Below are 272,565 nucleotides of genomic sequence, written 5' to 3' on the forward strand. Positions count from 1 at the left end.
GAGGTCACATACAGATCATCAGACTCCATAACTGGGAAGGGGGATAATCCACACACAGCAGGGTCAGTATACAGTGCACTGACATGAAGTGCAGTCTCTCATCATCATACATATACCATCCCCCGACTGCTCCTCTCACCAGTGTCTCTAATACATGTGACTGCCCAGCTCCATCATAGTAATGGCAGACACTGTATGCATCCCTACTCTGTTCTATCATACATAAACCCAGAATTCATGAAGACTCTGTATAATACAGCAGTAATGTGGTATATCAGAAATGTCTGCAGGGAGGTCACACAAAAGCTGCCTCTGCAATAAATGAGGGAACATGGCAGCTACATGTATTTCTGAGGTAATCTTGATCCCAGATATGATGTAGGAGCTGATACTACACTAGTACACACTACACCATGTCTGAGGTGAATGCAGAGTAGTATATCAAACATGTCTGCAGGGAGGTCACACAGAAGTTGTCTCACAGACTGTGAGAAAAATGTAGCATGCACATGAGGGACATGGCAGCTACATGAATTGCTGAGGTAATATTGATCCCATACATAATGTAGGAGCTGATACTACACTAATACATGATGTCTGAGGTGAATGTGCTCCTATCATCTGTCATGTGAGGTGATAACCCCAGTATTATACTCCCTGAAACTGCAGACATGCTTCCTCCTGTTCATCCTGTGTAAGAAAGAGGGAGAGAGACAGATTTCCTGTTCTATATAAGCCCCACCATCCTCACAGTAACCCATCAGGCACATACATACTGTGCTTCTTACTCTGAAAGCAACATCACTCTTGCTTATAATCTATACCACTATACCAAAAAAGCTGCAGGAGTAAAGGTCCACCCATCCCCAAGTCATGTCCTCCTCCGCCTATGGCTCCAGTGGTTTCTAGAGGTGCCCCAGCTCGGTCTGTTCCCCAGATTACTTCTGGTGGTAAAGACGGCGGGGACACGTACCTTGCCTTAGCCCCTGAATCAGCCCTCAGTCTGTACCCTTCCCCCACCCAGAGAAGAGGGGAGTAGTAATGTACCATAATACACCAGCCAGACTAACAAGGTAATACAAACAGGGGTAACGAAAAATACCAAACATACAAATATACTCAAACATACAACAAAGGAATGCACCAGGGAGTGGAGAATGGGGTTAAACCAAAGTAGAAGAAAGGGAATAATCACACACTCAAAATCTAGCAGCAGTCACAGATAAATCCACCAAACGCCTTCTCCAATAATAACCAACCACAACTTCCAGCCATGCAGCATAAGCTAGTTCTCACAATGAGTGCTAGCCAGGACCCAGTTTATATAGGAGATTGGAACAGCTAACAGTGCACAGCTGAGACTTAATGCAGAAAAGCTTTCAGGAGCTCTCAACAGAGCAGATAAAACCCTGCACTGCTAAAAGAAACCTGTGCCATGTAATATGAAGGTGAAGTGCTTCTAATCAGTGGAGAAGTAAGAGAAATCAGACAATATGGTCTCCTGGCTCCTCTCTGTCACGGTGACACCCCATTCCTGTTCTAAGGGTTAACTTAGACATCTGTGATCATCGGACCGCTCTCGGACCACAATCCATGGACTGGCCGCACATCTTCTGACCCGAACATGTCAGCTTCATATATTTTCACAAAGGCTGTGATGTTCAATTTGGGAGATGCACCGTCAGTCCGTGCATTGCAATCTAAAATATGACCGATGATCACGGATGTCTGATAATCACAAAGCTCAGAGTAGGACAAATGTGCTGATCCTTTCACTCCCATCATCTGTACTCCAAATGACTACATGTTGGTAAGGGGTTACCAACTTGATGAGAGAATTGCTGTTATGCCTCTTTCTTAAATTAGGAATTTAAATTCAATATGTGATTCTTCGCCCAATATCATTGATTGGCTACAGTGCTCATATGTCCTTATGACCAGAAAAGGATAATCAATCAGAGATCAGCTCTGTACATTCTGTACTGACAAAACAATTGGATGTTGGTATTAATTATAATAAACCAATTGATCTATACTGGATGGGCTCCAGATTGACTTGGAATGTGAACTTTGATAAGTTTAGACCAAGAGGAGAGAACATTATGATCGGATTTGATTATTTCTTGCCTGTTTCCTTCTACACTCCCAGCAGAACAACTTTTTTTTTCCGATTTGTAGAGAGATTATCATGTTACTCACTGTATCATTTGCTACTAATCAGTAAAATGCCTCACCTGTTATCTTCTGATTACATATTTCTTACAGTCCAATGTGCTCCATTTGTGTAATATTGTATTGGGACACTATGAATTGCAGCATTTTAGAAACACATTTATATAAGCCCGATGTGTAAAATTATTGTTAGCAGGCTAGTTATACACTGTGACTGACTGCCATGGGGAACTAAGAGAGAGGAACCAAGCGGGACAAAAATACTACTCTATCACAGCTAACATATCTGGCAGAGATCGATCACAGCTACTTTCTGTCCCAGAAAAGGAAGATACAAAGATAGAGATGAGTAAATCTGTAGAAATTCGAATTGGATCAAATTCAGAAAGGAAATTTATTCGATGAGCATCAAATGTGCCTTATTGTTCTCTGAGAACCCTCGAGAGCAAAAAAAAAACGTATAGTTTAGAGAAAAAAAACCCCAAACATCTTTTTCTGGCCCTCACCTGTACCTCCACCCATTCCATCAGTCCTCCTTTAGGCTTCTTCATTCCTGTTGTGGGGCTTTCTTGTCCTTCTTATGTTTTTTGTGTTTCTTGTGCTTCTTTTCTATTTTTGTACTTCTTGTCCTTCTTATGTTTTTTGTGTTCTGGAGCTTTCAATTCTCTTCTGTCTTCAATATAGTCTTTGGTTCCTCTTGTGCTAGCAAGGTCTCACAATGTCATAACATCTTGGGGCGATCACGAGTTTATGTGAGGCTTAGTCATGTGGAGGAACAGATGGGGCTCAGGGGATACTGAATATTATATTTTTTTACCTTTCCCTAACCTTTAGAATAAATCAAATTGGCGGCCAGCCGAAAGGACTGGCATAAATATTTGTATGATAAATAGTTGTATTAAATTCAAATTTTTGCTAAGGCTCAAAGCAAAGTTGATTAACCTCAAAACTATTTGCTCATCACCATAAGAAAATGATTTACTAGCAAGGTCAGATATGGAATTGTTCTTCTTAATAATAGTAAGAAGATACAATGTAAGTGCAAACATCTAAATACTTTAAATAAATTGCTATAAACAAGCTAAAAAGTCATTTCCTGGCCTTCATATTGGTGGCATAACTTTATTCATTAGGTTATGCATTAAGTTTGCTTACTGTCCAAGGACTTCTACGGACATAGGACATAACCCACATATTCCGCCTGTAAAGTGGTCGCATGTGTGAGACATTTTTTAGCCAAGTATAAAATTTTACAACATTTTCTGACAGAAAGAAGATCAAAAAAATTAAAAGATACTGATAGAGAAACCTCTGTCTATAAGAGGAAAATTTTGTCCAAGTAGTGAGATATTAGGGGTTGTCCCAAAATAGCAAGTTATCAATTATAAACAGGATAGGGGACTTATTGCTGATTGCTGGCCAATCCCTAACTAATAACAAAAAGGGGCTCTGACATGCCCCATTTGAATGGAGTGATGGCCACACATGCTCAAAACACTTCCGTTCATTGTCCATGCCAGTTCAGAGGTAGCTGAACTCTATGCTTGGCTAAATCCAGCAGTCACATAGACAGAGATAGAGACTCCAGCACAGGCAGTTGTGGTGGGAGTCCGGCTGTACACTACAGTTGTGTAATGATGTAGACTCATCTAAAAGCAAATGAAATGTGTATTGTATGATCCTTGCAGAACAACTTGAAAAAAAACTCAACATAGACTAACCTATTGGCCTTCAGAAAAGAGTGGTTGCGAAAAAAAAATCTCTCCAAAAAGAATGTGGCAGTAAATTAGGTTTGAAAACTTTCTTCTGAAAAACCACAAAAATTCTATTTTACGCAAAAACCAGTTTACTGCCATAAATACCTCAGACCACCTTTCAAGCATGGTGATGGTGGAATGATGATGTGAGTATGCTTTGCACTTACAGCATTGGGGACATATGCAGTTATTGAGTCAATGATAAACTCCAAAAAGTTATAATCCAGATTTCAGCTTACTGAGAGGTTGAGGTGGGAATTTACGAGAAGTGATTTTTGCCACAAGGTTTATGAGTGTTGGTAAACTTTTTTTTAGAAATAGATAATTAAATATTGAAATATGTTGTATTTCTGCTTTAGTTAATAGAAGCTCTCTTTTCATAAAGGTTGGTAAGGATCCCACCATGAATGTTAGGACCCATCTACTATATAATTGTCTAATTCTGTCTGTTGGTCTGTCTGTCTGTAACGGAAATCCCGCGTCGCTGATTGGTCGTGGCCGGCTGCGACCAATCAGCGACAGGTGCAGTGCGCAGGCGCAGTCCGGAATTCGAAGGATGCACGCCACCGCTACCGTTGGGAGATCAGCGGTGCTAGCCGCTGATCTCCCGACAGTTGCCGTGGCTCATCTCCGGGGAGGGGGAGCGGGGGTGTCACAGATCATACTTACCCCCGGCGCGGTTTCTGCAGCCCCCGCTTCTCCACGGTCTCCCTTCCTGTCTTCAGCGGTCACGTGGTACCACTCATTAAACTCATGAATATGTGCATATTCATGAGTGTAATGAGCGTTAATGAGTATTCATGAGTGTAATGAGCTGCTCACTCACCGCTGTTTGCTGCGTCCTATGTCTGTGACGTTTAGCCAGCAGATGGCGCGGTGACGTGGTTAGTGCACGCTGTGCCCTCTGCTGCCTGAACGTCACTGACAGACAACATGGCAGACAGCGGTGAGCAGCGATGGACCGGGGGACAGGTGAATATCTCATGTGCCGGGTACTGAGGAGGAGAGGTGAGCATGGCATTTTTTTGCAGCAGCAGCATATTGGGGCATAATATATGGAGCATCTTATGGGGGCATATTCTATGGAGCAGCACATGGGGGCATAATATATGGAGCATTTTATGGGGGCAGCATATGGGGGCATATTCTGTGGAGCAGCATATGGGGGCATAGTCTATGGGGCAGCATATGGGGGTATATTCTATGGAGCAGCATATGGGGGCAGCATATGGGGGCATATTCTATGGAGCAGCATATGGGGGCATATTCTATGGAGCAGCATATGGGGGCAGCATATGGGGGCATAGTCTATGGAGCAGTATATGGGGGGCATATTCTATGGAGCAGCATATGGGGCAGCATATGGAGCAGCATATGGGGCATATTCTATGGAGCAGCATACGGGGGCATATTCTATGGAACAGCATATGGGGGAAGCATATGGGGCATATTCTATGTGACAGCCTATGGGGGCATAATCTATGGAGCAGCATATGGAGGCATATTCTATGGGGCAGCATATGGGGGCATATTCTATGGGGCAGCATACGGGGGCATATTCTGTGGGGCAGCATATGGGGGCATATTCTATGGAGCAGCATACGAGGGCATATTCTATGGGGCAACATATGGGGGCATATTCTGTGGAGCAGCATATGGAGGCACATTCTATGGAGCAGCATATGGGGACATATTCTATGGAGCAGCATATGGGGGCAGCATATGGGGCATAGTCTATGGGGCAGCATATGGGGGTATATTCTATGGAGCAGCATATGGGGGCAGCATATGGGGGCATATTCTATGGGGCAGCATATGGGGGCATATTCTATGGGGCAGCATACGGGGGCATATTCTATGGGGCAGCATATGGGGGCATATTCTATGGAGCAGCATATGGAGGCATATTCTATGGAGCAGCATATGGGTACATATTCTATGGAACAGCATATGGGGGCAGCATATGGGGCATAGTCTATTGAGCAGTATATGGGGGGCATATTCTATGGAGCAGCATATGGGGCAGCATATGGGGCATATTCTAAGGAGCAGCATACGGGGGCATATTCTATGGAGCAGCATATGGGGGCAGCATATGGGGCATATTCTATGGGACAGCCTATGGGGGCATAATCTATGGAGCAGCATATGGAGGCATATTCTATGGGGCAGCATATGGGGGCATATTCTATGGGGCAGCATACGGGGGCATATTCTATGGGGCAGCATATGGGGGCATATTCTATGGAGCAGCATATGGGGGTATATACCATGGAGCAGAATTTGGGTGCATATTCTATGGAGCAGAATATGGGGCATAGTCTATGGAGAAGCATATGGGGGCATATTCTATGGAGCAGCATATGGGGGCAGCATATGGGGGCATATTCTATGGGGCAACATATGGGGGCATAGTCTATGGAGCAGCACATGGGGCATATTCTATGGGCAGCATATGGGGGCATATTCTATGGGGCAGCATATGAGGGCATAATCTATGGAGCATCATATGGGGCATAATCTATGGAGCATCTTATTGGGGCATAATCTATGGAGCACCTTATTTAGGCATAATCTATAGAGAATCTTATGGGGGCATAATCTATGGAGCATTTATTGGGGCATAATCTATGGAGCATCTTATGTGGGCATAATCTATGGAGCATCTTATGGGGGAATAATCTATGGAGCATTTTATGAGGCATAATCTATGGAGCATCTTATGGGGCCATAACCTTTATGGAGCATTATATGGGGCATATTATTCTATGGAGCATGATATGGGGGCATTATGAACATTTGTGCAGCAATATATGGGGTGTATTTTGTATGGAGCATCTTATGGGGCCCATCATGAACTGTATGAAGCATTATATGGGGCTCCTGATTCAATATGGATATTCAAAAACATTTAACCTACTGATGCCTCAATTAATTTTACTTTTATTGGTATCTATTTTTATTTTTGAAATTTACCAGTAGCTGCTGCATTTTCCACCCTAGACTTATACGCGAGTCAATAAGTTTTCCCTGTTTTTTGTGGCAAAATTAGGGGGGTCAGCTTATACACGGATCCACTTATACACCAGTATATACGGTATATTAAAAACATGTAACTTTATTAAACAAAATACAGACATTTAAAATTGGCCACATATTCAATGTTTCCTGATAACATACCCGAAAAGGGGGAAAAAAACAGCAGACAATAACAATGGAGGTTCTAATTCATACGCATATCCAAAAGAACCTCCATTGATATTGTCTGCTGCTTTTTTCCCCTTTTTGGGGTTTGTTATCAGGAAACAATGAATATGTAGCCAATTTTAAATGTCTTTATTTTGTTTAATAAAGTTACATGCTTTTAATATAATTGTGGTTTGCTTCATTTTGGAGAAGAAGGAGTAATATTCATGCGAATTGGCCATATTCTAGAATACCCGATGCGTTAGAATCGGGCCACCATCTAGTATACTATAGCAGCTCTAAAAAGTTAAAGAAGGATGCACTTCAGGATTGCCAATCATCAATAAATTCCTGGACAATCTATAAAAATAACCGACATTGGTGCCAATTCATGAAAGTGTTTGTACAAGTTTTCTGCCCTAAAACACTTAGATAAGTCTCCCGATTTTGAGACTTTTGACAATTTTCGGGCAGCTCTGCCAAAATGTTCGAAGCATGGCCAAGATTGATCGAGGCAGTGCCCAACTGATGAATTCATCAAAAGTTATTCCACTTTAGTGGTGTAACTTATGGCATAAATGAAAAAAGAAAAAAATGGTCAACTCACTACACAGAGAAATGATTCTGTTCCGGGAATGGATGGACCCACACAGATTTTGAGAGCAGCAACTTCATATATACAAAGGAGGAGGAATCCAGCGGTGAGACATCATTTCAGGCAAGTATGTAAAACTTGACTTTTATTTCACCATTAAAAACATTCAGGAGCATTAACTGGTAGGTAAGCAAAATAAAATAGATATCGTGACGGACCCACGCATTTCGGTGTTAAGCTTTATTCATGGTCTGCATTTCTGGTGAGGTGCACATCACTGTGAAGATGCACCGAATTCATTAAGTAGCGTGCGCCTTTTTTTGAATTTGTCGCATCTTAACCCACCACACCCCTTCATTAAGTTTGGTGTGTACAGCAACAGTCTTAATGAATCGGCCAACTGTTTCTAGTTTCTATTAAAATTATAATGTCTGTGGATGCACAATGTTTTTGTGATTGTCAGTATTTTATAGTGCATGGTAACTGCTGCTGTCACTTCTCAGAGCTGAAACATGATATGACAACTATGTATCACTTATAAACTTTACTGTCATTACTGTTTTCCAGTGTCTATGAAAAAAGTTTGCTGTGACTTTTTACGTTCTCCAGAAAACAAAATGGCAACCTTGGTGGACGTTGTTTTTTTTATTTTTGTTCATGACTGTACGGCGTTTGTTATGTTGATATCTCTTGTTAATGGCACCTCATGTCTTGCAGCAGAGTGTCTGGTGACTCGTATCCATTGCACAATATATTATCTCTGTCACTTTTATGGGCGTATTGGAAAGATATCCGATAAATAAAGGCAAAGTTCTTCACTCACCAAACAGAAATGCCCTGGCAAATTATGCTACTCCGGACAGACTGCTAATATGAGCCCAACAAGAACAGCTCCTGTTATCTATGTTCAGTACTATGAGCAACCTTTTCTATCAGGATCAGAGCAGATTATTCCAGCACAATGACCCCGCAGATCTCCATACAGTCTTTTCGATCAGGAAATCTGTGATGCCTAAAGCCCCCGTTACACATAGCGATATCGCTAGCAATATCGCTGTAACGTCACCGATTTTGTGACGCAGCAGCGATATTGCTAGCGATATCTCTATGTCTGATACTTACCTCCGACCGGCTCCCCCGCTGCTCATCGCTGGTTGCACGAAAAGGTCCTGGATCATTTCTCGTCATCCACTTCCTGCTGCGCTTCCTGCTGGCGCCGACGAGCGACGCGTGGAGCTGGGCGGGAGGACGCAGGATCGCCTGGTGTGACAGGTAAGTAGCGACCCCCGACCCCTGCTATGTCGCTGGTGAGATCTGCCTGTGTGGCAGCTCACTAGCGACCACTTAGCGATGCACAAGCGATCCATATAGTTATCGGGATCGCTGGTGCATCGCTAAGTGTAACGGTACCCTAAGAACTTCACCAATATGATCTCCTTAAAACTTCTTCTCCCCAAATTTTGCTATAAAACCTACAAGTGAGAAAAATATAAATTTATTTGTTGTTCACAAACAAATTGTTGTTGTTTTGCTACATCATAGGAGCAGAACAATAGAAATATTTCACATGACACTCTCCAATAACTGCAACATAGCCAATTCACTATAATGTGGTCCCATTTTTTAGCGAGCTGCCCTATTTGGTTTGCCATTTTTCACAGAATCTGCAGCAGAGGCTCTGCACAATACCTTATTCATTTGTATAGCGTTATGTTATGTATACAATTGCTGCATATTTATTTTTATTACTGCTTTATCTTCAAAAGGTTAATTTAAGATTATGTATTATCACTAACTATAGTGATTATATACAAGGTAATATAAAAATGCAGTTTTCAAATTAAGGTCCTTATCATTAATAGGAAAATAAATCCAAACCTGTGTGAAAAATTATTGCCCCCTAAACCTAATAATTGGTTGGGCCTCTCTTAGACCAGGATCACACGTGAGAAACACGGCCAAGTCTCGCTTGTTAATACCCGGCACTACCGCCGGCAGTCAGGAGTGGAGCGTTCAGCTACATGTATTGCTATGCGGATGCACGATCCGCTTCTGAGTGCCGGCGGCAGTGCCGGGTATTAACATGGGAGACTCGACCATGTTTCTCGCATGTGTGATCACGGCCTTAAAAGCAAAAACTGCAATTAAGCATTTGCAATAACTGGCAATGAGACTTTTATAACGCTCTTGAGGAATTTTGGCCCAATCATCTTTGCAGAATTGTCGTAATTCAGCTACATTGGAAGGTTTCCGAAGTCTTAATTTTGCTTTCTCTTAAGCCATTCAGAGGTGGACTTTCTGGTGTGGTTTGGATCTTTGTTCTGTTGCATAAGCCAAGTGCACTTCAGCTTGAGGTCACAAACAGACAGCCAGAACTCCTCCTTCATGATTTTTTGGTAAACAGCAAAATTCATGGTATGATTTACCACAGCAAGTCTTCCAGGTCCCGAAGCAGCATAACAGCCCCAGATCATCACACTACCACCACCATATTTTACTGTTGGTATGATATCCTTTTTTAAAATGCTGTGTTACTTCTAAACCAGATGTAATGAGACATACACCTTCCAAAAAGTTCAACCTTTGTCTTGTCAGTCCACAGAGTATTCTTCCAAAAGTCTTGGGGATCATCAAGATGTTTTCTGGAAAAACTGAGATAAGCCTTTCATATTAGTATTGCTCAGCAGTGGTTTTCATTTTGGAACTCTGCCATGCAGGCCATTTTTGCCCAATCTTTTTCTTATGGCGGAATCAGGAACACTGACCTTAACTGAGGCAAATAAGGCCTGCAGTTCTTTTAATGTTGTTGTGGGGTCTTTTGTGACCTCCTGGACGAGTAATTTCTGTGTTCTTGGGGTAATATTGGTTGGCCAGCCACTCCTGGGAAGGTTCATCACTGTTCCATGCTTTCCCAATTTGTGGATAATGGCTCACACTGTGGTTCGCAGGAGTCCCAAAGTCTTAGAAATAGCTTTATAACTTTTTCCAGACTGATAGCTCTCAATTATTTTGTTTCTAATTTGTTCCAGAAATTCTTTGGATTGCAGCATGATATCTAGCTTTTGAAGATCTTTTTTTCTACTTCACTTTGTCAGGCAGGTCCTATTTAAGTGATTTCTTGATTGAGAACAGGTGTTGAAGTAAACAGGTCTGGGTGTGGCTAGGTAATTTAGAACTCAGCTTCCCAAAGATGGGAAGTTAATTTATGTTTTAAGGGGGATATAACTTATTCCACAGGGTCCTGTAGGTTTGGATTTCTTTTTCCCTTAATAATAAAGACCTTCATTTAAAAACTGCATTTTGTGTTTACTTGTGTTATCTTTGTCTAATATTTAAATTTGTTTGGTGAACTGAAACATTTAAGTATGACAATCATGCAAAAGAATAGGAAATCAGGAAGGGAGCAAACACTTTTTCACACAACTGTATATTAGTTACTGCAGCATATTTCTGCTGGCAAAAATGCACAGATAATTGACATGCTGCAATTTTTTTTCTGCACTAAATCTGCAAGTCACAATTAGAGATGAGCTAGCTTGTTTGGAAAATGTTTGTTAATCTCAAAGTTGACACGAATGTTGCACATTCGGATCGGTGTTCGGATGCCCAAACATCTTCCTCAAAATCGGCAAAATTCAGTAAATTATCGAGTTTTCACTAAGGTTGTAATCTTGTCAGTGGTTCTTATCGGTGGTAAGATCATTATCGTTGGTGGAGGAAAATGGAGGGAAATGGATGTGGAGGATAATGAATATTAATTTCTCTTTAATAGCATCCTGGTATTCATGGTCCCATTATTATCCTGGTATGAGTGTCCCCCATCCCCGTCCTGATATGCATGGCCCTATCCTTATCCTGGTATGTTTGGCCCCCATCCCCGTCCTGGTATGAGAGGGGCCATGCATTCCAGGATAAGGATGAGGGGGCAATGCACACCAGGATGGGGATGAGGGGGGAATACATACCAGGATGGGGGGGCATACCTTCCAGTATAGGAATGAGGGGGTCATGCACACCAGGATGGGAATGAGAGGGGCCATGCATTCCAGGATAAGGATGAGGGAGTGATGCATACCAGGATAAGGATAAGGCGGCCAATGCACACCAGGATGGGGATGATGGGACCATGTATACCAGAATAAGGATGAGGGAGCCCATGCAAACCAGGATGGGGATGAGGGAACCATGTATACCAGGACAAGGATGATGGGGCCAATGCACACCAGGATGGGTATGAGGGGGCCATGCATACCAGGATGGGTGGGGGCATGCATTCCAGGATAGGAATGAGGGGACCATGCACACCAGGATGGGGATGAGAGGGGCCATACATTCCAGGATAAGGATGAGGGGGCCAATGCACACCAGGATGGAGATGAGGGGGGCAATCATACCAGAATGGGGGGGTCATGCATGCCAGGATAGGGATGAGGGTGCCATGTAAACCAGAATGGGGATGATGGGACAATATATACCATGTTAGGGGATAATAAGTACAGAATTGCAGGAAAAAAGGAAATGTTCCAGCTTCTGGTAACATTTTCAGAGTAATCTTTATTCCATCAAAAAACAATTAAAAAATATATGGTGGACAGGAACAGGTGCAAGCAATGCATTTTGAACACAGTCGTTCTTTATCACCACCATATATTTTTTAATTATTTTTTGATGGAATAAAGATTACTCTGAAAATTTTACCAGAAGCTGGGACATTTCCTGTTTTCCTGCAATTGATATACATGAGTGGTCGTCTCGTGGTTCCGTGCATGCTGGACTTCTATAAACTTCAACGGTGAGCTGGACTTATCCCTTTCTGTCTTCTAAGTACAGAATTGACCACATTTTTTGCTTCAGTTTTTTTCCTAATTTTCTCCTCTAAATCCTAGGTGCGTCTTATAGTCCTAAAAATACAGTAATAGTTGACAAGAGAGGCATATGCTTCATATGGAAGAACAAAAATTTGCAAGAAATCTCCTTTAATCCTTTTTTAGTTTCCAAAGGTTGAGCATTTTTACACATCTCTGAATATATCGGTAGTGTGTATTTTATGTATTCTTACACCACTGAATGTAATAAAGTCATAAATTAAAGTGATCAGACATAATTTCAATATTTGGAATTATATCAAGAACACTGCTTTAAGGCTTTGATGGTCACCATAATGAAAAATTGAGTCAGTATTATATACTTCGGCCAGCTTGTTACAGCTGCAATTCTGTTCAGAGGGCATCACTCACATCAGTCCATGTGTCTTATCAGAAATGGCTTGAGTTACACAATAGAGGATAGGTCAATGATTTATATTTACAAGTCATGTTAAGTACAGAAAAGCTACTTTTCTAAATTTGCAAAAGATTTTTTGTGAGATTGGGTAAATAAGTGTTTTCTTTTTCCAGATACAATGGCACTCTTGTACATGGACTATATTTTGCATAGTCCCATTCACTTAACCCTAGAATGCATGACATCAGAAATCTTCATATTAATGTACTGGGGGCCTTTTAGGCCCCCATGCAAATCATATGGAAAAATACACTTATATAACTCTTACAAATTTATTTTAAAACTGCTAAATAAAATATGATTAGTAAACAAAATTATAATTATAATTTTTCATGGCCTTATCTCTCCCTCCAAAAACCACATGACATCCTCATATGGCATTATCCACACCCTGGCCCCTCCACCAGCATACTGAGTACAAATAAAGTAACTTGAGACACAAACACTACTGAGAACATGATAAAAAATAAATGGGGGCCTAAAAGGCCCCCAGTCCGTACAGATGTGGTTTTCACCAAAAAAGCATTGTTACACCGAAATGCCTATGAAAAAAATTATATGGACAACTGGATATTACCAACAATGACATACTTGAGGATTACCTGGAGTTTCAAAATTCTAACTTAAGTAATTTTGCAGATAATAGCAAAAAAGTAAGCATGGGGGCCTAAAAGACCCCCAATACGCATTCTATGGCCACTGTTGTTTCAACAAACTTTGCATAAATTAATAGTGTAGGTGAAAATAAGAAACTTTGTAATATATTATATGGGAAAAATATGCTTATTTCCATACTTATGAGCCATTTCTTCCACTCTCCCCCCTGACTCCTGAAAGCTCAGAACCATCGTGGTCAAAGCAATACAGACTGCCAGCACAGAGAAGTGTCAGGTTACATAGCATATTGAGGTCTATGGCGAGGGGAATGAAAGGAGGAGTTTGTTGCAATCAATGCAGTAAGAGACCATGCAGACATGGGCAGTTCATGCTGCATCATCTAGCAAATTTATTTTACTTCAGCACTGGACTCACAGCCACACAGCTCAGTACTGCTGTATAATATTTAGCATGCTGATGATGATGTGATGTTTCTGTTTGTGCACTACATAGAACAATCAGTAATCTATTTCTCTGTCTTATCTGTATAGATTTTGTGCATCAGAGGAGCTACTCTCTACCCACCAGCTCAGAGAGAAATGAAAATTAGAGATAGAGCTTGCAGAAGGTAAAACTGATGAAAAATTAAGGATACAATTTGTACCAAAGCCAGAAATAGCATTTTCTCTTATGGGCACACACAACAGCTTTTTCTGAATCGTTATCTGACATTACAGAAAGACTTTAATTGACGCCCGGTAGCAATATCAGACAGTCCATGGGCAAGAGTGATGCTGTTTCTAACTAATGAAATACCTTTTTTTTAAAAAATCCCAAATATCACTTCTAGGTTATTGATAGTGAACACTGAGAACATACCAGGGTACTGAGTCTTCTATTGAAAATTAATGGACAGGTGACATACATATCACTGCTTAGATTTTTTAAAACTCATATAATTTAATGAATTTAGCCTGTATTTTTTGATTATTATCATTAAGCTAATATGGATGTGAATGAACCACTTGTGGATTTTTTTACACAGTAGATGGTAACACATATTATGATACAGATTAAAATTGCTGCAACGCACACAACCACTACTACAACGGTTACATTTATATTAGAAGCAGAGGAACTCATTTTTGTAACTGATGTGGGAATGCTACTTGTATTGTTAGAGATCAGCCTACTGGTAACAGTTACTGTGTCACTGATTTGGGGGATAGTGCTGCCAAATGTGAAGTCCATTGGTGTTAAAGAGGTGTCAGTCGTTGTGCTGGTGTATTCATTTGGGGGTTCTGTAAAGAGAGTTGGAGGAACTGTCCCAATCAAAGTCGACAGTGTGGAAGAAATGGTAGTATCACTATTGTCAGTTGGCATCAAACTAGTAGTTGGTGATATTGAGTCACTAGTGGTGGGTGGCAAAGTGTCATCAGATGATGGTATTACACTTTTAGACGGCACAGAGTTGCTAAAAACAGACAATGTATCATCTGTTGGGATGATAGTGCTATATATTGAGATGAGTGTTTTGACATCTGACTCTGTGCTATGAGTTGGTTGGTAAATACCAGTAGTTGGTGTTATTAGGCTTCCAATCGGTGGCAAGTTTGTTTCAGTCAACGTCAAGTTATCATTGGGAGGTGACGATATACTTATCAGAGTTTGGAAACTACCTGTATAATTAGGTACAGTATTGTCAGGAGTGTCAGCATCCGGTGTGTCTGTACTGCTAACTGTTGGATTAGTGTAATCAGTGGGTATAACACGACTGCTATGTATTGATGAACTGGGATCCTCCTCAGTTGTCTGTATAGTGGAGTATATGTCTGTAGTAATGGTCTCAGTAGAGCGTAACTTGTCACTGGTTGGTGTGCGCGCGCTATTTTCTGTAGTAATGGTTTGAGGTGGCGGTACAGAGGTGCCAGGGCGTGTTGTTCCGAATAGGACAGTAGAAGATTCTGGAGTTATGTTGGTCAAGACTTTAGTATGTGCTATATTAGAAATATCTGACTCTTGATTGTCCTTATTAATAGCAGTCAAAGCAAAATAAAGCACAGTTTCATTTTCTTCAATCATAATTCCAGGTTCAAAAGTGAATTTTTCACGGGATCCAAACAGTTGCGGGGCGATGCTCGAGATATCAACCACACTTGAGTTTTTAAAATTGTCCCTCAGATCTCTTAGTTTTGTGCTCACTCGCAGGTCATATCGTGAAGCTGAAAAAGAAACATGATGACACTTATGTTATTTAGGAATCTATGAGCTGCAATAAAAGATTTACCACCACAATTTCATAACCACGTTTGATCTTAGTTTCCAGGAACTATCAGCATTACAACACGTGAGTGTGTGTATATAGACTGATCAAGAAGGGTTAAATGTTTTTCCTCTCTGTTCTACATTTTGTTTTGCAGTAACCAGTCTTATAGTCTCCAATTCAAGGCTGCATACTTGGTCTAATACTTTCTTATCTCACATGCAATGTTTTGAGGGTCAGTGAAAACTGTGTTATGGGTACATGATAAACAAAAGTTATCACAACATGTTTACAGAAGGGGATGGCAGGTGGAGATTCCTAAATGGACATTACATTGTCTGTAGATGGTATATGAAGAAGTAGTCAAAGAAAAATAAACATAATCCGATTGCTCACAAGTGTGCATTTCTTTTCTCTAATCGCTCGATATTTGGAGGGGCTAGTCTCTCAATTCGACCTCACTGTTGATCACGTAATCTAACTTTGGGTCAGAACAAACAGAGATATACCAAGAAAAATTTAAATATTTTCAGGACAGGACATTTTGTCGTTCAAAAGAATTGAAACTACTCTTTCAGGTAGAATGGATGGTAATTTGGTGCTATCTCCCTCTATCTAATCTATCCTAGTGTGACCTTTTCCAATGAGGCTCTATGTAAATCACAAAGCAGCATGAGGAAATAGCATTTTATATTTGTGAACCTAAGGCAATAATTTACTAAGTACCGTACATGTGTTTTTTTAAATTTATATTTCTGCTACAGCCCCAAGAGAGAGTAGATTTCGATCTCTGGCAACAAGTCCTTCATTCAACTAGTTCCTTAACAGAAGCGGAAAAATCGTTTCCACATTGCCTTTGTCCACTCATTGTCTAAATAATAATCTTTATATAGCGCTAACGTATTCCACAGCGCTTTACAGTTTGCACACATTTTCCTCGCTGTTCCCAATAGGGCTCACAATCTAAATTCCCTATCAGTATGTCTTTGGAGTGTGGGAGGAAACCGAAGTACCCAGAGGAAACCCACACAAACACGGGGAGAACATACAAACTCCTTGCAGATGTTGTCCTTGGTGGGATTTGAACCCAGGCCCCCAGGCTGCAGTGCTGACCACAGAGCCATCATGCCGCCCCTAAATAACATCTGAGCCAAGGAGGTCTTGGATATTTGGACTCTTTCTGTGTTGCATGGACATATTATATCTATCCCTAGTATTCGATGGTAGAATGTGAATTGGTATTGGGCATACGAATTCTACAAACTGTACTAAGGCTGTACATTATTTGTATGCACCATGAAAAGTCCCAGACCATCAAAATCTATCCATAGGACAAAAATGTATACTTTTAATCTCTATTGGGCTGGTACATGTTTACGATACTGGGTCGCCCTCCCAGGGCTGTGGGGTACTCGGTACCTGGCCGGTATCAGTGGGACGTGTCACAGCAGCAGTGACCCGGACCGTGGCCCTGGGCGCCCAAGTAATAGGAAGATGTGAATGGTGGAATGTAGTACGATGAATAGTTTGTGACGCCACCTGTGGTACTCAGCAAGGGAAGTGTTAAGCCGACGCTGCATGCAGATCCGCTGGGACTGATGGTATGGTGCAGCAAAGATGTTATAGCCCTCCACAGGCAGGGCTGTTGTCCCAGGGCAGGATAGGTGAAGAGACACCTAGATGGTGTAGTGTTTGGCGCAGGGGATGTAGCAGTGCCAGGCGGACGGACGCAGGAAGAAATGGAGGACACCAGGGCATGTAGTTCCAAAGCTTTACTCACAGTCTGTAGTGCCCGCTTCTGTGCCGTGTCCTCCAGGTCAGGGACTCAGTCAACCTCCAGGCAAGATGGAATGCTCCCTTCCAACACTCCGCCAACTTATGTGCCTTTTCTGAACGTCTCCTCTATAGCGCCTTTAAGTGTGAAGATCTCCTAGTACTGAGTTATACTGGAGTTCCTCCTGACAGATGTTCCCAAGAACTCTACTTGTATGGCAGACAGCTGTAGCCTGCTTCGGGGACTCTCTACTCCTGAGTCCCAGCTCTCTATCCGTGTTGCTGTTTTGCCCCCAAGTCTTAGATGGGAGTAGTGCATTTACAGCCCACTACTCCTCCGGTGTCTGCTGCAGAACCATTAGTGTCTATACAACCTCAGGGACCGGGCCCCGGCCTTGTACTTAGAACTTCTAGGCAGGGTTCTTCCTCTAACCCACGTCCTCTGTGTTCCCTTTCACTCCTACGTTCTATACTTGTCTTTCCCTCCTATGGAAGCTCAGGCTTCGGTTCAATGTCTTTCTCCTTCTTTTCCTTTCCCGTGCCAGCTGGCTCAGATCACTGAGGCAGCTGCAGCACTCCTTCCTCCATCCCTCTTCAAGGGATCCCCACTCCTCTCCGAGCGGCTTCCTCTCTCAGACTCCCCGTCTGACTGCCCGACTGACTGACCTCAGTCCTAAAACCTTCCCACTCTTTTATGTGTATTCTCAACTCCACCCACCTCCCAGCACGTTTAGTGTTCCAAGCAGGGAACCACCAAAGGGAACTCTAAGCAAAGAGCCGCAATGTGGTTGTGCTGAACTACTCTATTGTGTGGGGTGCGAGTGTTGGAGCATGGTCAGGAGACTCCAACTTACATGGATGGTGGGGCACCACACCTTAGGAGAAAGTGCGGTACCTCTGTGGCGACTGAGCCTCAGGGGCGCCACAATACCATATAAAAAAAATCGCTAATCACTCTGTGTTTCATCCAGACAGCTCGGACAATTTTGGTACTGTCACACTTAGCGATGTACCAGCGATCCCGACCAGCGATATGACGAGGTCAGGATTGCTGGTGCATCGCTAAGTGGTCGCTAGTGAGCTGCCACACAGGCAGATCTCACTAGCGACATCGCTGGGGACAGGGGTCGCTACTTACCTGTCACACCAGGCGATCCTGCGTCCTCCCGCCCGGCTCCACTTGTCGCTCGTCGTCACAACAGGAAGCGCTGCAGGAAGCTGACGACGAGAAACAGTCCTGGACGTTCTCGCGCGATCAGCGATAACCAGCGGGGGAGCCGGTTGTAGGTAAGTATCACACACAGCGATATCGCTAGTAATATCGCTATAACGTCACAAGTTATAGCGATATTGCTGGCGATATCGCTTAGTGTGACAGGCCCTTAACTTTTCATCCTTGTGCAGTCTCTATGCAATCTGTGTTTTACAGCTCAGCTGTTAATCATTTACAAGACAATAAACAGTTTCCTGTCTTACAGAATTTCAATTTATTCCTAAACAATGAATGCTATACTTTTGCTCCATAGGGCATCCGATTTAATTTGTGCACCCGTAGTCTCATCCAATTTATGGAAAAAACTAGTGCATGCGGCAATTTTTTTCACACGCTGATTCATTAAGTGAAAAGAATTGAATAACATTAGTTCTCGTGCTGGCCGTTTTTTCACAGTCCGCACTCGGACTGAAAATACAGTCATGTGAATGAGCCTTATGAGTGAGTGCTTTTTATTGCCACAGCAAGCTACCCAACGGCAATGGTTTTTCTATGAAACAGCCTGGTGTTGTGATACATGCCATAGGGCTACAAGGTTCTCATCAACACTCTTCTCAATTACTATTACTCAGTGGTAACGAAACTCTTTATTCACAGGCATCAACCTATGTATTTTCTCTGGTGTGGCAATCTACCAGTCCCTTGTGGCTAGGACAGCTAACCCTTGCTTATTGGTTATATGCACTCCTCACTCAACAGAATAAGCTTCTTTGCTCCCCACTGTGGTGGCAGTGTGGTCTACAGTGTTGTTTCTCTTAAGTGGGATGGATTCCCAAACATGGTTAAAAGGGGCAGCGACTGTCTGGTCCCTAATGGATACAAAGAGTGAGAACTCAACGTAGTTTAACTTTTTGCAGTTTTTTGATCTCTTAAAGCGTTACCCACCGCAAAAATTTTTAGGAAGTGTAATACACTCTTTGGCCTTTTGCTGGGTTATAACTGTGGTACTTGGTATGTAGCTTTGATATTTCTGGTCTTTGTTCACTTAAAGCGATATATACCTCATTACCTCTAATGTGTAATACATTTAGCATTTAAGTTTGATACATGGACTGGTATTGCCTTCTATAGGTGGAGTAATTACTGCATTTGCACTGGCACTTTACATGATTTGCTGCTACTTCTGGGCTCTCCCTTGCCATTTTACTTTTTCTTGTGGGACCATTCATTTTTACCTGTGTTTATTAACTATACACTTTGTCTTTTTTCATGTTATCTATGTAATTTATGTTGTTGGACTATATTACGTAATAAAATACTTTTTGATATATTTATTTGGGATTTGTTTGCTCCTTACTTTTTCTGTTTTCAGTGTGGTCTACAGTGTTGGTTCTCCCAAGTGGGATGGATTCCCAAACTACACAGTAATAATGGCTCATTCTCTTCTGAGACCCTCTCTATTGCTCTGGGGTGGCCCATAAAATATTGCAAATACTACTGACCCCAACTATTAGCCACCTATGACCCAGATTCAAACATTCTCCCTCCTCCTGCCATGCTTTCTTTCTGTTTCTGTATGATCTCTACTGATAGGAAACTGTATTCTTTTATAGTCTGTCACATAGTCTGGGTACAGGAAAGATATATATCTTTGCACCATGTTAGCCAGTAGATAGAAAAATATTCATAATTGAGAGTCCTCAGTGGTTGATACCTTTTAATGGCTAACTGAAAAGATGGTAACACATTGCAAGCTTTCGAGACTACTCAGGTCAATGCCTGATGAAGAGACCTGAGTAGTCTCGAAAGTTTGCAATGTGTTACCATCTTTTCAGTTAGCCATTAAAAGGTATCAACCACTGAGGTCTCTCAACTATGAATATTTTCATAGTCTGGGTATGCATTGTAATTATTACTCAATGCTGTCCCCTAATCCAGCTGTCTCAAGAGCAATATATTATATTACCTCTTATAGGATAGAGTGCAAACCTCCTTCCTAATGAGCGGAACTTTAGCGCTTTGAACTATCAGTGACAAATTATTAACTGTAACAATTATTCGAGTGAGGTGAGGCTGCCATAAGATTATCACTACTTACTTGCATCACTTATGCAGCATTTTTCCAAGTATTGCTCCATATTTAGCATATTTACCATACCTTAGTTGCTGCACCCCACATTACAATAGCAGCACTAAACAATACATAAGCTAGTTTATATAGTACAATCAGCAATTTTGGATAACAGCAGTTCATGGCTAGTAATATGCGGCAAAGGAAGAACACTATATAAAGTCTGTTAGATACATGCAATATAGCATAGGACATAAGATGTCATGTGCAAAGGTATGCACTTACACACATCAATAAGGCAACTTTCGTAACCTGTTGGCAGACTCATTTTAAACCCACTTACATGGAACTTGATTCCAGCAGGTAAAGTTTTCCTAATGAAAATCTTCAACATGGAACGCTGTAATTATCTTGTGATTATCCACATCAGTAACACATACGTGCCTGCCTATGAGTTGGGACCGCCGCTGTGATCTAGGACGGCATGTTCAATGCTAAATGCATTGATGGCAAATTACAAGTGTTAGATTTTTTTAATGGAGTGTCCCCCGAAACTAGAAGAGCAGTGATGACACAGACACCAATAGTGTATATGGCTTTCCTAATGGCTTTGCCCATTGTTTTAACTTCATCCTGACACAAGATAAAATAGCATTTCCTACATCAGGGCTGGTAATATACTGTGGGCATCGGAACTGAGCCCACACCATACCTGGCAGATGTAGGTTGTGTTGTACAGCCGGTATCTGCCTGTAACAGCAGAAACCAGAGATAGCTCCAATTACAGCTGCTTATTCATTTAAATGGCACTTTCAGTTACTGACATCAAAATATAGATGGACTCACCCTGTCGGAACGCCCTATGGGCAAGAGCCCGGGTCCAGACGGCCTCCTGACATCCTACTATAAGGCTTTTCTGGACAGGTTGGGCCCGTACTTATTAAAGCTGTGTGCAATGATGTATTGGGTGGTGGGGCTTTTGTGAGACAAACCCTGGAAGCACATATCTCCTTAATACTCAAAGAGGGCAGAGATCCCGAACTGTGCAGCAAGTATAGACCGATCTCACTATTAAATAATATTCTAAAAATATTTGCAAAGATGATGGCCACAAGGATTAGCCTGATCCTAGACACACTCATCTCTCCGGAGCAGGTGGGTTTTGTGAGGGGTAGGGAGGGGAAAGACAACTCCCTGAGAGTATTGTACCTGATGCAGCATGCGCACAGCCACCACAAACCTCTAGTTTTAATGGGTAACGACTAGAGTTGAGCGAAACGGGTCGAAAAAATTCAAAAGTCGCCGACTTTTGGCAAAGTCGGGTTTCATGAAACGAAACCCGACCCTAGGATGAGGTCGGCCACGAGGTCAGCGACTTACGCGCCAAAGTCGCGTTTCAAAAGTTTGTTTTGCGCTCTTTTTCAGCCAATCAGGATCCACGGACACTGTGGGCAACGTGATGACCTAGGCACGGGTCACCACCATCTTTCAGAAGGGCATGCAAGTGATTGGCTTGCTTTGGTGGGCGTCACAGGGGGTATAAAAGGGCGTGCACGCCGACCGCCATCTTACTTCTGCCGATCTTAGTATAGGGAGAGGTTGCTGCTGATTCTGTAGGGAGAGCGTTAGGCAGGGAAGAAGACAAAAGAACTGCTTCTGCTGCTAGCGATTTGGCCTGCACAACACACAAGACACTGTGTGTGCAGTGCAAGGGGAGGCTATATTGTGGTGTATCAGTGGTGTTGGTTGTTGGGCTGCCTTCTAAGGCTTCCTGACACGCTGGCATTGCTGTTTACCCACTGCTCCGCAAACTGCTTTTTTAAAAGCAATCCAATCTCCCTTATCCTCTAGTCACTTTGGTCACAGCTGTGCCATCGAGCGTGTCACATAGCGCTCAGATATCAGTGGGCCTCACACAATCCACAAGTGTCCAGTGTCCAAAAGTGTACGCAGAGATTCAAAATCTCCATTATCCTCTCGTCACTTTGGTCACAGGCAGCTGTGCCATCGAGCGTGTCACATAGCGCTCAGATATCAGTGGGCCTCACACAATCCACAAGTGTCCAGTGTCCAAAAGTGTACGCAGAGATTCAAAATCTCCATTATCCTCTCGTCACTTTGGTCACAGGCAGCTGTGCCATCGAGCGTGTCACATAGCGCTCAGATATCAGTGGGCCTCACACAATCCACAAGTGTCCAGTGTCCAAAAGTGTACGCAGAGATTCAAAATCTCCATTATCCTCTCGTCACTTTGGTCACAGGCAGCTGTGCCATCGAGCGTGTCACATAGCGCTCAGATATCAGTGGGCCTCACACAATCTACAAGTGTCCAGTGTCCAAAAGTGTACGCAGAGAATCAAAATCTCCATTATCCTCTCGTCACTTTGGTCACAGGCAGCTGTGCCATCGAGCGTGTCACATAGCGCTCAGATATCAGTGGGCCTCACACAATCCACAAGTGTCCAGTGTCCAAAAGTGTACGCAGAGATTCAAAATCTCCATTATCCTCTCGTCACTTTGGTCACAGGCAGCTGTGCCATCGAGCGTGTCACATAGCGCTCAGATATCAGTGGGCCTCACACAATCCACAAGTGTCCAGTGTCCAAAAGTGTACGCAGAGATTCAAAATCTCCATTATCCTCTCGTCACTTTGGTCACAGGCAGCTGTGCCATCGAGCGTGTCACATAGCGCTCAGATATCAGTGGGCCTCACACAATCTACAAGTGTCCAGTGTCCAAAAGTGTACGCAGAGATTCAAAATCTCCATTATCCTCTCGTCACTTTGGTCACAGGCAGCTGTGCCATCGAGCGTGTCACATAGCGCTCAGATATCAGTGGGCCTCACACAATCCACAAGTGTCCAGTGTCCAAAAGTGTACGCAGAGATTTAAAATCTCCATTATCCTCTCGTCACTTTGGTCACAGGCAGCTGTGCCATCGAGCGTGTCACATAGCGCTCAGATATCAGTGGGCCTCACACAATCTACAAGTGTCCAGTGTCCAAAAGTGTACGCAGAGAATCAAAATCTCCATTATCCTCTCGTCACTTTGGTCACAGGCAGCTGTGCCATCGAGCGTGTCACATAGCGCTCAGATATCAGTGGGCCTCACACAATCTACAAGTGTCCAGTGTCCAAAAGTGTACGCAGAGATTCAAAATCTCCATTATCCTCTCGTCACTTTGGTCACAGGCAGCTGTGCCATCGAGCGTGTCACATAGCGCTCAGATATCAGTGGGCCTCACACAATCCACAAGTGTCCAGTGTCCAAAAGTGTACGCAGAGATTCAAAATCTCCATTATCCTCTCGTCACTTTGGTCACAGGCAGCTGTGCCATCGAGCGTGTCACATAGCGCTCAGATATCAGTGGGCCTCACACAATCCACAAGTGTCCAGTGTCCAAAAGTGTACGCAGAGATTCAAAATCTCCATTATCCTCTCGTCACTTTGGTCACAGGCAGCTGTGCCATCGAGCGTGTCACATAGCGCTCAGATATCAGTGGGCCTCACACAATCCACAAGTGTCCAGTGTCCAAAAGTGTACGCAGAGATTCAAAATCTCCATTATCCTCTCGTCACTTTGGTCACAGGCAGCTGTGCCATCGAGCGTGTCACATAGCGCTCAGATATCAGTGGGCCTCACACAATCTACAAGTGTCCAGTGTCCAAAAGTGTACGCAGAGATTCAAAATCTCCATTATCCTCTCGTCACTTTGGTCACAGGCAGCTGTGCCATCGAGCGTGTCACATAGCGCTCAGATATCAGTGGGCCTCACACAATCCACAAGTGTCCAGTGTCCAAAAGTGTACGCAGAGATTCAAAATCTCCATTATCCTCTCGTCACTTTGGTCACAGGCAGCTGTGCCATCGAGCGTGTCACATAGCGCTCAGATATCAGTGGGCCTCACACAATCTACAAGTGTCCAGTGTCCAAAAGTGTACGCAGAGATTCAAAATCTCCATTATCCTCTCGTCACTTTGGTCACAGGCAGCTGTGCCATCGAGCGTGTCACATAGCGCTCAGATATCAGTGGGCCTCACACAATCCACAAGTGTCCAGTGTCCAAAAGTGTACACAGAGATTCAAAATCTCCATTATCCTCTCGTCACTTTGGTCACAGGCAGCTGTGCCATCGAGCGTGTCACATAGCGCTCAGATATCAGTGGGCCTCACACAATCCAAAAGTGTCCACTGTCCACAAGTGTGTGCAGAAATTCTAAATCTCCCCTGTCCTATAGACACCTTTTACCTTGTTTTACATTACTATATAGTTTGTTGGATTTTGTCTACATTTCTACCAAAAATGAGGAAGGCTGGTGGAAGGGGCCGTGGAATTGGGCGGGGGTTGGCAGCTGGTAATGATGGTGTTGGTGGTGGATCTGATGGTAGTGGCAAGAGCAAAATAGGACCGAATGCAGGAGGTGCTGACCCTGCGTCATCGTCTGGCTACATAAGGCCTCGAACGCTTAGTTTTCTAGGAGTTGGCAAACCGCTTTTAAAGGCAGAGCATCAGGAAAAAGTTTTGTCTTACATTGCTGACTCAGCCTCCAGCTCTATCGCCTCCTCTTCTTCAATTGTAAAAAGTAAAAGCACTGAGTCGTCATTGGAGGCTCATGTTCATGAACCACACCTTTCCTTGTGTCCTTCACCCCAACCAAGATTGAAGGATGACGCAGGCCATACTACTGATTACTCCATGGAGCTGTTTTCACATACCATGCCTGGATTATCAAGTCAAATGGTGAATTACCCAGGCCAAGATGAATCTGACATGGAGTGCACTGATGCACAGCCGCTGATGCATGATTCTGCTGGTACATTCACTCAGAGCACTACATTGTCCTCGCAGTGTACAGAGCCAGATTTTGACCCTGATGAGACTCAGGTGCCCCTTCCCGCACACTATACCACCATACACGGTGACACAGAGAAAGGTGCACATGACATAGAAGAGGAGGTGATGGATGACCCAGTTGTTGACCCAGATTGGCATCCATTGGGGGAAGAGGGTGCTGCTTCCAATAGCTCAGATGAGGAGCATCCACAGCAGACATCAACATCGCAACAGCTGTTATCTGGCAGGCCCAGAGCACTCCAAAGACAGGTCCAAACATCAAAAGAGTTGCTGGACAGCTTGTCCAGAGGGTCAAAAGATCACAGCGTGCTAGGCCGCAAAATGTCTGCCAAAGTAGGAAGAGTGCAGTGTGGCACTTTTTTGAACAAAATCCTCATGATCAGGCCAAGGTTATCTGTAAGAAGTGCGCAAAGACCTTTAGCCGAGGGAAAAATCTGAAAAATTTGAATACCAGTTGCATGCTTAGACATTTAACCAGCATGCACTTGCAAGCGTGGACACAACACCAAACCTCAAGTGCCACATGTGCAACTGATCACAACGAAGGTAGTCAGCAACGCTACATTGTTTCCCCCACTGTAAGCCCACCGGTTAGCACAGCAGCAAATGTTGAGGTGTCGTTGCAAGGCCACAGCAGTCAGGGAATCCCACTGTTATATCAACGAAAGACTGATTCTAGGCCATCAGAAAGAACACCAACTCCATCACCATCATCAACCCTCTCTCAGTCTGCCCTGTCCACCGCTACTTCCACCATATGCAGCTCTCAAGTCCAGCTCACCCTCCCAGACACTATGAGTAGGTCAAGAAAGTACTCAGTCTCTCATCCGCGTACACTGGGTTTGAACGCCCACATTGCCAAACTAATCTCGTTTGAGATGATGCCCTTTCGGTTGGTGGAAAGCACAGCTTTCCGCGAACTCATGGCCTATGCAGTACCACGCTATGACCTACCCAGTCGCCACTTCTTCTCTCGCAAAGCCATCCCAGCCCTCCACCATCATGTGAAAGACCGCATTGTCCATGCACTCAAGCAGTCAGTGAGCGGAAAGGTGCACCTCACAACTGATGCATGGTCCAGTCGGCATGGCCAGGGCCGTTACGTGTCCATCACTGCGCACTGGGTTAATGTGGTGGATGCAGGGTCCACAGGGGACAGCGGTGGTGGGACAGTGCTGCCTAGCCCACGGTATAAGAAACAGTTAATATTATTATTATTATTATTATTTATTGTTCTAGCGCCATTTATTCCATGGCGCTTTACATGTGAGGAGCGGTATACATAAAAACAAGTACAATAATCTTAAACAATACAAGTCATAACTGGTACAGGAGGAGAGAGGACCCTGCCCGCGAGGGCTCACAATCTTCAAGGGATGGGTGATAATACAGTAGGCGAGGGTAGAGCTGGTCGTGCAGCGGTTTGGTCGATCGGTGGTTACTGCAGGTTATAGGCTTGTCGGAAGAGGTGGGTCTTCAGGCTCTTTTTGAAGGTTTCGATGGTAGGTGAGAGTCTGATATGTTGTGGTAGAGAGTTCCAGAGTAGGGGTGATGCGCGAGAGAAATCTTGTATGCGATTGTGGGAAGAGGAGATAAGACAGGAGTAGAGAAGGAGATCTTGTGAGGATCGGAAGTTGCGTGCAGGAAAGTACCGGGAGACGAGGTCACAGATGTATGGAGGAGACAAGTTGTGGATGGCTTTGTATGTCATGGTTAGGGTTTTGTAATGGAGTCTCTGGGCAATTGGGAGCCAGTGAAGGGATTGACAGAGGGGAGAAGCTGGGGAATAGCGGGGGGACAGGTGGATTAGTCGGGCAGCAGAGTTTAGAATAGATTGGAGGGGTGCGAGAGTGTTTGAGGGGAGGCCACAGAGCATGAGGTTGCAGTAGTCAAGGCGAGAGATGATGAGGGCATGGACTAGGGTTTTTGCAGATTCTTGGGTGAGGAATGAACGGATGCGTGAAATATTTAACAGTTGGCTGTAGGCGTTCGACCCTCCTCCTCCTCCTCCTCCTCCAGAAGCGAAAGCTCGTCCACAGAGCGCAGTCGTACGAGCACTCCATCTGCAGCTGCCACTGTTGCACACGATGTGTCCCCCTATCGAGCAGCTAGTGGAAAGCGTCAGCAGGCTGTGTTGCAGATGATGTGTTTGGGCGACAGACACACCGCCGAGGTGCTGGCCGAGTACTTGAAGCGACAAACTGAGTCATGGCTGGGCAGTGTACATCTTGAGGCAGGCAAGGTGGTTAGTGATAACGGCCGTAATTTTGTGGCAGCCATAGCCCTTTCAAAACTCAGCCACATACCTTGCTTGGCTCACACATTGAACCTGGTGGTGCAGTGCTTCCTCAAAAATTATCCGGAGTTAACAGCCCTGCTCCAGAAGGTGCGAAGACTGTGCGCGCACATCCGCCGGTCGCCTGTACACTCCGTTCGTATGCAGAAGCTGCAGTGATTGCTCCACCTTCCCAACCACCGCCTCATTATCGACATTGCAACAAGGTGGAACTCCACCCTGCACATGGTGGAGCGGCTGTGCGAGCAGAGGCAGGCCATAATGCATTTGTGGGAGGATACACGGCCAGGCACTTTGAGAGCAGACATGGAGTTGACAGGCGTGCAGTGGTCGAAGCTGAAAGACCTTTGTAAAGTCCTTCAGTGTTTTGAGGAATGCACACGGCTGGTAAGCGCAGACGACGCCATCCTAAGCATGAGCATCCCACTTATGCGTCTGCTCATGCAAACTTTGACGCACCTTAAGGAGCAGGCGTCTGCAGCCAATGTTGATGAGGAGGAAGAGGAGGAGGGAATCCTTGATGACATTCAGCCATTGTCTGCTCAGGGACCTCTCCTGGACGAAGTGGAGGAAGAAGAGGAGGAGGAGGAGGAGGAGGATGATGGGGATGATTACTTAGGGGAGGAGGATGCATCTCGTGGGGCAAGTGAAAATGTTGGCGTGGCAAGGTCTGGTACAGGGTTTGTGCGTGACTGGAGGGATGTGGATTTGCCAGAAAGTGCTCCTCCACCCAGCACTCGCAGTGCATCATTGACACCGGGAACATTGGCCCACATGTCAGATTATGCCTTGCGGATCCTAAAAAGGGACCCCCGCATTGCCAAAATGATGAACGATGACGGTACTGGTTGACCAGCATCCTGGATCCACGCTATAAAGGCAAATTACAAAACATCATGCCACAGGAGAACCTTGACCTAATATTGGCTAATAAACAAGCAACTCTGGTAAATCGGTTGCTTGAGGCATTCCCAGCACACAGCAGCGGTGATGGTTCTCACACGAGCCGTACGGGCCGGGGGCAGCTTGGCAGAGGTGTTCGTGGTGCACACAGCAGAAGTGGCGTTGGAGACAGGGGTTTCATGACAATGTTGTGGACTGATTTTTCAAATACCGCTCACACAACTGGTAATACTGCATCGATGGAAAGTGACAGGAGACAGCAGTTGTCAACTATGGTTACAAACTACTTTTCCTCCCATATCGATGTTCTCCCACACAGGTCATTCCCCTTTGACTATTGGGCCGCTAAACTGGACACCTGGCCTGAATTGGCCCAATATGCCTTACAGGAGCTCGCTTGCCCAGCTGCAAGTGTGCTATCGGAAAGAGTCTTCAGTGCATCTGGATCAATCCTTACAGAAAAAAGGACCCGTCTGTCAACCCAAAATGTGGATGATCTAACCTTCATTAAAATGAACCACGCATGGGTTTCCAAGGATTTTGTCCCACCTTCCCCTGATGACACATAGGGTGACAGAAAAATGGCTTGCTTTGGTCCACCTCTTCCTGGTACTTCACCTATTTCGCCTTTTGCATCAGCTGAATGTCCAACATCAACATATGCCACTTTCTAAAACTCCCTAACTGTGCTGCCTCCCCCCCATGGCCGGGGTCACCACCTACCGCACGACACCGTGCGAGTGCCGTTGCCCTGGACAGGTGGGTAGGCCGACTCTTGGGCGCGGGCACTGGCACAGGGTCCCTCATAGTGCAATCAAGTGTCTCTGACGGTGGTGGTGCACACCCGCCGTCAGACACACCGCTGTACTATGAGGGGCCCAGTGCCAGTACCGACGCCCACGAGTGGGCCCCCCTTGCTTGGGCAGGGCCCGAGCATTTGCAATCTTTACCTCTCCCTGCTCCTCCTCTGTGTAATCTGGGCCGTCAAATCCATACTGTGCCTGACACCGTCTGAGCCTGCCTCCTGAGACATATATTTTGAATGTGTACGCTATCCATACATGTTATCCGGGGATACGGTACCCTTTCTAACCTTTGTGCAATGACGTGCAATCCATACTGGGCCTAACACCGTCTGAGCCTGCCTCATGCTGTATAGACATATATTTTGAATGTGTACGCTATCCATACATGTTATCCGGGGATACGGTACCCTTTCTAACCTTTGTGCAATGACGTGCAATCCATACTGGGCCTAACACCGTCTGAGCCTTCCTCATGCTGTATAGACATATATTTTGAATGTGTACGCTATCCATACATGTTATCCGGGGATACGGTACCCTTTCTAACCTTTGTGCAATGACGTGCAATCCATACTGGGCCTAACACCGTCTGAGCCTGCCTCATGCTGTATAGACATATATTTTGAATGTGTACGCTATCCATACATGTTATCCGGGGATACGGTACCCTTTCTAACCTTTGTGCAATGACGTGCAATCCATACTGGGCCTAACACCGTCTGAGCCTGCCTCATGCTGTATAGACATATATTTTGAATGTGTACGCTATCCATACATGTTATCCGGGGATACGGTACCCTTTCTAACCTTTGTGCAATGACGTGCAATCCATACTGGGCCTAACACCGTCTGAGCCTGCCTCATGCTGTATAGACATATATTTTGAATGTGTACGCTATCCATACATGTTATCCGGGGATACGGTACCCTTTCTAACCTTTGTGCAATGACGTGCAATCCATACTGGGCCTAACACCGTCTGAGCCTGCCTCATGCTGTATAGACATATATTTTGAATGTGTACGCTATCCATACATGTTATCCAGGGATACGGTACCCTTTCTAACCTTTGTGCAATGACGTGCAATCCATACTGGGCCTAACACCGTCTGAGCCTGCCTCATGCTGTATAGACATATATTTTGAATGTGTACGCTATCCATACATGTTATCCGGGGATACGGTACCCTTTCTAACCTTTGTGCAATGACGTGCAATCCATACTGGGCCTAACACCGTCTGAGCCTGCCTCATGCTGTATAGACATATATTTTGAATGTGTACGCTATCCATACATGTTATCCGGGGATACGGTACCCTTTCTAACCTTTGTGCAATGACGTGCAATCCATACTGGGCCTAACACCGTCTGAGCCTGCCTCATGCTGTATAGACATATATTTTGAATGTGTACGCTATCCATACATGTTATCCGGGGATACGGTACCCTTTCTAACCTTTGTGCAATGACGTGCAATCCATACTGGGCCTAACACCGTCTGAGCCTGCCTCATGCTGTATAGACATATATTTTGAATGTGTACGCTATCCATACATGTTATCCAGGGATACGGTACCCTTTCTAACCTTTGTGCAATCACGTGCAATCCATACTGGGCGTGAGAACGGCTGGCGAGCTGTTAAGCAAGCTACAGCACCTGTCCAGACAAGTACAGGGATTCCCTAGCGAGGAGACTTATTTGATTGTTTTCAATGTTGGGACAGCAATTTTTGGGGAGCACTATACTCTGGAGAATGATAGATGGGGCCCACCATACACTGGAACATTCCAAAGGTGGACATCAGACACTGGAGCAGCATTTACAGGGCCCATTATACACTAGAGCATTAGAAATGGGGCCCATTATGTTTGGAGCATTATTTGGGCCCATAAGACAGTGGAGCTTCATCCATGGGGACCAACATATACTGTAGCATTATGTGGAGCTCATCATATACTGTTTCAAACATTATATGGGACCAATGATTCTGTATGGAGAAATAGATGGGCCTCGTCATGAGATGTAAAAAGTGAAGTATTTTTCATTGTACTATACCGCTATTTCTCTGCCGTATCGGAGCATGATGAGTTGTGGTATGTGTTAAAGGGGCGCTCTTTCGCCCAGGGCACATGAAAACCTGGAGCCAGCCCTCCCCCCCCACAGTTTGTAGCCAAATAACCCCCATTTTTCAGTGCGTAACTTGTAATATGAAGTTAATTAAGGTTGACAAGCTTAAGAAAGAAGAATTGATGCTTTTGGCATTCAAATGGGCACTGTAGGTGTGTTTCCTGTCCTCCTCTCACTGCCGACTTTTATTCCCCATTGACTTACATTGGGTTTCGTGTTTTGGGACGACCCCGACTTTTCCCTATAATCGGACGATCTTGCTCAACCCGACTTTTGGAAAAGTCGGGTTTCACGAAACGAAACGCGACCCTAAAAAACCAAAAGTCGCTCAACTCTAGTAACGACGCAGAGAAAGCGTTTGACAGGGTGGACTGGACATTCATGCATGAGACCCTCGTGAGGTTTGGATTTCCTCTCACGGTTATTGATGCTATCTTCCAAATGTATAAGTCACCATCCACAAAAGTAAGGGTAAATGGAGATTTCTCTCCTCCCTTTGAAATAAAAAACGACACACGTCAGGGGACGTGGGTGCCCCCTTTCACCAACTTTGTTTGTCCTAACCATCGAGACGTTAATTCAGAGCATTAGACAGCATTCAGCAATAGGGGGAATTAAGATCTCAGACTCCTCACATGTTGTAGCGGCGTTCACAGACGACCTTCTCTTGCTCCTATTGGATCCTGAGAAAGAAGTTCCGGCGGTGTTGGAGAGGTTTGAGGCATTTGGAGAGCTATCGAACTATAAGATTAACCAAGAGAAATCTGAGGTGATGGGGATAAATATACGACCTACAACAATCCAAAATTTGAAGGCAAAATTCCCAATAAAATGGAACTCTAAATATATTAAATATTTAGGCATTAAACTAAACCCGCATTGGAACTCCCTTTTCTCACTCAACTTCGTACCCCTTCTCGATAGTACTCTAGAAGCCATTAAGTCGTGGAGAGCGCCCTATGTTTCCTGGATAGGGAGAAAAAATCTCATCAAAGGGTTCATTTTACCCAAGTATAGTTATATATCCAAAATGTTACCAATTAAAGTCCCAGACACGTTCATCCAGAAGGTCCGATCTCTTTTTGGGAGGTATATATGGGGGGGCTTAAAACCTAGAATAAACTATAATACACTTTCCCTTCCAAAGCATAAAGGGGGTATGGGAATACCAGACCCACAAAAATACCACGCAGCGGCAACTTTGTGGACGAAGATAGTAACCACAAACTCTGGACAGGGATTGCGAATGAGTCACTATCAGTACCTATCTCCACTGTCCTCCACTCATCTACGGTTTTTATAAAAAAAGTTCTTTCCCCAAACGCAATAACAAAAAATTTGATCAAGAACTGGGCAAGATTTTCATTCTCACTAATGCCGCTTCCATCACCTCTAATAAAAGTAAAGGACCTACCTGGCCTTTATTTAGACCGCCCTTTTATTAAGGACACAGACTCTTTACACAAGATAAACGAAAGTCTAGATGCTTTCATGGAGGATGGTTTGATCCTCCCCTTGCAGGAGTTACAAATGAAATTCCCACTCTAAGATATTAACTTTCTTCATTACAACAGGCTTAAAAATTCGATCAGATCATATTTACAATCTGGACTTCCACATAGAGAGATGACTGCTTTTGAGAAGTTGCTAACTCAGAGAAATAAACCAAAGGGCATATTAGGTAAGCTCTACCAGGTGCTCTTGGCCCACTCAACCTCTGTTAAACGAGCGTTTATATTGAAATGGGAAAGAGACCTCGAGGTCAAATTGCAAGACTGGGAGGTTGAAAAAATATATAAAAGCTTGCATGGTCCTTCTGGTTGTGTAAAGGTCCAAGAAAACTCTTACAAGGTCCATACTAGGTGGTATATCACCCCTGACACTAGAAAGATGTGGCAACCGGAGGCATCCTCTAATTGTTGGAGATGTCTCGGTGAAAGGGGATCATACTTACACATTTGGTGGCAGTGTGACAAAATTCAACCATTCTGGGAAAAATTGCTTAAAATTTCAACAAGACTTTGTCAGCTTCCAAACCCTCCATCCTTGAAATTGATCTTTCTAAACTGGTCTAGTGATACTGCACAATATAAACACAAAAATGTTCTTATGTATTTGTTGGCAGCAGCTAAAATGCTTATCCCCTTACATTGGTTATCATAGAAATGCCCTACCCTGGCGGAATGGTTGCACAAAGTAAACCAAATATATTACATAGAAGAAATAATAGCTAGCACGACCTTTAAGATAAGTAAATTCAGTTCAACCTGGGTGCCGTGGACACTCTTAAGAGAAACAGATGAGTACTTAGAATTACTAAACTCTCAGTAAACCATTTCAATTTGCCCTAAGACCAACTAAACTTGAAGCAACACCGATTGACTAACCAGACAAACAGGGCAAAATCACTGCAGACTGGATATTTCTCCTGACTGGAATTCCTACCCCATACCATCCTCAAATACTTTCCCTTTTCTATATTCTACTTCTATCTCTAACTACTATCCTGTCTACCTAGTTAAAGGTTTGTACTCTGTTGCGACTAATGTATACATAATTATCATTGATTCACATCAGTAATCTTGTCTTGGACTTGCGAGTTTAAGTTTTTAAAACCTAGCTACTGTCTGACCTGTCAAATAGTAAAATACAATAAGCTATATTATAAGAGATGTTAATAGCTGTTCATTAGGTCCGGACTGGAAATTCATGAAACAAATGATGCTTGATCATACTAGTCGCATGTTATGTTATTCCTTTTTGTGTTAAAACAATAAAAAGATGTTTAAAACAAAACAGAATATAGATGGACTGTTTGCATCAGCAAACGACCATGTCCCCCGTCAATATATAGTGCAGGCTCAAGTCCCCTAAGGGTAAGTAAAAAATACAAAAAGGTTTTCTTAAAAGTCTAAAAAATTGCAAATCATATAAAAGTTTGAATCACCCCCTTAAAATAGAGATAGAAAAAGAAAATAAAAACATATTTGCTTTTCTCAATCCTGTAAATGTCTAATTCTATCAAAATCTAAAACTAGCTAACAGTGCAATAAATGCTGTAAAGAGAAAAAAGATCAACAACCTAGATTTGCTGTTTTTTGGTCACCATCACTCCTTGAAAAGGCCATAAAAGTAATCAAAACGTCAATGTATCCCAAAATAGTGTCAATAAGGACATCAGCTTGACATGCAAATATCAAGCCTTCTTAAAGGGTCATGGATAGAAATTATTATTTTTTTAGCATCCTGAAGTTTAAGCCAATAAAATATAAAAACAACTATACAAATGACAACACTGAATGCCGTAGAAACAACGCCTCCCAAAAATGGCAAAATTTCATTTCTTTTCACTGTTTCACCTCACTTTGATTTGTTTTTCCATATTTTCAGCACATTATATAGTAAAATAAATTGTGTCTTTCAAAACTACAACTTGTCTTGCTAAACATAAACAAGCCCTAAAACGACTATGTTGGTGGAAAAATACATAAGTTATGTATTTTGGAGGAAGGGGAGGAAAAAAAACAAAAGAGCAAAAATGAAAAATCACCCGGTGATTAAGGTATGAATGAGGGTCACAGTGGTGGAGCCTTCAATATTTCAAGGCGTAATATAGAAATACTGCATGTGTAAAGAGATAGACCGGACCACGGGTACCTGCATGCTGGGTCTGGAACTGAAGGGGCTGCATCCTCTGTTCCCAGGGGGAAGCCTGAGAGGGGCGGACCTTCTCCTGAAGCCTGGGGGAAGCCCTAGGGAGACAGAGCTTCCTGCTGACAGGAGGGGGTGGGGAGAGCCAGAAAAGGATGCGCCACAACAGGGGGATAAAAGGAAAAAGCGTGTGAAGGACTGCAGTCTGGAGTCGGCAGGGAACAGCACAGAAAGCAGCGCGCAGAGCAGTGAGCAGTGCACTCTGCATCCCCCACCTTTTACAGTATTTGACCAAGTTTACTTACATAGTTCCCTTTCAAACATACCTCTGCCTTGGTCCATATCCTCACCACTTGCTGTCCAAGACAAGATGACTGAGTTTCCTTGTGCACTAGCTTCTAAATCTATTATTTTGCAAGGTTTATGGATGATAGGCCGTGGAGAGGTTGGCATCTTATTTACTAAGAAAAAGCCTCCTGAAGCAGTTCTACCAATGTGGCCAACGGTAATATGAAGGTCATCTTCAGTAACTGCTGATCTTGAAGGATTCATAGATTCTCCGCCTATAAAAATGTATGACAAAATAATTGAACCATGAGTATGTTAGTGAGAATGTTTGCTAGATTTACATGGTCCAGAAATATCCACCAATATCTGATAAAAGTAAAACTCAAACAGTACTACTCATCCATTACATAAAAGTAAAAAAAAATCTTTCATGCATTTATTGTGCAGAGAATTGACTCTTTATTAAAGTATCATTCCAAAATATGAGTTATGTCTGTAGCGCTGAAATCCTAGATAATCTCCTATATCCTATTTTTTTAATATTCCTAGTGGTCACTTTCACCAGGCAGTCAAACTGGCACCTCTTCCAACACTTAACGGATGGGTCTTAAATACTATGTTGTATGATGGCCCTCAACAAATTGCGTAACATAGACAGATTGCTGTCATGAGTGTCACATGTCCTCCTGGGAGATCCGTGGTTAGAAAGTCATTACGTATTGTGAATCACAGGTCATACATTTAGCCTGTGTGTTTCGTGTCCCATATTAAATGGATTTTGTTTCTTTTGGTGCTGAACAGGTTAACGACCCTTCCTAGCTGGTAAGAAACATGCAGCTCCATCTGTCAGCGGCTCCCCATCTGGTCATTCCTTCTCTCTATAAAAACTAGCCAGGCTTTCCCTTCCTCGCCAGTGAAAGTTCTACTTTCTGGCTCCCTGTAGTTACTGTGCTGAGTTGGAGATCGCTTGTTGCTGCTGGAAATTGTTGCATGCTGTTTTTGGGTGTATGCTTTTCTCTTGGTCCTATTCCTATTTGGTTGTTACATTCATCCCCTTCCCAATATATACTTCTCTGCCTTTGGTGAGTGTTTTTGTAAGATAGTGGCTTTTTCTGTTATCTCTGTTAGTTTTATGTGTTGAGACACTAGCATTTCTGTCCTTGGCCTCCAGGGGGAGGAGGTGGGGACAGCTTTCGAAATAATAAGAGACTAGTGAGGAATGTGGTCCAAACCTCCTCACCTTCAGAGGTACCATTGGGAACAGGGATAGTTAGGGCACCAGCCCGAGGGACAGTGAATGATGACTCATTTCCTGATCTCATGTAAAGTCACAGTGTGACAATTGCCTACCCAGTACACTTCTGGAATTTGTGACAATTTAGGCCACCCAGAGAAAAAGACATTAGGGAATTTTAGCAGTAAGAAAAGGAATGTGGCATCATGGCCAGGTAACACCAGGAGTATGACCAAAATTTACATTCTGAATTTTGTCCAGAACGACCTTTTGATAAATTACTACTAAACTCCAGTTTACAACAATAGTATTTTTCCAGCATACAATGGGATAATAATAGGTGAAGGGATTGCATTCACATTGGGGCCCAGGGGCCTTGGGAGCCCAAAAGGTCCCTTTGACACATTTGAAAACATTATTAATATTGAATACCTGAGGTAGTTGAGGACCCTGTTGGAGATTTTGCATTAGGGCCCACAAGCTTCAAGTTACGCCACTGGGGGAAGGACTCATGAGCATGGGAGTATTATGTCTCAGTTTTGCATAGAGCCACAGAGTAGTAGTAGAGCACCCAAGGCGGTATATGGGCATTACCGTATCCCCAGAAGCTTTTATATTTTGTATGGTTTAATTTTTCCTGTTGGATACCATACAAAATAGATGGAAAAAAAAATCATGACTTGCTTCATAAGTTGCCATATTATGGAGGTTTTGTCCTTCAAAGTATTGACGGAGGAGAATAAATACCAAGTACGACACCAGATAGAGCAGGATGTAGCAGCAAGAGGAGTCATGGTACAGAGTTGCAGGACAGTCCGTGTGCCCCCAGACATTCTCCTGAACTTGTACTCTAGTACATTTTTTTCAGTGTAGTTTTAGGTTTCTGCATTTAGTGCAGGTAAGGTGTGGTCTCCCTTTCTATGAGCTGGATATTACATTTAAAAAGCTCCCCACTAGTTGTGTGTCCATGCTTCTGACCCGGTCCTGCTCAGCCCTATTCAAACAGGACATCACTACTATGATACAGGGTAAGATTTTAATACTAGAGGTTAGAATCATCCTGAATTTGGCTACACCTTGACGTTGGTGGAATGGCTGTCATGCTTTTTTTTATCAAAAAAGGTCTTTACTAAGTACCTAATGTTATTTATATGCACTATTGCTTTTACTTATTTACTTATAGCAGGGGGTATGCTTGTTTTGTTTCTGTCTTAGGTTTTGGCTCTGTAATGTGTGTAGGTCCTAAGAAAATAAGTTATGAGAAAATTGTACATAGAAAATTACATACCATTTTCTGTATATCCAGGAATATAAAGAGCATGATTTCTCGGCAGCACAAGTGTAGCCTCTGTCTCTTTACTTTCTACATGTACTTTTAAGTTGTATCTTCCATTTTGAGAGAAAGAAGTGAAGAATCTTGAATAGACACCATCATTCTTAAAGACATCAGCGCCTAATAAAATAGAGGCATGATTCTTTACATACTTTATACGTTGAAAGGGTTTCTCTGGTTAAAACCAGTTTTCACTTTTCCACTGGCCAAGTCATTACTTGCTGAGGTGCAACTTCTGGATCTCGTGCTGATCATCAGAACTAGGAACTTTTATACCCATTACATAATGGAGAAGGAGGTTGGACGAGTGCTTCTTTCATTCTTTATGGACCTACCAGAAGAAACTGGGCACAGAGCTATGGAATAAATGGAGCTATGGTCAAGCATGCGCAATGCCAGCCCATTCTAATGGGGATAAGTTCTCATTCTGAAATTCCAACACTCGGAGCCCAAGCGATCAACAGATTATCACCTATCATGTAGATATCTTGTGATAACTTGCTTTCACTAAGCAAACCTTTTAGGAATTTTTTTTAATAAAAATTATTCTGCTTCATATATGAAGGTTGTTGGGAGGTAATGTTTTTCAGAAAGATGTAAAGCGGTTCTTAAAAGTTATAAAGTTACCTGCTCCATTGTCTAGGAGTTCTAAGGCCATGGGATTTCCACTTTCTGCTTCAACAATTGCTGTCACTTGTAAGTTTATCAGAGTCAGCAGACCCTGGTGCACCGATGCATAGATGATCAAAGGATCGGGGTAGTCATTTGTGTCTTTGTTCATATGGACTTTTACAGTAATTGGAGGCACATTTTCTGCTGCAGCCCTAGATGTCGCTGTCATACCTACTACCTGATTAGTTTCACGGTTATTACAAAGGGTGTAATTCCAGGCTCCAGTCTAAAGAAACACAAACAGATATTGAGCATGATCATATGAAAAAGAACAAAGTACACACATTTTTAGAAAGTGAATGTCCACATTTATACAGTTTGTCATGTTTAGTTCAAACAACCTGTAATGTTTTTTAAGGTACTGTAATTTCAAAAAATATAGCCAAAATGCATGCATCAAATGTGAATAAATACAACTGTGCAATGCATGACTTCTAGTCTTAAAGGAAATTTGTCAGCAGGATTTTGCTAATTAATCTTAGCGCAATCCAATACATATATACAGTATATATATTTATATATATATATATATATGTACACAGAGAGAGAGAGAGAGTGTGAGAGAGGGAAAGGCAGAGCCTGATACCAGAGATGTTTCACTTAATAGTCTTTGTGTCGTAGTTTTAATACAATCATTGTTTTATTAGCAGGAGATTATCACTGCATGGCTAGGTCTCACGTGACAAGCATAACTACAACTCCACCACTGATTGGCAGCTTGCTGACACTGTACATTGGACACAGGAAGCTGCCAATCAGTGGTGTGGGTGGAGTTACACAGAGCTCAGCATCTATTGCACTACTACATCTAAACCAGAAAAAATGAGGGATTTTGTCAAAACTGTACCAAGTAGTCCAGCAAGTGATACAGTGCTGGAATCAGATTCCCTGTCCCTATATTATGCTGCTGTCAGATTATATAGTAAAAAACAACTGAGAGATTCCCTTTAAATGATGCCACCCTGATAATTATTAGTATATATTACCTCCGCTTTTAACAGAATTTGAAGTTCAGATGAATTAGAAATTCTGCTATTGGTGAATTGAGCATCATGGTAGCTAGTTCCCTTGGGATCCTTCAGACGGATGTTGGGTACAGCAACCTGCCAGGTTACGAGGAAGAATGTGGACGTGCCAACTGTGCTGTCAATAAAAACGGTGCCGTTCAAACAACCTTCTGGCTCTAGAGTTGAACTCCTACTTTCCAGCTGTTAGAAAACAAGAGAAGTAAAGCAGAAGACATATCAAAATGTGTTATGTAATTAATTTTATAGAATGGAGTTACAAATTAACAGGTTTATTCTGGATGAAGACAACTCAATTTAAAACTGTACATGAATATGATACTGAATAGCTACTTGATACCTGTCCATTTTTGGGTCAGGCTGCTTCATTAACCCATTCATCTCCCAAGTCTGTTTCCACCTTCATGACCAGGCTAAATTTTACAATTCTGACCAGCGTCACTTTATGCGGTAATAACTCTGGAACACTTCAATGGATCCCACTGATTCTGAGAATGTTTTTTGTGACATATTGTACTTCATGTTAGCAGTAAAATTTCTTTGGTATGACTTGCATTTATTTGTGCAAAAAATAGTAATTTGGCAAAAATTTTGTAAATTTTCCAATTTTTTTATTTTTAATCCTAATAACTTTTTTGGAATAAAAACGAAAGCATGGGCCATGCACATACAGTGAACAGGTCGGTAAGACAGTGTTCACACCACCAAGAAACTGGAACACAGAGAGACACAGTACAACAAACGTGAAAAAATACTCTGCTGTAAAAAATTTCCAACAATGAACAGCAAGTGCTAGTAAAAAGATGATAACAAAACAGGGTATTTAGTTGATAAGTTTTTTGCAAAAAATGAATGTTAAGCCGCTCCACCAACGCCGAGGTATACCCATCAGAGCAGTCCTATCCAATGTATTTAAAACCTGACCATGTGAACAGTACCTATATGAGCAGGATTCAGAGAGGCAATGTCTGATGTGGGCATGCTGTGTGAGATGGCTTTATATGTGCATGGCCCACATGGGAGGGGTGGAAAATCCCAAAGACTTGCAAAAGCAAGAAACCAATAGAATTAAAACGAAAGCATGGGCCATGCACATACAAGTGAACAGGTCGGTAAGACAGTGTTCACACCACCAAGAAACTGGAACACAGAGAGACACAGTACAACAAACGTGAACAAATACTCTGCTGTAAAAAGTAATGGAAGTAATTAAGATTAAAAGTTGACCATCGATTTCTCATTTTTTTCAACAATTGTGGAAAACCATTTTTTTTTTAGCAACCAGATTACACTTGAAGTGACTTTAAGAGGTCTATATACCCAAAAGTGACACCATTGTAAAAACTGCACAAGGTGCTCAAAACCACATTCAAGATGCTTATTAACCCTTCAGGTGCTTCACAGGAATTTTTGGAATATGGAAAGAAAAAATGAACGTTTAACTATTTTTTACAAAGATTTCACTTTGGATCCAAATTTTTTTATTTTCACAAGGATAACAGGAAATAATAGAACCCAAAATTTGTTGTGCAATTTCTCCTTAGCATGCTGATAACCCATATGTGGGGGAAATCCACTGTTTGGGCGCAAGGCAGGGCTCGGAAGGGAAGGAGCGCCATTTGACTTTTTGAATGCAAAATTTGCTAGATATGTAGTGAGCACTTTGAATGAACAGGTGCTTCACAGAAGTTTATAACTTTAAGCCATGAAAATAAAAAAAAACAAAACACATTTTTCCCACAAAAAAAGTTTTTGGCCCAAAATGTTTTTATTTTCACAGAGGTAAGAGGGAAATTGCATGGTACAATTTGTTCTGCAATTTCTCCTTAGTATGCCGATACCCAACATGTGGAGGAAAACTACTGTTTGGGCACACAGCAGAGCTTGGAAGGGAGGAGCGCCATTTGACTTTTTGAATGCAAAATTTGCTGTAATAATTAGCAGATGTCATGTCGCATTTGGAGTGCTCCTGATGTGCCTAAATAGTGGAAACACTCCACAAGTGACACCATTTTGGAAACTAGACCCCTCAGGAAACTTATCAAGATGTGTTGTGAGCACCTTGAACCCACAGGTGCGTCTCAGAAGTTTATAACATTGAGTTATGAAAATGAAAAAAAAAATCAAAATTTTCACCCAAAAACGTTTATGAACCCAAAATTTGGCTCTTTCATAAAGGCAACAGGAGATATTGTACCATACAAATTTTTGTGCAATTTCTCCTGAGTACGCAGCTACCCAATATGTGGAGGAAAACTACTGTCTAGGCGCACAGCAGGGCTTGGAAACAAGGAGTGCCATTTGACTTTTTGAAAGAAAAATTTGCTGGAATAATTAGTGGATGTCATGTCACGTTTGGAGAGCCCTTAAAGTGCCTAAACAGTGGAAACCCCTCAAAAGTGACACCATGTTGAAAATTAAACCTCTCAAGTAACTTATCTAAATGTGTGCTGAGCACCTTGAACCTCTAATTGCTTCACAGAACTTTATAACGTAGAGCCGTGAAAATAAAAAAATCACTTTTTTCACAAGTGACCCTGTTTAAGAAACTATTCTTCAACGAATTTATCTAGATCTGTGGTAAGCACCTTGAACACACAGGTGCTTCACCGAATTTTAAAATGCTGATCTTTGGAAATGAAAAAATATATTTTTCTCCCAAAAATGCTGTTTTAGCCCAACATTTTTTCATTTTCACAAGGACAGCAGGAGAAAATGACCTGAAAATTTGTTGTACAATTTCTCCTGAGTAATTTTGAGGCACAGTGCACAGCTCTGAAGGGAAGAAGCGCCATATTGGAGTTCAGATTTTGCTTCACTGGTTTGAGGGTGCCATGTCACATTGGCAGAGTCTATAAGGTGCTTGAGTAGCAGAACCCCCCATAAGAGACCCCATTTTACAAACTACACTGAATGAATTCATCTAGGGGTGCAGTGATCATATTGACAACACAGTTAGGTCACAGAATATTATACCATTGGCCTGTGAAGAAAAAAATAATTACATTTTTACCACCAAAATTTTGTTTTAATCTCAAATTTTACATTTTCACACTGGGAAATGGGTAAAAATGGCACCAAAATGTATCCTACAATTTCTGCTGAATGTAGAAATACCCTATATGTGGCTGTACAGTACTTCTTAGCCATACAAGAAGACTGGGGAGGGATTGAGCGTTAATTGCCTCCTGGAGATCAGATTTAGCTAAATTAGCTTGTTGACTCTATATACAGAGCCCTTAAGTGACCCCATTATTGAAATTATACCCCTTTGGGAATCTGTCTACAGGGGTAGTGATGATTTTGACTCCATGGGTATTTTCCAGAAACAAGGAGTAATGAATGTTGCTGAGTGAAAATTGTAAACTGCCATTGTAGTGACTAGTACGTTGTAGTGACCAGTACATTGTGCCCAGCTCATGTTTCTGGAAACATGCACCATTAAATTAGGCACCCTTAAATTAAGCATGATCTCATTACTACAGAAATGCCAAACATGTGGATGCTAAAAATGGTTTAGTCAAATTGTGAGGCTCAGAAGGGACAGGGGCATTTGGACTTGGGAGCACAGAATTTGTTGGATTTCTTTTGGAGGTTGAGGAGCCATTTTTCTTTTCCAGAGCCTTTGGACTACAATGCCTTGCGAAAGTATTCAGCCCCCCTGGAACTTTTCAACCTTTTCCCACATATCATGCTTCAAACATAAAGATACCAAATGTAAATTTTTGGTGAAGAATCAACAACAAGTGGGACACAATTGTGAAGTTGAACGAAATTTATTGGTTATTTTAAATTTTTGTGGAAATTCAAAAACTGAAAAGTGGGGCAACAATGATCAGGCCCCCCCTATGATGGAGCCGATCGAAGTGCAGAGGGGGCTCTAACACCCAGTGATCTCCAGACCTGAACTCAATAGAAACTCTTTGGAGGGAGCTGAAACTCATTGTTGCCCAGTAACAGCCCAGAAACCTGAAGGATCTGGAGAAGATCGGTATGGAGGAGTGGGCCAAAATCCCTGTGTGCATTGTGTGCAAACTTGGTCAAGAACTGCAGGAAATGTCTGACCTCTGGAATTGCAAACAAAGGTTTCGGTACCAAATATTAAGTTCTGTTTTTCTATTGTGTCAAATACGTATTTCATGCAATAAAATGCAAATTATATAAAAATCATACAATGTGATTTTCTGGATTTTATTTTTTAGATCCTGTCTCTCAGTTGAAGTGTACCTATGATAAAAATTACAGACCTCTCCATTCTTTGTAGGTAGAAAAACGTCAGTGTGTCAAAAGCTTGTTTTCCCCACTGTATTTCATTCATTAGTTTATTTCATTTTTATTTTATTTTTATCCCTCTAGGACTAAAGCTTGCATTTATTTAATACTGATAGAGCATACATCACTGATTATAATCATATGAATGCAACCAATGCGCCACACGATCACAGAGTTGTAAATGTTTTGTAATGAGCATTAAAGGGGCCCCATGAATTATCCTGAATGCATCTGTGGAGGGCATGCTTGACCACCACTCTTAATTGTCTTTGAGATTAATATAGATGCAAGTAACTTGTATCTTACCATGATAGACTGTTGAGTAACATTTCCATTTTGACTGGATAGTGCACTAAAGGCATAGAATATGTCATGTGTCTTAGATGCATCTTTGACAAAATGCTTTTGTCCCCCTGCAAAAGAATGATATATTTGTTATTTTTTTTGTCTTTAAATATTTTGCCACTCGCCAAATGTTATAATGGCAGTCCAACTTTAGACTTTTGCCGCATATATTGTAAAAACAGCTGAGCAAAAGGACTCATCTGTTCTGAAACCCATATAGAAGTGAGAAAAAAAGAGCTGCAGATACATTAATGCTGGAAAGTTTGTGAATTCTTCAGAATTGTCCATATTTCTGCATACATTTAACTTAACACTACATCAAATTTTATAAAAGCAGGTAGCAGGTAAAGAGAACCAAATTAAATAAATACATAAAAAATAGACCATGTCATTTATTTTCCAATTATGAAAATGATCCAATATGAAATATCTGTGAGTGGAAAAAGTATGTGAACCTTTAGGGTACGGGCACATGTTGCGGTTGCTGTGCGGAATTTTCCGCGCGGAATCTGCATCTTTTGGCAGAATCCACAGGTCAAAATCAGCATGTTTTTATGCGGATTTCCTACGATTTCCTGCAGATTTATTGCAGATTTTTTGCGGATTTAGCCTGTGTTTTTACACCTGCGGATTGCTATAATGGAATGAGTTTAAAACCACTGCGTCATCTGCACAAGGAATTGAGTTGCTGCAGGAAAAAAAAAGGCTGCGTTTCCGCATGGATTTTTCCGCAGCATGTGCACGGCGTTTTTTTCCCCCATAGATTAACATTGTACTGTAAATTACTTGCGGATCTGGAGTGGATCCACAGGGGCAAATCCGCTGCGGATCTGCAGCAAATCCGCAATGTGTACTAGCAATAAAAGAAAGTGGGCGGCACGGTGGCTCAGTGGTTAGCGCTGCAGCCTTGCAATGCTGGGGTCCTGGGTTCAAATCCCACCAAGGACAACATCTGCAAGGAGTTTGTATGTTCTCCCCGTGTTTGCGTGGGTTTCCTCCGGGTTTCCTCCGGGCACTCTGGTTTCCTCCCAAGTTCCAAAGACATACTGATAGGGAATTTAGATTGTGAGCCCTTCAGGGACAGCGATGTTAATAGTGCAAAACTGTAAAGCGCTATATAAGAAGAAAGAAAGAAAAAATATGTTTCACCATAGCACCATATAGCAAGGTGCAATTCACACACCTAAAAGTGAAACACCATCAATCCACAGAACGGGTGCTCAATCCTGGAGAAACACACGAATTATGCAACTTGGAATGAGAAAAAAGAGGATGGCACTCACTCACCGTTCTGATATGACAAGGTTAATGCTGGATAAAAAGCACTGGCACGGGAGTAATGTACAGACTGGACAACAGTTTCACGCTCCTACGCATTAATTGCTGCAATTCGTGAAGAGTTAGGACTCAATCAATCCACTTTCAGACAGATTGTATACTAATGGAGGACATTGTAAACCATTTTACCCTCTCTCAACTCTCAACCAACAAAGGTCACTCCAAGAGCAAGGTGTTTAATAGTCTGCAAGGTCACAAATGAAAGGGGCAATTTTAACAGCAGTTTCACGCTCCTGCGCTTCAACGGGTCCTGATGCCAAATGACACGGAGGTTGAACTTAAACTACTGCCAGGTGTGGGAACACCTCCTAATCACTGACATATGCTCCCACTTAATAGAGTGAACGCAAAATAAAGTGAACAAAGAAACAAGGTTAAAAACAATAAGTCAAAAGAATCATCAAAAACACCATAGACAATTGCAAATATAAACATATCCTGTAGAAATACAGAACATTTACATACAGACATTTTCATTTAACCCCAAAGGGCCTGTGGCATTAGTGCGCAGAATCCATCGGGCTTCTCTTTGTAAGAGAAGCCTACGGGGATTGCCCCCTTGCTTCGGCACAAAAACTCTCTCAACACCTGGAAAACGCAAGGACCCGTTGAAGAGCAGGAGTGTGAAACGGCCGTTGTCCACAGTTTGTACATTACTCCCGTGCCAATGCTTTCTATCCAGCAATAAACTTGTCACATCAGAACTGTGAGTGCCATCCTCTTTTTTCTCGTTCCAAGTTGCAAAATCCGCAACGTGTGCAAATACCCTTAAAGTTTGATTTCCTCAACACGTTTGTGGAATTGTATAATGGCATGAACAAATCAGATTTCTGAAGACCTCAGAAAAAGAGTTGCTGATTCTTAACAAGCTGGAAAATGTTACAAATCCATCCGTGAAGAGTTAGGACTCAATCAATCCACTTTCAGACAGATTGTATACTAATGGAGGACATTGTAAACCATTTTACCCTCTCTCAACTCTCAACCAACAAAGGTCACTCCAAGAGCAAGGTGTTTAATAGTCTGCAAGGTCACAAATGAAATCATGGTGACTTCTAATCATTTAAAGGCTTCTCTCACATTCCCTTGCTCTCCAAAAAAGTAAATTGCTGCTCATCAGCAAATTGAAAAGGAAAATAATGGGATTTTTTTCCTTGAGCTGGCTCTCAAGAGAATGTGGGTAATGTTGCAGGACAACGACCCAAAGCACCCAACTCGTTTTACAAAAGAATGGTTAAATAAATGAAGTTAAAGTTTTTGAATGATGACAAAGTCCTGACCTTAAACCTATAAAATTGTTGTGGAAGGACTTGAAGTGAAGAGTTCATGGGAGAAAACCCACCAACATACCAGAGATGAAGCTGTTTTGTAGGGAGAAATGGGCTAATATTCTTCCAAGCCAATGTGTAGGTCTAATCAACAATGGGATCATTGAAATAGTTATTGCTGCACAAGAGGGTCACTGAAAGCAAAGGTTCACATACATTTAAAGACGTGAGACTTTTGATATTGGATCATTTTCCTCATTTAAAAAATTACAAATTCTAATATTCTAATATTTTGACTTGTTTAATTTGGTTCTTTTTATCTACTTTAAGGACTTGTGTGAAAATTTGATGTATTTTTAGGGTCAAATTTATACAGAAATATGGAAACTGTTGTAGGGTTCACAAACTTTTGAGTTCAGTCACTTTAACATTCATATTTAAGCAGGTGGGTTGAGGTCAGATGAGCTAAGTCCAACATCCATCAAACATTAATAAGATATCGTATGGATATGCCAGGAAACCAACAGTTGAGTCTCTTGAGCCCTCCCCTCAAGCACATGCATTTGTTGCCAAGCATACACTCCACTAGAGGCTGCTTTACTCCCCAAGAAAAAGGCATTCAAATCTAATAGCCAAACCATTATCTTCTTTGACATGTGTTAACAGGATTGTTTGAAGTGTCTCATATAATATACATTGTTAACCATGTTTGCTCGATATGTTAATGTGTATGGCCAGTTTAAGGATGATCACCTGATTGTGGGAGAAGCTGTAGGTCAATTTTTCAAATGATCTTTTGCTCGTGGATGGACTGGTGTTTTTGTTTCCAGCTGTTTATAGTCCCCACCCAGATAGTAAATGTCAGTGGGCTATACCTACCAGTCATAAGTGCAATGTCTTCAAGTTTCTTTGATGTCTCAGAGCCAAGTGCTATTATATGGAAAACTGCACCACTAGCTAATATGTCCCCTGTGCACGCTGCAAGATCTATGTCTCCATCTGAGGCAAGCAAAATTTCAGTTCCAGCAGTTGAGCCATCCAACTTTTTATTTACCTAAAACGATAATAAAAAAATGCAATGGCAGGTTCTAAACTGTCGTTAAACTTTATTATTAACTTGGACTTAGTAAAAGAATATACCTTAAGTGACTCAAGAATTCCTTTACAGATATCAGCACCATAATTTGCAACTTTAGGGGGGAGCAATGAAATTAATTTTGCACGATCCTTTTCATCATTTATTTGAATAAGTTCAGAATTAGTGAATGCAAAGGTATAGAACTCAACAATCCCGACATACGTCCCGGTCTCAACAATCTGAGTAAGGAAAAATTCAGCTCCTTGAAGCAGTCGGCTAAAGCGACCTGACTGGAAAGAAAGGATAGGTAATACTCGTTAGCACATACCAGGTTTGGGCTTATGAGCAAGGTAAGTTCTTATTATATATGACTTTTGGAATAACGTTATTCCACATCTGTTTCAGGTTCTTTAATTAAAATATATTCTTGTTATACCTAGCAAACATATGGACGGTTGGAAACGATTTGGTGTAATTATAACTATATATATTATTAGCTAGTTAGTTTTATATTCCGCAAGATCCTATTAATCGGGGACACAGTTATTATTATTTATTCATTATGCTCACTTATGTAGCGCCATTAATTCCACAGTGTTTTACACATTTTCTTCACTGCCCCCATTGGAGCTCCCAATCTACATTTCCCATCAGTATGTCTTTGGAGTATGAAAGGAAGCCAGAGAACATGGAGGAAATCCACATAAACACATGGAGAACATAAAAATTCCTTGTAGATGTCCTTGGTGAGATTTTAACCCAGGACTCCAGCGCTGCAAAGCAACAGTGCTAACCACTGAGCCACCGTGCTGCCCATAATGTTCTTGACTGATTCTGCAGATGAAGCAAAAGACAATAAAAATATCTCCGGTGCTGAGGCTATGTGATTTTTTAATTTCCTGCTCAAATTTAACTTTTTTTTCCAGCTGTGGGTTTTGGGAACTCTGTGGCTCACTATTACTTTGTGGTTGGGTTATACATGGGGTCTACATCTGTGTCACCAATAAAAAACTTAGTTGTGTTAACATATTCTGACAAAGTAATATTGATTTACTGAGAATGGGAATTACACTTTTTTTTGTTGATCTACGTACAGGACCCATGCTTCCAGAAATATCAAATGCTAATGTGATGACCCGTCTCCTAGATTGCATTAGCGTAAATGTAGGAACAGGTAGATCAGTATCAGATCTTGGTGGCGTGGAAATGATATCTGTGGAGTTCATGATGACGTCCCACGTGCTGCGACAATTACACATTCTGTTTTGTAGACTTGGAGCTTCAATGACATGATTGCTGTCATTACAGAATGATATTATCTAAGAATAGAAAAAAGAATAACATGGTCAGTCAATAAAGAGTCAGCATAATTACTCTGACTTTTGGGGTGAAAGGTGAAGAAAACCTATAAAGAACTAGTGTAATACAAGTAATGGAAAGTGAAAGACATGTACATGAACTTATCAGGTGCATGTGCAAATTCAGTGTACATAGCCCATTATAGCTGGTAAGCATATCCCGGACGTGGGACTTCTTTGTACATGTTGAAGCACACAGTGTTTGTGGTTAAGGAAGAACATGTTTAAAGGGGCTTCTGGTCTAAAATATAGATAACCTCTCCTTAGGATAGGTCATCGATATCAGGATTTTAGGTTGCAATCCCACCAATCAGCTGTTACCAGCTCTGGCAGCAGCTGGGTGTAAAGTATAGGTCATGTGAGGCAGTGACCAGGGTCATATGCGAGGGTCGCTATGTGTCCCCCAGGATGTGCAAAGAAGCATATTGAGGCCGCAGGAGTGCATTGCCGTCACAGGCGTAGCTGTGATTGCAATGCAGAATAAAAGTGTGTGCTTGTTTTGGACAAGCTATTTGTCCAAGGCAGATTAAAAAAAACCTGCCATGGGCTTTAATTTTTACTATAGGAAGGTAGCGGGCGGTCCGATTCCTCCCCAGGCCCAGGTTTTCCATATGGCCTACGGCCACAGGATCTTTGTAAAAACCCCAGCAGCAGAGGGTTGGGTGTGTCAGTGTGGAGTTTGCAAGGTGCAGAGTAGATGTTATGATTCCACCACACGGCGGGGGAAGAAGGTGCCACTGAGCTCCACCCCCTACTGACCCTACCTACTTGCCGGTCCCACCCTAGCCGGTGGGCGACAACTGGGCGGCGGTCCCTACCTCGGCGTAAGTGCAGGGAGCTACAGTGAGGGTAAGCCGAGGGTGGAATGAGTGCAGGACAACCTAAGAGAGACAAGCAGCAGCAAGGAGGACTACTAGTGTGAAGCTAAAGAGTGAATGAACCTGAAGGGGAAAACCACGAAACCCCAAACTAACACAAAAAGTACTAGGCTTACAGCAAAGACAAAAGCGGAAAGCTGGAGTCCCAGGGGTACTCGAAGAAAGAGAGACCGGGAAGCTGTCAGAGGTTGTACCGGACAGCGCTGTAGGGAGACAGGAATCCGTACCACAGAAGAATCACCAGCAAGGAGTGAAAGCCCTGTGGAGTGCTAAATAGGAAAAAGGCGGGACATAAGCACAGGAAACAGTGAAGCAGCCAATCACCAGAACGGAGGAAGAACGAAAAAGAACTAGTTGATCAGAAACTGTATATTAAGACTGGTTGTGTGGCGCAACCAGTAAGGCAGCGAGACTTGCTGTGGAACACAGACTAGACCCCGGTACGAATCCTGACATTACCCCCTCCTTTATGAGGGGCCCCTGGACCCTCACACAGGGAAGGCTTCTCAGGAAAATTGATATGGAACCTCAACCTGGGAGCATGAACCTCAGAATGAGACACCCACAACCTCTCCTCAGGGCCATACCCCTTCCAGTCCACCAGGTACTGCAGGACCCCACGAACTTTCCTGGAATCCAAGATCTTTCTTACCTCAAACTCGGGGTGACCAAGTACAACAACAGGAGCAGGAAGTGTGTCAGCCGGACAAACTGGAGGTACATAAGGTTTTAGGAGAGAGACATGGAAAACCTTATGCACTCTCATAGCCTGGGGGAGATCCAATTTGACAGAAACAGAGTTGATTATCTGAGATATTTTAAAAGGACCAATGTACCGGGGAGCCAGTTTACCAGAGGGGACTCTTAGTTTCAGATTTTTAGTAGAAAGCCACACTTTCTGCCCAACTTCAAAGGAAGGACTTCTCCTCCTTTTCATATTAGCGAAGTGGCATTGTGACTCATGAGCCTTTTTGATGCTGCTTTGGACTTGCTCCCAAACTGACCGCAGATCAGAGGAAACAATCTCTACCTCAGGATTGTCCGAGGGAACCTCAGAGAAAGAGCTGGATTTATGGTGAAATCCCATGTTACAGAAGAAGGGAGATATCCCTGTGGAAGAGTTCACCCTATTATTTATGGCAAACTCTGCCAGGGCAATAAAAGATGCCCAGGTCTCTTGCTTATCAGCCACATAGCAATGTAAGAATTGTTCAAGGGCTTGATTGGATCGTTCTGTCTGCCCATTGGTCTCCGGGTGAAAGGCCGATGAGAAAGCAAGGGAAACGCCAATTTTACTACAGAAAGCTCTCCAGAATTTGGAGACAAATTGGGTACCCCTATCCGACACAATATTAGAAGGAATTCCATGCAGCCGCACCACATGATTTAGAAACAAGGGGACCAATTGCTTGGCGGATGGCAATTTGGGTAAAGGAATAAAGTGCGCCATCTTACTAAAGCGATCCACCACAACCCACAAGGTAGTCATTCCCAGGGAGGAAGGTAAATCAGTAACAAAGTCCATGGAAAGATGGGTCCATGGCTTGGAGGGAACAGGTAGAGGAAATAGTTCACCCAAAGGCCGTGAGCGGTTAACCTTAGACCGGGCACAAATGTCACACGCCTTGACATAGGCAGTGGCATCCCGGCGTAAAGTCGGCCACCAAAAATTTCTGGAGATTGACTCCATAGTACCAGAGATACCAGGGTGACCTGAAAGAGTTGTGGTGTTCATTCAGCAGTCTCAAACGCAAATGACAGGGAACGAACCATTTATTATCAGGAGAGCCGGACGGAGACAAATGTTGAAATTGCTTAACTTCAGCAAACAAATCAGAGGAATTAGCAGCCAAAAATACTTTATCAGGTAAAATGGGAACAGGTGGGATGTTTGACGGTTGTTCAGGCAAGAAGCTTCTAGAAAGCGCGTCTGCTCTGGCGTTTTTGCAGCCGGGTCTGAAAGAAATCACAAAATTAAAACGTGAAAAGAACAACGCCCACCTTGTCTGTCTTGGATTAAGCCGTTTGGCCGTTTTGAGATATTCAAGATTTTTATGGTCGGTGAGGACAGTAACAGGATGTTTGGCCCCCTCCAGGAAATGTCGCCATTCCTCAAAGGCCAATTTTATAGCGAGCAGTTCCCTATTCCCAATATCATAATTTTTTCCAGCTGGGGAAAACTTCTTTGAGAAGAACGCACAGGGTTTCAAATGAGTCAAAGACAAAGTCCCCTGTGAAAGTACTGCCCCCACCCCTGCCTCCGAGGCGTCAACCTCAACAACAAAGGGTCTCTCCTGATCGGGCTGGGTAAGAACAGGAGCAGTGGCAAAGCTCTCCTTAAGAAACGTGAAGGCGTCCACTGCATCTTTACTCCAGTTTACCAAGTCGGAACCTTTCACAGTAAGATCTGTGAGAGGTTTCACCACAATGGAGAAGTTTTTTATAAACTTGCGGTAAAAATTGGCAAACCCCAGAAATCTTTGAAGAGCTTTCAAAGATGCAGGACGAGCCCAATTAAGAACCGCTTCTACCTTCTCCGGCTCCATTGTGATGGCCTGGGGTGTCAAAATATGACCCAAAAAAGATAGACTTTGGACCCCGAAAATACACTTTTCTTGCTTGGCGAAAAGTTGGTTATTGCGGAGTACCTGGAGAACATCCCTTACATGATTTAAATGTGAGTCCCAGTCAGGAGAGAACACTAAAATATCATCCAGATAGACAATTACATAGCGGCCAATAGCATGTTGGAAAATATCATTAGTGAAATTTTGAAAAATCGCCGGAGCATTGCACAGCCCAAAGGGCATAACTAGACACTCGAAGTGGCTCTCGGGGGTATTGAAGGCGGTCTTCCACTCGTCGCCAGCCTTTACACGAATGAGATTATACGCCCCCCTCAGGTCCAACTTCGAGAACCATCGAGCCCCCTGAACCTGGTTAAACAGGTCCGGAATCAACGGTAGTGGATATTGGTTATGGACAGTTATTTCATTAAGACCTCGGTAGTCTACACACGGCCTAAGTCCTCCATCCTTTTTACTGACGAAAAAGAAACCTGCGGCCAGGGGTGAGGTGGACGGACGGATATGCCCCTTTCTTAGAGCCTCTTGTACATATTCACGTAAAGCTTCTCTTTCAGGAGGTGATAAATTATATAGGCGTCCCTTAGGGAATTTACAATTGGGAACCAAATTGATAGTACAGTCATAGGGGCGATGAGGTGGCAACCGCTCAGACTCCTTCATAGAAAAGACATCTGCGAATTGGCCCAAAAGATTCTGAAGAGAAGCTTGTACGGAGACGATACCACAAACGTGTGTTAACAAGCATTTCTGTGAACAATCTGCACCCCACTTCTCCAATTCACCAGAAACCCAGTTAATGTAGGGGTTATGGAGCTGGAGCCATGGAAGCCCCAGTATGACACTAGTTGGGAGGTCATGCATAACCAAAAATGACAGCTGTTCCACATGCAGTACCCCAACCTGAAATGATAGCAATGGAGTACAGAGACTAATCTCCCCATTTGCTAGTGGGGTGTTATCAATACCAACTAATTTAGTGGGGTGAGCAAGTGGAATTAAAGAAATACCCAATGAGACAGCAAACTCATAACACATAAAATTAGCAGTAGCCCCTGAATCAATCATGGCAACTCCTTCTCCCTTAGAGGAGGTGAAAGCAATAGAAATTGGCACTAAGAGTCTCTTAGAACTTAAAGGAATTACCTGTCCACCCACATGCCTAGGTGGTGTATTCCGAGAAGATTCCTGTGGAGTGCCAGGGCGCCGCGGGCAATCCTTTATCCAGTGCCGAGGATCTCCGCAGTAAAAACAGGTTCCAAGTGCGTGGCGTGGACGGCGAGGACTAGGATCTGGGGTCGCTTGCATGGCTCCCAATTCCATAGGTTCGGCAGCTGGCAGATTCGGAACAGCCGGAGTGACCCTAGAGAAAACGGAAACTTGCACTGCTGCCTGCTCCGATCTCCTCGCCCTTAACCTGCGATCTATTCTGACCATTAAAGTCATCAGCTCCTCCAGAGACTGGGGCAGGGTGTAGTGTACCAATTCATCCTTTAGGGCTGGTGAAAGGCCCCGCTGAAATTGATTCCGAAGGGCGGGATCATTCCAACGGGTAGCTAAGCTCCATCTGCGAAACTGGGTGCAGTAAACCTCAACCTCCTGATCACCCTGGGTCAGGGAGGTAAGGTTTGCCTCGGGCAGAGCGACTTGGTCAGGCTCATCATAAATATTCCCCAAGGCTTGAAAGAAGTTGTCTACTGAATCCCGGAGATTTGAATCTGGCGGCAGAGAGAAGGCCCACTCTTGGGGTCCCTCCTGTAAGCGAGAGATTATGATACGGACTCTTTGAGCTGGGGGGCCAGAAGAAATAGGTCGTAATTGAAAATATAATTTACAATTTTCTCTAAAAGAAGCAAATTGGCTTCTATCTCCGAAAAATGGCTCGGGTAAGTTAACTCTAGGCTCAGAATTAGTTGTCCCTGCAACGGCAGCTGCTTGAATCTGCTCCTGACGCTGGACCTGCGCAGCAAGATCTTGCACCAGCTGAGTAAGACCCTGCATTTGATTGACTAAAGAGGTCATAGCGTCCATAGGGACGGCCGGTGATTCTGTTATGATTCCACCACACGGCGGGGGAAGAAGGTGCCACTGAGCTCCACCCCCTACTGACCCTACCTACTTGCCGGTCCCACCCTAGCCGGTGGGCAACAACTGGGCGGCGGTCCCTACCTCGGCGTAAGTGCAGGGAGCTACAGTGAGGGTAAGCCGAGGGTGGAATGAGTGCAGGACAACCTAAGAGAGACAAGCAGCAGCAAGGAGGACTACTAGTGTGAAACTAAAGAGTGAATGAACCTGAAGGGGAAAACCACGAAACCCCAAACTAACACAAAAAGTACTAGGCTTACAGCAAAGACAAAAGCGGAAAGCTGGAGTCCCAGGGGTACTCGAAGAAAGAGAGACCGGGAAGCTGTCAGAGGTTGTACCGGACAGCGCTGTAGGGAGACAGGAATCCGTACCACAGAAGAATCACCGGCAAGGAGTGAAAGCCCTGTGGAGTGCTAAATAGGAAAAAGGCGGGACATAAGCACAGGAAACAGTGAAGCAGCCAATCACCAGAACGGAGGAAGAACGAAAAAGAACTAGTTGATCAGAAACTGTATATTAAGACTGGTTGTGTGGCGCAACCAGTAAGGCAGCGAGACTTGCTGTGGAACACAGACTAGACCCCGGTACGAATCCTGACAGTAGATGGCTCAGCAAAAGCTCAGCCTGTGTGAGGAAACACAGCACCAAGCAGAGCGAACTCCTGGCACCCCGCAGCTTAATACGGTGGTGCAGTCGCCCTCTGCAACAGGCCGCATTTACGGACTGTCTTGTTTTCCGGCTGTGATCCGGAGGATACCGTTTGTTTTGTTTGCAAGTTTTGGACATTAAACCTGTGTTTACTTTGAACTCTCCTGGGTCACTGCCTCTTCACTGCACAGTGAAGACAATGCTGCAATACATTCATCAATATCGAAAGACTGGAAAACACCTATAGGCATGATCCATGTCAGAAGCATGGGCAGCAGCAAAGCTTCTAAGGAAACATGGTGAGTCATATAGGCACATAAATCACAATAAACCAGTGTGCTTTAATGGTATATCATATTGTTTATATGACTTCAATGGAAAAAGAACACAGGAGAAGAGCTTCATAGTATAAAACAGGAGGAAGTGATGAAATGGCTAAAGGATGATATGAACTCACCAGCTGAAGTTGTGCAATTGCAGGCGCAAAACTGGATAAAACACAAGAAAAATGAACTACGGCTGCTGAATCACTGGCTGATGACAATCAACTCTCAAACTTAATCCAGTGAGAAACTGCACATGGAAAAATGCAAGATAATATCGGTGCCGCCACCAAAAGGATCAAAAAATATTAACAATATTTAATTTCATAAAACAACGCATTTTGGAATAAGCAATAAGAAATATTGTGATATATTATCTATCCTTTCCGTGGAAGTATCCATATGTATCTATAATATTTTCCATGTGCACAGCTTCTCAATATGTATGGTTTATGGCCTGTATACCACTTTGTGTTCATGTGACGTCCAATGAACAAGCAATGGTGCTGGTGCAATTATGCAATATCACCACACTGATTTCATGTCAAGGATGTGGTGCATCGTATTAGAACCTGTTGTAACTGTTGATAGGCTTTTGATATTTAACTTGATTAATACTTACAGATGGAATTGCTGCAGAATACATGATGGATTCCTGCACGTTCTGGACTTTCTCAGGCAAAAAGAGACAACCTTGTTCATAAAGACCAGTCTCAGCATCAACTTTGCAGTTTCTTACAGAACATCCATCCTCATCACATTCCTGCATTATGTTACTGCCTTTAAGATTGGCGGAGCATCTGGTTAAGAAGGTTAGAGAAATATTTAAAGCCACGGAAGCATCCAGAAACTGGGGAGTATAATTTATAGGGAATCTTTGTGCCTAGTATACCAATAACATCTAGAGGACACCAGTACCAGCAAGAAGACTGAAACAGAATTGGAAACAATCTTTTGTGATCTTTGAAAGGTCTAATAGGTGAAATATCTAACTTTGAATCCATCGGCAAACTAGATCACAATTGCTCAGTAAGAGAATTTGGATCGCCCGCCAGGGTAGTGGGGTACTCGGTACCGGGCCGGTATCTCAGAGGGATTTGTCACAGTAGCGGTGACCCGGTCCGTGGCCCTGGGCATCCATGCAAAAGGGGAAAACTTGGCTGAATAAAGCTTATAGATGGATGATACGTGACTAGAGTTGAGCGATACCGTCCGATACTTCAAAGTATCGGATCGGAATGGATCGGCCGATATTAAAAAAAAGTATCGGTATCGCCGATTCCGATACCGGAAGTCCCATTCAAGTCTATGGGACTTCCGGTATCGGAATAAGAAAAATCCTGTTTTTCCCTTGTACAGCCTCTCTGGGGTCTGTATGGGCCTTTCGGGGGGCTGTGCCGGCCTGCCAGGGGGTCTGTGCAGGCTCCGGTGGTCTGTGCCGGCCTGCCGGGGGCTGTGCCGGCCTGCCAGGGGGGCTGTGCAGGCTCCGGTGGGCTGTGCCGGCCTGCCGGGGGGCTGTGCCGGCCTGCCAGGGGGGCTGTGCAGGCTCCGGTGGGCTGTGCAGGCTTCGGGGGTCTGTGCAGGCATCGTCCGATGGGACTACAAGTCCCATCGGGCGATGCCTGCTACCATGACAGTGATTGACACATTAGCCAATGATGGGACAGTAGTAGTCCCATCATCCGGCTAATGTGTTGAATGTACAAAAAAAAAAAAAAATTACATGCTACATACATACAACATGCATACTACATACATGCTACATTCATACTACATACTACATACATGCTACATTCATACTACATACCGTATATACTACATGCAACATACATACTACATATATACTACATGCAACATACATACTACATATATACTACATGCATGCAACATGCATACTACATATATACTACATGCATGCAACATGCATACTACATGCTACATACATACTACATATATGCTACATACATACTACATATATACTACATGCATGCTACATACATACTACATACATACTACATATATGCTACATACATACTACATATATACTACATGCATGCTACATACATACTGCATGCTACATACATACTACATATATACTACATGCATGCTACATACATACTACATGCTACATACATACTACATACATACTACATACATACTACATGCTACATACATACTACATATATGCTACATACATACTATATATATACTACATGCATGCTACATACATACTACATACATACCACATATATACTACATACATACTACATGCATGCTACATGCTACATACATACTACATACGTACTACATACATACTACATGCTACATACATACTACATATATACTACATGCATGCTACATACATACTGCATGCTACATGCATGCTACATACATACTACATACATACTACATGCTACATACATACCACATATATACTACATACATACTACATACAATACATTCATACAATACATACATAGACATACAGTACATATAACATAGAGTAACATACTTACCAATACTTGTCACATTGTTCCCCGAAGCCATTGTCTTTTACGGAATAAATATTAACATAACAAACCACAAAAATACTCACCCACGATCCGAAGCAGTCCACGAGTGTGTCCCACGACGATCTTGGGTAGAGAACTGCAGCATCAGCTGTTGCTGCCGTTCTCTACGGGCTGCAGGAATCCAATGACGGAAGGTAGGTATCCTTCCGCACTGTATTCCTCCGCCACTTAAAAAAAAAAAAAGTCCCTAGTCTCACTTTATGCCATTGCTGCGTGGGAATTTCCCACACAGCAATGGCATAAAGTGAGACTAGGGACTTTTCAGTTCAATAGTTCATAATGCACAATTCCATCTGTTTTGGAGATGATAGTGGCCCCCTTACATCTTGGGCCCCTGTGGCATGCACAGGTTGCACCAATGGTATGTATTCGTCTTCCCAGGTATCAAACATTCATATACAACTATATATAGATGATATATACACCTTTAATATATTCCTTTGCTACTTATATGTTTGATCCCTTAGGGTACCGTTACACTTAGCGATGCACCAGCGATCCCGACAACGATATGGATCGCTGGTGCATCGTCGCTAAGTGGTCGCTAGTGAGCTGCCAAACAGGCAGATCTGACCAGCAACATAGCAGTGGTCGGGGGTCGCTACTTACCTGTCAGACGCGGCGATCCTGACGTCCTCCCGCCCGCGTACACGCGTCGCTCGTCCGCGCCACAGGAAGCACCCGACGAGAAATGGTCCAGGACGTTCTCGCACGATCAGCAATAATCAGCGGGGAAGCCGGTCGGAGGTAAGTATCACATGTAGCGATATCACTAGCAATATCGCTGCTACGTCACAAAACCAGTGACCTTACAGCGATATTGCTACCGATATCGCTATGTGTAACGGGCCCTTAAGTCCTACAAGACTTTACTGCATCCTGACAATAGCCCAGTAGGTGGTCCTGGGATCAGTACGTATCCAGTCTCTCCTCTCCTGCCTCCAACCCATCCTGTTGATTACTTCCATTTTATGCATGTGCTACGTATAGAGAATGACAAAGAAGAACACAGTCAATAAAAACCAAGGGGGTGGTATGGGACAGGGTTTGCAGAGGAGAATTTGAACACATGATAGGTTTGGAACCACCCACTGAGAACTTGCCATCCTTATTTGTCTTTGATTTGATTTCTTTTTTATTAGACACTTTTTGCAGGCAAAATTATTTTTAGACTTCTGGGACTACTACTGGTTTAAGTGTGGAAGAAAAGCCTACAGACACCTTAAAGTGTTTAAACAGTATATGATTAAAGAGTTTGAACCAAGTCAAAATATTGTACCATATCAATGTGATAGAGGATATCTTATTTATTCCTGGGGATGTAAACGCTAGGACCTCCAGTCATCCTGAGAATGGAGCTTGGCAGCGCCCACCAAATAGAGTGGAAATTGACCATGGACAACTCCTCTTCATTTTTCTCATTGGGAGTGCCAGAGGTTGCCGAGCACAGCATCGACATGCGTTAACTTCATAACTTGGTGAAAACCCTTTAATCTTTCTCTTTGTCAGGAAAGTTTAATCAACCGAAATCAAATCAAAATAGACTACAAACATCTCAATTTTTTGAAAAATCTGATGCCTGAATTTCTTCTCCATTTGTCTCCTTTCAATCTCTAAGGTAGTCCAGTATTACTAATGTACAACATATAGAAGTAAATATATATTACTGAACTTTTCAAGACCAAGGCAGAATTGACAAATATATATATACACTTTATATACAGTGGGGCAAAAAAGTATTTAGTCAGTCAGCAATAGTGCAAGTTCCACCACTTAAAAAGATGAGAGGCGTCTGTAATTTACATCATAGGTAGACCTCAACTATGGGAGACAAACTGAGAAAAAAAAATCCAGAAAATCACATTGTCTGTATTTTTTTCATTTTATTTGCATATTATGGTGGAAAATAAGTATTTGGTCAGAAACAAGCAAACAAGATTTCTGGCTCTCACAGACCTGTAACTTCTTCTTTAAGAGTCTCCTCTTTCCTCCACTCATTACCTGTAGTAATGGCACCTGTTTAAACTTGTTATCAGTATAAAAAGACACCTGTGCACACCCTCAAACAGTCTGACTCCAAACTCCACTATGGTGAAGACCAAAGAGCTGTCAAAGGACACCAGAAACAAAATTGTAGCCCTGCACCAGGCTGGGAAGACTGAATCTGCAATAGCCAACCAGCTTGGAGTGAAGAAATCAACTGTGGGAGCAATAATTAGAAAATGGAAGACATACAAGACCACTGATAATCTCCCTCGATCTGGTGCTCCACGCAAAATCCCACCCCGTGGGGTCAGAATGATCACAAGAACGGTGAGCAAAAATCCCAGAACCACGCGGGGGGACCTAGTGAATGAACTGCAGAGAGCTGGGACCAATGTAACAAGGCCTACCATAAGTAACACACTACGCCACCATGGACTCAGATCCTGCAGTGCCAGACGTGTCCCACTGCTTAAGCCTGTACATGTCGGGCCCGTCTGAAGTTTGCTAGAGAGCATTTGGATGATCCAGAGGAGTTTTGAGAGAATGTCCTATGGTCTGATGAAACCAAACTGGAACTGTTTGGTAGAAACACAACTTGTCGTGTTTGGAGGAAAAAGAATACTGAGTTGCATCCATCAAACACCATACCTACTGTAAAGCATGGTGGTGGAAACATCATGCTTTGGGGCTGTTTCTCTGCAAAGGGGCCAGGACGACTGATCCGGGTACATGAAAGAATGAATGGGGCCATGTATCGTGAGATTTTGAGTGCAAACCTCCTTCCATCAGCAAGGGCATTGCAGATGAAACGTGGCTGGGTCTTTCAACATGACAATGATCCAAAGCACACCGCCAGGGCAACGAAGGAGTGGCTTCGTAAGAAGCATTTCAAGGTCCTGGAGTGGCCTAGCCAGTCTCCAGATCTCAACCCTATAGAAAACCTTTGGAGGGAGTTGAAAGTCCGTGTTGCCAAGCGAAAAGCCAAAAACATCACTGCTCTAGAGGAGATCTGCATGGAGGAATGGGCCAACATACCAACAACAGTGTGTGGCAACCTTGTGAAGACTTACAGAAAACGTTTGACCTCTGTCATTGCCAACAAAGGATATATCACAAAGTATTGAGATGAAATTTTTTTTCTGACCAAATACTTATTTTCCACTATAATATGCAAATAAAATGAAAAAAAAACAGACAATGTGATTTTCTGGATTTTTTTTTCTCAGTTTGTCTCCCATAGTTGAGGTCTACCTATGATGTAAATTACAGACGCCTCTCATCTTTTTAAGTGGTGGAACTTGCACTATTGCTGACTGACTAAATACTTTTTTGCCCCACTGTATATATACTTTTTTTTTAAGCAAAAGACAAAAATGGTTGCGGAAAACAGGTAAGAACACATTCAGATTTCTATTGTCAGTACTTTTCTTTTAGGGAAGAAGATCTTACTAATATGGAGCCACACAAAAGTATGACATGGCAGAACAAATAAGGCATTCAACTATATCAGATGGTGACCTAGGGACTCTATGTCAGACTTCAATGAAAATTAGATTTTAACCCTGAAGATCATAAACAAAGAAACAATGGAGAAATCTGATATTCTGCAATAACTAGAAGGTATTTGCTCAGAATTTACAATGCCCTGTGCATATCTATCTAACACTAGTGCAGCACCCTACTGTCACCCAGCTAAACACACAGAAAAGTTGTCACTGGATATCATAAAGTGACTCTCCAAATAAAAATAGGTATACCGAACAAGGACTGTTATGGCTCTTAATATATATAAAAGCAGGGTTTGGCTAGAAAATGCCAGATGGGCCAGCCTGGTAGTGGGTCACATTGGCCTTTTAACGATATCCTGGTTCTTACGATGCAGATAATGTTCTTTACTGTTGCAGAGTAGGCAGCCATCGGTTATGTTCCTTGCCACTTACTCATGTAGGCCGCTTCTACCCTGCAACCTGCCAAAGGCTGGGGCTATACAGGAAACGTCAGGTGGCACTTTGGCATCACTTCTTTATTATATTTTTTGCTTGGCACAGTCAGGGAAATAACAATATAAGGAGGCATACAACAGCACTGTTACTATATGGGGGCATTATTACTACAAGGAGGTAGAGAGGGGCTGTATAACTGTTAGAATGCACTTGGGACAATTTTACCATAAGGAGGCACAGTGGGGCTTTATTACCATATGTGTGCACAAGGAAGTACGATTACTATAAGGAGGCACAGGGAACAATATTACTATATGTGGTACTTCATTGAGTCACTGAAGGGGGATATTATTACTATACTGTACGGTAGAGCACTATTTTTTGAGGTGGCTGTATAACTGTAAGGGGGCACTGGGGGACATTACTACTGTGAGGAAACACAAGGGGGCATTAGGAGATATTGGGGGGTTTATTACTATATGGAGGCACAAGGGGATATTATTATTACTTTATGTAGGCATAAGGAAGCATGATTACTGTATGGAGATGCAGGAGAGGGAGATTATTACGATAAGGAGGCACAGTAGGGCATTATTACTGTATGAAAGCACCAGTGGCATTATTAATATGGGGGCTGTATAACTATAAGAAGGCACTGGTGGACCTTATTACTATGGGGAAACAGGCATTATTACCATAAGGAGATATGGGGGACAAATGTGGAGGCACAGGTGACAGGGGTAATTATTATTATAATAATGGGATCAAAAGGGCGCTATTACTATAAGTAGGGGCGTACATAGAAATCATGGGGATCCATAGCAGAAGTTCTAACTGGAACCTCCCTCCTCAAAAAAAAAATAATTGTTGGGGGTCACAGAAGAGCATATTTCACAATTTTCCAGCCTTTACACAGTAAACTTCCTCCTGCTGAAGTCCTATATTCCTCCTTTATTGCCCCTATAAAGTATGATGTCAACAAATGTGCCCCCAAAATGCAAAAAAGCACCCCCAATGTATGATTTTACCCCCACCTTGCTTCACATTTGGGACAGATCTTGTGGTTGTACTCATTGTTCTTCTTACTGCAAATACAGCAAGTGGAGTTGCTACCAAAAAGTTCTATTTTGGACTCATCTGACCACATGACATTCTCCCATGCCACCCCTGGATCATCCAGATTGTCATTGGCGAACTTCAAATGGACCTGGACATGTGCTGGCATGAGCAGGGGAACTTTGCGTGCCCTCCTGGATTTTAATCCATGACGGCATAGTGTGTTACTAACAGCAATGTTTGAGACTGTGGTCCCAGCTCTCTTCAGGTCATTGACCAAGTTCTCCCATGTAGTTCTAGGCTGATTCCTGACCTTTTTCAGTATCATTTTTACTTTATGAGGCAAGATGCTGCATGGAGAATGATACTGGGGATGATTCACAATCCTTTTGTGTTTTTTCCATTTTCTAATAATCTTACCAACAGTTGTTGCCTTCTCACCAAGCTGCTTGCGAATTGTCCTGTAGTCCATCCCAGCCAAATGCAGGTCTACAATTTTGTCCCTGGTGTACCTAGACAGCTATTTGGCCTTGACCATGGTGGAAAGAATGTGGTGCGATTGATTGAGTGTGTGGCCAGGTGTCTTTTATACAGGTAATGAGTTCAAACAGGTGCAATTAATACAGGTGATGAGTGCAGAGTAGGAGGACTTTTTAAATAAAAACTAACAAGTCTGTGACAGTCACAATTCTTGCTGGTTGGTAGGTGATCAAATACTTATTTCATGCAATTTAATTATTTAAAAATCATACAATGTGATTTTCTGTTTTTTTTATTTTTAGATTCTGTTCCTCACAGTTGAAGTGTACCTGCCATAAAAATTACAGACCTCTCCATTCTTTGTATGTGGGAAAACTTACAAATTTGGGAGCCTATCAAATACTTATTTTCCCCACTGTATATATACAGCGGGTGAAGTAAACATTGAATATGTTACCAATTTTCTAAGTAAATATATTTCTAAAAATGCTATTTACATGAAATTCTCACCAAATGTTGGTAACAACTCATCCAATTCACAAAGGCAAATTATTAAAATCATAGATGTCAATAAATTAAATTGTGTAATAATGATAAATGACATATGAAAAAAGTACTGAACACATGAAGAAAGAGACAAAGCCATGGAAAGTCATGACACTAGCTGTGATCTATCAGTAATTAGAAAACAATCATGCCACTTAGTGAAAAATAATATCAACTAGTTCAACTATAAAAAGGTATCTCATTACCAAGGTGTCACACAAGAAACATCTAATGATGGGTAAAACCAGCGATCTGTCTCAAAACCTTTGCAACCTTATTGTTGCAAAATATACTGGAGGCATTGACAGAAGAATTTTCCATCTCTTGTTCCACTCATAGAAAACCATCAGCAGGGAACATCAGCGCATAATTTTCATCCCACCCATACCATTAAAGACACCCCCGTTGGTGAAGCAATCAGAGCCAAAAGCAATTGTAGTGATAGTGTCAGTTATCAAAATGAATTATCCTCCATCAAACAGCACTTAATCAAAAGACGTTACCCTAGTTGGGCTTTACAACACGCATCAGACATAGCAGACACTAAATCTAAAGAGCATTTATTACAATCTAATTCATACAATCCATCAGTCTCTAGCAAACCCACCCTGGTTCTCACATACAGCACTTACTTCAAATCCGTGTCTGATATTATTCATCGCAACATCAATATTTTGTGTGAAGATTATATCATGGATACAATCCTTAGTGATGGTATTCGCATTGCCTCCAGACGCACCCTTACTATTGGGTATTCTTTATCCCCAAGTTTATATTGCCCTGATCGAAAATCTCGTCTGCAACACTGGCTATGTCTAGAGTTTTTTCCATGCAAAATATGTTCAAACACCACAAAAAACTCAGAATTTTTCATGTGCAAATGGTTCAAAAACATTCAATATAAAAGGATTTTTACATTGTAATTCTGAGTACATCATAGAATGCCGCAGTTGTAATCTAAAATATGTGGGATCTACAATTAGAAAATTAAAAATCAAAACTTGTGAACACTTATATGATATAGAGCAACCCACAAACTGGAATATTTCCAACCATTTCATCAAATTCCATAATAGACAACAAACTTTAGTACATGGTATTGAGCATACTTCCACACATATATGTGGAAATGATAGAGAAAACGTTACGGAATAGGGAAGCCTCCTAGATATATTTATGTAACGCACGGGTTCTTGCAGGACTAAATCTAAAACGGAAAATCATGCTGCATTATTGATTTAATATACATCTATAATAATAAATGCCCTAAGCAGCTTCTGGTTGTAACAACTTCAGTCCAGTTGTAACCGGTGACGTCACCGCACACCTCTTTCCATGTTAACCCTCAACACACCACTCCTCCTCAACACACACACTCCTCTCACCTTTCACCATCTCCACTCACGTCCACTCACTCTTTCACTCCACATACGACCCTTTCTCTCACTCCGTCTCTCATACTCACGCCGTCATCGCCGCTGATCCCCAACATCTTCTTCCGCCGGCGCCATCCTGGATCCAGACGTCCTCCACGCCGGCGACATGTTCTTGCGGCGACGCCATTTTGGATCGGCGAAATCCCGCGATAGTCAAGATGGCGTCGCCGCAAGAACATGTCGCCAGCGTGGAGGACGTCGGGATCCAAAATGGCGTTGGCGAAATCTCGCAAGATTTCGCCGACGCCATTTTGGATCCCGACGGCATCCACGCCGGGGACAAGTTCCTGCGGCGACGCTATTTTGGATCGGCGAAATCCTGCGATACTCAAGATGGCGTCGCCGCAAGAACATGTCGCCGGCGAGGACGACGTCGGGATCCAAAATGGCGTCGGCGAAAACTCGCGAGATTTCGCCGACGCCATTTTGGATCCCGACGTCGTCCACGCCGGCGACATGTTCTTCCGGCGACGCCATCTTGAGTATCGCAGGATTTCACGATACTCAAGATGGCGTCGCCGCAAGAACATGTCGCCGGCGTGGACAACGTCTGGACCAGGATGGCACCGGCGGAAGAAGATGTCGGGGATCGTGGAGCAGCGGCGATGACGGCGTGAGTATGAGAGACGGAGTGAGAGAAGGGGTCGTATGTGGAGTGAAAGAGTGAGTGGAGATGGTGAAAGGTGAGAGGAGTGTGTGTGTTGAGGGTTAACATGGCAAGAGGTGTGATGCTATCGCATCCTCCCGATGCGATAGCATCGGGCCATAATCTAGTATACATATATGTATAATGTTTTTCATTTGTTTTAAGAAATTTTACATCACGTTACTATTTTCTCTATAGTTGCGATACACGCATTCTTGCATATATTTCGTTTTAATCCCATATTCAAATGTGTATACATAAGTAGTGTTGAGCTTTCCGATACCGCAAGTATTGGGCATCGGCCGATATTAGCTGTATCGGAATTCCGATACTGACTTCCGATACTTTTTTCATATCGGATACCGGAATCGGAAGTTCCCATAATGCTATCAGCCCGCTCGCTTTGATTTAGCCAATGGGAATCCCCAGAAGTGTGGGCACATCCTGTTAGGCATGTTAACTATTGGCATGGCTGTGATTGGCAGCTGAAATGATGTCATGATGCACTATAAAAGCCACTGCCGCCGCCATTTCTGGTCACTCTGCTGTGAATTCAGTTAGGGACAGGCTGCTGTTGAAGACTGTGAGGGACAGTTAGAAATAGCGATTCTCAAAACAATATTGTGCTTTACCCAGGCTACATAAACCACCACTGTAGCTTGCTTTTCCCTAGCAGCAGTGTTCACAGCTGTTTGCAAGGGCTGTGTGAGTGCAGCTCACGCTGTGGAGTGGGTCCTGCAGCCACGTCTGGCTGTAGGCCGCCCAGCGTGCCTCACTGCTGCCTCATACATATTTTTCTTTTTGAGCTGCTTATTTTTCAAAAATTCTATCTAGTGTGCTTCCATCCGTATCCATATACGTTGGTTGCAAACACTAGTAGTAGACAGCGGAGCCTTTCTGCAGCCTTTCAGTGCTAGTGCCCACTTAGCTGCACTGTTCACGGCTGTCTGAGAGGTCTCTGACTGTGTGTGAGTGCAGCTCACGCTGAGTAGTGTGTCCTGCAGCTACGTCTGGTTGTAGGCCGCTCAGCGTGTCACTGCCTCACACATTTTTCTTTTATTGCAGCTCATTTTTTCTCCTATTAGTGTGCATCCATCCGTATCCATATACGGTGGTTGCAAACACTCTAGGAGTACACAGCGGAGCCTTTCTGCAGCCTGTCAGTGCTAGGGCCCACTTAGCTGCACTGTTCACGGCTGTCTGAGAGGTCTCTGACTGTGTGTGAGTGCAGCTCACGCTGAGTAGTGTGTCCTGCAGCTACGTCTGGTTGTAGGCTGCTCAGCGTGCGTCACTGCCTCACACATATATTTCTTTAATTGCAGCTCATTTTTTCTTCTCCTATTAGTGAGCATTAGTGTTGAGCTTTCCGATACCGCAAGTATCAGGTAACGGCCGATATTTGCCGTATCGGAATTCCGATACCGAGTACCGATACTTTTTTCGTATCGGATACCGGAATCGGAAGTCCAAAATGCAATGAGCCACTTTTGTGGCTCTGATTGGCTGCTGAAATGACGTCATCATGATGCGCTGTCTGTGCGCATCATGATGCGCCGTCAGTTCGGGCCTTCGGGGGGTCTGTGCCGACTGTCCGGGGGTCTGTACCAGCCTGCCGGGGGGGCTGTGCCGACTGTCCGGGGGTCTGTGCAGGCTCCGGGGGTCTGTGCCGACTGTCCGGGGGTCTGTACCGGCCTGCCGGGGAGCTGTGCCGGCCTGCCGGTGGTCTGTGCCGACTGTCCGGGGCTCTGTGCAGGCTCCGGGGGTCTGTGCCGACTGCCCGGGGGTCTGTGCGGCCTGCCGGGGGTCTGTACCGGCCTGCCGGTGGTCTGTGCAGGCTCCGGGGGTCTGTGCAGGCATCGTCCGATGGGACTACAAGTCCCATTGGGCGATGCCTGCTACCATGACAGTGATTGACACATTAGCCAATGATGGGACAGTAGTAGTCCCATCATCCGGCTAATGTGTTGAATGTAAAAAAAAAAAAAAAAAATTACTATGCTACATACATGCTACATACATGCTACATACATACAACATGCATACTACATATATACTACATGTAACATACATACTACATATATACTACATGCAACATACATACTACATACATGCTACATACTACATGCATACTACATACATGCTACATACTACATACATGCTACATACATGCCACATACATACTACATACATACTACATACATAATACGTATATACTACATGCATGCAACATACATACAACATATATACTACATGCATGCAACATGCATACTACATATATACTACATGTAACATACATACTACATATATACTACATGCTACATACATGCAACATACATACTACATACTTGCTACATACATACTACATACATACAACATATATACTACATGCATGCAACATACAAACAACATATATACTACATGCATGCAACATGCATACTACATATATACTATATATACTACATGTAACATACATACTACATATATACTACATGCTACATACATGCAACATACACACTACATGCTACATACATGCAACATACATACTACATACATGCTACATACTACATGCATACTACATACATACTACATACATACTACATACATACAACATATATACTACATGCATGCAACATACATACTACATATATACCACATGCATGCAACATGCATACTACATATATACTGCATATATACCACATGCATGCAACATGCATACTACATATATACTGCATATATACTACATGCATGCAACATACATATATACTACATACAATACATACATATAGACATACAGTACATATAACATATAGTACATACTCACCGTCACTTGTCACTTTGATCCCCAAAACCATTGTCGCCTGAGGAATAAATATCAAAATAAAAAAACACCAATATACTTACCCCAATCCGCAGAAGTCCACGAGGGTCCCACGTCGATCTTGCGTGGAGAACAGCAGCATCAGCTGATGCTACCGTTCTCTACCAGCTCCAGGAATACAATGACGGAAGGTACGTATCCTTCCGCACTGTATTCCTCCACCACTGTAAAAAAAAAGTCCCTAGTCTCACTTTATGCCATTGCTGCGTGGGAAATTCCACGGTACGTGAACGGTAGCATCAGCTGATGCTGCTGTTCACGTAAGATCGACATGGGACCCTCGTGGACTTCTGCGGATCGGGGTAAGTATATTGGTGGTTTTTTATTTTGATATTTATTCCTCAGGCGACAATGGCTTCGGGGATCAAAGTGACAAGTGACGGTGAGTATGTACTCTATGTTATATGTACTGTATGTCTATATGTATGTATTGTATGTAGTATATATGTATGTATGTATGTTGCATGCATGTAGTATATATGCAGTATATATGTAGTATGAATGTTGCATGCATGTGATATATATGTAGTATGTATGTTGCATGCATGTAGTATGTATGTAGCATGTATGTAGTATGTATGTAGTATGCATGTAGTATGTAGCATGTATGTAGTATGTATGTAGTATGCATGTTGCATGCATGTAGTATATATGTTGTATGTATGTTGCATGCATGTAGTATATATGTTGTATGTATGTAGTATGTATGTAGTATGTATGTAGCATGTATGTAGTATGTATGTAGTATGTATGTAGTATGTAGCATGTATGTAGTATGTATGTTGCATGTATGTAGCATGCATGTAGAATACATGTTGTATGTAGTATGTATGTAGCATGTATGTAGTATGTATGTAGCAAGTATGTAGTATGTATGTTGCATGTACGTAGCATGTAGTATATATGTAATATGTATGTTACATGTAGTATATATGTAGTATATATGTAGTATGCATGTTGCATGCATGTAGTATATATGTTGTATGTATGTATGTTGCATGCATGTAGTATATATGTATTATGTATGTAGTATGTATGTTGCATGTATGTAGCATGTAGTATGTATGTAGCATGTAGTATATATGTAGTATGCATGTTGCATGTATGTAGCATGTATGTAGCATGCATTTTTTTTTTTTTTTACATTCAACACATTAGCCGGATGATGGGACTACTACTGTCCCATCATTGGCTAATGTGTCAATCACTGTCATGGTAGCAGGCATCGCCCGATGGAACTTGTAGTCCCATCGGACGATGCCTGCACAGACCCCCGGAGCCTGCACAGACCACCGGCAGGCCGGCACAGCCCCCCGGCAGGCCGGTACAGACCCCCGGCAGGCCACACAGACCCCCGGGCAGTCGGCTCAGACCCCCGGAGCCTGCACAAACCCCCGGGCAGTCGGCACAGACCCCCGGCAGGCCGGCACAGCCCCCTGGCAGGCCGGTACAGACCCCCAGCAGTCCGCACAGACCCCCGGGCAGTCGGCACAGCCCCCCGAAAGGCCCATACAGACCCCAGAGAGGCTGTACAAGGCAAAAATAGGGTTTTTCTTATTCCGATACCGGAAGTCCCATAGACTTGAATGGGACTTCCGGTATCGGAATCGGCGATACCCGATATTTTTTTTAGATCGGTCGATCCATTCCGATCCGATACTTTTAAGCATCGGACGGTATCGCTCAACACTAGTGAGCATCCATCCATATCCATCTACATTGGTTGGTTGCAAACACTATATAGGTGTAGACAGAGGAGCCTTTTTTCTGGCTTGTGCCCTTCAGCTGCAGCCAGATTAGTATTACCAAATTTTTTTGGAGCCTCATCTTTTGCATTGTAGGTTACCTGCCTGCATTGTAATAGCTCCAGAAAGTTGGTGATACTCTCACTTTCAAATCTTTGGTCACATCCTTTTAGTTTTTTGTCCCAAAAAAAAAACAACAAAGTTCACCAAACACTACATTTGAAAGTTGTGTAGGCCACATTAGCTCCCATTAAAGTGTAGTCGACACACACACTTCATAAAATTAGTGTTTCTTATACCTGTAACCAGCTGTTCAGGAATAAGCACACAAAGGCCCCCCTTTGTACTTTTCTGCCTATCTTTCTCAGTCTAGCAAGATGAAGAAGGCAGGGAGTAAGGCACGTGGCCGTGGGCATGGAGTTTCAGCAGGGAGAGGACGTGGGGATTCTGCAGGGAGAGGACGTGGGGATTCTGCAGGGAGAGGACGTGGGGATTCTGTGCCTGCTGTTGGCACCAGTGAGTCAGCATCCCCCCAGTTTTAGCAGGCAACAGTCCTTTATGCGCAGCTTTGTAGGACCTCACCGTACCCCACTGCTGCGGGAGGAACAAATTGAAGCCGTTGTCGGATGGATGGCAGCTAACGCATCGACTTCAATTACTTCCACATCCTCTCAGGGCCAGAGCACCGAAGAGCAACCATCTGTCTCTTCACCACCTGCCAAAGTGCCCAGGCAGTCAGAGACCCCTGGACAGGAGCCATCACAGTCTCTACTTCTGTTCTCGGAATCTGTTGGTTTGGAAAGAGGGGGCCAGCCAAGCAGCATTCCAGAATGTGAAGAAGAGGGAGTATGCAGTGATGCGCAACTTCTTTGTCCCTCTGAATCTGAAGAGGCAGGTGGGCCAGTGCTTATGGTCAGCACACCTCAGTACGCATCAGATGATGACGAGACTCAGTTACCACTTTCTGTTGCGTACGGTGCTGGCGAGACAACCCAGGAGAAGCAGGTGTTTGAAGAGGGGAGTGTAGATGATGAGGTCCTTGACCCATCATGGCATGAGGAACAGGAAGGTGGTGGGAGCAGCTCTGAGGAAGAGATTCCCCGAACGGCCAAAACCGGAGGGAGAGGGAGGGGGCAGACTTGGTTGCCTGTAGCCTCCACTTCGGCACCCGTTAGGAGCATTCCACTTTCAAAAGGCAAAAAGGGCGCTCCCAAGACTTGCAGTGCGTGGTCCTTTTTTGACACAGTTGCAGATGACATTTGCTTTGTCAAATGCAAGCTGTGTCATCAGAGAGTCAAAAGAGGGAAAAATGTCAGCAACCTCAATACCACTAATATGTGGAAACATGTGCGGACCAAGCACGAGCTGGAGTTACACAGACACACTGAAGACGTAGGCCAACGTACAGCACCACCTACCACCTCTTCAGCTCGTGTTGGGGCCTCTTCCTCCAGCTCACACACAGCTGGTTTGGCTTCCTCATAAGATCGCCAAGAAAGAACCTCTGGCACGGTTGTCCGAAGACCCTGTGACATTCCACCCACAGCACTACGTTCCAAGTCATCCTCACACTCCCAGGCCACTCGGCAGCCATCGGTAGCACAGGCATGGGAGAAAAGGCGGCCATACTCGGCAAACCATCCCCGAGCACAGGCTCTGAATGCTGGCATTGCCAAACTACTGGCCCTTGAAATGCTGTCATTCAGGCTGGTGGAGACTGACACCTTCTGGGACTTCATGGCATTGGCAGTCCCACAATACACCGTGCCCAGCCACTTTTATTTCAGCAGGCGAGCCGTCCCTGCCCTGCAGAAACATGTGGAGGCAAACATAAAACATGCGCTACTAAACGCCGTCAGTAGCAAGGTCCACCTGACCACCGATGCGTGGATCAGTAACCATGGACAGGGATGATACCTTTCCCTCACTGCCCATTGGGTCAATGTTGTAGAGCCGGGTACAGATCTGGAGAGTGGTGCTCTACGTGTTCTGCCAACTCCACGGATTGCAGGAATCCAGTCTGTACACATTGACTCCTCCTCCTACTCCAGTTCCTCTGAAACAGCGCAGCAGGAGCCTGTTACGACCGATATGAGCACAGCCGTGGCCAAACGTCAACAGGCCGTACTGAAATTAATTTCATTGGGGAATCGAAGCCACACAGCGCAGGAGCTCTGGAATGCCATCAAGCAGGAGAAAGACGTGTGGTTTCTGCCAGCGAATCTCCAGCTGGGCTTGGTAGTGTGTGACAATGGCCGAAATCTGGTGGCAGCTCTTGGCCTTGGCAACCTCACTCACATCCCATGTCTGGCACATGTGCTCAACTTGGTCGTGCAGAGCTTTCTGAGGGACTATCCGGATCTTGATGCACTGCTGCACAAGGTCCGCATAGCGTGCGCTCACTTGCGTCGTTCCAGCACGGCAAGATCGCGCCTTGCTGCTCTGCAGCGCCGATTACGCATTCCGGAACATCGCATCATATGTGACCTACCCACAAGGTGGAATTCAACGTTACATATGTTGGAGCGGTTGTGTGAGCAGTAGGCAGCAGTCATGGAGTACCAGCTGCATCAGGCGCAAACAAGTCGCAATGTGCGCCGGTCACACTTCAGCACCACTGAGTGGGCCTCTATAAAGGACATCTGCTTAGTTTTGCGTGCCTTCGATGATTCCACGCGGATGGCGACTGCAGATGATGCACTAGTCAGCATGACTGTCCCCCTTATCTGCATGCTTCAAAAAGCACTGCAAGCACTAAGGGTTGAGGTTTTGGAAGAGGTGGAGGATGAGGAGTCCCAAATGCCATCTGCTTCTGGACAGTCTGCGCTACGTGCTTCCTCACAAAGGCCTAGGCAGGGGACACTTTGTGAGGAGGATGAGGAGGAGTCGATGGAGGAGGAAGACATCTCTCCACAGGAGGGAGGTACACAAAGCTCTAGCCAGTATGTACAGGGAGGGTGGGGTGATGCAGAGCAGGCAGAGATCACGCCTCAAGCAGGGGACAGCGGTTCTTTGGCAGTTGGGAGTCTGCAGCACATGGTTGGCTTCATGCTGCAGTGCCTGAGAAACGACCGCCGCATCGCCCACATTCTCTACACGGCTGATTATTGGGTGTACACCCTCCTAGATCCTCGCTACCGGGACAACTTGCAAACCCTCATACCAACATTGAACCAGGAGCGTAAACTGCGGGAGTACCAAGACACACTGGTGCAGTCCATCATGTTTTCCATTCCACCCGACAGCAGTGGTGCTAGTGCTTTACAAAGCACCTCTGTGCGTCGACCCAGTGGAGGAAACTCGTCACAAAGAGGGAGCAGAGGCAGCGCCTCAGTGCAAGGCAAGACCACTATGGCCCAAATGTGGCAAAACTTTGTGTGTCCGCCACAGTTGTCTACACCATCACTGACGGCTCCAGTCAGCAGGAGGCAACGTTTCCGTCAGATGGTGACAGACTACATGTCTTGCCCTGTGAGTGTACTCCCAGATGGCTCTTCCCCCTTCAAGTTTTGGGTCTCTAAGCTGGATACATGGCCAGAGCTTAGCCAGTATTCATTGGAGGTGCTGGCTTGTCCTGCTGCCAGTGTATTATCGGAACGCGTCTTTAGTGCCGCAGGTGGTGTACTGACAGACCGTCGCACGCGACTTTCTTCCGATAACGTCGACCGGCTTACTTTTCTGAAAATGAACAAGGCCTGGATCTCCCCAGAATTTGCCAGTCCTCTTCCCGACTAAATAATTGGTTGGCAACTGTATCCAGGTCTCCTGTTGTGTTCATGTTTCTACCACCTGAACTATAATCCCTGGGCTTCAACACAGCCAGTTGTCGCTCAGATGTGTCGTCTGCACAGAGAAAAACACTAGCTCCTGTGTTAGTGGGGTTCAGTAACACCAGCTGCTCCCCTGCTGTGTGGACGGCAAAGTCTCCTGTTCCATCCACATTCAAACTACTACTGATTTTTAACCCTGCTCCACTTAGGCCTCTGGCTCCACTGTCTCTAGTATTTCCCCTGGCCTCCAACCCCGCCAGTGACAGCTCTTAAGTGGCATCTGCATAATCCACACTTGTTCCAGTGTTACTTGGCCTCAGTCACGTCAGTTGATCCCCTGATGTATGTCTGGCAAGGTCTCCTGCTCTGTCCACATTCCCATTACTAGTAGTGTGAATGAGGACAGAGCAGGAGACCTTGCCGGACACACATCAGGGGATCAACTGACGGGACTGAGCCCAAGTAACACAGGAACAAGTGTGGATTGTGCTGACTCCACTTCAGAGCTGTCACTGGCGGGGTTGGAGGCCAGGGGAAATACTAGAGACAGTGGAGCCGGAGGCCATAGTGGAGCACGGTTACAATCAGTTGTAGTCTACTACCTCTATAAAACGTGCTGCAAGTTGGCCTCAGCCAGCTCCATGCCTCATCCTGGGCTCCAACAACGTCAGTTGGTGTTCAGAAGTGCCGTCTTCGCAGAGAAACACACACTAGCTACTGTGTTAGTGGGGTTCAGTAATGCCAGCTGTTCCCCTGCTGTGTAGACGGCAAAGTCTCCTGCTGCCTCCACAAGCCAACACCATCAGGCCTCAGCCTGCTCCATGCCTCATCCTGGGCTCCAACAACGCCAGTTGGTGTTCAGAAGTGCCGTCTTCACAGAGAAAAACGCACTAGCTCCTGTGTCAGTGGGGTTCAGTAATGCCAGCTGTTCCCCTGCTGTGTAGACGGCAAAGTCTCCTGCTGCCTGCACATGCCAACACCATCAGGCCTCAGCCTGCTCCATGCCTCATCCTGGGCTTCAACCATGCCAGTTGGTGTTCAGAAGTGCCGTCTTCACAGAGAAAAACACACTAGCTCCTGTGTCAGTGGGGTTCAGTAATGCCAGCTGTTCCCCTGCTGTGTAGACGGCAGTCTCCTGCTGCCTCCACATGCCAACACCATCAGGCCTCAGCCTGCTCCATGCCTCATCCTGGGCTCCAACAATGCCAGTTGGTGTTCAGAAGTGCCGTCTCCGCAGAGAGAAACACACTAGCTCCTGTGTCAGTGGGGTTCAGTAATGCCAGCTGTTCCCCTGCTGTGTAGACTGCAAAGTCTCCTGCTGCCTCCACATGCCAACACCATCAGGCCTCATCCTGCTCCATGCCTCATCCTGGGCTCCAACAATGCCAGTTGATGTTCAGAAGTGCTGTCTTCACAGAGAAAAACACACTAGCTCCTGTGTCAGTGGGGTTCAGTAATGCCAGCTGTTCCCCTGCTGTGTAGATGGCAAAGTCTCCTGCTGCCTCCACATGCCAACACCATCAGGCCTCAGCCTGCTCCATGCCTCATCCTGGGCTCCAACAATGCCAGTTGATGTTCAGAAGTGCCGTCTCCACAGAGAAAAACACACTAGCTCCTGTGTCAGTGGGGTTCAGTAATGTCAGCTGTTCCCCTGCTGTGTAGACGGCAAAGTCTTCTGCTGCCTCCACATGCCAACACCATCAGGCCTCAGCCTGCTCCATGCCTCATCCTGGGCTCCAAGAACGCCAGTTGGTGTTCAGAAGTGCCGTCTTCACAGAGAAAAACACACTAGCTCCTGTGTCAGTGGGGTTCAGTAAAGCCAGCTGTTCCCCTGCTGTGTAGACGGCAAAGTCTCCTGCTGCCTCCACATGCCCACACCATCAGGCCCCAGCCTGCTCCATGCCTCATCCTGGGCTCCAACAACGCCAGTTGGTGTTCAGAAGTGCCGTCTCCGCAGAGAAAAACACACTCGCTACTGTTTCTGTGGGGTTCAGTAATGCCAGCTGTTCCCCTGCTGTGTAGACGGCAATGTCTCCTGCTCCATCCACATGCAAACTACTACAGATTTGTAACTTTGGTCAACTTAGGCCTCTGGCTCCACTGTCTCTAGTATTTCCCCTGGCCAACAACCACGCCAGTTACAGCTGTGGCGTGGCAACTGCACAATCCACACTTGTTCCTGAGTTACTGTGGCTCATTCCCATCAGTTGATCCCCTGATGTGTGTCCGGCAAGGTCTCCTGCTCTGTCCACATTCACATTACTAGTAGTATGAATGAGGACTGAGCAGGAGATCTTGCCAGACACACATCAGGGGATCAACAGACGGGACTGAGCCACAGTTACACAGGAACAAGTGTGGATTGTGCAGACGCCACTTCACAGCTGTAACTGGCGCGGTTGTTGGCCAGGGGAAATACTAGAGACAGTGGAGCCGGAGGCCATAGTGGAGCACGGTGACAATCAGTAGTAGTCTACAACCTCTATAAAACCAGCTGCAAGTTGTCCTCCGCCTGCTGCATGCTTCATCCTGGGCTACAACACAGCCTGTTGTAGCCTGGAAGTGCCATCCGCACAGATATAAACACTCGCTCCTGTGTTAGTGGGGTTCAGTAACGCCAGCTGTTCCCCTGCTGTGTGGACGGCAAAGTCTCCAGCTGCCTCCAAACTCACACTACAACACTTTTTCTCCTCGCTCCAAGTAGGCCTCAGCCTGCTCGGAGCATTGATCCTGGGCTACAACACAGCCAGTTGTAGCCTGGAAGTGCTGTCCGCACAGATATAAACACTCGCTCCTGTGTTAGTGGGGTTCAGTAAAGCCAGCTGTTCCCCTGCTGTGTGGACGGCAAAGTCTCCAGCTGCCTCCAAACTCACACTACAACGCTTTTTCTCCTCGCTCCGAGTAGGCCTCAGCCTGCTCGGAGCATTGATCCTGGGCTACAACACAGCCAGTTGTAGCCTGGAAGTGCCGTCCGCACAGATAGAAACACTCGCTCCTGTGTTAGTAGGGTTCAGTAATGCCAGCTGCTCCCCTGCTGTATGGACGGCAAAGTCTCCTGCTCCATCCACATTCAAAAAACTACTGATTTTTAACCCTGCTCCACTTAGACCTCTGGCTCCACTGTCTCTAGTATTTACCCTGGCCTCCAACCCCGCCAGTGACAGCTCTGAAGTGGCGTCTGCACAATCCACACTTGTTCCTGTGTTACTTGGCCTCAGTCACGTCAGTTGATCCCCTGATGTGTGTCCGTACAGGTCTCCTGCTCTGTCCACATTCCCATTACTAGTAGTGTGAATGAGGACAGAGCAGTAGACCTTGCCGGACACACATCGGGGGATCAACTGACGGGACTGAGGCCAAGTAACACAGGAACAAGTGTGGATTGTGCTGACGTAACTTCAGAGCTGTCACTGGCGGGGTTGGAGGCCAGGGGAAATACTAGAGACAGTGGAGCCAGAGGCCTAAGTGGAGCACGGTTACAATCAGTAGTAGTCTACAACCTCTATAAAATGTGCTGCAAGTTGGCCTCAGCCAACTCCATGCCTCACCTTGGGCTCTAACAATGCCAGTTGGTGTTCAGAAGTGCCGTCTTAACAGAGAAACACACACTAGCTCCTGTGTTAGTGGGGTTCAGTAATGCCAGCTGTTCCCCTGCTGTGCGGATGGCAAAGTCTCCTGCTGCCTCCAACATCACACTACATGTTATTTTCCACTTTCTCCAAGTAGGCCTCAGCCTGCTCGGAGCATTGATCCTGGGCTTCAACACAGCCAGTTGTAGCTTGGAAGTGCCGTCCGCACAGATAGAAACACTCGCTCCTGTGTCTGTGGGGTTCAGTAACGCCAGCTGTTCCCCTGCTATGCGGATGGCAAAGTCTCCTGCTGCCTCCAACATCACACTACATGTTATTTTCCACTTGCTCCAAGTAGGCCTCAGCCTGCTCGGAGCATTGATCCTGGGCTTCAACACAGCCAGTTGTAGCTTGGAAGTGCCGTCCGCACAGATAGAAACACTCGCTCCTGTGTCTGTGGGGTTCAGTAACGCCAGCTGTTCCCCTGCTGTGCGGATGGCAAAGTCTCCTGCTGCCTCCAACATCACACTACATGTTATTTTCCACTTGCTCCAAGTAGGCTTCAGCCTGCTCGGAGTATTGATCCTGGGCTTCAACACAGCCAGTTGTAGCTTGGAAGTGCCGTCCGCACAGATAGAAACACTCGCTTTTGTGTCTGTGGGGTTCAGTAACGCCAGCTGTTCCCCTGCTGTGCGGATGGCAAAGTCTCCTGCTGCCTCCAACATCACACTACATGTTATTTTCCACTTGCTCTAAGTAGGCCTCAGCCTGCTCGGAGCATTGATCCTGGGCTTCAACACAGGCAGTTGTAGCTTGGAAGTGCTGTCCGCACAGATAGAAACACTCGCTCCTGTGTCTGTGGGGTTCAGTAATGCCAGCTGTTCCCCTGCTGTGCGGATGGCAAAGTCTCCTGCTGCCTCCAACATCACACTACATGTTATTTTCCACTTGCTCCAAGTAGGCTTCAGCCTGCTCGGAACATTGATCCTGGGCTTCAACACAGCCAGTTGTAGCTTGGAAGTGCCGTCCGCACAGATAGAAACACTCGCACCTGTTTCTGTGGGGTTCAGTAACGCCAGCTGTTCCCCTGCTGTGCGGATGGCAAAGTCTCCTGCTGCCTCCAACATCACACTACATGTTATTTTCCACTTGCTCCAAGTAGGCCTCAGCCTGCTCGGAGCATTGATCCTTGGCTTCAACACAGCCAGTTGTAGCTTGGAAGTGCCGTCTGCACAGATAGAAACACTCACTCCTGTGTCTGTGGGGTTCAGTAACGCCAGCTGTTCCCCTGCTGTGTGGATGGCAAAGTCTCCTGCTGCCTCCAACATCACACTACTACTGACTTTTAACCGTGGTCCACTTAGGCCTCTGGCTGTACTGTCTCTAGTATTTCCCCTGACCTCCAACCCCGCCAGTCGCTGCTCTGATGTGCCGTCTGCACAATCCACACTTCTTCCTGTGTTACTGGGGCTCATTCACGTCAGTAGATCCCCTGTGGTGTGTCCGGCAATGTCTCCTGCTCTGTCCCCATTCCCATTAATATTTGTGGGAATATGTACAGAGCAGGACACCTTGCCGGACACACATCAGGGGATCAACTGACGTGACTGAGGCCCAGTAACTCAGGAAAAAGTGTGGATTGTGCAGACAACTCTGCAGAGCAGCAACTGCCGTGGTTGGAGGCCAGGGGAAATACTAGAGACAGTAGAGCCAGAGGCCAAAGTGGATCACGGTTACAATCAGTAGTTGTGTACAACCAATATAAAACTCGCTCCAAGTTGGCCTCAGCCTGCTGCATGATTGACCCCTGGGTTTCAACATCGCATGTTGCTGCTCAGAAGTGTGTTTCCACGGGTACTCCCTAGTGCCCAGCTGGGTTCCAGCACCGTCAGCTGTTTCTCGGCAGAGCCTTTGGCCTAGGTGCCTCCTTCATGGTATCCGAGTTCCAGCAACGTCTGCTGGTCCTTGGTAGTGCTTTTTAGCACAGGTACCTCCTGCTTAGAAACCGTGTTCCAGCACCGTCAGCTGGTCCACGGTTGTGCCATTGGCTCTTGCTCTTTTTGCTGCCCCTCCGGGTTCCAGCACCGTCAGCTGGTTCTCGGCAGTGTCTTTGGCACGGGTACTCCCTCCTGCCCAGCCTGGTTCCAGCACACCTGCTGTTTCCGGGTAGAGTCGACGTCACTTTGCCACTGATACGTTGTCCTGTCGTGTTGCGGTCGGGTTAGCCGAGTCTATGGTGCCTGCAGTTTCAGTGCTTCCTATGTGGGCTGCGGGTTCTGGTAACAAAGACTGGTTCCATAGTGCCAATAGGACAAGCACTCCCTGTTTGACTGTGGGTTTCGGTAACTGCGGCCGGCTCGCGGCCTTGTAACTTTGTTTTTCATGTGTACCTTCTGCTACCCATCCAGGTTCCAGCACCGTCAGCTGGTTCTCGACAGTGCCTTTGGCTGAGGTGCCTCCTTGTCGGTATCCGAGTTCAAGCAACGTCTGCTGGTCTTTGGTAGTGCTTTTTAGCACAGGTAGTACCTCCTGCTTAGAAACCGTGTTCCAGCACCGTCAGCTGGTCCACGGTTGTGCCATTGGCTCTTGTTCCTTTGGCTGCCCCTCCGGGTTCCAGCACCGTCAGCTGGTTCTCGGCAGTGTCTTTGGCACGGGTACTCCCTCCTGCCCAGCCTGGTTCCAGCACGCCTGCTGTTTCCGGGTAGTGTCAACGTCACTTTGACACCAATACGTTGTCCTGTCGTGTTGCGGTCGGGTTAGCCGAGTCTATGGTGCCTGCAGTTTCGGTGCTTCCTATGTGGGCTGCAGGTTCTGGTAATAAAGGCTGGTTACGTAGTGCCAATAGGACAAGCAACAAGCACCCCCTGTGGGACTGTGTGTTTCGGTAACTGCGGCCGGCTCATGGCCTTGCAACTTTGTTTTTTCCTGGGTACCTTCTGCTACCCATCCGGGTTCCAGCACCGTCAGCTGTTTCTCGGCAGAGCCTTTGGCCTAGGTGCCTCCTTCTTGGTATCCGAGTTCCAGCAACAACTGCTGGTCCTTGGTAGTGCTTTGTAGCACAGGTACCTCCTGCTTAGAAACCGTGTTACAGCACCGTCAGCTGGTCCACGGTTCTCCCATTGGCTCTTGTTCCTTCTGCTGCCCCACCGGGTTCCAGCACCATCAGCTGGTCCTCGCTAGTGTCATTTGCTCTTGCAGCTTCTGCTACCCATCCGGGTTCCAGCACCGTCAGCTGGTTCTCAGCAGTGCCTTTGGCCTAGGTGCCTCCTTCTTGGTATCCGAGTTCCAGCAACGTCTGCTTGTCCTTGGTAGTGCTTTGGAGCACAGGTACCTCCTGCTTAATAACCGTGTTCCAGCAATGTCAGCTGGTCCACGGTTGTGCCATTCGCTCTTGTTCATTCTGCTGCCCCTCCGGGTTCCAGTACCGTCAGCTGGTTCTCGGCAGTTCCTCATCCTTCTTGTACCTTCTGCTACTTTTCCAAGTTCAAGCTTGTGGAAATGGTTTTTGATTCTCACTCTGGATCTCCCTGACAATGACCCTGAAGACGACGACCCTGAAGACCACACAGAAGAATACCTAAAAGATGACCCTGAAGAAGATGACCAAGAGGACAAATAACAGGAAGACAACCACCAAGATGCAGAACAACAAGAGACAGAAGACCAAGAAGCATAAAAACCAAAAGCAGAAGAACATGAAGCATAAGACTAAAAAGCAAATGATATTATCTAATTTATAAGCAGAAGAAGACTAAGCAGTGTATGGGGGTGAGTCCGTTCCTCCTCGTGGTGCCCCTGGAAAAGGCCTGCTGCTGCAGGCCACACTGAACGCGGACAAATCCTGTTGTAAATCTTTTGTGACAGGCTGAACGGAAGGTGTAATCTTCAAACTTTTATAGATAACAACTACAGGAATGCCTGACACAAATAAGAATATGATGAAGAAGAATAGGAAGAAGATGAAGAAGTAGAATATACTGCTGCTGCTGAAGATGATGAAGGAGAAAGTGTGGGAGAAGTAAAAAAGAAGGTGAAGAGCATGGAAGTAGTGAAACATACATATCTGACAAAAAATTAAAGACTTTAACATAGTCAATATCTTTGTAAGTACGAACATCTTTAAAAAACGTCTTTTAAAAAAAAAAAATCCTGCTATTCCATTTGATTGGGCTAAACCTCTATGGCTTTAATGTCTCCTACACCTCCCACAATACATTCTACATTATTATTAGTTGTTTTTCTCCATGTAGAATTAACCAACAGGGAAAGAAAGGGTTTTTTTTAATTCCGATATTTCTGTTCCATTGACTTGAATGGGACTTCCGGGATCGGAATCGGCGATACCCGATACTTTTTTTTAGATCGGCCGATCCATTTCGATACGATATTTTTCAGTATCGCGTGGTATCGCTCAACACTATACATGAGTCATGAATCCAACTCATTATGCTAATTATGTTAGCAGCTTTTAATTTCGCCCACTAGTCTCCATTCCATCAGACTGAGTTTAAGAACACATATCGTGTTTGAAACGAACGCGTCTGGTCATGACTAGAGTTGAGCGACTTTTGGTTTTTTAGGGTCGAGTTTCGTTTCGTGAAACCCGACTTTTCCAAAAGTCGGGTCGAGCAAGATCGTCCGATTATAGGGAAAAGTCGCGGTCGTCCCAAAACACGAAATCCAATGTAAGTCAATGGGGAATAAAAGTCGGCAGTGAGAGGAGGACAGGAAACACACCTACAGTGCCCATTTGAATGCCAAAAGCATCAATTCTTCTTACTTAAGCTTGTCAACCTTAATTAACTTCATAATACAAGTTACGCACTGAAAAATGGGGGTTATTTGGCTAAAGTTGTGGGGGGGAGGGCTGACTGCAGGTTTTCATGTGCCCTGGGCGAAAGAGCGCCCCTTTAACACATACCACAACTCATCATGCTCCGATACGGCAGAGAAATAGCGGTATAGTACAATGAAAAATACTTCACTTTTTACATCTCATGACGAGGCCCATCTATTTCTCCATACAGAATCATTGGTCCCATATAATGTTTGAAACAGTATATGATGAGCTCCACATAATGCTACAGTATATGTTGGTCCCCATGGATGAAGCTCCACTGTCTTATGGGCCCAAATAATGCTCCAAACATAATGGGCCCCATTTCTAATGCTCTAGTGTATAATGGGCCCTGTAAATGCTGCTCCAGTGTCTGATGTCCACCTTTGGAATGTTCCAGTGTATGGTGGGCCCCATCTATCATTCTCCAGAGTATAGTGCTCCCCAAAAATTGCTGTCCCAACATTGAAAACAATCAAATAAGTCTCCTCGCTTAGGGAATCCCTGTACTTGTCTGGACTCCTCGTCGTCCCCATCTTCCATCTCACTGCACAGTATTTCAACTTTGCAAGTGCTGTGATCCTGAGCAAGCAGGGGGGGCCCACTCATTGGCGACGGCACTGGCACAGGGCCCCTGATAGTACGGTGGTGTGTCTGATGGCGGGTGGGCCGAACCTGCACTTTCATCTGCAGCTTCCTCTTTGTCACCGTGTAAGATGGAACTGTATATGGGAAGGGTAACCTGAGTTTCATCAGGGTCAGATTCAGGTCGTGTAGCGTGCGAGGGGAATGTAGTGGTCTGGATCAATGTACCAGCAGATTCATCGAGCAGTGGCTGGGCATCAGTGCACTTGTGTCGCCCCCAGGAGTACGGTCGCCACAGTGGCATTACCATCTTCCTAGGGAGTGTGATGTCATGCTTGGGAGCAACGAACGATCTCTCTAGCAGGTTAACTGATTGGGCGGCGTTATTCCCACGAGTCATGACCCTCCAAACAGCGCTCATGAAGGCAAAGTGTTTGTTTTACGTGGGCAGTATGGTTGCAAAGCTGAACCTTAAAGGAATGTCCAGAAGGGCACCACCAGGAGTGGAGCCTACGGTTAAATTCGACTCCACCTGGGAAACCTCAACCATGCCAGCTACAGAACAGATGCACACATTGCAAGCTTAATTCCGTTAACGAACGAGACTCCGTCATGCCCCGCGGTCCAAGTCCGGCTTACTAGAGGGACACGTGAGGCTCTGGCACATGAGATTGGCCAATAACTGGTGTGTCATGCCCTTACATGTCCGTGGCTGCATGTGCGCTACACTGAAAAGGCCAGCGTTTGTCGCTTACAGGTGCAGATAACCCGCTGAACAACGTTAGTGATGGGGATCACTGATTACAATTATTACCCGCGAACAATGATTTCCCAGTAAGTGCAGGTCAACCGCAGTTCCGGAATTAGGCCTAACCGTCATTCCTGAAAAAATGAAAAACTTACGTGTGCAAACCACAGGTGCTGTAGCTTGGTTAACAGCTCGCCAGCCGTTCTCACGCCCAGTATGGATTACACGTGATTGCACAAAGGTGAGAAAGGGTACCGTATCCCCAGATAACATGTATGGATAGCGTACACATTCAAAATATATGTCTATACATCAGGAGGCAGGCTCAGACGGTGTTAGGCCCAGTATGGATTGCACGTGATTGCACAAAGGTTAGAAAGGGTACCGTATCCCCAGATAACATGTATGGATAGCGTACACATTCAAAATATATGTCTATACATCAGGAGGCAGGCTCAGACGGTGTTAGGCCCAGTATGGATTGCACGTGATTGCACAAAGGTTAGAAAGGGTACCGTATCCCCGGATAACATGTATGGATAGCGTACACATTCAAAATATATGTCTATACATCAGGAGGCAGGCTCAGACGGTGTTAGGCCCAGTATGGATTGCACGTGATTGCACAAAGGTTAGAAAGGGTACCGTATCTCCAGATAACATGTATGGATAGCGTACACATTCAAAATATATGTCTATACATCAGGAGGCAGGCTCAGACGGTGTTAGGCCCAGTATGGATTGCACGTGATTGCACAAAGGTTAGAAAGGGTACCGTTTCCCCGGATAACATGTATGGATAGCGTACACATTCAAAATATATGTCTATACATCAGGAGGCAGGCTCAGACGGTGTCAGGCACAGTATGGATTTGACGGCCCAGACTACACAGCAGAGGAGCAGGGAGAGGTAAAGATTGCAAATGCTGGGGCCCTGCCCAAGCAAGAGGGGCCCACTCGTGGGCGTCGGTACTGGCACTGGGCCCCTCATAGTACGGCGGTGTGTCTGACGGCGGGTGTGCACCACCACCGTCAGAGACACTTGATTGCACTATGAAGGACCCTGTGCCAGTGCCCGCGCCCAAGAGTCGGCCTACCCACCTGTCCAGGGCAACGGCACTCGCACGGTGTCGTGCGCTAGGTGGTGACCCCGGCCATGGGGGGGGAGGCAGCACAGTTAGGGAGTTTTAGAAAGTGGCATATGTTGATGTTGGACATTCAGCTGATGCAAAAGGTGAAATAGGTCAAGTCCCAGGAAGAGGTGGACCAAAGCAAGCCATTTTTCTGTCACCCTATGTGTCATCAGGGGAAGGTGGGACAAAATCCTTGGAAACCCATGCGTGGTTCATTTTAATGAAGGTTAGATCATCCACATTTTGGGTTGACAGACGGGTCCTTTTTTCTGTCAGGATTGATCCAGCTGCACTGAAGACTCTTTCCGATAGCACACTTGCAGCTGGGCAAGCGAGCTCCTGTAAGGCATATTGTGCCAATTCAGGCCAGGTGTCCAGTTTAGCGGCCCAATAGTCAAAGGGGAATGACCTGTGTGGGAGAACATCGATATGGGAGGAAAAGTAGTTTGTAACCATAGTTGACAACTGCTGTCTCCTGTCACTTTCCATCGATGCAGTATTACCAGTTGTGTGAGCGGTATTTGAAAAATCAGTCCACAACATTGTCATGAAACCCCTGTCTCCAACGCCACTTCTGCTGTGTGCACCACGAACACCTCTGCCAAGCTGCCCCTGGCCCGTACGGCTCGTGTGAGAACCATCACCGCTGCTGTGTGCTGGGAATGCCTCAAGCAACCGATTTACCAGAGTTGCTTGTTTATTAGCCAATATTAGGTCAAGGTTCTCCTGTGGCATGATGTTTTGTAATTTGCCTTTATAGCGTGGATCCAGGATGCTGGCCAACCAGTAGTCGTCATCGTTCATCATTTTGGCAATGCGGGGGTCCCTTTTTAGGATCCGCAAGGCATAATCTGACATGTGGGCCAATGTTCCCGGTGTCAATGATGCACTGCGAGTGCTGGTTGGAGGAGCACTTTCTGGCAAATCCACATCCCTCCAGTCACGCACAAACCCTGTACCAGACCTTGCCACGCCAACATTTTCACTTGCCCCACGAGATGCATCCTCCTCCTCTAAGTAATCATCCCCATCATCCTCCTCCTCCTCCTCTTCTTCCTCCACCTCGTCCAGGAGAGGTCCCTGAGCAGACAATGGCTGAATGTCATCAAGGATTCCCTCCTCCTCTTCCTCCTCATCAACATTCGCTGCAGAAGCCTGCTCCTTAAGGTGCGTCAAAGTTTGCATGAGCAGACGCATAAGTGGGATGCTCATGCTTAGGATGGCGTCGTCTGCACTTACCAGCCGTGTGCATTCCTCAAAACACTGAAGGACTTTACAGAGGTCTTTCAGCTTCGACCACTGCACACCGGTCAACTCCATGTCTGCTCTCAAAGTGCCTGGCCGTGTATCCTCCCACAAATGCATTATGGCCTGCCTCTGCTCGCACAGCCGCTCCACCATGTGCAGGGTGGAGTTCCACCTTGTTGCAATGTCGATAATGAGGCGGTGGTTGGGAAGGTGGAGCAATCGCTGCAGATTCTGCATACGAACGGAGTGTACAGGCGACCGGCGGATGTGCGCGCACAGTCTTCGCACCTTCTGGAGCAGGGCTGTTAACTCCGGATAATTTTTGAGGAAGCACTGCACCACCAGGTTCAAGGTGTGAGCCAAGCAAGGTATGTGGCTGAGTTTTGAAAGGGCTATGGCTGCCACAAAATTACGCCCGTTATCACTAACTACCTTGCCTGCCTCAAGATGTACACTGCCCAGCCATGACTCAGTTTGTCGCTGAAAGTACTCGGCCAGCATCTCGGCGGTGTGTCTGTCGCCCAAACACATCATCTGCAACACTGCCTGCTGACGCTTTCCACTAGCTGCTCGATAGGGGGACACCTCGTGTGCAACAGTGGCAGCTGCAGATGGAGTGCTCGTACGAATGTGCTCTGTGGACGAGCTTTCGCTTCTGGAGGAGGAGGAGGAGGAGGAGGGTCGAACGCCTACAGCCAACTGTTTCCTATACCGTGGGCTAGGCAGCACTGTCCCACCACCGCTGTCCCCTGTGGACCCTGCATCCACCACATTAACCCAGTGCACAGTGATGGACACGTAACGGCCCTGGCCATGCCGACTGGACCATGCATCAGTTGTGAGGTGCACCTTTCCGCTCACTGACTGCTTGAGTGCATGAACAATGCGGTCTTTCACATGATGGTGGAGGGCTGGGATGGCTTTGCGAGAGAAGAAGTGGCGACTGGGTAGGTCATAGCGTGGTACTGCATAGGCCATGAGTTCGCGGAAAGCTGCGCTTTCCACCAACCGAAAGGGCATCATCTCAAACGAGATTAGTTTGGCAATGTGGGCGTTCAAACCCAGTGTACGCGGATGAGAGACTGAGTACTTTCTTGACCTACTCATAGTGTCTGGGAGGGTGAGCTGGACTTGAGAGCTGCATATGGTGGAAGTAGCGGTGGATAGGGCGGACTGAGAGAGGGTTGATGATGGTGATGGAGTTGGTGTTCTTTCTGATGGCCTAGAATCAGTCTTTCGTTGATATAACAGTGGGATTCCCTGACTGCTGTGGCCTTGCAACGACACCTCAACATTTGCTGCTGTGCTAACCGGTGGGCTTATAGTGGGGGAAACAATGTAGCGTTGCTGACTACCTTCGTTGTGATCAGTTGCACATGTGGCACTTGAGGTTTGGTGTTGTGTCCATGCTTGCAAGTGCATGCTGGTTAAATGTCTAAGCATGCAACTGGTATTCAAATTTTTCAGATTTTTCCCTCGGCTAAAGGTCTTTGCGCACTTCTTACAGATAACCTTGGCCTGATCATGAGGATTTTGTTCAAAAAAGTGCCACACTGCACTCTTCCTACTTTGGCAGACATTTTGCGGCCTAGCACACTGTGATCTTTTGACCCTCTGGACAAGCTGTCCAGCAACTCTTTTGATGTTTGGAACCTGTCTTTGGAGTGCTCCGGGCCTGCCAGATAACAGCTGTTGCGATGTCGATGTCTGCTGTGGATACTCCTCATCTGAGCTATTGGAAGCAGCACCCTCTTCCCCCAATGGATGCCAATCTGGGTCAACAACTGGGTCATCCATCACCTCCTTTTCTATGTCATGTGCACCTTCCTCTGTGTCACCGTGTATGGTGGTATAGTGTGCGGGAAGGGGCACCTGAGTCTCATCAGGGTCAGAATCTGGCTCTGTACACTGCGAGGACAATGTAGTGCTCTGAGTGAATGTACCAGCAGAATCATCCATCAGCGGCTGTGCATCAGTGCACTCCATGTCAGATTCATCTTGGTCTGGGTAATTCACCATTTCACTTGATAATCCAGGCATGGTATGTGAAAACAGCTCCATGGAGTAATCAGTAGTATGGCCTGCGTCATCCTTCAATCTTGGTTGGGGTGAAGGACACAAGGAAAGGTGTGGTTCATGAACATGAGCCTCCAATGACGACTCAGTGCTTTTACTTTTTACAACTGAAGAAGAGGAGGCGATAGAGCTGGAGGCTGAGTCAGCAATGTAAGACAAAACTTTTTCCTGATGCTCTGGCTTTAAAAGCGGTTTGCCAACTCCTAGAAAACTAAGCGTTCGAGGCCTTATGTAGCCAGACGATGACGCAGGCTCAACACCTCCTGTATTCGGTCCTATTTTGCTCTTGCCACTACCATCAGATCCACCACCAACACCATCATTACCAGCTGCCAACCCCCGCCCAATTCCACGGCCTCTTCCACCAGCCTTCCTCATTTTTGGTAGAAATGTAGACAAAATCCAACAAACTATATGGTAATGTAAAACAAGGTACAAGGTGTCCATAGGACAGGGGAGATTTTGAATTTCTGCAGACACTTGTGGACACTGGACACTTTTGGATTGTGTGAGGCCCACTGAATATCTGAGCGCTCTGTCACAGGCTCGATGGCACAGCTGTGACCAAAGTGACTAGAGGATAAGGGAGATTTTGAATTTCTGCACACACTTGTGGACACTGGACACTTTTGGATTGTGTGAGGCCCACTGAATATCTGAGCGCTCTGTCACAGGCTCGATGGCACAGCTGTGACCAAAGTGACTAGAGGATAAGGGAGATTTTGAATTTCTGCACACACTTGTGGACACTGGACACTTTTGAATTGTGTGAGGCCCACTGATATCTGAGCGCTATGTCACAGGCTCGATGGCACAGCTGTGACAAAAGTGACTAGAGGATAAGGGAGATTTTGAATTTCTGCACACACTTGTGGACACTGGACACTTTTGGATTGTGTGAGGCCCACTGATATCTGAGCGCTATGTCACAGGCTCGATGGCACAGCTGTGACCAAAGTGACTAGAGGATAAGGGAGATTTTGAATTTCAGCAGACACTTGTGGACACTGGACACTTTTGGATTGTGTGAGGCCCACTGATATCTGAGCGCTATGTCACAGGCTCGATGGCACAGCTGTGACCAAAGTGACTAGAGGATAAGGGAGATTTTGAATTTCAGCAGACACTTGTGGACACTGGACACTTTTGGATTGTGTGAGGCCCAATGAATATCTGAGCGCTATGTGACAGGCTCGATGGCACAGCTGTGACCAAAGTGACTAGAGGATAAGTGAGATTTTGAATTTCAGCAGACACTTGTGGACACTGGACACTTTTGGATTGTGTGAGGCCCAATGAATATCTGAGCGCTATGTGACAGGCTCGATGGCACAGCTGTGACCAAAGTGACTAGAGGATAAGGGAGATTTTGAATTTCTGCACACACTTGTGGACACTGGACACTTTTGGATTGTGTGAGGCCCACTGAATATCTGAGCGCTCTGTCACAGGCTCGATGGCACAGCTGTGACCAAAGTGACTAGAGGATAAGGGAGATTTTGAATTTCTGCAGACACTTGTGGACACTGGACACTTTTGGATTGTGTGAGGCCCACTGAATATCTGAGCACTCTGTTACAGGCTCGATGGCACAGCTGTGACCAAAGTGACTAGAGGATAAGGGAGATTTTGAATTTCTGCACACACTTGTGGACACTGGACACTTTTGGATTGTGTGAGGCCCACTGATATCTGAGCGCTATGTCACAGGCTCGATGGCACAGCTGTGACCAAAGTGACTAGAGGATAAGGGAGATTTTGAATTTCAGCAGACACTTGTGGACAATGGACACTTTTGGATTGTGTGAGGCCCACTGATATCTGAGCGCTATGTCACAGGCTCGATGGCACAGCTGTGACCAAAGTGACTAGAGGATAAGGGAGATTTTGAATTTCAGTAGACACTTGTGGACACTGGACACTTTTGGATTGTGTGAGGCCCAATGAATATCTGAGCGCTATGTGACAGGCTCGATGGCACAGCTGTGACCAAAGTGACTAGAGGATAAGTGAGATTTTGAATTTCAGCAGACACTTGTGGACACTGGACACTTTTGGATTGTGTGAGGCCCAATGAATATCTGAGCGCTATGTGACAGGCTCGATGGCACAGCTGTGACCAAAGTGACTAGAGGATAAGGGAGATTTTGAATTTCTGCACACACTTGTGGACACTGGACACTTTTGGATTGTGTGAGGCCCACTGAATATCTGAGCGCTCTGTCACAGGCTCGATGGCACAGCTGTGACCAAAGTGACTAGAGGATAAGGGAGATTTTGAATTTCTGCAGACACTTGTGGACACTGGACACTTTTGGATTGTGTGAGGCCCACTGAATATCTGAGCACTCTGTTACAGGCTCGATGGCACAGCTGTGACCAAAGTGACTAGAGGATAAGGGAGATTTTGAATTTCTGCACACACTTGTGGACACTGGACACTTTTGGATTGTGTGAGGCCCACTGATATCTGAGCGCTATGTCACAGGCTCGATGGCACAGCTGTGACCAAAGTGACTAGAGGATAAGGGAGATTTTGAATTTCAGCAGACACTTGTGGACACTGGACACTTTTGGATTGTGTGAGGCCCACTGATATCTGAGCGCTATGTCACAGGCTCGATGGCACAGCTGTGACCAAAGTGACTAGAGGATAAGGGAGATTTTGAATTTCAGCAGACACTTGTGGACACTGGACACTTTTGGATTGTGTGAGGCCCAATGAATATCTGAGCGCTATGTGACAGGCTCGATGGCACAGCTGTGACCAAAGTGACTAGAGGATAAGTGAGATTTTGAATTTCAGCAGACACTTGTGGACACTGGACACTTTTGGATTGTGTGAGGCCCAATGAATATCTGAGCGCTATGTGACAGGCTCGATGGCACAGCTGTGACAAAAGTGACGAGAGGATAAGGGAGATTTTGAATTTCTGCAGACACTTGTGGACACTGGACACTTTTGGATTGTGTGAGGCCCACTGATATCTGAGCGCTATGTCACAGGCTCGATGGCACAGCTGTGACAAAAGTGACTAGAGGATAAGGGAGATTTTGAATTTCAGCAGACACTTGTGGACACTGGACACTTTTGGATTGTGTGAGGCCCAATGAATATCTGAGCGCTATGTGACAGGCTCGATGGCACAGCTGTGACAAAAGTGACGAGAGGATAAGGGAGATTTTGAATTTCTGCAGACACTTGTGGACACTGGACACTTTTGGATTGTGTGAGGCCCACTGATATCTGAGCGCTATGTCACAGGCTCGATGGCACAGCTGTGACAAAAGTGACAAGAGGATAAGGGAGATTTTGAATTTCAGCAGACACTTGTGGACACTGGACACTTTTGGATTGTGTGAGGCCCAATGAATATCTGAGTGCTATGTGACAGGCTCGATGGCACAGCTGTGACCAAAGTGACTAGAGGATAAGTGAGATTTTGAATTTCAGCAGACACTTGTGGACACTGGACACTTTTGGATTGTGTGAGGCCCAATGAATATCTGAGCGCTATGTGACAGGCTCGATGGCACAGCTGTGACAAAAGTGACGAGAGGATAAGGGAGATTTTGAATTTCTGCAGACACTTGTGGACACTGGACACTTTTGGATTGTGTGAGGCCCACTGATATCTGAGCGCTATGTCACAGGCTCGATGGCACAGCTGTGACAAAAGTGACTAGAGGATAAGGGAGATTTTGAATTTCAGCAGACACTTGTGGACACTGGACACTTTTGGATTGTGTGAGGCCCACTGATATCTGAGCGCTCTGTCACAGGCTCGATGGCACAGCTGTGACCAAAGTGACTAGAGGATAAGGGAGATTTTGAATTTCTGCACACACTTGTGGACACTGGACACTTATGGATTGTGTGAGGCCCACTGAATTTCACAGCGCTATGTCACAGGCAGAAATTGGCTAGTGTATCACAAACTACAAGGTGTATGTAGAATTGGGCAGAATAGGAATCTCCCTAGAGTGCAGGTCTGTAAGAACGGAACATGTCCTCGTTTTATTCTCACAGAGTGACACACTGATAGCTTCACTGTGGCTGTGATAACAGCCGTTACACGGTACTGTGTGAGGAGCGTACACCGCTGTATGGTGTGAAAAAATGCACGCTCAGTACCTCAGCAGGACAAAAAAAAAAATTGGGATTGCTTTTAAAAAAGCAGTTTGCGGAGCAGTGGGTAAACAGCAATGCAGGAATGTCAGGAAGCCTTAGAAGGCAGCCCAACAACCAACACCACTGATACACCACTATATAGCCTCCCCTTGCACTGCACACACAGTGACTGATGTGTTGTACAGGCAAAATCGCTAGCAGCAGAAGCAGTTTTTTTTTCTTCTCAGCAGGACAAAAAAAAAATTGGGATTGCTTTTAAAAAAGCAGTTTGCGGAGCAGTGGGTAAACAGCAATGCAGGAATGTCAGGAAGCCTTAGAAGGCAGCCCAACAACCAACACCACTGATACACCACTATATAGCCTCCCCTTGCACTGCACACACAGTGACTGATGTGTTGTACAGGCAAAATCGCTAGCAGCAGAAGCAGTTTTTTTTTCTTCTCAGCAGGACAAAAAAAAAATTGGGATTGCTTTTAAAAAGCAGTTTGCGGAGCAGTGGGTAAACAGCAATGCAGGAATGTCAGGAAGCCTTAGAAGGCAGCCCAACAACCAACACCACTGATACACCACTATATAGCCTCCCCTTGCACTGCACACACAGTGACTGGTGTGTTGTACAGGCAAAATCGCTAGCAGCAGAAGCAGTTTTTGGTGTCTTCTTCCCTGCCTAACGCTCTCCCTACAAAATCAGCAGCAGCAGCAGCTCTCCCTATTCTGAGATCAGCATGAGTAACATGGCGGTCGGCGTGCACGCCCTTTTATACCCCCTGTGACGCCCCCCAAAGCAAGCCAATCACTTGCATGCCCTTCTGAAAGATGGTGGTGACCCATGCCTATGTCATCACGTTGCCCACAGTGTCCGTGGATCCTGATTGGCTGAAAAAGAGCGCAAAACAAACTTTTGAAACGCGACTTTGGCGCGTAAGTCGCCGACCTCGTGGCCGACCTCATCCTAGGGTCGGGTTTCGTTTCATGAAACCCGACTTTGCCAAAAGTCGGCGACTTTTGAAATTTTTCGACCCGTTTCGCTCAACTCTAGTCATGACTATTCCTGCCACCCACTTCCTGTATGTATGTGCTTTATGATGGCACAAGAAAGAGACATAATATTCATAATGAATATAATTACCGTATTCACAGTTTGAGTTACCTAGTAGCTTCTACTTTAAGTTCTCCAGAAATGTAATAGGGAATATCAGTGCTATATTCATCGAAGACTCCCCAGCGGAGGTGCGCCCATTCATGGACAAATGTTCTTCCTAAGAAAAAATAAAACATATACCGTATTTTTCAGACTATAAGGCTCACCGGACCTTAAGACGCATCCCAAATTGAAGGAAACTAAGCAAAAAAAATATGTCAAAATGGGGTCAGTCTTACAGTCCAAATTCAGCTTACCTGGGGAATAGTCAGAGCTTGTGGAGCGGGGTCACAGGGTATGTTCGGTGGTTCGGCGATATGACTCCCATCCCAGGTTTGTGCAGCAGGTGCGGTGGCCTCTGGGAAATCCCATCCCAGGCTGGTGTGGCTGGTGCAGCAGGTTCGACAGGTTTGGCGGTGGTGCTCTGTGGTGCAGGGGGCTCCGCCAGGATCATGTGAAAGCCCGGAGGCCTCGTACATCCATTGCTGCGATGCTGTGATCTCTGGGAAAATGGCCACCGGGTGCGGCACATGCTCAGATTGAGATCAGGGCAACAAGATATCATCCCCATTGCCAAGATCTCAATCTGAGCATGCGCCACTCCCCCGGCGGCCATTTTCCCGGAGGCCACTGCATCGCAGCAATGGATGTGTGAGGGGCCTCCGGGCTTTCACAAAATGCCGGCGAAGCCCTTGACATAACAGAGCACCACCGCCGAACATGCCATACCAGTCGCACCAGCCTGGGAAGGGAATGTGATCATCGCCCAGCAGCATGGGACCCTGACCACCGCAGAATAATCCGACTCCTGCTGCCGCAACAGTATTTGTAGTTATATTCCAACTATAAGATGCACCCCCATTTTCCCCCAAAATTTTGGGGGAAAAAGAGCGACTTATAGTCTGAAAAATACGGTGCCTGAATTGTAAGGTCTAGTTATTTTACGGATTATGGACACATGACTCATCACATTCTAAACAATCTACATGTTAACAAAGAGTGTTTCAAAAATGTATATAGTGGGAATATATCATCAGGAAATGACCTATTGTTTGTATTAGATTTTGTGTTAAATTATTTTTATTAAACATTTTGGTAATGGTTTTTTCATATCATGATTTGTATTAAAGCAAAATAAGCAAAAATCTTGTACTTTTAGACTGGCCACTGGTCTATATTAGAGTCATACTTCCAGTTCCTTACAGAAGACTTTTCAAAAGTCTTATGATCACACAGGCAGAATTACAATGACAGGTAACAGATCTATATTCAGCTGATAATATAGAAGCCACCATTTATAATAGGAATTCCTAACACGCAATGTCTCATCTGACCACGCTCCCCTTACCTTTCTGATGATTTTGCACACACTCATTAGATGCTTCAATACAAAAGATAAGGTCTGAGTCAGTCTACCGCTGCTAATGTACTTGTGAATTTCCTGAAAGGACACTATGTAAGATTCTGGAATAGCAGGAGTGGCCAGAGTGAAAACTGCAAGATGTTTAATACAGATTGAGAAAGGAAAACAAAAATTGACCTGGGTTGCGTGAGGGCTTAATTTTTGCATGCCGAGCTGACGTTTTCAATGATACCATTTTGGTGCAGATACAATCTTTTGATCACCCGTTATTGCATTTTAATGCAATGTTGCGACGACCAAAAAAAGTTATTCTGGCATTTTGACTTTTTTTCTTCTTTATTGATTGGGTTAATTCTTTTTTTTTATATTGATAGATTGGGCGATTGTGAATGCAGTGATACCAAATATGTGTATATTTGATTTTTTATTGTTTTATTTTGAATGGGGCAAAAGCGGGATGATTTGATACGCAAAAAGTGCCCATCAAGCAAAACCAACTTGTGGGAGGGGCTTCTGGAAGCATGGGGTGAAATTTCTCCAGATTACCTCAGCAAATTAACTGTTAGAATGCCAAAGGTCTGCAATGCTGTAATTGCTGCAAAGGGAGCATTCTTTGATGAAAGCAAAGTTTGAAGGAGAAAATTACTATTTCAAATAAAAATCTTTTTTTCTAACCTTGTCAATGTCTGGTCAATATTCTCAATTTATTTGGCAACTAATTTGATTAATAAAAGTATGTGTTTTCATGGAAAACACAAAATTTTCTGGGTGACCCTAAACTTTCCAACGGTGGTGTATTTCCTTCTTATACACTGAGTACCAAATTATCCACAGTATTCCAAGTGTGGCCGCAGTAGTGACTTGTATTGAGTCAAAACTGTGTTTTTGCTATGAGCTTCTCTGCCACTTTTACTGCATTCCATGATTGTGTATGTCTTTTTAGCAGCTTCCTGGTGCTTGTCAATAAAGTTGACTTTGCCATTCACCCCTACACTAAGTATTTCATTGACAGTTTTACCGAGTGTTTTACCATTTAGCACATAATTGTACATTTAACTTCCTCGGCCCAAGTCCATGACATTACATTTATCTACTCTAAAATTCAAATGCCATTTCTTAGTCTACAACTCAAGCTTACATAGATCCCTCTGTAATATTAAATTATCCTTCTCTATGTTAGTTACCTTGCAGAGTTTAGTATCATCAGCAAATATTGAAGTTTTACTTTGTGTGCCCTCTGCAAAGTCATTAATAAATGTCTAAAAAGAGGGCCAAATACTGGCCCCTGTGGCGCCGCACTGTTAACTCTGACTTAGTCAGAATGTGTTCCATTTTTAACCACCGTCTGTTTCCTATCATTGAGCCAGTTGTTAACCAATTACACAAATTTTCTACTAGTTTCATTGTTCTCAATTTATGTATGAACCTTTATGTGGAACTTTACTGAAATGCCTTTGTAATTTCCATATAGACAGCATCCACAGTCTTACCTTATATAGTAACATAGTAACATAGTTTTTAAGGTTGAAGGAAGACTTTAAGTCCATCTCGTTCTACCCATAGCCTAACATGTTGATCCTTGGTCCAGTCTGGAACTTACCTCCTAAGAAAATTTTCTTATCAGACTAGTTTGACAGGAACGATAACTAATAAACCCATGTTGATGCTGGGCTATGAGGTTATTTTTAGCAAGATATTTCAGGATAGCATATCTTAGAAAACCCCCAATTGTTCTACCCACAATAGAGATTAAACGGGTTCAGAAACCAAATTAAATTAAATAATCTAATCACTTTTCTAATATCCTCCAATTAAATTTCCCCTACAATTTTTTTACTTTTGTTCCAGTGATATTTTATTTGAGAATCCCCATTGTTTGCTGGGATACTCAAAGGTGACATCCTCACTGCTGCAGATATTTTTGCACCCTGAAACAAAGCATCCCTGATGTCAGTTTCAGGGGCTGGGCTAGTCCCTGCTCTGCTGCAATGGTTGTCAATGGCTTGTCAATTCTGACACATTACTGAACAGCAGTAATAAATATCTATTACAGATATAGCCATTGTCTGATATTGTTACCCCAATCACCTGTCAGCAAGTCAAAAGTGGCCAGATTTTGCTCTGGTTTTATTCCCGCTGTTCCCTCTTATTCCATTCTGCAATCTTTTTTCTATCTGCTATACAGTTTTTTAAGATATTGACAATTTTATGTAATACAGTACTACTTTTTAATGGTGTTTGCCAAGGAGTCATAGCTCACAAGGGCAATAATGCAGAAAGAACAGACTAAAGACACGCACCCCAAGAGAATTCTATGCACCACACCCCTTGGTAAAGACCATACAAATTTTCACTAAATAAAAAAGCCCTTGTCTCTGGAAAAAGATCCCATCATACTAAGAGGAATGGCAAAAATAAAACTAAACTGGACATTTATTTTTGACCTGGTGACAGGTTTTCCTTAGGGGTAGGAATAAAGATATGAATAATATGCAACAATCAATCATCAAACTTTTTTCAATTCATTATTTTACAAATACTTCACCTGTGCTTCAAAATATAATATCATAAATGGATGCTCGGACTGGCTCTCAGGGGAACAGGTGAATTCCTTGGAGGGCCACTATAGTGACCCGCTCCAGACTGGGTATGTTTCTTTAAGTAACCCTGGACCGTGAATAGCTTTTGTACCCTTCAACTCACCCCTAAGTCATCCTTTTACTGTTATATGGTTTAAATGAATCCATTACTCACTAATCTCATATGTTCATGATTTATATATTAATCTCACAATGCGAAGTCTGACACAAGAATTGAGAGTTATCCTATTGGTTGGTGACCCTGTCACCAAGGCTCAGTGGCAGGAGCTACCGCCAGTCTCTGTGGAGACAAGATAGGGTTCTGGAAGGTTCCCTGAGGAGTCTGGTTCAAGATGTGACCCAGAGCAGACTGTTGTGAATTCTCTTACTTCTGAGTCGGGGCTCCCTCTGGTGGTTACTGTGGGTAGTGGAGCTGGCCAGATTGACAGAGGTCTGCCATCTGATGATGATGATTGGAGATCTGAGGTTACTGATTGGGAGTATTTAAGTGAGCAGGCTTCCCTCAATTGTTGCTGGTGATTAGTTCTTCTTGTGCAACTTGAGGGCTGCTGTCTCCTGCCTGATCCTGCATTTTTCAGCTAAGTTGTTCATTTGATACTTCTTTGCTTCTGCTCTGGTTTTGCCTCTTTCTACTTTGCTTTGCGGATTCAGCATGCTCCCTGCTGGGGATGTGCTGTACCCTGCTCCATATGTTACAGCTTGTGTCAGTTTGTTCAGTCCCCTGTTATATTAGTCTCTTTTGCTTTGCTGCCAGTTTACACCAGAATGCTGATATAGTGGGGGAGAGGTCGTGAGACCTTAGAGTTTTTTGTACATCAGACGTGTTGGATTTTTTAGGGTTTTTACGTGATTGCAGACAGTGTCTTTCCTTTCCTATCCTATCTAGACAGTTTTGGCCCCATCATTTGCTCAGTCTATTTTCTGCCTGTGTTTGTCCCTCATCTGGTGTCACCGACAATATATGTTTGGGGGCTATCTATTTCTTTGGGGTTCTACTCCGGGAACAGCAAAAGAACAACAAGGTTTACCCATACAGGCCTCCAAAAAAAAGCACTGTCAGGATGCAGTGGACCCATATAATAAAGATGGCAACACAGGTGCAAAAATACCAATCAAGCAACTGCTCCAGCCTACCAATACATGGAGGGGGCAATTGCCTGGTATGTTGATGCACAAAACAACTTGTATGCGGCGCTGTTCACACTATGGCCCGCACAGCATCCAGGCCAGCCTAGTACCAACACCCTTCTATTAGTTCAGGCGGGCTGCCCAGCGCTAAAAAAATGCATGCCGTGTGAACAACAGACACCGCAGTTTACAAGACCAAATGGGCCCAACTGCACCCCGAATAAAAGGTGCAAAAAACACATTTAAAAAAATGTGGAGTATTAGCTGATATTTTGGCCAAAATACGTGAGCCCGTAACCTACGTCAAAGATCTCCACGCTTACGGGTACCTAACACTAAATAATAATACAGCACAGTACAAAAAGAGGACTTGAAAATCCTCCAATAATGAGAACAGCAAAAGAACAACAAGGTTTACCCATACAGGCCTCCAAACAAATGCACTGTCAGGATGCAGTGGACCCATATAATAAAGATGGCAACACAGGTGCAAAAATACCAATCAAGCAACTGCTCCAGCCTACCAATACATGGAGGGGGCGATTGCCTGGTATATTGATGCACAAAACAACTTGTATGCGGCGCTGTTCACACTATGGCCCGCACAGCATCCAGGCCAGCCTAGTACCAACACCCTTCTATTAGTTCAGGCGGGCTGCCCAGCGCTAAAAAAATGCATGCCGTGTGAACAACAGACACCGCAGTTTACAAGACCAAATGGGCCCAACTGCACCCCGAATAAAAGGTGCAAAAAACACATTTAAAAAAAAGTGGAGTATTAGCTGATATTTTGGCCAAAATACGTGAGCCCGTAACCTACGTCAAAGATCTCCATGCTTACGGGTACCTAACACTAAATAATGGTACTAGGCTGGCCTGGATGCTGTGCGGGCCATAGTGTGAACAGCGCCGCATACAAGTTGTCTTGTGCATCAACATACCAGGCAATCGCCCCCTCCATGTATTGGTAGGCTGGAGCAGTTGCTTGATTGGTATTTTTGCACCTGTGTTGCCATCTTTATTATATGGGTCCACTGCATCCTGACAGTGCATTTGTTTGGAGGTCTGTATGGGTAAACCTTGTTGTTCTTTTGCTGTTCTCATTATTGGAGGATTTTCAAGTCCTCTTTTTGTACTGTGCTGTATTATTATTTAGTGTTAGGTACCCGTAAGCGTGGAGATCTTTGACGTAGGTTACGGGCTCACGTATTTTGGCCAAAATATCAGCTAATACTCCACATTTTTTTAAATGTGTTTTTTGCACCTTTTATTCGGGGTGCAGTTGGGCCCATTTGGTCTTGTAAACTGCGGTGTCTGTTGTTCACACGGCATGCATTTTTTTAGCGCTGGGCAGCCCGCCTGAACTAATAGAAGGGTGTTGGTACTAGGCTGGCCTGGATGCTGTGCGGGCCATAGTGTGAACAGCGCCGCATACAAGTTGTTTTGTGCATCAACATACCAGGCAATCGCCCCCTCCATGTATTGGTAGGCTGGAGCAGTTGCTTGATTGGTATTTTTGCACCTGTGTTGCCGTCTTTATTATATGGGTCCACTGCATCCTGACAGTGCATTTGTTTGGAGGCCTGAATGGTTCTACTCCGGGGCAGTTTAGATTTCACCTTTCTTGCTTTAGGCCTAGTTAGTTCTCCGGCTGTGTCGAGGCATCTAGGGCATCGTAGGTACGCTCCACAGCTACTGTTAGTTGTGTTGTTAGGATTAGGGGTTTGCAATCCACTAAGTTACCAACCTTTCTGGTTTCTTGGTGGCCTAGCCTATTCCTGCCATCCTCCTCGGTGACCTGTTCATAACAGCAGACCTCATGTGAGGGGTCTCTTGACCCCCTCCAGGCTCCAAGCCTGGAGGTTAATCCTTCTCTTCATCTCAAGACTTAAACAGCCAGGCCTAATGCCTTGGATCTTCCTCTGACTTCTACAGCCAAGATGGCTGAAGACTTTTAACCTTTTTTTAACCTTGGATCCCTGCTGTCCGGTTTAAGGTGTACTTCTCCAGCATTAGGTCACACTAAATGTGTACAGAAGAACCTATTGCTCTGTGTGTTGAGGAAATCGAGGGTCCCCCGCCTCACCGCAAATTATCTGTTATATACTTCAAGTATATGTCTGCACATACCGGGACCAGCTGAGAAAATGAATATGAGATTTCAAGACTGTACATATTGCCATATATTCCCTCTTCTGCCTTTATGCCACCAAGAGACTTTGAGCTTCTTATAATTACCTGCAAGTATTGCTTCTAACTAAAACAGGTTCTTAAAGCTCCAGAAACTCAATTCTGTGACAGAATCCAATCCTGAACTGTATTGGCCGTGGATTCCCCATGTGAACTGTTACCATAACTCCATGTTATATCTCCCCGTTCTGCTGAAGTAAAGCAGCTGTTATCCCAGAGACCTGTTGTCTGTGGTTATTCAACTGGCTGTGGACACTGCGTGGGGGTGGATAACAGTGAACGTTATGGCCCCACACCAGGGCTGTTGGACCACTATTCAGGAGTAAGCCACTTAACACTCAGCATGAGCAGTAGTTTACAAAATACATTTGATCCCCTATCTACAGAAAGAAGCAGCATCTCTTCATTAATTTGCCAAACTAACCCGTTTTGTATTATATAGACTAATAAGGAAATTTGTAAATAAGGGTAATGTAATATTTGCATGTAGCTGAACAGAGTCAGTCTTACTGGTGGCCTGTATCACTCCAGTCTGACACTTTGTACATGTCTTAAGCTTTAAAAAAACATTCATGGAGTATTAGAATGTTACCTGGAGATCCATACACTGAGGACAGATTTGCATTTAGCAAATAATCAGGTGTTAGATGAATGTATTCTCCTTGCTCCCCGCAGCCTCTGTACTGATTAGTATATAGGCTGTCACCAAATTTCCAAATAGGACTTGAAATAATAATATCCGCCTGTTGGAACAAAATATAGATGATGAGAGCGTTGTGCTATAAAAGTGTTATTTTCAAAGTGAGCTATCCATCCCAAGTTCTGTTTAATCTTTTCCTAGTTAAATCTACTTATGTAAATGCAAAGCAAGGTGAGAACCCGAAGTTTCTCATTGGAGAACTCATCAGACTGTTTTTTGTAGACTTAGGCCTCTTTCACACATCAGGTTTTCGCCGTCAGGCGCGATCCGGCGCTTTTGACAGAAACCGGATCCGGCGAAATGCAATGCCGGATCCGGTTTCCCCCCCATTGACTTGCATTTGCGCCGGATCGCGCCGGATGGCCATGCGTTTCATCCGGTTTTCGCCGGATCCGGCAATGTGTCGTGATCCGGCGTCTGGAAAAAACGTCTACTGTAACGTTTTTTGTCTCCAGCGAAAAAGCCGGACACGCCGGATCCGGCGCGTCCGGCTTTTTCACACAATGAAAGCCTATGAGCGCCGCAATGCGCCGGATCCGTCGAAAGCCTGATCCGGCGGCCGGATCCGGTTTTTTGGTCTGAGCATGCTCAGTAGCTCTGCCCACAAGACATATATAAAAGCAAGACAGTGGGACCCACAGCCACACCCAACATGCCACCCAAGAAAGCAACCAAGCGAAGCAGGAGAAGGCAGGAGACCACTGCAGCACCATCCGCACCACCACCCCAAATGGAGCAGCAAATAGAACATGCTGAGGGGAGGCCAGCAGCAGATGAGAGACGGTAATTATCAAATAACCCATTCCTCCAAACTAGGGCTATTGAATATCAAGATATTCATTGGCCCTTTGTTTCTCTTTATTCAACAGCCGCCCAATAGATGCAGCAGCAGCAGCAGCAATGGCAGCAGCTGGAACACCACCCACAGGCATGGAGTGTGGCCACCAGGAAGACAGCACATCATCTTCTGGGAGCCCTCCCTCGCATCGTCAGCGTTTGACGGTAAGTTTTTATTTCCAAAATCCATCTTCTCTGTAATATATGTCTATTCATTGCCTTTTATTTCAAAACAGGAATCACAAGATGAAGAGGAGCTCCCAGAAGAAGAAGGAAGGGGTGGACAGACACCTGGAGTGGGCTCACAATTGGTAAGTTTTTTGCATCAAACGCAGAAACACAACATCACACTACACACAACACATAGAAAACAATGTTCTGCAGACCACACACAGCAAACAAATGCCTACATCCAAAGACATAACATTTTTTGTTTTCTTCTCTAGTCTTCCCAATCTGGTGCTTGGCCAAGAGGTCCTCGCAGTGCCTCCCAGGGTCGTCGGCGACAGCAACGCGGCGGTCACCAGCGTGTAAGTATAAATATTTTTGCTTTGTTTTTTTGCACTTTTTATTTCATTTCTTTTCTGGAGGCTAATTATGTTATTTTTGTCTTTTTCTTTAACAGCCTTCACAGCGTGCTCCCGACTCTGACGGTGAGGATGGAGGGATTGATGTGGACCACCTCATCGATCTCGTCAGAGAAAGGGAGCCGCTCTGGAATATGGCTGACCGCCGCCACGCTGACCTGATCGTTACCCGACGACTCTGGGAGGAAATCTGTTCGCTCCTTGTGGGCCGCTGGGAGGACCTCGAAGCTCGGGCCCAGATTAAAGAGCGTAAGTATATACAGTACCGGTTGCTTGATGTAAACCAGTGTTTCCCGAACTCCAGTCCTCGTGGTCCCCACGGATCATGTGTTCAGGATTTCTATTTACTATGGAAATCCTGAAAACATGACCCCTGGGGACCATGAGGACTGGAGTTTGGGAAACACTGATGTTGTATACTAACCACTCCTTTCTCGTTTCAGGGAACAGAATTGTGAATCGGTGGCGGTCTGTGAGAGATCGTTTCAAGAAGGAGTTCAATAAAGAGATGTGGGCCCCGAGTGGATCTGGAGGACGCAGGAGCAAGTACAAGTACGCAGAAGCCCTGTCGTTCCTCCGGGAAACAATGGTCACCAGAAGGTAAATATTACACACCACATGTGAAAAAAAATGTTATATGTAAATTTTTTTTTCAGCCAGGGCCATACCATGTCAGTATTTTAATTGTTTTTTTTTCTCTTTATTCCACAGCACGGTGAGCAGCACTCGGGAGCCGGCACGATTGGACCCTTCTGAGGCGATCCCTGAGGAGACCGGCACCGAGGGACACTTCGACCGCCCCGGTACATCTGCACCTTCCCAGCCTTCCCACACATTCAACCCATCTGTCCCATCCACCAGCACAGGAGCATCGTGGCCGCCTACATTACATGAAGCTGCTGGTGAGGAGATCGCTTTCCCTTTACCCCACCCTTCTGCCCCTGCCACCTCTAGTACACCTGCGGGTACTGGGCGGCAGCGGCAGAGGGGTCAGGAAAAGACTTATGCGCCAGAGTTCTTGCATCTGAATGCATCTTTCCAGAACTGTCTAAAAGTCTTGTCAGAGCAAATCTCCCCAGGCTATCAGCAGATCAACTCCAGCATTCTGGAGGTGAAGACACTTCTGCAAACCATGCATTCAGAAGCAAGATCTTCGCCAAACCACACCTTTTTCAGGTCTGTTGTGGAGCGCATGGAAACGCTCTCTCCTGCCCAGCAGATGCATGTAATGCATTCATGCCACGCTGCTCTCCAGCAAGTTACCTCCCAACCTCCTCCTCCTCCCACCACAGTAGTTCCTCCACCTGCACCCCCTCCAGCCACTTTCCATCCTCCCCCTCCTATTACATCTACACCCCCTCCAGCCACTTTCCATCCTCCCCCTCCTATTACATACCATCCACCTCCAGCCACTTTCCATCCTCCCCCTCCTATTACATACCATCCACCTCCCCAGCACCATCCACCTCCCCAGCACCATCCACCTCCCCAGCACCATCCACCTCCCCAGCACCAGCAACCTCCCCAGCACCAGCAACCTCCCCAGCACCAGCAACCTCCCCAGTACCAGCAACCTCCACAGTACCTGCAAACTCCCCAGTACCAGCAACCTCCCCAGTACCAGACATCTCCCCACTTCCAGCAACCTGCCCCGTACCAGACATCTCCCCACTTCCAGCAACCTGCCCCGTACCAGACATCTCCCCACTTCCAGCAACCTGCCCCGTACCAAACTCCTTCCCCATACAACTTGCCATCAACATCATCTGCTCCTACAGTCCCTGCCCAACCCTCCACTCCACCACCCACCACCTCTTCTGCTTCCCACATGTCCACCCATTCTGTAGTTTTTTCCACACCTTCACCTCTAACTGTTCCTTCCCCACCACGATCCCAGTCCTCTCTCCACACTCCCAGTGTCGAAGTGTCCCGCAGCCCCTACAGCAGTATTTCCACCACACACTACACAGAATTATAATGTGTGTATTTAAATAAAAATGACCAGTTTTATAGTTTCAGTTTTATAGTTTCAAAGTTTTATTAAACAAGTTTATTAAAATTTTAAAAAAGTTTACTAAAAAAAACATTTTTCAATAAAAGTTAAATTATTTTACACTGGTTGTCTGTCATTTCTTTCTGCGGCGAAAAAGGTTAAATACAGGGTATTTAAAAGGTGAAATGGTATTCAAAACTAGGTATATAACTGTGGGTAAATTTTAGCTTTTTGCCACAGTTGTGTTCCTGGTTGTGTTTGAAGCAAAGTATTTCACCTAAAAAGTTGTGTTTATTGTTGGTGATTTCCTAACAATGTACACAACTTTTGTTAAAAGGTGAAATACTTTGCATAAAACACAACCAGGTACACACCTGTGGCCTAAAGCTAAAAATAGAGACCATGACAAGATAGCCAACTTTGATTGGCAAACGTATATACTGTTGGTACAGAAGGTACACAAGTTTGGTTAGGGCACAAATCTTTCACACTCTGTCATCCTGCCAGTGTACTCTGCCTTGAGGTGACATAAAGTATAGTGCAAAATTGTCCCTCATTACTGAAACCGTCACAGAACTTCTAGTGGTAATGTCATGGTAATCTTGCAAGGTGGTTTCTTCAGAGGTGTCCTCAATGGAAATGGGTTCCTTGCAGATAACAAAATTGTGGAGTACCACGCACGCTTTGATCACCTCGTCCACAGTTTCTGTTTTGAGGTTGATCGCAGTCAATAGGACCCGCCATTTGGCTGTCAGAATACCAAAGGTACATTCAACCATTCTTCTTGCTCTTGTGAGGCGGTAATTAAAAATGCGTTTTGGTCTTGTCAATCCTCTGCTAGAGTACGGTTTCAAAAGGTGTTCTGACAGCTGGAAGGCTTCATCCCCTACACAGACAAATGACATAGGTGGACCAGATGTTTGCGGCAGCGGTCTAGGTGGTGGGAACTGGAAGGTGTTTCCATACAGTTTACGCCCCATGGCAGACAGTTTGAAAACTTGAGAGTCATTGGAGCGGCCATAGGCCCCAATATCAACCGCAATAAATTTGTATTCCGCGTCAGCGATGGCCATGAGGACAATTGAAAAATATTTCTTGTAATTGAAATATTCCGATCCCGATCCAGCTGGCTTTACAATGCGGATATGTTTCCCGTCCACAGCGCCCAAGCAGTTTGGAAACTGACATATCTGTTGAAACTTGTCAGCAATTTCAATCCACCTCTCTGTTGTGGGCTCTGATAAAAACTCTTCAGCTAAGGAGTCCCACAGTGCACGGCATGTGTACTTCACAATTCCAGATATGGTGGAAATCCCGAGTCTGTACTGGAAATGCAGTGACGAAAGGGATTCTCCAGTTGCAAGAAATCTGTGGGGAATTAAAAAACAATAAATTAGTTTTAAATCACAGCATTACATACCAAAACTGACCTACTTGGAGATACAAATTACCACCAACAAGATTGCAGTGAAAGTGTGCTCTGATGCGATCATATCCAATAAATGTGGCTTACCTTAAAGTCACCATCAGACGCTCTGCGGGTGAAACAGAGAAGCGGCAATAGGTGTCCGCTTTTCTTATGAGGTGTGCAATGCGCTCCACCAAGTAATCAAAATTCTCCATTTTCTTCCTAACATATCCAAAAAATTTATCCGGGTTTCGTCGAAGGTCCATGCATAGTGTAGAATAGACCCCACGCGTCATTCTCTTGGCTGTGATGGGGTGGATCCACAAACGTCGTCTACGATGCCTGATGCGCTGCTGTCTCGCTCTCTCCTTCTCCAGAACAATCACCCTCAAACGATTTGCCTCCGCTGTAAAATCCGCCAAATTCTTCAAAATATTTCCAATGACAACATCCATCTTCGCCAGTAACTTGCTCTTCTCTCCAACCTACACTTTCTCCTCTACAACCTGTCAAAGAAGGGCTGTAGGAAGATGCTATATATAGTTTTCCAGTAGCCAATCCCGTTCGGAAGGCCACAAGGGTCAATTTTAAAAACCGGATCCGGCGTAATCCGTCGAAAAACGGATAGAAAAATGGATGAACCGGATGAGACGGATCCGGTTTTGTCTGTCCAGAAAAAGACGGATCCGCCAGAAAACCGGATCCGTCACATCCGGTTTTACGAAACATTTGCCGGATCCGGCGTTCCGGCACGACGCCGGATCGCGCCTGACGCCGAAAACCTGATGTGTGAAAGTAGCCTTAGACTGTAAAATAGGCATAAGTTAAAGGTTCAGGCATACTCGAACGTCTGTTTCCTAACTAGACACTCGGGATCAGTCATCCATTATTAAGAGTATTTTTTTAAATCTTTTAATCTTTAATCATTTTTGCCCTTTAATTTTTTCCTCCACTTCTTCTAAAAGTCATAACTTTATATTTTTTGCGTTATCAGAGCGACATGAGGGCTTGATTTTTGTGGGTCAAGCTGTAGTTTTGAATAACACCAATCATGTTATCATATAATGAACTGGGAAAAAGAAAAAAGAAATTAAAGTAGTGAAATGGTAAAAAAAAAATCAATTCCCTCATTGTTGTTTGGGGGTTCTGTTTTTACAGTGTTCGGATACCAAACTTGGATAGGTTTAAATGGTGAAAAAATCTAAAATTTGTAAGAAAATAAAAATTGTCTATTGTCGGCATTTTCTGAAACAATTAAAGGGAATCTGTCACCCCTTTTTTGAGATATCATATAATGATATCATTCAATTGTGTGTCACATAAGGATTCTCTTAGTACTTTTGCTTCCCCCTGACCCCTCACCTTTCATGCATAAATACCTCTTTTATATCGGTTCTGATGTATGTAAATTGCCGCTGTCTGGTCCGATGGGTGGGACTTATTTGCCTGCTCCCCCCGTCTTTCTCTATGCATTTCTTCTTTCTTCTTCCTGCGTTCACTTAGTGTTTCAGTGTTAGCGCTTGTGCATTGCAAAGGCCTCAGGCGCTTGCGCAGTATGCTTTGTCAAACTGTGGGAAAAGCATATAATCATTATTGCGCATGCGCCAGTGTTTTTCAGCGTGGTCTATGTTCGGATTCCTCAGCTTCCGGGGTACGGAGGGCTTTACTAGGCAGTCGGCATCCAGGAAGTGCGTCCTGCATGTAAAGACTTCCAGGGCATAGACAGCGCTGAAAAATACTGGCGCATGCGCAGTAACGATTTTATGCTTTGCCCACAGTTGGACAAAGCACACTGCGCAAGCGCTGGCAGCCGTTTCAATGTGCAAGCGCTAAAAAATAACGGCATCTGTGATATTCACAGATGAAGTTACGTTCAGCAAGCCTAGGAGCGGGGCAGAAGGCGAATAAGCCCCGCCCATCGGACCGGACCACAGCAATTTACATACATCTGAACCGATATAAAAAGGTATTTATGCATGAAAGGTGCAGGGTCAGGGGGAAGCAAAAGTACTAAGAGAATCCTTATGTGACACACAATTGAATGATATCATTATGTGATATCTCAAAAAAGGCGTGACAGATTCCCTTTAACTTTTTATTTTTCCATAGAGGCTGATGTGAGAGTGTTTGTGATGTATATAAAAGAAAAAAAACAGTAATTCTCTCATTTTGATTTTTTTCTCTTTCCAGCATTTATTCTGTGGGCTAATTAATTTTTTGATAGATTTTTATGGAGGGAGCAATATGGGATATATTTAATAGATTTTTTTCTTTACTTTTAGGCTATGTGCACACGTTGCAGAATTGCCGTGGTAATTTCAGCGGGAATTCCGTAATTCTATTCCACGGGAAATATGCGAGAAAACCGCATTTTAGTTCCCACTGATTTCCCACGGAAAAACTAGCGATGTGCAAGAGTAATTAGCTTGCAGAATGCTAGCGTTTTCCAAGCGATCTGGAGCATCGCTTGGCAAACTGATTGACAGGTTGGTCACACTCATCAAACAGGTTGGTCACACTCGCGATGCTCCCGGCAGGTCCCGTTCCCAGTGATGCATTGCGGCAATGACCTTTGATGACGTCGCGGTCTCGCGAGACCGCTACAGTATCGCAAGACCGCAACATCATCAAAGGTCATTGCCGCAATGCATCACTGGGAACGGGACCTTCCAGGAGCATCGCTGAGGCCTGCTGACGCTGCGAGGGACATCGGAAGGTGAGAATATGACGATTTTTTTATTTTAATTCTATTTTTTACTGGGATATGGTACCCAGGGCCCGGAGGACAGTCTCCTCTCCTCCACCCCCCGGGTACCATCCGCATATGTTTTGCTTACTTTTCGCATGGTGGGCACAGCCACATGCGGAAAGTAAGCAGAACAATGCATTCCTATGTGGGCGGAATCACCGCGATTCCGCAAAATTAATGAGCATGCATTATCCGCAGCATTAGCACAGCATTGCGGAATCCCATAGGATTGCATGGGATGCTGTTTTTTGCATTGTCGCAGCAAAATCGCACGTTTAAAAATGCTGTGAAAATGCAAAAAAAACCGCTACATGTGAACACAGCCTTAAACTGATAAAGGGAAGGTGATTTAAAAAATTTTTTTTATTGTATTAAACATTTTAACTTTTTTGTTTTGTAAAACTTTTTTTTGTAAAAAAAGGGATCACCAAGAAAATATAATTAGGTACAAAAAAATATAAACCTTTAATGGAAACATCAAGAACAAAACAACACTCAGTGCAAATTAAAAACAATTAAAACCGCATAAATGCGACCATTACATACAAACCCAGAAAAGGGTAAATGCCTCTGTGGGGCAGACAACACAAGAATTGAGAAGGAGATTACAGCAACATCTCTCTAATATCTCCACTGCCAATAGAGATCGAGCAAAGGGTAAACATATTACTCCAGTGGCAGCATTTTTTAGAGTATCATCGTGGACGCCCCACTGGTTTACGAGCATTGGTCTTGGAAGAGGTGCTTTTGAATATCAGAGGGGGTGATATAGGCCTGAGGCTTCTCAGATGTGAATCCAAATGGATTCATGAGCTGGGCAGCCTCTCCCCTAATGGTCTTAATGAAGAATTACTCTTCACAGGGTTCTATAAACAATTATGATGTTTGGATTTGGGCTGTTCACATGTAGTCCTTCTGGCCTTAATCGTTTATTGTTCTTTTCTCTCCCAACAGCCCTTCTACCATCTCTTGATGCCCTCTTTCTTTGGCTCTATTGGGCTGTTTTGACATCGGGGAGAGACTTCTTGAACCTGCTTGGTGGATCGGGCATCTATATCTGGCTGGCTAAATGGGCTACTATTGCCCCTCCTTCCCGTCGAGATTATGGCAAAAACCTAAACTATGGATGTATTCTTGGCTGGGAAATACTCCTACTGTGATCAAGGATTTGGCCCTTTGACGACTCTCTTTCTTCGGTCAACATTTATTGGACTTATGGCTACTTAATGGAAGCCACTAACTCATAACAGGAGTATTTTTAACCTTCGATAAGATTTATTTGTTTTTTGCGCTTGCTGGACTCCTCATCACATAAACCTCCCATTTACTCCCAACCTTACCCTACCCCCATCCTTTCCCTCCCCCCTCCTCCTTATCCTACCCCTCCTCCTCCCTTACTCCTCCTTTCCCATTTCCTCTCCCCTCCCACCATTCCCCCCCCTTTTTTTCTTTCCCCCTTTTTTTTTTTTTTTTTTCCACATTATTATTTTCTCACACGAGATTGCTTTGGCGTATTAAACTTGCATTAACCATGCATTCTTCCATTGCTCCTCCGTGAGTGTTCCGTGATCTTAGTCTCAGTGTCATGTTGTGCTGTTATGGTATACTACCATTTTTGGTTTATATGCTTATCAGGTGATCCAATGTTTATATCTAAATAAAATTTGGCGTATTAAACTTGCATTAACCATGCATTCTCCCATTGCTCCACAGTGAGTGTTCCGTGATCTTAGCCTCAATGTCATGTTGTGCTGTTATGGTATACTACCATTTTTGGTTTATATGCTTATCAGGTGATCCAATGTTTATATCTAAATTAAATTTAGAGAGCATTATTTGTCTCTCTATCCAAAAAGCCATGGTTTTTTTATAGTATTTTTTTATATATATAAAGAATAATATAAATAGATCAGTTTGCCTGTCTTATATTTAAGACGGGGTTTTCACACCATTTGACAAATGATGATGTTATATATTTGTTATCCATATTGCACATATGTGGTCGCTCTGTGATACCCCATGCCTACATTGTTCCTGTGTGCATATGGGGCTTTGCCGGGATGACACAGTTTTTCATATAGTTACCCTTCCCACACAGTTTGTGTGGGGGGATTACTATATATATTTTTTAGGTTCTAATATCTTTCCTTTTTGTGTCCCTGGCCCAATTGTCTTTTAGCGCATGCGCTGCTTATTTGTGGCGTTTTGTGGGCTTAACATCCTGTTCTTGGTATCTTGACATCACCAGGGCTTCCAAATCGCGAGATCACGTGGACGATGCACCATATTAAGCTACGTCATTTCGCGCATGCGCAATGGAGCTTTTGAACGCCATCTTTGTATACCCATTATTAGACCTCATTTTGGTCCATTGCGGCTGCGCAGATCCGCCGCCTCACTTCCGGCGCTTTGACACCGTCCTGAGTCCGGCTCCTTTGAGATCCCTCTGACCCACACCTGTTCTCGATCTGTGATTATTGATTAAGGTATTTATACATCAATGACTCATAACACTGCATCGCTCCTGATGAAGCCAGTTTCTCTGGCGTAACGCGTTGGGCGTTTCTTATGCCTCTGCCTCTCCCCACGCCACTTCACCCACACCTTTTGCAGGACTGAACCTCTTCCTGCCGGCATCTCCTTACCTATAGCAGGTTACATGGTGTTGTTTCCTACGGGGGGTCACTGTGCTTGGGCTCCTTGGACCTTTATTCTGCTTACTTTGCAGTAATATTATATTCATGAGTGTTAGGTGCTCTTGGCGGTCTCTCTATGTGATATTGTGATTTAACACCTGTATTGCAATTATAGTTTGTGGGGTCTGTACAGAGGCATTTACCCTTTTCTGGGTTTGTATGTAATGGTCGCATTTATGCGGTTTTAATTGTTTTTAATTTGCACTGAGTGTTGTTTTGTTCTTGATGTTTCCATTAAAGGTTTATATTTTTTTGTACCTAATTATATTTTCTTGGTGATCCCTTTTTTAACATGCCCTTTTTCTTTGGTTTACTTTGTGGATTTTTAGCATGTAATTGGTGATCCCTTACAGCGGTGCCCTCCATTCCTTTTTCTAGTAAAACTTTTTTTATTGCATTTTATTCTGTTTTCCTTTGAACCTGCAAATTATTTGATTGCTTATTCTATATACTACAATCACAATTACCACGTCACAATATATACTCAATCTGACATTATGCACTGATAATGTTCTATTATGATGTTCTGCTATGAAGGAGGACTGAGGCTCGATTGACATCATATTTTACCCACCCTCCTAACTGAAGCCCCTGGAAACGGGATTCGGGAGTATGCGCTGACACGGTCATTGATTGTAAGGATGCATATGGAGTCACTGTGTGCTTTTTCATATCATCATTTTCTGACATATACGTTCGTCTATCTGTGGCGGGTTCCAAGATGTGACCGACCACGTCTTGCTGCTTAGCCAATACCCTTTTTGCAAGTCATTAGAGTAAGTCCCAGTGGAGCCACTGAAATAAGAGTTAAACTCAATGTGAACATTGCCAAAGATGTCAGGCATGCGTGCTTTCAGCAGGCGTTCGTACAATCCCTTTACCACCATAAGATCACTTTGCATTGGAGTGGCCATGGGAGCCAACGCACGAGTGCACTGGCAATCATGATACTGACTAACAGTGGCATTTAAATGGTTAAAAAGCAGCAATCGAACCAAGCTCCATTAGCTGCTCTCTCAGAAAGATGTCAGCCTTGGAAAACAACTCGCACTGGTGCGTTCATTTTTTCTAAAGTCGTAATTAAAGTTGAGCAACTTTGGTCAGATCAGGTTTCATCAAACAAAATTTGTTTCAGATGAAACTGGTCCGACTAGGGCAAAAAAAGTCGGAGTTTCGTCCGAAACCCGACCCCAATGCAAGTCAATGGGGAATAAAAGTCGGCATTGAGTGGATGAATGTCATCCACTCAATGCCGACTTTTATTTCCGATTGACTTGCATTGGGGTCGGGTTTCGGACGAAACTCCGACTTTTTTTGCCCTAGTCGGACCAGTTTCATCTGAAACAAATTTTGTTTAATGAAACCCGATCCGATCAAAGTCACTCAACTCTAGTCGCAATTCTTCATTCTGTCCAAAACCTAATAGCTAAATATGATCACTTCTGGAAAGTGCCAAAAGCAGGGTAAAATTATAAAATGTAGCAAACTTTTGTGCAAAAAATCTCCATCTTTGCATAGAGGTGTAGAAAAGGTTGGCAAGAAGTCTTGTAAATGCAATAATAGAATCCATATTGGGTAGCCAACTTGCACAGTGGAGAAATGGCAAAAAAGGGTTGATTCTCTGTTATAAAAAGTATATATATGTATATTTTTTTTTTTTTACTGTAAGGCTATGTACCCACGTTGCAGAGATGCTGCCGCGGAAAAAAACGCAGCATTAGCACAGCATGTGCGGAATGCCATAGGAATGCATGGGGTGCGTTCTGTATGTGTTTTCGCTGCAAAAAACGTGGCAAAAACGCATACAATCCGCAAAGTGGGTACACAGACTAAAAGTCATTTGTACCCTAATGTGATGCATAAAAAGTCAACTCTACCCTCGCCTACTGTATTATCACCCATCCCTTGAAGATTGTGAGCCCTCGCGGGCAGGGTCCTCTCTCCTCCTGTACCAGTTATGACTTGTATTGTTTAAGATTATTGTACTTGTTTTTATGTATACCCCCCTCACATGTAAAGCGCCATGGAATAAATGGCGCTATAACAATAAATAATAATAAATAATAATAATAATAACTCATCATCACACATTTCCATCCACAGAATATGTAAAATGTAAAAAAGTATTTTATTACGCAAAATGAATAACACTTAAAAAAAATGAAATCGCCTCAGTTGTACTGATCTACAGAATAAACTGATTTTTTTCTTTTATACCATGTGGTGAATGCCGTAAACTCCCCAAAAATAAATAAAAGAACTGCTGTTATTTTTTGCATTTCCCAAAATAATAATGTACAAAAGCTTATTAATATATTACACATACCCTAAAATAACACAATAAAAAAATACAGCTTGTGCAGCAAACACAAGGTACAGTGAAAGATGTAGCTAAAATAGGTGCAGCGGTTGCATTCGCACCCGTACCCTGGAGCCTAGGGGGCTGAAAATGTCCCTTTGGCCTATATGAAAAGACCTGCAAAAATTGCGGGCCCCATTGGAAATTTTGCATTGGGGCCCATGAGCTTCAAGTGATGCCACTGGCTACAATGATGGCAAAATTAAAGTGTTCTAGGTCTTGAAATAAAATTATATTTTCAAGGTCCAAAGTTTGTAAAATACGTGGTCCCACAAGGGGTTAAATGTCCGTACAATTTTCAATTTCTGAATGTAAATTGAGATGAGGCAAGTCCCTGGTTTACTGTAAATTAATTTTTTTCTTCTTTTTACAACTGTCCTTTCAGTGGTTTTATCTCATTATGACACTTTCAATGGTTTTAGTGTTCTCTACTGCTGCATTTTCGGAAGGGGCAATAAAGTAATTTGGCATTGCAAGGATATGGGAGGTGCCAGAGTAGCCAATGCTTTTGATCATTTGTGCTCCATACAGCCCTGTATGTTAGCAATATACTCCCCTGGTAGCAATGATTCTATGGGTCACTGTTCTATAATAAACCTGGACATGTTACATTTTTTTCTTATCTGATGTACGCAACTGGTCGTTTAAAATACATTTTTTATTTTTTTTTTCATATTAATAATGTATTGCAGTATAGAATGCCATTGATCAAATGACTGCAAGGTAAAATTCTCCCAAAAAATGTTTTTAAAAATAATAAAAAAATCAGCCTTTTGTTTTCTCAATTGAAAAATAAAGGAATTAAAAAAGGAAACACTAAGCAGCATATTTGCTGTTGTCACGCCCATAAAAGCCCAATCTATCAAAATGTAAAATTATTTAACCCATAAGGTAAACACCATAAAGAAAAAAAATCAAAATGTCAGACTCAAAATCGCTGTTTTCTGATCACTTGCAAAAATGTAACACAATGCAATCAAAACTTTGCAAATACCCCAGAATTGTACCAATAAAAACATCAGCTCGCCAAAAAAAAGGAAAACAAAACAATTTTATTCTTTTTTTTCAGAATCTTTTTAAACCACTAAAATAATGCAAATATGATATACTGTAAGTGCGATATCAACATATTTGCATTCACTTAAAAACTCATGTTGCCAATCATTTTTTCTGTACAATGAACATTGTAAAAAGACACCCAAAATCATTAATGACAGCTCATTTGGAATTTTGTCCTGTTTTTCTGTGCTTTAATTTTTACAATCAAGCCCTCATACCACTATTAAAGGGGCTGCACGATTGTGATAAGACTAATGCAAAAACTCCAATGTATTTACATGTTATTTTGCTGTAATGTCTTCCCGCTTTCCAATGTAAAGTAAAGGGGTTATCCTGAACTATTTTATTTTTTTACGATGAGCCAAAGAACCAACAGACAGGTAGTTGCTAACTTCCTGCCTGTTGTGTCCGGTACTCATTGCTGATGGCACAGAGTGGTCACAGACCGCTCCTGCTGGTGATTCTGTGGCTTCTGCAGGCATCACATTAACAGAGCAGCTGCTACTCTTCTGCTCTGCTATGTTGATGGGGCGTGACTGCCGACATCATGCTGACTGACAGCCAGCTCTCTGCTGCATAACTGCGGGAAGCCGGCTGTCGATCAGCATGATGTAAGTAGTGACGCTCCATCAACAGAGCAGATCAGAAGAAGAGCTGATCTGTTGATGTGAAGCAGCTGAATCACCGGCAGGAGCAGTCCATGACCGCTGTGAGCCAATGTCAGGTAGAACAAGCAGGAAGTTAGCAACTATTTGCCTGTTAGCTCTGAGACCCATAATTAAAAAATAAAATTGTCTCGTTTACACCTTTGACTAACTCTGACAACACATAACGAGCACCAGTGCTGATTGATAGGCTGCTATGACAAAAGAGGTCCTGCTGAAAACCCCATCTCTGCAATCTTGGTGCTCCTCTAAAGCTCAGATATAGATTGAGCTTTCAAAGAGACACTGTAGTGATCAAACTAATGCAGGTTCAAGATTAAGTGGAATAAAAAATATAAAAATTCTAATCAACTCCATTTTTCCCCATTAGAATTAAGAAAAGAAAATGTAAACCTATTTGGTATGGGTACATCCATAAAAGTCCACTCTATCAACATATAGAATTATTTAACCCATACGGTAAACTCTAAGGCTATCTTCCCACGATGAGCTTTTGATGGGTTTTTGAAAAAAAAACGCAGCGTCTTACAGTTCCAGCAAAGTGGATGGGATTTGTAGAAATCTTATGCACACTGAGCTTTTTTTAATCAGCGTGAACGGACCTTCAATGCGTGTTTCAAATTCACAACATGTCAATTTCTTTTGCAGATATGCTGAGTTTTCTGTGAAAATTTTTCCCATAGACTCGCACTAGATGCGTTAAAAAGCAAATAAATGCAAATAGGTTTTTTGTGCAATTACGCTGCGGCAAGGCATCAAAATCACATGTAAATCACACCTAAGTATGTCAATAAAGTTTTGTCAAATCCAAGTACCAGGAAGTATCAAAAACAAGTCAGCTTTATTTAAAGCATGACACACCAACAATAGACAAAAACACAGTGTCAAAAATGCAATAAAAATGCACTTTAAAAACACACACAAGAAAGCAAAGAAAAAACACAAGCAACCTAATTTACGTAATAGGTGCAGAAATTCTGTGGCATAAAAAAGTCACCAAAAGCTCATCATGGGAACATAGACATAAATAGAAAAAAAATCTATGTCAGTTTGGTATCTTCATAATTGCACTGACCTAGATGATCATGTCTCCAAGTAATTTTTACCATGCAATGAATGCTGTAGGGACAGTAGTGGAATTGCTTTTTTTTGACATTTCACCCCCACTAAGAATTTTGTTACCGTTTTTCAGTGCATTGTATGGCAAAATACTTGGTGTGAATTGAATTTGCAGCTTCTCTCGCAATAAACAAGCCACAACATGGCCATATCGATGGAAAAATAAAAATGTAATAGAAAAATTGGTAAAAGAGGAGTGAAGAGCAAAAACAAAAAAAAAACATTTCATGGTTGTTAAAGCATTAATGGTGTGGCCACAGTATTACCATCTATGTTTAAAGCTTACATACGGTATACGTATTGATATATTCAGGGTATGGAAAACCTTCTTACCTTCTCATAACTTTCTTTTGTACTTGCTTCATAGCTGTTTTTTAACGTCCAAGTTAATGGAATTAGAATCTTCACGTTTTTTATGGAAAGACGATTCTCTGTAGCTTGGAATAGGTAAGCCGATGCTTCCTTCACCATTTGCTAGCGTACAAATGAGAGAAAACTCTCTATAGTTGAAGATAGCAAATCAACCATAACTGAAATACCTTCACCTCTCAAAAAATCTGACCATTCATTCATCTATCCAGCAATGAGGAAATAAGGGAGTATGTATAACTCATGCATATCCTCCAGTCTTGGGTCTGAAATCAGTGAATCTCCGCAGCGCACAGTATGTGCTCTGGGGGAATTCACAAGTCTGCAGTCACGCAGAGTGACTGCAGACTTATCAATTTGGACCAGACAACCCATTTAAAAAGAGTAACATGTTCATTCGTTGGGTGACTTTATCTAGAAGCTGACTGCACTAAAAACTTTAAAAATCATATAAGGAAAAAGCACTGACATCAACCAAAATACCAAAAGTACAAAATTAAATTGAAATAACAATAAAACATGATGTAAAAAAACACATACGGAGTAACAGGGAATTTACAGTGGTATGCCAAGTTGATGGAACCACGGTAAAAAGACAGGTAAAGAAAACCACAGGCCAAAATAAGCAATTATAAACACAAGGGTCGGCTCAAAAGTGCAAGTGCATTGTGCTAAACGTTATAAGGGTATGGGTAGTATGTATGGAAAATATATCCAGAGGTGAATCCACACTGGAAGCACGGTCTTTGCTCTGTACCTCTTCCTCCATTTGTGGTGGGATTTTCTCTGTGATTCCAGTGTGGCACTTTTTAGCCAACCTGTTAGGCGTCGGGTTCCTGTCACTGCACAGCAGGAATCCCAAGCCTTGCCTTCAGCAGTCTCCCATTCCTCATGGCCGCAGAGGAGGCTGCTCAGCAGACTCGTTGATCCCGGGGCTCTGCTCAGACTAGCACTGTGAGTTTGGTTGCTGCTGCCACCTCTGGTCCAGCTATAGCAACGCATGCTGGTCAGCAGCGAGCTATTCCAGGGACTAAGTCCTCCTTTCGGTCTACTGAGCATGCCCGTGGGACGATCTCTCATTGGAGATCAGAGGTCACATGCTCAGGTCCTTCTCCAGCTCGGATTGGACCATCAGGAAGGTCCCGGAAGAACTCTGCTATAAATGGTTTGCATGGCCGCTCGGCCATGCGCTAGTATAGACAGTAATTGGTAGTGTGTGTGATGATGGATGCTTGTGAACCGCTGAATGACTCATTATGAAACCCTTTCCCTTTGATACGCATGTTGGTAGGGTTTAGAGTCCTGAGTCAGCGTCGAGCGGTGGCACTGCATAGCGCCGCAGTGCTTCCAGCTCCTCTCACACGTTATGCCAGAGAGTGTCATCTGCACGAGACACCTCTGTACCGCATACGCCGCAGTGTCCATCTCAACGATGCCATGCGCAGTTACTGCGCTTTCCAACGCTAAGCTTAGGCTGGCTAGTGGCATCCACCAGGGCAGCGCTATACGCACGCAGTGCAGTAGCACTTCTGTCAGCTGCACGCTGTGACTGCTAACAGGGCACAGCATTTCTCTAGGGTTAATCAGTGGCGCTGCAGTAGCGGTTTGCTAAATCGTAGTCTGTGAGGTAACAGGCTTCGGTGTCTCTTTCTGCAGCTCTGTACTGTAACAGAGTTCGGTCCTGTGCACACCGGGTCAGCAGTTACTCCGCCGGTGTTCAGCTAGTGTCCGCCATTACCGAGCAGCAGTTTACCCTCTCTGCACAGTGGACTCCGGGTTGTGATAGCACTTTATTATACTTTATATTTAGTGCGATCCGCAACCCTAACACAACCCATGTGTTTATAATTGCTTATTTTGGCCTGTTATTTTCTTTACCTGTCTTTTTACTGTGGTTCCATCAACTTGGTTTACCACTGTCATTTTTCCTGTTTCTCCCTATGTGTTTATTACATCATGTTTTATTGTTAGTTCAATAAAGTTTTTTACTTTTGGTATTTTGGTTCATGCTAGTGCTTTTTCCTTATATGATTTTCATTACCCTTGCACTGAACCTTTCCTATACGTCCTTGCATCCCCATATGCTGATCCTCTGATTAGCGGCACAATTTGTGGGTGTTGGCTTGGTATACATAGGTTTATGCTAAAAACTTTAAAGTATAGAGCAAAGGCGTTGGAAGTTGAGCCAACAGAAAATCAGCATCAAAACAGCTGGCCAAGACTCTTCAGAACTGCTGGCCTTTCCCTGAAGAGTTTTCGCCTTGGACAGTTCCATTGGCATTTTAGAGCTGCCATGTGCATATACCCAAATATCAGTTTTTGGTTTTTTTTCTGTGCAATATCTGTTTATTTTATGGATAGATCACAGACATATTACAATAACTGTGCCTTTTCACATGTCCTTTAAAAAAGTAAAAAGAACAAATAAAGGAGACACGTTCTGCTATGATCCATGTTGCAGATCAAGGCCACCAATTCAAGTCAATGGCGCAACAACAAAATTAATAGCACAAGAATGGGTAGAAGAAGCTAAAAAAACTTAACACATGAAAATGGAATGCAAAAGCTGACCAAAAATGGGTACAGCACATTGAAAAAATATGGGTCGCTTTTCAAGGATGAGAAAATAATAAAGGAATGTGCTGAACCAACCTAACTGGTGTAAATTCATCACCAATTGACATGCACTGGGATAGACCCCAGAACTTAAAAAATAAGAATGCATATACATTATAGTACAACTATGTAAGTTGGTACCAAAGAAGTATGTGGGACTGAAAATTGTTGGTCCAACAGAGAAAATTATTCTAATGTGAATCAACCAATAAGAAAGAGTCACAAGTGATTAATACCCAAATCAAAGCTTAGCATAGCAGAGGGTCTTCTGGTTTTCTGGTGGGACAGACTCATTCCTTCCATAAAGTAGGTTCCTGCTTTAGATAGGCTATACTGGCCTAATAAAGGAGTATACTGCAATCACTGCTACCCTACATTAGCTGAAAATAAGGGATTTTTTTTGTATTATTTGAAATATTAGGCCTACCTTAATTTTTTCTATTAGCAGGTCATTTTCCTGTAGTCCAGGGTTGATTGCAATGACTATATGTTCATAGCTGCCATTGTTCAGCTGGATAAATGAACTCTGCAACATTGAAAATAAGTGAAGAAATATAATGAGACTGAATGTGATCTGCATTGCCTTAGTGGATCTTCTGCCCGCTGCTCGCCGTCTGTGTGGAGGATGGGTCCCGGTTATGGCTCTTATGCCTACTGTTGGTGCAGATCACTAGTAGGCAGTCATATCTTTTTATAACGCTGACATATGAGGTCATTCAACATTCTAGACTGATTTAAACAAATAACTTTATAGCAATATTGCATAATGTGTCCTTGTTTTATTCTTCACTTTAACAATCTTCGAGAATTGACACCGTAAATTTAGCATTTCCAACATAATGCACATATAATGAACCTATCATATGTTTCTAATTTAAGAAATTGCACGTATCTTAAGATTTCATCAAATGCTCCTAAAATAGGACACCTGAGTTAGGGCTCTTTGTGACGTCAGTTTTTCATGAGAGAGAGAGTCCTCCGAGTATTTTGGCGTGCTCAGAGATTTAGTTTTCATCGTCTAATCTGCATGATTTGCGACTTGTAGACAGGCTGAATACATGTGTGGAATGCCTGTTTGTTAGGGAATTCCCACATGTATTCAGGCTGTCTACAATTCGCAAATCATGCAGATTAGACGAAAACTAAATATCCGAGCACGCCAAAATTCTTGGAGGACACCCGAGCATTTTCGGAAAAACCCAAGCAATGAGTATACTCGCTCATCACTAATGACAATCTGTTAAACTGAAGCCCAGCCTCATAGTAAATTGTGAGCAAAGTACCAAAGGTACACTTAACCACAAAAGGAAAACCACTCCAAAAATAGCATTGCAGAAAAACAGAGAAAAGGAGTGTATGCTTAAAAGGTACATACAATCTTTATTAGCAAAACTGACAAACAGTAGCAGGACATATAAAAAGTGCAAATAAGGACATGCAATATTGATACCCAACAGTATCTAAACTTGTATTCATTAAATGTTAGAATAAATAGATGGATATAAAGGTGAGATATACCATATAAATGTAACCAGTTGCAGGGGAGCGCTTCTAATTGCATAGTGACCACATACCCCACTCTAATAAGGGGTCTACAGTATAGTGGAGTAATGGTATACAGAGAGGCACAGTCCAACAATCAGCTGCCGGAAAGAGTCAAGCGTACATTGCAACCTAAGTTTCTAAATAGTGCAAAGGCATTATGTAAAAGGCAGCTTACCCAAGTTAATAGATGGATGGGAAGCACACACAGACATTTATAGCTTTTTTTCTTATGACAGGTTCGCTTTAAATGCTGCTGTTGTGATGAACATCTAACCTAGCTTCAATTGCAGCAGTTAGACTCACGAGATGGCTGTAAAACAAAGCCTGACACAGCATTATAAGAATGCTCAGTTTCTGACCCTCTTCAGCCACAGATGTCATAACATGTAAAGTTGACGCCTAGAAGCAGTGGGCCCTGCTTCTGATTGCTGACCCGGCCTTGCTAAAATCCATATACCTCCAACAATACTACTTGTTTTGTGAAAAAACATGCCTTGATATTAGTATGAGAACACCTGTATCTGCAAAATGGTAAGAGAAGTTATATATATATTTAATGTATACTTAAAGAGTTATTCTAAAGTTGTCCCCTGAGCTGTTGAGTGCTGTGCTGTTTCCGTACAGTCTCCATACTTTTTGGTTTCTGGCAGGGTGGGCTCTCATCCTTGAGTGACAGTAGTGGTGAGTATCATTGCTGTAGGATTAGTAGAACTATAAAGCTATTGTAGGTGTTTATCCAAAATTAAAAATTACCTTCAGCACTGAAAATGAAAATGAGAAAATTTTGTTTCTGACAAGTGAACAACAGATATAATTCCAGTGTTTCAGTGTATAGCATTTTTGAAGGCTATCTGTAATGGATTCCGCGTTTGTATGATCCAGATTTTTCATTTTGGATTTTTTTTTTGTTTTAAATTTCACCTTTAACCCCTTCGCACCCGAGCCTGTTTTTGCCTTCGTGACTGGCCCAATTTTTTCAATTCTGACCAGTGTCACTTTATGAGGTCATAACTCTAGAACGCTTCAACGGATCCTGCTGATTCTGACATTGTTTTCTCGTGCCATATTGTACTTCATGGTGGTGGTAAAATTTCTTAGATATGAACTGCGCTTATTTGTTAAAAAAATCGAAATTTGGTGAAAATTTAGAAAACTTTGCAATTTTCAAACTTTTAATTTTTATGCCCTTAAATCAGAGAGTGATATCGCACAAAATAGTTAATAAATAACATTTCCCACATGTCTAGTTTACATCTGCACAATTTTGGAAGCATAATTTTTTTTTTTAGGAAGTTATAAGCGTTAAAAGTTGACCAGCGGATTTCTCATTTTTACAACAAAATTTACAACACCATTTTTTTGGGGACCACCTCGCATTTGAAGTGAGTTTGGGGGGTCAATATGACAGAAAATGCCCAAAAGTGACACCATTCTAAAAACTTCACCTCTCAATGTACTCAAAACCACATTCAAGAAGTTTATTAACCCTTCAGGTGCTTCACATGAATGAATGGAATGTGGAAGGAAAAAATAAACATTTAACTTTTTTTCACAAACATTTTACTTCAGAACCATTTTTTTTATTTTCACAAGTGTAAGAAGAGAAAATGAAAAACAAAATTTTTTGTGCAATTTCTCCCGAATACGCCGACACCCTGTATGTGGGGCTAAACCACTGTTTGAGCGCACGGCAGAGCTCAGAACGGAAGGAGTGTTGTTTGACTTTTTCAATGCAGAATTGGCAGGAATTGAGATCGGATGCCATGTCGCATTTGGAGAGCCCCTGATGTACCTAAACAGTGGAAACCCGCCACAAGTGACCCCATTTTGGAAACTAGACCCCTTAAAGAACTTATCTAGATGTGTTGTGAACACTTTGAACCCCGAAGTGCTTCACGGAAGTTTATAACGTAGAGCCATGAAAATAAAAAATCATTTTTTTTCCACAAAATGAGCTTTTAGCCCCCAATTTTTATTTTCACAAGGGTAACAGGAGAAATTGGACCCCAAAAGTTGTTGTCCAATTTGTCCTGAGTACGCTGATACCCCATATGTGGAAGAAAACTACTGTTTGGGCACACGGTGGGGCTCGGAAGGGAAGTAGTGACGTTCTGGAATGCAGACTTTGATGGAATGGTCTGCGGGTGTCATGTCGTGTTTGCAGAGCCCCTGATGTACCTAAACAGTGGAAACCCCCCACAAATGACCCCATTTTGGAAACTAGACCCCCCAAGGAAGTTATCTAGATGTGTGGTGAGCACTTTGAACCCCAAGTGTTTCACTAAAGTTTATAATGTTGAGCCGTGAAAATAAAAAAAATCATTTTTTTTCCACAAAAATGATCTTTTAGCCCCCAATTTTTATTTTCACAAGGGTAACAGGAGAAATTGGACCCTAAGAGTTGTTGTCCAATTTGTCCTGAGTACGCTGGTATCCCATATGTGGGAGGAATCTACTGTTTGGGCACACGTCGAGGCTCGGAAGGGAAGTAGTGACGTTCTGAAATGCAGACTTTGATGGAATGGTCTGCGGGCGTCATGTTGCGTTTACAGAGCCCCTGATGTACCTAAACAATGGAAACCCCCAATTCTAATTCCAACCCTAACCCCAACACACCCCTAACCCTAATCCCAACCCTAACCATAACCCTAACCACAAACCTAACACCAACACACCCATAACCCTAATCCCAGCCCTAGCTCTAAGCCTAGCTCTAACCCTAACCCTAGCCCTAGCCCTAACCCTAGCCCTAGCCCTAACCCTAGCCCTAGCCCTAACCCTAACCCTAGCCCTAACCCTAGCCCTAACCCTAGCCCTAACCCTAACCCTAGCCCTAACCTGCGTGCCTGCTTTTTTTCTTTACTTTTTTTTTCTTTTTGTGACAAGATCGCTGCCCTGTGATCTGACTCATAGTAATGCCACTTCTCCTCTGATCTCACACTGACAGATGATCAGAGGATAAGCAGCGTTACTATGTGACAAGATCGCTGCCTGGCACATAGTAACGTGACTTCTCCTCTGATCTCACACTGACAGATGATCAGAGGAGAAGCAGCGTTACTGTGTGACAAGATCGCTGCCTGGCACAGCTGTGCCAGGCAGCGATCAGCTGTGCCAGGCAGCGATCTAGTCACACAGTTCCGCTGCTTCACCTCTGATCATCTGTCAGTGTGAGATCAGAGGAGAAGTCGCATTACAATGAGTGAGATCGCCGGGAAACAAGCAGCTTTCCCAGCGAGCGCTCTCATTGGCTGCTGTGACGCTGACGTCATCAGGACCTGAACCAATCAGGTCTCGATGACGTCGGGGGTCCCAGCATGCATTGTGCACCGGGATCCCCATGTTATAAGGTATGTGGAGGTCCCGGGGGGCACAAAACCACCGACAGTAGATAAACGTCGGCGCTGCACAAAGCCCAGCAAGCGCCAACGTTTATCTACTGTGGGCGGTCGGGAAGCGGTTAAAGTTCCAAGAATTTTGGTTTGGTTTGATTTCAACAAATTTGCCCTTACTGACAATTTTTCTCTTTTTGACCTGCCATACGCATCAATATGAATAGAATATGGCAATCAATATGTCCGACATTAAAAACCCACTTATCCCATGGTCAACACATACAATATCAAGGGCATTCCACCCTTCAGACCTGCACAAACCCATGACATTCAGTTGTGTGAAAAAGTGTTTTTTCCCTTCCTGATTTCCTATTCTTTTGCATGTTTGTCACACTTAAATGTTTCAGATCACCAAACAAATTTAAATATTAGACAAAGATAACACAAGTAAATACAAAATGCAGTTTTTAATTGAAGATCTTTACTATTAAGAGGAAAAAATCCAAATCTACAGGGCCCTGTGTCAAAAAGTGATTGCCCCCTAAATGTAAAAACTGTTTTTTCCACCCTTAGCAGCAACAAGTGCAATCAAGAGTTTGCAATAACTGGCAATGAGTCTTTACAACGCTCTGGAGTAATTTGGCCCACTCATCTTTGCACACTTGTTGTAGTTCAGCCACATTGGAGAGTTTACTAGCATAAACAGCCTTTTTAAGGTCATGCCACAGCATCTCAATCAGATTAAGGTCATGACTTTGACTAGGCCACTCCACAGTCTTAATTATGTTTTCTTGAGCCATTCAGAGGTGGAATTGCTGGTGTGTTTTGGTACATTGTCCTGCATAACCCAAGTGCGCTTCAGCTTAAGGTCACAAACAGATGGCCAGACATTCTCCTTCACGATATTTTGGTAGACAGCAGTATTCATAGTTCCATTTATTACAGCAAGTCTTCCAAGTCCTGACGTGGCAAAACCCCAGACCATCACACTACCACCACCATATTGTATTATTGGTATGGCGTTGCTTTTCTTAAATGTTGTGATACTTCTATGCCAGATGTAATGGGATATACTTTTGTCTTGTCAGTCCACAGAGTATTCTCCTAAAAGTCTTAGAGATCATCAAGATGTTTTCTGGTAAAACTGAGACGAGCCTTCATGTTCTTATTGCTTAGCAATGGTTTTCGTCTTGAAACTCTGCCATGCAGGGCATTTTTGCCTAGTCTTCTAGTCTTTTTCTTATGGTGGAGTCATCACCCTCATTGTCAGAAAGGTTTTTTTTAGATGTTAGAAAAACCTTTTTGACAGTGAGGGTGATCAATGAGTGGAACAGGATGCCAGGAGAGATGGTGAGTTCTCCTTCAATGTAAGTCTTCAAACAGAGGCTGGACAGACAGCTGTCTGAGATGATTTAGTGAATCCTGCAGTGCATTGAGCAGAGGGTTGAACACGATGACCTTGGAGGTCCCTTCCAACTCTAACATTCAATGATGTTACGATTATATGAACACTGACCTTAACTGAGGCAAGTGAGGCCTGCAGTTCATTGGATGTTGTTGAGGGGTCTTTTGTGATCTCTTGGATGAATCATCGCTGCGCTCTTGGGGTAATTTTGGTTCACCATCTGTGGATAATGGCTCTCACTGTGTCCCAAAGCTTTAGAATTCTTTTTTTTACCTTTTCCAGACTGATAGATCTCAATTACTTTGTTTTTCATTTGTTACAGAATTTCTTTGGACAGCAGCATTATGTCTAGCTTTTGAGGAACTTTTAGTTTACTTCACTTTGTCAGACAGGTCTTATTTAAGTAATTTCTTGATTGAGAACAGATGTAGCAGTAATCAGGCCTGGATGTGAGTGGGGAATTTGAACTCAGCTTCCCAAAGATGGAATAAACCATAGCTAATTTATGTTTTAAGGTTTTAAGGGGCAGGGGGCAATCACTTTTTCACCTAAGGACCGCCCTGTAGGTTTGGAATTCTTTTTCCCTTAATGATAAAGACCTTCATTTAAAAACTGCATTTTGTGTTTACTTGTGTTATCTTTGTATAATATTTTAATTTATTTGGTGATCAGAAACATTTAAGTGTGAGAAATGTGCAAAAGAATATCAGAGAGAGGCAAACACTTTTTCACACAAATGTAAATGTTGAGACCTTTACAATCCAATCAATTGCCTAGTTTACATTTAGAGACCAGTTCAATAATAATACATACATTTTTTTTCCAGAAGTATCAATGCTTTGATACATGGTAGACATTGACTATGACTTGGCTCCTTATGTGCATTTAATAGGGGTTCGACCGATTGTACCCTGATCAATCCCACACCGAGGACAAAGCCATTGGGTCATATTGACTGGTATACAGTGATTTTGATACCAATGATGTCTGAACAGTTGTATATTAAGTTTGGGTGCTTAAGAATATGACTTCGGTTTTGCCAGACTTGCTCTAGCTTCTGAGATTCAAATTCTGGCTTCAAAAAGTGACTTTTATAGCACTGTAAGCCTGCAGATTGAAATACAAAATAATTATATGAGATATTTAATTACCTGAGACACTGTTAAAGAGTCAAAAGATAAACTGAAAGCTATTGCATTTGTTATCACACACACAACTTGCAATTGGGGGGGAATGCATTATTTTCATGGATGAATTATCTAAAAAACTAGAACCAATTCAGCAAAAGAAATGGAATTTTTGAATTCAGCACCCTCAAAATACCATTAATCCTTAAAAAAAACCTTGACACATGAATATTTTTATTTTTTATTTTGTAGACGTGTGTTATGGTTAGAATTGTCCTTTGTAGGTGGTAAGTACAAATATGTTTCTGCCACCTGCTGGAAGAGCCCGAGAATTGCAGTTCATTGATAGCATATGGGATAATAATAATAATAATAATCTTTATTTATATAGCGCCAACATATTCCGCAGCGCTTTACAGTTGAACAGTTTCAAACACAACAGTCATAAGTAACAACGTTAACAATACAATAATTAAAGCGAAATAAGACGACCCTGCTCGTGGAGCTTACAATCTACAATGAGGCGGGGGAGATACAGTCTCCAGTCTATCCTTAATGCAGCAGCCAGGGTTGTCCATCTGGCTAATCGTTACTCAGACGCGTCCGCTCTTCGCCAGTCGTTACACTGGCTGCCAATTCATTACAGGGTACAATTCAAAGTACTTGTTCTCACCCACAAAGCTCTCCACGGTGCGGCACCCCCCTACATCTCCTCCCTCCTTTCTGTCTATCGGCCTAACCGACCGCTGTGCTCTGCAAATGACTTTCGACTAACCTCTGCCCTAATCCGTACCTCCCACTCCCGACTCCAAGACTTCTCCCGTGCTGCGCCAATTCTCTGGAATGCTCTACCCCAAAATATTAGGACCATCCACAATTTGCATAGTTTTAGGCGCTCGCTCAAAACACATTTGTTCAGAGCGGCCTATCACATTCAGTAATCAAAGTCATGTTATGTTTGTGTGTGTGTAGCCCATTCACTATCTCCATCTAACCCCCACCCCCTGAAGATGACTGGACCATCATTGTAAATACATCATTGTAAATACAAACCTGTGCTTTGTATCTCCCCCACCTCATTGTAGATTGTAAGCTCCCACGAGCAGGGTCGTCTTATTTCGCTTTAATTATTGTATTGTTAACGTTGTTACTTATGACTGTTGTGTTTGAAACTGTTCAACTGTAAAGCGCTGCGGAATATGTTGGCGCTATATAAATAAAGATTATTATTATTATTAATATAATATAATATAAGATTATTATTATCAGAATATTATATAATATATGATATTCAGAATGCCTACGCAAAAAAATTTCAATTTATCGATAGTTTTTGTAGTTTCGGCTTTACATCATTCAGTATTCAGAGATTCTGCCCTAAGATAGATAGTTACAGTAGATACAGGAATAGATATTATGTCATTTCAATACCATTCATGACTATCATAACTGTAATGGCAGATAATAGCAGATCAGCAGAAACACTAATGGTATTTTTATTATTTCAATACTGTTACTAGTGGTGGCAGCAGGAGCAGCAGTGGTGGCAGCAGCAGGAGCAGCAGCCGTGGCATCAGCAAGTGCAACAGTGGTGACATCAGTAGAGTTAGACCTGTCTACCCTAGGAATAATTAGAGCTGCCTGCGCTATGTTGGATGGAGATGATGCCTGAGAGGCTTTATCTACTCCTGATAACCCAAAGTACAGGATTGTGCCATTTTCTAGAATAACATTTTCAGGAACAAAATTGAATGTTTCACTGGATCCAGCCGCCTGTGGGGTGAGGTTGGAAGTATTCAAGGGTAATCAGGTGTTAAATGAGTCCAGGAGCTCCTGTGGATCAGTGCTCATTCTCAAGTCAATGCTGAAACAAGAAAACAAGAAAACAGAATGAGCTTGTGGCCTGTATGCATCACACTTTGGTTATCCTGGTATAACACTGTGGCCAGTATACATCACACTTCGTTATCCTGGTAAAGCATACTTAAATTTAATATGATGGCTTTGTGAAGTTACAGTGCTTATTTGCCTCTGTTAGATATGTTTCCATGAGATTTCTGCCATTCAACTAGAAAGGCAACCAGAGCCTGTCTCATTTTTCAGTTTTCTTGAACAGCTTTACTGTACTGAATTGAGTTAGTGTTGTAGCCAAGTACATGAGAAAAATAGGAGGACATAGGGCTACACAACTACTGTTTCATTTTCATTCTTAGAATTGGTGGATGAACGTGTTGTTTGAATGATGCAAAATCCTATTACCTTATAAGTTGGGAAAACCCTGTAAAAGAAGTTGTCTTATAAACATTGTATCCTATTGCTAAAACTTGAGTATATGGTTTGTGTGGGTCCAATGCATATATATGGTATATACTGTATGTCTCGGGCCTACAGTAATCAAATGTCGATGACAGATTTTAGCAATAGGTTACCAATGTTTGTAAGACAACTGCTTTTATAGGGTCTTCCCAACTTATAATGTGATGAGATTTTGCTATATCCAAACATCCAAGTACCAGGTGGGAGATCTTGCCCACATGGGCAATGGGGAATGAGGAAGGAGATAGTAGATTACGGATTTGGAGCAGCTCCAGTGGGAGTAAGGTGACACCTGGGTGATTGCAGGCGTAGAGATGAGTTTTCAGGCTACATCTGTTGGTTTTAAATGTGGAAGTGGTGGTAAATATGAAGAATATATACAGTGGGGAAAAGAAGTATTTGATCCCTTGCTGATTTTGTAAGTTTGCCCACTGACAAAGACATGAACAGTCTATAATTTTAAGGGTAGGCTAATTTTAACATTGAGAGATAGAATATCAAAAATAAAATCCAGAAAATCACATTTTATAAATTACACTGTGTTACCAAAGTTTTGTCCCTCGGACAATTTTGAGTGCTCCTGATACATTTTTTCATGCTGATTTCAGAAATGACTTCAGACTTTTCCTATCATTTAAGATTTTGGAGAAATGATATAAAACATTATAATATTCTGTTATAATTCTAAAAACTCATATATGAACTTTTTCTGAAACAGTATATTCTGAATTTTCCACTGAAATAACATAAATCGCTGATCTACACATATGTAAGCACTAGAGTTGAGCGACTTTTGGTTTTTTAGGGTCGCGTTTCGTTTCGTGAAACCCGACTTTTCCAAAAGTCGGGTCGAGCAAGATCGTCCGATTATAGGGAAAAGTCGGGGTCGTCCCGAAACACGAAACCCAATGTAAGTCAATGGGGAATAAAAGTCGGCAGTGAGAGGAGGACAGGAAACACACCTACAGTGCCCATTTGAATGCCAAAAGCATCAATTCTTCTTACTTAAGCTTGTCAACCTTAATTAACTTCATAATACAAGTTACGCACTGAAAAATGGGGGTTATTTGGCTAAAGTTGTGGGGGGGGGCTGGCTGCAGTTTTTCATGTGCCCTGGGCGAAAGAGCGCCCCTTTAACACATACCACAACTCATCATGCTCTGATACGGCAGAGAAATAGCGGTATAGTACAATGAAAAATACCTCACTTTTTACATCTCATGACGAGGCCCATCTATTTCTCCATACAAAATCATTGGTCCCATATAATGTTTGAAACAGTATATGATGAGCTCCACATAATGCTACAGTATATGTTGGTCCCCATGGATGAAGCTCCACTGTCTTATGGGCCCAAATAATGCTCCAAACATAATGGGCCCCATTTCTAATGCTCTAGTGTATAATGGGCCCTGTAAATGCTGCTCCAGTGTCTGATGTCCACCTTTGGAATGTTCCAGTGTATGGTGGGCACCATCTATCATTCTCCAGAGTATAGTGCTCCCCAAAAATTGCTGTCCCAACATTGAAAACAATCAAAAAAGTCTCCTCGCTAGGGAATCCCTGTACTTGTCTGGACTCCTCGTCGTCCCCATCTTCCATCTCACTGCACAGTATTTCAACTTTGCAAGTGCTGTGATCCTGAGCAAGCAGGGGGGGCCCACTCGTTGGCGACGGCACTGGCACAGGGCCCCTGATAGTACGGTGGTGTGTCTGATGGCGGGTGGGCCGAACCTGCACTTTCATCTGCAGCTTCCTCTTTGTCACCGTGTAAGATGGAACTGTATATGGGAAGGGTAACCTGAGTTTCATCAGGGTCAGATTCAGGTCGTGTAGCGTGCGAGGGGAATGTAGTGGTCTGGGTCAATGTACCAGCAGATTCATCGAGCAGTGGCTGGGCATCAGTGCACTTGTGTCGCCCCCAGGAGTACGGTCGCCACAGTGGCATTACCTTCTTCCTAGGGAGTGTGATGTCATGCTTGGGAGCAACGAACGATCTCTCTAGAAGGTTAACTGATTGGTCGGCGTTATTCCCACGAGTCATGACCCTCCAAACAGCGTTCATGAAGGCAAAGTGTTTGTTTTACGTGGGCAGTATGGTTGCAAAGCTGAACCTTAAAGGAATGTCCAGAAGGGCACCACCAGGAGTGGAGCCTACTGTTAAATTCGACTCCACCTGGGAAACCTCAACCATGCCAGCTACAGAACAGATGCACACATTGCAAGCTTAATTCCGTTAACGAACGAGACTCCGTCATGCCCCGCGGTCCGAGTCCGGCTTACTAGAGGGACACGTGAGGCTCTGGCACATGAGATTGGCCAATAACTGGTGTGTCATGCCCTTACATGTCCGTGGCTGCATGTGCGCTACACTGAAAAGGCCAGCGTTTGTCGCTTACAGGTGCAGATAACCCGCTGAACAACGTTAGTGATGGAGATCACTGATTACAATTATTACCCGCGAACAATGATTTCCCAGTAAGTGCAGGTCAACCGCAGTTCCGGAATTAGGCCTAACCGTCATTTCTGAAAAAATGAAAAACTTACGTGTGCAAACCACAGGTGCTGTAGCTTGCTTAACAGCTCGCCAGCCGTTCTCACGCCCAGTATGGATTACACGTGATTGCACAAAGGTGAGAAAGGGTACCGTATCCCCAGATAACATGTATGGATAGCGTACACATTCAAAATATATGTCTATACATCAGGAGGCAGGCTCAGACGGTGTTAGGCCCAGTATGGATTGCACGTGATTGCACAAAGGTTAGAAAGGGTACCGTTTCCCCGGATAACATGTATGGATAGCGTACACATTCAAAATATATGTCTATACATCAGGAGGCAGGCTCAGACGGTGTTAGGCCCAGTATGGATTGCACGTGATTGCACAAAGGTTAGAAAGGGTACCGTTTCCCCGGATAACATGTATGGATAGCGTACACATTCAAAATATATGTCTATACATCAGGAGGCAGGCTCAGACGGTGTTAGGCCCAGTATGGATTGCACGTGATTGCACAAAGGTTAGAAAGGGTACCGTATCCCCAGATAACATGTATGGATAGCGTACACATTCAAAATATATGTCTATACATCAGGAGGCAGGAAGACGGTGTTAGGCCCAGTATGGATTGCACGTGATTGCACAAAGGTTAGAAAGGGTACCGTTTCCCCGGATAACATGTATGGATAGCGTACACATTCAAAATATATGTCTATACATCAGGAGGCAGGCTCAGACGGTGTCAGGCACAGTATGGATTTGACGGCCCAGACTACACAGCGGAGGAGCAGGGAGAGGTAAAGATTGCAAATGCTGGGGCCCTGCCCAAGCAAGGGGGGCCCACTCGTGGGCGTCGGTACTGGCACTGGGCCCCTCATAGTACGGCGGTGTGTCTGACGGCGGGTGTGCACCACCACCGTCAGAGACACTTGATTGCACTATGAAGGACCCTGTGCCAGTGCCCGCGCCCAAGAGTCGGCCTACCCACCTGTCCAGGGCAACGGCACTCGCACGGTGTCGTGCGCTAGGTGGTGACCCCGGCCATGGGGGGGGAGGCAGCACAGTTAGGGAGTTTTAGAAAGTGGCATATGTTGATGTTGGACATTCAGCTGATGCAAAAGGTGAAATAGGTCAAGTCCCAGGAAGAGGTGGACCAAAGCAAGCCATTTTTCTGTCACCCTATGTGTCATCAGGGGAAGGTGGGACAAAATCCTTGGAAACCCATGCGTGGTTCATTTTAATGAAGGTTAGATCATCCACATTTTGGGTTGACAGATGGGTCCTTTTTTCTGTCAGGATTGATCCAGCTGCACTGAAGACTCTTTCCGATAGCACACTTGCAGCTGGGCAAGCGAGCTCCTGAAAGGCATATTGTGCCAATTCAGGCCAGGTGCCCAGTTTAGCGGCCCAATAGTCAAAGGGGAATGACCTGTGTGGGAGAACATCGATATGGGAGGAAAAGTAGTTTGTAACCATAGTTGACAACTGCTGTCTCCTGTCACTTTCCATCGATGCAGTATTACCAGTTGTGTGAGCGGTACTTGAAAAATCAGTCCACAACATTGTCATGAAACCCCTGTCTCCAACGCCACTTCTGCTGTGTGCACCACGAACACCTCTGCCAAGTGGGTAAACAGCAATGCAGGAATGTCAGGAAGCCTTAGAAGGCAGCCCAACAACCAACACCACTGATACACCACTATATAGCCTCCCCTTGCGCTGCACACACAGTGACTGGTGTGTTGAGCAGGCCAAATCGCTAGCAGCAGAAGCAGTTTTTTTGTCTTCTTCCCTGCCTAACGCTCTCCCTACAGAATCAGCAGCAACCTCTCCCTATACTGAGATCGGCAGAAGTAAGATGGCGGTCGGCGTGCACGCCCTTTTATACCCCCTGTGACGCCCACCAAAGCAAGCCAATCACTTGCATGCCCTTCTGAAAGATGGTGGTGACCCCTGCCTATGTCATCACGTTGCCCACAGTGTCCGTGGATCCTGATTGGCTGAAAAAGAGCGCAAAACAAACTTTTGAAACGCGACTTTGGCGCGTAAGTCGCCGACCTCGTGGCCGACCTCATCCTAGGGTCGGGTTTCGTTTCATGAAACCTGACTTTGCCAAAAGTCGGCGACTTTTGAAATTTTTCGACCCGTTTCGCTCAACTCTAGTAAGCACTTATTATGCGAATTCTGCGCAAGCGCAGTTAATCATTTGGCTGACCGTGTACGGAGCATATCACATCTCCTGGGCAGCGGAGGAATGAAAAGACAATACTGACATACTTAGAGCATGGTTGAATGGATCATGACCTTCAATGCCGTTTGCTGTCCCAATGATATGGAGAGAGCAGAGAGATCATGTAACAGATCGCTACTTCTGCCTTACAAATGTAACAGGATATTCAGCAAAGAACAAGAAATCAATAGAATATCCTAATCTTCCTTCAGCCATAGGACCAGTACCACATGATGAAAGTCTTCATGTTCCAAAGCTGCCCAAAGTATGGACAATGGAGGACGACGAAGATGAACTAAAAATGTCAGTGGAAAATGAAACTGCTGCAGACCCAGACTTTGAGCGTTCTGCATCTAATCCACATCTGTTCAGTCAATCTGATCTGAGTGACTTGGTCAGAGATTTGAAATTGTCAAGAGGCAGGCAGGATTATTGGGATCAAGGCTACAAGAACGGATTCTCTTATTACCAGGAACAAAAGTTTCTGTTTTTCGCAGTCGTCAAGAAGACCGTGATCAATTTTTCAACCATGTCGACAGTTTAACCTTTTGCAATGATCTTTTGGGGTTGTTTGGTGCTCTTGGATGCGAACACCACCCGAAGGAATGGTAACTGTTCATTGACTCGTCAGTTTTAAGTCTGAAGGCTGTTTTACTACACAACGGAAATATCTATCCTTCTATACCTATTGGACATGCTGTACACATGAAAGAAACGTATGGGAGTTAATGTTGACCCACATTAATTATAGAAATTATAACTGGAACATATGTAGTGATCTAAAAGTTGCTCCACTTCTTCTTGGACTGCAGCTTGGATATACCAAGTATTGTGGTTTTATTTGTGAGTGGGACAGTCGTGCACGAGAAATGTACTATTTCAGAAAGGACTGGCCACTCCGCGAAAACCTGGTTGCTGGACAGAAGAATGTTAAACATAATCCTTTCATTGATCCAGCAAAGATATTTTTCCCTCCTTTCTATATTAAACATGGGCTTATGAAGAATTTTGTCAAAGCAATGAACAAAGAATCGGAAGCCTTTTCTTACTTGCGACAGAGAAATTTCCAAGAATAAGTGATGCAAAGATTAAAGAAGGTATTTTATGGCCCTCAGATCAGAGGGTTAGTGAATGGCAGTAGCTTTGAAGGTCTTTTGCAAGGTGCTGGACAAGTGGCATGGAGAGCCTTTAAAGATGTGACCTTCAACTTCCTTGGCAACAGCAGGGCACTGAACTTTGAACAACTCATGGACAACATGCTCACAGCATGTCATTTGATGAAATGCAATATGTCACTAAGAATGCATTTTCTGTATTCTCACTTGGGCTTTTTGTCCAGCCAATCTTGGTGCCGTTAGCGATGAACACGATCCGCCCACGCCTATGAAATAGCTAAATGCTGCTGTCAAACTCTAACAGCGGGCATTTAAATGCACTTCTGGATGCCGGTCTGGAAATACGCGCAGCAACAACCCCGTCACGTGATCGGGGGTCATCGCTGCGTTGCCATCACAACCAGAGGTCTCCTTGAGACCTCTATAGTTGTTGATGGCAGATTGCTATGAGCACCACCCTGTGGTCGGCGCTCTTAGCAAGCCTGTAATTCTGCTGCATAGAGGTGAACTAAGAATCACCTCTATGTAGCAGAGGCGATCGCGCTATGGCAGCTTCTAACCTCCTATGGAGGCTATTGAAGCATGCCAAAAGTTAAAAAAAAAAGTGTTTAAAAATATAAAAAAAATAAAAAAACATAAATGTTCAAATCATCCCCCTTTCGCCCCAATCAAAATAAAACCATTAAAAAAAATCAATCCTACACATGTTTGGTATCACCGCCTTCAGAATCGCCCAATCAATCAAAAAAAAGAATTAACCTGATCGATAAACGGCGTAGCGATAAAAAAATCAAAGCAACAGAATTACATTTTTTTTGTCGCCGTGACATTGCATTAAATTGCAATAACGGGCAATCAAAAGAACATATCTGCACAAATGTGGTATCACTAAAAACGTCAGCTCAGCACACAAAAAATAAGCCCACGCCCAACCCGAGATCACGAAAAATGGAGACGCTACGTGTCTTGGAAAATTGCGCAATTTTTTTTTTTAGCAAATTTTGGAATTTTTTTTCCCCACTTAGATAAATGAGGACCTAGACATGTTTGGTGTCTATGAATTCATAAATGACCTGGAAAATCATAATGGCAGGTGAGTTTTAGCATTTAGTGAACCTAGCAAATAAGCCAAACAAAAAACAAGTGTGAGATTGCATTTTTTTTGCAATTTCACTGCACTTGGAATTTTTTCCTGTTTTCGAGTACACAACATGGAAAAGCCAATGGTGTCATTCAAAAGTATAACTTGTCCTGCAAAAAATAAGCCCTCATATGGCCATATTGACGGAAGAATAAAAGTTATGGCTCTGGAAAGAAGGGGAGTGAAAAAAGAAAACGAAAAATCGAAAAAAGTTCTGGTCATGAAGGGGTTAAAAACCTTATGTGATACAGACTTTTGGAGCACATATTTGTGCTCAGCATATCAAAATCTATAAGATACAATAATATTTTCTCAGGGGACAAGAACTTCCCTGAAATTTGTTGCGCAGTGTTATGTAAATTTATTTGCATTTTGCAGTGAGAAATAAGTATTAGATCCCTCTGGTAAACAAGACTTAATACTTGGTGGCAAACCCCTTGTTGGCAAGCACAGCAATCAGACATTTTTTGGAGTTGATGATGTTTGCGCACATGTCAGGAGGAATTTTTGTCCACTCCTCTTTGCCAGATCATCTCTAAATCATTAAGATTTTGTGGCGGTCGCTTGGCAACTCGGAGCTTCAATGTCCTCCTTAAGTTTTCTGTGGGACTAAGGGTACCGTTACACCTAGCGATGCACCAGCGATCCCGACCAGCGATATGACGCAGTCAGGATCGCTGGTGCATCGCTAGGTGGTCGCTAGTGAGCTGCCACTCAGGCAGATCTCACCAGCGACATCGCTGGGGACGGGGATCGCTACTTACCTGTCAGACGCGGCGATCCTCCGTCCTCCCGCCCGGCTCCACGCGTCGCTCGTCGTCACAGAAGGAAGTGCTGCAGGAAGTGGCCGACGAGGAACGGTCCAGCAGCTTCTCGCGCGATCAGCGATTACCAGCGGGGGAGCCGGTCGGAGGTAAGTATCACATGCAGCGATATCGCTAGCAATATCGCTGCAACGTCACAAAATCGGTGACTTTACAGCGATATTGCTAGCGATATCGCAGTGTGTAACGGGGGTATTAGGTTGGAGACTGGCTAGGCCACTCCATGACCTTTTTGTGCTTCTTTTTGAGCCACTACTTTGTTGCCTTGGCTGTATGTTTTGGGTCATTGAATTACTGGAAGACTCGGCTATGACCAATTTTTAATGTCCTGGCAGAGGGAAGGAGGTTGTCACTGAGGATTTTATGGTACATGGCTCCATCCATTCTCCCACTGATGCGGTGAAGTAGTCCTGTGCCCTTAGCAAAGAAACACCCCCAAAACAAAATATTTCCACCTCCCTGCTTGACAGTGGGGACTGTGTTCTTTGGGTCATAGGCAGCATTTCTCTTCCTCCAAACATGGTGAGTTGAGTTAATGCCAAACACCTCAATTTTTGTCTCATTTGACCACAGCACCTTCTCCCAATCACTCACAGAATCATCCAAGTGTTCATTGGCAAACTTCAGATGTGGATGGGCCTGCACATGTGCCTTTTTGAGCAAGGGGACCTTATGGACACTTCAGGATTTTAAACCTTTACAGCGTAATGTGTTATCAATGGTTTTCTTGGTGACTGTGGTCCCAGCTGCCTTGAGATCATTAACAAGTTCCCCCTGTATAATTTTAGGCTGATCTCTCACCTTCCTCATGATCAAGGAAACCCCATGAGGTGAGATTTAGCATGGTGCCCCAGATCAATGTCAATTGACAGTCATTTTGTATTTCTTCCATTTTCTTACTATTGCACCAACAGTTGTTTCCTTCTCACCCAGCATCTTACTTATGGTTTTGCAGCCCATTCCAGGTTTTGCAGGTCTATGATCTTGTCCCTGGCATCCTTATAAAACTCTTTGGTCTTGCCCATGTTGTAGAGGATAGAGTCTGACTGATTAATGTCATCTTGTCCTGCAAAAAACAAGCCACCATATAGCTTCATCACTAGAAAAATATAAAAGTTACAGCCCTCAGAATAAAGCGATGCAAAATAATTATTTTTTTCTCTAAAATAGTTTTTATTGTATAAAAGCAGAAAAACATAGAAAAAATAAATGAGGTATCGCTGTAATCATACTGACCTAAAGAATAAAACTGCCTTATCAATTTTACCCCACACAAAACTGTTTAAATGCCCCCCCAAAATAAATTCACGAATTGCTGGTTTTTGTTCATTCTTCCTCCCAAAAATCAGAATAGAAAACGATCAAAAAATGTTATGTGCCCAAAAATGGCACCAATGAAAACGTCAACTCGTCCTGCAAAAAACAAGACCTCATTTGACTCTGTGGGCCAAAATATGGAAAAATTATAGCTCTCAAAATATGGTGATGCAAAAACTATTATTTGCAATGAAAAGCGTCTTTTAGTGTGTGGCAACTGCCAAACATAAAAACCCGTTATAATGCCTCTTTCACACGTCCTGATATTTCCGATGCCGGAGATGTCAGTGTCCGTGTGTGTAATACTTGATCACAGTGATCAAAATAAAAAAGATAGTAAATCAAACCCCCCTTTATCACCCTCTTCGTTAGTTAAAAATAATAAAATTAAAAAAATGTATTTAATTCCATTTTTCCATTAGCGTTAGGTTTGGTTTTGAGCTAAAATTAGGGTTAAGCTAAAGTTAGGGTAGGGTTAGGATTGGCCTAGGTTTAGGGTTGTGGTTATGGTTGGGATTACGGTTAGAGTTGGGATTAGGGTTAGGGGTGTGTTAGGGTTAGGGTTGGGATTAGGGTTAGGAGTGTGATTATAGTTATGATTATGGTTGGGATTAGGGGGTGTGTTGGGGTTAGAGTTGGAGTTAGAAATGGGGGTGGTTGCACTGTTTAGGTCCATCAGGGGTCTCCAAACGCGACATGGCGCGGCCATTGATGAGAGACAATTTTGTGTTCAAAAAGTGAAATGGTGCTCCCTCCCTTATGAGCCCTGCCATGCACTCAAACAGTGGCTTTCCCCCACATTCGGGGTATTGGTGTACAACAAATTTTATGGTCCATTTTCTCCTGATACCCTCGTGAAAATAAAAAATTTGGTTCCAAAGTAAATTTTTTGTGAAAAAGGTAAAATGTTCATTTTTTCCTTCCATATTGCTTTAGTTCTCATGAAGCACATGAAGGGTTAATGAAATTCTTGAATGTGGATTTGCGCACCATGAGGGGTGCAGTTTTTAGAATGGTGTCACTTTTCAGTATTTTCTGTTATATTGACCCCCCAAACTCACTTCAAATGTGAGGTGGCCCCTAAAAAAATGGTTTTGTAAATTTTGTTGGAAAAATTAGAAATCACTGGTCAACTTTTAACCCTAACAAAAAAAATTATGCTTCCAAAATTGTTCTGATGTAAAGTTGACCTGTGGGAAATGTTATTTACTAACTATTTTGTGCTATATGGCTCTCTGATTTAAGGGTACAAAAATTAAAAGTTTGAAAATTGCAAAATTTTCAAAATGTTTGCCAAATTTCCATTTCTTTCATAAATAAATGCAAGTTTTAAGTTTTATTGAAGAAATTCTACCACTAACATGAATGAAGTACAATATGTCACAAAAAATCATTCTCAGAATCAGTGGGATCCATTAAAGCATTCCAAAGTTATAACCTCATAAATTGACAGTGGTCAGAATTGTAAAAATTGGTTTGGCCATTAAATACCAAATTGTCTCTGTCACTAAGGGGTTAAGATCTTTATCAGCCAAAGGTCAACACTAGACATTGCCAGATACCTTTTTAACACTGTGTGATTGGTAAAATGAGAAATTACAAAAAAGGAAATATCACACGTAAATGTCTCATCAGTTCCTGGTCAAGATTATCACCAGTGGTTGTCAAGGACAACACAATAGTATCACCCTCTATCATTGCTTTTAAGTATGATATCTTCTCAGGTGGAAAAAATGTCTGGACTTGGACCATAAGGACCATTTGCTATCAAAAATGATCTTCTTGATGATGCTCTGGTGAAGTTTCCCAAATTAACGTCGACCGCCGTTTCATTTTCAATAGGATTTGGTGCATTCATAACAATTGTACCTGCAACACAAATAGAATATATCTGTGATGGTGGAGAAATTATCTAGTCTAGAAACACATTTCATTTTATTTTATTAGGTTGTCCTGAGTAATTAGTGTAGTGATCCCACTTAAGGGAATGGAATGTGCGCTCGATTTCTTTTTCAACACAAGAAAATTGCTGTCCACTAAATCAGATTAGGGTATTCAACCATTAATTACAATTTGCCAAAAGGCAACAAATGTATTGACACAACAGTGAAATCATAAACCCAAGAGAGACATCTGTGTGACTCAGTGCAAGTTATTCTGATCCATATTCTGATCCAATTTTGAGGCTCAATCTCAGTCATTAGAGCTTATGGGGATACGTATAAAATGGATGAAACTAGAAAGGCAAACTTTGTACCTCAATTTTTTTGCCTATCAGCTGCTGTAGATAAGCCCCCGATGTTACCTGAAATAGAAGAAAAAAGAGTTAGATTATACTCACTCAGGGGTGTTCCGGGTCCGGTTCGGGTCCAGAGGGAGTCGTGGTTCGGTCCAGTGCCTCCCATCTTGCAGCGATGACGTCCTCTTCATTTCTGACCACCGCGGCTCAGGCTCAAGCGCACTGCCCTGCCCTGTTGCAACTAGGATGACACCTGAGGAAAAAAACATTTTTCTTTTAAAAGGAGAAGTAGAGCAGAGAAAGCAGAAATCATTATCTCAAGCCACAGTATACAACAGGAATGTTTTGTTAAGCCATCGTCAGAAATATCTGCATAATCTTCTATGTGCAGGTGTTCCACTGACTCTACAGCAGTAAAATGGAAGGAAATTTTTAACAAAGTCTACACATTTCCAAGACACTTACACTACTTTCAGTAAATTATTAATGGAAATGTGTTGCTTACCTTTTTCCACATAGCCTCCAGGAATATAAAGGGGCCGAGTCGTGGGTGCTACCAGTTGACTACCATCTTTTCCTTCTACACATACTATTAAACTGTATCTTCCATTTCCAGTATAAGACAAGAAGTATTTTGAGTAGATCCTTTTAATAAAGCAACAGAAACAATTTTCAGCAACAAGTGCATGTGTTCTAAAATGTTACACAGAATTATAAAATGTAAGGGGTTAATAGATGATGCGATTCCTTTAATCTGGCTCATACTCTGGAAGTTCTGATCACCTGCACAAGCAATTTGCAATATCTGAAACAAAAGATTGGATACAGACCGAGTCAGTTAAAAAAAAATTCTATGTTGACCTCTTCCTGCCTACTGCAACTAAAATGTTAAAGGAATTGTCCAGGTTTTTCACGAAAGTATGTAGTCACTCTATGTGACTGCAGACTTGTGAATCCTCACATTGCACATAGTGTGCACTGCGAAAATTCTCTGGGGCTTTACCAATGTGAGACATGTAATGACTGACAGTCTGCTCTCCCATTCTACATTAAAAGAAGGAGCAAATAGGTTGTTCTGCACTGCCATGATAGAATGGAGCATGCCTATCCAGTAGTAAGTGGTTTATTCGCTTATTTATTAAACCACTTATTACTGGATTGGCACGCTCCATTCTTTCACGCCAGTGCAGAACAACCCATTAGCTCTTTCATTTTATATTTTCATTTTCTCGTGCGTCTGCAGCAGCCTAAAGGCCTCTTTACATTTACAGTAGCGATGCACCAACGATCCCGACCTGCGATATGACGTGGTCAGGATCGCTGGTGCATCGCTAAATGGTCGCTAGTGAGCTGCCACACAGGCAGATCTCACAGCGACATAGCAGCGATACAGCGGTCGTTACTTACCTTTCAGACGCGGCGATCCTGACGTCCTCCCGTCTGCGTACACGCGTCGCTCATCGGCGCCACAGGAAGCCCAGCAGGAAGCACCCGACGAGAAATGGAGCTGCGCGATCTCGTGCGATCAGCGATGGACAGCGGGGGAGCCGGTCGGAGGTAAGTATCACACCGATATTGCTGCTGCGTCACCAAATCGGTGATGCAATAGCGATATTGCTAGCGATATCGCTATGTGTAAAACCCCCTTTAAGCACTATCAGTGGTTGTGTGCACACCAGCCAATCAGGTGAGCCCAATTTGAGCATCTCTGTTAACATTGCTACCCAGATAAGTCCTAATTTTGGGCCTTGCCTTCTTCCAGTTTTTTGTTCTCATATCTCCTGATCTTCATGTCTCACACTGATAACTCGCCCTTGCATTGGCTTACTGTTGCCACATGGGGTTGTTTTGCCTTCCTCTGGATCAACATGTTAGGGCAAGTTAGGATAGGATATGGGTTGAACTAGATGGACTTAAAGTCTCCCTTCAACCTTAATAACCATGTTACTATGTAAAATAATCTCTGAGGGCAGATTCTCAGGGAGCTATATGTTCAGTCCATAGATCTTAACAGCTCATATGCATATTAAGTAAAGTGTGAAATACTCTGGAATAAGACAGTGGATTCCAGATATCAAGGTAACATATTATTCAACTTTCTATCACCTGCATGCCCATATACACTATTTAGGAGGGTTGATGCTATGGACAGATTTTCTTTAAACAAAAAATGGACCATAGAAAATTGTTCTGATTTCAATAGAAATTTGCTCTAACAGACTTTTGATATATTTCTAGTGGAGGTTAAAGATCCTCCACTAGATCTTAAAAAAACAAGGAGTTTGTATGATCTACCTATAATGTTTGTAAAGCGCTGTGGAATTAATGGCGCTATATAAATGAGTAAAATACATAAATAATAAATTGCTGAGATTTGATCTTTCATGCACTTTCTCTAACTCATTCCACATCTCCTTTTCAGTTGCACACGTGCATATATGCAAAATCTGATTATCAGCTACACTGAGGGAGATCGTGTTTTGTGCTTTCTGATCCTTCTCTAGTCAATCATCTGGTAATGGATGAGGCACTTGTTCCTGAGTATATTTCCATGTACCTTCTCTTATGAGCACCTTGAATTTCCAGGACTGGTAATTCTGGTTAGTGAGGCTTTGCACTGAGAACTTGTCATGATCCAGGTTGGATCTGACAGATTAAATGCACAAAGTAACCTTTTTTTTTCCTTTGGCTGTGTGCCAAAGGTGGTTTTGCCCCCGGTGGCCATTAGGGTCATTGCACTGTGGTGGTTTCAGTTGTAGCTTCCCCCCCGGTGGCCATTAGTGTCATTGCACTCTGGTTCCTGTGATTCTGTGCACGTGATTATGTAACAGGTGTGATTGCTCTATAAAAGAGTGTCAGGTGTGTCATTCACTGTTGGTGATAGTTTCTCATTTGCAAGCAAGCCTGGGTGAAGAATGGAGCTGAAGGAGAGTCACAGGTAGCCCAGTCAGAGTGCTGGAGTAGCAGCTATGGTGTCTGCAAGGAGGGCTGGCATGGCTTGGTGGAGTGTCAGCTATGGTGTCTACAAGGAGGGCTGGCATTGCTTGGTGGAGTGGCAGCTATGGTGTAGAGTTGCACTCAGGATGCTGGACTCGGTGGCAGGAAAGCTGTACTCAAAATGTTGGACTCTTTGGCAGAAAAGCTGGACTCATTTGCTTGACTCTGTTTCTGGACATCTGCACGCAGGTGGTGGGCTCTGTTTGCTCCAAGGCTGCACTATGGTGTTGGATCCTGTCGGAGGAAAAGATGCATGCAGGTGGTGGGCTCTGTTGCTGGGAGTGTAAGCAACAGTGCAAAGCTAAGTGGTGTTCCCCTGTTTTGTCACTTTTCCTTGTGTGTTTAGTGCAGTGAGGGTTTAGGTGCAGGGCGAGTCAGGGTTTTTAGGTTCCTGATCGTCGCCTGGTGCGGAACCGGCCTAGGGAACGTTAGGTGTTGTGAGTTCATTTTCCCCTTCATTACTGAGGCCCGAGGAACTCCCTCTTCTGGTAAAGAAAGGTAGTGAGCCTGATTATCAAACACCTGAGGTTGATGATGATGACTGGCTGAGTGGAGTTACTGACTGGATATAAGGCTGCCGACGCCCTTCTGCCCTACGGGTGATTTCTCTGTGGGATCCTTGGAGATCAGTCTGAATTCCTGCTCCTCTAAAGCTAAGTTTGCTGCTCGGCCTTTTGCATTGGTGCTTTGACTTTGTTTTGCTTTGTTTTTCTGGATTTCTGCCATTCCCTGCTGGGGTGTGCTGAATTCCTTTAGCTCTGTCTTCTGAAAATACCTGAGTGCTGATTTAGTTTTTGAAGCCTAGCTGCTTTAGGGCCTTTTTCATATCAGCTTGTTGGCTTATGTCTTTGATAGGGTTTTGGCAGATTGCAGACAGCAGCCTTCCTGTCCTTTCCTACCTAGGTAGTTTTGGGCCCCGTCTTTGCTCAGTCTATCTTTCTGTCTGTGTTAGTGTTTTCATCTTGCTTCACCGTCATTATATGTTGGGGGCTGCCTATTGCTTTGGGGTCTGCTCTGGGGCAGTTTAGATTTCCCCTTTCTTTCTTTAGGCCTATTTAATTCTCCGGCTGTGATCGAGGGGTCTAGGGCATCGTAGGAACCCCCCACGGCTACTGCTAGTTGTGTTGATAGGTTCAGGGGTCTGCAATCTGATAGTTGCCAACTTCTCTGGTTTTCTGGACTAAGCTTGTATTTCTGCTTTTGCCTCCTACGGTGACTCATTCATAACAGTTAGGAGTGTAGAGACACTGACTCAGGGGAGTGCAGGAGGTCTCCACGTCCCCGTTCACTATCACAGGGCCGCCATTGTTATTGTTACCCAGGTTTTCCCTATTTCCTTGTCTTATTGTATTAGTTACCGGCCTGAGGGCCGCGTCACATAGGACAATTACACGTGCCGCGTCCTGTTGTATTAGTTACCGGCCTGCTGGCCGTGTCACTCAGGACGGGGCACGGGACAGAACTTGACAGGATTGCTGCTAGTGGACATCTTCTCTGTTGCTCTGTGCTGCTTTTGCTTTGAGCTTCTGTTGTTGTTACTCTGGGGTTCTGTGTCACTCAGGGCCCATAACCTGTTGGCAGCGGATTATTCGGTATACTCTCCACGCGTGTGACAACATAGCTTCTTTATTCAGGCACAAACAGGAACAATATATGATAAGCTTAACAGATCAGGAATAAATCATTTGTGTGTCTCTATCTGTGCAGCATCTACAGCAGGATGCTTCTCTCATACACAGACACAGGAAAAACAGGAAATATAGTCACATGCTCTCCCTGTGTGAGCCTCTGGGAGCTTTTTTTAACTTTATAAACAGCATACAAATCTAGCAACTGAGCACTCAGACAGGAATGGAATTGTTGCACCAAACATATTCCAACACTCTGGAAACATGTGATGTATTTACAATAAAAAAATGGAACACTGAGAGAAACAAAATAAAATAGCTAAAAGTGACCACTTGTGACTTGGTAACAGGTCCTCTTTAATAGCAGTACCAGCAAATGGACCCTGAAAAATCACACACTGATGCTACATCCATAGGCTCACATTCCAGGTACAATAGTGATCTGTAGGCGCACTGGTGAGTAAACACAAATATGTTTCTGCCACCTGCTGGAAGAGATTCCGACCTGCAGTTGACTCATAGCATGTACTGCGTAGTACACCTGAATCAAGTCTTTTTTATTGCGCATCAAAATATATGGAAATAATGAACATCAACTGCATTCAATAAAAGATTATTTATTTATTGATCTTTTTTTTTTTCTAAATTCATTTATTAACCGTAACACAACATATACACACATGGATATAGCCAAAGTTATATACATACACTTGTCCAAACAACTAGAAAGTAACAAAGAAGGGTAATGAAACCCGGTGAATATGACAAGTGGGGAAATCTAGGGCTCGACAAATATAATCCTGTACAGTTAACCACCCACATGTACACCAAAGGACTATATATGACCAGTTGTAGCATAAAGCAGCACACAGAGGGTGGATGAATCCCCTGACGAAGGTGTTCCGAAACGCGCGTTGGGGCGGACACCAGGACCCTGTGCCTATCATCTGCTTTTTTGTCCAGGTAACATACATTGTCTATATGTACATATTTTTCTGACTGTGCCTGGATTAGTATGATTCAGCTTGGCTACCCATTGGTATATCATGGATACTACGATATGTAATACTACCTGTTGGGTATATATGATTATGATATAATTGCCAATATACTTATGTGCAGTTTAGGTCATAAGGGCCCCTGTATCCTTATTCGCTGTTTTTATCATTTTTTATGGCTCTTTATCACGTTGTATTTGTGCCTTGCCTCACTATGTGAAATAAAGCAATTTTATCTTGACCTTAGTTGTATTTTGGATTCGTCCACCCTCTGCAAACAACTAGAAAGGTACAGCAATCTAGCATTGTAAATCCTTAACACAACTTTTGGAATCAAAAGTCCATGTAATGCTGTAGGGATAATAAACCAAATCGACAAGTGAGCAGAACATTTTGTCTTTATAACCATTTGGCAATATATATCTCAAAATGATACTACACGTCTACTTAAACTGCAACTACTATTAACACACTGCCAAGCACAATTATGAATTATTAATAGCCATTTGGTGCCATAGGATAACCCGAAATATTTTTAGCATAATAGTTACGGTGGTACCAAACCACTAAGTACTAGAATAGTGAGAGGAGAGGAGTTCCACCTATCCCATATTTTGTCAAATTTCCCTGGACAGCCCCGGTTCTGATATAGCGTTCGTTCATACGGTATAACTGAATTTACCAATTCAATCCATGCTCTGAGAGAAGGACGCGCGCCACCAATCCACCGTAGCACCAGCATCTTTCTAGCCAGAAAGAGGGTCTCCCTCAAGCAAATTCTAACATGGTGTCCCCACATCTCCCCGTCCAACACCCCAAATAAACAGACCAGCGGGCTAAGAGGAATCAGGATTTGTACTAGTGAAGTCAGCAGCGATGTTACCTCACTCCAGTAGGAGAGGATAATTTATTGATCATTTCTAGGTTTGACTTTACATAATTGGAGACATTCTCAGTATTCAGAGATTCCGCCCTAAGATAGATAGTAAGGGTAGATATAAAAATAGATATTATGTAATTTCAATACCATCAAAGGCTATACAAGCTGTAATGACAGATAACAGCAGATCAGCAGAAACACTACTGGTATTTTCACTATTTCTGTACTGTCATTTGTGCTGGCATCAGCAGGAGCAGCAGTTTTGGCATCAGCAGGAGCAACAGTGGTGGCATCAGTAGAGTTAGATCTGTCGACTCTAGGAATAATTAGAGCTGCCTGCGCTATGTTGGATGGAGATGATGCCTGAGAGGCTTTATCTACTGCCGATAACGCAAAGTACAGGATTGTGCCATTTTCTAGAACAACATTTTCAGGAACAAAATTGAATGTTTCACTGGATCCAGCCGCCTGTGGGGTGAGGCTGGAAATATTCACGGGTAATGAGGTCTTAAATGAGTCCAGCAGCTCCTTTGGGTCAGTGCTCATTCTCAAGTCATAGCTTGATGCTGAAATAAGAAAACAAGAAAACAAAATGAGCTCAGGGCCAAAGGGTCAAAATCTAAAATGTTTCCACATGAGTCTGGGAGTATGGCAGGATTACCAACCATCCAGGAATTCCAGGAAAATCCGTAAAAATAGGGCACTTTTGCACTCTCTGTAGAAAACTTTAAGGTGTCTGTGAATTTTTGAAAGCTGAAGTAACATTTACAGATTATTTTGACTGTAATTATCACCATTTTACAATTTACATTGAATCCAGTTAATGTCTTCATATCAGAGTTATGGGCTGTAGTCATGTATATCTTATAATCATAATGATTTATTATGGGTTTTTTTACTAAGTTTCCAACGTGTCCATAAAAAAATATTAAGAGTCAGTGATAAGCGGTCATAGAGGAGCGCTTAGGAAGCAACCCAGGGGCAGACAAAAATGTCAGGTCTCCACCGCAGCTCCAGTTGAAAACCTCCAATGGAGGATAGGAGCAATGAGAAAATGGAAACGGTCTTAGGAGCGCAGGAAAGAGACTCCGACAAGAGATGGGGTTAAATCACAACGCGTTTCGATGGAGGATCCGTCTTCCACCTAATGAAGATGGATCCTCCGTCGAAACGCGTTGTGGTTTAACTCCATCTCTTGTCTGAGTCTCTTTCCTGCGCTCCTATGACCGTTTCCATTTTCTCATCAAAAAATATTGTCTGTCCCTGATTTTTTTATAAGATGCCTAAAATAAATAAAAAGTCAAATTGGCAACCCTGGAGTGGGGGTCAAAGAAACCTGTTGTGCATTTAAAAATAGAACATGCATAACTTTCCCAGAGAAAACATCTACAGTCATGGCCGAAAATTTTGGCACCCTTGAAATTATTCCAGAAAATGAAGTATTTCTCCCAAAATGTTATTGCAATTAGATATGTTTTGTTATACATATGCTTATTTCCTTTGTGTGTATTGGAACCACATAAAAATAGAGAAAAAAAGGTAAATTTGACATTATTTCACACAAAACTCCAAAAATAGGTTGGCACCTTTGCAAAATTGTGGGTAAACAACTTTGTTTCATGCATGTGATGTCCATTCCAAATCACCTATAGTAAATAACAGATGTGGGCAGTATGAAAATCACACCTGAAACCCGATAAAGAGGGGAGAATTTGACTCAATCTTTCCATTGTGTGTCTGTGTGTGCATCACAAAGCAAAGAGAACAGAAAGGGGAAAAGAGAACTATCTTAGGACTTGAGAACCAATATTATTGAAAAATATCAACAATCTCCAGAGATCTTAATGTTCCTTTGTCCATGGTGAGCAAGCAACATAATCAAGAAGTTTACAATCCATGACACTGTAGCTAATCTCCCTGGACATGAATGCAGAGAAAAATTGATGAAAGGTTGCAATTCAGGATGGTCCAGATGGTGAATAAGCAACCCCAATTAAGTTCCAAAGAAATTCAAGCTGTCCTACAGGCTCAGGATGCATCAGTGTCAGAGAAAACTATCAGTCAACATTTGAATGAAAGGAAACGCTATGGCAGGAGACACAGAAGGACCCTACTGCTGACACAGAGATATAAAAAAAGCTAGACTGCAGTTTTACATTATGTATGTAAGTTAGTCAAAATCCTTCTGAGAAACAGTCTTGTGGACAAATGAGAGCAAGATAGAGCTGTTTGATGAAGTACATCACTCTACTGTTTACCAAAAACAGAATGAGGCCTACAAGAAAAGAACTTAGTACCTACAGTCAAATATGGTGGAGGTTTAAAGATGGTTTGGGTTTGTTTTGCTGTGTCTGGCACCAGTTGCCTTGACTGTGTGCAAGGCATCATGAAATATGAAGATTACTCAAGGATTTTTGGTAACAATAGAGTGCCCAGTGTTCTGAAGTGGCCAGCAATGAGTCCAGATCTAAATCCCATTGAACATCTCTGGAGAGATCTTAAGATTGCTGTTGGGAGAAGGCACCCTTTAAATAGGAGAGACCTGGAGTAGTTTGCAAAAGAATAGTGCAAAACTCCAGTTGAGAGATATAAGGAGCTTGTTGATGGTTATAGGAAGCAATTAATTATAGCTATTTATTTCAAAGGGTGTGCAGCCAAATATTTAGTTGAGGGTGCCAACAATTTTGTCCGGATCATTTTTAGGGTTTTCTGTGAAATGATGTCCAATTTGCCTTTTTTGTGATTTTCCAATACTCAAAAAGGAAATAAACATGAGTTTAACAAAACATGTGTGTAGCGCCGGCATCCCTGCATGTTTTTCCACTTCCCCCAGCTGGGATGCCAACTCCCTTACCACCGCGGCCCCTGTCCCGCACTTCCTCCACTTCCTGCTGCTACCCAAGGTCTGCAAATGGCTCGCTGATCCCTGGGTACTGTGCTTATGGAGCGCATGCTCCCTTCCTGTTGAAGGGACAGTGTAACAACCCTACCGGCATCACTGCATGGCCACCCATCCCTCACCTGCCTTACACACCAACTAACTCACTACTCTGGGCCATGCTGTGAGTTCTGTTCTGCCGGCTCCATGCTAGGTGCCTCTTGTCTCATGCCTGCTCTCAGCATACTTCCTGGCTGTGTGCATAGGGGGCGGCGCCAGCACTCTCTGGCTCTAATTGAGTCAGTGTGCACCTTCCTAAGGTGTCCCCAGCCAATTGTCAAGAGGCCTCAAGTACTTAAGGCATTCCCGCCCATAGGAGGAGGCCTGTGCAACTATTTCCCTCGGTCAGTGTCCTGCTGCTGAGGTGCCAGGTCCTGTCTTGTATCCGCCTTCTCTGGGGGCTGCATTCCCAGACCTGTTACTGTGCGCTTTGTGTCCTATGTTTCCACCTCCCTGAGGGCTGCATACTCAGGCCTCTGTCCATGTCCAGTGAACACCAAGGTAGCTGCTTAGTCACGCCCCTTCCAGGGTAGTCTGGTTTGTGGCACAGTGGGGCTACACCCTTCACGCTCACACCAACCTGTCAGGGTTCGAGCGTAACAGACAGCATGGGTCATCCTAAGGTGTCCCCAGCCCATGGCTGGGAGACACTTATTATTAAAGGCACCTCCACCTGATGGGAGGTGCCTGAGCAACATGTTCACTCTCCCTTATTGCGCGTTTGCTAATTATCAGGTCCCCTGAATCTGCCAGTACCTGCCTGTCCCTGCATGTTCCTGCCAGTACCTGTCTTCCCTTACCTGCTATGCGTTCCTCCTGTATTCCAGACGTGCTTGTGTCACCTGCCTGCCTGTATATGAGCCGTGCCTGCCAGCACCTGTCTCTAATTGTTGTGCCTGCCTGTTTACCAGCCGTACTTGCCTGCACCTGTCATGCCTGTCTGTATACCAGACGTTTCTGCCTGCACCTGCTGTGCCAGTCTGTATAACAGCCGTACCTGCTTGTACTTGCCATGCCTGCCTGTATATCAGTCATAACTGCCTACACCTGCCATGCCAGTCTGTATACCAGTCATATCTACCTGCACTCGCCGTGCTAGTCTGTAAACCAACTGTTCCTGCCAGTAACTACCGTTCCTGTCTTTACCTGCCAAGTCTACTCATTCCTGGCACTTCCAACTGCTTGCCCCTTTGGGAGTCAGCTGCCGTGTGTCTGAAGTCTGTGCTGGAGTAGCACCTGGCATCGATCCGATGCCAAGTCTAACTCCACCATCAGTGGCTCTAGCGGAGAGTCAGTTGTTTGCCTAGTTATGCCCCTCCAGGCTCTTCTCAGTCCACGGAACAGTGGTTCCACTACTTTCAATACAATGTCAGCATCAGCTATTGACACGGTTGCCCCTCTCGTTCATGGCAGAATGCGACGTATCAACAGACAACCCTGGCACAATAACACCATTAAAAAGCTCCGGCAAGTGTCCAGGATTTCAGAACAGCGCTGGAAGAAAACAAATTCGCAAGATGACTTCACCACATTCAAACAGGCAACACTCGATTTCAAATATGCCCTCACCTCTGATAAACAGGCTTACTTCACAACCCTCGTATCTTCCCTATCTTACAACCCAAAACAGTTATTCAAAACTTTTAACTCCCTCCTCTGCCCACCACTGCCTCCTCCATCCTCCCTCATCTCTGCCGAGGACTTTGCCACACACTTCAAAAACAGGATTGACCAAACAAGGCAAGTATTCATCACTCAACCACCACAACCCCTTTGTATACCAGACCAATGCCCAAACCCCATAACCTCACTCTCCAACATCACTGAAGGGGAACTTAATCGCCTCTTCTCCAAATCGCACCTCACAACCTGTGCACTTGACCCCATCCCATCCCACCTCCTTCCCAACCTCATCACCACACTTATCCCATCCCTAAACCACCTCTTCAACCTATCACTAACATCCGGTACCTTCCCTTCTGCTTTCAAGCATGCCACAATCACGCCTATCCTTAAAAAGCCAACCCTCGACCCAACCGCTATGTCCAGCTATTGCCCAATATCATTGCTTCCATTCGCTTCCAAACTCCTGGAACAGCATGTCCACGCTGAACTTTCCTCCCACCTATTCCTCCCACCTATCATCTAACTCGCTCTTTGACAATCTACAATCTGGTTTCCGCCCCCATCACTCCACTGAGACAGCCCTGACCAAAATTACTAACAACCTACTTACAGCCAAATCAAATGGACAATACTCCATACTCCTGCTTCTAGACCTGTCCACTGCCTCCTACTACAGATCCTCTCCTCCTTCGGCATCAAAGGCCTTGCCCTATCCTGGATCTCCTCATACCTTTCCAACTGCACATTGAGCATCTCCCACTCCCACACCACCTCCTCATCCCACCCTCTCTCTGTTGGAGTCCCCCAAGGCTCTGTTTTAGGACCCCTGCTCTTCTCAATCTATACACTTGGTCTGGGGCAACTCATAAAGTCCCAAGGATTCCACTACCACCTTTATGCTGATGACACTCAGATCTACTTCTCTGGCCCAGACGTCACCTCTCTGCTGTCCAGAATCCCAGAGTGTCTACCAGCCATATCCTCCTTCTTCTCCTCTCGCTTCCTCAAATTCAATGTAGACAAATCTGAACTCATCATCTTTCCTCCATCTCACAGATCTTCTTTACCCGACCTAGCTATAACAATTAATGACATCACACTTTCCCCAGTACCAGAAGTCCGCTGCCTCGGAGTAACCTTTGACTCTGCTCTGTCCTTCAAACCGCACATCCAAGCTCTTTCTACCTCCTGTCGCCTCCAGCTCAAAAATATTTCCAGAATCCGTCCCTTCCTCAACCCTCAATCTACTAAAATGCTTGTGCATGCCCTCATCATCTCCCGCCTCAACTACTGCAACATCCTTTTCTGTGGTCTCCCTGCTAACACCCTCGCACCTCTCCTGTCCATCCTTAACTCTGCCGCCCGACTAATTCATCTCTCTCCTCGCTACTCCTCCGCTTCTCCCCTCTGCAAATCTCTTCACTGGCTCCCATTCCCTCAGCGTATCCAGTTCAAATTACTAATTCTGACCTACAAGGCCATCTATAACCTGTCTCCCCCATATGTCTCTGAACTAATCTCCCGATACCTTCCCTCACGTAATCTCCAGTCCTCCCAAGACCTCCTTCTCTCCTCAACACTTATTCGCTCCTCATCCAACCGCCTCCAAGACTTCTCCCGAATAGCCCCTATTCTCTGGAATTCTTTGCCCCAACAAGTCCGACTATCAACCACATTTGGATCCTTCAGACGGAACCTGAAAACCCACCTCTTCAAGAAAGCCTACAGCCTGCAATGACCCTGCTACCTCCTTCTCTCTCACCACTACCGGTGATATCACCTCAACCAACACCGGAACTGCTGCAACCCACCAACCTACTGTCTACTTCCCCACCATCCTGTAGCATGTAAGCCCGAAAGGGCAGGGTCCTCTCTCCACTCTGTATCAGTCTGTCATTGTTAGTTTGTTTACTGTAAGTGATATCTGTAATTTGTATGTAACCCCTTCTCATGTACAGCACCATGGAATCAATGGTGCTATATAAATAAATAATAATAATAATAATAATGTGTAATTGCCCTCATTTTCTGGGAGAAATACTTAATTTTCTGGAACAATTTCAATGGTGTCAACACTTTTGGCCACGACTATATATGTTTGAGTGTATTTGTTGAGCCCACACATATCAGATATTGGTATCGTATTCTACCAATATACAATATTACCAATGTGTATAGAAAAGCAACTTGAGTTTTGTTTTATGATTGATGTGAGCCCAACCACTTGGACACCATTAAACCTGAGAAAGAAAAGGAAAAAATTACTTTTGTAGCCCTACACCCCCATAACTGTTTTCTCTTGCAGACTGGTGACAAAGCTCAATGTATTTATAAGAAGAACAATTTTTTTAAAGGGAATTTATGAGTAGAATTTCACATTCTAAATTATTTATATATGCATGGAGCAATTTTAAAGAGGGAGTCCAGCAATACCTTTACATGGCCTTCCCATTACTGAGAAATCAGTGTTTGAATTGATATGTAAATGATGCTGTAGATCTGATGCCTCTGTCACTCCCACCCAGTGTTGCCTCCTCCTGCTTGACTGACAGAGTCTGTGCTGTATGACTTCAATCAAAGGAGCCTTTAGTCAAGCTGGAGGGGGTGGCACTGGGCTGAGAATTGAGCTGGAGTCCAGTCAAAGTACGCTGCAGTGCGTTTGAAACTCATAACTGTTTTTTTCTGGGAGTATTATAGAATCCAATTTTTAATTTTTCCAATAAACATTTGCATTTTAGCAGGAGCTGGAGCTACTTTTCTTCTCTTGGATTTTCTTTGTTTGGTGAGAACGGAGTCCCATGCCCCTGCACTTTATGTGCTGTATGTGGTAAGCTGGCTGCAATTTCTTGTTTTTGCTATTTAGCCCATACTAATAGAGCTGGAGTGACAGAGGTTTCAAATCTGCAGTCCCATTTGTACATCAATTCAATGCTGTTTTCTAAGTAACTGAGGAACAGACTAGCCATGGAAAATTAATGCTGGAATTGTCTTTGAAACTGCCTACATGCACAAATTATTGATTTAGGATGTGAAATCCTGCTGATAAATTTATTTTAAATAAGTTTTTCTTATAGCCACAATGAACTCTACCATCAGTCTGCAAGAGAAGAACAGTAATGGGGCTGCAAAGCTACACAAGTACTGTTTTCCCTTCTTCCTCAGGCTTGATGATGCCTAAGTCGTTGACCATCTCAAGTACCATAATAACATTTCAGAAGAATAAAAAGTGTAATTTAAAAAATATATATCACAAGTAAATGTCTCACCAGCTCCTTGGTCCAGATCATCACCAGTGGCCGTCCAGGATAACACAATTCTGTCACCCACTATCTGTGCTTTTAAGTCCGTTATCTTCTCAGGTGGAAAAATATTTGGGCTGGGACCAGATGGAACATTATTTACCACAAATGATCCTCCTGATGTTATCCTACTGAAATTTCCCAAATTAGCATCAACGGCTACATCATTCTCAGTAGGATTTGGTGCATTCATAACTATTGCACCTGCAATAGAAAAATAATATTTCTGTGATGGTGAAGGAACTGTCATGATCCAGGCCGGGTTTTGTATCCCGTCTCTCTTTCCTGGTCTGATCATGTCAAGGGTTAACTTTTCTCTGCCTCGTTCTGGCGTCAGGTCGGCTATTGCTCTCCACTGCATCCTGCAGCCGGTGTCAGTTATAGCTTCTGCTTACGGCGTGTGCATACCTTGATTCGTCCTGCTGCTTTTGCTGACTGTACCCGTGTATGTTTTTCCCCTCTTCCCGTCCCAACTCTGTGTTCCCCTTCTCGTGTTTTGACTCCCTGGTATTTGACTTGGCTTGGATCCTGACCTGCTGTTTGTCTCTTGTTTTTTGGCATATCTGTTCCTGACCGATATTGACCCATATGGCTTGTTTCCGACTCTGTGCTTGTTTATTCCTTTTGTACTGCGCTACAGACTAATATCGACCTGGCTTGGTTTACTTTTCCGCTGCCACCTGGTGGTAGCCTCGCTGCTGCGCTGCAGGTCTGCTCCTGCTGTGTGCAGTCCTCCCTACACTCTATTGCCATCTAGTGGAGCTGCATCTACCTGCATAGCAGCAGCATGACAGAAACATTTCATTTGTTTTATTAGGCTGTTCTGAGTAATTACAGTAGGGTTTACTTATAAGTGTCTCATCTCTAAGGCTTCATTCCCTCTATGAGAATTTGTTGAGTTTTTAAACCTGTCGATTTTCTGCAAGATTTCTGCACCTATTAGTTCAAAAAAGTTAATTTTGTTTTTTGCTTTGTGTTTTTGATTGCGTTTTTGACATACGTTTTTGACAATGCGTATTTTCTCTCTTTATGTCATGTTTTAAATTAAGCTGCTTTGTTTTTGATGCTTCCTAGAACTTGGTTTTGACAAAACTTTATTGATGCAGACGTGTGGATCACAAACATATTGAGTGAGCATAAATTCAATAAAAACACAAACGTGTTTTTTACCTGTAGATTTTGCACATTTAATGAAATTCAATGGAGAAAATCCACAAATAAAACTCTGCGTACCCACAAGAGAAATTGACATGTTGAGGAATTCCAACATGCACCGCAGGACAGGTTACGCAGCGTAAAGAAAGGCACAGTGCGGATGAGATTTCTATAATTCCCCTCTACTTCGCTTGAACTGCAATTTGCTGCATTTTTTGTGCAGCGTCAAAAACTAACCAAAAATTCAGTGTGTGAACTTAACTTTTGCCAGAGAGGAAAATGGTTACAAAGACTATGGGGATGCTTTTATTTTACCAGAATTTTGGCATTAAAACTGTTTGAAATGTTGCCAGATTTTTGGGCATCTCATATTTGCTGAAAAATGTAGCAACTTTTGTTATTTTTACGTCAATTCCCAGCTAAGTATGACAACTTTTTGAAAATTGTCCCAGTACAACTAGCAAATTCATAACAATTTACACTACAAAAGTGTCATAAACTATTAAAGAGTCAGTGATAAGCGGTCATAGAGGAGCGCTTAGGAAGCAACCCAAGGGCAGACAAAAATGTCAGGTCTCCACCGCAGCTCCAGCCGAAAACCTCCAATGGAGGATAGGAGCAATGAGAAAATGGAAACGGTCTTAGGAGCGCAGCAAAGTGACTCAGACAAGAGATGGGGTTAAACAACAACGCGTTTTGACGGAGAATCCGTCTTCCACCTGATGAAGACGGATTCTCCGTCGAAACGCGTTGTGGTTTAACCCCATCTCTTGTCTGAATCTCTTTCCTGCGCTCCTAAGACCGTTTCCATTTTCTCATAAACTATTAAAGAACTGTTCTTCCTTCTCTGACCGAAACACATTTCTCACAGTAGTATATGGCAGCTGAAAGATGCTCCAAATTCATTTGGACCACACGTCTTAATGAAGTTTTGCACGTCTTACTCAAACTCATTTTTCATGAAGACTGGCATGCAGAAATGCAAATTCTTGATGAATTGGGGCATGTATATTTTCGAGCTGATTGCTCAGGGTCTCAGGTGAACAAGTTTTACTAATGAAGTAATATGAAAAATGTTTGAAACTTGGCTTTTTGCAACCTTTTGCAACCTGTCTTCTATTTCAATACAAACCAAATATGTTTTATTTTCCCTGCAACTTCAATCAACACAATAGGTTTTATTGCAGGTATTATTGCCAATCTCCCATCCATAATACTTTTGCGACTTGCGACGCACATATATGGCAAAAGTCTGGCTTAACTGCATAGAGCAGGCTCAAGAGTTGAGTGGGTGATGGGACCCGAGAGTAACTGCAGTGATCAGAGTTAACTTTGATAGCCATAGCTCAACCTCTTACATGCTGCTTTCACATATGGCAGGGGCAATTAAATTAATTAAAAAGCTTCTAAAACTGCAACCTCCACTCGGGAAGCCATCACCCACCTTCTTCCCCCATGAAATGTGATCATTGCAATGTCAGCCAGGGGACTCCTGAAGGCCTCGATGTCTTTCATGATATTACTAATATGAAGGAGACTAGTAATCATACAACAGACTGCATTTTTGTAATATAGTAATAATACAGGGCACTGTATATGCAATTAAGAGATTAAAGGTGCTTACGGGGACTAAAAAAAAATTAAAAATAATTAGAAAAAATATGGAAAAAAAATAAAAATATGTAACATCCATTATTATATCAGCATAATCTGCTATGTGCAGGAGTTACAGTGACTCTACAAGCAATAAAATGGAAGGATATTTTTAACAAAGTGTTCAGAAGACATATTTCAAAGACATTTGCTTGATATCTAAATTTTAAGTAGATTTCAATGGAAATATGCTACTTGCCATTTTCCACATAGCCAGGCACATAAAGGGCCCGATTTGTGGGTGCTGCCAATAGACTACCGTCTTTTCCCTTTACGCGGACTTTTAAGCTATATCTTCCATTTCCAGTGAAAGAAAAGAAGTACTTTGAGTAGATTCCATCATTCTTAACTACATCCGCACCTTAATAAAGCAACAGAAACAATTTTCAGCTACAATTGCATGAGTGCTAAAATGTTATGAAGGAAAATGCAGTACAGTATGGCACACCGAGGGTTAATATTATTATTATTAATTATTATTATTATTGCACCATTTATTCCATGGAGCTATACATGTGAATAATAAAATGATGCGATTACTTTAATCTGGCTCATAGTCTGATCACTTGGTAGCGATTTCTGTAAGTACAAGGCGCAGATGCACTTGCAAAGTCTGAAACAGAAAACTTGGCGGAGACTGAGTCAGAAAACTCCCTATTAGTGTTGAGCATTCCGATACCGCAAGTATCGGGTATCGGCCGATACTTGCTGTATCGGAATTCCGATACCGACATCCGATATTTTTTCAATATCGGGCATCGGCATCGGAATCGGAAGTTCAAAGTTGATTGACAGCCGAAATGACGTCATCATGATGCGCGGTGTGTGCGCATCATGATGCGCCGTCATTTCGGGCCTTCCGGGGGTCTCTGCCGGCCTGCCGGGGGGCTGTGCCGGCCTGCCGGGGGGCTGTGTGGACTGCCCGGGGTCTGTACCGGCCTGCCGGTGGTCTGTGCACCCTGTGGGGTTCTGTACTGGCCTGCCGGGGGGCTGTGCCAGCCTGCCGTGGGGCTGTGCTGATGTCCGGGGGTCTGTGCAAGCATCGTCCGATGGGACTACAAGTTCCATCTGGCGATGCCTGCTACCATGACAGTGATTGACACATTAGCCAATGATGGGACAGTAGTAGTCCCATCATCCGGCTAATGTGTTAAATGTTTAAAAAAAAATAAAAAAATACTACATACATACTACATACATACTACATACATACTACATGCTACATACATACCACATATATACTACATGCATGCTACATACATACTACATGCTACATACATACTACATGCATGCTACATACATACTACATACATACTAAATGCATGCTACATACATACTACATGCTACATACATGCTACATACATACTACATACATACTACATGCTACATGCTACATACATACTACATGCTACATACTACATACATGTAGTATATATGTAGTATGTATGTAGTATGTATGTAGCATGTATGTAGCATGTAGTATGTATGTAGCATGTATGTAGTATGTATGTAGCATGTAGTATGTAGCATGCATGTTGTACTGTATGTCTATGTATGTATTGTATGAATGTATTGTATGTAGCATGCATGTAGTATGTATGTAGCATGTATGTAGAATGTATGTAGCATGTATGTAGCATGTAGTATGTAGCATGTATGTAGTATGTATGTAGCATGTAGTATGTATGTAGCATGCATGTAGTATATATGTAGTATGTATGTAGTATGTATGTAGTATATATGTAGCATGTAGTATGTATGTAGCATGCATGTAGTATATATGTAGTATGGCTTATTTCCAGCAGAGCCGGGGAGTCAGACAAGGCTGCAGCCTAAGCCCAACGCTCTTCAACACTTACATCAATGAGCTGGCTACCGCTCTGGAATCTTCCACAGCACCAGGTCTCACCCTCCACGACGTGCAGGTGAAATTCCTGCTGTATGCAGATGACTTGCTGCTTCTGTCACCAACCGAGAAAGGCCTCCAAGACAACCTGAAAATCTTAGAGAAATTCAGCTCCACCTGGGCTCTACCGGTCAACCTAAAGAAAACCAACATCATGGTGTTCCAGAAGAGAAAGAGAAAATCAGACCAGCACCCTTCATTTATCCTCAACAACTGCGCCCTTACAGGAACGGACAAATATACCTATCTGGGCCTAGAGATTCACTGATCAGGGAGCTTCAAACAAGCCATAGAGACCCTGAAAGACAAGGCATGCAAAACCTTCTATGCCATCCGAAGGAAACTCTACCATCTAAAGCCACCAGTGAGGGTCTGGTTAAAAATCTTCGATTCTATCATCGCCCCAATCCTCCTGTATGGCAGCGAAGTCTGGGGTCCTCACACCTACCCAGACTGGTCAAGGTGGGATTCAAGCCCAACAGAAATATTCCACCTGGAATTCTGCAAGCACCTTCTCCAAGTCCATCGGAGCACCTCCAACAGTGCTTGCCGGGCTGAGCTGGGCAGATTCCCTCTACACCTAATGGTTCTAAAGAGTGCACTGTCATTCCGGGCTCACCTACGAAGGAGCAATCCAAGCTCCCATCACCATAAAGCCCTGACACATGTAGGGGAAACAGAAAAACCAGGACCCTCGGAACAGCTCACCCAAACCCAACCTGACCAGAAAACCAATCACAACAACCTGACAAAAGCCGGAATCAGGAAGATGGTAGACGAAGGCCAGGAGAGGTACGTAAGTGACTGGAAGAACGACATCATCAGCTCACAGAAACTGACCATGTACCGGAGTCTACAGAGAGACTACAGACTGGCCCCATACCTGGAGAAACTCCCGGACCCCAAAGACCGCAAGATCCTGAGCCGGTATAGACTCAGTGCCCACAGTCTGGCCATCGAATCCGGCCGACACAGGCAGAGCTACAAGCCCAGGGAGGAAAGACTGTGCCAACACTGTGACCAGGAGGCCCTGGAGGATGAGACCCACTTCCTGCTACACTGCTCCAAGTACTCAGCAGTGAGGGACACTCACTTCAGGAGACTCTCACATCTCTTCCCGGATTTCACCACCATGAAGGAGGAAGAGAAAACATATATCCTGCTGGGGGAAGAAGAGAGAGCAGTGGAGATAGCAGCGCAATATGTGAGCGAATGCCATAGACTGCGAGAAAGAGAACTATGATATGCCATGGACTTCTATGGCACCCACCCTGGATATGCCCCAATCCCCCATCCACCTTCCCTATGCCATGGACTTCTATAGCCTCATCCTGGATCTGCCCCCATGCCCCCATCCACCTTCCCTATGCCATGGACTTTTATAGCCCCATCCTGGATCTGCCCCATCCACCTTTCCTACAGCCCCTTCCCAACATCCCTACAGTCCCTATCCCAATTCCCTTCTGTACACCTGCTTTGGCAAAACTAATGTGTATTTAGTCCTGCCAATAAAGCTTCTTTGAATCTTGAATCTTGAATCTCATGTATGTAGCATGTAGCATGCATGTAGTACAGTCATATGCAAAAGTTTGGGCGCCCCTATTAATGTTAACCTTTTTTCTTTATAATAATTTTGGTTTTTGCAACAGCTATTTCAGTTTCATATATCTAATAACTGATGGACTCAGTTATATTTCTGGATTCAAATGAGGTTTATTGTAGTAACAGAAAATGTGCAATCTGCATTTTAACAAAATTTGACCGGTGCAAATGTATGGGCACCTCAACATAAAAGTGACATTAATATTTCGTAGATCCTCCTTTTGCAAAAATAACAGCCTCTAGTCACTTCCTGTAGCTATTAATGAGTTCTTGGATCCTGGATGAAGGTATTTGTGACCATTCCTGTTTACAAAACAATTCCAGTTCAGTTAAGTTTGATGGTCGCCGAGCATTGACAGCCCGCTTCAAATCATCCCACAGATGTTCAATGATATTCAGGTCTGGGGACTGGGATGGCCATTCCAGAACATTGTAATTGTTCCTCTGCATGAATGCCTGAGTAGATTTGGAGCGGTGCTTTGGATCATTGTCTTGCTGAAATATCCATCCCCTGCGTAACTTCAACTTCGTCACTGATTCTTGCACATTATTGTCAAGAATCTGCTGATACTGAGTTGAATCCATGCGACCCTCAACTTTAACAAGATTCGCCGTTCCGGCATTGGCCACACAGCCCCAAAGCATGATGGAACCTCCACCAAATTTTACTGTGGGTAGCAAGTGTTTTTCTTGGAATGCTGTGTTTTTTAGCCTCCATGCATAACGCCTTTTTGTATGACCAAACAACTCAATCTTTGTTTCATCCGTCCACAGGACCTTCTTCCAAAATGTAACTGGCTTGTCCAAATGTGCTTTTGCATACCTCAGGCGACTCTGTTTGTGGCGTGCTTGCAGAAACGGCTTCTTTCGCATCACTCTCCCATACAGCTTCTCCTTGTGCAAAGTGCGCTGTATTGTTGACCGATGCACAGTGACACCATCTGCAGCAAGATGATGCTGCAGGTCTTTGGAGGTGGTCTGTGGATTGTCCTTGACTGTTCTCACCATTCTTCTTCTCTGCCTTTCTGATATTTTTCTTGGCCTGCCACTTCTGGGCTTAACAAGAACTGTACCTGTGTTCTTCCATTTCCTTACTATGTTCCTCACAGTGGAAACTGATAGGTTAAATCTCTGAGACAACTTTTTGTATCCTTCCCCTGAAAAGCTATGTTGAATAATCTTTGTTTTCAGATCATTTGAGAGTTGTTTTGAGAAGCCCATGATGCCACTCTTCATAGGAGAATCAAATAGGAGAACTACTTGCAAGTGGCCACCTTAAATACCTTTTCTCATCATTTGATACACCTGGCTATGAAGTTCAAAGCTCAATGAGGTTACAAAACCAATTTAGTGCTTCAGGAAGTCAGTAAAAAGTAGTTAGGAGAGTTCAAAGCAAGAAAATGATAAGGGTGCCCATACTTTTGCAGCGGTCAAATTTTGTTTAAATGCAGATTGCACATTTTCTGTTAGTACAATAAACCTCATTTGAATCCAGAAATATAACTGAGTCCATCAGTTATTAGATATATGAAACTGAAATAGCTGTTCCAAAAACCAAAATTGTTATAAAGAAAAAAGGTTAACATGAATAGGGGTGCCCAAACTTTTACATATGACTGTATATATGTAGTATGTATGTAGCATGTAGTATGTATGTAGCATGCATGTAGTATATATGTAGTATGTATGTAGCATGTAGTATGTATGTAGTATGTATGTAGCATGCATGTAGTATATATGTAGTATGTATGTAGTATATATGTGGTATGCATGTAGCATGTAGTATGTATGTAGTATGTATGTAGTATATATGTAGCATGTAGTATGTATGTAGCATGCATGTAGTATGTATGTAGCATGTATGTAGCATGCATGTAGTATATATGTAGTATGTAGCATGTATGTAGCATGCATGTAGTATATATGTAGCATGTAGTATATATGTAGTATGTATGTAGTATGTATGTAGCATGCATGTAGTATATATGTACTATGTATGTAGCATGCAGTATGTTTGTAGCATGCATGTAGTATGTATGTAGTATGTATGTAGTATTTATTTATTTTTTTTTATTTTTTTTTACATTTAACACATTAGCCGGATGATGGGACTACTAATGTCCCATCATTGGCTAATGTGTCAATCACTGTCATGGTAGCAGGCATCGCCCGATGGGACTTGTAGTCCCATCGGACGATGCCTGCACGGACCCCCGGACATCAGCGCAGCCCCCCGGCAGACCGGCACAGCCCCCCGGCAGGCCGGTACAGACCCCCACAGGGTGCACAGCCCCCCGGCAGGCCGGCACAGCCCCCCGGCAGGCCGGTACAGACCCCGGGCAGTCCGCACAGCCCACCGGTAGGCCGGCACAGCCCCCCGGCAGGCCGGCAGAGACCCCCGGAAGGCCCGTACAGACCCCTGAGAGGCTGTACAAGGGCAGGAAAGGGTTTTTCCAATTCCGATACCGGAAGTCTCATAGACTTGAATGGGACTTCCGATATCGGCATCGGCGATACCGATACTTTTTTTAAAGATCGGCCGATCCATTCCGATCCGATATTTTGAAGTATCGGACGGTATCGCTCAACTCTACTCCCTATGCTAAACTAATTGAACTGTGTATTCAAAATATATCTTTGCTATACAGTGAAAAACATGAAAATCTAAGAAAGAAAAATAAACGTACTATTTATACTCATAGGATTATATGAAAGAATAAAAGCATTTTAAACAAAAATCCAGTGTTGATGGATTTTTCAGAGAAAAAAGGTCGAAAGGAGTAAATTACTCTTAAAACCTTTTTACAATGTACTGATAACCCAATATAGTGTATGTAGATATGGATATATAATACAAGAGTTAGAGAGTCACTATGATTATCTGAGAACAAAGTAATATAAACTCACACAAAACAAACAAAATAAAAGACCAGATAACAAGAGGATAAAGGAGATAGTTCCAATAACAAAAATGGTCCAGGATTAAATTTAAAGACTCTATTGTCTGGCCCTTTATAAGGTCATGAAAACACAGACCAATTGCTTTTTGCATCCAATACATTTTTCATACTGCCCATATTACATATATGCAATAAAGCTATTGTGTGATAACTAGTGATGGGTGAACCCCTGGATTCCCAGTTCTGGCGGATTCAGCCGAACAATTAAAAAAAGTTTGATTCAGGTACCAGAACGGTACACGAACCCAGACCCTATTCAGATAAATGGGGTGCCTGAACATCCTTATTTTCCATGCCACCATCTGCATGACAGCATAGAAAACCCAGGCTCTGATCGCTGGTAACATCATTACTGCCGGTCAGAGGACTTCGGTTCCCACACTGTAAGATGACAGCGTAAGCCAGCAGCTGTGACCAGCTGATACCTGCAAGAGCGGTCACCGGCTGATGGACATATACATCAGTGTGAAAATGACAGAACACACTTTTCTCATGTCACTAGTGGAGGTTATAGATCCTAGTGGATCCACATGCAAACAATTCAAAGAATTAGATCCCAAGAGAGATTTTGGGTGGACTTTGGAAATCCAGAGTTTCTCAGTCTCCATCCAGTTATATGTGCTTTATTGATAGATCTCCAGGCCCGGTTTGGTAATATAACCAACCGGGCATTTTCCCGTTGGGTACGCTGTCATGTGGGCCGCAGGCGGCAGCGCCCGCTCATCTGGCCGCTTGCCAGCTGATGCGGCCACTGGCCTGGCTGTTGTTCCTGCCGCCGACCCTCTGCGGGCACAGCAGTTATAGTTTCCAACCCTCCCGCACTGCTGGGAGATAAGCCCAACCCCCCAGCCACTCACAGCGTCGCTTGCAGGCTCTCTTCTCTGTAAACAGGACCAGTGATGAGGTCACAGGAGGAGAGGAGTCAGGGGTCACATGATCAGGAGCCTTTGTCCAGACCCCTGATCATGTGACCCCTGACTCCGCCCCTCCTGTGACCTCATCACAGGTCCTGTGCACACAGCCCTGCCTCTTGGTGTCTGCCGGACTCTGCTGTGCTGGTTGTCATGGTGCTGGATGAGGTAAGTATGTGTGGGGTCAGGAGGGGTTTACAGGGTAGATGTAGCAGAGCTGTGTGTGTATGAGGTGTACAGAGCAGAGCCATGTGTCTATGAGGTGTACGGAGAGGAGCCGTGTGCGTATGGGGTGTACGGAGAGGAGCCATGTGCATACGGGGTGTACGGAGAGAAGCCGCGCATGTACGAGGTGTACGGAGAGGAGCCGCGCACGTACGAGGTGTACGGAGAGGAGCCGTGCATACGAGGTGTACGGAGAGGAGCCGTGTGCGTACGGGGCGTATGGAGAGGAGCCGCACGTGTACAAGGCGTACGGAGAGGAGCCGCGTGTGCGAGGTGTACGGAGCGAAGCCGTGTGTGTATGGGGTGTACGGAGAGGAGCCACGCGTGTACGGGGTGTACGGAGAGGAGCCGTGTTTGCACGAGGTGTACGGAGGAGCCGCGTGTGTACGTGGTGTACGGAGCGGAGCCGTGTGTGTATGGGGTGTACAGAGTGATCCGTGTGTGTGCGAGGTGTACGGAGAGGAGCCGTGTGTGTACGAGGTGTATGGACCGGAGCAGTGTGTGTACTTGGTGTACGGAGCGGAGCCGTGTGTGTACGGAGTGGAGCCATATGTGTACGGGATGTACGGAGCGGAGCCAAGTGTGTACGAAGCATACAAAGCGGGCTTTTCCCACGAACACAGGAGTACACGGCGGAGCCCTGAGGAGCATTTTAAATCTCACACATGACGTTCCACAGGAAGTGATGTGCTTGAAGCTGGCCGGAAATTAGATAATTTAATGAGGAGATTGTAACGGAACTAGGAATACTTCAGTTCCGTCACCATGTCCTCCTCCGACAGCGCGGACAGCGGGATCGCCTTGGAATCGGGGATGCCGGCCATGTGAGCGGATCATGATATGTCCTGCATTGGGAGGCTCAGGTGGGCACTACAATGGGAGCTGGGCTGCTATAGTATCTTTATAGAATCTTTCTTTATTTCTTTCTCTCTTTTTCTTTCTTTCTTTCTTTCTTTCTTTCTTTCTTTCTTTCTCTGTTCTTTCCTTCTCATTCTCTGTTCTGTCTTTCCCTCATTTTCATTCTCTCTCTCTCTGTTCTTTCTGTCTCTCTCTAATCTTTCTTTTTTATTTCTCTCTCTCTGTTCTTTCTTTCCCCTCTTTCTTTTTCTTTCCTCTCTTTCTCTCTGTTCTTTCTTTCTTTTCTTTACTTCTTTCTCTCTCTGTTCTTTCTCTGTCTCTCTCTGTTCTTTCTTTCTTTCCCCTCTTTCTTTCTCTCTCTGTTCTTTCTTCTTTCTCTCTCTGTTCTTTCTTTCTCTCTCGCTCTCCTTTCTTTCTCTCTCTCTCTGTTATCTTTTTTCTCTCTCTCTCTGTTTTCTCTCTTCCTTAGTGCCAGTCAGTGTGCCCATAATGCCAGCCACTGTGCCCTCAGTACCAGTCAGTGTGATCAGCAGTGCTAAATGGGTGCGGTTGGGCGTGGACATGGGTGTGATTAGTTTGCGAAATGGATGTGGCTGGGGCGTGGCCTAAAATTTGCAGCGGCGTGCTGCGCGCGCCACTGTCTTTCTCCCTCTTTCCCTTCTTCAAAAGTTGGGAGGTATGATAGGGACGGATATGACCAGGGGGTCTGGTTGCCCAATGGATAGCAGTTCTGCCAGGAATTCTGTCACCGTGCGTACAAAAGGGGACAGAGCTTTGGGAGGAGTACTGCAATTAAAAGCAATAAATAGGACTGAGCTGAAATACTGGGCACAGCTCTGACTACTTGTTATATAGTCGTGTTAATCTCCTCTCACTTCTTGTAACCTACAAGTGTACAAAGATATTATATAGTCACCATGTGACTAGTGGGCCTGTGTAACTTCAAATGCCAGGGCTGAATTTTAGTCCCTGTCCGGCCCTGTAGATCTCTTTTTATCCTGTGTCAGTCCTTTAGCTGACATGGAACTGCAATTATATCGCTTTCTGATACAAAAAAAATGCTAAATACAAATTTTAAAGCAAGTCATGTAAATTCTCTGACATTGTTAATATGCATTTGCACTAGTTGATTGTCGCGAATGAGCATTCCTAGGAACACTTATTTCCTGATAATCGGCCAGGTTAAACAGGTGTCAAATCACTTGACAAATGAGCAAAACGTTTGGTATAACCCACTATTAAATGACTGCTGACAAGGAAACATATATCTGTAAACATGCCAATCAACAGTAGTTTATAGTTGCAGGTCTTGGAGTATAAAGCTACCCGAAAAATATTAACTGCTATAAAATTTCAGCAATATCTTAGTAATCGAACTTGTCAAAATGTACCTAACATTTAGCAAGCAAAACAGAAAAAAACAGCAACCCACTAGCACGGTTTCTTTCTGCTTATGACAGAGTTAAACCTTCCACACTTTGCAGACAAATAAGGCTGTGTTTTTACAATATAAGGTTACCTGCTCCATTGTCCAATAATTCCAGATAAGTTATATTTCCCACATCAGGTTCAATAATGGCGGTAACTTTCACCCCTGTCACAGGTAGGAGCCCCTGGGTGACCGATGCATAGACAATCATTGGATTAGGATAGCTGTTTCGGACAGCATTCATGTGAGCTTGGACGGTAATCGGTGGCACATTTTTATCTACGGCTTTAGAGTTTACAATAATTGATATGTCTTCACTAACTGCAAGTGAGTTGCACAGGCTGTACCGCCACGTCCCTCTCTGAAAATATAAAGATATAAAAAGTCAGGAAACCCAAAAGCACAAATAAGAGTAAACTGAACCAATTTTTAGCTCTTTAATTCAAAATCAGCTTTATTAATTTCCAAGAGATCGCAACCTATTTAGTAGGGAGTAAATGGATGGTAACCGGTGGTAATCAGCAACGGTATTCAGGTAGCAAGTATGGTTCTAATAATGGACTAGTACAACAATGAAGTGTGCAAATATATGTATATGTATACAGTGGGGCAAAAAAGTATTTAGTCAGTCAGCAATAGTGCAAGTTCCACCACTTAAAAAGATGAGAGGCGTCTGTAATTTACATCATAGGTAGACCTCAACTATGGGAGACAAACTGAGAAAAAAAAATCCAGAAAATCACATTGTCTGTTTTTTTTTCCTTTTATTTGCATATTATGGTGGAAAATAAGTATTTGGTCAGAAACAAGCAATCAAGATTTCTGGCTCTCACAGACCTGTAACTTCTTCTTTAAGAGTCTCCTCTTTCCTCCACTCATTACCTGTAGTAATGGCACCTGTTTAAACTTGTTATCAGTATAAAAAGACACCTGTGCACACCCTAAAACAGTCTGACTCCAAACTCCACTATGGTGAAGACCAAAGAGCTGTCAAAGGACACCAGAAACAAAATTGCAGCCCTGCACCAGGCTGGGAAGACTGAATCTGCAATAGCCAACCAGCTTGGAGTGAAGAAATCAACTGTGGGAGCAATAATTAGAAAATGGAAGACATACAAGACCACTGCTAATCTCCCTCGATCTGGTGCTCCACGCAAAATCCCACCCCGTGGGGTCAGAATGATCACAAGAACGGTGAGCAAAAATCCCAGAACCACGTGGGGGGACCTAGTGAATGAACTGCAGAGAGCTGGGACCAATGTAACAAGGCCTACCATAAGTAACACACTACGCCACCATGGACTCAGATCCTGCAGTGCCAGACGTGTCCCACTGCTTAAGCCTGTACATGTCTGGGCCCGTCTGAAGTTTGCTAGAGAGCATTTGGATGATCCAGAGGAGTTTTGGGAGAATGTCCTATGGTCTGATGAAACCAAACTGGAACTGTTTGGTAGAAACACAACTTGTCGTGTTTGGAGGAAAAAGAATACTGAGTTGCATCCATCAAACACCATACCTACTGTAAAGCATGGTGGTGGAAACATCATGCTTTGGGGCTGTTTCTCTGCAAAGGGGCCAGTACGACTGATCCGGGTACATGAAAGAATGAATGGGGCCATGTATCGTGAGATTTTGAGTGCAAACCTCCTTCCATCAGCAAGGGCATTGATGATGAAACGTGGCTGGGTCTTTCAACATGACAATGATCCAAAGCACACCGCCAGGGCAACGAAGGAGTGGCTTCGTAAGAAGCATTTCAAGGTCCTGGAGTGGCCTAGCCAGTCTCCAGATCTCAACCCTATAGAAAACCTTTGGAGGGAGTTGAAAGTCCGTGTTGCCAAGCGAAAAGCCAAAAACATCACTGCTCTAGAGGAGAGCTGCATGGAGGAATGGGCCAACATACCAACAACAGTGTGTGGCAACCTTGGGAAGACTTACAGAAAACGTTTGACCTCTGTCATTGCTAACAAAGGATATATCACAAAGTTTTGAGATGAAATTTTGTTTCTGACCAAATACTTATTTTCCACCATAATATGCAAATAAAAGGAAAAAAAAAAGACAATGTGATTTTCTGGATTTTTTTTTCTCAGTTTGTCTCCCATAGTTGAGGTCTACCTATGATGTAAATTACAGACGCCTCTCATCTTTTTAGGTGGTGGAACTTGCACTATTGCTGACTGACTAAATACTTTTTTGCCCCACTGTATATATATATATCACAAACTCAAGATAAAAAGCGGACGGCACCGATGTTACCGTGTGACTTCAAATGATGTGCGGCATACAGAAGCCCAGCAGCTGGGAATCTCGGGTGCCAGACCTGGAAACAGTCAATCCTGGGAATCCATGCAAAGAGAAGAGGTCGCACTCATCGAGATGGAAGTTTCACTGATTTATTGACATATCATGAACATGTCAAGTCGGGGGAGTGACATAAGGAGTGCTAGAAAGGCTGACAACGGCCGTTTCGCGCTGCTCGAGCGCTTCATATATATATATATATATACTGTATATACAGCTCTGGAAAAAATTAAGAGACAACTGCAAAATTTTCAGTTTGTCTGATTTTTCTCTTTATAGGTACAGTATATCTTTGAGTAAAATGTAAATTGCTCTTTTATTCTATAAACTACTGACAACATGTCTTCGAATTTCCAAGCACTAAATTTTGTAATTTTTTTTCAGAAAATGAGAAATGGTCAAAATAACAAAAAAAATACAGTGCTTGCAGACCTCAAATAATGCTAAGAAAACAAGTTCATAATCATTTAGAAACAGCAATACTAATGTTTTAACTAAGGAAGAGTTCAGAAATCAATATTTTGTAGAATAACCATGATTTTTAATCACAGCTTTCATGCGTCTTGGCATGCTTTCATCAGTCTTTCACACTGCTTTTGGGTGACCTTATGCTACTCCTCGTCCAAAAATTTAAACAGTTCTTCTTTGTTTGATTGCTTGTGACTCTCCATCTTCCTCTTAATTACATTCCAGAGGTTTTCAATTGGATTCAGGTCTGGAAATTGGGCTGCCCATGACAGGGATTTGATGTAGTGGTCCTTCATCCACACATTGATTGACCTAGCTGTGTGGCATGGCACATTGTCCTGCTGGAAAAAACAGTCCTCAGAGTTGGGGAACATTGCCTGAGCAGAAGGAATCAACTGTTTTTCTAGGATAACCTTGTATGCGGCTTGATTCATATGTCCTTCACAAAGATTAACCTGCCCAATTCCAGCCTTGCTGAAGCATCCTCAGATCATCACCGATCCTTCACCAAATTTCACAGTGGGTGCAAGAGACTGTGGCTTGTACGCCTCTCCAGGTCTCCATCTAACCATTAGATGACCAGGTGTTGGGCAAAGCTGAAAACTAGACTTATCAGAGAAGATTACCTTACTCCAGTCCTCTATGGTCCAATCCTTATGGTCTTTGGCAAACTTCAGCCTGGCTCTCCTTTGCTTCTCATTGATGAAAGGCTTTTTTCTAGCTTTACATAACTTGAGCCCTGCCTCTAGAAGCCTGTTATGAACTGTTCTTGCCGTGAACTTCACCCCAGCTGCCGTTTGCCTTTCCTTTGTAGGTCACTTGATGTCATCCTGCGGTTGCTGAGTGACATTCAAATAAGATGACGGTCATCCTGATCAGTAGAGAGTCGTTTTTGGCCTCTGCCGGTCTTTAGCTTTGTTCTCCCCAATGTCTGCTTCTTGACCTTGTTGCAATGGACTGCCGTCTTAGGCCTGTTTCACACATCAGTTTTTTCTGTCAGTTGAAATCCGCCAAAATGGCGGAAAACGGATCCGACTGTGCACGGACATCAACGTGTGGCACCGGACCGTTTTTTTTATGGATCCGCGAAGGAAGAAATTTAAAGGAACCGCTGTCTGGGGAGGGGAGAGAGAGAGAGAGACACCTGCAAATTCGAGGAAATTCTACTCAAAGTCGATCTTCTGCGAATAGGTCTGCTCATCTCTGTTGAGCAGAAGTTGTTGAGTCCTGCAGATCAGCACTTATTCATGAGTGTAAGATATGATCTGCAGTACATGGCAGCGATCACAACACTTTGAATAGAGCTGTACATAATGCTTACATCCATCCACCACCAGAGCTGATAACAGCGGATCCGCATTGATACCAGGTGTTGCTACCCACCTACCCCATGGATTTGATACTAATGACCTGAAGTAGGTCATAAAAATCATGTGAGCAGACTACCAAAATTGATAATTCACATTGATTAATACAAACTAACTGCTTCTACATCTGAATATGTATTTTGGGAAAGAGCCAGTATGATTCGTAATCATTGCAGATAAGTTTTACCTCAGCCGTTCCTGGGATTGCCAGCCTGGAGGATTTCGAGGTAGAGTCACTGTAGAAATTCGCCTCTGTATATAATAGACCATTAGGGTCTTGTAACTTAATGATTGGTACTGCCGTTCTCCAAGTAACTAGAAAGAAAGTGTCATTTCCCACTGTGCTGTCTATTACCACGCTGCCATTCATACATTTGCTCGGCTGAACAGTTGATCCAGTGCTTTCCAGCTGTTAAAAATAACAACAGGAAAAGTTTCAATAAAAATACAAGAAAGGTCTCTCATCTCTAGAAATATTCATGTTAACATCATTTGTTACATGTGAATATTGTGAAATAATTGCTATATTTAATGTATATTTAATCTGGAAATATTCGGTCAGATTTGTAAAGCTGTCTTTGTTGCCCTCAGCAACCAATCACAGACCAGCTTTTATTTTTCAATAACCAGTTATGAAATGAAAGCTGTGCTGTGAATGGTTGCTACAGGCAATAAAGACATCTAATATATAATTACCAATGGGCTCTGTCACAGCTTCCGGCGATCGTGTCGCTATCCCACAATCCTCTGCGGCCGGAAGCTGTGACAAAAAAGGCACCGCCATATTGGAACACCCAAGTTATGGGTATTCCGATATGGCGGCCGGGATTCAATGATTTGAATCCCCCGCCCCGCTGGCAGAGCCAATGAGCGGTTCCGCTCATTGGCTGAGCCACCCGCCAGCTGAGGCTTGGCGGAGGATTCAAATCCCGCTCGGCACCGCTCATTGACTGAGCCAGTGGGGGGGGAACTACATACTTACCTGACCAGGAGGCGCATTTCCGAGGCACTTCTTTTCTCACCGGAGACCGGGGCAGGAGCGTGGTGTTGGAATTGTGCATGCACAAAGCGCTATCCGGCGCCATTTTACTGAAGACACATTTGCAGTGTGCCTTCAGCAATATGGTGCTGGACAGCGTGGTACGGGCATGTGCATACTTCGGCAACACACTTCTCCCCCCACACCCCTCCCCCGGCCTCCAGCAGAACAAGACAGTGCTGGAGCACAGGGAAGAAAGGTAAGTATAAATGTTTTATTTTTGTATGTGTGCAGTTTAATAGGGGTGAGAGGACCATACATATCAGGATAGGGGGTGAGGGGACCATGCATAGCAGGATAGGGAGGTGAGGGGACCATGCATATCAGGATTGGGGGGTAAGAGGACCATGCATATCAGGATAGGGGGTGAGGGGTAGCTTGCATACCAGGATAGGGGGGTGAGGGGACCATGCATACCAGGAAATGGGAGTGAGAGGACCATACATATCAGGATTGGGGGTGAGAGGACCATGCATACCAGGATAGGGGGTGAGAGGAGCATGCATACCAGGATAGGGGGGTGAGGGGACCATGCATACCAAGATAGGGGGTGAGGGGACCATGCATACCAGGATTGGGGAGTGAGGGGACCATGCATACCAGGATTGGGGGGTGAGGGGACCATGCATACCAGGATAGGGGGGTGAGAGGACCATGCATACCAGGATAGGGGGGGTGAGAGGACCATGCATACCAGGATAGGGGGGTGAGAGGACCATGCATACCAGTATAGAGGGGTGGGAGGGCCATGCATGCCAGGAAAGGGGGGTGAGGGGACCATGCATACCAGGAAAGGGGGGTGAGAGGACCATGCATACCAGGATAGGGAGGTGAGAGGGCCATGCATGCCTTCAAATCCCATGCGGCACCGCTCATTGGCTCAGCCGGCGGGGCGGGGGATTTAAATCCCGAGGCGCTCAGCCAATGAGCGGTGCCGTGCGGCTTTGGCAGGGGATTCAAATCCTGCTCGGCACCGCTCATTGGCTCAGCCGGTTGCCCGCCAGCGGATGTTAATTTCACCACACTCCCGATGCAATAGCATCGGGCCTATTTCTAGTTTCTTATAAATGGCTTCATAACTCTATCCCTTATAATGTTTCTCATTTTATTCTGTCTTTTTTTCCACTTTTTTTTTGGGGGAAATTATGCTTAGCAATATTTATTTCGCAAACTTTCAGAAATCAAATTAGAACCAATGATCATAATTTTTAAAAACATTTTAAACATTTTTTCAGACAACGTTCAGATTTGACACTATTGGTGTGTCAGTTGGCTTCTGTACATGTGTAAAGGCCTCATTTCCCCGAGCAAACTCTGTGTTCAATGCCACTGATCCAATAAAAATTACAATATAACCCCTCAAACTAAAATGAATTTAAAGGGATTGTCAGGGAAGTAATGATTGAAAATTGAAAGTAATTTTTTTTTTACTGTCTTGTGTCAAGTAGAACTTTTCTCCTATAAATATGATAGCAGTTAACTTCCAGTTCACTGGGGATCTGACCACTAAAACTCCTGAAAACAAGGCTCTTCTTGATGGGTAGAGTCAAAGATGCCACACAAACTGCCTACAGTCCTTTGAGATGTAAATCTGGTACTGGAGATACAGTGGGGAAAAAAAGTATTTAGTCAGTCAGCAATAGTGCAAGTTCCACCACTTAAAAAGATGAGAGGCGTCTGTAATTTACATCATAGGTAGACCTCAACTATGGGAGACAAACTGAGAAAAAACAATCCAGAAAATCACATTGTCTGTTTTTTTTTCATTTTATTTGCATATTATGGTGGAAAATAAGTATTTGGTCAGAAACAAAATTTCATCTCAATACTTTGTGATATATCCTTTGTTGGCAATGACAGAGGTCAAACGTTTTCTGTAAGTCTTCACAAGGTTGCCACACACTGTTGTTGGTATGTTGGCCCATTCCTCCATGCAGATCTCCTCTAGAGCAGTGATGTTTTTGGCTTTTCGCTTGGCAACACGGACTTTCAACTCCCTCCAAAGGTTTTCTATAGGGTTGAGATCTGGAGACTGGCTAGGCCACTCCAGGACCTTGAAATGCTTCTTACGAAGCCACTCCTTCGTTGCCCTGGCGGTGTGCTTTGGATCATTGTCATGTTGAAAGACCCAGCCACGTTTCATCTTCAATGCCCTTGCTGATGGAAGGAGGTTTGCACTCAAAATCTCGCGATACATGGCCCCATTCATTCTTTCAAGTACCCGGATCAGTCGTCCTGGCCCCTTTGCAGAGAAACAGCCCCAAAGCATGATGTTTCCACCACCATGCTTTACAGTAGGTATGGTGTTTGATGGATGCAACTCAGTATTCTTTTTCCTCCAAACACGACAAGTTGTGTTTCTACCAAACAGTTCCAGTTTGGTTTCATCAGACCATAGGACATTCTCCCAAAACTCCTCTGGATCATCCAAATGCTCTCTAGCAAACTTCAGACGGGCCCGGACATGTACAGGCTTAAGCAGTGGGACACGTCTGGCACTGCAGGATCTGAGTCCATGGTGGCGTAGTGTGTTACTTATGGTAGGCCTTGTTACATTGGTCCCAGCTCTCTGCAGTTCATTCACTAGGTCCCCCCGCGTGGTTCTGGGATTTTTGCTCACCGTTCTTGTGATCATTCTGACCCCACGGGGTGGGATGTTGCGTGGAGCACCAGATCGAGGGAGATTATCAGTGGTCTTGTATGTCTTCCATTTTCTAATTATTGCTCCCACAGTTGATTTCTTCACTCCAAGCTGGTTGGCTATTGCAGATTCAGTCTTCCCAGCCTGGTGCAGGGCTACAATTTTGTTTCTGGTGTCCTTTGACAGCTCTTTGGTCTTCACCATAGTGGAGTTTGGAGTCAGACTGTTTTAGGGTGTGCACAGGTGTCTTTTTATACTGATAACAAGTTTAAACAGGTGCCATTACTACAGGTAATGAGTGGAGGAAAGAGGAGACTCTTAAAGAAGTTACAGGTCTGTGAGAGCCAGAAATCTTGATTGCTTGTTTCTGACCAAATACTTATTTTCCACCATAATATGCAAATAAAATGAAAAAAAAACAGACAATGTGATTTTCTGGATTTTTTTTTCTCAGTTTGTCTCCCATAGTTGAGGTCTACCTATGATGTAAATTACAGACGCCTCTCATCTTTTTAAGTGGTGGAACTTGCACTATTGCTGACTGACTAAATACTTTTTTTCCCCACTGTATATGATGTTCCCTTGTTTTATATTTAATGAGACTAATCTGAACATTTTTAGATTAGGCTGGGGCTACAAGACAGCTTTGGCTGCAGAATAAAGTTGATAATAGTTTCATTGTGACCCTGAGGGTACTGCATCCACAGCAAGCAAGTCGCAAAAAGCTCAACCCCATTGGACTTTTTGTAACTTGCTTGTTGTGGTCTTGTATTGCGCTACGATGTAGCAAAGTCTCCGTCTAGTCCCATCCTTAAACTTTCAATGGAAATAATGGAATAGAGAAACACCGTGAAAAATATTAAACATTTTTGATCTGATAGAGATACAGATATACAAATGTTAAGGCGTCCCACCTGAATAGAAACGTCTCCAGTTAACGGCTGCATTCCAGTGAAAGCATCTATCAAGCCATTGCTGTCCACTTTATCCGTTGCTCTGTAGTTTAATCCACCTGGGGGAAAAAAAATTAAATATTATTTGTTTGTTGCAATCGCCTTAAAATATATAGTTTGCAGGTTCATTCCTTTTCTTCCGTTGTTTGCTTGTCTATTCATGCCTGAAACGACTGTGAATTCATTAGTCTTTTACTTTCCCTTTGGCAGCTTTTGCATCACGATGATCTTTCATCCACATACAGTTGTACAATTTTTGCTCACCTAATAGGTTTCATACACGCGCACAGAAAGGGGTGCGTTTTTAAGGTCATGGCTCATGCACTAGGGGGCATTACTGTTGGTTTGTACTTTTTAGGAGGAGCTGTAAAAAGGCTGCTATTAAGGTGCATAAGGTCTCTACTGTACCCCTCTATATGTCTTTATGCAGAATTTTTTACTTGATTTTGCATAAATCTGACAAATTTGAATATATTTACAAGCTCCATGCGTATCCCATATATATTGGGTGTTTTCACCTATGAGCAATGCTTCTAGGAAGAATGTCTCATTCAGAAACTGTTCGTCATTGCAGATTTCTCTAACGCTCCGCACTAAGGAGGCACATAAGATCCCCGTACTGCCATAAGGTTCTTTTAGAATGTGTACGAGTTTTATTTCTTATATTTGTAAACCCACCTGTCATTTCAGCAATATCTTCCAGGAATTTGGAGGCGCTAGGACCAAGCGCTATGAAATTAATAATTGCGCCACTCTCTGTTATATTAGGAAAACACAGTCTAGTGTCAAAATTGTCTTCTCCGTCTGTCAGTAAGACAATTTCCGTGCCATCTGTTGACCCATCAAATTTTTTGTTCACCTGGAAAGAGACAACAAATGCATATGTGGAATGAGGCAGGTTTATAAAAATATATATATAAGGTATATTACAGTATATCTATCTCGTGCTATAGTAATAAATTCTTATGTTTTGAATTTGCATGGATGTAAGCTCAAAAAATGTGCAAAATATCAGGTCAGAGAGGGCGGAAATCATTAAAGAAGTTGTCTCATGACAGCTCAGACTGGCCCATTGGAAAACCAAAGATTTCTTCAAAGGGCCCTACACCAAAAATGTTTAAGTTTTGAAGTCAGCTAACAGATGTGCAAGGTGTGTTAGAACAAAGGTAACATCCTGCGTGTCCTGCTCTCCGATCACAGAGGGGCCTATCTACCCCCTCTCGAAGGACCTCTCCTAGACGAAGGAGAGTGTAAGTCAGAGTAATGCATAATTCAGCACTATGGGCTCCTCCCGGGGACCTGCTGCTCCAGCCAACTTGTATAGGCATATGCATTAGAGAAAGACCAGTAGATACTTTTGATGGACAGGTGTGCCTACTGATCAGTCAGACTGTGTGTTGATTATTAAAAAAAAGCCCAAAAAGCCACAAATTGACGAAATTGCCACTTCATTGCAGAGAGACCAACATTTTGTGTTGCAGTTTCAACGCGAAGGAGTATATAATAAGATCAAAAAATTGTGAATAACTGAATATGGTACTGATATACTGTATACCACAGCTTGTTACCGAAAAACAACCTGTCATACAGCTCTGTTCCCAAAATAGAATAAAAGACTCAGTATATTCTACAAAAAAAATAAAAAATTAAAAAAAATTATGTGTGCAAAAACAGGAAAATATAAATTCTATCACTCTTATCAACTCATACTGTGAAACAAAATCTTTATCATGAGAAAGCAAAAAAAAGGTTAACTGTACAATAGGTGTAAAGCTTGACAAGCCTCTATGGTAATCGAGTCACTGTAGAGCAGTGTTTCCCAAACAGATCATGTTTTCAGGATCTCGTTAGGCCTCTTTCACACTTCAGTTTTTTGCAATCAGTCACAATCCGCCAGGTTTAGAAAAAAAACGGATCCTCAATTTTCTTTTGAGGATCCGTTTTTTTCCCCATTGACTTCCATTAATGGCGGATTGTGACGGATTGCTGTCCGTTGCATCCGGTTTTTTTGAGGATCCGCCAAAAGTTGCTGTCCGTCACCATCCTCAAAGATTTCAAAACGGAGCTTGCAACGTTTTTTTCTCTGGTGGATCCTTCTTTCTCTCTCTCTCTCTCCCCCCTTTTCCAGGCTGCGATTCCTTTAAAATTCTTCATTTTGCGGATCCGTCAAGAAAACGGATGGGTGGCATCCATTGTCATCAGTTCTAAAACGGATCCAGCATCTGTCCTTTTGGCGGATTTTGACTGATGCAAAAAACTGAAGTGTGAAAGAGGCCTAAGTATTGCACAGGCGTGAGATAATCCATGACAATTTCTGATGCCTTGATGATAATTCCATCACCAGTGCAATACTAAGGAAATCCTGAGAACCTGACGTGTTGGGGGCCCTGAGGACCAGAGTTTGGGAAACACTGCTCTAGAGGAAGCACTGGTTGCTTATTAGTTATTTGGCATTTAGATGGTTGTATCAACAAACATAGGGGTCATGGGAAAACTGTCTGAAATTAAATTTGCACCTTGCTTGCAAAACACAAAATAATGCTACATAAAGCATGTATAATAATTATTTACCTGAAAACCAGCCAGGATTCCTTTGCAGATGTTTGTTCCACTAATGGTCGCAGTTGGAAGAAGAGATTTTAGATGATTTCGTTGGACATCGCTGGTTATTTTCACTAATTGGGAAATGTAATATGCATCATCTGAGAATGTGACGATTCCAACAGAGGAGCCAGTTTCAATGATCTGAGTGATGAAAATTCCTGCAGCTTGATAGAGTCTCTGGAGCCGATATCCCTGTATGTGGAAAATAATGAAAAGTCAGGTTTTAGAAGTTTGTATTTAGTTAACCGAGCTAATTGATAATAGGTTCATATCAGGCAAGAGAGAAAAACCAAAGGCAGAAACATAATGATTGAATACCCTGCAGTAAATAAATAAACAGCAATAGAGCATTAAAATAATACAGGGTTTACTGCTTTACTACTTTATTTACTGCAGGGAATTCTATCATTATGCTTCTGTCTTTGTTTTTTATCTGTTCAGTGGCCAGTGTGAACATGCTGCATGCACACCAGTTCATACCTTTGGGTTTTTTCTCTCTGTTTGCATCATGTGCATGTAAAGATGTGGCCTGCCTTTCTCTTGAGCTGGCCATTATATTGATGTGGTCTCCCATGCCTGTCTGTTCACTAATTGGGCTCAGTCCAAAATGGTAAGGTTTTTAATATTGAAGTTAGGACTGTCCAAATTACGGTCACCGTGGAGTGATGGGATGGCTTTCTCATTTTTTTAAATCAAAACACATGTTAACAAAGTATTGCATATTATTTTCATGCACTATTGCTGTTTATTTATTTACTGTAGAGTATTCAATCATTGCGTTTCTGTCTTTAATCTTTTTCTGTTCAGTGGCCAGTGTGAAAGTGCGCTTACACGCTACATGCACACCAGTTTATATCCAAGTTCTTTGGGCTTTTTTCAGTCTGTTTGCATCATGTGCATATAAAGGTGTGGCCTGCTTTTTCTTTGAGCTGTGCATTATTGATGTGCTCTCCCATGGCTGTGTGTTCACTAGTTGGGCCCAGTCCTTCTCTGCCCTTATCCACATGTATATCACTTGACAAACGGTAAGGTTTTTAATATTAGAGTTAGGACTTTCCCAATTACGGTCACGGTGAAGTGGTGGGATGGCTTTCACTTTATTTTTAAATCAAAACACATCTTAGCTAAATACCGCATATTATTTTAATGCTTGCTTATTTACAGCAGGATATTCAATCATTATGTTTCTGTCTCCGTTTTGTTTTCTGTTCGGTGGCCAGTGTGAACGTGCGCTTACACACTGCATGCACACCAGTTTATTTCCCAGTCAATACCTTTGGGTTTTTTCAAGCATGAGACCAGTCTTAGAAAGATTGGTGATGGTGACTTGAATACAACAGCCTCCCTTTTGACAGTAAATGACACATAGTATATTGGGGTCCTGTGTTTTGACACAGTATATGAAGGTACTTCCTGGCTGAAGTACTCTACCTGAAGTACTTTCTTGCTGTTGGAGCACTTTATATATGGGATATACTCTGGCTGAGGACTTTATGTGGAGGACTTAGTTTTTGCTAGAGCACTGTACAAAATATAATAATGAGAGCATCAATGTGAGATGATCAAAATATCACATGCAATTGTATTGATAACTTACAATGGCCATACTTCCGGAAACATCCAGTACAAGAGTGACTACCCTGTCTCTTTTCTGAATAAGTGTGAAAGTAGGGACAGGAATATTGGTGCTGGTCATCGGAGGAGTGGACGCTATGTCGGTAGAGTTCATTATGACTTCCCATGTACTGAGAGAGTTACACATTTTATTCTGTAGATTTGGAGCTTCGATGTTATGGTTACTGGAATCGCAGAATTCAGTTATCTGAAAAGAGAATTATGTAAAATAAACATTGACTATGTTCTGATTTTGTATTTTATATTTTGCTTTTAAAATTTGTGTTTTTTTTTTTTCCTTCATTTATTTGCTTCTTAAATAAAAAGACTAAGCAACATTCAAAATAGTCTTCATTGGAAATGTCCCACCACTTTGCTGTAAATTCCTTCACTTAGCTAGCTGGTCTGAAAAATCTTATATAAACCTGTCAAAGTTCTGCCCCTGATATAGACATCTCTCGGTTTTCTTTCCCTCTTTTCTTTCAGCAATGGAGATACTAGTGTGGAGAGGGTTTATGTAGATCAGAGTGTGGAGAGGGAGGAAGCGTCTACATTCTCTAGGAGGGCAAAGGAAACATGCTGCAGAAAGAAAAGCACACAATGGGAATTTATTACAGGAATGAAGCTGTGCTGAAATGTGAGAGTTAGTGAAAGAAGCAACATGCTGTAAACACAGAACTTACATACAGCATGTATTAACAGTAGGAACTCACACATGAGAAAATTGATAAACTAGGAGCAGGTTGCAAACTGTCTTTCAAGGGGTCTGAAAACAAATTAAGAAATCACAATTACAGACATGATATTACTCAAACTTTTCTAACTAAAAATGCTGCTAACAAGTATAAAAAATAAAATAATTTTTCCTCCATTTCTAGCTCCGCCTGTGCTGCTAACACCTCCCATGCTGCATTGTCATAGAATTCTTGGCACTTTTTGTGGGGGATTTCACCCATGTTGATGAGTGTTCACTTTACAAAAAAAGCAGTATTCTAATAGCTGTAATATTTGAAGTATCTGATCGATCACATAACCAGGACAGATTTTTATTGACCATAATAATAAGAAATAATAACAATGTTTCATTGTGCAAGAAAAACAGAAAAATAACATTTATTTTTCAAAAATTGGAATATACCTTTAGGTTTAGGCAATAACATAAGATAAAAGTGAGGTACCTATGTTATATTCCTGCATATATTCATTTTGGGAGGTTTTCTTTAAATGGAATCTGTCAGAAGGATCATCCCTCCTAAGCTGTCTATAAGCAGGTCATAAAAAGTAAAATAAAATGATACCATGATATTTGATGCCAGACACAGATCTCCCTCAGAATCTTCCTCCAGAGCTAATTTTGAATTAAAGGGTTCGCTACCAGTGTGAGCTATGTAATAACTGCTCTTCCGATCTCACCAAAGTGCTGAGTGTAATTATAACTAATACAGTATAGCAGAGCTGATCTTTGTCTGATTACAAACACATCTGCAGCTGCAACTCTCCTCTCACAGTGCTGTCAGCTCAGCTGTACTCCCCAGCTCCTTATACTGGCTGCCTAAGAGATGGAAGTTGAGAAAGTGTAAGTTGATGTGTCAGCAGAAGAAATAACAGCACTGTGATAGGAGAGCTGCAGCTGCACTTGTGTGTTATTCAACATTTCCAGGTCCGTGCTTTGCTTCCCTCACCCTGCTCCACTAAACTTTGTTGTGCTCCACGTCAGGCTTTGCAGACTGCCCAGCGTGATTCCATGTAATCTTCTGCCTGGGCCAATATAAGACTTACCAAACAGACACTTGTGTCTTGGTATTAAGACTTTAGCGTTCTTGAGTTCTGTCTGCCTGTGGCCTACAGTACCTCAGTTACCAGTGTTTTGTCTGCCTGTGACTTCCAATACCTCTGCTATCTGTCTGCTGTTTCCTGGATGTCTCCGATTTGTTGCCGGTCTTCTAGGACCTCTGCTACATGTCTGCCAGTGGATTCAAGGACTTCTTCCGTCCACTTGTGGCTTCCAAGACTTCTACCTGTTCCCAGACTCCCAGGACCTCTGCTACATGTCTGCCTGTGGCTTCCAGGTCGTCTTCTGTCCACGTATGGCTTCCAGGACCTCTGCTACGTTTGCAATTTCCAGGAACTCTGTTACTTGTCTGCTGTTTCCAAGACCTATGCTACTTGTTTCCCGCGTGCCTCAGCTGCTTGTTGCACCAATGCCTGAAAAGCTATGGAGGCAATTTCTCAGAGAGATCTATGTCAGGCCCAGCACAGCTCATTTACATATTAAGAATAATGTGAAATTCAACTTTCTTTGATCTGCATGTCAACATAGATGGCTTAGGCATAGGAATTAGCGAAACCAAACTTTAAAACTCGGATCTGTATTGGACACCTAGTGTCCGGTACTGAACCCCGAACACAGACGTCTTACTTCAGTCTTCTTTCCCGGTTTACTGTTCGAGTTCGGCAGACTAATAAAAGCTTGTTGAAATGCTGCAATGCAGCTAATTACTACTACTATCTTACAGCCATATCACAGCACAAAAGTTCGGGTCCACATTGACTTATATGGGTTTCGCGTCCGGGGTCAAGTTCATGTCAAGTTCTGGTACCGAACCCAAACTTCCATGGGTCCACTGATCCCTATTTAAGAGGATTGAGTCTTCTGATAGAGTCCCTTTAACAAGAATCCAAACAAGATGGGATTTTCATCAATACTCACAGATGGGATTGCCTGTGAATACATGATGGATTGCTTGAAGTTTTGGTTCTTCACTGGAACGAAAACACAACCAGTTTCATAAAGGCCTGTTTTTTGGTCAAAATTGCAGAGCTTCATTTCACATGAATTTCCTTGACACTGATCTTTTCTCTTTAGATTAACACCAATAATGTATCTGGAACACCTGGAATACAAATTGGACATACATTATTCCTGTTAAAAATAGATAATGAGTAAGCAGGAAATGTATGCAAGCACTGTTCATTTGATTTTTCTCATTGATTAAATGGTTTCCCTGGGAAGAAACAAAAAAGTAAGAAAGAAAAAGGAAGGAAGGAAATGACATAAATAGCTAAAGAGATTTTGCAAATTGCACTTGTTTTGTCTAGGGACTCAATGAACATAATTTATCAAAATAGTCACCATCTTGTTACACTAACGAAAGCCTGTCCTAAAATATTAATAGGAACATTGTGAGTATGTGCAGTAGAAAGCTCTGCCACCTCCCTTCATTTGTAGGAATATGTGCTCACAGTAGAAATTCTGATCTAGTATTGGAGGGGAAATACTAGGAGTGCTGAGGTAAGAAGAGGCTGCTTATACTGCTGTCAAGTGCGTTTTCCTGACCTAATACTGGATATATAAGGGGGATGAGGTAAGAAGAGACTGCTTACACTGCTGTCCAATCTATCTGATGCAATGCTGCAGATACCAGGGGTGTTGAGGTAAGAAGAGGCTGCTCACACTACTGTCCATCCTGTCTATTTGATGTAATATGGGGGACAGCAGGGGTATTGAGGTAAGAAGAGGCTGCTCATTTTAATGTACTATAGTGATTGCATCCCTAGACTGCACACATATGATTTCCTAATTAAAGATATTTAGAAGTGTAATAATTATAGCATTTTATTTTTTATTTTTTCTCATTCTCTGAAAAAGACGTTTTAATATATACTTATTAGCTAAATGAGGTGATCCATTTTTCATTTTAAACCTATTTCTTAGTTTCATAGTCTTAATGTCTGAAAGAAAACACAAGTCCATAAAGTTCAACCTATAGACCTAACATGTTTATCCATGTTAACCCCTTAACGACTAGAAGTATTTTTGTTTTTTCATTTTCGTTTTTTGCTCCCCATCTTCCCAGAGCCATAACTTGTTTTATTTTTTGGTCAAAATGGCCATGTGGGGGCTTGTTTTTTGTGGGACGAGTTGTAGTTTTGAACGATACCATTGGTTTTAACATATCGTGTACTGAAAACAGGAAAAAAAATTCCAAGTGTGGTGATATTGCAAAAAAAAGTGAAATCACACAGCTGTTTTTTTTTTACCATGTTCACTAAATGCTGAAACTGACCTGCCATTATGATTCTCCAGGGCATCAGGAGTTCACAGACATGAAACATGTATAGGTTCTTTTTTATTTAAGTAGTGGAAAAAAAACTCCAAAATTTCAAAAAAATTGCACCATTTTCTGATGCTCATAGCGTCTCCATTTTTCGTGGTGTCGGGTTGGGTGAGGGCTTATTTTTTGCGTACCGAGCTGACATTTTTAATGATACCATTTTGGTGCAGATACAATCTATTGATCACCTATTATTGCTTATTAATGCAATGTCGCGGCGACCAAAAAAAGTAATTCTGGCTTTTTTACTTTTTTTTTCGCTACACCGTTTAGCGATCAGTTTAATCCTTTTTTTATTGATAGATCGGGCAATTCTGAATGCGGCAATACCAAATATGTGTATGTTTGATTTTACTGTTTTCTTTGTTTTATTTTGAATGGGGCGAAAGAGGGCGATTTGAACTTTTATATTTTATTTTTTGCATATTTTTAAAACATTTTTTTTTAACATTTTTCACATGCTTCAATAGTCTCCATGGGAGACTAGAAGCTGCCATAACCTGATTGACTCTGCTACATACAGGTAATGATCGGATTGCCTGTATGTAGCTGAATTACTTGCTATGAGCGCCAAACACTGGGCGGCGCTCACAGCAAGCCAGCAGTGACAACCACAGAGATCTCCAGGAGACCTCTGATTGTCATGCCAACCCATCGGTCACCCACAATCACGTGACGCAGGTCACCGGTGGGCTGATTTCTGGCATTATTGCCGGAAGCGCATGTTAAATGCTGCTGTCAGCATTTGGCAGCGGCATTTAATGGGTTAGTAGCCACAGGTGGATCGCGATTCCACCTGCAACTGTTTTGGGCACAGGTCAGCTGTTCAAAACAGCTGACATGTGCCGGGAAAGATGTGGGCTGATCGCCGGAGCCCACATCAAAGGGAGGGAGTCCGACATCTGACTGCAGCTGACTGAGGCTGCTGACTGCCTCATCTAAGTCGTACCACATGGGTAAGGATGCTGTTTGAATGATACGCAATCTCAATATATTTAGTGGCTGGCTGCTGGGGTATTTGTTTGGTTGCTCAATATGTTTCACCTCACTCTATGTGATTTATTTTAATGAGTTACGTTTTCACCAGCAATATTCCTCTGCATTTTTTTGATGGTTTATGTAACATTGAGGCACTTGCACTTTAAAAGCAGCAGAATTGGTATTATTTTGGAGGAATACTATTTAGTATCCAGCCCCTATGTCTACTTCACATTTCTAAGATGAGTTAGAGTTAGTTACTTGCTCCCACTGAGGCCTCTTCTTTGAAATCCTTGCCATCTTATTTAATGTAAGTGCTTTTTTATTGTCGATATATCTGTATTTTTCTGAATAAATTTTGTAACTTTTGAAAAGGACCGTTACTCCCTGCTTTTTTGTTGCTAAGTTGTCATGTACAGTATAGTCTACAGCCGACAGCTGCTGGATTGTCCCTGACGGAGGATGCTATTGTCTTATATCGCAGGTTAGTTTCAAGCCACATTGGTGGCCATTAAGGTTTTGTTGTTTTTTTTTTTTAAAAAAAGGTCAGAAAATCCAATGGATCACAATTTCTCAAAAAAACAAATTCAATATACTAGCAACATGCTAGCAAAATCCTTTACAAACCACAAGGTATTTTACACCCGTGCTTCACCAATTCATTGTTCTTTTTCTAAAGCTGGTAATCTCACACCATGCATGATATGTTGATCCAAGCAAAAAAGTGAAGAGGATTCATCTGTTCCAGCAAATAAAACAAATCAGAATCCACCTGGAATATGTTCTTAGCTTTGAGTAACGGCTGTGGAGTACCTCGGGGTGATATTATGGCTTGTATTCCAAACTTACATATTCAAGAGTGAAGCCTTTAGAAAATCACTTTCTTTGACAATCTTGTAAGGCTGGATTATTATATTGAAATGGACAATGTCTTACTGATTAAATTGTGTTTTCTGTCTCTGAAATATTTAAAGGGAACCATTCAGCTACTTCATCATGCCTCTCTGAAATAAAAATTCCTAATCACTCGTATTTGTCTTGAGTAGATTACGACTATGTGGTCATTTGGTCAAGTTTGCATTTTAATTCTAGCAACTCTCAACCAGCTTCTTCCAAGAAAGTTACAATATATTTATGACTTGTGGTCTTCCTTCACTCTGGAGCTGCTGACTGACAGCTTTCTCCCTATTACTGTGCATAGGGAGAAGCCTGTCAATCAGCTTCATGGGGAGGAAGATCCTGCCTAACATGAATACTTCCGACACTTCCTGCACAGAGCTGGTATCACAGGACTAGAGGGTGAGTTTGACCAAATGACTCCTTAAGCATAAAACATGCAAATTGGGTCAGATTTACTTTTGAGAATGTTTCAACTTAAAGGGGTTGTCCAAGACTATTGTTTTCTACACTGTACATAGCTGGGGCACATTTATAAGATTATCTCAGCACAGGAACACTTTTAATACATCCAATTGTGACACTTATTTTTATTCCAAGATTGATTGATTAAAATGTACATTGTTCATGGGGAAAAACTCTTTAAGGCCAGGAGACAATGAGATGATGATTGGGGCTGGAATGCTTATGTCCTTCAAGCAGGACGTTTATTTATCTCTTTCCTTCTCAAGTTTAGAAGATCTGATTCCAGCCCATTGCCTCTTCTGTCATTGAACGTGCTGCAAACTGTAGGGATGTATTACTAGTATCAAAGCAGATGCAGGTTTTATGGGGGGGATTTATTTGGCTAGTGTCCAAGGCCCCCTACTGCTATGGCTGCTACAGCTATTGTTCAACCCCTGGTGAGATTCACTTTCTTGTACTTTCTCTCATTACATTCACTTTGGGTGAAAATGTACAAGCCCCCCTTAGAGCAAATAGCCTAGGGGGCTTCATGGGATTGCAGCACCAGCTCCCCCATGTTTTCTATTGGATAATTGGATTAGAGTTCAGTTTTGGTATGCACCTTTAGTTATTTCAATGTTTAAGGTTTATTCATATCTTCCCCTGTTGTGAGCTCATTTTCTGGTTTGCCTCTGGCTTCTGGTGAGGGTGATGGAGCTGGCTGTGCTGACAGAGGAGTCGTGAGTTCTCTATCTGGACTCCCTCTGTTGGTGACAAGAGGTAATGAAGCTGATCTAAATGGCAAAGAACTGCCACCTGAGGAGGAGGACTGCAATTGAACATCAGGAGTCTCTGACTGGTTTTAAGGCAGCCGACTCCCTATTTTCTTGCTGGTGATTTTTCCTGCCTGGGGCTTCTGGTTTCCTGTTTGATTCCTGCCTTCTCAAGCTAAGTTTTGCTATGCTATTGTTCATATGAGTTTTGGTCGTTTTACTTAGTTTTTTGTGTTCTGCCAGCCCCGGCTGGGGCTGTGCTAGATTCAATTTCTGTCTCTGATTATTTCAGTTCGTTTTTGTCCCTGATCAGCTGATCTCTGTTTGCTCTGTCTTCAGAATATACCTGAGTGCTGATATAGGGTTTTGAAGTCTAGCGACTTCAGGGTTTTTTCTATCAGACGTGTTGGACATATTTTTGGTAGGACTTTTGCGTGATTGCAGACAGCATCTTTCCTTTCCTGTCCTTTCTAGTTAGTGTGGGCCCCATCGTTTGCTCAGCCTATCTTTCTATCTGTGTTTGTGTTTTCATCTTGTTTCACCGACAATACATGTTGGGGGCTGTCTATTGCTTTGGGGTCTGCTCTGGGGCAGTTTAGATATCCCCTTTTCCTTCTTTAGGCTTATTTAGTTCTCCAGCTGTAACGAGGCATCTAGGATCAACATAGGTACGCTCCATGGCTACTGTTAGTTGTTGTGGATAGGATCAGGGGTCTGCAATCCGCTAGTTACCAACCTCTCCGGTTTTCTGGGCTTAGCTTGCTTTTTGTTTTTCCTCCTCGGTGACTCAATCATAACATTCCCCCTCTTTGATTTGTTATGTTAATGGTACTTACCTTTTGGTGAATTGGTTCTTCTAGTCCTCAGGTGACAGGCAGAAATGAGCAACGGGATTCTGATTGGTTAACAGATTTCAGCGCCAAGGAGAAGAACTTCTTAAACAGTGCATTCCTGTCAGAAGAATTACAGCAGCCGGGATCTTAATTACAGCTGCCTGCCCGCCCGCCCTCCCTAAGTTAACGTCGTCGTGGTATTTATTAGATGGTGCTCGCCCAGCTTTCTAAGTGGAGACTGGATGGTTTTATTGTCTATGGAGTAATGAATTTTAGTGTTATTTATTGGTTGAATATATTTAATTTTGAGTAACCATTAATAAATACTGTGGCTTTTTATCTTCACACCATGTGTTTCGTGTTATTTATTTGGTAAGTGGGGAAGGTGGTTAGAGGTGGGGGAGTTTTGGTGCCTGCTATCCCATATTTCCTTCTCCCTTATTTCTTTACGAATTTGTTAAGAATTTGTAAATATATCATAGAAAAACTGATGTTACAAGGGTCCTAATTTTGAAGAAAGTTTTGTATGGGCAAAACAGGGATAATTAAATAAGTGGGGTGGGGTGATAGGCCAGTCCAAAAAAATGTGTTACAACTGTGGGTATTGGGAATTAATCGAATTGTCCTGGGTAGTGCATTCCAAAGAATTGGCGCAGCATGCAAGAAGTTTTAAAGACGTGAGTGGAAGATTCGGATTATTGAGGATGTTACACTTAGGTCATTAGCAGAACGGAGGTCGTGGGAAGGGTAGTAAACTGAGACAAGGGAGGAGATGTAATGTGGTGCTGAAACATTGAGCGCTCTGTGGTTGAGAGTGATAAGTTTATATTTAACACTGTAGTAGATGGGCAACCAGTGCAATGACTGGCACAGCGTAAAGGCATTGGTGTAGCGGTTGGAAATGAATATGATCCTGGCTGCTGTATTCATGATAGATTTGAGAAAGCTCAACCAGAGAAAAAAACAATTTGGTAACTTTCCTTTCTAATACTGTAATGTTATCAAAGCTATAATGGAAATCACTTTACTATGAACTTATGCCAACTTCTCCATTCTATACCTAAGTACAAGAATATAATGGGTACCTTGTTGCTTCTACTCTTCCATTTTTTCCGATGTAGTAGGGAGTGTCTGTACTGTACTCATCATAGACACCCCATCGTAGGTGAGCCCATTCATGGACAAACACTCTCCCTTAAGACATAATATGATATGTGTTACCAAACATGCTCAATGAATTGAGTGATTATAGGAGGTAAACCATCCCCAAAGATTAAGCATTTTTAATCTATTTAAAGGTGTTTGATGGTTATCAAAAAGTTTCCATCAAAGCTTCAATTTCTTACATCACTATAAAAATTGATCTCAGTGGTGTTTAGTGGCTCAAAGAAAGAAGGTCTTTGGTTACAATATAAGGAAGCTTAATGGAGGGAAGAAGTACTGAATATGATGTGATTATAAGGGTATGTGCAAACTTTAAGTATTTGGTGCATAAATACTGAGTTTTTGTGGCAGATGTTACCCCACTCATTAGTATGGGTGAAATCTGCAGCAAAATCTCTAAGAATTGACATTCTGCAGATTCAAATCTTCACCAAATTTGCAAGGCAAAAATTAGAAACGTGTGCATGAGATTTTCAGAGTCTTATTCAGTTTGATGGCATCAGGAAACCCTTCAGGTTTTGTGACTAATGTGAGTAGATAAAACGCCACAAAAACGTGACAGATCTGCAACGTGTGAACAAGGCCTTAGACTGTAAGATTCTGTGCCATAAAATACAAATTAACAAGCACAACTGCCCGCACTTTTACTGATTACAGAGTGAGGCTTTATTCACACACTGCATTTTGGCTGCATTTTTTTAATGCAAATTAAAAGCTGCTTTTTACAGTACCAGCAAATGCTATGAGATCTGAGAAATCTCATGCATAGGCTTGTTTTTTTTCTTGGCTGATTTTGAAAACTGATGCATTTTTGACAACTGCAGCAAGTCAATTCTTTCAGCATTTTTGCAGCGTTTTGGCAGAATTTTTCCACACATATAAAACAACGAGTAAGGGCAAAAACGCATCAAAAACACTGCTATTAGTTTCTCACAGTGTTTTTGGTGAATAAAAACTCAGATAGAAAAGGATGTGAAGCCCATTTATTTTTGTGATTTTTTTTCCAAATGTAAACCATAAAATCTTGGCATTCTCATATGAGCATGGTGGATAGTATGAGTATAGTTTATTTAAATTAGTGATATGTGTTAAAGTAAACAATGTCCATCCAACTCAATGCCCAACCAATATGTGAACGTAAACAATGGCCAACAAAATCAATGCTCTACCAATGTGTTAAGTAACCAATGCCCTACAAATTCAACTTCCCCCCACTGTTTTTGACATTTGCAATTGTGTATTTTTCCATGAACTCAGGTCACCTTAGAGTGGAAGTAAAACTAAACTTTGGGATCCTGAAAAATACTGCAATAAAAGCAAACAAATGCAACAAAGAAAGCAGCAAAATCTGCATTTTATTTGCAACTATTTTACTGAAAAGAGATCAGGTTTTCGCTGCAGAAAAAATGCAGGAGAATGCAACATGTGAACATGGACTAAATATATAATTGTGCATGTCACTACACTATGGATCAAGATGAAAATATCACGCATTTTATTTAAAATTAACATTAATTTATTTGTTATGAATCACTCAAACAGATTGTCCACTACTTTAATAATCATGATTTGTCCATTAGTTTTGGATGTTAACATCAGATCAGTCAAGGTCTAACATCTGACAGCCCCACTGATCAGCTGTTATCGGCATCAGCCGGGTGTAAGCAATTTTTGTACTTGGAACAGAACAGCTCTTACCAAGGTCGAGTGGTGGCTCCCAGGTACTGCAGCTCAACTCCTAGTATTTGGAGCTGGTAACAACTACTGTATTTGTTGGAGGTGCTGAGTATCAGTCCACCACCGATCTGATATTGATGACCTATCCAAGAACATGTCATCAGTGCCATAGTAGTGGAAAACCCCTTTAAATAGTCAGTTCTAAGTTTCCATACCTCGAGGTCCGTACACTGAGATTAGATTGTCATCCAGTAAGAAATTAGGTGTTAAATGAATGTACTTTCCTGGTTCCCCACAGCGTCCGTATTGTAAAGTGTATGGATCATCTCTGTATTTCAGGTAAGGGTCAGCAATAATAACATCGGCCTAGGTGGGATATAGTCAGAAAATTAGTCAGTGTAATTAGTGTAAAAAAAATTATTGCAATATAATTAGGGTAATACCAATTAATTGAAAAACATTTTTTGGGTGGGAGGTAGATTTCTGTAGTAGGGACCTTCACCCTAATAGGCCAGGTTCATACTGCGTTAAGGCAGCCCGTTCAATGCATAATGTTGACAGGCTTCATTAACACTATAGCATAACGTGATATGCGTTATGCTATACCCACTAGCGCAGATGATTCATCTGCGCTAGCGGTGACGGAGCCTCAGACGCTGCAGCCCACGTCCGAGGCTCCGTCACTGAATGACGGCACATCGCAAACGTGTGCCACTTCACGGCATGCGTCGCGATGCGCCCGACAATGGGGATCTATGGCAGTGTTAATGGACTGCTTTACACCACATTATGCCGCAGTGTAACGCAGTCCATCTAACGGACTGCCATAACGAAGTGTGACTCCGGCCTTAGGGTAATCTTTGCGTGGACTAGAAAGTGATGTCTCTGATTCCTGTTTGTTTCAGATTCCCACACAAACTCATTTTTCTCATTAATTTCTACTTTTTGTCATCCTACAATCATGAACCAATACAACTGATAACTGGTATTCTAGAACTGCATCTCACGCCAATCCTTGGAAATTCAGTAGAATATGCAGTATATCTTTATTATTGATATTAGTGTGAACGCCGCCTGAAGCCCAAGTTAATCCCACTCCACTTAATCATTACTAAGGCACAGTTATGTAAAGGAAAAGGTAGTATTGTGGAAAAAAAATAAGTGATTTGAATTTGGTTATTAGTTCTTCCAGCATTTATCTCAGGATGCCCATATTTGCTCAATTTTGCTTTCTTTTCAATTTTTTTTCAACAGAATTGTTTGCAAAGTATCAAACCATTTATCTCTTTTTTCAAAAAAATCAGTATTAGGGGAGTTAATTGCCATCCATTTTTTGACAATCAGTAGTCTGACTTTAAAAATTGTTGGTATATTGCTTCTAAATTTGTGACAGATACATATAGCCACTCAAGTACCCAAATATCTATGAAGCAAGTTTACAGTTTATAGCACACTAGCTAAAGAGTCCAGCGCTGCCCGGGCATAGTAACTAACTACAGTTAGTTATAACAAATCATAATTATTATATCTATATATATATATAAAGCTGAGTGTAGAGCCCCGCCCACTCCGCGTAGCCACATTCACTATAATATCCCACATCATCCCGTCAGCCAGAGCTACTGGACTACTACCCCTAATATCCCACATCGTCCCGTCAGCCAGAGCTACCAGACTACTACTCCTAATATCCCACATCATCCCATCAAAGCCGCCGGAATACTACCCCTAATATCCCACATCATCCCGTCAGCCAGAGCCACCGGACAACTACCACTAATATCCCACATCATCCCATCACAGCCGCCGGAATACTACCCCTAATATCCCACATCGTCCCGTCAGCCAGAGCCACCGGACTACTACCCCTAATATCCCACATCATCCAGTCAGCCAGAGCCACCAGACTACTACCTCTAATATCCCACATCACTCCATCAGCCAGAGCCACCAGACTACTACCCCTAATATCCCACATCATCACATCAGCCTGGGTCAGAACCAGAGCACTGAGTGGAATGGTCCTAATTTCCATACCAGGGATCCCTTTAAGAGAGGCCTGGGGTCAGTACCAAAGCGCAGAGTGGATTTGCCCTGACTTCCATATCGGGGAAACCTTTAAGAGAGCCTGGGATCAGAAACTGAGCGCTGAGTGGATCTGCCCTGACTTGCATAAAGGAGATCCCTTTAAGAAAGCCGGGGGTCAGAACCAGAGCAATTGAAGGCAATTGCCCTGAATTCCATACCGGGATCCCTTTAAGAGAGGTCTGGGGTCAGAACCAAAGCGCTGGATGGATTTGCCCTGACTTCCATACTGGAGATCCCTTTAAGAAAGGCCTGGGGTCAGTACCAAAGCGCATAGTGGATTTGCCCTAACTTCCATACCAATAATCCCTTTAAGAGACCCTGAGGTCAGAACCACAGAGCTGAGTGGAACGGTTTTAACTTCCATACAGGGGATCCCTTTAAGAGAGGCCTGGGGTCAAAACCAAAGTGCTCTGTGCTCCTTTCTGTGGGGCAGACAATGGCTGGGAGGTTATGTTGCCAGGGATGCTAGATTTCTCCCACCCAGTCAGTGTCTGCTGAGGTGTTGTCAAGTGCTCATAGCAAACAATCACAGCTCAGATTCTTTTAACCAGCTCTGGTGAAATGAGAGATGTTTAGTGATTTGTTGCAAGGAAAACTGTTGCTCATAGCAACCAATCAAAGCTCAGCTTCTTTTGAACAGCTCTGGTGAAATGAAAGATGCTTCATGATTGGTTGGTGATACACACATACATACATTCAGTTTTATATATATAAATGACCATTTTCTCTTGCACATGTTTCTATTATTTAGTTGCATAACATTTTCCAAAAAGATATGCAACATCAAACATCTCCAGGGCATTAGAAAAATATCAGCATCGTCTGCATTACATAATAAATATACTGATGAAGATATCATTACCAGATATTTTGACCTTCAGGAGATGTAGTATGTCATGATGTTAATAGGAGTTGTCCAGGCTAAAATGAACGGTCTGCAGCCATTCTGAGTGACTGCAGACTTGTGAATCCTCCCAGTGCACACACTTTGTGCTACGAGAATTTGCCGATGCTTGTCCCAGGAACGTCAGTCAGGTATTTGATACGCATATTCCTGGTCAGAACCCCACTAGTGGACGCGGCCAGTGTATTGAGTGAGGCAGCGCCCACTAGACAGGTTCTGCCCCGGAATATGCATATCGCATACCTGACCACCACTCCTAAGGCCGGGGTCACACTAACCAACGCAAAATACGGTCAGTATTTTACATGCGTAATACGGATGAATGGCCCCTAAACAGTGCTCCGTATGTCTTCCGTAATCAAGGTGTGGTCGCGTATTTTGCGCATGTAAGCATCCGTATGTAATCCGTATGGCATCCGTATGGCGAGATTTTCTCGCAGGCTTGCAAAATGGACATATAATGGAGCCCTATGACAGGGTTTCTAACAGAAACCAAAGAATAGATATAGACACATAGAATGCATATATATATATGTATTCTATGTGTATATATCTATTCTTTTGTTTCTTTATTAAAACTGTCAGCGTGAGTTTACTGTATAGCGCACTGAATTGGCGGCTTTTGTAAAGGACACCGGGTGCGTATTTATCGCAAGTCACATGTGTGGTCCGTGTGTAATCCGTATTTTTTGCGCACCCATAGACTTGCATTGGCGTACTACGGCCGTAGTACGCTGACAATCTCAGCATGCTGCGATTGGCACGGAGCGTAGAATACGGATGAGAAATATACGGCTGGTGCGAGGGACCCCATAGAGAATCATTGGTCCGTGTGTAATGCGTGCTTTTAGCGCCTCTCACTTGGCCGTATTCCTCGCCAGTGTGACTCCGGCCTAAGGCAGATAACAGTGAATTCTCACTGGGAGGATTCACAATTCTGCAGTCATACAGAGTGCATAATTTTAACTTTAGACTGGAAAACCATTTAAAGGATTTGTCCCAGGTTTTTCCTTCCGAAGTCCAACATTACTCTGCCTTTCAGCTTCCTTCCTGCAGAGAATGGTTAATTCCTGATGACTAAAATTCACCACACACTCTATCTTGTACGTGATGCCAAATATTTGTTACAAAAAGTGATAACAGCACAAAGTAGCGCAGGGAAAATAATTATTTTCGTCCTATTATATCATGTTTTGTTTTATGCTTTATGCTCTTTGCTACTTATGTGGAATACCTTGTGGCCATTATTTTATTTATTTTTTAACATCCAGTCACTGTGAACACACAACACTTGTTTTTGTGAACACAACACTTGTTTATGTTTTTCTTTACAGCGGCGTGCTGAATAAGGCCGTGGATAGGCCAAAACGTCACAATTGTTTTTTGTTGCTCCAAAAAGAATTCTTTTCCCTACGCTACTTTGTGCTGATATTACTTTTTGTAATAAATATTTGGCATCATGTACAAGATACTGTAGAGTGTGCGGTGAATTTTGCTGTTTTCAGACTTGGGATCCTCAGGATCCATTACACCGACACCTCGCCTTACGATAGAGTGCAGGCTAATACTCTTCCCGCTAATTCCTGATGACTGACCATTCAAGCCAGTGGCATGGTTGTGCCACTGGTCCAAACGAGTGCCCGCCGATGCTGCAGACAAAGCTTTGTGCAACATCAAAAGAGCATAGGGGCACTGAAGCTGGCCAGATTGAGCTATCGACTAGATTCAGAACAGCGCTTGCAAGCTCTATAGAAAAGAGGGTGTTCTCCTTTTCACCCTACACATTCCAAGTGCTGGAAAAGCTGGATCAAACCAGACACCTAGACAGATCTATCTCTAAATCCTACAAGACAGTTGCTTGTTTATTGGCAAAAGCCCTTTCTGCCAGGGTTGTATATATAAACGAGGTGTACGGAGCAGAGCCGCACGTGTACAAGGTGTATGGAGCGGAGCCGCGTGTGTAAGAGGTGTAAGGAGCAGAGCGCGTGTGTAAGAGGTGTAAGGAGCAGAGCCGCGTGTGTAAGAGGTGTAAGGAGCAGAGCCGCGTGTGTAAGAGGTGTAAGGAGCGGAGCCGCGTGTGTAAGAGGTGTAAGGAGCGGAGCCGCGTATGTAAGAGGTGTAAGGAGCAGAGCCGCATGTGTAAGAGGTGTAAGGAGCAGAGCCGCGTGTGTAAGAGGTGTAAGGAGCAGAGCCACATGTGTAAGAGGTGTAAGGAGCAGAGCCGCGTGCGTACGAGGTGTAAGGAGCGGAGCCGCGTGTGTAAGAGGTGTAAGGAGCGGAGCCGCGTGTGTAAGAGGTGTAAGGAGCAGAGCCGCGTGTGTAAGAGGTGTAAGGAGCAGAGCCGCATGTGTAAGAGGTGTAAGGAGCAGAGCCACGTGCATACGAGGTGTAAGGAGCAGAGCCACGTGTGTACGAGGTGTAAGGAGCGGAGCCGCGTGTGTAAGAGGTGTAAGGTGCGTATCCGCGTGTGTTCGAGGTGTAAGGAGCGGAGCCGCGTTTGTACGAGGTGTACGTTGTAGAGAAGTGTATGGATTGGAGCTGTGTGTGTGTACGAGGTGTACGGAGCAGAGATGTGTACGGAGTGGAGCTGTGTGTGTACACGGAGCAGAGCCGTGTGTGTGTACGAGGTGTACGGAGCAGAGCCACGAGTGTGTGGGGTGTGCGGAGCTGTGTGTGCGTGCGAGGTGTACGGAGTGGAGCCACATATGTGCGAGGTGTAAGGAGCAGAGATGTGTACGAAGCAGAGCCATGTGTGTGTACGGAGCAGAGCCGTGTGTGTACACGGAGTGGAGCCGTGTGTGCGGAGCAGAGCAGCGCGCGTGCGAGGTGTACAGAGCGGAGAGGCACGCGTGCGTGGTGTGCGGAGCGGAGCAGCGCGTGTGCGAGGTGTACGGAGCGGAGCAGCGCATGTGCGAGGTGTACGGAGCGGAGCAGCGTGTGTGCGAGTTGTACGGAGCGGAGCAGCACGTGTGCGAGTTGTACGGAGCGGAGCAGCACGTGTGCGAGGTGTACAGAGCAGAGCCGCGCATGTGCGAGGTGTACAGAGCGGAGCCGCACGTGTACGGAGCAGAGTCGCGTGTGTGAGGTGTATGGAGCGGAACCGCGTGTTTACGGGGTGTATGGAGCAAAGTCGCATGTGTACAAGGTTTACGGAGTGGAGCCATTTGTGCACAAGGTTTACAGAGCGTGGCCACGTGTGTACAAGGTGTACGGAATGGAGACGTGTGTGTATGATGTATGTGGAGCCATACGTGTACAAGGTGTATGGTGGGGAGCATTCATACCTCCCAGCGGGACAGTCCCAATTTTGAGAGAGATTCTGCCCCACTGGCCCGGCTGGAAGCTTACTTTTCCCACTGACACAGGAGTACACGGCGGAGCCCCGAGGAGCACTTTAAAATTCACATGTGACGTTCCACCGGAAGTGACGTGCTAGAAGCTGACTGGAAATGAGGTAATTTCGGGAGGAGATTGTGACAGAACCATGGAGGCACTTCAAGGAATGCTTCAGATCCATCACCGTATCCTCCCCCAACAGGGCGGACAGCAGGATCGCCATGGACTCGGGATGCCGGCCATGTGAGCGGATCATGATCTGTCCTTCATCGGGAGGCTCAGGTGGGCACTACAGTGGGAGCTGGGCTGCATTAGTATCTTTATAGAATCTTTCTTTCTCTCTCTGTTTCTTTCCTTCTTCTTTCTTTCTCTGTTATTTCTTTCTTTCCCCTCTTTCTTTCTCTCTCTCTTCTTTCCTTCCCCTCTTTCTTTCTCTCTCTGTTCTTTCTTTCTTTCTTTCTTTCTTTCTCTCTCTGTTTTCTTTTTCTCTCTGTTCTTTCTTTCTTTTCCTCAGTACCAGTCAGTGTGCCCACAGTACCAGTCGAATAAGAGGGGTAGGAATTTAGGTGGCACTGGTCACATTGAGTCTCTCATACTTTTTACTGGTGTATAATCATATGCCCTGAGCACCCCCAGAAAGTGGGCCAGCGCCAGACAACAGGGTACAAACAAATCACTATTACTATCAGTCCAAGTGGACAATTATATAGGTAAAGTTAATGATGTCCCTGTGCCAAGCACTGCGGAGGATCAGAATACACTGAGGAGACCAGAACAGCGGGGTTTGGGTAGAAGAATTATATGGGGCCCATTACACTGTAGGAAGTAATATATGGTGCCCATTATGCTGTATGAAGTAATATATGGTGCCTATTATACTGTATGAAGTAATATATGGTGCCCATTATACAGTATGCAGTAATAAATGGTGCCTATTATGCTGTACGAAGTAATATATGGTGCCCATTATGCTGTATGAAGTGATATATGGTGCCCATTATACTGTATGAAGTAATATATGGGGCCCATTATGCTGTATGAAATAATGTTTGGGGCCCATTATACTGTATGAAGTAATATATGGTGTCCATTATACTGTATGCAGTAATATATAGCGCTCATAATACTTTATGAAGTAATATATGGGGCCCATTATACTGTATGAAGTAATATATGGGACCCATTATACTGTATGAAGTAATATATTGGGCCCATTATACTGTAAGAAGTAATATATGGGGCCCATTATACTGTAAGAAGTAATATATGGTGCCCATTATACTGTAAGAAGTAATATTTGGGGCCCATTATACTGTATGAAGTAATATATGGTGTCCATTATACTGTATGCAGTAATATATGGTGCTCATAATACTTTATGAAGTAATATATGGTGCTCATTATACTGTATGCAGTAATAAATGGTGCCTATTATGCTGTACGAAGTAATATATGGTGCCTATTATGCTGTATGAAGTAATATATGGTGCCCATTATACTGTATGAAGTAATATATGGGGCCCATTATGCTGTATGAAATAATATTTGGGGCCCATTATACTGTATGAAGTAATATATGGTGTCCATTATACTGTATGCAGTAATATATGGTGCTCATAATACTTAATGAAGTAATATATGGGGCCCATTATACTGTATGAAGTAATATATGGGGCCATTATACTGTATAAAGTAATATATGGGGCCTATTATACTGTAAGAAGTAATATATGGGGCCCATTATGCTGTATGAAATAATATTTGGGGCCCAGTATACTGTATACAGTAATATATGGGGCTCATTATACTGTATGAAGTAATATATGGTGCCTATTATGCTGTATGAAGTAATATATGGGGCCCATTATACTGTATGAAGTAATGTATGGGGCCCATTATACTGTATGAAGTAATATATGGGGCCCATTATACTGTATGAAGTAATATATGGGGCCCATTATACTGTATGCAGTAATATATGGGGCCCATTATGCTGTACAAGGTAATATATGGTGCCTATTATTCTGTATGAAGTAATATATGGGGCTCATTATACTGTATGAAGTAATATATGGTGCCTATTATACTGTATGCAGTAATATATGGGGCCCATTATGCTGTACAAGGTAATATATGGTGCCTATTATTCTGTATGAAGTAATATATGGGGCTCATTATACTGTATGAAGTAATATATGGTGCCTATTATGCTGTATGAAGTAATATATGGGGCCCATTATACTGTATGAAGTAATGTATGGGGCCCATTATACTGTATGAAGTCATATATGGGGACCATTATACTGTATTAAGTAATATATGGTGCCTATTATGCTGTGTGAAGTAATATATGGGGCCCATTATACTGGATGAAGTAATATATTGGGCCCATTATACTGTATGAAGTCATATATGGGGCCCATTATACTGTATTAAGTAATATATGGTGCCTATTATGCTGTATGAAGTAATATATGGGGCCCATTATACTGTATGAAGTCATATATGGGGCCCATTATACTGTATGAAGTAATATATTGGGCCCATTATACTGTATGAAGTAATATATGGGGCCCATTATACTGTATGAAGTAATATATGGTGCCTATTATGCTGTATGAAGTAATATATGGGGCCCATTATACTGTATGAAGTAATATATGGGGCCCATTATGCTGTATGAAGTAATATATTGGGCCCATTATACTGTATGAAGTAATATATGGGGCCCATTACACTGTATGAAGTAATATTTGGGGCCCAATATACTGTATGCAGTAATATATGGGGCCCATAATACTGTATGGATGATTATGTGGGGATAGGGGATGACTTTCTGTTTGTTGTGGATCAGACCGCTGGGACCCCCATGATCCTGGGAAACGTAGCTTTGAAGAGCACCATGTAAATGCAGCTGTGATCAATCATACGCACTGTGGTGCCATTCACATGTGGCTCTTCAAATAACTCCTTAAAGAGAGTGATGAGGGGATGTCAAAGTATAGCAAAACTTCACTGATCGGGGTGAGGAGTGCTATAGTTTGTGGGCTGGTGGGATTTGTGTGGCAGGGCTGCATTTTTGTCCCAGTCCGGCCCTGCGTCAGGCCTACCATTGCCATTAATGATCCTTGTTCTGGATACTTACGTGTTGTTCTTGTATGTGCGTGTGATGGCGCTGACATCCTTGTGTTTGGACACCTTTTTTTTCTATTTATCTAAATCAAAATGTCCACTATTCTACTCAGTTTTACAGGATAGATATGAAAATTTACTTTATGTGCGGGGGGGGGGGCATCGTTTTGCTGTTCGCCTCAGGCAGCAGATAGGCTAGGTTCACCCCTGTCTGGCCTTGCACATTAACGCTGGTAGGCCCGTTGCACCCACAGAGACCGTCTATTGCTGATAGCCTGCAATGGTTTCAATAACTTAGGCAACAAGTAGTAAATGATACAATTCTTGAGAATGGAAATGATTTTTAATAAGAGGCAAATTGCAAAGTGTCTTGTTTTTACACACTCATTGCAATTTTATCCAAGATAACTCCTTTAACATTTATTTTTCTTAGTGATTTAGTCTCTTTTGTTATACTTTCATATATACTGAACTCACTCATCAATTAGAAAACTAAGTAGCCAACCTGAGGAAGGACTCCGTTGATTCAGAAACGCGTCGGATGTTTTTGAGCTTCACCGCTCTCCATAGCTAGTCACGTGAATGATCACGTGACTGTGACGTCACACAAGGTCCTGCGGACCTTGTTAGCTCTTCTCGGCGTGCACCGCCACCGCTTCAAGCCAAGGAGGGCGCACTGCAGAGAGGACGCCTGTCTCCGGCCGGGACAAGCGTCCGCAATTTATAGCATCAAACCCTTCTCCCTACATGGTGTCAGTATTTTGGATTCTATTATTATTACCGTTGCCGTTCTATTGGAACATTCTATGCATAGGACCTGGATTGCTAAGTACCATCAGTTCAAAGAAGCCAACCTTAAGGTACTTTTTCCTCTTTCTATGGACAATTTTAATCTTTTTAGCCCCATGGTGAACTTGCTACATGGGGCATAATCTGAATTTCAAACTCCTTTAGTATTTTACTTTTTATTATTTTCTATTTTTGAAGTATTTCCTAAAGAGTCAAGTAGGCGGTGCCTGACCTTCATCGCTATTTGGAGGTTGCAATTTAGGTTGGCTACTTAGTTTTCTAATTGATGAGTGAGTTCAGTATATATGAAGGTCTATCTCTGAGCGCAAATATTAAAAATTTTTTTAATTATTTATATATTTGGAGTAATTTTGTGGTATTATCCTAATATTTTGCAGCTGAGTAGACTATAGCGCTAGCGCTGTGGCTGAGACATTTATTGTTTATCTTTTGTTATACTGGCTGATTGTTGCATTACTAAATGCCCCTTAATCGTTTGTGTACAAATCTGCATTTTTTTATATCAGGTATCTTTTATAATTCCTAATTGTGTCATATTCCTCCTGTAAATAGATGGAAGTTGTGCCCACGTTCCTCCTTCTTGATATGTGATGTGATGCAGTATAATGTTTTACATTGTTTTGTGATAGAGTTGTGTTCTGCCCAGCAACAGGTGATCAGGTAAGGATGGAGTAAAGAGTTGGGACTAGCGCAGGGACGGAGGAGCTAGGTAACAAAATCGGAGTGGACTTCTTGGTAGTGAGTCAGATAGGGCCCAGCGTGCAACAGAAGCAGACCTAAGGTCTGACTAGTCGGCAGAGCCACATGACATGGGTGTCCCTGATGTGAGTGGAGATCGAGGTAGTGGAGAAAGGAAAAGTCAGTTGTAGAAAATCAGCTGTACTCTTATGGAAAATTTTGAATAAATGCTTGTATTTATTTAATTAAGTACAGTATTCCACCATAGTGCTGAGTGGGAGGACAGAAAAATACAGGCATTGTTTAGTTTGGACCCATCCTGGGTCTTTTTCAAGCATCAGTATGTCCAAAGGCCAAGAAGGAGAGGTGATTAGCGCTGCATGGTGTCAAAGAGAAAGAAGTCTCAGAGTGATGCAGCGGAGATGGGTCCTGGGACACTGGTATGGAAACGAGTTCGCAAGGTAGAGTGGTTACAGACTAGGGTGGAACAGGAACCATGAAACGAAGAGAGGGTCCCGGAAGGTATTTCCAAGAAGTCAGCAAGCAAAAAAGTTAAGTAACGGTCATAGTGACAAACTTTCCCTAATGGAAAGGAGGATGCAGAACCGTGGGTTGAGGACAGAACTCTAACTAACTGGACTGTAGCCCTGTGCTAGGTTAAGGTGAAGGCAGAGAAACTTGGGGGCAGAAACAAGTAAGTCTGGAAGAGTTAGAGAGACTGTGTGTGAAAATTCTTCATGTTGTAAAGGAAATGTTCCTGAAGTTATGCACCCGCTATCTATTGTACATAGTCCCAACCAAACTGATGTTCAAAAAGACTGTTTATGTTTGGTTGGTGGTCTCTCTCATTGAATTATGTTTAGTTGGTGATCTCCATCTTTGAACTTTACAACATCTGGTCCTGGTCAGCTGAAATTACCAGCATGATGACGTCCACACACCTAGCCAGGGCCCCCATTTTTATGTAGCATGCTGGGGCGTGGAAGGCGAGTACCTTGCCCATGACTACTGCCATGTGCCACATTACTCTCCACTATATTTTAGAATTAAATAAGCAGTATTCTTATTATAGACATTAATGTCACATCAACAGGATATGCCATAAATGTCTTATAATTGAGGGTCTCATCATTGATTCGCACTTATCTAAGAAAGTGGGTCCCACAGCCTATTATTCCGCCTGTGCTGCGGTTGGTGCAAGTGGAAAGGTGCACATGCACAATGCACAGCTCTTTCAGTGGACTTATATAGGTCTTCAGGAAACAGCTGAGCACACCCATAGTCTACCCTTTGTCATAGCTACAGACATTAGACCTTCTGGCATCCCAGTCTGTCTGGTGCTGAGACCGCTGGCAATAAAGAGTTGACATTACACCACACAAAAAATACACCTAACTTTACATATTTACATTTACAGTTTAAAACTGTATCACCAAGTGAATCAATTACTAATAAAGGAAAACATTTAGGAACAACATGGATCATTTATACTGAACCTTGTCATAGGTCTCTGTTTTACTCTTGGTGTAATTTCTGTTGGGCCAGGATGGAGGGATTAGGATTTTTACACTTCTTATAAAAAGTCGGTTCTTGGTGGCGTGGAACAGATATGGGGTTGCTTCTTTTATCATATCCTGAAAAAGTATAAAACATTGAGTAATGGATCATGTTTTTTATTTTAATTATCACAATCTAGTGCCATCACATTCGTTAAAGTTTCACAATGCATTACAAAGCAGTTAATAATCATCACAATGGAGTCATCAACAAGGCAAATACCATACAAAAAGAGAACCCTGGTTCCATGAGTTTGCAGTCTAATATGCGATTACTCAGTAATTTATAGGAATCTCTCTGGAAGTACCTGGATTTTGGTGATTATTTTTGCATCTTCTTGCAAACTTGGGTTAATGGCGATGACGATGTCTTCATATCCACCATTGGCAAGTTTGACCATAGAACTGCTGGCTCTCCAAAAGACTTCTGATGCCACAATGAACCCTGCGAGGATCAACAGCTTCATCCTCTGCTATGTACAGGCACCGTTCACTGACAGAATCGATTGTGAAAGCCTGCTCTATATATATGTTTGCTCTGTCCATACAGTCATCTCTGTTACCATTGGAGGTGTATGTTTACCTGCAACTGTCAGTTATTGATGGAGAGGGAAGTTTCCTCCTGACACATTGACCAGGTTTTTAATACTCACTGAATGTACATAAGGAAGGGTTAATAACTTAAAAAATGTGATCTTTTAGTGATATCCGCCTGTTATTTCAATACTTTTTAATTAACAATATTGCAGAACTGTTAATTAGAATTCTGGCAGGTGCAGTGAAAGTGGAGCTGTCACTTGCTACAAATATAGATAGCATTGTTTTTCTTTTATTCCTGTTCCTCTCTGTTCCCTAGGTATATGCCCCTTCTTCCCAGTAAGTAAATCTAGTCACTTTAGCCAAATGGGTGTGGTTCTCATGTTAAAAAAGCTAGATTTATATACAAGAAAGAGGGGGCTAAATCTCGGGAATGGTGGTGCACAGAAGCAAAGGAAAAGCACCACCAGATTCAGATGAACAGCTGCATATACATCTCTTAAAAATACATATTTATGGCAAGTGAAATGTCCTCTTTGACCGTAAAATTGGCAAATCTCTCTACATAGTTTATATAGTGTAAAGGTATTATTTACTGTTATTGAAGGGAATCTGCAAGATTTCACAACCCATACTCATTACACAAGTGCATCTCACAAAATTAGAATATCATCAAAAAGTTATTTTATTTCAGTTCTTCAATACAAAAAGTGAAACTCATATATTATATAGAGTCATTATAGAGTGATCTATTTCAAGTGTTTATTTCTGTTAATGTTGATGATTATGGCTTACAGCCAATGAAAACCCAAAAGTCATTATCTCAGTAAATTAGAATACTTTATAACACCAACTTGAAAAATGATTTTAAAATCTGAAATGTTGGCCTACTGAAATGTATATTCAGTAAATGCACTCAATACTTGATTGGGGCTCCTTTGGCATCAATTACTGCATCAAGGCGGCATGACATGGAGGCGATCAGCCTGTGGTACTGCTGAGGTGTTATGGAAGCCCAGGTTGCTTTGATAGCAGCCTTCAGCTTGTCTGCATTGTAGGGTCTGGTATCTCTCATCGTCCTCTTGACAATACTCCATAGATTCTCTATGGGGTAAAGGTTGTTGGTATATGCAACAATTGTGGACTACTTTGTTTATGTGAAGGAAGACTTTATGCTGATCCGACAATAGATGGCGATTTTGTGTAGTTTCCTTGCTTAATGTATTGTAAAAGAAAAAGTCTCTCTTGTACTTTCAGTTTTGTTTCTCTTCTTCCTGATGCAGCACTGAATGACTGTGCATTTTTCCTTTACCTCTTGTTCTGAGAAGTAAAAGCTTGTTATCCCATATATTCTGCTCTGTGAAGTTTCTACTTCATCTGTAGGTATCCAGAAGCTGTGCAACAGGTTATGGGCCCAGGCACCAAAGATCCCAGGCACCGAAGACCCCAGGCACCGAGGATCCCAAGCAACGAGCACCAGAACTCTCAGCAAGACCCTGGCAAATGCAGAATAATTCTTCAGTACAATTCTCTCTAAACAAGTAAGACAAGTTAAAGATGACAAGTAGCACAGAGCTAAAGCTCACAGTAGCTAAACTGAATAATGAGAACTATCAGTTATGGAAGTTCAAAGTAGAGGTGTTATTGTCTAAAGATGATTTATGGGAACTAATCACTGCAGATTGACCTGGTGAACATAATCAGACATGGGATAGAAAAAATAGACAAGGAAGAGCTACTATCAGCCTATTAGTGGATGATGCTCAATTAATTCACATAAGGAATAAGGATACAGCAAAGGGAATGTGGGAAGCACTAAGGAAGCTACATGAAAGACCCAGCTTAAATAAGTTATTTCTGCTAAGAAAGCTTTAGAGCATGAGACGAAGTGCAGACAATGACATGCAGAAGCATATATTCTCTATTATGGAAGTGATATCACAGCTGAGATCAATTGGTGAAGTTATTAAGGAAAGCCATGTAGCATCAATATTATTGTACAGTTTACCGGATTCATATACTGCTTTAATAAATGCACTAGAGACAAGACCTGAAACAGACATTACATTAGAGTTTGTGAAGACCAGACTCATAGATGAATATCAAAGAAGGAAAGAACAAACAAATGATTCTTCTACTGAAAAGAAGAATAGAGATGCTCTTAAAGCTACAGAATCAAAAAGGACATATAATAAAAAGACAAGAGAATGTTTCAGATGTAAGAAAAAAGGACATTTGAAGAAAGACTGTACTATATGGAAAGCAGAACAACAGAAATTACACCATAAGAAGAATACACAGAAGGTGAAAAACACAATTTCTGATTCATGTGAAAATAATTGGAATGGCTCATTTAAAGTAACTGATAAGAAATCATTACTGGGTTGGTTTATTGACTCAAGAGCAACAAATCACATGACAAGTAATAAAAATTTCTTTACTGAACTCGATTTAAATAAATAGGAAACCATTTATATTGTAGATGGAAGCAAAATAACTGCAGAAGGTGTTGTTCAAGGAATGCTAAACTGTTCTAACAAGTTTGGGCATGATTCAAAAATACTTGCACAGAATGTGTTATATGTTCCACGATTAGAAGGAGGATTGTTATCTGTAAAACATCTAACAGCTAAAGGACTTATTGTAAAATTCAAAGATGATGAATGTACAATCCTAGCAGGAAATAAGGTAATAATCAATGTCAAGGCAGATAAACAATTATATCATCTAGACCAGTGTTTCTTAACTCCAGTCCTCAAGACCCACCAACAGGTCATGTTTTCAGGATTTCCTTAGTATTGCACAGGTGAAGGAATTAATGCTTGAGCAGGTGTTGAAATCACCTGTGCAATGCTAAGGATATACTGAAAACTTGACCTGTTGGTGGGTCTTGAGGACTGGAGTTGAGAAACACTGATCTAGACACATTAAAGGAACAGATTAAGTTGTGTACACATGATCACAAGAATTGTATTCACATGTGGCATAGACGTCTAGGACACAGACATCCTGAAAGTATAATGGCGCTACAAAGGAAAGAATTGACAAAGGATCTATTGATATCTGATTACTCAATTACCGTAAGATGTGAATGTTGTATAAAATCTAAAGCCACAAGGATCTCTATTCCTAAAGAAAGTGAAATGAAATGCACAAGACCACTTGATTTGGTGCATACTGACGTATGTGCACCCATGAAAGTGACTACACCAGAAGGCAATAGCTATATGGTGACTTTTATAGATGACTACTCAAGATACACATGCACATACTTGATCAAGAACTAAAGCGAAGTTTTCAATAAACTAGTAGACTAACAAAGGCGATTAACAAGTTTCAGATGAAGCCAGTTGTCATTAGAAGTGATAATAGAGGTGAATTTACAGGACACAAAATAGAAAACTACTTAAGACAAAATGGTATAGAGCATCAAAAGACTGTTCCATACAGTTGTGGCCAAAAGTATTGGCATCCTCAGACTAATACTTGGTTATTTAGCCAAAATAACTGCGACCAACCGCTTCCGGTAACCATCAGTGAGTTTCTTACAATGCTCTGCTGGAATTTTAGACCATTCTTCTTTGGCAAACTGCTCCAGGTCCCTGATATTTGAAGGGTGCCTTCTCCAAACTGCCATTTTTAGATCTCTCCACAGGTGTTCTATGGGATTCAGGTCTGGACTCATTGCTGGCCACCTTAGAAGTCTCCAGTTCTTTCTCTCAAACCATTTTCTAGTGCTTTTTGAAGTGTGTTTTGGGTCATTGTCCTGCTGGAAGACCCATGACCTCTGAGGGAGACCCAGCTTTCTCACACTGGGCCCTACATTATGCTGCAAAATTTGTTGGTAGTCTTCAGACTTCATAATGCCATGCACACGGTCAAGCAGTCCAGTGCCAGAGGCAGCAAAGCAACCCCAAAACATCAGGGAACCTCCGCCATGTTTGACTGAAGGGACCGTGTTCTTTTCTTTGAATGCCTCTTTTTTTCTCCTGTAAACTCTATGTTGATGCCTTTGCCCAAAAAGCTCTACTTTTGTCTCATCTGACTAGAGAGCATTCTTCCAAAACGTTTTAGGCTTTTTCAGGTAAGTTTTGGTAAACTCCAGCCTGGCTTTTTTATGTCTCGGGGTAAGAAGTGGTGTCTTCCTGGGTCTCCTACCATACAGTCCCTTTTCATTCAGACGCCGACGAATAGTACAGGTTGACACTGTTGTACCCTTGGACTGCAGGGCAGCTTGAAATTGTTTGGATGTTAGTCGAGGTTCTTTATCCAACATCCGCACAATCTTGCGTTGAAATCTCTTGTCAACTTTTCTTTTCCGTCCACATCTAGGGAGGTTAGCCACAGTGCCATGGGCTTTAAACTTCTTGATGACACTGCGCACGGTAGACACAGGAACATTCAGGACTTTGGAGATGGACTTGTAGCCTTGAGATTGCTCATGCTTCCTCACAATTTTTTTTCTCAAGTCCTCAGACAGTTCTTTGGTCTTCTTTCTTTTCTCCATGCTCAATGTGGTACACAAGGACACAGGACAGAGGTTGAGTCAACTTTAATCCATGTTAACTGGCTGCAAGTGTGATTTAGTTATTGCCAACACCATTTAGGTGCCACAGGTAAGTTACAGGTACTGTTAATTACACAAATTAGAGAAGCATCACATGATTTTTCGAACAGTGCCAATACTTTTGTCCACCCTTTTTTTTATGTTTGGTGTGGAATTATATCCAATTTGGCTTTAGGACAATTATTTTTTGTGTTTTTTCATTTAAGACAAATTAAATGAAGATAATACCAAAGAAATTGTGTTTGCAATCATTTTCAGGAAGAAACTGAGTATTATCTGACAGAATTGCAGGGGTGTCAATACTTTTGGTCACAACTGTATAAACCTGAACAAAATGGAGTAGATGAAAGGAAAAACAGAACTCTGACAGAAATGATAAGATAGTATAACACCGCGCAATACTGGGAAACTCAAAAGTGTGAATCAGATTACTCACTTGTAAATAAATGGAAAAATGGACTGTCCTGAAGCTGTTTGCCTGTACTTGAATATATGTGATGCCTTTTAATTAGGTGAAAAAGCTGTTAAAATAAAATAAAATAAAATAAAAATACAACCAGTGATAAATAAATGAACACTAATGTTTGCCTGAAAGTGAACCCCTTAAGGGTTAGAAAGTTAGAATCACTGACCTGAACTTGTTCAAAATAGTGCATCAGACTATGTAGACAGCATACCATGAAACAGCTGTAGTATGGATATCAGAAAGAAAGGTGCCTCAAATTCTAGATATGATTTAAAATGCTGAGCCAAAAAATAAATAATGAATAAAGGAAAATACCACCAAATATTAGTTGACTGGTTAGAGGCTGTATGCTAACCTTGCTGGGTGCTATTTTCTAAGTGTCCTCAGTTGAACCTGGAATAGCCTGAATGCTGTGCAGATGCACATGAAGGCAGACCACCTGCAACATGGGTGATTATCAGTAACGGCCTGTGCCCGCTAACGTGGTGCAGGAATATGTGGCACTTACTTGGCTGACAGGTGATCAATGGTGCAGGCGTGAGGGTGATAGCCTCTGCTGTTAATCTGTGAAGCAGTGGGAGCCGCCGCTGCCTCGCGTGCTCCGGCTGTGAGCAACGCTAAGGAGATCAGCGCGTGGTGGGGGCGGGGTGTAGCGTGACGTCACAACTAGGGGAAGGATGGTGGCTCGCAAGTGGCACAAATCTGACGCGTTTCGAGAGAAAACTTCTCTCTTCATCAGGGATGTGCCTCCCAGTGTGTGAACCATCCTTATATAGCATTCTAAGCCTGTATAGAATGATCACCTGACCCATAGGAGCCTGGCTTGAACTCCTCCTATCTTATATAAAGAGACTAGTGTGTCTGCACAAACAGAGTTGATTGTGGCTACTTGTGGTTAACCCTTGGTCAAACAAAGAGGGCTTGAAGATAAATCATATTGGTTCCAAAACTTTTTTGTAAAATGGACATGAAAAAATAAAAAATGAAAAATACTAAAAAATGGGTAATAACCTTTATTCGCCCTGTTAGTATTTTCAGTTATTTAGGTTCCCTTTTTCCCCTCGCAGGGTATTTTTATGGATGTTTTAATACATATTTTTGGTATGTTTTGTATGTTCACACTTCTTAATCCTTAAACATGATCTGCCAACCTCATGATATGGCAAATAATAATAAAACATTTTTTTTTCAAAAAATGTTTTTCCAAAAGTTTTTTTTTTTTCAACGAGCTTTTTTCCAATGTATAATTATACATTTTTTATGACATTTTTTATGACATTTTGAACCTATCAAGCAAACTAATAGGGTTCAAACTGAATTTAATATCTGAAGGTTGAATATATTTCCAGTATTCTGCAAGCATCTGGTTACGGGATTAGCCCATGAATTGTGTGCATGGATTCAAATTCAATTCTCAATAAGGCACCCTGCTCGCTATGATTGGGCGTTGACATGGACACTAACAGTATTACCAGAAGGAAGAAAAGCTATAGGATGTAAATGGGTTTTTAAAGTAAAGTACCAAACAGATGGCACAGCTGAACAATACCGAGCAAGACTCGTAGCTAAAGGTTATTCTCAAAAATATGGAGAAGACTATGATGAAACATTTGCTCCTGTTGTCAAACATACTACAATAAGAACTTTGCAGTTGCAGCAATGAAACAAATGGACCTGAAACATCTGGATGTAAAGACAGCATTTTGAATGGAAGTTTAACAGAAGATATTTACATGGAGCAACCTCCAGGATTCAAAGATGAAAGTAACCCAAACATGGTTTGCAAATTACAGAAAAGTATATATGGTTTAAAACAAGCTGCTAAAACGTGGAATGATAAAATCACGAAAGTGCTCACAAATGAAAAATTTCAAAGAAGCAAAGCTGATCCTTGCCTGTACACAAAAAGACTAATGGACAGATGGATCTATGTACTCATATATGTTGATGACATTTTAGTTTGTTTTGAAAAAGAAAGGGATAAAGAGGACATACTAAAAATCCTGAATCAACATTTCAAGATCAAAGACTTGGGAAATGTGAAACAGTACCTAGGAATACAGATAGAAATAGAAGAAGTTTCTTACTTAATCAAAATCACATGATTCAAGACATAATTGAAATATTTGGACTGAAAAATGCAAAAACAGCAAAGTCTCCAATGGAAACTAATTACCTTAAAGAGATGAACAGTGAGAAAAAATGTGTTACCAAATAATGAAGAGTACAGAATGGCAATAGGAAAATTACTGTATCGAGTGACTGTTACAAGACCAGACATCGTAGCAGCAGTAGGAATTCTGAGTAGAAAAAGTATCTAAGTCAAATAAAGCGATTTGGTATGCCGTGAAGAGAAGAGAGTAATATGTTATTTGAAAAGAACTAGCAATGTTAAATTGAAACTGCCTACAAGTGATAAATGCATTTTAACTGGATATCTACCAGTGGCTATCTTTTCCTTCTTTCAGGTGGACCAATTAGTTGGACTAGTAAAAAGTAATCAATAGTAATGCTGTTGTCAACAGAAGCAGAATATGTTGCAGCAGCACATGCGAGTCAAGAAGTTCTATGGTTAAGACAATTGCTAACAGACCTAGGACAAACACAGTTGTAACCAACAAAAATAAATGAGGACAATCAAAGATGTCTTGTTCTTGCTCAGATGGATAGAGTTAACCCAAGATCTCAGCACATTGATGTGAAGTATCATTTCTTGAGGGATCATCAGGAACAAGGAATTCTGAAATTAGAATATTGTCCAACTGAAGATATGACAGCAGACATTTTCACAAAGTCATTGAATGCTGAAAAACATCAGAGACTAAATAAGAAAATAGTTTTGACTGAATTATTAAACTGACTAAATACCCTTATTATTATTATTACCTTTATGCATTATTTGCAGTTTATTTTTTTACTTTTTATTTCAGGATATTTGTGCTTTTTGCTTTTGTTTTCTCTGGTTAATGGTCATGTGCTAATATGCACTTACATCGTGCATACACATTAATTTACTTTCTCAGTTCAGACTCCAGTTTTTTATTCATTTCATTGTGTTTTTTACCCTTTCTCAACAGTAAGGACTTATTCAACCTCCCTCATCTCTGCCGAGGACTTTGCCACACACTTCAAAAATAAGATTGACCAAACTAGGCAAGTCTTCATCGTTCAACCACCTCAACCACTTTGTTTACCAGACCAATGCCCAAATCCCATAACCTCACTCTCCAACATCACTGAAGAGGAGCTTAATTGTCTCTTCTCCAAATCGCACCTCACAACCTGTGCACTTGGCCCCATTCCATCCCACCTTCTCCCCAACCTCACCAACACACTTATCCCATCCCTAACCCACATCTTCAACCTATCACTAACGTCTGGTACCTTCCCTTCTGCCACAATCACGCCTATCCTTTAAAAGCCAACCCTCGACCCAACCGCTATGTCCAGCTATTGCCCAATATAGTTGCTCCCATTCGCTTCCAAACTCCGGGAGCAGCACATCCACGCTGAACTTTCCTCCCACCTATCATCTAACCTGCTCTTTGACAATCTACAATCTGGTTTCCGCCCCCATCACTCCACTGAGACAACCCTGACCAAAATTACTAACGACCTACTTACAGCCAAATCAAATGGATAACACTCTACACTCCTGCTTCTCGACCTGTCCTCTGCATTCGACACAGTTGACCACTGCCTCCTCCTCCTCCTACGTGAATGTGAACAAGGATTGAGGGACTGACCATCCAGCCTGGCCTATGCTTTTACTAGTGGGTCAGTCCCTCGATCCTTGTTCACATTCACGTCACTTGGCAAATGAAAAGGTTTTAAATACTAGAGTAGGTCTGTCCCACAAGGGTTGCCGTGACGTGGCTGGATGGCTTGTACATTATTTTGATCAAAATTATGTTTACTAAATACCCTTATTATTATTGCCTTTATGCATTATTTGCAGTTTTTTTTTTACTTTTTATTTAAAGATATTTGTGCTTTTTGTTTTCTCTGGTTAATGGTCACATGTTAATATGCACTTACATTGTGCATACACATTAATTTACTTTCCAAGTTCAGACTCCAGTTTTTTATTCATTTGATTGTGCATTCAGTGCATATAAGGGTGTGACTGCCCTTTTTCTGAGCTGGGAAAGCCATCCAGTCTGGCCTATGCTTTTACTAGTGGGTCAGTCCCTCGATCCTTGTTCACATTCACGTCACTTGGCAAGTGAAAAGGTTTTAAATACTAGAGTAGGACTGTCCCACAAGGGTTGCCGTGACGTGGCGGGATGGCTTGTACATTATTTTGATCAAAATTATGTTTACTAAATACCCTTATTATTATTACCTTTATGCATTATTTGCAGTTTTTTTACTTTTTATTTCAGGATATTTGTGCTTTTTGCTTTTTGTTTTCTCTGTTGAGAAAGGGTGTTGGTATATGCAACAGTTGTGGACTTCTTTGTTTATGTGAAGGAGGACTTTATGCTGATCCGACAATAAAGTAGATGGTGATGTTGTGTAAAGTTTCCTTGCTTAATGTATTGAAAAAGAAAAAGTCTCTCTTGTACTTTCAGTTTTGTTTCTTTTCTTCCTGATGCAGCACTGAATGACTGTGCATATTTCCTTTACTCCATGTTCTGAGAAGTAAAAGCTTGTTATTGTCACGTGGACCCGCCCTGTGTGATGCGACCAGCAGGCCGGTAACTAAAACAATAGGACCCGGCACGTGATACTGTCCTGTGTGACACGGCTCGCAGGCCGGTAACTAAAACAAGACAAGGGGTAGGGAAACAGTTACAATGGTGGGCCTTGCGATAGGGAAAGGGGACGTGGAGACCTCCTGCACTCCCCTGAGTCAGTGTCCCTACCGCTCCTAACGTTACCTATGCCGGTTCCACACCGGGCACCGATCAGGAACCTGTCACCCTAGCACACCCTACACCTATCCCTTGCTAGGGAGCTGTGTGGCGCAGGCACTGGCCCCACCGCTGTACTAATACACACTAAGGAAAAAACACAAACGGGGAAACACAACTTAGCTTTACCCTGTTGCACTTGCTCCTGGCAACAGAGTCCACCACCAGCATGCAGCTCTCCTCCTGAATTGCTGCCACCAAGCTCTGTCAGAGCTACTAGGAAATCCCCTATGACCCCTTTCACACCAGGGCTAAGACAGTGCTGCAAGGAACGCTCTACAGCTCCTTCCTCCACCAAGGATGGTTGAAATGAACACTATCACCATCACTGATTGCAACACCTGTGACTCTTTTATAGCAGAGACAGCAATCACTCCTGCATTATAATCATGTGCACTTAGCTAAAGAAACTAGAGTGCAATGACGCTCACCACCACCGGGGGCAAACTTAGAACAAACGACACCACAGTGCAATAATCCTAATTGGCACCGGGGGCAAAAACCAACCTTAAACAGCTTAGGAAAAAAAGGTTACCTGTGCTTTTTATCAGTCCTGATCCAGCATGGATCATGACAGTTATCCCATGTAATCTGCTCTGTGAAGTTTCTACTGCTACTGTGGGTATCCAGAAGCTGTGCAACAAAGGTCAGGCAAGTTTTCTGGTCAATCAAGCACAGTGATACTGCTGTTTTTAAGCCAGGTATTGGTACTTTTGGCAGTGTGGACAGGTGCCAAGTCCTGCTGGAGAATTAAATTTCCAACTCCAAAAAGCTTGTCATCAGAGGGAAGCATTAAGTGCTTTAAAATTTCCAGGCAGAAGGCTGCACTGACTTTGGTCTTGATAAAACACAGTGTACCTATATACCAGCAGATGACATGGCTCCCTAAACCATCACTGATTGTGTAAACCTCACACTCCAACTCTAATTCCCCACCAAGTGCTGTTTCCTGCTGCCTTACTGATGGATCATTTGCCTAAAGTCACACGGCATAGAGCAAGAGTGTCACTAGAATCAAAGATCTGGGGCTCCGGCCACAAAAAATGTCTTGCTCGAGGTCAAAAAGACGAAGGTTGCAGTGCCGGTTGTCAGGATTAGGTGAGTATATTCTTTATTGTTTTTCTTATATTATTGAGTTGTGAGAACATAATACTACGTAGTATTTATAGATAGATTTATTAGAGAAAAATCATTCATCTGTATGCCTTTGTCCTCCAGATGAAGGCATGCAGGTGAAACATCAGGGTACTGGCAACACACCACAGGTTTATAATATACTGTACATCAGTTTACCTGCTGCATTGTTTACTTTTCTAATACATTTCTGACATAGTTTTGATTGTTATACTCCTATATTACTTTTCACTTTACTTCCTGGTTCCTGTTTTACATTATTGGTCTCAGAGCTCGCTTGCACTACCGTAAAAATGGAGAGAGTGCTATCTTATTTTTCATCGGGTAGCATTCGGACCAATGTTATTCAATTGGGCAGTGGTGATGACCAATTTTTTTCATTGATGGAATCCATCTGTGAAAAAAACTAAAGCATGCTGCAATATCACTTCGAAATCGGTTAGGTGAGAGAAAAAAATCGTCTACCATACTTAGCCACAGTATAGCATCCAATTTTTACAGATGCATTAGAATTCTGTAACATAGGAAACGGTCCTGTAAATGATTAATAATTGCTGTGTTAAAAAATGGATTGCACACGGATGAGAAAAAAATGGTCCCACTTTTCTGCATGAAAATTGAACCTAGCCTCATTGTTATAATTAGAGTTGAGTGAAACGGGTCGAAAAATTTCAAAAGTCACCGACTTTTGGCAAAGTCGGGTTTCATGAAACGAAACCCGACCCTAGGATGAGGTCGGCCACGAGGTCGGCGACTTAAGCGCCAAAGTCGCGTTTCAAAAGTTTGTTTTGCGCTCTTTTTCAGCCAATCAGGATCCACGGACACTGTGGGCAACGTGATGACATAGGCACGGGTCACCACCATCTTTCAGAAGGGCATGCAAGTGATTGGCTTGCTTTGGTGGGCGTCACAGGGGGTATAAAAGGGCGTGCACGCCGACCGCCATGTTACTCATGCTGATCTCAGAATAGGGAGAGCTGCTGCTGCTGCTGATTTTGTAGGGAGAGCGTTAGGCAGGGAAGAAGACACCAAAAACTGCTTCTGCTGCTAGAGATTTTGCCTGTACATCACACCAGTCACTGTGTGTGCAGTGCAAGTGGAGGCTATATTTTGCTGGATCAGCGGTGTTGGTTGTAAGGCTGCCTTCTAAGGCTTCCTGACGGCTGCATTGCTGTTTACCCACTGCTCTGCAAACTGCTTTTTTAAAAGCAATCCCAATTTTTTTTTTTGTCCTGGTGAGGTACTGAGCGTGCATTTTTTCACACCATACAGCGGTGCACACTCCTCACACAGTACCGTGTAACGGCTGTTATCACAGCCACAGTGAAGCTATCTGTGTGTCACTCTGTAAGGATAAGTCGAGGACATGTTCTGTTCTTACAGACCTGCACCTTCTAGTTTTGTCTAGTTTTCAAACAGTTAAATATATTTGCTGTTTGATCACATTCAAAACTATAGAGAGACAGCGTGTGTCAGTCCACATACTTAAAAAACACCGAGCTTGACAATTTTACGTACACCAGACAGCCATGTACGTGCACGCTCCTCTCTCAGTACCGTGTAACGGCTGTTATCACGGCCACAGTGAAGCTATCTGTGTGTCGCTCTGTAAGGATAAGTCGAGCACTTGCTCCGTTCTTACAGACCTACACTCTAGGGAGATTCCTATTCTGCCCAATTCTATATACACCTTGTAGTTTGTCATACACTAGCCAATTTCTGCCTGTGACATAACGCTGTGATATTCAGTGGGCCTCACACAATCCAAAAGTGTCCAGTGTCCACAAGTGTGTGCAGAAATTCAAAATCTCCGTTATCCTCTAGTGACATTTTTCACACCTGCGACATCGAGCCTGTGACATAGCGCTGTGATATTCAGTGGGCCTCACACAATCCAAAAGTGTCCAGTGTCCACAAGTGTGTGCAGAAATTCAAAATCTCCGTTATCCTCTAGTGACATTTTTCACACCTGCGACATCGAGCCTGTGACATAGCGCTGTGATATTCAGTGGGCCTCACACAATCCAAAAGTGTCCAGTGTCCACAAGTGTGTGCAGAAATTCAAAATCTCCCCTGTCCTATAGACACCTTGTACCTTGTTTTACATTACTATATAGTTTGTTGGATTTTGTCTATATTTCTACCAAAAATGAGGAAGGCTGGTGGAAGAGGCCGTGGAATTGGGCGGGGGTTGGCAGCTGGTAATGATGGTGTTGGTGGTGGATCTGATGGTAGTAGCAAAAGCAAAATAGGACCGAATGCAGGAGGTGTTGAGCCTGCGTCATCGTCTGGCTCCACAAGGCCTCGAAGGCTTAGTTTTCTAGGAGTTGGCAAAACGCTTTTAAAGCCAGAGCTTCAGGAAAAAGTTTTGTCTTACATTGCTGACTCAGCCTCCAGCTCTATCGCCTCCTCTTCTGAAGTTGTAAAAAATAAAAGCACTGAGTCGTCATTGGAGGCTCATGTTCATGAACCACACCTTTCCTTGTGTCCTTCACCCCAACCAAGATTGAAGGATGACGCAGGCCATACTACTGATTACTCCATGGAGCTGTTTTCACATACCATGCCTGGATTATCAAGTGAAATGGTGAATTACCCAGGCCAAGATGAATCTCACTTGGAGTGCACTGATGCACAGCCACTGATAGATGATTCTGCTGGTACATTCACTCAGAGCACTACATTGTCCTCGCAGTGTACAGAGCCAGATTCTGACCCTGATGAGACTCAGGTGCCCCTTCCCGCACACTATACCACCATACACGGTGACACAGAGGAAGGTGCACATGACATTGAAGAGGAGGTGATGGATGACCCAGTTGTTGACCCAGATTGGCATCCATTGGGGCAAGAGGGTGCTGCTTCCAATAGCTCAGATGAGGAGGAGGAGCATCCACAGCAGACATCGACATTGCAACAGCTGTTATCTGGAAGGCCCGGAGCACTCCAAAGACAGGTTCCAAAAATCAAAAGAGTTGCTGGACAGCTTGTCCAGAGGGTCAAAATATCACAGCGTGCTAGGCCGCAAAATGTCTGCCAAAGTAGGAAGAGTGCAGTGTGGCACTTTTTTGAACAAAATCCTCATGATCAGGCCAAGGTTATCTGTAAGAAGTGCGCAAAGACCTTTAGCCGAGGGAAAAATCTGAAAAATTTGAATACCAGTTGCATGCTTAGACATTTAACCAGCATGCACTTGCAAGCATGGACACAACACCAAACCTCAAGTACCACATGTGCAACTGATCACAAAGAAGGTAGTCAGCAACGCTACATTGTTTCCCCCACTGTAAGCCCACCGGTTAGCACAGCAGCAAATGTTGAGGTGTCGTTGCAAGGCCACAGCAGTCAGGGAATCCCACTGTTATATCAACGAAAGACTGAATCTAGGCCATCAGAAAGAACACCAACCCCATCACCATCATCAACCCTCTCTCAGTCCACCCTGTCCACTGCTACTTCCACCATATGCAGCTCTCAAGTCCAGCTCACCCTCCCAGACACTATGAGTAGGTCAAGAAAGTACTCAGTCTCTCATCCGCGTACACTGGGTTTGAACGCCCACATTGCCAAACTAATCTCGTTAGAGATGATGCCCTATCGGTTGGTGGAAAGCGCAGCTTTCCGCGAACTCATGGCCTATGCAGTACCACGCTATGACCTACCCAGTCGCCACTTCTTCTCTCGCAATGACATCCCAGCCCTCCACCATCATGTGAAAGACCGCATTGTCCATGCACTCAAGCAGTCAGTGAGTGGAAAGGTGCACCTCACAACTGATGCATGGTCCAGTCGTCATGGCCAGGGCCGTTACGTGTCCATCACTGCGCACTGGGTTAATGTGGTGGATGCAGGGTCCACAGGGGACAGCGGTGGTGGGACAGTGCTGCCTAGCCCACGGTATAGGAAACAGTTGGCTGTAGGCGTTCGACCCTCCTCCTCCTCCTCCTCCAGAAGCGAAAGCTCGTCCACAGAGCGCAGTCGTACGAGCACTCCATCTGCAGCTGCCACTGTTGCACACGAGGTGTCCCCCTATCGAGCAGCTAGTGGAAAGCGTCAGCAGGCTGTGTTGCAGATGATGTGTTCGGGCGACAGACACACCGCCGAGGTGCTGGCCGAGTACTTTCAGCGACAAACTGAGTCATGGCTGGGCAGTGTACATCTTGAAGCAGGCAAGGTAGTTAGTGATAACGGCCGTAATTTTGTGGCAGCCATAGCCCTTTCAAAACTCAGCCACATACCTTGCTTGGCTCACACCTTGAACCTGGTGGTGCAGTGCTTCCTCAATAATTATCCGGAGTTAACAGCCCTGCTCCAGAAGGTGCGAAGACTGTGCGCGCACATCCGCCGGTCGCCTGTACACTCCATTCGTATGCAGAAGCTGCAGCGATTGCTCCACCTTCCCAACCACCGCCTCATTATCGACATTGCAACAAGGTGGAACTCCACCCTGCACATGGTTGAGCGGCTGTGCGAGCAGAGGCAGGCCATAATGCATTTGTGGGAGGATACACGGCCAGGCCCTTTGAGAGCAGACATGGAGTAGACAGGTGTGCAGTGGTCAAAGCTGAAAGACCTCTGTAAGGTCCTTCAGTGTTTTGAGGAATGCACACGGCTGGTAAGCGCAGACGACGCCATCCTAAGCATGAGCATCCCACTTATGCGTCTGCTCATGCAAACTTTGACGCACCTTAAGGAGCAGGCATCTGCAGCCAATGTTGACGAGGAGGAAGAGGTGGAGGGAATCCTTGATGACATTCAGCCATTGTCTGCTCAGGGACCTCTCCTGGACGAGGTGGAGGAAGAAGAGGAGGAGGAGGATGATGATGGGGATGATTACTTAGGGGAGGAGGATGCATCTCGTGGGGCAAGTGAAAATGTTGGCATGGCAAGGTCTGGTACAGGGTTTGTGCGTGACTGGAGGGATGTGGATTTGCCAGAAAGTGCTCCTCCACCCAGCACTCGCAGTGCATCATTGACACCGGGAACATTGGCCCACATGTCAGATTATGCCTTGCAGATCCTAAAAAGGGACCCACGCATTGCCAAAATGATGAACGATGACGACTACTGGTTGGCCAGCATCCTGGATCCACGCTATAAAGGCAAATTACAAAACATCATGCCACAGGAGAACCTTGACCTAATATTGGCTACTAAACAAGCAACTCTGGTTAACCGGTTGGTTGAGGCATTCCCAGCACACAGCAGCGGTGATGGTTCTCACACGAGCCGTACGGGCCGGGGGCAGCTTGGCAGAGGTGTTGCGGCAGTGGCGTTGGAGACAGGGGTTTCATGACAATGTTGTGGACTGATTTTTCACGGACCACTCACACAACTGGTAATACTGCATCGATGGAAAGTGACAGGAGACAGCAGTTGTCAACTATGGTTACAAACTACTTTTCCTCCCATATCGATGTTCTCCCACACAGGTCATTCCCCTTTGACTATTGGGCTGCTAAACTGGACACCTGGCCTGAATTGGCACAATATGCCTTACAGGAGCTCGCTTGCCCAGCTGCAAGTGTGCTATCGGAAAGAGTCTTCAGTGCAGCTGGATCAATCCTGACAGAAAAAAGGACCCGTCTGTCAACCCAAAATGTGGATGATCTAACATTCATTAAAATGAACCATGCATGGGTTTCCAAGGATTTTGTCCCACCTTCCCTTGATGACACATAGGTTGCCAGAAAAATGGCTTGCTTTGGTCCTCCTCCTTTCCGCGAACTTGACCTATTTTGCCTTTTGCAGCAGCTGAGTGACCCACATCTACATATGCCACTTTGTAAACCTCCCTAAGTGGGCGGCCCCCCCCCATGGCTGGGGTCACCACCTAGCGCACAAAACCGTGCGAGTGCCGTTGCCCTGGACAGGTGGGTAGGCTGACTCTTGGGCACGGGCACTGGCATAGGGTCCCTCATAGTGCAATCAAGTGTCTCTGACAGTGGTGGTGCACACCCGCCGTCAGACACACCGCCGTACTATGAGGGGCCCAGTGCCAGTACCGACGCCCACGAGTGTGCCCCCCTTGCTTGGGCAGGGCCCCAGCATTTGCAATGTTTACCTCTCCCTGCCCCTCCGCTGTGTAGTCTGGGCTGTCAAATCCTTCACTGGGACTGCCACTACAAAGTGATTGAACTGAAAGATGATGGTTAAGATGTAGCTATGCCCTGTCCTGCTGGCCGGGCTCTAGCTCCAGATGATCAGTGGCTTCCATTTCTTATGGACGTCGACTCACAATTACATGCAGTGGTGGTTTATCATCAGCTTTCACAGTTTTCCTACTCACAAACGTGTGACATTCCGGCGCACATTTCAAAATATGCCCTCTCATGCCAATCAAATAGAATCGCCTACGGCCTGTGGCTTCTGTCTTTTGCACTCCAAAGTTACGTGACAGATCATGATAGCCAGTGAGCACCATGTTTACATCGCTCCCTGTGATAAAAATTGGATTGAGATGAGTAACAGTGATGGAATCAACGGAAATGCGATACAGCAAGACTTAATTCACAAAAAAATGTTTTCACTGTCTCAACACACAAATTAATTGAGGGTCAACATCGCCTATGAGAATTGTGATGGAAGTTTTTCCCGTGAATAATAATTCCTAGATTTCTGCAATCAATAGCCTTTATGTCACTAATTATATGCATCTCATTTCCTATTGCGGAGAGGCTGGACTGTATTACTGAGACAGAAATATATATGAAGATTTAAAAATAACACCAAAAGTATATACGGTAGTTGTGTACGCCTCAAATGCATTTCCTTTTTTCCACTTTTTAGATTGCTGTGTAATCCATACTGAGAACACGGAGATTTTACATGTTTAAACTATGCTATATATACCTGCTATCCAGTGATAAAGTACCCTTTCTCAACTTTGTACAATCTGGTCAAATCCATACTGGGCCTGAGAACATCTGAGTCTGCCTCCTGATCTATAGACATATATTTTTAATGTGTAAACTAGGCTACATATATATGTGTTATCCGGTGAAACTGTACCCTTTATCAACTTTCTACAATGTTGTTGAATCCATACTGGGTCTGAGAACGGCTGCCGAGCTGTTAAGCAAGCTACAGCACCTGTGGTTTGGACACGTAATTTTTTCAGGAATGACGGTTAGGCCTAACTCCGGAATTGCGGTTGACCTGAACTTACTGGGAAATCATCGTTCGCGGGGAATAATCTGAATCCCAGATCCCCATCACTAACGGAGTTCAGCAGGTTATCTGCACCTGTAAGCGACAAAAGCTGATCCTTTCAGTGTAGCGTGCATGCAGCCCCGGACATGTACTGGAATGCTAGACCTGTTATTGCTCGATTTCACGTGCCACAGCCTCGCGTATCCCTCTAGTAAGCTTGACGCGTACCGCGGGGCCATGCCGGAGTCTCGGTCGTTAACGGAATAAAGCTGAGAAATTGCTAGCACAACTACAAACGGACATACCACACCACACACAGAATCGACAAAGCTTGCAATCTGTCCATCTTTTCTGTAGCTTGTATGGTAGTGGTTTCCCGGGTGCAGTCCAATTAAGCCACAGGCTCCACTCCTGGTGGTGCCCTTTTGGACATTCCTTTAAGGTTCAGCTTTGCAATCATACTGCCCCCGGAAACCTAAAACTTTGCCTTCAGGGACGCTGTTTGGAGGTTCGTGGGAATAACGCCGCCCGATCAGCAGTCGACATGTGGGTCGCCCTCCCAGGGCTGTGGGGTACTCGGTACCGGGCCGGTGTCAGTGGGATATGTCACAGCAGCAATGACCCGGACGGTGGCCCTGGGCGCCCATGTAAATGGCGTGGTATAATGGTAAAGAGTTTATATAGATAGTTTGACGCAACCTGTGGTGTTCGGCAACATAGATGTTAGGCCGACGCTGCATGCAGATCCTCTGGGACTGATGGTGTTGTGCAGCAAAGATGGTGAAGCTCCCCACAGGTGGAGCTGGAGTCCCAGGGAAGTGTAGATGTAGTGATGGGGGAAAGGCACAGGCGGTGTAGGTGCTGGTACCCACATGTAGCGGTGCTGGAATAACTGTAGGACACCAGAGCGTGCAGTTCCAAAGCTTTACTCACAGTCTGCAGGTTACACAGATGCCTGCCTCCGTGCTGTGTCCTCCGGGTCAGGACTGCTGCCAACCTCCGGGACCAGAATGGAAAGCTCCCTTCCAACACTCCGCCAACATGTACCTTCCTGAACGTTTCCTTTCTAGCGCTTGTGGGGGAAGCACTCACAGGACCGTGGTTCACTGAAACGCCTCCTGTCTAACAGATGTTCCTCAGACTTTACTTGTATGGCAGACTGCTGTAGCCTTTTCCTTCTGCCTCGCACACGTCGATGCTGGGGCCTCCGAGCCGTAGTTGGGTACAGAGCATTTATAGCTGCTACTTCCCCCGGTTTCTGCTGCAGGAACGTCAGTGTCCCTACAAAATCGGAGACCGGAATCCGGACCATACGCTCCAGCTAGGAGTGAGCCTTAACTCTGCTCATCCTCCAGCTCCCCTTCTCACGTCCACACACTTCCCCTTCCCTGCACAGAGTGCCCTAACTTACCTCCTCCCGACCACAGAGAGCAGCTCCTCAGCAGTCAGGTTCAGAGGTCTCCCTGCTGGCCTGGAGTGGGAAATGTGTTATGTGTTGGTTTCACTGCTAGAGAGATCCTTCGTTGCTCCCAAGCTTGACAACACACTCCCTAGGAGGAAGGCAATGCCACAGTGGCGACCGTACTCTTGGGGACGCCACAAGTGCACTGAGGCCCAGCCACTGCTGGATGATGCTGCTGGTACATTGACCCAGACCACTACATTCCCCTCGCACTCTACACAGCCAGAATCTGACCCAGAGGAAACTCAGGTTCCCCTTCCCGCATACTATACCACCTTGCACGGTGACAAAGAGGAAGGTGCAGATGAAAGTGCAGGTTCCTTGAGCAGGTGGGGGGGCATACTCATGGGCGATGGCACTGGCACAGGGCACCGCATAGTACGCAAAAGTGTCTCTGCCGGTGGGAGGGCCTAAACAGCCAAGTGCAGTGAGATGGAAGATGGGGACGACAAGGAGTTCAGAGTAGTGCAGGGATTCCCTAGCAAGGAGACTTATCTAACTGTTTTCTATGTTGGGACAGCAATTTTTGGGGAGCACTATACTCTGGTGAATGATATATGGGGCCCACCATACACTGGAGCATTCCAAAGGTGGACATCAGACACTGGAGCAGCATTTACAGGGCCCATTATACACTAGAGCAGTAGAAATGGGGCCCATTATATATGGAGCATTATTTGGGCCCATAAGACTGTGGAGCTTCATCCATTGGGACCAACATATACTGTAGCATTATGTGGAGCTCATCATATATGGTTTGAAACATTTTATGGGAATAATGATTCCATATGGAGAAATATATGGGCCTCATTACTCTGTATAGCGCACTAAGCGCTGGCCATAATACTGTATGGAGTTATATACTGTCCGTTTTTGGAGGTATTGGAGAATTCAAAATGGATATCAGTCATGAGATGTAAGAAGTGAAGTATTTTTCATTGTACTATACTGCTATTTCTCTGCCATATCGGAGCATCATGAGTTGTGGTATGTGTTAAAGGGGCGCTCTTTGGCCCTGGGCCCACGAAAACCTGGAGCCAGCCCTCCCCCCCACAACTGTAGCCAAATAACCCCCATTTTTCAGTGTGTAACTAGTATTATGAAGTTAATTAAGGTTGACAAGCTTCAGTAACAAGAATTTATGCTTTTGGCATTCAAATGGGCACTGTTGGTGTGTTTCCTGTCCTCCTCTCACTGCCGACTTTAATTCTCCATTGACTTACATTGGGTTTCGTGTTTCGGGACAACCCTGACTTTTCCCTATAGTCGGCCGATTTTGCTCAACCCGACTTTTGGAAAAGTCGGGTTTCATGAAACGAAATTCGACCCTAAAAAACCAAAAGTCGCTCAACACTAGTTATAATTCTTTGCCTCTTGGTGTCTTGTGGTGCCATCCATTGGATGACAGTCACGTTTTAGTCTGTATTTTACATGTTTTGTTTATTCTAGTAAAGTTATATATTTTTACATACTTTTTGGCATACAAAATGAAACCGATTTATTTCTAGCAAATAATAGTAAATTTGGAAGTTCTGCTCATCCACTATAATCTTGTCCACTTAAAAAAAAAAGTGGCTAGAGCAGTGAGAAAAAAATCCTACAAATTTTTGCACAAAGCATAGGTGTACCAGAGTTGGCAACTTCACTTCTGTTAGAATCCTGACACAAAGTGGATAACAAACATTTCCGCTTAGGTAGCATTAACCTCATTATTTCCTCGTTAGCTCAGGACAACCTGACTTTTTCTTCCATGATACATTGTATTTCGGGTTGCCATTTGTTATAGGTTCCACTTTTCCAGAGTCCATGGCAATTTGCAGTGGATTATAAATAGTTATAGGCGAGCACTAAAATGCTCAGATGCTCGTTACTCGTAACAAGCTTTTTGTATTGCATGAATCCTCATCTCGAGTAACAAGCATAATGTCCGAAACTGCATTCCACCACGAGAACAACTCCAGAGAAATCCCTAGAGAATAAAATAATCCTCCTTGACAAAGTAAGGGGCTACGTGCCCCCCATGTGGTCTCAGGATATTGCCTCATCTAAGAGTGCTGCTCATGCTCAAACTGGGGGGTGCAACTGTGGAACCCTATTTTCAGAGAATATGTCTTCAGAATATGTAGAGATAGGTAGTCTAGCTGTGCTATCAGACAGTAGCCTCTGTAGCTGTGGTGTCATCCTTCCTATTGTTAATAATTTTTATAGGGTCATCAGAGGAAATGGGGTGGCTAGAGGGGGAAGGTGTGAAACTCTTCGCCCGAGCAACCACACATGGCAATTTCCATGCATTATATGCAGTTTGGACAACACTGATTACTGGTTGTTCATTCTTCTTTACCAACACTCCAAGGAGATCTCATAAATACACTCATAAATTTTGGAGAGCCAGCAGCCGGCCTTCACTTATATATTTTTGAGGGTCTGCTGCAGCTAGCCCTCACTCCTAAATAAATAATTTTGCTTCACAATAAATATGCTCATCCATGAGATGTAGCTTAATGTCACACTTTGCAAGGAGGCGTGGAACAACACTCTGTAAGACAGAACAGTGGGAACAGGTGGTCGGTTGTATGGCAGATAATGCTTCCAGTATGTTTTACCAGGAGACAAGTGATCCAACACTAGAAGAACAAGTGTTGACATTTGCATTTATTGATTCCGGCCTCCCACCCTGGACATTTCAAGAGGGACAGAAGGAGATCATGTGAAGTGATGGTCATATATTTGTGCACGGTGAGAAGAGGATTACGTTATGCTACGTCAATTAAAATCTCAAGCAGTTAATGATGATGAGACACAGTAGACAACAAGTATTGTTAATTCAACAAGTCAGAAGGAGGACCAGATTGTAGAAGTGGAAGACGAGGTGGTGAACGATGAAGTCACTGACAGAGTACTGCAGTGCGCAGGCGCTGGACCTCTTCCGGCGCCTGCGCACTGCAGTACTCTACTCTGCCCTCAACAGGGCAGAGCAGTGCGCCTGCGCTGGGAAGCGAAGAAGAGGATGTCATCACTACAAGATGGGAGGCACCGGACCGGACCGCGACACCCTCCGGACCCGAACCTGACCCGGACCGCCCCTGGGTGAGTATAATCTAACTCGCTTTTCATCTCTTTCAGGTTACATCGGGGGCTTATCTACGGCATTACAGAATGCTGTAGATAAGTCCCTGATGGCGGTGGCTGCATCTCATACCCCAAAAAATAAGTGACAGGTTTCCTTTAATGAGAAGAACTGCGCAAAAAAAAAAGCAAAGAATTTGCATCTGTTATAAGTAAAGGTGCTACTAACACTTTAGGATTGTTGATGAAAAAAATTATGAAAAGTTTAGCAAAAAGCCGGTGAAACAGGTTCTGTAAAATCACTGTAAACTTATGTGTCAGAAAATGATTCCTACTTTCGTTATAGCTTTTGAAAGAAGAAACACTTTGGAAAAATTTTCCCCACATAGCCAGGTGCACAGTGCCCACACAGAGGATGTTTTACAAATCCACCCACAGAGCCTGACACTGCCCCTCACTCCAGTCGCGTCCTATCCCTACGCTAGTTATAGCACAATGGCGGTGTCACCAGTGATCCAGTGGATAAATTATGAGTGATATTTTTAAAGCAACTGGGACTCCTAGAGCCTTTTCACTTAGAGCAAGTCCTAGGAAATATTTAAAGTAGTTAAAGAACCTTGTTTTACCATATATATATTTTTATGAGGGGTTGACAGGCTTAGCTGGTCCTCGAGGTAGACTCAGGCACATGGGTGGTTAAAATCTCTTGGTGGTTTATTGCCTCATAAACCAAAAACAAAATGGTAACAGAAAAAACAGCCTGTCTGGCTTAAATGAAAATAAACAGTTCATACATCGTACAGAATCTGGGACAACCACCTATGGCAGCTCTCGCAGGAGCTGGCAATCTGGAGGCTTGCTACTTCCACACAGATGGACAAAGATAAAAAACTGGCTGGACATTTAACTCCCCTCCAGCCACACTCTGGAGGTGGAGATAAGGTGGGTATGTGTCCCGTCCATCTCTGACCTAACCACCATGAAAGCCATGCCCATATAGCAACTGGATTGCTCTCAGCACATATCATGTTGGAGAGAACACTTATGGCTTTCACATTGTAAGAATGTGCCAGAACATAGTCCTGGCAATATTAATGTCATTGTTAATTCTGTTACGATTGACGTGTTTGTGTGCATTGTACATGACATGTACAATGTGTGTTTGCGGCCACATGACGCTATTTAGATAGATTTGTAGAGATAGTGTAGTTAGTATTAAGGGACACAAGATGGGGGCACTGAGCACAATTAGATTGGAGCCATTAAGGAGGACACTAGAAGGTTAAGATTAGGGGAACCTGAGGGGAGTGGTTAGCTGGGAACTAGAGGAGATAGATTTCCTGCTTTAGTTCAGTTCTGCCAGGGGTAGCCATCCTGAGCAGAGAAGTGAAGTGTTGTGCCTACAGCAGCAGCCAGTGGGAGAGCCACTGGAGCTGTTGGCTAGGGACTGGAAGCTGATGTGGAATTGAAGCCAGTCTGTGGAAGAAGTCAGCCTCTGTCTGGGAGCTGTTGAGCCAGGGAGATCAATAGAAGAGTCCCTGTGGAGATGACAGCCGGAGTCTGGGAGCTGTTAAGACAGGGTGTACAGTAGACGAGTCCCTGTGGAGAGAACAGCCAGTGTCTGGAAGCTGACAAAGTAGGCGAGTGGGCCACTAGCAGAGTGCATGGACAGGACTACCATAGAGGGGTGAACAAACTAGTAGACAGGTACCTTCGTGGGCTGAAGTCGCAGGAAGAGAGGTCGAAGTGCCGTATTCACCATGCTCCTTGTTCCGTTGTCATTGTGTGGTCCACCCAAGTGTGTCTGAAGAATTGATGTGCTGCTGTAAATGAAGATGTATTGCTGGTACCATGTCAGGAGTCCTAAAGGTATGTTGGATGTGCTGTGCCCTGAGAAAAATAAAGATGAACTGTTAAAAGTTGTTCCAGCCCCTGCCTATACTCTTTTGAACCTCAGAAGTGAGCAACGTACCAGAGATGGAACAGCCTCTAGCACAGTGAGTATCGGAGCAGCTGATGAGGCTACCCCCCGGCATCCGGTGTTTTACAACATCACACAGGAAAGCAATCTTTGTGACACATATCTCCCCTCATGTACGACACCAGGGACCCTGTCATATATTCCCCTCCTCTGCCAAAAGCCTTTGCACCTTTGGACACTAAACAGGGAATTCGGGAGATGGCATCGGCATTCACGTGTAGCTTCCCGGACCTATATTCTTTGTGGAATCTGAAATCCTTGAGGCCTAAGAACCATCTCGTCACTAGGGCATTCTTACCCTGTTTCTCCTTTAACCATCTCAGAGGGACATGACTGGACACGAGTTTGAACCTGCGGTCTAGTAGATAATACCTCAATGTATCTGCTGCCCATTTTATGGCCAGACACTCCTTCTCCACAATGGCGTAATTTTCCTTGCATGATGAGAGCTTCCGGCTCAGATATAGGATGGGATGCTCTTCTCCATTTATCTCCTGAGATAGCATGGCTCCCAACCTGACTTCATAGGCATCTGTCTGGATCACAAACTCCTTTCTGAAGTCTGGTGCGACCATAGTCGGAAGGAATGCCAGCTCTGTGTGAGTAGTCCATTTAACTACAGTCGACTTGGTACCTTTAACCCCTTACCGACATCGGACGTACATTTACACCGATGTCGATATCCCCCTCTTTGATTTGGGCTCTGGCAGTAAGCCTACATCTTTTCTGGGACATGTCATCTGTTTTGAACAACTGACATGTGCCCACAATAACCGCAGGCTGAAATGCGATCCACCCGTGGCTATTAACTAGTTAAATGCTGCTGTCAAACTCTGACAGCGTCATTTAAATAGTGCTTCCGGCAATCTTGCTGGAAATACACGCACCGGTGACGTGATCGGGGGTCATCAGTTCGTCAGCATGACAACCAGAGGTCTCATGGAGACCTCTATGGTTGTCAGTGCCAGATTGCTATGAGCGCCACCCAGTTGTCGGCGCTCATAGCAAGTGTGTAATTCAGCTACATAGAGGCGAACTGATCATCACCTTTATGTAGCTGAGCCGATCGGGCTATGGCAGCTTCTAGTCGCCCATAGAGACTTTTGAAGCATGCCAAAAGTTAAAGAAAAATGTTTTTAAAAATATATAAAATATATACAGTATATATAAAAGTTCAAATCACCCTCCTTTCGCTCCATTCAAAATAAAACAATAAAAAAAACCATACAGAAATTTTTTTATCGACACATTCAGAATCGCCTGATCTATCAATAAAAAAAGGATTTGCCTGATCGCTAAACGGCGTAGCGATAAAAAAAGTCAAAACGCCAGAATTACTTTTTTCTTGGTCGCCGCGACATTGCATTAAAATGCAATAATGGGTGATCAAAAGAAAAAATCTGCACCAAAATGGTATCTTTAGAAATGTCACCTTGGCACACAAAAAATAAGCCCTCACCTAACCCGAGATCACGAAAAATGGAGATGCTACAGGTATCGGACAATGACGCAATTTTTTTTCTAGCAAAGTTTCGAATTTTTTTTCACTACTTAGATAAAAAAGAACCTAGACATGTTTGGTGTCTATGAACTCATAATGACTAGGAGAATCATAATGGCAGGTCAGTTTTAGCATTTACTGAACCTAGCAGAAATGCCAAACAAAAAACAAGTGTGGGATTGTACTTTTTTTGCAATTTCACTGCACTTGGAATTTTTTTTCTGTTTTCTAGTACACAACATGGTAAAACCAATGGAGTCATTCAAAAGTACAACTCATCCCACAAAAAATAAGCCCTTACATGGCCATATTGACAGAAAAATAAAAAAGTTATGGCTCTGGGAAGGAGGGGAGCGAAAAAACGCAAAACCGAAAAAAGCTTCGGGGGTTAAGGGATTAAGAAGATCTGTCAATGGTGCGGCGATTAGAGCAAAATTTGGGATGAACCACTGGTAATAGCCCACAATTCCAAGACACGCCCTCACTTGCTTCTTGGTAAGCGATTGCGGCCACTTCTGAATCGCCTCGATCTTATTATCTGTGGTTTAATTTCGCTCCTTCCGACGACATAGCCCAGGTACTTGGCCTCTTCCTTCCCTATGACACACTTTTTCAGATTTATTGTGAACCCCGCACTTCTTAAAGCATCCAAAACCAAATGTACCTTTAGCGGATGACTAGCCCAGTCAGGGCTAAAGACCACTATGTCGTCAAGGTACGCTGCGGCATACTTCTTATGCGGAATGAGGATCTGATCTGGAATGAGGATCTGGCCCTCTGGAAGGTGGCCAGTTTGCCCTGCAGACCGAAGGGCATCCTGGTGTATTGAAAACACCCATCAGGCGTTGAGAAGTCTGTCTTCTCCTTGGCACTCTGGGACATGGGGATCTGCCTATAGCCCTTCATCAGGTCTAGGGTTGTAATGTATCTCGCTGGTTCAAGTCTCTTAATAAGTTGGTCCACACGAGGCTTCAGGTGTCAAAACTGGAGACTTCATTCAGCTTGCGGTAGTCATTGCAAAATCGCCACTCACCATCAGGCTTCAGTACAAGGACGATGGGACTCGACCATCCACTTTTCGACTCCTCTATCACCCCGAGATCTAACATCGTCTTCACTTTGTTGAATGTCACCTCTCTCCGTGCTTCTGGAATTCTATAGGGCTTGAGGTTCACCCTTACATGAGGTTCCATCAACATGTCATGTTTGACCACCTGCATTTTCCACGGCAACTCTGAGAATAGGTCCCAGTTCCGCTGCAACAGCTAACAACACTGTTGCCTCTGTGCCGGCGTCAGGGTCTCTGCAATGGTGACATCATCTATGGTGACTTTGGGACTGGCTCCCAGGCAAGGGGTGTCCAGCGGTTCTCGGTTTCACCAGGGTTTGAGCAAGTTCATGTGATAGACCTGATGCGGCTTCCTTTGTCCTGGCTAGTGCACTTTGCAATTAACTTCGCTCAGTTTTTAGCATCTACTCTTTGACTGGATTACTGTTTATTTATGGCACATTCAGCATTTCTTTTGTGCTCATTTTGAGTCTAGCTATCTTGTGGCTTCTCACACATGCTCTGATCTGTGTGTCAGGGATAAGGGGCAGCCATTGACACTGGCTGTCATTTTAGAGCGGCATCACATTTTGTTTGTTATATCTATCTGCCAGTAGACAAGGTTGGGCATTTTCCTTGTCAAGTTGCCAGCAGCTTGTATTTCTACACTCCAGCAGGGGTTTTAGTGCCAGTGTGATCCTTTTTAATCAGTTTTTCCACTACCTCATTTGGGCCTTGTCACATGGCATCTTATTTGAATGTCACTCAGCAACCGCAGGATGACATCAAGTGACCTACAAAAGGAATGGCCAATGGCAGTTGGGGTGAAGTGAACGGCAAGCACAGTTCATAACAGGCTCCAAGAGGCAGGGCTCAAGTCATGTAAAGCTAGTAAAAAGCCTTTCATCAATGAGAACCAAAGGAGAGCCAGGCTGAAGTTTGTCAAAGACTATAATGGTTGAACCATAGAGGACTAGAGTAAGGTAATCTTCTCTGATGAGTCTAGCTTTGCCCAACACCTGGTCGTCTAATGGTTAGACAGAGACCTGGAGAGGCGTACAAGGCACAGTATCTTGCACCCAGTGTGAAATTTGGTGGAGGATCAGTGATGATCTGGGAATGCCTCAGCAAGGCTGAAAGTGGGCAGGTTAATCTTTATTAAAAAGGGAACATTTTATTTTACTTTATGTTTCGCTGCTGTCATCCGGTGCAGTTGTGAAGTCTTGGCCAATCTAGGTCTTGCTCATTTGATGAGAGTTAGCCTGTCAACATTTTCAGTTGACACGCTGATGAGCCTATTAGTTATTATGTCCCCGCCAGCACTAAAAACCTGCTCTGACAAAATGCTAGCAGCAGGGCAGGCCCGCTCCTCCAAGGTTTAGAGAAACAGATTATGCCTTATGTCCAGCTTTGGCACCCAATAGATGTACGGCACAGGGGAATCACGGTTCCATATAATCCTCCATAGAGAATGGGCTCCATACATAAAAAATAAATTAATCAAAAACTTACCTCTCCTTTTTCCCCGCTAGCTGCAACTCCAGTCTCTTCAGCTCCAGTGTCTTCAGCCTACGCTGGCTCTCTGCGCTGCTCAGCACAGAGGGTACGCTGTAGTGACATCATTGCACCTTCTGCCCTGAGACGTCAGAAGACGCAGAATATACTGGATTTTAAACCAGTGGGGAATGAGGAGAGGTGAGTATTTCAAACTATTTAAAACACGGACCCCATAGCGTGCCGGTGTCCCCAACGGCGAGTGCCTGTAAGAAAAAGTTCTTACTGAGAGTGCTGAAAGAGCTGAACAAAACTGGAGACGATCTTCTCGTGGAGCTGAGGTCGAAGTTTATTCAGAAGATACATGGCAGAACAGAACGGACAATCAGAGAAGTTGAAATATGCGGGAAAAACAGGAATTCAGACGGGCAGAGATTCGTTAGGAAGTCTGGCGATGATAAGGCTCCGTGCCCTGGCCATGGTGTGGCACAGTGGCATGATGGCGGTGGAATGGCCACAAGCAACAGTAACAGGGGGTTCTTATACATTGTGAGAACAAAGAGAGCTGCATTTTGCCGCAGAGGGCATTTTACATTATAATTCTAAGGCGTTCACATGATAATTCTAGAGAAATGTGGTTTAGAACAGAGAATATGACATAATACGAAGACATTAATTAACGTTTCTCCAAGCAACACTAAAACCCATAAGTCATTGGTATCTATGGCTACTGTCCTAAAATCTTATCACTGCTTTCAGACTTGATCCATAAATTCATGCATTTGACATTTTAATGATTCTTCTCTCTCTACCAACAATATCACATAAACACACATTGACCATATATTTAGTGACCCTATTCCCCTATTGATCCAATCTTCCTCTATGCACATCTACTGAAGTTGGTAGGAGACATGATCTCATTTTCCATCCTCCATTTAGTACATTTTATTAGCTCTTTTGTAAAAGTTGTATCTTTAACTTTCGACAAGATGGCTGCCTTACTCATCATGGCTGCTCAGTATATTATGGCTGACCATTCTCTTACAGTGCCCCCCCTGTTTTCTCAGGGCTCCGGCAGATATCCAGGTGCACCTGGTGAAGACATCAGCCCTGGTCGCAGCCACAAGATCTGTAATGCAAACATGCCAATATTTTTCTAATACGCTATTACCTACTCCGCCAGCTAATCTTAAATTATTTTCAGATATGAACCGTATTATGAGAGAAAAAAAATCTATTTGAATTGTCCCTGAAAGAAATTTTTCTTGTATGTGGCAGCCACAAAATCTGTAACACAATCAAACCTGTCAAAATGTTTCTAATTCTCTAATACCTACTCTGCCAGCTAAGTTATTTTCAAATATGACTGGTATTATTAGAGAATAGAATATATTTGAATTAACCCTAAAAAGGGCTGTTGATTTAACGTAGTAGCACCAAGGACTATACAATCGACCCTGTTCTAAGTGCCTCTACTACAGTCTTCGTACTACAGCAGTTAATCCTACCCTAATTGTAGCTACCTCTGCATGTTTAATGGCTGAAATCAGGTGCCAAACATGGAATGACTGTGTGTGTGTAACATGCAGTGTGTATGCAGTGTGTATTTATCCCTCACAGTGATTTCTTAAAAAGTTAAAAACACTGCTCCTAAAATACTGTTTCTATTCATCATGCCTCACCCTCCACATGTTATTTATACTACAGAGAATTTTGTAACATTTAAATCTAAAAAAAAACAACTAGACTAGACTTTCCTGGCTTCTCTTAATAGAAAAGAATTGAAAGTATCAGGATAAGACTAGTCGGTACGTGATCACAAGTATTCAAATCGTATACATATGGTAACATGACTGACCACCTGCCTTAGTTATAGTGACAGTGTCACAATTCATCAGACTGCAGTGACTGCAGACTTTTCAATTCAGCCAGGAAAACCCCTATAAGTGATTAAAGCCATTACATTTTACTTCCTTGCTTTTTGTGCTTTGAGTTGATCAAGCAAACATACGTTCAGTTTCACCGCTTGTGCACGTGTTGTTCTTTTTCCTTGTGCTAAGCAATAAGTTACTGGTAATACTTCCTTGACACCAGTTGTTTGTACGACCTAGTAAAAGTTCTTGTACTCTGGAATACATTGGAGTCATTATACTGTGAAAATACCGGAATATTGTCACATCTGAACGAATGGTTGTTCTTTATTCGAATGCACTGATGTATGTAAACTGGATAAACATTTTGCTTTCCCCTTAAAGGGAATCTGTCAGTAGGATCAAGCCTTTTAAGCCGTACATATGGACATGCCGGTTATAGAAAGTTGAATAAAATGATACCTTGATATCTGCGATCCGATGTCTTATTCAACAGAAATCTATCCATAAACATCATATGTTCTACATATCGCAAACCTATTAGTGGGAAAACTGCACTACGAGCCGACAGTTGCCATGCATGTCATACCATTGCATCCATAGCTTACGGGGAATTTATCAGAGCAAGAAGCCAATGTTCTGATGAAGGCAATTTTTTAAAAGAATCTGACAACATAAAATCTAGACTAAAATATAGGGGATATTAAGATAAAATTATTGACCCAGCATATCAAAAAGTTTTAGGGATGGAAAAAAAAGAATTGCTAAATGCATCCCATTCTGGGCCCTTTATTTAATAAGGTCCCCCGTCCTGGACCTCTTGGTTTATAATGTCCCCTGCCTAGGCCCGGTGTTCTTTCAAAATATATGTAAAATAAATAAATAATTCTTCTTACTTGTCCTCACTCTCACAGCGAACATTGTCTTCTTCATCTTCCATTGTCAGTGTGACATCATGCACCACCCATGACGGGCACAGAAATGTTGACTGTCGACATCTGAGTGGCCGATGGACTTTATAGAGGTTGGCGTGAAGGGAGCAGCAAAATACAGTATTTCACCTGAATGTGTGACCTTGGATGCACATAGTGAAAGCAGCGCTGGCGTCAGTGAGGCCGCTTGACTCCACAGACCTAGTCATGGTCGCACATTCTACGACCGCGATCGTTATGCACTTGGTTTTGTGTAACAGAGTTCCAAGATGCTTGGAGCAAAGTCCCTTCTGAATTCTTTCCGAGACTGAGTGCAAGTGTTTGAAGAAGAAGGGATTCAGTTTTGAAGGTAAAGGACAGTTACACCAACTATTGATTTGAGTAAGATTTCTCTTTTGTTCATCCACTTTGCAGTTTGTTAATTGATAAAAAAAAATTATATTTTCTACTTTTACAAGCATGCTTACTTTGCAGCATTATTCCACACCTGCCTAAAACATTTGCACGGTACCGAATGTTTATTACATAATGCCTTATTTTTTTTATATTACATTGAATGGGCAAAAGTTTCTCAATATGGGGTTTGTTTTAAAAACAATCACTTTTTAAGTTGACTACAGTGACCAAGAATTTGGCTTCTGAAAACTGATAATCTGACACGAGCAGGGAAAGTTATGGCCATTTACATTTTGAAATACACCTGTAGAGAAAATAATTACCAATCAACTAAACAATGGTGTACTAAAGGCTTATAAAACCATAACTTTTGTTGAAAAAAATTATTAAAAAACACACTATAATTAAATGAGGAGGGTAACACAATGGTGGACCATGTGTATAGGAGTGAACATATCTAATGTCTAATATATAGAATGGTCTTGGCTGGACCCTCGTGGAATGATAAAAGTTCATTTTCTATGGGTAACCACACTTTCAGTACAGCAGCCGGACACCTTTCTAATTCTATGTGCCTGCAGATTACACCTATATCTCCAGGTAAATAGTGTTTTCCAAAGTGACAGATTCCGTTTAAGTGCATAATTTTTTAATTACAATTATTCATATAAGTTGCTTTATTTCACATATAATAGGGTTGTCTCATCTGAGACAACAACTTTCAGAATGTGGCTAGGGCAGTGATCGATTCGTCAACCCTGATCCACATTCTGGTTATGCCAGGAGATGTCCAGGCCATGTAATGTAAGCTGTTGCTACAGAGTGACAATTTTTTTCAAGATTCATAACTGTCACGACTCAGTGTCCCTAACACTAGGGAGCGCCCTAGCTCGCCCTATTCCCTGAGATACTTCTAAAGGTGAAGAGGCCGGGGCCTCCACCCTTGCCTTATCTCCTGAATCAGCCCTCCGTCTGTTCTCTTCCCCCACCAAGGGAATAGGGGAGCTTCCGTGCACTGCAGTACACCAACCCGACGAACAAGTCAACACGAACATGGGTAACTGAAAATACCAGGCATACAAATATTCACTCACATATTACAGAGGAATGCATCGGGGAGTGGAGGACAGGGAAAAACCAAAGAGAGGGAAGGAAATTATCACACTTACAAACCCATGCAACAATAACAGATAACTCCTCTAAACTCCTTCTCATATAGCCACCAAAATACCTCTCCTCCAAGCCATGCATCATAAGCTAGCTCTGATGATGTGTTTCAATTAGGACCCAGATTATAAAGGGGATAAAAGTGCCTACCCGAGCTCAGCTGAGAGCTCAAACTACCAGAGCTCCCAACATGGCCAATTAATCCCTGTTCTGCCAAAATAAATTAACACCATTTAAAAAGAATGTGAACATAGAAAAAATAATACAGCTAATTGCTGTGAATCCGCAATGAATATAGAACCTAAAACTGAGATACAAAGCTACATATACAGAAAATCTGTTTAAAAAGTTTTTTTTAATTGATGAAATACACGATTAAAATGAACAATCAAAAAGTAATTCATAAGAAAGCAGAAAGGGTAAGGGGAACCTCATAAATAGTGCCAAGTACTGGGGTAGCAAATATTAAGGTCATGAGTTGTCAGAACATGATTAAGGTAAAACACTAAATGTGTGTATTAACAATGAATGCATGAAGGCTCAGGCAGATTGCAGGGGTATAAGTGCTCATACATGATTTAAATAACCACAGAAAAATGTGCAATTTATAGACAATCTTTATCAATGAATAAATAATTAATATAGCAACGGCTACAAATAAAGTGCATATCTATGGACAAAAGAAAACCACATAGGGAAAATATATATGAATGTCTGCAAAAAAAGTGCATAGCAGCCTAGGAGGAATGACAAAAGATGACCAGAGTGAAAAGGTGAATGCAAACAGATGGTAAGTAATTGTTCTGAAGTATACTGACCCACAAGTATTGCACCTGGCCAACACGCGTTTCGCCGATGGCTTCAACGGGAAGATGAGTTAGAAAGTAAGGGGAGGTATATATAGGACGGATGTCCAATAGAATAGCGTCTGCATCAAGATTACTTATTTATATTACATGGTAGCGCCGACATCATATCCGCCCCAGGTGCCGCGCTTCCATAGGAACGCGATGCAAAAGGTGGAAGTGACGTCGGCGTGCATTCCACTGTGGACCGCAAGGAGGAACTGGACGGTGCCCGCAATTGGTCCAAGTGGGCAAATGATGTAAAGTGAGTAAGTGCAAAGTGACAAGTGCATTTTATCTATGAATATTAGATGAACACAATGTAATGAGCGGTGTTAAATATGAATGGTTAATACAATATTATTAAATTATAAAGTAGATATACTTAAAGTGCCTGTGCGAAGATAGATTATGCATAAAGCGTATTAAATAAAGTAAAATAAAAATATAAATATAAATAAATATCCTTTAATGTGTGGATAATTCAGGACAATAATGAGAAGAAAAGAGGGGAACGGAAGGGAACATCGAATGAAAGAGGGAAGGGGAGGGGAAGATTCGGGGGAAAAGGAAAAAGGGAGAAAAAGAACACAAAAAATTTGCAAACCACAAAAAAAAATAAACATGAGTAATAATTATAATAATAAAAAGTAAAAATAAGAAATCCTACAGGAACATGATTCATGGATTTAACCCTGGTGGCAATTGATTGCAGAGCTGAAATGGAGCCATCTGTGAACATATAAGAAAGCAACCCGAAGGCGAAAGAACTAGAAGAACAATAAAAATAGTGTGAGAAATCAATCAAAACAATACAATAAAAACAAGATTAAAAAGATAATTAAAAAGAAAAGAACAAGATAATAACCATAAGAATTTGCAAAAATGGGGAAAAACTCAAAGACTCATTAAGGCCATTTAAAAAGAAGGTGAAGTGCTTCTTTTCAGCACAGGAGTAGAAGCAATCAGACGTTGCGGTCTTCTGGCTCCTCCCGATTGCGGTAACCCCGTGACAACCTTTAATCCATATTTACAAAAAAATTGAATTTCCTCTTTCATTGTTCCTAGCATTTTGTCATAATTTTGTCAATGTTGTACCTCCTTATAAATGGTAACTACAAAGTTGATTCATAACTCTTAACTGAATTCAAAATATAGGTTGGGATCATGGTTAAGGAAATCATTTAGAAATCGCAGAACTATAGATGGTGCAAAAGTGGCAGCCACACCTAGTCTCTTGTGCCTGAGAGAGAAGAACACTGGTCATATCATTGACACTTGGGACCCTGTTACAGATTTTGCACTAGGGCCCAGGAGCTTCACATTACTCCTCTTTTTCCTCACATAAGGTTAGTTAATTTTGTTCTTAGCAAACAACATGTACATGTTATGGGTTTTTTTTGGAACACTTCATAAATGACATATGGAAATTTATCTTTATGTAATACGGGATATTCCTTACCCTAAGCTCCTTTATATTTGACTATTAATATTTTGTTTCTGAAAAATAGTCAAAGTGGACACAGACTATTTACCAAATATTCTTATCTTGATGCTGCTCCTTAACCCTACAGTAGCTCACTCCTAACTCATTCTTATTACTTCAATGTTATCACTTTCCTGTGCTGATCTTTGTTATTCTGTTAGCTAGTGATATAGTGTATACTGTACAGTATCAATCAGAAGTTTTGTCACAACTGTTCACGTAACAATTTTCCTTGTTCTTATTATTCCAACTGAAGGCAGCAAAACACAAAGGAATGCATATATAAACAAGGAGAAAAAGAAATTAACCATATTATATGCTAAGCCTTAGATATCTAAAAGTATCAACCTTTTTCTCTGATGACATCATTACATTCATTAGCATTTTTCCAAGTAGCTTCATCAGGTGCTCACCTGGAATGCCTTGTCAAGAGTTCATTTGTGCAATCACTGGCCATCAGAAACTCTTTGCAACCATCTTGTTTTACAGAGACAATGGTGGTACACACTTTTCCATACAGTAATGAGCCCTATTCCACATAATGTTAGGCGTCGGATTCCTGCAGCTACACAACAGGAATCCAGAGCCTCACATGCTGCTCTGCAGCAAGTCATTCCTGAGGCTAAGTTCCTCTGCCGCTCCACTGAGCATGCTCACGAGACGATCTCCCATTGGAGTTCGGGAGTCACGTGCTCAGGTCCTTCTCCAGATCTGATTGGTCCATCTCAGAGATCTGGAAGGTCCCGGCAGCGCACAGCTATAAAAGGTCCACATGGCCGTTCGGCCATGCACTAGTATAGACTTTACTTGCTAGATGTGTGAATGGTGACGGATGTATGATCCTGGTGACTGACTCATTAAGATTCCCCTCCCTCTGATATTACGTATGTGGATAGGGATTTAGGGTACCAGTCAGCGCCAGTCAGTGGCAAGCCTTAGGCCACTGTGCCCACTGCACCTCTACACTAGCGTCCGATTGTGCTACACCTCTCAGCACTATTGTCTAGCGGCAGTGTCCTACGCCGCGCTGCAGTTGCAGCTCTCTTTGGCGTCCGCAATGGCGACACCGCATGCACAGTAAGTCTAGACGGATGCAATTCCTCTGCCTTGGGTCCTGCATCTGTGACCGGATACTGTGTGTGCATTTACCTGAGACCTGTCACGCTAACATGCTCAGCCTTTTTGTGTTTACCTCTGCTGGCATCTCTGTGAGTAAACAGTGATTGCTTTGCGCACCTGGGTGACGTTTAACCCGCGTGCGCATTTCCGCCATATTGCTCGTATGTCATTACTTAGCAGCAGTGTTCACACCTACTGCACGGTGGACCCCGAGCGGCGAACGCACTTTATTATTTATTTTATATAGTGCGTTCCACCGTTCCTAACATTATACTAGCGCCAGGGTCTGGCTAGTAATGGCAGATCAGCAGCAACTACTACAGTACATTCGGCAGCTGGAGGGCCGGTTGGCTACTCTTGAGAGTGCTATCTCAGCTGCGAAGTCTACTGAGGCTGCTGTTCAGGCAATCGCAGAGGCGGTTTCACGTGTGTCCACGTCCTCCCCTGCGCCGACAGTTTCCCGCCTCCCATTGCCCGATAAATTTTCTGGCAATAGCGCCTCCTGTAGGGGTTTTGTGAGACAGTGCTTTATCCAGCTGGAGTTACTGGCTGTGCGATTCCCCATGGAACGGGCTAAGGTGGGGTTTATTGTTTCCCTTCTTCCAGGCAGGGCGTTGGAGTGGGCCACGCTGCTATGGGAGCGTGGCGACCCAGAGGTTCAGACCGCTGCTCAGTTCTTAACAGCTATCAAGCAGGTCTTCCTGGGACCACTGGTCACGCACGACACCTCTCTTCAGCTATTAGCGTTAACTCGGGGATCACTCTCGGTCAGTCAGTATGCCGTACGTTTTTGGACACTGGCTTCCGAGCTTGAGTGGTCTGATAGAGCTCTCATCCCTGTGTTTGGAGAGGTTTAGTGGAGCATGTTAAGGATGCTCTATCTACCAGAGAGGTTCCTGCAAGTCTGGAGGAGCTGATTGCCATTTCAACCCGCATTGATCTCCGTTTTTCAGAGCGCGGGCTGGAGCGTCCTCAATCCAGACGGAAGGTTACTCTGGCTCCAAACCTCTTTGAACCTCTGGAGTCACCCGAGCCAGAGTGTTTACTTCCAAAGCCCATGGAGGTGTCTCGCACCAGTCTCGAGGCACGTCCGGCACTAAGCTCCACTTGCGGATACCACTGTCAACACTCTGTTCCCCATGATAACAGGGTCCCGCAGTGGCCAACCTCTGTGCCGCCAGGCAAGAACTTTGTCCGTCCTCGCCTTCGGCCGAAGGTTCTCGCGTTGGCACACGCGTCCAGGGTGGGTGGTCACTGTGGCTACATGCAGACCACAAAACTCCTGGCAAGGTCTTATTGGTGGCCGCACAGGGCTCGGGACACTAAAAAATATATTCGGGCATGCACCTCTTGTGCTCGGAATACCTCCCCTAAACAGAGAGTGAAGACGCCTGCCGATACTCTGCGGCGTTCCACTTCAACTTTGGTTTCTGGCGATTTTGCCACTCCCATTGTCTCTCAGGTGTCCCTTCTCAAACCTTGAGATTTTGCCGCCTCTGATGTCTTCCACGTGTCCCGGTTTTCTGTGTCACCTGCCATCCACGTGTCCCGGTTTTCTGTGTCACCTGCCAGGACATCAGACTTGCCTTCGGACGAGTCTGAGGCCTATGCCTCTGATGGGCACAAGGTGGTGGATTGGAAAGCTCAGGGTGGAAGGGGCCCTAGGAGGGGGGTAATGTTAGGTGTCAGATTCCTGCAGCTACACAACAGGAATCCAGAGCCTCACATGCTGTTTGTCACGGTCCATTTTGGAGCCGTGGCAGAATGTGGATTCTTATAGAAACCTTTTTCCCCCGGTGGCCGCTGGGGTTTACTACAACTGTAGTTGTTTTTGGTGCTGGTTTTGCCCCCGGTGGCCGCTGGGATTACTACACGTGTGAATTGACCAACAGGTGATGACTACTCCCCCCTCCTTCTTATAAAAGGTCGTCATGTGCAGTAATCACTGTTGGTAATATTGTTCATTTGTTATCCAACCTTGGTGAAGACTGGTCCTGCCTGGTGGAGAGGGGGTTCAGCTTGTCTGGAGCAGTGGAGTTGCTGCTGGATGCTGTTCGGATCCTTTCTCTGTTGCTTGGAGCTTTTGCAGCAGTGCAAAGCTAAGTTTTTGGTTTTAGTTGCTTTAACCCTGTGGTGTCAGTTTTATTTTCCTTTGTGTGTTATTGGGTGCAGTTCACTTTATTCCCTGTCTCACCTCCTGGGGAGGGGGTTGGTGGTTTAGCTCAGGGCTAAACAGGAGATAGGAACAGGTTGGGGACTTGGGCCTCACTACCTTCAAGTGTACCCACAAGTTAAGGAGAGTCAGGGCACCCCCTTAGCCTGAGGGGCAGTTCAGGGGCCCAGGTTCCACATCTCCTGCTTTGTCTCAACTGCCCCGTGACACTGCTCTGCAGCAAGCCATTCCTGAGGCTAAGTTCCTCTGCCGCTCCACTGAGCATGCTCACGAGGCGATCTCCCATTGGAGGTCGGGAGTCACGTGCTCAGGTCCTTCTCCAGATCTGATTGGTCCATCTCAGAGATCTGTAAGGTCCCGGCAGCGCACAGCTATAAAAGGCCCGCATGGCCGTTCAGCCATGCCCTAGTATAGACTTTACATGCTAGATGTGTGAATGGTGACGGATGTATGATTCTGGTGACTGACTCATTAAGATTCCTCTCCCTCTGATATTACGCATGTGGATAGGGAATTAGAGTAGCAGTCAGCGACAGTCAGTGGCAAGCCTTAGGCCACTGTGCACACCGTGCCTCTACACTAGTGTCCGATTGTGCTACGCCTCTCGGCACTATTGTCTAACGGCAGTGTCCTACACCACACTGCAGTTGCAGCTTTCTTTGGCATCCACAGTGGCGACGCCGCATGCACAGTAGGTCTAGACGGACGCAGTTCCTCTGCCTTGGGTCCTGCACCTGTGACCGGATACCGTGTGTTCATTTACCTGAGACCTGTGACGCAAACAGGCTCAGCCTTTTTGTGTTTACCTCTGCTGACATCTCTGTGAATAAACAGTGATTGCTTTGCGCACCTGGGTGACGTTTAACCCGCGTGAACATTTCCGCCATATTGCTCGTCTGTCACTACTTAGCAGCAGTGTTCACACCTACTGCACGGTGGACCCCGAGCGGCGAATGCACTTTATTATTTATTTTATTTAGTGCATTCTGCCATTCCTAACACATATGGTCTAATGCAGAATCTGTCAAGAACCACTTAACTAAATAAAGAGAAATGTCCATCTATCTTTACTTTGCATTGCATTAAGACATGAAGGTCAGTCAATTCAGAACTTTTCTAGAACCTTGTTGGTATCCTCAAGAGAAATCATGAAAAACATCAACCGCTATGTTCATCTTGCTCTTTTGAGGACTACCCCAGTAAAGAAAGAGAATTACCTCTGCTAGAGAAGGTAAGTTCATCAGTTTTCAGCTTAAGAAACCATAAATTAACAGAACCTCAGAAAACAGAACTCATAAATGATGCATAGACATGAAGTAGCAGATCCTTTCAGCATCTCCGGTTCAGAGAAGACTGTGAGAAGCTGGCCTTTATGGTCAAATTTCTGCAAATAAGCCACTACTGAGGACCACAAGAAAGGAGAGAATTCTGTGCGGAAAATAAAACAAGAACTGAACCTTAAATCATTGGAAATCTGTACGGTTATCTGGTGATTCAAAATTTGGGATTTTAAGTACCAGCTGCCAAGTCTTTGTGAAACACATAAAAGTTGAGTGAATAGTTTCTACATATGTTGTGCTTTAAGGAATATAAGCTTTAACACATACAATGGGGAAAAAGGGTATTTTGTCAGCCACCAATTGTGCAAATTCTCCCACTTAAAAAGATGAGCGAGGCCTCTAATTGACATCATAGGAAGACCACAACTATGAGAGTCCAAATGAGAAAACAAATCCAGAAAATCACCTTGTCTGATTTGGCAAGATTTATTTTGCAAATTATGGTGGAAAATAAGTAGTTGGTCACCTAAAAACATACTAGATTTCTGACTCTCACAGACCTGTAACTTCTTCTTTCGGAGGCTCCTCTGCCCTCCACTCATTACCTGTAGTAATGGCACCTGTTTGAACTTGATATCAGTTTCATTATGGTGAACACCAAAGAACTGTCGAAGGACACCAGAAACAAAATTGTAGCCCTGCACCAGGCTGGGAAGACTGAATATGCAATAGGCAAGCAGCTTGGTATGATTAAATCAACTGTGGGAGCAATAATAAGAAAATGGAAGACATGCAAGACCACTGATAATCTCCCTCGATCTGGGGCTCCACGCAAGATCTCACCCCATTTGGTCAAAATGATCACAAGAACCTAGTGAATGACCTGCATAGAGCTGGGACTACCGTAACAAAGGCTACCATCAGTAACACACTACTCCGCCAGGGACTCAGATCCTGCAGTGCCAGATGTGTCCCCCTGCTTAAACCAGTACATGTCCGGGCCCATCTGAAGTTTGCTAGGGAGCATTTGGATTATCCAGAAGAGTATTGGGAGAATATCATATGGTATGATGAAACCAAAGTAGAACTCTTTGGTAGAAACAAAACTGGCAATGTTTAGAGGAGACAGAATGCTGAGTTGTATCCAAAGAACACTATACCTACTGTGAAGCATGGGGGTGGCAAAATCATGCTTTGGAACTGTTTCTCTGCAAAGGGACGAGGACAACTGATCCGTGTACATGAAAGAATGAATGTGGCCATGTACCATGAGATTTTCAGTGCAAACCTCTTTCCATCAGCAAGAGCATTGATTATGAAACGTGTATGGGTCTTTCATCATGATAATGATATGCTTTGTAAGAAGCATATGAAGGTCCAGGAGTGGCCTAGCCAGTCTCTAGATCTCAACCCCATAGAAAACCTTTGGAGGGATTTGAAAGTCTGTGTTGCTCAGCGACAGGCCCAAAACATCACTGCTTTAAAGGAGATCTGCATGGAGGACTGGGCCAACATACCACCAACAGTGTGTGCTAACCTTGTGAAGACTTACAGAAAACATTTGACCTCTGTCATTGCCAACAAAGGATATATAACAAAATATTGAGATGAGCTTTTGCTTATGACCAAATACTTGTTTTCCACCATAATTTGCAAAATAAATCTTGCCAAATCAGACAAGGTGATTTTTCTGGATTTGTTTTCTCATTTTGACTTTCATAGTTGTGGTCTCCCTATGATGTCACTTAGAGGCCTCTCTCATCTTTTTAAGTGGGAGAATTGGCACAATTGGTGGCTGATTAAATACCCTTTTTCCCCCACTGTATTCTGGTATGATTCAAGTGTGTTTATTTACTCCTTATTTCTATATGTGTTGCTTTGTGGTTTCCACTCAGTTATAAGGAAACAGTTCTGGAACTGGCCGCAGTAGTACCAGGAACAACAGACACAGGACTGGCCTCACCGGGACCAGGAGATTGGGTATAGGTACCGCAGATGCCATTTCAGGATTAGGATACCGCCAAAGTGGTCATAGGAACACTGACAAACTATACTACATTAAAGGGAAGATAGGATAAGGGAATAACTTTAGCAGACTAAAGAAGGGGGACCTGCCAATATATAGTTGCACACACCAGCACCACTAAGACTAAACTATAGGTGTTGCTCAGACACCTCCCAATTAGGGAGGGTGCCTTTTATACAAGATGCCTCCCAATTAAGATGCCTCCTGGGAGACACCTTGCAGGGGAATACTTTTACTGAATGCCTCTCAGCTGTAGCTGGGGACACTTTACCATGTGCACGCTCTACCCCTATAAGAGCAGGGGAGAGTGCGCACGCCGCCAGAACACAGTGCAGAGAGCACAAGGAAGGAGGAGGATATTCACGAGGATGCTTCTGCGGCCGAGGCAGTGAGTAAGCCAGTGTCCTCGCATCTTGGAAGAAGGGGACCCATGCAGAGGCGCAAGCAGACATTACAGTACCTCCCCTTTATGGCCCTTCTCCTTCAAGCCCCAGAGGACTCCTTGCAGAGAAGATGGAGCTAGATTCTTCTTCCTGAACTCCCACGACTTCTTATCAAGACCATGTTCTCTCCAAGCAACTGGAAGAAAGTTTACATCTCCCACCTTCTTCTTGGCCAGGATGCCTCTCACCGGCTAGACATGCTCGGAGAAGAACAGAGCAGATTTGTAAATAGGGACCATAATGTGCTGACTCTCATTTCGGTAGGAATAGTTGTCCCCTTGGAAGAAACAAAGATGAATTTAGAATCCTCCTCATGATCGGTAGACAGAAGAGACTCCTTCAATGGAAGTCTTCAAAAAGAGGCTGGACAGACATCTGTCTGAGATGGTTTACTGAATCCTGCATGGAGCAGGGGGTTGGACATGGTGACCCTGGAGGTTCATTCCAACTCTAACATTCCGTAATTCTATGCTTAAGATGCCTCCGCCTTGACGTTGTCATCCTGCGTCCATCTGGAACTAAAATATACTTTCTTAAGGTCGATCTTCACTTTGGTCTGACACAGGATATGTCCTTCAGGTGGAAGATTTAATTAACTGAAAACTACAAATACAGAATCAACAACAACCGCAAGATGGATTTCATCAACCCAGGTATCATTTTAATCAGTTTAACGGCACCAACCTGATACTGTCTGTAGGTTACTAAGCACAATCCTGCTGACAGGTCCCCTTTAAGCTACAATATATATTAGTGCACTGGGTTTCCCTACCTGCAATACACAGATAGCTCCACTGTAGCTAGGCTTGGTATGACACTTAGGGTCCCGTTTCACATAGCGACGCACCAGCGAACCCGACAACGATACGACCTGGTAGGGATCGCTGGTGCGTCGCTACATGGTCGCTAGTAAGCTGCCAAACAGGCAGATCTCTTCAATGATGCACCAGCGATCCCGACAACAATACAACCTGGTAAGGATCGCTGGTGCGTTGTCACACAGCAGCTATTCTGAACGATTTTAGCCTGCGTCCCTGAGTTCTGCATCGCCAGCGAGGTTGCTCGTCGGCGTCAAACACAGCGATGCATTCTGGCCAGTGGGATGCTGACGATGAAAAAATGGCCCAGGACATTCGAGCACGATCAGCGGGGGGGGGGGGGGGCAGTCACCGCTATGTGTCACATGTAGCGAGATCGCTGGCTAGGGATCTCGCTATGTGAGACGGGGCCTTTAGTTTGCAGACTTGTGGTACCAAGTAAAATACCATTAACAGAGTATTCTTGTGAATCACCCCCAGAGGCTGTGGGATACTTGGTGCCGGGCCCGTTGAATTCAGTGGGAGACATCACAGTGGCAGTGACCTGGTCCGTGGCATCAGGCGGTCAATGTAAAAGGGGTAGAGTGATGGGGATAAAGTCATTGAGATGATTCGTGACGTCACCTGTGGTTTCTGGTCAGTTTGACCAGCGCTGCAGGGTTGCCTCTCTGGGATAGATGGTGTCACGATCTGGTTCAGGTTGGAGCCAGTGTTATTGTAACCACTAGAGGGAGCAAGGCAGGAAGCGTAGTCAGGTGAAGCCGAAAGTCAGTACACTGGATAAGCAATACTTTAGCAATGGAGCAGGCAGATAACGAAGTCAGAGGAAAAGCCAGAAGTCGGTACACGGGATCAGCGAAACTTAGCAGATGGAGCAGGCGGATAACGAAGTCAGAGGAAAAGCCAGAAGTCGGTACACGGGATCAGCGATACTTAGCAGATGGAGCAGCAGCAGGAGAAGGAGCTTGACTACAGGCTGGAAGCACAATAATCACGCAATGAGGAAGTGTACTGGCTGAGGTTATATAGGGTGGGCAATTAGCAATCAATGGGCCAATTAGGAGAGCACAGGGTGGAACTGATCAAGAACAAGAATCACTGGTATCTGGTTTTGCATGGGATCTTCCAAGCAGCCGCATAGCTCAGATGGCTGAGCTGCTGGCCAGCAGACAAGAGGTTCCCGGTTCGATTCCTGACAGATGGTGTGGTGCAGCAATGATGTTGTAGCCCAACACAGGTAGGGCTGTAGTCCCAGGGAAGAGTAGATGAGGTTGGCAAATGAGGAGATAGTGAGGTGAAGTAGATGTTGCAGGGTTAGACACAGAGATGTAGCAGTGCTGAGTGGGTTGGCGCAGGAAGAAGGCAATGAGACAGATGAATGCAGTTCCAGTTCTTTTACTCACGTTCTTGGCACAGACAGGTGCCCGCTTCCATGCCGCGTTCTCCAGATCAGGGGCTCAGCCAACTCCCAAGCAGACGGAAATAACCTTTCCATTTCTCCCTTTCGTGTGCCTATTCTGAACGTCTCCTTTCTAGCGCTTATACTGAAGTACTTGTGGTTGTGTGTTAAACCCAAGTTCCTCCTCTTAGATGTTCCTTGGAACTCTACTCGCATGACAAGTGACTGTAACCTGCTTCGGGGACTCCATCCGTCATGCCCCGGCTCACACATAGGTTACCACCGTGTCTTCGAGTCATTTGTGGGAATAGAGTGGTCACAGCTCCTATTCCTCTGGTGTCTGCTGCTGGAACATTAGTTTCCCAAACAGCCTCGGGGATCGGACCCCGGCCATGCACTTCAAACTTCAGGAAGGGTTCTGCTCTGACCCTAGTCCTTAGTTCTCTTCTCCTTATGTTCCGTACTAAACTATCTTCCTTCTGAAGAATCAGGCTCTCTTTGGCTCTTTCCTGTGCCAGCATCTCCAGGTCACAGGAGTCTGCTGCAGCACTACCCCATAACTTCCTAGCAGGGAGCCATGAAGGTTGCTCTGCTACACTACTGTGTTTGTGTGGGATGCAGGTGTTGGAGGCTGGTCAGGTGTTACTATCTTACCTGGAGAGTGGGATACTACACCTCACGAGGAGGTGCAGTACCTCTGTGGCGACAGAACCCTCTGGGGCGCCACACTTGCATCTTGGGAAGAAATTTAATTATATCAATAACAGCATTGGAGGGGGACACTAAATAGTAAGGAAAGGCAAAGCAATGGTACACATGGTTGCCAAAGTGCATATTTATTCATCAGATCACAATACATACCAAAAATTTTAGTTTGCACTTCTAACTCAGTTTAAATTATTTTTATGTAATCTGTGGCTGATGGATTATAAAAAAAAGTGGCAAACTAATATATTTTTTTAAAACTTATTGATCATTAAGGGAGTCTTCCTTCAAATTTTCTCACCCTATGATCTTGAACATAATGTGCACAGTGTAAAAACAAAATTGCTGTGCACAAGTTCAGTTTTTTGTTACTACTTTTAACCTCTTCAGGGTTCAGAAATCACACATGGCAGGGTCAGACGGCCATATAACTCGTGGGATAATCGCATTGCACTACAGGGACAGGCCCGGCACCTCTCCTGACCTGAGCAAGACAACATGATGGATTACTATTAGTACACCAGAGAAACGCAGGAGTTTTTAGATAAAAATACGAAATCTTTATTACCGTATACAAATGGTTAAAAATCATTTACATATTAGACAATGTATTGCAATAGACACCAAAAGACCGAGAAATGTGCCACCAAGAATTTGGTGATAAATTAACCCCTTACCTACAATGGACGTAATATTCCGTCCATGTGACCCTGGACCTAATTACCATGGACGGAATATTACATCCCAGCGATCAGCGGCGCCCACGTGGTGAGCGCCGCTAATCGCGGCCGGGTGACAGCTGATTATCACAGCTGACACCCGGCACAATGTGTCAGGGGCGGTCACGGACCGCCCCCGACACGTTAACCCCTTGTACACCGCAATCAAACACGATCGCGGTGTACCAGGGGTTAAAGGGAAGCATCGGCAGGGAGGGGGCTCCCTCCGTGCTTCCCTGAGCCCCCCACAGCAGTGCAATGTGCAGCGCTGCTGCAGGGGTCTCTTTCCCTACAGGCCCCCGGATCCAAGATGGCGACGGGGGCCTTCGGGGGCCTGTAGGGAGCTGACTTCCTCACTGCCTGCAAAGCACAGGCATGAGGAAGTCTGCAGAACTGCCTGTGACAGATTGCTGATCTGTCACAGTGATCTGTGATGTGACAGATCAGCGATCTGTCACAGGACAGTGATGTCCCACCTGGGACAAGGTAATAAAGTAAAAAAAAAAAGTGTTAAAAATAATTTTAAAAAAATCGCTAAATAAATTAGTAAAAAAAAAAAAATATTCCCCAATAAATCCATTTTTTCAAAATAAAAAAACAAAAAAACAATAAAAGTACACATATTTGGTATCGCCGCGTCTGTAGCGACCCGCCCTATAAAACTGTCCAATAAGTTAACCCCTTTAGCGAACCCCTTAAAAAATAAAAATAAAAAACGAAGCAAAAAATAATGATTCATTATCATACCACCGAACAAAAAGTGTAATAACGCGCGATCAAAAAGGCGCATATAAATATCCATGGTACCGCTGAAAACGTCATCTTGTCCCGCAAAAAACGAGCCACCATACAGTGTCATCCGCAAAAAAATAAAAAAGTTATAGCTCACAGAATAAAGCGATACAAAAATAATTATTTTTTATATAAAATTGTTTTCATTGCAAAAAACCGACAAAACATAAAAAACGACCTAAATGAGGTATCGCTGTAATCATACCAACCCGAAGAATAAAACCGCTTTATCAATTTTACCGCATGCAGAACGGTGTAAACGCACCCCCCAAAAGAAATTAATGAAACGCTGGTTTTTGTTCATTCTGCGTCCCAAAAATCGGAATAAAAAGCGATCAAAAAAATGTCACGTGCCCGAAAATGGTACCAATAAAAACGTCAACTCGTCCCGCAAAAAATAAGACCTCACATGACTCGGTTGGTCAAAATACGGAAAAATTATAGCTCTCAATATGTGGTGATGCAAAAACTATTTTTACAATAAAAAGCGTCTTTTAGCGTCTGACAGCCGCCAAATATAAAAACCGCCATAAATAGTAAATCAAACCCCCCGTTATCACCCCCTTAGTTAGGGAAAAATAATAAAACTAAAAGAAAATGTATTTATTTCCATTTTCCCATTAGGGCTAGGGTTAGGGTTAGGGTTAGGGCAAGGGTTAGGGCTAGGGTTAGGGCTAGGGCTCAGATTAGGGTTAGGGGTGTGTTGGGGTTAGGGATGGAGTTATAATTGGGGGGGTTTCCACTGTTTGGGCACATCAGGTGCTCTCCAAAGGCAACATGGCGTCTGATCTCAATTCCAGCCAATTCTGCATTGAAAAAGTCAAATGGTGCTCCTTCCCTTCCAAGCTCCACATATGGGGTATCAGCCTACTCAGGACAAATTACAAAACAACTTTTGGGGTCCAATTTCTCCTGTTACCCTTAGGAAAATAAAAAATTGGGGGCAAAAATATCATTTTTGCGGAAAAAAATGATTTTTTTATTTTCACGCCCAGGCGTTATAAACTTCTGTGAAGCACTTGGGGGTTCAAAGTGCTCACCACACATCTAGATAAGTTCCATGGGTGGTCTAGTTTCCAAAATGGGGTCACTTGTGGGGAGTTTCAATAGTTTAGGTACATCAGGGGCTCTCCAAACGCACATGACACCCGCAGACCAATCCATCAAAGTCTGCATTCCAAAACGTCACTACTTCCCTTCCGAGTCCCGACGTGTGCCCATACAGTAGTTTTCTCCCACATATGAGGTATCAGCGTACTCAGGACAAATTGGACAACAACTTTTGGCATCCAATTTCTCCTGTTACCCTTGGGAAAATAAAAAAAAGGGGACTAAAAAATGATGTTTGTTGAAAAAATTCGATATTTTTATTTTCACACCCGGTTGTTATAAACTTCTGTGAAGCACTGGGGGGTTCAAAGTGCTCACCACACATCTAGATAAGTTCATTAGGGGGTCTAGTTTCCAAAATGGGGTCACTTGTGGGGGGTTTCTACTGTTTTGGTACATCAGGGGCTTTCCAAACGCGACATGGTGTCCGATCTCAATTCCAGCCAAAAACGTCAAATGGTGCTGCTTCCCTTCCGAGCTCTGCCATGCGCCCAAATAGTGGTTTACCCCCACATGTGGGGTATCAGCGCACTCAGGATAAATTACACAATATCTTTTAGGGCCCTGTTACTCTTGGAAAAATAAGAATTGAGGGTGAAAAGATCATTTTTGTCAAAAAAATATGATTTTTTAATTGTACCGCTGTACGTTATAAACTTCTGTGAAGCCCTTGTGGGTTCAAAGTTCTCACCACATATCTAGATAAGTTCCTTGGGGGGTCTAGTTTCCAAAATGTGGTCATTTGGGGGGGTTTCCACTGTTTAGGTACATCAGGGGCTCTCCAAACGCGACATGGCGTCCGATCTGAATTCCAGACAATTTTGCATTGAAAAAGTCAAACGGCGCTCCTTCCCTACTGAGGTCTGCCATGCGCCGAAACAGTGGTCCCCCCCCACATATCAGGTATCAGCGTACTCAGGACAAATTGCACAATAACTTTTGCAGTCCAATTTCTCCTGTTACCCTTGGTAAAATAAAGAAAATTGAACCTGAAGTATTTTTTTTGTGAAAAAAAGTTAAATGTTCATTTTTTTTTTAAATATTCAAAAAATTCCTGTGACGCACCTAAAGGGTTAATAAACTTCTTGAATGTGGTTTTAAGCACCTTAAGTGGTGCAGTTTTTAGAATGGTGTCACTTTTGGGTATTTTCTATCATATAGACCCCTCAAAGTGGCTTCAAATGTGATGTGGTCCCTAAAAATAAAATGGTGCTGCAAAAATGAGAAATCGCTGGTCAATTTTTAACCCTTATAACTTCCTAATAAAAAAAAATTTTGGTTCCAAAATTGTGCTGATGTAAAGTAAACATGTGGGAAATGTTATTTATTAAGTTTTTTGTGTGCCATATCGCTGTGATTTAAGGGCATAAAAATTCAAAGTTGGAAAATTGCAAAATTTTCAAAATTTTCGCCAAATTTCCGTTTTTTTCACAAATAAACGCAAGTTATTTGAATGCAATTTTACCACTAACATGAAGTACAATATGTCATGAGAAAACAGTGTCAGAATCACCAGGATCCATGGAAGCGTTTCAGAGTTATGACCTCATAAAGGGACAGTGGTCAGAATTGTAAAAATTGGCCCGGGAGTTAACGTGCATACCACCCTTGGTAGTGAAGGGGTTAAACAAGTGTAAAAATGTTATTTCCATAATAGGTATTCCCTAGATATTAACCCTCCATCGCTTCCCCTCGATAAAGCGAAACAGAGAGTAGCGAAACACACGTCGGGGTGTCCCGGGACGTGGCTGCCAAGCTGCTTGGGTGTGAGTATTCCCCTTCCCTCCCCCCAACTTTCAGGATTTGCCCTATTATACTGTACCGCATGTCACGGGGGACATTATGGAGGATGAATGTTTATGCAGGTCCTATTAAATTATTATGGGCTATCTCATGGATATTTGTGGGTTAATATGACTCGATGGAGGGTTAATATCTAGGGAATACCTATTATGGAAATAACATTTTTACACTTGTTTAATTTATGACCAAATTCTTGGTGGCACATTTCTCGGTCTTTTGGTGCCTATTGAAATACCTTGTCTAATATGTAAATGATTTTTAACCATTTGTATACGGTAATAAAGATTTGGTATTTTTATCTAAAAACTCCTGCGTTTCTCTGGTGTACTATTATATAGGCAGTTGACTATTTTGTTGCAACCAAATGGGTGTTTTTCACACCCGGTGTTATTAATTATGAGTCTGGTGTTGGATATACTAATGATGGATTACTATGCAGCTGTCAAGCTCAGGTCAGGAGAGCCCACAGCCAGTGCGAGGTTTGCGATGCGATTCTCGCATGAGAAATAAGGCAGTCTGTCTCTGCCCTTAAAAGAAGTAGGGTAACTTGCTCGTTCCTCATTCCTATATGATATCCATTTTTTTCTGTTTAGGGGTCAATTGACTTGCACTGGCAAGCTTGATCTGCAACACAAATGAAAGTAGGCCTTGTCTCCATTTTTTATTATATTTTGTGAACTATTGGTCAACAAAAAAGGATATATAAAAAGGCACATTCATTGTAATGGATCCGTGATCTATCCATAAATATATCGGCTAATACCAAAAAAATTGATATGAAAGAGCCTAAATGTAACCTTACAGTCTCTTGTTTTGTTCTTGATACAACATTAATATTTCCTGAATGTTATATTAAAATACACATATAATCCAGTATTGGCTCTGATACCATCTTGATATTAGGAGGATTATCTTATCGCTCATTCATAGCTTAGCATTGGAGCCGGTAATCACAACATCCAATCTAACCAGTAGTATAAATAATTGCCTTTTATCTACAAAACACACCCATACTTTCTGATAAGGCGTCCAGTTCAGGGTCAGCACCAGGTCCCATGTCAATGGTGTGAATAACTGAGCTGCTTCCTGAAACCTTTGGCAACACAAATTTAAAACAAAAATCACACTAGTATTCACAGTAAATAAAAAAAGGTATCAGTATATAAAAAACTGTATACTGTAGAGGCTGGTGGAATCTATGTATATCTACACATATAGTAAAGAATATATAAAAAAAACTGCAATATATGCAATAACAAATCTCCCAACTTCTTAAGAAGAGAAAGAGGACAGATTTATTTTGACCATGCCCCTAGTGACACCTCTAGCCATGCCCATTTACCATTTCTTTCTATACTGGGAGGAGGAGATATCAGAGGGGCAGTGAGGGACATTCTGCACATCCCAGAGACTGCAGGGCTTTAGACCCAAATCCGGGACTTTCTCGCTGTATTCAATACATTTGGGGCTAGAGATGAGCGGATCAATTCACAGGACTCCGGCCCAGTGTCCAAGTCGGTGTACCTTGTGGCTGGACAGGAGGCAGGGAAACGCTAACCTTCCTGCATCCAAAGCGCAGCTTTTGATTAGTCAGGGCTAGGGATGAGCGAGTATACTCGTTAGGATTTGGTACTTGGCGAGTAATGCGGTACTCGCGGTACTCGAATCCTGGTGAGTATTTCACGCCTCGCCTTGAAATATTCGGCACAGTCCTCCCACAGCCCTGCACAGTCCCCGCACAGCCCAGCACAATCCCGCATAGCCCTGCACAGTCCCCGCACAGCCCGGCACAGTCCCCACACAGTACCCGCACAGCCCAGCACAGTCCCGCACAGCCCGGCACAGTCCCCGCACAGTCCCTGCACAGTCCAGCACAGTTCCGCACAGGCCAGCACATTCCCTGCACAGCCCAGCACAGTCAAGCAAAGCTCAGCACAGTCCCTGCACAGTACCTACACAGCCCAGCACAGTCCCACACAGCCCTGCATAGTCCCGCACAGTCCCGCACAGCCCGGCACAGTCCTTGCACAGTACCTGCACAGCCCTGCACAGTCCCGCACAGTACCTGCACATCCCAGCACAGTCCCGCACAGGCCAACACAGTCCCGCACAACCCAGCACAGTCTTCGCACAGTCCCCGCCCAGCACACACACAAAGCCCATTACTCGCATTTCCCATTGACTTACATTGGACTCGCTACTCGTTACGAGTACCCGAGTATTAGGAACTACTCGTAACAAGTACAGCGAGTCCGAGTATTTCACTACTCGCTCATCGCGTGACATCATCTTTGCTTCATGCTCATCTCCAGTTGGGACCTATAATTTTTTTTCATCATTCATTCATAGTCAGAGCAGCCAGAACTTTCTCATCTTGTTGTAAGGTTCTCTATTCAATATCTGGCTTTTTGGTGTCTCTAAGGCAATGTTCACACAATGTTTAAATAATGTCTTTTGTTTTCTGCAGGTTTCCAACCAAACTACACAGTAACAATCTTCTTAGATTATTGCATTTTGATGCATTTCTTTTGCCTTTTCCCCTCTTGTTTGATGTGTTTTTGGTGCATGTCACATTTCCTCCCATTGGTGTGTCTGGATGCAGTGATTGACAGATCACTGTTCCAATCTAGGACAGGGGCGTGCTGAGCTGTCAGTATGGTGAAGGACAGTCCAGCCGCTCAATTAGGGCCAGGGCGTGAAGGCTTTCCTCCATGTGTCTCCTGTTCGGAGAAATTGCCTACCTATTTAGATGGCTCTTTGCCTCCAATCACCTGTAGTGAACACCAAAAAATCCCCGTTTCTTTAAATTTAGGACAAATGCAGATCCAATAACTCCACATATAACATGAACATCACAAAACCATATTATACCTTATCCCATATAGGGAAGGAAACAAGGTTCAAAAGAGTTTTCTTGAAAACATACCGTAATATATATTTTATTATTCACAAATGAAATACATTAAAATTTAGAGCACCACATGCCAAACAGGCTCAAATAAATATAGGGGATTTAATCACAGATATTAAAAACATCATACCATATAAAGAAGGACCAACCCCAATTATATACAAAAATTATAAAAATTATAATAAATTTAATCCCAGAACTATTTACTTCCCATAACTCTCATATTGAGTAATACAATCGGGGAAATATACTAAAGCGCCGGAATAAATTAAACAATAAATTTATTCAGAAAGTGTAAAATGTGCCTAATATATATATAATTATGCATATATTAAACCTAAAATCACAATCAATGCATGCATAATAAAGAATTAATAAAGTGCCAAAGAAATCAAGTAACTAATAGGTTTAAAGCCAAGCTCCTGACGAAGTTATTTTGAAACGTGCGTAGGGGCGCCAGGCTTGGGGACACAGCTCACCACATAATCTGTAAGTACTTAACCGCTATCTATCACTGGATATATATAGTTTTAGGCATGATAGATATTCCTTACACCTCATGGCTTTGTTGTGCATACTCTGACCCTTGGCCGAGTTTGTCTGACCCTGCTGTGCCTTGTGCTTATACTACTGTCCTTTTGGTTTTGATCTGGTTCCGTCCCCGTTGTGATTCTTGCCTGCCATTTCTGTACCGACTATTGCCCTTCCTGGTTAACTGATCGCTTGCTACGTCTGGCTATCCTTCTGATTGCCCCTGTGTATTGCGCTGCCTTCTCTGTGTTTTGACCTTGGCTTATGTGACTACGCAGTCCCTGCTACCCCTTTACATCCCTAGGACCTCCGCTCCTTCCTGCAGTTGCTCCCCGGAACCACAGCAACCCCGCGCTGTCACCCCTAGCAGCGGAGCTAGGCTCCACCCACCTCCTCTGACACACAGTCACGTGACCGCTGGTCCTGTCTGTCTGCTCTTGCGAGCGTCTAGCTGCCTCTGCACTGCTAGTACAACTCACGGTTGCCACCAGCTTTCCCCCAGCACCAAACGTCCAGGTCAGCCTCCTGTGTTGCCGCAGGTAAGTACCCGACGGGCAGTGGGTTCTGACAGATAGAAACAGAGAGAGAGAGACAGACTGTTTGTGCTTCAGGGCGGCCTGTGGGAAGAGTCTTTCCTTGATTTCTCTGGTTTAGAGCAGGAAGATAAGACTCTGCCTTCAGTCCTGCCTCAGAGCACGGGCATATCATTACTGAAAACTTCTAACACTGATTACACAAGAACCACAAGACGGATTTCTTTACCCCAGGCATCATTTTAATCATTTTAACAACATCAACCTGACAATGTCTGTAGATTAGTTAGCAAAATCCTGTTGACAGGTTTGCTATAAGTGTGCATTTATATCAATGTATGTTGTGAATGACTTATATTAATATTGATGTTACCATTGTAGCTGTATACAGTACATGTTCTTGGTGTGAAGCTCAGTGTGAATATAACCTAGTCACACAAAGGTTAGTGAATCTAACCGGTAGCGGTTACCTATTTTAGGGATAGTCTAGGAGATCTAGTAGATTACTAGGTTATCGGTGTCACACTTCTCAGTGCGGTAGCGCTGGGAAGGTTATTTTATAGGGCAATGTTCACGGTGTCAGGGCCAGACTGTAAGCACAAGTCCCAATGCAATGTTCAGGGACTGCACTACACTGTCTGTATTGTCATTGATATGAAAATTGTCAATTCTCTGTATACTGACCCAATTTGTCAAAGTTGTACATAGGACATTCCGAACTTGGGTACACATTGACGCTAGTGGGATGGCTTTTATGCTTTTTTTTTTAGCAAAAGCGGTGTTTGCTAAGTACCCAATGTTATGTATATGCACTTTTGCTTTTACTTATTTACTTACAGCAGGACATATGTTCACTTTGTGTCTATCTTGGTTTTGTCTGTTTGTTGACCAGTGTGAACATGCTCCTATTTTGCATGCAAACCTACCAACTTGTACTCCAGTTCATTTTTTTCGGTTTAAAGTTGCACATAGTTAATAAATAATAACTTGCACTGAGTGTGCATCCTATGTGCCACTGCATCCACATTCCACAGCCACATCAGTATACTGTATGCAGCAGCCTAAGCACTGATAACTGCCTCTTACCTGATGGCATCCTTGGCTTATCTTTTAATTAGCTGGCCAGATGTGACGTCACATGTTACCAAGACAATGGCTAATCAAAAGAGGTACCATCAGGTAGAAGGGGTTCCCTATACTCCCATCTAAGTGCCACAGATTACTATTTAATTTAACGTACTGTACATCCACATGCTGCATCAAAATTTGCACCATCAGTTTGGGTCAGTGTTCATCATATTCTTTCTTCTCTGCAGCTTTAACAGATCCTTTTTCAATTGCGGACTTTCATTTCTATCAAACACATCTCTGTTTTTTTAACCTCTAGTCACAGCTATCAAAAGGGGATAATTTTTGGACAATGCGATAAACGCTATGGCTTCTTCCATGTACAAAACATATGCATAAACAACGGCACAGCAGGCATCTGCCCCCAAAAAATACATTATTTTAGGTATGTTTTTTAATTTTAGAAAGCATACAAAATCCAACAGTGATTTGATTTATTGAAGGGGCTCTGTTCCCGAATTCATACACCACGAGCAGGATTAATCAGAATCTGACTACACAATTGCAGCCAGGTATATTTTTCCCTGAAACGCTCCAGCATTTCAAAGAAAATTTACTTTAAAGCTCCAGCAGGGAACTATAGCAAGAGATGAGACAAGTCCGGCTCTGCTCCCGGCTTACTCTTCCCAGCACTGCTGGAGGTGATTGACAGGTCTCTCCTGTGTGCGCACATACGAGGGGCAATCCAAAAGTAATGATAATCGGTTATTTCTATTGCACACAGAAATTAAAATAAAAAGTTTTCTTCTCTCTTAGGTACCCACTAGTCCAGGGGAAAAAAAATCACTTAAATAGGCCACAATTCCCGGGAGCTACATTCATTTGAATATGAACTGCCAAGGAGTGAACATCAAAATGGAAAAAAACGAGCTCAGAGCTGTCATCAAATACCTCTGCTTGAAAAAAATGTCTACCAAAGACATACGCAGCGACTTGGTGGAAACATTGGGGGACTCTTCTCCTCCATATTCCACAGTTGCACGCTGGGCCAAGGAATTTAAGCTGGGAAGAACATCGACGGAAGATGAACATCGCGAAGGACGGCCATCCACATCCCTCAATGAAGAAAACGTGAAAAAAGTTGAAGAAGTTGTGTTGGCAGATCGAAGAGTGACTATCAGGCATGTAGCTGAGGTCACAGGGATCTCATATGGCAGTATTCAAAGAATCCTTGCAAAAGAATTGCATATGAGAAAGGTCTCCACGCGTTGGGTGCCAAAAATGTTAACCGATGAGCAAAAGAAGAAACGAGTTGACATTTCAATAGCAAATCTCAAAAAGTTCCAAGCAGACAAGGAGAATTTTTTATCTCGTTTTTTGACCATGGATGAGACCTGGATCCACCACTTTGATCCCGAAACTAAACAACAATCGATGACATGGAAACGAGCCAACGAACCGACGCCGAAGAAATTCAAAGTGTCAAGCTCAGCAGGGAAGGTTATGGCGTCCGTTTTTTGGGACGCTGAAGGAATTATTATGGTGGACTGTTTGGAGAAGGGAGCCACTATTACGGGCTCCTACTACGCAGAACAAATAAGAAGATTGCGGGAGGCTATCAAGGAGAAAAGGCGCGGCAAACTGCGGGCTGGAGTGCTGTTTCACCAAGATAACGCACCGGCTCACAAAGTTGCAGTAGCCATGGCTACCATTCAAGAAGCGGGCTTTGAACTGGTGGAACACCCCCCTATTTGCCAGATCTAGCCCCCAGTGACTTCTTTCTCTTTCCTCGGCTCAAGGAACACCTCCGGGGCAAGAAATTTGATGACAATAGCGACGTGATAACCGCTGTTGGGGAGTTTTTTGAGGGTCAAGATCAAGAATTATTTTCGAAGGGAATTCTAAGTTTAGAAAAGAGATGGACTAAATGTATAGCCTTGTTAGGAGACTATGTAGAAAAATAAAAAAAATTTTTGACTATATTCATTGTGTTTATTATTGATTATCATTACTTTTGGATCTCCCCTCGTAAGAAGAGATCTGTCAATCACCTCAATCATACAGCCAGGCTCTGATTAATGTTGCCCGCGGTTTGGACAGTATGAATTAGATTACGAGTTCACCTTAAATAAGATGTTAGCTACTACTAGTTACCATCCGTTTACCTATAGCAATATATTTTGCTGTCACTTGGACAATATTAAGGATCTGTTTGCAAGAAGCTTAAATGGAGTTGGATACAATCCTAGGAGACCAAAGAGTTTCAAGGCATCTTTTCAGGGGAACTAGAGGTTTTGAAGTACTTTTGATTTCTGGAGAATCGATTTGCCACAAATCAAATTTCCTGGGAAAATTCCAAGAAACTGGTGAATTAAAATTTCAATAGTTTTGCTTCTCTTTGCTCCTTTAAATATAGTTATGTAATTGTCCCATGACTTTTGTTTCTATAGTGTATTGTGGCGTGCAACCTACGTAAATGACAGTGACCTTTTTAGCAGGATTATGTACCCTGAAATCATATCTGAAAAAAGTGCTGGCCAAATATACCTGATTCATTAGTGCCTCAGCTGAAAATGTACAGAACCTGAAGCATGTCCTTGTGCCATCTGTCGCTGAGTCCAGTGATTGGTTGCAGCGCTATTGACTATATGTCACTGCTGCAACCTGTACACAATCCCCGGAGCATCGGTGGAAACGCTGCGATGCATCAAGGGAGTGTAAGTACCAGCTGTTTTATTACTTTTAATACTGCCAGACCAATTAGTAGAAAAAGTTGAAAGGGGAAACCTCCTTTACTGACTTTATGCCAGGTACCACAAGACATCATTAGATGTATTGTGAAGTTCACGCACTCAAAAGATCAGATCTGTTTTTGCATGATGATTGGGATCCGATCTACATAATATTTTGCAGATGATCAGTGTATACAAGCAACTGACATTAGGCTGTCTCTAAGCAGTGATTCATTCGTTATTATTGTTGCTTGCAACATTGGATGCTAAATAAACCAGTGCATTAAAACGTCATCTACCTCTATTATGAAATCTATTTTGTCATAATAAGTTTAATATCAGAGGAATTTTATAACAGCGTTGTGCACCATTTTTTTTTTATCAAATTCATGACAAAAACTAAAATTTACTCATGTTATCTGAATAAGCCCTTCCAGGTCCCAAGCATATAGAATCAATATGTAATTGGTGCCAGTTTGATCATTTAAAACCCATTGATAGCAAAAAAAAAAGTAGTGTGTTCTGATGCTAAAATTACAAGATTAGGGGAGTTTCCAGCGAGTAATCAGACAATTATAAATCATCAGAGAGTTAAATGAGTAATGATCGACGTTTTGCTCATTTGTTGAGTGATTTCCGATGTTTATAACTAGGAATTCTCATATACAATGTTGGTATTTTTGAAGGTAAATGCTGCACAGATGTTCCAAGTTATACACATGCTATATGGCACGCTGTAGGATTCACTCACTTATACTGTATGTTACACACACTTATTGTCATACACACACATAGAATCATAGAATGTTAGAGCTGGAAGAGACCTCCTGGGCCATCTGGTCCAACCCCCTGCTCAAAGCAGGATTCACTAAATCATCCCAGACAAATGTCTGTCCACCCTCTGTTGGAAGACTTCCATTTAAGAGTAACTCGCCACCTCTCGTGGCAGCCTGTTCCACTCATTGATCACCCTCACTGTCAAAAAGTTTTTTCTAATATCTAATCTGTGTCTCCTCCCATTCAGTTTAATCCCATTGCTTCCGGCCTTTCCTTGTGCAAATGAGAATAAAGATGATCCTTCTACAATGTGACAGCCCTTGAGATATTTGTAGAAAGCTATTAAGTCTCCTCTCAGTCTTCCTTTTTTGCAAGTTAAGCATTCCCAAATCCTGCAACCTTTCCTCATAGGACATGGTTTGCAGACCGGTCACCATTCGGGTTGCTCTTCTCTGAACTTGCTCCAGTTTGTTGATGTCTTTTTTAAAATGTGGTGCCAAAAACTGGACACACTATTCCAGATGAGGTCTCACCAAAGAGGAGTAGAGGGAAATAATGACTTCATGTGATCTAGACTGTATGCTTCTGTTAATACATCCCAGAATTGTATTTTCCTTTTTTGCTGCTGCATCACACTGTTGACTCATATTCAGTCTGTGATCTATTAGTATACCCAAGTCTTTTTCACATGTGCTGTTGCTTAGCCCCATTCCTTCCATTCTATTTTTTTTTTTCATTTATATTGCCCAGATGTGGTACTTTGCATTTTCCCTGTTAAAAACCATTCTGTAAGTTGCTGCCCACTGCTCCATTTTATTTATATCTTTTTGAATCCTCTCTCTCTTCTCTAGTATTAGTTATCCCTCCTAGCTTTGTGTCATGAGCAAATTTAATCAGTTTACCCTCAATTCCTTCATCTAAATCGTTGATAAAGATGTTGAATAATACAGGGCCCAGGACAGAACCCTGTGGTACCCCACTTGAGACATTCTTCCAACTGGATGTGCAGCCATTTATGACCACTCTTTGGGTCCGATCACTAATCCAGTTATGAATCCACCTAACAGTTGCCTTGTCCATTCAATACTTAGTCATTTTTTCAATAAGGATAGTGTGAGATACTTTGTCAAATGCTTTGCTGGTCAAGATATACTATATCTACATTGTATGTCACACACACACGCGCACACTGTAGAGGCCACACCAGTCTCTCTCCTGTTGCACAGACTAAAGGGCCACTGATCACATTTCCAGAATGTCACCACAGGTGGCATTATCAGTGCAGTTTCTGATTTGTAAAGGTAGTCGGCCACAGACTGTCAATGCATACATTTTTTACCATGGCATTTACATAACTTAACAAAATGCTTTCATGGATGGCAGATACTGACAATGACTTGGTCTGTTTTAACATTTAAAGAACCACTCCCATCAAATTTGATGTCCTCTTAATATATTACAATCATCATATTATATAGCACTGAGTACTTACAATTGCTCATTTTACCTTTATATCCAGTTAATTCTTCTCTTTTCCATTAGGTGTATGTGATTAAAAACTGACTAGCTGACTTCTTCTAAGCTCTAAGTAGAAACAGGAGGTCAGTTTTCCCTGAATGAGTCATCAGTGCAAAAGTCAATGGCATGGAGGAAAAGGGATGGCACATGGCACCCTCAAACAAGTGCAGCAAAATCTGCACTGTAATATGGCGCTACTTCCTATCACGTTGCTGCAATGCAGGTAGAAGCTAGCTCCACTAGGTGGTGAAAGAGTGGAGAGAGGTCATGCACACAGACAAAGTAGACCTGCCGTGCATGAGCGAAGCTACCACCAGGTGGCAGCAGAGAAGTCAAGCAAGCTGGGTCAAATCCTAGACTGTAGCGCAGTACCAAAGGAATAAGCAAACTCAGGGTCAGAGGGAAGCCAGGGGATCAGTAACGATCAGAAGCAGATATGCCAAAGACAAGAAACATAAGCAGGTCTGGGTCCAAGCCGAGTTCAAGTACCAAGATGTCCAGACACAAAGGGGACACACAGAGTTGGGACAGGGAGCCGGGAATAACACAGACACGGGTCGAGTCAGGAATAACAGCAGGACAAATCAGGGTGTAACAGAGTCAGCTACTCACGGCGTAGGCAGAACTATAGCTGACATCACCTGCAGGAATCAGCGATGATAAATAGCAAACCTGAACTCAGACAGAGGCTGAGAGAGGTTAACCCCTGACATGACCAGACCGGGAACATGGAAAAACAGGACTCAAAACCCGGTCTTGATCATGACATTTCCCTTCTGAGCTTTGCACTGTGCCTCAAAAAGTAGTTTTTGACCACATATAGGGTATTGATGAACTCAGGAGAAATTGCACAACAAACTTTGGGGTCCATTTTCTCCTTTTGCCCTTGTGAAAATACAAAATTTGTAGCTAAAAAAGATTTTTGTGGGAAAAATGTAATTTTTTTATTTTCACGGCATAACATTATAAACTTCTGTGAAGCACCTGGGGGTTCAAGGTGCTGAATACAAAGCTAGATAAGGTCCCAAAGGGGTCTAGTTTCCAAAATAGTGTTATTTGTGGGGGATTTCCACTGTTTAGGCACATCAGGGCCCTCTATACGTGACACGGCATCCGCTAATTATTCCATCAAATTTTGCATTTAAAAAGTCAAATGTGCTCCTTCCCTTCCAAGCCATGCCCTGCGCCCGGACAATAGTATTCCCCCACATATGGGATATTGGCGTACTCAGGTGAAGTTGCACAACAAAATGTATAGAGCAATTTCTCCTGTTACCCTTATGAAAATGCAAAATTTGGAGCTAAAAAAAAGATTTATCTGGGAAAAATGTGATTTTTTTTTTATTTTCACTGCTCTACGCTATAAACTTCTGTGAAGCACCTGTGGGTTCAAGGTGCTCAATACACATCTAGATAAGTTTCCTAAGGGGACTAATTTCCAAAATGATGTCAGTTATTGGAGGTTTGCACTGTTTAGGCACATCAGGTGCTCTCCAAATGCGACATGGCAACCGCTAATTATCCCAGCAAATTTTACATTCAAAAAGTTAAATGGCGCTCCTTCCCTTGCATGCCCTGTTGAGTGCCCAAACAGTAGATTTCCCCAATATATTGGGTATCAGTGTACTCAACTTAAATTGCACAACAAACTGTATGCAGCAATTTCTCCTGTTACCCTTTGAAAATGCAAAATTTGGAGCTAAAAAAGATTTATCTGGGAAAAGGGTGATTTTTTTTTTCACAGCTTAACGTTATAAACTTATGTGAAGCACCTGGGGGTTAAAAATGCTCAATACACATCTAAATAAGTTACCTACGGGGTTTAGTTTCCAAAATGGTGTCACTTGTTGGGTGTTTCCACTGTTTAGGCACATCAGGGGCTCTCCAAACATGACATGGCGTTCACTAAGTATAATTCTACATTCAAAAAGTGAAATGGAGCTCCTTCCCTTCCCAGCCCTGCCGTGTGCCCAAACAGTAGATTTCTCCCACATATTGGGCACCTGCGCACTCAGGAGAAATTGCACAACAAAATGTATGGTCCATTTTCTCCTGTTACCCTTGAAAAAGGAAAAACACAATAGGTCTAAAGGAAAATTTTTGTGAAAGAAAAGTAAATGTTTATTTTTTCCTTCCACATTCCAAAAATTCCTGTGAAGCATCTGAAATGTTAATAAAATTCTTGAATGCGGTTTTGAGCACCTTGAAAGGTGCAGTTTTTAGAATGGTGTCACTTTTGTGTATTTTCTGTCATATAGGCCCTTCAAAGTCACTTCAAATGTGAGGTGGTCCCGAAAAGAAATGTGCTATGTGTTATGAATGAGTCACCGGAGGAGAAAACAAAAATACAAGCTAAGTCCAGAAAACGGGAGAGGTTGGTAGCTATCGGATTGCAGACCCCTGATCCTATTCACCACAACTAACAGTAGCCGTGGGGGGTTCCTACGGTGCCCTAGACCCCTCATCACAGCCGGAGAACTACATAAGCCTAAAGAAAGAAAGGGGAAAGCTAAACTACCCCAGAGCAGACCCCAAAGCAATAGACAGCCCCCAACATGTATTGTCGGTGAAAAACAGATGAAAACACAAACACAGACAGGCTGGGCAAACGATGGGGCCCAACTAACTAGATAGGACAGAAAAGATGCTGGCTGCAATCCGCAAAAAACCCTACAAAAATGTCCCAACCGTCTGATAGGAAAAAAGGCCCTGAAGTCGCTAGACTTCAAAATCACTATATCAGCACTCAGGTATATTCTGAAAACAGAGCAAAGAGATCAACTGATCAGAGACAAAAATGGAATTCAGCCAGTCCCAACCAGGACTGGCTGAATACAAACACTAAGGAAACCAGACAAAATCTCATGGAATAATAGCAGGGCAAAAACTTAGCTTTTAGTAGACAGAAACTAAAACTGGATGCCAGAGCTCAGAGCAGAAAGGATCATCAGCAAACCATGCAGGGCGTCGGCTGCCTTATATCCACTCAGAAATTCCAGATGTCCAATCACACTCCGCCTGTTCAGATGACAGGTTCTTACCATCCCAATCAATTTCACTACCTCTCTTCACCAGCAGAGGGAGTTCATCAGACATCAAAGGTGAAGGGGAAAATGAACTCACAACAGTACCTCCCCTGTTATGATGAGTCACCGAAGGAGGAAAAAACAAAATACTAGCTAAGTCCAGAAAAAACAGAGAGGTTGGCAGCTATCGGATTGCAGACCCCTGAACCTATCCACAACAACTAGCAGTAGCCGTGGGGGGTTCCTACGGTGCCCTAGACCCCTCGATCACAGCCGGAGAACTACATAGCCTAAAGACAGAAAGGGGAAAAACTAAACTGCCCCAGAGCAGACCCCAAAGCAATAGGCAGCCCCCAACATATAATGACGGTGAAGCAAAATGAAAACACTAACACAGATTGAAAGATTGGTTGAGCAAATGATGGGGCCCAAGCTAACTAAAATAGGACAGGATAGGAAAGCTGCTGTCTGCCATCCGCAAAAACCCTATCCAAAATGTGCCAACCGACTGATAGGAAAAACAGGCCCTGAAGTCGCTAGGCTTAAAAAGACTAAATCAGCACTCGGGTATATTCTGAAGACAGAGCAAAAGATCAACAGATCAGAGACAAAAATGGAATTCAGCTCACCCCTGGCCGGGGATGGCAGAACTCCCAAAAAACAAGGCAAAACAAAAACAAAACTGAAGTGTACAAAGCAGAGCAGAAAAACTTAGCTTTGAGACGCAGGAATCAGACTGGTCTCCAAGAATCCAGCAGGATCACCAGCAAGGCAGAAGGGCGTCGACTGCCTTATATCCAGTCCTCAATTCCAGCCACCCAGTCATCATCTAGCTGCCCAGGTGTTTGGTAATCAGCCTCACTACCTTCCTTCACCATAGGAGGGAGTTCATCAGACCTCAACGGTGAAGGGAAAAATGAACTCACAACAGTACCTCCCCCTTGAGGAGGGGTCACCAAACCCTCATCCATGCAACCAGGGCGATCCGGGTGAGCCCGATGAAAGGCACGCACCAATCTTTCGGCATGAATATCAGAGGCAGAGACCCAGGAATTATCCTCCTGACCATAACCCTTCCACTTAACCAAATACTGGAGTCTCCGTCTAGCCAGACGGGAATCCAGTATCTTCTCTACCTCATATTCCATGCTACCTTCAACCAATACAGGGTCAGGAGGTGCCACCACAGGAACTACTGGTTCAACAAACCTCTTCAACAAGGACTTATGAAACACATTATGAATTTTAAATGTGACAGGAAGAGCCAACCGAAAAGAGACCGGATTAATAATCTCCAAAATCTTGTAAGGTCCAATAAATCTAGGCTTAAACTTAGGAGAAGCCACATTCATAGCGATATTTTTTGATGACAACCAAACTATATCACCCACCTTAAACTGGGGACCAACGGTCCTACGCCAGTTGGAAAACCGCTGGGCCTTTTCCTGGGAGAGAGACAACTTATCCACTACTTGGTCCCAGATCTGGTGCATTCTCTCCACCACAGTGTCAACACCTGGGCAGGCAGAAGGCTCCACCTGCCCTGAAGAAAATCGAGGGAGAAACAAAAAGTTACAAAAAAAAGGTGACATCAAAGTGGCAGAACTAGCTCTATTATTTAAAGCAAATTCGGCCAAGGGCAAAAATGAAACCCAATCATCCTGATCGGCAGAAATAAAACATCTCAAATACGACTCCAAAGTCTGGTTTGTTCTCTCCGTCTGCCCATTGGTCTGAGGGTGAAACGCAGAGGAGAAGGACAACTGAATTCCCAGCTTGGAACAGAAAGTCCTCCAAAATCTAGACACAAACTGAACTCCCCTGTCAGATTCAATGTTCTCAGGAATCCCGTGCAAGCGAACCACCTGTTGCAAAAACAAGGGCACCAACTGAGAGGAAGATGGCAACTTAGGGAGTGGTACAAGATGGACCATCTTAGAGAATCTATCACAAATCACCCAAATAACAGTCATTCTCTGAGAGACAGGCATATCAGAGATAAAATCCATTGAAATATGGGTCCATGGCCTCCTGGGCACCGGCAAACGCATCAACAAGCCACTAGAGCGAGAACAAGGTTTAGACCGGGAGCAAGTCCCACAGGACTGCACAAAATTCCTGACATCACGAGACAAGGCGGGCCACCAAAAAGACCGACTCACCAGATCTCTAGTACCAAAAATACCTGGATGACCAGCCAATGCAGAGCAATGAACTTCAGACATCACTCTCTTCCTCCACTGGTCAGGAACATACAACTTTCCACTGGGACAACGCTCAGGTTTGTCCTCCTGAAACTCTTCCAGAGCACGTCTCAAATCGGGCGAGATGGCAGAAAGAACTACCCCCTCGCCTAAGATGGTAGCAGGCTTAGTCACAACAGGAGAATCAGCAAGGAAATTCCTAGAGAGGGCGTCTGCCTTGACATTCTTAGTGCCAGGAAGAAAAGAGACCACAAAATCAAAACGCGTGAAAAACAAGGCCCACCTAGCCTGTCTAGGATTCAAGCGCTTGGCCGACTCCAGGTAAATCAAATTCTTGTGGTCAGTAAGGACCACGACTTGGTGTTTGGCTCCCCCCAACCAATGTCCCCACTCCTCAAATGCCCATTTCATGGCCAACAGTTCCCGATTCCCCACATCATAGTTACGTTCGGATGGAGAGAACTTTCGGGAAAAGAAAGCACAAGGATTCATTTTAGATGTCACAGGATCTTTTTGGGACAACACCGCTCCTGCACCAATCTCAGAAGCGTCCACCTCCACCTGAAACGGGAGTGAGACATCAGGTTGCCGCAAAACCGGAGCAGAAGTGAATCTTTGCTTCAGCTCCTGAAAGGAAGAAACAGCCTCCGGAGACCAATTCAGCACATCAGCACCCTTCCTGGTCAAATCAGTCAATGGCTTGGCAATACCAGAAAAATTAGCTATAAATTTCCGATAAAAATTAGCAAAACCCCAAAACTTCTGGAGGGCCTTCAAAGAAGTGGGCTGAACCCAATCATAAATGGCCTGTACCTTGGCCGGGTCCATTTCAATAGTTGACGGAGACAAAATAAATCCCAAAAATGAAATCCTCTGTACCCCAAAAAGGCATTTCGATCCCTTGACATACAGGGAATTCTCCCTCAAAATCCGAAACACAGTCCGAACATGTTCCACATGAGAGTCCCAATTCTTGGAGAAGATCAAAATATCATCCAGATAGATAATCAAAAATTTATCCACAAAGTCTCGGAATATATCGTTCTTGAAGCACTGGAAGACAGAAGG

General features: G+C 43.4%; 2 protein-coding genes across 2 annotated transcripts; both read right to left on the bottom strand.

Moving 5' to 3' along the window:
* Positions 1-13,931: 13,931 nt before the first annotated feature.
* Positions 13,932-148,887, bottom strand: LOC141086029 (calcium-activated chloride channel regulator 1-like). Its single transcript, XM_073571762.1, has 16 exons — positions 148,853-148,887; positions 142,852-142,991; positions 121,677-121,903; positions 118,598-118,738; positions 102,685-102,835; positions 94,821-94,929; positions 56,906-57,083; positions 49,501-49,725; positions 48,469-48,696; positions 48,208-48,382; positions 44,684-44,790; positions 40,067-40,288; positions 39,036-39,306; positions 38,364-38,528; positions 35,880-36,116; positions 13,932-15,812 (listed from the first exon to the last, which is right to left on the bottom strand). The coding sequence occupies exons 1-16, from the start codon at positions 148,885-148,887 to the stop codon at positions 14,587-14,589; spliced, it is 3,837 nt and encodes a 1,278-aa protein (XP_073427863.1). The 3' UTR covers positions 13,932-14,586.
* LOC141086030 (calcium-activated chloride channel regulator 1-like) lies at positions 147,613-231,642 on the bottom strand. The gene is made up of 14 exons (XM_073571763.1): positions 231,366-231,642; positions 230,798-230,976; positions 193,498-193,648; positions 191,527-191,635; positions 185,112-185,295; positions 182,385-182,609; positions 180,755-180,979; positions 178,862-179,042; positions 178,145-178,242; positions 173,738-173,959; positions 169,502-169,772; positions 159,720-159,881; positions 156,680-156,916; positions 147,613-149,415 (listed from the first exon to the last, which is right to left on the bottom strand). Exons 1-14 carry the CDS (start codon positions 231,640-231,642, stop codon positions 149,006-149,008), a joined length of 2,931 nt encoding a protein of 976 aa, XP_073427864.1. The 3' UTR covers positions 147,613-149,005.
* Positions 231,643-272,565: the final 40,923 nt, after the last annotated feature.

This window comes from Dendrobates tinctorius, unplaced genomic scaffold, assembly GCF_039654945.1.
Source record: "Dendrobates tinctorius isolate UK_male_01 unplaced genomic scaffold, ASM3965494v1 ptg000029l, whole genome shotgun sequence".
Taxonomy (NCBI): domain Eukaryota; kingdom Metazoa; phylum Chordata; class Amphibia; order Anura; family Dendrobatidae; genus Dendrobates; species Dendrobates tinctorius.

Excerpts from the sequence above, each read along its gene's own strand:
- LOC141086029 (XM_073571762.1), bottom strand. The coding sequence starts at position 148,887 with ATGATCAATAAATTATCCTCTCCTACTGGAGTGAG. Across the intron at positions 118,739-121,676 it reads TGCTAATAGAAAAAATTAAG|CAAATGGTGAAGGAAGCATC; the intron begins GTAGGCCTAATA and ends TTTGTACGCTAG. Across the intron at positions 94,930-102,684 it reads CTCAGTGTATGGATCTCCAG|GAAGAACATTTGTCCATGAA; the intron begins GTAACATTCTAA and ends ATTTTTTCTTAG.
- LOC141086030 (XM_073571763.1), bottom strand. The coding sequence starts at position 231,642 with ATGGTCGCACCAGACTTCAGAAAGGAGTTTGTGATCCAGACAGATGCC. Across the intron at positions 230,977-231,365 it reads ATGGTTAAAGGAGAAACAGG|GGCACAGCACATCCAACATA; the intron begins GTAAGAATGCCC and ends TATTTTTCTCAG. Across the intron at positions 191,636-193,497 it reads CTCAGTGTACGGACCTCGAG|GGAGAGTGTTTGTCCATGAA; the intron begins GTATGGAAACTT and ends TTATGTCTTAAG.